Source organism: Catharus ustulatus, chromosome 13 (genome assembly GCF_009819885.2).
Source record: "Catharus ustulatus isolate bCatUst1 chromosome 13, bCatUst1.pri.v2, whole genome shotgun sequence".
Lineage (NCBI taxonomy): Eukaryota > Metazoa > Chordata > Aves > Passeriformes > Turdidae > Catharus > Catharus ustulatus.
This window is the reverse complement of record NC_046233.1, coordinates 20,756,243-21,001,263: the sequence shown is the minus strand read 5'-3', so window position 1 is coordinate 21,001,263 and position 245,021 is coordinate 20,756,243. Positions and strand designations below refer to the sequence as shown.

The following is a 245,021-nucleotide window of genomic DNA, read 5'->3' as shown; positions in this document are numbered from 1 at the left end:
CAGCTGATGTTCTGGAGGGTTTGGTTCATAAATTATAACACAAATGCAGTATTAGCAAAACAGCAGTATGAGCAGCTTCCTGATCTGCAGGGATCTCTGTGCTGCCATTTTTAGTGAGTTCACCTATGGAGTTTATGGGGTGAGTACAGGAAACAGAGGCCAGATTTGACACATGAACAATATATGTGGGATTTAAAACTCCCCATGAACCTCAGGTCATCTGTGCAGCTGCTCACCTCTTACCTGGAACCAGCTGCTGTGAACACCCATAGAGACATAGGATTTTAGCCTCCAAAGATGTCTGATGGTTTGAGTCCCTCATCTGTGTGTCAGTGGGCCCAGAAGATCAGCTCTCTGCTGCAGGGAGCTGGCAATTCATCTGTTTTTCATCATTTTCCTGGCAGTGCAAGAGGTAAGAATAGGAGAAATGGATAGTAAAGTCCAGCTTCATCATTTCTAGTAAGATCAGATGAAAATACCAAGGAATTATTTTGCTTAACGTGAGAATAGGGACTAGTTTTGATATCCAAGATGATTATTTTACAACAAATTCTAAGTAGATTAATTATACATACACCATGTTTCTTTATCCAGATAACTCTGCAAACCAACAATTAGAGCAGCATTCCCAGTTCTCTGATGATATTCTCTGGTGTTCCCAGGCTCAGGCTGTTCAGCTGAACAATGGATGGGCTGTGCTGCAGCTAAGCACAGCTGTAACAGCATGGTGGAATGATAAAGCATCACACAGGAAAGCTTTACAGGGGATCCTGTGCCAAAGAGGCTTCAAAGTAAAACTTCCATTAACTAGTGTTTTCTTACTTCCAGTCTTTTCCTCCTGGCTCTTAAATAATGGCCAGAGGATGAGGTTTGTTGTGGCCTGGTTTATCTGCAGTTTCAAAACAGCGCATCACCCCGCAGTCCTGTGAGGAAAGCCTTGGGTATCTTTCCAGTCTTTAGTTTTTTTCTCAATTATTAATCTGAGGGTTACTTAATTGCTAAGTCCCCTACTTTTAGATAGTATGGGGAGGTGTGAAGAAGTGCTGTTCAGACACAAACTGGTCCCTTCTCAGCTTCAAAGGGCAAATAGAAATTCTCTCGCTATTTCTTCTCCTGGGCTGTGGTGACACAGATGGCTCTTGCTGACCTCTTGCCAAGGCTGCAGCCAGGGCACAGCCCTTTCCCAGCTCCTCCTGGGCAGCAGGAGCACTGTGGGGCTGGTTTTGAGGGCTGTCTCCTGAAAAAAGTGCAGGCGATGTGTGCAGGAGGAACCTGTGGTGGACTCTGTGGGTCATGCTTCAGCAGGTGTTTATACTGCAGCCTGATGCACAGTGAGGCAGTTACTGGTGTCTGTGTAACCAGGTACTTGGTCAGATGGTAAGAAGAACTTCCTCCCTGGGAGGGTGGGCAGGCCCTGGCAGAGATTCCCAGAGCAGCTGTGGCTGCCCCTGGATCCCTGGCAGTGTCCAAGACCAGGCTGGGCATTGGGGCTTGGAGCAGCCTGGGACAGTGGGAGATGTCCCTGGCCATGGCATGGGGTGGGACTGCATGGGCTTTGAGGTCTCTTCCCACCCATACCAGTCTGTGATTCTGTGATTTTTCTGTCTATTTTCACTTGTGACAGATTCCAAGTCTACAGTGGTTGCAGTGCCTGCATCACATACGGGGCTGCTCCATCTCCAGGAGAAGATGGTAAGCAGGTCTGCTGTCATTTCTCCAGGAACTGTAAACACCAGGACTTTCTCAAGTTTTCTATTTTCATTCTACATTTTAAAAATTATTTCCATCACCCCTCAAAATCTTGCCTAATTGTCAGTTCAGGAATAAGCCCCATTCGTCTCTGGCATGATGGGAATGTGCAGGATTTCTGCTGGGTGCCTTGATGCCTGTAGGTTTTTGCCTCAATGAGCTTATGCAGAGCTGTGCTCATGCTAGAAATTAAACTTTGTCTTTAAAGAGTGTGCAGAATCAGCAAGGGGGATTTTAAGTTCTTCCCAGCAGAAACTGTGTCCATTTGGCACCTGCAGCCGTTCCAAGGCAGACTGTGAAGTCTCCAGAACAACTTGATGATGCAAGTGTTAAAACAACTTTCTGCCAGTGCTGGTAACCTGCCATGGCTTGGCTGAACTACCTGTAGCTAAAGAACCACATATGAATGTGCATTTTCAAAGGGAATTTCCTGTGAAGTCTTAATGCATTTTTTTAGTGACAGCAGCCTATTCAACACTGTCTTGGCTCACCTGAAGCACTCTTGGCTTTCACTGAGTGTCCACGTTCACATTGTGGCTGTTGAAAAGTTATCAGAGAAACTGTTCCATGTTTTCCAAGAAGCTGTTTTGAATTCTCCACTAAATGCTAAGCAGAACTCTGCTGTGCTGCCATTTTTGGTGAAGTTTCAAATGGTTTATTTTTGTGCTATGATGAATTTTAATAATTGCTATAAGTATGCTATTAGTCAAAATGAAGGAGAAAGAAACCCAATTATTAAACTAGACTGCTGTGACTGGAATCTATAGCTGATATATTAAAGCCCAACTGTCATGCTTAATAATTAACTCAACCCGCTGGCAATACTGGAAAAGAAAATGAACATTAATAATGAGTTAACTGATCATTATTTCTTTTCCCTCCTACCATTAGAACAATATCTTGCAGTATATCAATTAAACAATAATTTTACATCATATACACTGTGTGCTTTTGCCAGTGCTTTGCTGTCTCCTGCTTTCCCAACACCACTTTTATGGAATTAATGCTTTTTTCCAAGTCTTCCTTTGCTGCCTTGGGCTGTGTAAGGCTGAAAATATTACTCAAAATGCCCTGTTTGCACTTGAACCAAAGAGGAATAATCCACATCCCCACTGACAGGTACTTACTTGTACTTTCTGAGCACACTGAGGCTTCTGATTCAGGTCCTCACTCAGCACACCTCACCCTCCGGCTGCAGCCAAGATCTTGGCTTTGCTGTGGAGTAAATTCCCCCCAGGCTCAGCTGTGCTCCTCTCTGAGCGGGTTGGGAAAGAGTTCTCTGCACAGGAAGGCACCTGCCAACCATGAAAGATGTGCTGATGTCACCCGGAAAGCCCCACCTTTGGTGGAGTGGCTTCATGATCAAGATTTTCCCCAAATTATTTCAGAAACCTGGGTTTTTTCAGTGATAAATGTTCTTGCAGGGAGGATGGATAGGCTCTCATCAAGCAGTGCCCTCAGTCACACCTGGGAGCAACCTCAAAGGACTTATTTTAATTTTGATTTGATCTCCACATCTCAGCAAGCTCTGCCAGCTTCATCTTGCAGTCCTTGCAAAAAGCACTGTTTGGGCTCTGAACCTGCTGATATTTGCAAGGAAGTCTGAGAAACAGTGGAAACATTGCCCAAATTCAGAGTGCTACCTGAAGTTATTGCAGATGATTCCTTGTGTGTGTGGCAGAGGAGAGCTGCCCTCTGAAATTTTTTGAGGTCTTCAGTACCCCTCAGAGAGTTTGGGATGAGTCAGATCCCTTTGTACATTTACCTTTTTTGTTTGGTTTTGTTTTTCATTGGAGGAGGAGCCCAAACTCTCCAAACAGAAACCTGGACTTAATGATGTCAATAAGAGCTTATCAATCATGGGGCAGTGCCCACTGTGTCCCAGTGAGCTGGAGGGATTGATTTATTTTGCCCTTGCTGTTCCTGATGAGAGGGCTGGCTTTAGACACAGCTGTGTTTGGAGGATGGCTGAACTTGAAAACACCTTTGTTTTTTCCCCATCCTCCACAAAGGCAGCATGTGCTTGGGCAAGAGCATTCACTCCCCACTGCTGGCCTTTGCCATTCCTTCACCTGCTGTCCCCTGCTCCCCTGAGGATGGCCTGTAAGGTCCCTTCCAACCCAAACCAATCAGTGATTCCCTGATCTGTGATTCCCACTGCAGTCCCAGTTCCCTTCTGGTCTCCCAATCCTGCCAGGAGCCACACTCTGATGACTGAGGATTACCAGCTCCATCCTGCCTGGGGGAGTCCCAGGGCTGGGGATGTTGTGTCCAGGAGGGCAGAGCTGAGCTGGCTCCAAAGCAGCAGCAGCCCCTGTTCAGCAGTGACTGGGGCAGCTGAATCCATTTCCTGAAGGATGTTAAGCTCCAGCTCAGGGTTTCAGGTTATTCCAGGAAGTCTCCCCATGAGCTTGCCTCAGAGGTCAGCTGCTCCCGAGCGCCAAAGCAGCAGGAAAATTACTTCCAGCCCTCACCTTGGTGCCAGCAATAAATTAAGTGATGAAATACCAGAAAAGCATCTATGGAAGAAGTTGTCCTGCAGCTTGAGAGGGAAAAATAAAGGAAATCCCTGGACTTAGGAGTTGGTTGTAGGACTGAGAAAGGAGAGACTGCTGCTTTTGCATGTGAAAGAGACATCAAAATATCTTTAGATTGAAAAGGGATAAACATTCTTTGTAGAGAAAACTTTCCCAAATGTGAAGCTAGCTGAAGCAATGGTGGGAGTAGCTGGGAGCAGTGACTCAGTGCATGGAGGGTATTTACTCACCCAGTTGCCTTAGATAAACCCCCCTGATGCTGACGTTATCTGACACTTTTCATTTTTCTATATTTAACAGGAACCAAAGTACAAGTCTCTACTCCAGGAACCATTTCCAAGGAGATAATTATTCATTAACTCTGAGTAAGGAAAAATGGGCTTAGGAACATCTAAGATCTCTGGGGAGAGTGTCTGCATTAATTTCCTGTCAAATTCCTGTTGGTATTCTGTGTAAGCATTACTCCAAATTATTAATGAAAAATAACTAGAAAGTAGCAGAAACTCCAAGGCAAATATTGCAACTTTTAGCCAGAATGGGTTTAATTTATATTGTTTTATGCATCCTTTGCCTCTGAAACACGAACTGTTTCTGGTGCTGTTACCTGCGTACTTTCTAGAGAAACTATGGCTAAAGGACATTTTACCTCTCAATTAGAAATGGTGGAATAATAATTGCTAATAATGTGTTTGATTGATTTACACCAACATTGTTGAGCATATTTCTTATTAGCAAATGCCATCGTTAGTAGATCCGTGTCATAGACTTTACATAAATTATTTGGGATGCCTCCCCTCCATCAGTCACTGAGTGCATTATTCTTGATTATTTCTATTCATTAAGCCAGCTTCATTCTATGAAGAAAACAATATAAACCATAGGTCAGGGAAAGACTCTGTAATGCTTTAAAAATCCACAGGGAATATTTCTCTCAGATTAACATTTTTATAGCTATAATCTTTTAACTTGGGTCTAATTTGCAGAAATCATCAGAACCTTTGGGATAAACAACTCTGTGTGTGGAGCCCAGCTCTGTCTGGGATGCAGAGGGGGTTGTGAGAGGGGAGGCAAATTCTATTTTAAATTCTATTTACACCTGTCTTGAAAAATCTGGAGAGGCTTTTGCTCCTGCTAATGGACCACCTATGAGACCCAAATTCTATCATTAGGTCAATGTTCAAGTCAGTGACAAAATCAATGGGTATTTAAAAAAGAGGTTGTTCTGAGTCTGTGTCTCAGGAATATCAAATGACATTTCATAAACAGACAGCATTTCTAATTACAAGTTTATCCTGGGTCACTACTTTTTAAAAGACTTTTTCTGGGACTGACACACAAGAGAAAAGGGCAGCCAACTACCCAGAAAGGGCTTGGGAGTTGGCTCTGCCAATCTGTCACCTTCGGGAGGCCACATTTACCGGGTTCTTTATGGGGGGCTCAGGATTTGCAGTAATTCATTACTTTTTTTTTTCTGCTAAGGTTTTTAAGTTAAAATAGGAATGTTTCACCCAAATTTATTAAATCACAATCAAAACTTAAACTCAAGTTGCTGGGAGAAGGGAGGTTCTAAACACCTGAGAAGAAGTAGAGGGGTGAATTTCAGATATGTGCTGTGGATCTGCTGCAATCCTCAGTTATTTCTGGGTAGTGCCTGCCAGAAGACCTTGCTGACATGCTCATTTGACGATGGTAACTCTTGGATGAGTTTCCCAAGCAACAAGGCAATGGTTGTGCTGCTTCCCACTCTCACTAAAGTCAAACCAGGTGCTTAAAGGATGACTAAAACAGAACAAATATTTTAAAATTGTAAATACGAGTGAGAAGAAATTAATTATGTAACGTAAAAAGGCAAATTCATGTGACATTAAGGAAAAAGGAAGTGTAAATTTTGTATTAGAAATATCTTCACAGATGAACAGATCAGGCTGTAACAAAAACCAGTCAGAAGTTTCAAGATGAAGTTTCAGATGAAAGGGTGGATGAATTGTTACAAGCCAACATTTGATAGCTCGTATGGGAATTTGGAAGACAAACTAGGGATATACTATTAGCCCATTGTAGTGCTGGACTAAAAGGGCTCTTGATAGGTTTTTCTTCAAAGTGAATAAAAGTGGGAAGCAAACTGGCTTGCCAAGAGGAATAGTTAGCAATTAATGACAAATAGCTTTGCTCTTTGTAGGCTTAACGGATGCAAGGATGGTACAGACATTTCTTTGGCCCTGATTCAGCAGGTTCACAGGGGTCATACAATTCACAGCACAAAGCTCTGGCCTGACCTGCGGAGAGTGATCTGCTGGAGAGCCAGGGACCACAGTAAAGCCTTTGATCTCTGTGTGTGCCTGCCAGTTGGCCACTGCTGTGTCAGAAATGCCTCTGCTGTTAGTGGGGAATGGGAGTGTGATAAAGAAGATTTTCCGAGCCTGCTGTAAGCAAAGCTCCAGCTTCCTCCTGCTTCCAGAATGTTCTGTGACTCCAGAACCAGCTGGATAGCCGCACTTCTCTGTACTCCTCCACACGTCACATGGAGAAACAAGCAAAGCCAAGCTCAGAGACCCTCAGACGAGCTGGATTAAATAATTTGTAGTCACAGAACATTTCCCCTGGGTGCAGAGGGAGACTCCCATCATTTCTAGGGCTACCTCAGCTGCTGGCAGTGGCAGTGGTGGCTGTGTTGTCCCAGGTGAGTGCAGCTTGCAAAGATGGGCACCGTGCAGTGAACCTGCAGCAAGGAAAAGGTGGGAAGGTGAGTGTGCCCGGGATTTGCAGGGAGACGTGAGGCTGAATGCCCTGAGTGCCCACAGCACATTTAAAAGTGCTTGCTTTGATGAGCTGGCCATGCAGAATTTCTCTGAGGAGCTGAGCAGCAAGAAAGAAGAGGTGCAAAACTGAAGGCCAAAATGGTACAGGTATAATGAGGTGGCAGCAGTCTCCCCAGGGCTGGAGTGGGAGCAGGAGCAGATCAAAGGGATGTGTTGTTCCCTGCCTGCAGCCAGGATGGTGTGGGGAAAGTGTGAGCTGCTGGAGGGGAGTGAGACGAGGGGCACAGAGGGGAATTGTTTCGGGGAAAGGAGAGTCTGAACTCTCCAGGGGCTGGAAGGGGTCCCAGAACAGCCCTGCTCAGCTGGGAAATGTCAGGGTGAGGAGCACAGGGCTCTGGTGGGATGGCCGGAGTAGCTCTGGAAAAGGAGATGATTGAACTGACTGCTGCAGCCTGTTCTCTGCCTCACAACAGCCTCTCCTCTCCAGCTTGCTCCAAGCAGCCTGATTTCTGAGATCCTACTGAGAGCTGGTTCCTTGGAAATAAGAACTACACCTGACAGCCCTGGACTTTATTGAAGCTGTGCATATTCTGGCCAAGTACAGGTCAGAGACAATTAAGGATGAGTGAAAAAGTGTTGGGATTTATGTGTTTGTTTGTTTTTATGAATTTGCTAAACTGCCTTCCACTCTAACTTGGCCTTGTGACTCTCTGTGACTGGTTACACCAAAGGATGGGGAAACCCCACTGGTGTTCTTTCTTGCATAACAGCAGCATGAGCCATGAATGAAGGCCCCAACATTTTTGAAATCCAGTCCCAAGTTGACATGGTGCTGGAATATCTTTCCATTGCACAACAGCATGGCAAGCTCCTCTGGGATAGAGGTGGAGCAATTTTCTCTGTAGTTCTCAAGGAGCTGGATAAACCACATTTATTTTTCACACCACATAGGGATTTATGGAAAATGTTGACGTGGTTGTGTCTGCCTGTCAAGGGTACAACTGCACCTTCAGCATTTTTTTGGCACAGCTCCTTAACACCCAACTGTTTACTGACTTGTCATCTCTGTGTTACAGTAAAAAAAAGGGTAAGTTTGTTTTGCACTTCAGGGATCTATTCTGATAATCTCATCTCCTTAGTAATGGATAAAATGTGGTGTGATTTTCACCTGTATGTATTCAAACTGCAGCTACCAGCCTGTCCTTCACCTTCCAGGGGCAATGCCTCCAGCTCATACATTGATTTAATATTTTTATGGGTTTTTGTAGCAATTTTCTTTCCATAACAGGTACAGAAATCTGAGCATACATTCCTGTGTACTGTGTATTGCATTATAAACAGGAACTCATTTCTCTGAGCATTAAATTCAGTTTACAAAACAAGGTTCTTACTACAGCCAGGACTGCCAAGCAAAATGTTTGTGTATTTACTGCTCTGACAGCCTGGCAGTTGGAGCAGGGTGGGTGGAAACAGAGCCACAGCATTTACCTTTGTTGGGCAGCAAGGGCTTGAAAGAGGATTTTATACATTAAAAGCCTAGAAAGAGTCGAGAAGAGAGGGCTGAGGCTCAGGGTGATAAATGTCTGACAGATTTACTATAGGAACTTGGGCAGAATTAGAGAAAAAACAAAAATTCAGATCAGCCTCCAAGATAAAATCCCTGGGGAGTGGTGCAAAGGCTGGGAAGTGAGACTGGGGCTAAAGGAGGGAAATGAAAGAACCAAAGACTTTGGGTTTGCTCTGTCAAAGCTTTTGCTTTTTATCCAGTCAGTCTGAACAACTGTGGATAATCTATCAGTGATGCTGCAATTCTAATAGTCACCTGAATTTTCATGTGAAATAGTTTCTGGTTTTCACTGCTAAAAAAAAAAAAAACAACATTTATTAAGAATATTTAGGCTTGCTTAAAGCCCTGCCTAGTTTCTGAAGGTGCCCACTGGTGAAGGTACAATTCCAGTCCATGGTGGTTGCCCTGCCCTTGCCCTGTCCTCTCCTCTCTCCCAACAATTCAGCCCCAAGAGCTTCAGGAGACAGTGCTTGGGATGGTTTTCATTAGACAGAAAGGCTTAAGGGAGGTTTTTCTACTGATTTTTACAGTTACGGGATGTCCAGGAAGGAATCCAGCCTGGCTTTCAGATTCCAGATTTGAGTCTGTAGTCCGAGCAATAAATTTTAAAAAAAGAAAAAGATGAAACTGAACTGAGCATACACTATCATTTCCTATGGATTCCCAGGCCATTATGAAACCCCACCAGGCCAGCTTCCCAGTGTCCAACTGGAAGTGCACTGGGAAAAAGCAGTCACTGACAGGAGTTTGGAGCTGAAACAAGGACTCTGTGCACAATGGGCCCTGTGGGATCAGGTGCTGTGCAGCCCCAGCTTTGTGTCTTCCACCACCATGGCTGGGAAGTGCCAAGGTACGTACTGCATGAAAAACTTCTTAGAAAATTGCAAACACTTTTGAAAAGGCCCAAATTTACCCATTATTTTGGAAATACCAACACAAATTCATAAGTGTGTCCTAGCACAGAATATCAGTAAATACTGATGCCACACTAATGGTTGTGAAGGGAAAGGGAAATGCAGATGGACTGGGGAGTGTTCAGTCATTGACTGCCTGTGTGGTGATTCCTTGTAAATAATGACTCTTTCTTTTTTTCTGGTTTATTCAGCAAGAAAGCATAGCAGATCCTAAAATTCAGGTGCCTGGTAAGAATCCTCCTGGTAAGAATCCTCCTGGTAAGAATCCTTCTGGTAAGAATCCTCCAGCTGTCTGGAAGCTGCCTGCATTGTAACACAACCGCGTGAACACCTTGGTGAGGGTACCCAGCTGACAAGACACTGCGAGTGAGGCAGACTTGTGAGTGTCATCTTACCAAAAACCAGCCTGAGCAAGACAAAACATGCTACTCATTAAGTAACCCCCTATGATCTTCTGAGTTCCAAAACCTCTTCAAGTCTGAGGAATTCCAGTTAGGAGGAGGGTTTGAGTTAGAAGGAATCCTGTGGTTTGACAGCAGAAGGAAGGAGGGCTGGAAGTCCCCAGGCAGGGCTGTACTGCACAGGCAGTGGCTGGAGATGCTGCTGCAGACACGGTGTCAATGTGCCTGTGGACAGCTCTCTGGGAAAAGTTTCCTTGCAAATTCTAAATCACCACAAATAACTTGTGTGAGTGAGTTTCAGAAGGTGTGCAGCCTCCTGTGAGTGGCTGTATGTGTCACAGGTGCCTGGTGAGGATCCTCTCTGTCACACTCCAGGCGAGCCTGCAGGGACCAGGACAGCCTCAGCTGCTCCAATCACAGCCACTGCTTCATCTGATGGGCACCAGGCACTTCCAGTATTCTGTGGGTACCCATGAAATTAGGTGTTTGGAAAAATCTGACAATATGAGAGTATACTGGAACATTTCTTGGATCAGGCTGCTGCATTACTCATGCATCATTAATTCTCCAAATATTAAGGGAACATTTCCTAATACTGGGCCGTAGTCCGTTAAAGAGACACAGAGCAGCTTGCTGAGGTTAAACCACGGTGTCAGACATGGCCTTGGCCAGGCAGCTCCAGGGGAGAAGGGAAGGGAGAGCCCCAGGTGGGACTGCTGCTGCAGGAAGCCTGGCTATGCACACAGGTTCCCACTTCACACTGCAGGCTGTATACGTGCACATTTTACCAGCCCCCACTGCAACATCTCATTGTTGGTGCTCACATTGCCTCACTCTCAGGCAGGATCCTCTGTTGTCACAGCAGACCAATTTAATGCTCTTTTTGGCATTCCATCTATAACTAAAACCAGTGTTAGCTTTGCCCGAGTTTGTGGAAAATGCAGCACTGATGGCATTGGCACTGCAGAGTCACTGACTCTGGTTTTTAGTTCCTGCCACTCTGGTGAGATTCTCCTCTTTTCCGGGCTTAGAGCTGCCCTGGCACTTTCAATCCATTTGTTACTGTCATGCCAGAAGCACAAACAAAATGGCAAGTAAGCCTCATTTCCTCTCTTCTCTATGTTGGTCCAGAATGATGCTTCCCACTGCTTTACTGCTCATGTCCCAGTTCCTGTGAAACTGATAGCTGGGCACAACACTTCAGAACTGAGAGAAGCTGGGAGCATGTCAGTAACCAGCTGCTTTATTAAGTTATTTTTCTGGATGGGGAAGTTCTCCCCTGCCTTTTAAGGTCATCTATTAAGATGGAGTGTGGAATTGGTAAATGACAGAAGAAGAGACCTCAGGGAGAGGCTGCTCTGAGCTCAGCATGTGTTCCCACTGCCAGAACTGTGTCATACTTTGTTGCATATAGGTAATATTTTATAAAAGAAAAGCCTTATAAAATCAGGTCTTACTCTACTGAATTACCAGGTAGCCTGTGAATTTCCATAAGAAAGAATCAGGGGAATAAAAAGCAGTTAGCACAACAAACTATTCTGTCAGCATCTGTAAAAAACAAGAAATCTGTCCCATGTGAATCAGTAAACAAAATATGCAAACTATCCGAGAATAGAGAAGTTTGATAAACATATAAAATGCCATTTACTAACCACTAAATTGAGTAGCAAAGAAGTTATAAACCAATTAGAGTTATGTATGAGATCTTGAAAACTGTATAAAATAGGTTGTAACATTTAAGATTGGCTTTTTCTACATGAAAAAACTGAATCCCATCTGCTTACTATTACAATAATATTCCATGGCTTTCTCCAGTTTTTAGATGCTTTGTAGGTAGATACGTTTTAATTACAGCCCTAGATGGACATGGAAAGTAACAGAAATGGCAAGGGCCATGTATGCAATGAGGGGAAATGATCTGAAGATGGCTTGCAGTGACAAGGAGGTTGCAGGTCTGCAGCATGTGGGACCTGCCAGGAGCTGCCTGTCTTCCCACAGGGCCCTAAGAAAAGTGGAGAGTTCTGCCTAGGATGGAAGCAGTGATATGTGCAAACGCAGCCATGCCCAAGAGGAGCTGCTCACAACTCTGCTTGGTCTCACTGAGCTAAGTGAAGTGAGTCTCTGAGCATTCCCCAGGTCCCACGGGACTGCAGGCCCTGGTCAACTCGAGCACCCTGAGCTGGTGCAGCTTCTCATGTGGGCCATGCAGAAGCAGGAGGGAACAGGGAGTAGGACAGGTTGGATAAGCCAGGTAATCCCTGGGCCCCAGGGACATTCCTTCTGCAGCAGAGTGAATTTTGCTATAAAAACTTACCATCTTTATTTGCCCTTGCATATAGAAGACTTTAGTTTGGAGGTGCTTTTTTCTTTTTTTTAAAAATTTAAAATATATTTTAGTGGAATTACTTATTCCAGATATCCCTGCTGGCTATATGCAGAAATCTGAAAGGAAAGTATCTCTGCTTTTGGGAGCTGATGACTCTTTGTCACGGCACCAACTTCTTGAAGCACAACCGGTTTTCTATTTAATCCTTCTCATGTCTTATTTCTCGTTATGTTGCAATCTTGTTTTTTAACGAAAATGATGCTCTTGTGTATCATGTTCAAAGCTGACTTTAAATCAGAAGATAATTTCAGTGCTTACCAGATGGAATTTGGGAGGCACAATGAGGGCAGGTGAAAACGTAGAAAGCCCCAGTGGCAGGGGGTTTGTGGAGTTTTTGAACCAACTCTCCATCACTACAACCTGCTGCACAGTTAAAGCTTGTCAGCAGCAATGGAACTTCAGAAAGATAAAGTGAGAGACTCCAGTGGGAAATCCGAAGGTGGGGGAAAAGGCTGTTCAGCACCACTTGATGAGCCAGGAAATTCAGTTACTGCAGTTCTCAACAATTTTTCTCATTTCTGCCATGTCAGGTGAGTATAAATGCTTCCACGTTGTTACCACCACAGGGATTTGCTGTGTAGAAAGAAGAAATCTGTGACAGCAGCAGAGTGCAGAGTGCAGGTGGTGCAGGGTGGTGCTGGAAGGGTCCTGCCTCCAGATCTGTCATCACCCAGGCTGCAGGACAGGTGAGAGGAGAAATACAAATAGCCATGGAAGTAGTAAAGTAAACAATTTATATGGAAGGTCAAAGCTGCTTTATTGTTTTTATCAGCCAGATTAGGGTGAAAAATGAGACATGCTTGGAGTGTTCCTGCAAATGTTGCACAGCTCTGGGGCTGTGAACTACACACAACACCCAGGCCATCAAGCCTGCTGGAATTCAGGGAGAGTCTGGAGAATGCTCTCAGGCTTGTGGTATGAATCTTGGGGGTCCTGTGGAGGGCCAGGAGTTGGACTTGACATTCTTTGTGTGTCCCTTCCAGCTCAGGACACTTTATGACTCTCAGACTTGGTAAGTGGTGAATTACCCATGTATTTCCTGGGCTTGTGGGCTCAGCTTGGAGTGTTAAATGGTTGTGGCAGAACTTCCTTAGCACAGAGAGCTGCTTTGTTTCCTCAGTAGCTTTTCCAAGCAGCACTTCTTCCTTTCTCACCTTCTCTCTGCAGGCTCTGAGGCTGCTGAATGTATCTAAGCACACAGTTTTTTATTGTGTCCCAGGAGTTGGCCTAGTTATTAAATGATGTTATGTTTCTATAGCTCTTTTTCCTTCAGGGAGGAGGTAAAATATTTGCTATTCTGTCACTATCAGAGGCATGATCCTATGGAACTCACCAAGGGGATTAGGGAACCTGCAGAGACTTCAAGGGAAAACTGTCATGGAGCTTAAATCAGAGCTGGAGGTGGCCATGGGACCTACAGAATAACTGCTCTGCGGGTTGCCCTGGACTCCAGGGAAGCATCTGTTGCACCTCAGTGTCTCCTGGGACAGTGAGCAGCACACGTGGTGCCCGTGTTAAGTGCCTGTGGAGGCTGCTCCTCCCTCCCCTCTGGACTTTACCCCTTGCTCGAGCAGGATGTGATCTCATCCAGCAGGAGGGATGTTTGTTTCTGTGGGCCTCACCGGACCTGAGACAACCCACCCAGAACATGAAAACCTGGAGGCCACGAGTCACCTTTAGGAAACACTTGAGCTGTCTTCAATGCCCTCCCTCTCCAAAGCCTCTGCTTGGCACAGAGGTGCCACATCTGACCTGAAAAGAGCAAAACGAAGGTGATCATCCTTGGGAACCTTGGAACCTCCTTGGGATCAGTGATCTGCCAATCAGGTTATTATCCATGATGTGGATAATTCTGAATATCAACACAGCTCACCTAACACAACACCACCCCTGCCCCGCCCCCGCAGATAAGAAGTGCCAGCAGGGGTGAAGGATAAATAAGCGTGTCATTAAGCTAATGAGACCCATATGCTTGTGCAGTCAAAGAAAAGTGAACTAAATGCATGCAAGAGCCAAACAGCAGATGAATGAACCACAACAAACGTCCTGAAATCATGTTTAAAATGCAAATGTTGATATTTATCACATTTTTCTCCTGTCTGTAAATCACATCTCAAGAAGGTGTCTGGTAGAAGAAAACGTATTTTGCCTTTGAGCTCAGATGCAAATGAAGCAAACCCAACTTGAGAGAATACTTGGAGGCTGCCATGATTCCTGGAGACCACAGACACTTGGGAGTCACAAACCAGACTTGCCATCATGATGGATGCTGAGTGTGAAAGTCATTTATATGTAAATCTGCACAAATTAATCAGAGAAGGTTTTTCTCCTAAAAATGCAAACCACACATTTTTCTCCTGGGATCAAACTGCAAATGTTGGGTTTGGGGAATCCAGAAATAGCTGCAATCAGAAAGCACTTCAGTACCAGGGAAATTGTCCTCTTTCTTGTTTCCAATGTTACTTGTACAGAAGACAAAAAAGCAAAGAGAAACAAACCACCAGCATTAATGAGCTTGCTATTATTTTTCAGTAAAGGTGTAACTCGGAGAGAATTTTCACTCCTTTGCGAAATGCACTTGCTCTCTATTAGTGCTGGAACTGACATTTATTGTGTTGCAGGTCTGCAAGATCAGCCCACTTTTCTCCACCATAAATTGGGCAAATTATGTCTTGTACATAGTGCTGGCAGAGGGTTACAAGGTTCAGGCTCCCCTCCTGAGAAAATGTGCCAAAATCCCTCTCCTTGCCTTTGAATGTGCCACTTTGAGTGCATAGAGCTCCCAGCTGAGTTGGTGTGGAGTGGAGCAGCCACTCTGCCTCTGAGAGGTTTCATTACACCAGACATGGTTGTGATGGCACAGACTGCTGCTGCTTGTGATTAAGATTTGAATTGTGAATTTGGGGCAAATAGGCTTTAAGGTCTCTTCCAACCCCAAACGTTCTGTGGTTCTGTGATTCTACAATATGTCATATGCCTGGGTTATGGGAGCAAGCTGAGGCTGCTAAATAATGTTTGGCTTAAGGACAGTCAGATGTGTTTTCTTATCTGCTTTACTTCTCGTACATATGTATTTTTGCCTTGTGACGATACTCTTACTTTTCTCACTACCCTTTCAGGGAACAGGAAGAAAATAGACACCCTTTTACCTTGCCTTCCTTTTGGACTATCTTCCTGAAAAATGCTGTGAATGCCCATCAGATCGAGTTCAACTGCCAGTGTCCTCGCTCAGTGCTGGAGGGCTGAGCTGGGCAGCAGGTATGGACACACTGTCAGAAACAGACTCTACACCAGCACCCACAGCAGCAAGAGATGGAAATGTCTGGAAAAGACATTTGTGGGTTTCAGCCGAGCCGATTTTCACAAAACAGAGCTTCAGGCTGGTAGCCCAGAGTTGACAGACTTCCTGCATGTTGAAGTGGGAAGGTAGAGCTTTAATTCTATGAAATTATGAAAAATGAACCCAAAATGGAGAAATTGAGTGTAGAAAGAGCTGTGCTGGTTAGCACCAGCTAGGGACTTCCTTTCCAGCTCCTCTGAATGATTACACAAGTTGTTGTGGTTTGTGTTTGTTTTGTTTCTATGCCTGCTGTTCTGGGATTTGACCACATTGCAACATCTCCAGCTTGGTGCCTGCTGCAAAGGGCTCCTTGAGGTGCACAGTGCTCCTTTAATCACTGAAATATGACCCAGGACGTGGGATTAGGGACGGTGCTCCAAGTGTGACCTCAGTGTTGCTTATCAGACACTTCTCCAGCCAAACCTGGCAATGTCTCGTGCTGGCATTGGCTGCCGGGCGATTCCGAGCCACTAATGACAACTCCCTGACCTCACTTCTTATGGTAAAGGCATTAATGGATCACAACAATTGCTCATATCTCACTTAGCAGGTGAAAGGAAATTCCTCTCCTCCAAATTAAGTGAATTAAGATGGGAGTGACATTCCTGCTTCACGACGATTATAGCAAAGGCTTTTTTATGGTTCAGGATAGAGGAGAATGGTTGCATCTTCCCATTTTTTCTCATGCACCTGAAACATTCGGTTTGGGAGCTCATAATAATCAACCTTATGAAGTGTACCATATGTTTTAGTCTTTTTAAAATTACTGTAGCCTTTACAGCCCCAAATAAATGTCATACTTGGTGCTCTGTTTTACAATTAAACCTCTCCTTTGGGAAGATCCTAAAATCTTTTTCTCTCATTGTCTGTGAAGTGTAAAGGAGAACTGCAAATTTACATTACTCTGGGCAAACAACAGTTCTGTTTGGAAAATAAACTTTAAAGTATTATTATATCAAGATGCTTTTTATTCAATGCTATGTTGGTGCCACGTAACAAGAATGCAGGTGATAAAGGATATTTTCACTCTCTCTTCATTGCCTTGCATAAGGTAAAGTGTTGGTTTATTATTTAAAGATAAAGGTCTACACAAAATAAAAAATAAAAAAAGCCAGTATCAGCTCAGGTCTCCACACATTCTAAAGATCTCAGTGCTAAAAGGAGGAATTTACATCTTGAGCAGACTGTTGGTTATTGCTGAAGCACTTGGATCTATTCACAGCTCTATCCCACTCCTCAAACCCACACACTCTTTCTGCAAAGAGCTTTTTTGCCCACAGATAAGTCTCATTGAAATAAAAACAAAAAAAATTCTTAACTAACATCAAGGTTAAATGTAGCCCTTCTGAGCTTCCTGTGGAGACTGCTGAAGGTCTGCTGGAGCACTTCTTACTGCAAACCAGCTCCTGGCTGCAGGCTGGCAGTGGGGCTGTCCTTGGCTCCAGAGGATCCTCGAGCTGCTCCCAAGCTCTGACCAAACATCAGAGCTCCTCTGTAGGGTAGAGAAGGGATTTCCCCACACCTTGAGGGCATCCCCTCGGTGGGATGTAGGATGCTGGCCCTGGCATGGCTTTGTCTGGGACCATAAGGAGCTGTGACCACTCATCACAAATGTCACCAGGCTTTCTGCTTGTGGCAGTAATTCCTAACTACATTTTGTACATAACACTGAAGAGGGAAATATCCATTTTCCAATTTCTCTATGAGTGGTACTGATGTGCCACAGAAGCATTAGCACTGCAGTTTGGGGGGAAATCAGTTTAATTTATTGCTGATTAAAAAAGAGATTATCAGAAACAAAAACATAAAACACCTTCCTCCCCCTCCTATCTCCTGGATGTCAGTGGGCTGTTTCTGACTCTTCTTTCCTCACAACCCTGTGGCATTTTAATCCTTCTCTGCTCCCTCAGCCTCGGGAACAGGGAAAAGGGATCCTTTTTGTGTGTGGAAACCAGAAGAAATGGAAACTGCCATGCTGCTCTGAAGGTGTTTCCAAAGAAGAAAGCAGGAAAGCGGCATGGCCAGAGGGGTCTGTGCTGATGAGCAGCTACCCCAGTGCTTTGACAGTGCCAGTGTTCAGGTCTCACCTTAAGGACAACAAGAAACAAACACAGTTTCTTCCAGGACCCTTTATTTTTCCCAGAGATATTCACGGCTTACACTGGAGACCACTGGAGTGGGACCTGTGGGCAGCGGGGATCTGCCCACTGCTGCCTGAAAGCCTCTCCAGAGCAGCACTGCCCCAGAAACTGGAACGTGCTGGGGGAACAGACAGGGTTATTACAGATCAAACCCTCACTGCAGGGTTTTTTTCCCCTATTTATTTATTTTTTTCTTTCTGATGCTTATAACGCTGATGGGACACATTTTTCATTCTCTCTGGCACTTTTAACGAGAAACAGGAATATAGGAATATCCCTAAACAGTTTACATGTGTGTTCTGAATCTCGAAGTAAACATCCAGCCAAATTTCAGGAGAGAGACTGGAGACAGCTGTGAAAGGGGCGTTGCTGCTTTCTGATGTACAGGGTCAGCTATTCCCTTCAGCAGTAATGGGAGCCATGTCCAAGGCAATCATGGGCTGGCCTTTGGGCATGAGCTAACCAGGGCTGCACAGTATTCGACCTCTGTTATATTTCTGCACAGCAGCATCCAGAAACTCAGCAAGGAAGTAAGTGCTGTACGTGGATGCCTCTTGCATGGATCCAGTCCCAATGCTGTGGTTTCAGCTGTGGTGGAAAACCAGAAAATGAAACATTGCACTTGGGTTTTCCAGAGCAGGTAGCATTAGGAGTAATTTTTAACTTTTAAATGAGATGATATTGTGTGAACTGGGAATATTTGTGCAGGATGAGATATCCAGATAGTCCCTGTGGGGCTTGTGAGCTGTTTTTTTTCAGAACTTGGCTGCCTGTGCTGCCCAACAACAGGGATGTTTGCCTCGTGTTTCACATGTTGTTAGAGATCCATCACGGCAGAAGTCAGAACTAACCATCTCTCATGCCCTTCAGCTTTCCAGGATTTAATCATCAGGTTTCCAGACTGGTTCAAGTTTTTATTAGCTCCACACCTTATCCAATTTGCAAAGCCCCTAATGTGAGGCCTTCCTTCTGGCTGGAGGAGGGAGCTGGTGACTGTCACCCCTTCTCCCACAGCACTCAAAGCATGGCTTTACTTTTTGCTTTGGATCATTTGCATTTTCAAAGAAGTGAGGCAATAGCAATGACAATAACTGCATATTCAATAACAGTACTTTAGTTTCTACCCCAATTGGTTTACTGTAACAGAAAACTGGTTTTCTGTGGAAGAGGTGCTGCAAGCCTGAGGCTGGGACAGCAGGCAGCATCAAAGAGCAGCTTGTGCACGGGGCAGCTTTGTGACATCTGGGGAAACAGCCATTCTGGTAGTTTATTTGTGTAATAGGTATTTATTACCATTGGAGGATGTTGCCTGGCCTCAGACCCTGCATTCTTGGCCTCAGTGCAAACACTTTTATTTAAGCCATTCACCAGAGGAAAACAATGATCTGTGATGAGTAATTTTAAGGGTTTATGCACTCTTTTGTCAAATGGGACCCTGCTGTACCTTCCAGCCTGCCAACGACCCACACTCACTGGCAGCAGGTCTCTGCCTGTGTGAGCTGAGGTGGAAACCTCTCCCCAACAGTGACAGCCCCTCCTTTATCCTGTGTGTCACCTCGCTGGGCTCACAGCAGGCTCCTCTCAAAAATGCAGGTGCTGATTGGGACAGACTGGTATGTGTGTGTGAGGACAGAGCAGTACCCAGGATTGGAGGGAATGAGACAAAGCCACAGTCTCACATTGAGGAGGTGAAGTGCTGCTGGGATGTGAGATCCTGCTGCAGGGCAGGGAGCTGTGGCAGCCTTGAGCCATGTTCCACTCTGTGTTTGTGAGCACTGGAGATGAGACAGAGTCCTGTTTATGATTCGAGTGGTTTTGGAGGGCTGATGTTTCTGGCAATTTTCTGGTAGTTCAGTGAAAGGGCAAAGGCAGTAGGGAACTCCAGACAGCAAAGCAGAACTTGGGAGATGAGACTTCCCATGCAGTAAGATGCAGAAATAGCAGATGGAAATCACACCTCACCTCAGGGACAAAAACACAATCCACTCACTTTGGGGGGTAATGGAGTGTGTTATAGGGGAGGTGAACCTGCAGCTGGAATCTAGGTGGGAATATCCAGGCTCAGAACGATGCCTTCACACATTTCTAGACTTCCTCCTGCTTGCTGTCTTTCTTCCTCTCTGCATCCCTTCTGGCTTTCCCACTGGAGTCTCTCCTGTGTCCTACCCCCTGCTATACCCAGCTGAGAGATCTCTGCACCCACAGAGGATCCTGCTGAAGAAGCAGATCCGGGTGTGGGTGCAAAACCCATAAAAACAGCCCACACTGAAAGAGCCCATGGGCTCTGGGTCCTAGTTGGCAACCTTAAATGTTTGTAAAGTTCTGCTGAAATGGATTTTCAATACTTTATCCTTTCTAAATTAGGAGCATGTTTCAGAGTCAGAACAGCAGTCATGACTCGGGAGGTGGCTCCACATGATGCAGCCTGCTGAGGGTCACTCTTATCTTGGATGTTTTTTGTTTACAACCTGCGTGTAATGTGCTATAGCAAATATAAAGTGGATTTTGACAGTCTGCATTAGTCAGCTCATCCACCACAGAAAGAACCAGAGCTTCTCTGTTCTTTGGAAACTTTCAAGATCAATACTGAACAGTTTCAAAAGAGAAAATAATACATAGAAAATGCGTTGTTTCAGTTACATCTTCAACTTCCTCACTCTCAAAATGTGCAGGTACAGAGAATCCAGTGAGAGGAACTGAGATGGCCAGGAGGATACCAACAGTGGTGACTGGGGAAAAGGACCACTTTGCCCACTCACTGAATGGATGTCAGATTTGAGCCTCTATTTGGAAATCAGTCCAAATAAAGTGTGTTTGACATGCTAGGTTTGGGTTTCTTGGGAGTTTTACATGTGACAGAAGTGAAGGTAAGCAGCTCTGCCAGGGGGGCTGTTCCTGCATCTGTGGGGCAGCAGGAGGGCTCGCCTTGGCTGTCCTTGCAGCCTTTGACATCTGAGGGCTTCTCACTGAGGTGACATTTGCTGGCGTCAGAGTGTTGATTTCCATCAATTACTAGGGGTGAAAAAGTTGGAGAACCAGGAGCAGTTTCAAATCAGGTTCCGAGATAAAGATAATTTTCCTGCTATTTCCCTTGAAGAGCCTTTTGATGTTAGATTTGGGTACATTTCTCAGACATTGGCAGTTAAATGTCAAAATCTGAAAGAATACTTTATCAAATGCTGCTATTAAGTGCCCTTGCCTTGCCAGTACATTAAATGAATGGCAAGTCATCGTCAGGCACACTTGGTCCTGGCTTGAAGAATTAGGCTTTTCTCTGTTTCACATATACGACCCAATTTCCTCTCAGGGCACTGAATGGGTATAGCAGAGAATGAATGTGACCAAACACCTGCAAAAAAATTGGCTAATGATAAGGAAAGGAAGATGCTGTTTCCCTCCTAAACTGCTGGAGTGGGTCATTTTCACACTGCAGGAATCTTCCCATGTGAGCTGCTTCTTTACCTTTTCCCTGTCACAAGTTGAACTGTGCACGTCCCAGCAAACCTGGGATCAGAAATCCCCAGAATGGTGTGAGCTTTTCTGCATGGGCTCAGAGTATGCACAGACTGTCATCGATTTGTTTGGATTGAGCTAGATGATTTCTCTTGTATTAAATGTGCTAGAACAGTGACTCTCTGGTATTTTAAAGCAGCAACATCTGCTGAAAGCTTTTCCTGTGTGAGCTGTGCATTTCTTATGTTTCCCAACCATACACTGCAATGAAAGGCATGCTGTGGAGTGGTCTGACTTTGGCCAAGGGGGCATTGTTTTCTGTTGCTTTGTGACATCTTCCCAAATTCTGAAAAACTGTGGTTGGTTGGATGAGGACACGCAAACAAATATTTCAGTCTGAGTCTGCTCTGCTCCATGACTGTTCAACCAGAGTAGCACCACTTGAAAGTGGGAATGCCAGAGCCATGTGGAAGGGAGGGTCACAGAAGAGATGTGACAAAACAGTTCCTACAATTTACAGGGGCAGAAGAAAGGGGCAGAGGACACTGGTGGTGTCATTCCACTGGTCTGGAGTTAGGAAATTGTTGTTTAGGAGTCACTAGAGACTTTTTTTTTTTTTCTCTAGGTAGGTCAAGGATTAACCACCCCATGTACAGAGGTTTCTCTGTGCTCTGGTTCCCTGCCTGTCCCTTGGAAGGGGGCAGTTCTGCCCTCTCCCCTTTGGTGCACAATGCAGAGCTCAGAGCTTCAGGAGAGCTGGAGATGCAAAAAAAGGGCTGGATTCAAGTACAAACTTTTCTCCTGAGATCAGACTCCCAAAGAGTTAGTTTTGCTTTCCAAAGCTGGTCCCTGAGTGGGTATGTGCTTCTCCCACCCACGAGGATGCCTGCTGTGTGTTTGCATGCATTCATATGACTTGCCTTATCCTTTCAGTCCCCAGATGATGTTGTCAATTTTCTTTCATTCAGAAATGATGGATATTTCCATTTAGCCTCACTTCATTAAATCCTGGATGTATTAGTTCTTCAGTGTCACTTGAAGTCAAAGCAAAATATTTTAAGTGATCTTATGTTGTTAAAAATATGGCTCAAGAAACAAAGTAATTTTTTTACTTAGATAAATTGAATGAAAACACTGCCTGAGGACAGGCCACCAGCATAGGGCTCCAATTTTTGGGTTAGGTTTAGGACTTCCTGAGTTTATCCAGGTGTGTGGTGCTCTGGTGAGGTGCAGCTTGCACCCCTTCTTTGATCTGAGGAAGGATTTCGGTGCCTGAAAACTGCTGAAATATCTCCCATGTACATCAATTTGTCTGATGAGAGAATTTAAACCTACCTACAGACTTCACCTTGCTTGGGGCATCATGGCTTTAACAGGAAAAGCTGCTGGAGTGATTTTGGGAGTCTCCTGGTTTAGTTTGACCACAGTCCTGACTCCTTTGGTCTCTCCTGGCCTTCCTCAAACACATAGCTCAGGGTGCTGAGCTGACAGACGTGGGCTTCCTCTCAGCTCCGCACAGTCTCGGTGCAAAGCCCAGACAAAGCGTTACCCCAGCTCTGCTGCTGCCCTCTGCTCCTGCTGCAGTGGGGGCCAGCAAGGGGCACTCATGGGCTGTCACCAAACCATTTAAGGGGAGTGTAACCCTGCTTTCAGAGCACACTGCATCTCCACAGCGGACAGAGAAATCAGAGTCCTCTGCTCTTTCTATGCTTTCATCTTTCCTCCAGATGAAATTCAAGACTGTGTAGGAACATTTTGGGAGGGCTGATTGCTTACAAAGTAAATAGCATTTTTGTCTCTGGCTAAAGTTACGCAATGATTTTGTGTAGTTGGTCCATCCCTCAGGGCGTCCAGCAGCAATCAGCAGGACTCTTCCCACATACAGTGTAGCATCACAAAATAACACAGTCTCACTTTCCTGGGCACTGGTTGTGTTGGAGACAGGATACCACATTTCAGAAATGGAAACTCTTACCCTGCTACTTTTCTAATACTAATTGTAAGCACATTTTGTCTGTGCAGACTTGATTCTTGCCTGTGAATGGAAGCTGAGAGCCAGGGCCAGCTCCAAAGTTTCTTTCGAATGCTGCATTTGCAGTGTCACAGATTGGGCTAAACTGACTTTGCTATGAGGAAGAAGAGGAAGAGGAAGGTGACCAAGGGAGCTACCACCTCTGATTGTAGAAGTGGATTCTGCTGCACCCCTTGGCTGTTGGGAGGAACAAAGTTGGCATCCAGGCCATGGGTGCTCTCTTGCCTCCACCAGCTGTTTGCAGCTGTCCACAGGGTGCTGCAGAGCTGTTGGGCTATGGGCTGAATGGGTGGCCTTGGAAGGACAGTGCCATGCTCCTGCTGCTCTTCCCTCCAGGCTTGGGCAGAGTTGTCCTGCCAACAGCTCTGGAGGCACAAACAGGGTCTCTCCTTCCCATAAACAAATGCCTGAGAAGACAGAGGGGCCCTGCAGTGTAAAAAGATCCCAGCTGTGCGTCTCAGTGCTGCCTGCCCCAGGGACAGAGCTTCAGGGCTGGCCTGGCGGCCCAGCTGGGACTGAAGGGACTGAAGGGGCAGGGGGGAAGCCCAAAGAGGTGCCAGAGCTCTGGATCCAGGACAAGCAACTCCCTCTGGCTGAGCCCCTGAGCTCACGACACAGCCAGTCTGGCACGGGTTATTCCCGAGACCCTCCATGCAGGGATGCTTTCCCGATGACATAGTGTTTGTTGCAGGGACTTCGTTCGTCCCAGAGATTTGCCTCTAATTCATCTCAGGATGAGTTTCTATAAACAGTCGCTATTGCCACACGACAACGGGACTCTGGATGGACAGATCGGGGTCTGATCTCCGAACACTTCCCTGAGAGCTTACAGCCAGGTGAGTTTGGGGCTACTCAGAAAGCTGCGGGACAAAAAGAAATTGGAAAGCTCCTCTTACAGTAGTCTCAAAGCCACCTTAGTGGACAGAGCGAGGTTAAGCTGGGCAGAGCCAGGTGAGGCCCCTGGGCCCCGGGGCAGGGGCGGTGCTCACCTCTCACCCCCAGCTTTTTCTTTTTCCTGGATAGCTGCGGTCCCAGGAGCCCGTCTGGGGCTGCTCCTGTCCCCGTGAGCCTCCCCGCACAGCCCGTCCCGTCCCGTCCCGTCCCACTATCCTGGCGTGTCCGCCCGCTCCGCCGGGGCTGCTGTCCCGCCCGGCCGGTGTCAGGTTGGACAAACCCCGCCGCAGCTTTCCGGCCCCTCCCTCCGGCTCCGGGGTCTGCGGCCCCTTCCCCAGAGCGGAGCCTAGCGGAGCAGCAGCAGCACGGGCGGTAAGTGCGGCGGCAGCGAGCCCCGGGCGCTCCGGAGCCGCTGCAGCCCCTCGGCCCAAAGCCCTTTCCGGGACAAGGACGCGGAGATTTCCTTGCGCTGTTTCTCTTCTTTCTCTCTCTCCTTTTTTTTTTTTTTTTTTTTTTTTTTTTTTTTTTTTTTTTTTTTGTTTCAGTTGGTTTGTAATTGTCAAAGGCGAAAAAAGCTGCTTTGTGAATGTTTTCGGAGGAGCTGTTGGTTTATTGAAAACAACTCGCTGGGTGGAGGTGGGAGCAGCCCGCGGGGCGGTGGGAGTGTTTGCAAAGCAAATGTCACTTGGCGCTGGGGTAGAGCTGGCGTTCCCCGAGTCGTGCAGGCTGGGAACCTCCCGTGAGCCGAGCGAAAACCAGAGGGAAGTTCGAAGGGAAGAGGAGAAAGTGTAAGGCAGCGCTGAGAAAAGCGCTCTCCGCCTGGTTTTGCTGGTACGCTTGTATTTCTGGAGCGAGCGGCTTTTAAATGCAGCGGGGAGGTTCGGGGCACAGGGGAGGGATGTGCTGGGGAGGCCTGGGGAGCAGGCTCGAAGGGTCCGTGCAGAAATCGAGGTGCCGGCCGCAAAATGACGGAGTGTGTGCAGGGCTGAGCCGAAGGCAGCCGGTTCTCCCCCCATGCCCTCGGCGTTTCTCTGCCTCTGTGGCTCAGAGCCTGGTGCAGGGCCTGGGCCGCCCCAGGCTGAGCCGCCCCGCGGGGGAGGTCAGAGCAGGAGTGTTTGGGCACTCGTCTGGAACACCTGCAGGAAGGGCCTGGAGCTGGTGTGTGCCCCACTAGTATCGAATTTTCTCTCTCAACCTTTGCTTTTCTTTGGAAAGGAAAGTTGCCGGTATTGCCAAGTTGTATTAGCGTCGAGTTTGGTTTCTTTGCACCCACAGGCAATGAGAAGAGGGGCGGTGTTCGGAGTTGGTGTGGCTTTCTCACAGACCATGGGCACCTGAGTCCTCGCCTTTCCTGCTCTTCCTCATGATACATCTGTGCTTTAGGCATCCTGGTCCTTTCAGATGCAAACGGAAGCTCTGGGCACATCCCATAAATGTGGCTTTACTCGTAACTTACGTCATTTAACAACAAAAAATACAGCTCGTGGTATACAGTTAATGGGCATAAAATTGTCTGAGATTTTGGACATAAATCCCCCTTATTAGTGGAAATTAGTTTTATTATGAAAGATTTTCCCCTAATGACAGAATGGAGCCTACAGATGCCAAACCCTAGTCTTTTAACTAGCTCTTCTCCCAAGTGGTGTCAGCTGGACCTTCAAAATCACTTTGAAGACAGTTATACCAGCATTAATAGAGCTGATGTTGGCCTAAAAATATAATCCAAAAATCACACTCTTAATTGGCATTGCTTTGTTGGCAAAGCTTTCCCAGTGCTGCCTTGCTCTTCAAGAGCCATGTTATTTTAATTGCATCAAGGTATTCTGTCACGAAGGCAGCACTCTGAGCAGAGTTTGTTGAGTTTAAGTAGGGCTTGGAGCTTTAACTTCTCCACTAAAGACAAGAAACTGATGGCAAAGCCATGGAGCTCTTCATCCCTGGGAGCTCCTCAGGGGCCCCACTTCTGTGGGACTGCTGCTCTGAGTACACTGCATCAAGCTACTCTGTAAGTGACACTGGAATAAATAATAAGTAAACAGTAGCCTTGCAGTGTATATAAATACTAGGAAAAATGGTTTTCTTTTAGTTTAAACCAGTTTTTGTGACTGAAGAGATCTCTCTTTTCTTTCCATCCATCTGTCCGTCCATTTTAATATCTTTCCGGTTGCATTAGATTGTCATATGATATTGTGCACTTCTAAATTTCTCTGATCTACTCGAAGCTGGAAGAAATGGTGTTCTGCAGTTTTGTGCTCTGAGTGTAGGTGGTCTTTGAGAGATGATGATGGACAGAGAGTCCCCCACAGTACTTGGTAGCATTACAGATAACATTCCAAACAAAGCTCTGTCTGTCCTGCTCAGGCAGGAGCTTGTGGGAGGGCAACAACCACAAGAGTTGGGAGGGCTGGGGGGCGAGTGTGGCTGAGGATCAGCTGGATCCTTCTAGAAGAGGCTAGTGAACTCCCAGAGTGCTCCTGGGAGTGCTTCACTGCTGCACATGTGTGAGGTGCAGTCCACCAGGCACCCCAGGCTGATTTTTGGGGCTCAGCTGGAGGATGGCAATGCAGCAACAGCGAACTGAGGAAGTGGCATCTTCTGCATCTGCTTCATCTGTCTCTGGCTGGGATGGAGTCTTGGTGTTGCACCACCTGGAAAATGGTTTGCTGGACAGGTCCTCAGTTCCATGGGGGAACACTGCTGGGGCTCCCATGCTGCCAGAACCCCTCCAGCACCGCTGAAGGACATCCCTTCCTCTGGATTTGCAGGAGCAGAGTGGTTACAGCCCTTCTCCAGGCTGCTTGCACTCCGTGATTTTGTGCCTTTTTTGTGTGTACTGGAAGCTCAGAGGGCTCCTGTTGCTCTTGCTGCAGTTGTGTGTGGTAAGTCAGGTCTTACAGGCTGCCTGAAGACTGTTGGGGATGGAAGGGACCTTGGCTGTGTCTCCCCATCATCCCTGTGCCCCCAGATTTTGCACCCCGTGTAAACCAAGCCAAGCGTCCTGCCAACCATGTCTCTCTCTGCTGCCTTTCCTTAATCCAGGGAGATAAGAAATCTTTACAGGATTGATCTTCTCTCTCAAGCTGTTTTTTGGAAATGTTTCCACGCCTGGGAGTTTCTTCCCATGGTTTGTGGGGTACAAGGTGGGATTTAGCTGCCAAAACCAGAAGCGTTTCTTGCATTCTGCAGAGATGGTGGTGGTTGCTGAAAGACTTGCAGTGGGAACATGCTTTTCTCCAGCTACCTTCTGGCTGTTCAGCAGAAGAAACTAATGCTGCTAGCTGGGGCCTGCCTGCCCCTTCCATCAGCCTTTGACCTTGGGGCCGTTGTGATCTCTCACAGAGTGCCCTGGGAGCTCCCCTTCCTCCTCTATCCCAGGGCTAAGTGTGCTGTGGTGTTTTCCTTAGTTATATTCAGATCCCTGGTGACAGAAATGACTCTTAATCATTGTGCCTCTTATCTCCTCTTCGATGTCCCACCAGCCCATATGTTTAGAATAAGGTTCTGATCTCATGATATAGGCTCATGCATTCACTTTTGTTTAGCTTTTCCCCCCATTCTCTTGCATTAGGAATTTGGATTTCCTTCCAGCTCACTGGCATAACATTAACCCTTCTTTCAGCTGGAAGTGACATGTTACCTTTAATAACAGGGGCCTGCATTTAATGTCCCAAGAAATCCTTTCCAATTCCATGTTCATACAGATCAGCAGTTAAACAAAAGAGCCTTGAGAAAGGGCTTTCCAAAAGGTGTTTTGTTTTCTCCTGCTTATGTTATTGTGGTCTTTCTGTTGGAAATCAAGCAGTTGAAACAAACTTAGGTACGCTCGAGTCCTCCTGCCGAACATGACCAGAACAAGACCAGACCCTTTGAGCTACGTTTTCATTCTTGAGTGTTACAAACCTAACCTATTACTCATGAAAATTAGGCTGCGTTCATGACATCCCTTGGTTTGCATTAAGGCAGAGGTACATTCCCATCTGTCCTGTTTGCTGACAAGCTCTGTGGATGGGATCCAGAGCAGGGAGAATTTGAAGCTCTGTCCCTATTGCACTGACTTCACCGTGCAGATGTTACCTGGCATGGGGCAGGCAGTGCTGGAGCAGAGATGTCACTGGCATTCACTGCTGGGTGCAGTGGAGCTTTCCTCAGTGTGCTCTGGTTTTTATGAATGAAGGCAGGCAGGGAGTGCCCAGCCTAGCCCAGCCTGGTGCCAGGAATGCAGTGTAGGAGGGACAGGAGCGTGGCACAGCTGCCCAGACAGATGGACAACCAGCTGCCATGGGCTGGGCTCGGGCACCCCCACAGGAGCTGCCACCAGCAAGTCCCTCACACACTCCTTTCTGGGACACAAAGGCTGAGGAAGTGCCCCTCCACACCTTGCAGACTTTCTGCCTATTTTGGTAGGAATTTTGGTGTTTGGGGTTTGTTTTTATTTGTGGGGTGTTTTTTTGGTTTTGTTTTTGGGTTTTTTTGTTTGTTTGGGGTTTTCTTTGTTGAGTTGTTGTTTTTTTGTTTTTTTTTATCCTTGGCAGAAAACCTCTTTTAGTTTAAATCTAGTTTTTGCTCCTGACTCTATTCACTGAGAATACCTTGGAGACAGGAGCTCATTTTTTCCTGTATCCAGAAAACCTTTTAGTAACTGCTAACCCCTTACACCTGTACATGAAAGTCAAGAAAGGATCTTAATGCAGTTTTGTCTAGACTGGTGATGGAGAGAGAGAGAAAAAGCAATTCCTGGGGCAGGCATACATGACATTTTGGAAATAGAAAATACAACCAGCAGAGATTACAGTAATTTCATGACCATAAGGTGCACCGGACTATAAGGCACACCCCCCCGGAGTCGGCAAAATTCGCAACTTTGTAGATCAGATAAGGCGCACCGGACTATAAGGCGCACTTATTTTTTTACAGCGAGGCTCCGCCCCCAGCTCACCCCGCGCAGTTGCTGGCCAAGGCCCCGCCTCAACCCGGCAGCCATTGGCCCCGGGCCCGCCTCAACCTGGCAGGGGCGGTGCCGCGAGCCACCAGGCCCCCCTGGACACGGCAGCCATGGGCCCCCAGGACTGCCTAGACCCGGGAAGGCGGGTGCCACGGGACCCCTAGCCCACATTCAACCAGCAGCCATGGGCTCCCGGGACTGCCTGGACCCAGGAAGGCGGGTGCTGCGGGCCCCCTGGGCGGCATTCACCCAGCAGCCATGGGCCCCCGGGACTGCCTGGACCCAGGAAGGGGGGTGCCGTGGGCCCCCTGCCCCGCCTCCACCTGGCAGGGGCAGTGCCGTGGGCTTCTGGGCCCGCCCCCAGCCGACTTCCATGGCACTTCCGGCTCCCCCCACGGCTCACAGCTCACACTTCAGGTTTGGCAAATTTCGCAACTTTTTACATCAGATAAGGCACACCGGACTATAAGGCACACTTTCGGGTTCGAGGGAAAATTTTAGTCGAAAGGGTGCGCCTTATAGTCGTGAAATTACTGTATATCCCCACCAGAACTGGCAGAAAGGGTGTTCTTAATGCACCTCGCTGCAAATCTAACCAGGTTAGCTCAAACCACCTTTGTTTTTGACTTGAGTTAGCTGAGTCTGCACTAGCACAGTGAATGTTCCCTCTGTCCCTCCTGCCAGACATGTGGTGGGGGACTATCAGCCAGCTGCTGGTCTTCAGCCAGCTCCTGCTGCAGCCAGGGCCAGGAGAACTGTCTGTGTGTCCCCAGGCTGCACTCAATGACAGCTGGACTGTTTGGCCACCAGCAGCTCAAGGTGTGCCCCTTACATTCTGTTTGTGCTGTCCTAAATCATCTCAGGCTGGTACCTGTCCCCCATCTCATAGCTGTCCCTCCTGGGAGGTTCCACAGGTCCCTGGTGCTCAGGGTGGAGCTAGCTGAAATCCTTCAGGGCATCTCTGTGGTTCCCATTGAACAGGGAATGTTCTTCTGTGAACCTCTTAGGACGATCCTTAATATGCATGGACAGAGGTTTGGGGGATGCCTATGGGATCTGAATTCTCATTTAAATTACAAGGCAATTTGTTGTCTGACTTTCTGTGGCAATCACATTTGAAATGTTTTATAGGAAAAACTTCTAGGACTGCTGCTTTCCTTTGCTTGCTCTGGGCTTTGGAGGTGAGGTTACTTGTAAAAAAAAATAAGGTGAAAGCTGGAAAAACTCTTTTGCTGGTGTCATGAATCAGATCAGAATGAGAGAATACATTTAAAAGTCTGAAGTGAAACCTTTTCACAGAGAGTGTTACTTTAAATATATGTCTGGAATGGGGAAAAAGACCCACTTCTGCAAATGATTTTTTAAAAAATAATTAAATTCCACTGTTTAGAAATGACTAATTATTGTAACATGTGTGTACTGCAGAGTTTCATCTATTCACAGCAGTCTTTCAAATTATTTAAAGTTGTTTGTTCAAGGTTTGCTTTTAGTATGTCATTAAATATCATGGATTTATTCCAACTGTCCTCTACAAATGTATCACTTGTGAAGGATTTTGCATGGGAACAGGGTGCCAGATTTTAGTTTTGATTGCAAAGCCCAATTTTGTTTTATTTTGAATCTAGTTTTTGCTGTGCTAAGTGTATTACCAACTCTAAATGGAGTTGGCAGAGGATATGGCAGCAGCTCTGCTGAGCAGAGTTACTGGACTGGCATGCACCTCCTGAAAGCCCTGAGCCTGGGGTCAAGGGTGAGCAGCTTGTGCAGACCCCTGACCCCACTGACTACTGCCACCCTGCCTGCTCTGGGCCCTGCCTGCCTCTGCACAGGTCCCATGAGCACTTCCTAATTTGCTTTAGACAAAATCAAGTGGATTATCTTGGACCACTAATTAGACTTGAAGATAATCCTGCTGCCTTTTGGGTTTGTTCTTTCTTTCCTGGAGTGAATCAGCAAGGACTGAGAGGCTGCTCCTCCATCCACCTGAAGGAGCTGAGCTGCTGAGGCTGCCCAGTGGCTCTGCCAGCTCTGGGGAGGGTCACTTGCTATTTATTCAGTTTTCATAACCAGGACACTCACATCTGCTCGCATGCCACGCTCTGTTCTAATCTCATCTGCCTCATGTGTGGAGCTCTGCCATACAATCAATACAATATCAGTCTGATGGTCCTGGGTGTGGGATCTTGGGTATGATTAATCTATAAAACTTGGATGGCCATTTGGAAAGGATATAATGTGATACAGAGCAGATTGATTTGGGGGATTTACCCCTAAGTTCTGAATTGGTTAAGTGGAGTAAATGGCTCTGCTCAGGGGAACTGCAGAATGCTCTGAAACACTCATTTGCCTTTAGAGCAAAACCAAAAATGCAGCCTGCTTTCTGACACGCTGTTTGGTTCCTGGCATGGCTGCCTGCATATCCAGGATATGTCCTGTGGAAAGTGTGTGTAATAATTTGTGAGCTTTTGTAAAATGCAGATGTTAACAGCAAGAGTGCACGATAAGCAATCTCTCCTCGCTTTTATTAAGATGTTTGCATTCTTCTCAAGGTGTTGACATAGCACACTATGCCCTGGGGTGCTGCAAGTATCTGAATATTTAGGATGTGTGAAAGAACAAGAACATTTAATAATGTCACTCCAGTCTGGGCAAACAGGTTAACCTGAGTGCATCACTTCTATTCCTGCATTTAAATAGACTGAAGTTAAGGAAACTCACTGAGGATTGCTTAAATTTACTAAAATATCTCTTTCTGTAACGATTTAAAAAACAAATCAGCACTTTTTGATGTTTACCATGAAGATGAAGCATATGGCTAGACCAGACAGCTCATGTGTTTAATTCTTGGCTACGTTTCTGTGGTTTGGGGTTGCTTGTCTCTGAGGTGTGTTTGTTGTGTGTTCATGCAATGCTGGGCACTGTGGCACTCTGACATGCAGCTGCATGAAGTTCCATGTTGCTGCCGCAGCTGGGGGATGTCTTTGCACTGGGAAAAACCTCACTAACTGGGAATTGGAACTTGATAATTGTGTTGGATCTAGATCATCTTTAGGTCCCTTCCAACCCAAACCATTCTGTGAAAACAGGCAGTGAAGTGTGTCAGGTAAGTATGCGTGTGTTTCAAATAATCTCCACTGGGTTCAAAATAAAACGTTTCCATTTGGTTTTAAACCTGCTTTTCTAAAACTCGTTTAAAGAGCCTGAATAACTTCTGCCATCAGTAATATTTGGGCCTTAACAAAGGACAGGACTCTCATGTTAGTGACTAAGGTGGCTGCAGTGCTGGGTGCTCTCAGGAGCAGAGCCCAGGATTTCTCTAATACACGAGTAATGACTTCCAGTTTTCCCTCAGTGCTTTTTTTTCCTAATGGGTAAATCAAGCAGGTCTTGTTTCCTCATTAAAAAGAAAAACTAAGTTAAAGAAGAGAAATGCTTTCTGCAAAACATCCTGTTTTCATCTTTATTCAATTAGCAGGTTTTAAGTTGCAGAGTGACTGTTATCCATCTGACCTGCTGCCCATCCCCTCCCCTCCTTATTGACACTTATATTAGAAGTATGGGAAAACTTAAACTGTTGGCAAAATGGGTGGAAAATCAAATGTTTAATGTTTTACTTGAACATTTTGTGGTTTCTCCTGAAATTCTTCGTCTGAAACAAAGGATGTTCTTTGTTCTTTATTGGGAGGCTTGGTTTTTACTTGAAAAAAATACACTATGTCATTGTGGATTGCAGAAGTTTCTACAGAAATGACATAAGTTCTCTACAAAAACATTTTTTAAGACCTGGAAGAAAAGGTGACGATTACTGAAAAAACTGCACAAAAAATTGACTGGTTCGATGCTTTTTGGCAGATTCTTACAAATACATTCAGAGTCAAAATGTTAGTGATTTGGAAAAATCTTGAAATAGAGTAATTTCACATGATCCCCTTTTGGAAGCTTCTAGGTTTTGCATTCTTTGCTCCGACACAATTCCCACAGAAGAAATACTTCAAAAAACAAAGATTATGGGTTCTTTAAAATGTCATTCCTTTATTTTTGGGTAACTGTGCTAAGTTGTGTTTATGTATCTTAATCTTACCCTGATTTATATGATCGAAACAAAGCATTAATGGATTTGTTTGGAGGCTGGAAAGGTTGTGAACTGAACCACAAGACAGGCAGAACTGGCAGGCCCTGGGTGCCCAGCAACTCCAGCTGGATGTGGGAGTGCTGTGGGGTCCCCTGGCCACCCCAATACTCAATCCCCTGGCCACCCCTGTCCCCTGGGCACCTGGTCCCTTGGCTCTGTGGCGTCAGTGTCCCTCCACACCAGTGAGCACAAAGGTCTGGCAGCAAGCAGTGGTGGTGGTGATCTGAGGTGGGGAAGAAAAGGTGGCTTTGGGCCAATGTGGTGGTCACACACCTCCTCCCCTTCCAGCCAGCCTGGCTTTCACTGCCACGCCTGCACTGTTAAGTAGCTGATCGTTGTCACTCCATGAGTATTCCTTTGTTATTTGAGAATTACTGAGACACTTAGTTGGCTGTTCATTAGCTACCTTAGAGAAAAATAAGATTTGATTAATCATCATTTCAGCAAATTATAGCCTGTTCTGCCGGCTAATGGAACAGTCAGCGAGGAGCTGGCTTCCTGCAGTGAGCTGTACCCTGCCCTGGTGTGCAACCCTGCTGGCTTCACCTGGAGGGCTGGGAGCACAGAGTCAGGGGCCACTGACACAAGTCAGGGGTGGGGACCTGGGCTGCCAGGGGTGTGAGGTGAGCACCACAGAGTGCTCTGGGCTGCAGTGCAGGGGGTGCCTGGGGCTATGGGTTCCTTACAGCGAGGCCCTGGCACAGGGTGCCCAGAGAAGCTGTGGCTGCTCCTGGATCCCTGGCAGTGTCCAAGGCCAGGTTGGACATTGGGGCTGGGAGCAGCCTGGGACAGTGAAAGGTGTCCCTGCCCTTGGCAGGGGTGGCACTGGATAGGCTTTAAGGTCCCTTCCAACTCTAATCATTCCATGATTCTGTGATATAAACACAGCCATCAACAGAGACAGCTGTTGGCCTCCATTCCTAACCTTTGAGGTCACTTCACTTCCTTGTTGTTGCTTTTTTTTATAAGCAGTTGTCATTATAACTGATCGAGATCAAGCTGAGCTGAGATGTTGAATTCATCCTTGAAGAATATATATTTTTCTCTGAAATAGTCTGTTACATTAGGTAAAACTGACATGCTAATTTCAAACATAACTGGGTTTAGTAAATTATGCAACAGGGAAGATAGAGCTCTCACCTTTGCTTTAGAATAAAGGTCAAGAGTTTGAAGACGGGACAGCTCAAACATGCAGAATGCAGTTGTTAGAAATCCCACACAAAGTATTTGTAGATGTTAAGTACCAGGACAAGGATTTAACAGGCAGGTTCCTTACAGGAAATTGCTTTGTTGCCTTCTGACCAAGAATTAAAGTTCCCCCAAAGGTTTTCTGTTTTCTGCCATCTTTTTGTCTTCCATCTTTCCTCTTCCAAGATCCTTGGCTGTTTCTTCCCTTTAATCTCCCTTAGGGCCCTCTCCTGGCTGTAGAAGAGCAGCTCTGCTCCCATATGTGCCCAGGGCTGGCAGAGAGAGGATCAGAGACTCCCCTTCCCTTGCCAAGTGTTTGGCTTCCCTGACTTGACAGAGCAGTGGTTGGGTCATTGATGATGTTGACTTTGGGATTATGGGGAATTTACTTGACAAAAAAAAAAACCTGGGGAGAAGCACAGCCCTTGTCAGTTTGCACCTCACCCTTCTCAAACCCAAACACTCAGAAAATGCCTGTGCCAGGCTGGTGCTGCTTGTTATCCCTGGGGTTGGTGCCCAGGCCTGATGTGGGGCTGGGGCTGGACGAGCAGGGGTGACAGGATTTGAGGACTGTTCTCCCTCCTCTGAACCTTCTCTGGTGCATTTGTGATTAGTAGCTTCACAAGGGGTGCACTTTCCCCTGTGCAGAATTTTGGAAGAAGAGGCATTTCCTTCTTCTCTCAGTGTAGTGTTCTTGTCGAGCATGATGATAATTGCAAATTCAAACCAGAAGGAGATCAGTAACAACAGAAGAATATTAACAGAAGAGTTAATTGACAAAGTTTCGAGGCTTGGTTTTTGGACACTTAATCACTAAGCTGATGGCAGCACTGGAGAGGAGCAGATGAGATTCTTCCAACCCAACCTGTGGAACATCTTCACTGCCAAATATCCCAGATCAGATGCCCAGGACTTTGCTGGGTCTCGAGGGGCCTCACTGGAGCTACCTCAGTGAAGAGTCTTGGCTTTGGCCATGGGGTGGTAGTGGCCCCAGCAGTGTGGTGGTGGCCCTCAGCAGGGAGGGCTGGCCCCCTCTGTGTTGGGACCCAGGGGAAGGCAGACAAGGACCTCAGCAGCCCCTGGATGCCCCCCGGCTCTGGGAGGGGAAAGGAGCTGTTTCAGGGTGGGGTGGAGGGGGCAGCCCCAGCACTGCCTTGGCTGTACCTGGGTCAGGCAGCCCTAGGCTCAGCTTTGAAATGTGAAGCAGCTTCCTTAAGCATTGCAGGGGGTAAAAAGTGAATTAACCATATCATAGGCACATGGTACTTCCCTGCTCAGATTACACTACAAAATCTGGGCAGTTCCTAAGATAGAGCTGGAGAAGGGGATTTGGGAGTGTGAGCAGCACTTGGAGCAGAGCACAGCTGACATGGCTGGGAACAAAAGGTGAACTCGCCACATCTGCATTGCTGCTTGTACACAGGTCAGCAGAAATCTTTCATAACTGGACATTTGCTGCAAATTTGCTGGGAGGAGTGTAAGATAACTTTGAGTGCTAGATTTGCTTTGTGCCTTGTGTTCTGCTACTTGCAGAGCTTGTATCTGGCTGGGTTTCACTTTGATTTTTGTACTTTGTTTTTCAGATTTACTTCTTAACTGTTGGGTTTCACTTTGATTTTTGTACTTTGTTTTTCAGATTTACTTCTTAACTGTTCTTTAGGCTCTAAAGGCATTGTTTAATAGCTCCAGTTTGATGCAGTTTAAAGATTAAGTAGAGAGGGGCAGGTTTACTTTGTTAGTTAAGGCTGCTAAAGCTGAGTCTTGGCTGCTCGTGGACAAAGCTTTTTGCTTTTTTGCAAAATGCTCCATAAGCAACACATGTGGTTGTACTATTAGTCAGATCTTCACAGGCTTTTTTTTGGTTGTTGTTTTCTTCTCAAAGTGAGCTTCTTACAAAAATAGTTATTTTTAATGCCACTTCTGGCCTTTTGACTGGGAATTCAAAGTTTTACCTCACGGGCTGGAGCGAAAGTTAGGTTTGTTTTTGTTAATGCAAGTCAAGGAGCAGCAATGATTCACTGTGACAGACTGAATGTGAGCCACATGAGCCGAGCTGTACAGGCATAAAGGAGGATTGTGCTGTGAAATATCTCCAAGTAATTTAGATTTTGACACACTTACCACTTCTCAAGTTGCATTTCCCCCTCTCCTCACACTCCTGCCCTTCCCCCACCATCCATGATCTGATGTGATGGAAAAATATAGGCATTGTTTCTGGAATCAGGAATGGCTGGGCTAAAAGTGCTTTGGTTCTGCAGATTTTATTATAGCAGTGTGAGAGCTTCCCAAAGAGATGGTAATGATTATATGCACTTCCATACAGGGTCCTCAGTGATGACATTCTGGACTGAAATAATCGAGTTTTGAGGTGACGGTTCCTATCCCTGGGAGCGTGTGCTGGTCTGTGTCCCTGGGGTGGTCCGGGCTGGGTTCCTGCTTCCCAGGGTGGGAGTTGCAGGGATCTGCTGGAGCCCAGCTCCCACACCTGTGGGTAACGCAGGACAGGAAATCCCAGGAACTGGGTGCGGGGCCACTGTGTCCTACTCCGGGGCAGCATTCTACAGAGCCATTTTCTTCCAATTAAACACTATTGATTTTGTTTGTGTTTTGGGTTTTTTGCTGTAATTTTCTTTCCCCACCCCCCTCCCTCCCTTTTATTCTGTGGTTTTCTTGTATGAATGGCAAATGAAAGCTGTTTTAGTGTTGACTCAGATGATACATACTCCTAGCAGGACTTTATGTCCTGCCTTTTTGTTGATTAAATGTCATAGCATTGGGGTGTAGAAAGGAATTGCAAATGGCAGTTCATTTCTGGCTGGGGTTTCTTACCAGAGAGTGAAAGGCAAGAGTGTGGAGCTGTGTGTGAGTGCAGCTAAGTGTAATCTCTATAAAACAAAACATGTTTTAATGGCTCTTAAACTTGAAGATTGAATTCTGTTCTCTTAGGAAGAGTATCCTGCAGATACAACAGACACATGCCGGGGGGAAAGCAGAACAGAGTTTGGTGTTGCCGTGAATTTGTTATAATCCAGTGGCCCACTCTAGGTCTCTCTCTCCCTGTAGTTATTACATAGGATGCTGCTGGAAGTGGGGATTAAACCAGACGCTGAGTTCACATTGTGACCCACCTTTGCTGTTTAATGTCAAATGGGAAGTCTTAAAAGCAAACCAAAAATAATACATTGGATACTATTTTTAAGGCAAAACCCCAGCAAAATGTTTGTCATCAGGTTCCAAGTGATGCCTTGCTTCACTTTAACAATGAGCTATCCATTATATGGTCTTAATTTATGGAATGTTAAACAGTTTCTGGCATTACTGTGCCCCTGCAGGAAGAACAGATGGTACTTTTGAATGAGTTTTACTATGGGATAGGATGTTCCAGGTCTTCAACAGATCATATCCATCTGTAAGAAAGGAATAGATAGCATTTGTGTAAAGTAAACAAGATAAACTCAAACAACTTAAAATCTCCCACTGAAGGGAAAACAGTGCCTGTGGGCTGAGGTGGTAGTACAGATTGGAAGGTAATGTGGAAAGGTACTGCTTAACATTATTTTAAAGGTGAACACTTAGCTTTGGGAAACATCCCAAATGGGAAATCTCTTTTATCAGGCCTTGGGAGGCAGTGATCAGGGTGTGACGTGGTCAGGGTGTGACTGACAGAAGCCTGTGTATAACAAGAGCACATTATTTTTATATATTGATTGACTTATAGAGCTTTGGCTCTCTGAGAAGAGCATGGAAACAATGAAAATCCTGATTCTGACAATCTTTATTGTGCCCTCCTGTAATGTGGCCACCCCCACATTACTGAGAGGAGCGTCTCCATTGGGATGCACACCTTGCACCCTTCATAGAAGTTTGTCTTGTAGGTGAAACAGAAGATTGGCAGAATTGTGAGGTGTCATGCCACTTTCCTTCTCCATTCCTCTGGATGACCAGAACCAGCTGCAATGATGGAATTCATCATTTTTTTTCAGGGCTCTGCTGGGATTCTCCCAGTTGACCTCCAAGGGAATGATTGCTTTCTCCTCCCTGGCCTCTGCACTCTTGTGGTCCATATCTGGTGAAGGAATATCCCCTTTCAGTTTGTGTTCCTTACTATTCTGTAAGTTTTATTCATATTGCCCATAGAGTTCTCCTTTGCAAAACAAAAATCACAGGCTCTTCAGCCTTATCTACCCCAAAATAAGGTAATTAATCATGTAAGGACTCTCTGTGGTGCATGGTTGTGGAGTTCCCATCTCTGGAAGTGTCCAATGCCAGGCTGAGCAATCTGGGGTAGTGGAACAACCTGAAAGGTGGAACTGGATTATCTTAAAGGTCCTTTCTGGCCCAAACCAGCCTGGATTTCTGTGATAAAGCTCATAGCAAAGGGACAGTCCATTCATCCATCCATCCATCCATCCATCCATCCATCCATCCATCCATCCATCCATCCATCCATCCATCCCAAACAGTTTATTGGGGGTATTACAGTAATTTCACGACTATAAGGCGCACCCTTTTGACTAAAATTTTTTCCTGAACCCGGAAGTGCACCTTATAGTCCGGTGCGCCTTATCTGATGTACAAAGTTGCGACATTTGCCACCCCGGAAGTGTGAGCTGCAAACAGGGGGCGGTACCGCGGGAGCGTCGAGTCGCGAGGAGGGGTGGGAGTGGGCAGCCACGGCCAGCAGGAGCTGAGTGGGGAGGGAGGGAACTGCCCCGGCCCCAGCCCCGGCGCGGGGGGAACGAGGAGCCGCCGGCTGTGGGGGGAGTGAAGAGCCGCAGGGGCTGCGGGAAAGCGGCGGCGGTGGCGCTCCCACTGCGACCGCGGGAAAGGGGCGAGAATCGGTGGCACTGCTGCCGACCATGGGGAAGGGGCAAGAACCAGCGGCGCTGCCCATGCGACCACCAGAAAGGGGCGAGAACCAGCGGCGCTACCCGTGCGGCCACCGGAAAGGGGAGAGAACCAGCGGCACTGCCCGTGCGGCTGCCGGAAAGGAGTGAAAACCGGTGGCGCTGCCCGTGTGGCCGCCGGAAAGGGGCGAGAATCGGCGGCGCTGCTGCCGACGATGGGGAAGGGGTGAGAACCAGCGGTGCTGCCCATGCGGCCGCCGGAAAGGGGCGAAAACCAGCGGCGCTACTGCCGACCGCAGGGAAGGGGCAAGAAGCAGCGGCGCTGCTGCCGACCATGGGGAAGGGACGAGAACCGGCGGCGCTGCTGCCGACGATGGGGAAGGGGCGAGAACCAGCGGTGCTGCCTGTGCGGCTACCGGAAGGGGGTGAAAACTGGCGGCGCTACTGCCGACCGCGCGGAAGGGGCAAGAAGCAGCGGCGCTGCTGCCGACCATGGGGAAGGGGTGAGAACCAGCGGCGCTGCCTGTGCAGCCGCCGGAAAGGGGCAAAAACCGGCGGCGCTGCCCGTGCGGCTGCCGAAAGGGGCGAAAACCGTCGGCGCCGCCGCCGACCGCGGGGAAGGGGCAAGAAGCGACTGGGGCGGACGTGCCGCTGAGCCGAGCGAGGATGGGTGTCAGGTCGGCCGAGCCGCCGAGCGGGGACGGGGGCCAGGGCGGCCATGCCGCCGAGCGAGGACAGGGGCCAGGGCGGCCGTGCCACCGAGTGAGGATGGGGGCCAGGGAGGCTGTGCTGCCGAGTGAGAACGGGGGCCAGGGCGGCCGTGCCGCCGAGCTGAGCGACGGACGGGCGGCAGGGCGACTCCGCGGAGCTGCGAGGGGGAATGGCATGGCGGCACAATGGAGCCGCAAGGGGGAACGGCACAGCAGGAGCTCCGAACTGAACAAGGGAACGGCACGGCAGGAGCGCCGAGCCAAGCGAGGGAACGGCACGGTGACTCCGTGGCGCCGCGAGGGGGAACAGCACCGCAGCAGCACAGAGCCACAAGGGGGAGGCGGCCCCGCGGCTGCACCGAGCCTCGCCTGCCAGCACTGGGGGCGGGAGGGAATGCCAGGGCCCACTGCACGGGGAGGGCGCCTGCGACTGTCTTTGAAAGCCTACGCCGATCTGTGAAAAATGTTTCCAAATTGAGTCCCTGCCAGTAAACTCCACGATCGCGGGTTTCCGTTACTAATTCGTTACTTTGTTGCGCACAGCACAGATTTTTGCGGCAAAAAAAGAGTGCGCCTTGTAGTCCGGTGCGCCTCATATGAGCTACAAAGTTGCGAATTTTGCTGACTCCCAGGGGGTGCGCCTTATAGTCCGGTGTGCCTCATGGTCGTGAAATTACTGTAATTGCCCTCTGAAGTCCTACCCACCCCTCCACTGATTGTAGAGAACTTCATCAGCGAGGTGACTTCTAGAAAACTTCAGCTGCACCAGTGACCGTCTGAGAATTCAAACTCCCGGACTTTTTTGTTCTGTTCTTGTTCTTTGTACTTTTACAAAGGTTACCCAGGATTGTGGTATCACAGCCACTTGTTTTCAGAATTGAGCCTATGAAGTCAAAGTATTACTGAAGTGCAGTGAAAATCTTGCTGGTGCCAGGCTGCAGCTCAGTCAGCTGGGTGTGCACGTCTGACTGGGCTGCCAGAGCGTTTCCATCATGGCAGGGTGAGGCAGGGTCGTGCCACAGGAAGGCTCCCTGCAGGTGCCTCAGCCCAGCCTCAGAAAGCACTGACAGGGCAGTTCTACAAAGCTGAAATACCTCCCGTTGCACCTCCTCTGCTTTCTTTGGTGGGGTTTTTATCCTTCTTTTATTGTTTTAAAAAATGAATATTCTGTGCTCTTGGGAGACATTAGTTCATCTCTCATCTTTGTAGCTTTTTCATCTTAATTTTCATTCTCAGTCATACGCTGGACTGTGCCTAACTAACGTGGAAGGAGGGACTATAACCTCCTTCTTTTTCTGTTGTGCTAATTATTTATTTCCCCTTGTACTAATTATTTATTTCTCCTTGTATTAATTTTCTTTACAGTTATAGGGTTTCCTCAGCTGGAAAATAAAATAATTTCCTTCCCTTCCAGAAGATCATTGACCAAAACATGAATATGTATTTTAATGTGCCAAGACCAAACAAATTCTTCATACTAGTTAATAACACTTCGAGGGGAGTATTGTTTGCTGTGATGAAAATCAGATTGAATTTACCATTTGGTCAGTGTGTTCAACAAAACCAAGATGATGTTAAAGGAGAAAAAGTATTCTTTTTAAAAATATGTGTGTGTCTATAAGGTAACATATACAATTACTCAGTCAGCATTTTTTGTTAATTCAGTATCATCTGATTTACTGGGATTTCTGTTTTGAATGTTCCACCTGTAGTTGCAAGTGATCATGGGTTTACTTGGGTGATGATCAGTAACTTAAAATATTCAAGAGTCTGGGTTGCACACTTACCCAGCAGATCATACTAACTTCCTGTGGTATTAGAAAATGTAATGTGTAATTCACAGAATAAACTAGAGTTGCTTTCTAATCTCATTCTGGTTTGTAGACTGAATATGGAGCAGAACCACAAATTGTTCTGAACACAAGAAGTGCACGCATGCATCTGAGGGCAGAAGCTGTCTCAGTACATTTGGACACTCAGCAAACTGTGACTGAGTATGCCAGCTTGGGGTTCTGTGCAGAAACAGGAAAAATATATGCTCCTATCCCCAGGAAATTATTCTGCAAGTTAAGGTTGGCCCCTGGACAACTGGGATCTCTTCCCTTTCAAAGGAAGGGAGTCAAGATACAGGATTCCACATTTGTTGCAGGCAAAAATGAAGGATAAACCCAAGGTGGAAGATGGAGGTGGGGCATGGGTGATTTCTGTTAGCTCTGCCTGGAATTTTGTTGTCTCTGCATGATGGGCTAGCATGGAATGGCAGAACAGGCTTCTTTCTGTTCAGTTTGGTACCCACCAAACCAAATTAATTCCATTAGCTTCTATGGAAAGTTTGTGCAGGAACACTTTGGATTGATAGAATACATCTGTGGCTGCTGACTGATTAGCAGCATGATAGATGCAGTTTCATTTACAGGGATTTATTTTCATTCATGAGGAAAAATTGGAGGTTTCTTTTCAGCACTTTTTTGTGTTAAAACTTTTCAAAGTGCTCAATAAATGGTAAGCTTTGATTGCCATTTGTTTAATGCCTGTGGTAATTAACATTTCTATGAGAACATTTTAACCAAGTGTTCTAGTTTTTCCTCCATTAAAATAATATTTTTTTTGTTTTAGCTGAAGAATTTAATTGCTAAATGTAATAACCCTGATGGGGGCTTTCTTTTGTCACCATATGAGAGGAAACTGTTCTCAGGGAATTATCACTGCTACTTTTTCTGGATTTTATTAATTTGTAATTGGCAATATGTCTCGTGATACGTCCAGTCCACTCTCCAGATATGTTCTTGTCTGCAGTCCATGGAGGTTGACAGGGCATGTGCATGAATGCTGGAACAAGTCCAAGTTCCTTTTCTTCAGACCAAAGAATATGTGGGCAGATGCTCAACCAAATTCAATAATTGGGCATTTTTCAATGCCCAACAGCTAGACTTTCACCATTAATCATGATAGTGACAAAGTCAGGGTGCAAGAACCGAAAAATTATTTGCTACAAACTTGCTGTATTGACATTTTGTTTTGACACTGATTTGGCATTAATTGGCCGACTGAAGCAAACCCCTGAGTTCCTCTGGAGAGCCTCAAATGCGAATCCTCAGTTCTGAGGCTGAAGTTCAGGTGATGGAGGCAGCACTGCTCCTCTGGCTGTGAGCAGTTCTGCCTCACAGGTACAAAAATGTGCAAAACAGCCTGGCAGTGCCCTTCAACCTTCCCTGTATGGAAACTGTCGCTCATTATTTCCAAATTGCCTCATAACGTTGCACAGGGCAGGAAAGACCACTTGCTAAGCTGCCAGTTAAATAGTAGGCTTTCTTTGGCCTAATTTGGATTTTAGATGGAGGTGGGGGAATTTTCAGTTTGAACTGTTTGGAAAGAGCTGTCTGAAATAGGTAGGGAATTCCCAGATATTCCAACCAGCACATTTCCCAACAAAAAGTCTGTATTACCGTCACTGCTTAGGGCAGTGGGGTTCAAAGTGCCTCACAGAAGACTGGATTATGAAAAAGAAAAAAACCCAAAACTTAAATATGCTGCTTACAGAGAGTTCTAAGTAGTGTCGAAGTTCTTTTGTGGAGGAGAGTAGAAATGGGGAGAGGGGATCACAGAGGGAGTGGGAATGCCATCTCAGGTTTTGCATGCCAGTGTCCCTGCAGCGGGCTTTCCTTGATGAGAGGCACTGCAGCCCTGCAGAGGGGAGCTCTGAAAACTGCAGAAAGGGGCAGGGGGCTGGAGCATCCTAGAGGGAGATTGGAGAAAGGAAGTAGAGAGAGAGAAATCTAATCCGGGATCTTGGAAGGATATGTTTGAGGGGCACAGTTAGGAATTTTGTGGGGTTGTGCTTGAGTTACTTCTGGTGGGAAATGGTAAATATCTAAATAATGGGGACCATCTTGGAAACTAGGGATTTGTTCCTTCCTGAGAGGGAAGAGAGGAGTGCAGCTCTTTAAATAAATGAGAAAGAATTCTTTCTTTCACTTATCAGAGCAGGCTCCAGTATTGACAGTGCTCACTGGAGCACAGAGCTGGTGCTGCCCCGTCTCCAGGCTATCTCCACATGTGTGCAGCTGCTCGAGGTGCTGTGATGCTCAGGGACCTGCCTGCTGCCAAAAGAGCTCTCCCTGTGCAAATTAGTTCATAACTTATGAGCTTTGACAAGTTTTTGTTGGCTGTGCCTTGGGAAACATTTTTGAGTGGCTGTTGCTGAGTTTGCTTTAATCTTTTCCCAGATTTCTTTGGCCGGTGTGGAAATAGCTGGATTATTTAATTGTGTTTTTGAGGAGTATATATAGTCACCTGAAACTTGATGATGTAAAAAGAAGAGAAAAAACATGTATCAATAGCAAACACGTTTATTTTCACTCAGTATAAGAATTTGGCTCCTTCTGCAGCAGAACTATGATCCTGGCCCGGCTGCCAGGACTTGCTGAGCCTCCTCTACATCGTCCGGACAGGAACCTGCCTGTGGTCAGTTTATCAGGATTCCCACAGTCAGTTTGTCAGGGATGCTGTGTCTGGTTTGTCAGGGACCCTGTGGTCATTTTGTCAGGGATGCCATGGTCAGTTTATCAGGGATCCTGTGGGCAGTTTGCTAGGGATCCTGTGGGCAGTTTTCCAGGGATCCTATGGTCAGTTTGTCAGGGATCCTGTGGGCAGTTTATCAGGGATACCATGGTCAGTTTGCCAGGGATCCTATGGTCAGTTTGTCAGGGATCCTGTGGTCAGTTTGACAGGGATGCTATGGTTGGTTTGTCAGGGATCCCATAGCTGGTTTGTCAGGGATCCCATGGCAGAGCCCTGGGCTTGCCCCTGCACAGCCCTGTGTGAGCTCCCCATGTACCATGTGAGCCCTTCCTCTCCAGCTCCTCAGCAACTGCCTTGCTCCCACTGAGTCACTCTGGATCTGCTGCACTGGCGACTCCCAGTGACACAGAATTGGACTGGATTCCTCTGGAATCCAGTACCTGCCCTGTTGTTTTGGCCTGGGCTGGGCTGAGCTGAAGGGGAGCCCCAAGACATGATTCTTCCTTCCCTGGCTCTGTCATTTCCTTAGAAAAAGGCTGCCTTTATTCTCTAGGACTTCAAAAAGCCTTCAAACACTGCACATTCTGGAAGAATAAATCCCAGAGCTGCCTGGTCACTTATTTTACTGCTTGGCTACTTCAGCTGAAATATCTCAGGTGATGCTTTTCCATTACAGTGTGTCAGGTTCCTGTTTGGATTTGAGTGTGGGGAACATCCTGGAAAGCTTCTGGAGCATCTATGCTTCTGCTGGGAAAGGAGTTCTTACCAGAGTTCTTCTGGGAGGCTGTGTGTGTTTTGATCCCATGCTGTTTTCTTCTTGTTTGTCTCCTCTTGAGTTTGCTGTTGAATTGAATTAAATAAAAATCCTCCAGACTCCCAAATGTCCATTTTTGGAAGCTTTTCCATGAAAAGGAGTTTAATCATAACTGATTTCTTACTGAAAGCAAAGCTGAGGAAAACTGCCTGCTAATGGGCTTGTTTAGCCAAGAACCAGAGCGTTGACAACTCCACAGTGCTTTACTTTCAATAACAAAAAGCAGCTCGTTGGATTGGGATTTACCCTGAGGTTTATCCTACCCCTCTGGTCTTTCTACCCAAAACAGGGGTTCAGCTCAGCTCAGATTCCTTTAATTTACAGGGTAGAGATGATGGGCCCTGGGCCTGAGTGTTGCATAAGAGCAGTGGTGGAAATGCTTCTCCCTTTTCATTCATCCTCCTGGTGAATAGCCCTGCAGTTCCCTCTTTGAGGAGAGCAGCAATCCAATCCCTTCCAGCAACAATCCCATCCCTTCCAGCAGAATCCCTTCCAGGGCCTGGTGAGATCACAAGTTTCTGGATTGAAGAGGGTGTGAAAGGAAGATCTAATCCATGGGCTGGCACAGCCCACTCAGGAGTTACTGGGTTTAGGGTTTTTTTCTGGTTTTCATACAAGATTCAAATGCTCTCACAAATTTCCATTTTCCCTTGCATTTAAAAGGGATTGTTTTTAAATTGTTATTTCCTTCTGTCCCCTCCCTGCTTCCTCCCTCAGTCTAAGCTGTGACCACAGGCAGTAAGGAGCTGCTGGCAGCTGCAGCAGTCCAGAGCCCTGGCTGGGAGAGGTGTGAAAATGCTCAGATTGGGGAAATACATTCCCCTTGCTCCTCGGGATGGGTGTGCACATGTGCTTCTGCCTGCTGCCCTGTTTCTGCAGAACTTTCACTGCTGTGAGAAGAGATTCAGCATCACCAAAAGGTTCACCAGCTCAGAGCAGGGCTGTGTTTGGTCCCTGCTTATCTACAGCTTGAACCTGCAGAGCCAATTTCAGCTGGCTGGCACTGGGAAACTGGAAGAATTGTTCATGGCAGCTCTATGGGCTGGTGATGAACATGCTTTGTGCCAGCCCTGTGCTGGCTTTCCCACAGGTTTTTTCTTTGTGTGTCTGAACCTTAGGTGTGGATTCATGGGCAGGCTCAGGGGCTGCCCCCAATTGCAGCCAACTGTGCTCCCAGTACCCAACACAGGAGGGACTGCACAGATGGCTGCCATCTTCTGCTCTTACATCAGCCTGGCACCTGGCCGTGCATGCTTTCAGAAGCAGAAGATACAGATCAGAGCAGCATTTCTGTTACTGTCATAATTGAAAATGGCAGTTCAGTGAGGGACTGAGCGGTGGGACAGAGAAAAGAATTTTTCTGTCTAAACGTCTTCACAGGGATCTGCAGCTGGTGAAATCGCAGGTACATCTTAAAGATGGAAGTCAGTGGGTTCTCCTGCAGTGCACTGGATTTATTCTCTACTGCTTTTTGTTTATAAATGGCTGCCTCCTTCTGTTCAGGGAGCATTTGACAGAATGCTGTTGCTCCTGTGGTATCTTTTCCAAATGTGCCCACCTTCTGTGTGTCTCTGGGGCACCCTTCACACAGAGAGGCTGTCTTTGTATGAAATTCTTGCAGGAGAGTGCCTCCTGTCACCTCTGCTTACCTAGAAATAAGCTTTGTAGTTCAGCACTGAAATGAAACCATCTGGAGAAAGACTCTCCCCATAAAATGCTCCTCTTAATTTAAGGAAGTTGCACATTTAAAATGTCTAGATCTTCTGTGGGAACACACTGGTTTCATCAACATTTTTGAGTAATATGATTGAACAATTTTAATCAAGTCAACATTCTTCCTTTTGGTTTTATGTTATGGCTTTGATTGAAGTAAATCACTTGGAATATATTGTTTTGCAAAAAGTGTCAAAATTTATAACTTTCTGGCCTCAAACCAAATTGAAATAAGCATCTTGAAATCTTGTTTTATTCCTCTGCAAGGAGACAGGAATATGATGTTTTTCAGCCAGGACTAGTTACAATCGTGATGTCTGCTGTTGTTAGCCTTGGATGTCCCATCACACAGATACTAGTTACATCTGCTTTTCTTTTCCATGAAAATACGTGCCTGCTTATTTGGACTCTTTTTAAAGCTGGTTTTCCATAAGGTGTCTTTACTCTGCCTTGTGTAGGAATACTTTTAAAGAAGGAATTGAGGCATAAGGAACTGCAACAGTGTGACCATCCACTGTTTGCTGCTGCTTTAGCTCACATGTTTACGTGGGTGGAATTTGAGGGACTCAGTCCAGAGCACTAGCCCTCTCTTGCGTGGGCATTATGAGCACAGAAATGGCAGGACTTCTTTAATAATGGCCCAGTAAAACCCAGTAAAGCCAACAGGCTCGGCCCTTGAGCCAAAGCAGAGCCGCATAGACAGGTTAGGAAATTCCACAATGGACATGAATGGAATTCTCCTGGGCCATGAATCAGTGTGTGAGGGCTGGCACGAGTGGCACATGGTTCCTTGCTGTAGAGCTCTGCGCTGCTTTCAACAGAGCCTTTGAAAGACTTTTATTTTAGTGTGCAGGGCTTAATTTGTCCTTCAACAAAACAGCAAAAGTCAGTGGCATTGGTAAGAGTGGGTGAAGGACATTGGTGAGAGTACAAAGAACCAATTCTCATTCTAGTGAAGCCCTTGCATATTGCCCCAGTTGTGTAAAAGGACATTAAGGAAAGCATTAAAATAGTTAATGGAAACAAATTATTGCAATAACATCTGCTAGTATTAAACACCCCTATCCTACAGAGATAGTGCCCTTTTTTTTACCCTCTTGGTTCAGACGCCTTTATTTACAGCTCCAGCTTTTGATGGCGTTCCCCAGTAATGAGCTGCTGTCTCCAAAGCATCATTGCAGTGTTGGGGAAGGGCAGGGATCCAGAGGTGGAGCCCATCAGCTGCAGGGCTGACAGGAGCACAGCTCTGTGCACAGGGATGGGGCTCCATGGGGCTCAGCAGCCGTGGCTGTGCTTCCCTCAAAGATGGTCTTCTCTGTGCCTGAAGTAGAGGCTGTTTCTCTGATATGTGAGTTTATGGGCTGCGGGTAGTGATGGGTGTGGGAAACAGATGGAGAAAGCACAGGGAAAGGCAGCAGTTTAAAGGAATAAAAAGATACTTTTTGTTGGAGACATTGCACCAGAAACAAGGAGCCTCTGAGAAAGGAAAGTGAGCCTGGGGAAAGGGAAAGTTGAAGTGTCATTGATGGAGGAAGGATTATAAGGATTACAGCCTTACCAGTTAAGCTTGAAAACCCAAATGCTGAGGGATGTGGAAAGGGTGGGGAGAGGAAGGCACGGGTGGGACAGAGCAGGGCACAGAGCACAAAGTGTGAGAGGCAGGGAGCAGGGACAGGGCTGGCCATGAGCTCTCCGGGCTCTCCATGGGGAAGAGGCAAGGGAGCAAGGGTGGGAGCAGAGGAAGGACTGGCGGTGACCCAACCGAGCAAACAAACCCTTGGACCAAACCATGGTGAAGGGGTCAGGAGGTGACAGTACAGGGGCAGCTCCTGTCACCAAAGCAGGACTGGCCTGTGACAAACCCTCAGCTGTCCTGAACTCTCTCCCTGTGAGTGACGACTGCTTTCTGCCTCTCGCCTCAGCACAGTATCATTGGGGCTTGTATTGGGAGTCTGAGTGTGTGCTCAGGTGCTTTGGGGAGCCTTTACCTGGAGCTGTGCCCCAGCAGGGCAGCACAGCTGGCTGGGCTGGGGCTGTCGCACCAGCCCATGCCTTACCTGTCCCTGGTACAGGTGATGCCTGGCCCTGCCCTGGTGCACACAGAGGCTGCCAGACCTGTGCCTCTGACACCCAAATGGCCCATGCTGGGTGCTCGGGCTCTCTGGGAAGCCTGACATGGAAGAGAGAATATGGCCAGTGCAAAACTGAGCTCATGTGCCTCCCCATGGGGCTTGCCCAGGGGACACACCTGCACTGAGGCAACAGGAGGTACCATGGGAGGACATGTGACAAAATCCTACTGCAAGCACCTTACAGAAGTTACCAGTAGTTGTTCTCCCATCATTTCATTATTTCCCAGCTAAAGCAATGTAACAATTACAAATTTGGAATACCTGGAAAAGCTGCTGAAAGCAGGATAAATTAGTAATTCCTAGGCTGCATTCTGAAGAATTAATTTCAGCACCATACATTGAAAATTCTCTTTCATGAGAAATAGCCTGTTTTTTGAGAGCAGTGAGATGCTGAAAAAGTAAGATTCTTCCAAGCCATTACTGTATTTTCTAACAATTTTATTTTTCCTTCAATCACTCTTCTTTAACACACTCAACTAATATATGTAAATTAGTAGTGGGAAACCTGCATTTGTAAGAATTTTGTCTCTGTATAAAGTACTGAAGTAATTGGGATTCCAGGGCAGCACTGTGGAAATTCTTAGCACGGTTTGTCCATATCTTATCAGAACAGGCATGCTTTCCCCACAACCTGGCCTCTTGCCAGAGGGACTGACCAGACTTGTTGGAAGCCCCCTTTGAATGGGAAAAGTAATCTTCCTGAATGGATTTTTCTGGCACAACTCCTCTTGTGCATGTGGTTCATTGTTCTGGGTGATGTGGCAGTATTTTACCCCTTAGATAAATGTTTTAGGGTTGTTGCTTTTTTGATGATGGGAGGGGTCCTGGGAAAATAATCAGATTGCTGGTTCTGTAGAAGTCTATAGGCAAATTGTTTTTCTGTTGTAAGTGGTTTTCCGTGTTAATTGTGTAGCTTTGTGAGCATAATTTTGATATAAAAGACAACAGCAGATTAACCCTGGAACTTTCTGATGCTCAAAGGGCGTAGTAATTAAAAAGCAAACCATTTTCTCTTCTTCAAGGCATTATAACTAAGTGTTATTATGCCAGTTCATATATGTATATTGTGTGCTCATAGTATAGTTATTCACTAAAAAGTACCGCTGGTGTTATCAAAACTAAAAGAAGTGGTTGCCAGTGGTGGCACATCCTCAGCTGTTGTAAATGTCCTCCAGTGAAGTTGGAGTTGATCCCTCTGTGCACCACAGTCCTGCTGTGGGGCTGTGCCAACCCCTGTGAGCAGAGGATCTGGCCCTTAATATGTATTATAGGAGAGTTAATATGATGTGTAACCACAAAGTAACCGCAACACACAAAGAAATTCTATTTTAGCCCTGCTTGAGCAAAGAAATAACTGTTAATGCTGAAGACTGAAGTGCAAGACATTGCTCAGTGGGGAAGGAGGCACGGAAAAAATCCAGATTTTGAGTTAACATGTGTACAGAGAAATTCTCACGTCCCAAGGCTAAGTTTTGTCTATAAAAATTCCTTAAGATTTGAGTCTTTGTAATTAAAACATAAAGAATAATTATCTTAAGCTCATATCTGCAGAGGAAGAACTGTGTATTTACTTATTCTCTGCCAAAAAATCTTTTTAGCTGGAAAGATTAACAAAAAGGCATTGAAGTTTAAAGAAGGACCTTCTTTTTATTGAAATATGTATGTTTTGTCAACAGATCCAAAACAGAACAGTCGCAACCATTTTTTTCTTCCTTTTTTTTTTTGCAAAATAGCAGTGGGGAAGCATCCAACTCCAAACTTAGTGCCTCTAATTCTTGGAAGGCATTAAGATTAATTTTTGTCCTTAGGTTTCCAGATGTTGGATTTCGTCCCAACTTTTAAAGACCTCTAATGTTTAACAGCGTATATGCTGTATAGTGTAGTCTTTAACAGAGTTTTCTTTCATAACTCCAGGATCTATGAGAAAAGGTAACTCAGGAAACCACTGCAGATTCGAAGTTGAAGCCCCAGCCCTGCAGGAGAGCAGCCAAGGCTGAACTTGCGAGGTTGGACTGGAGTTGCGTTCCGTCGGGAAGACGATGGCCAGGGCCTGGAGCTGGCAACAGAGCCCTTGGGATGCCCTGCTCCTGGTGCTGCTGTGCACGGGCAGCTGCAGTCAGAGGGACTGCACGGGTGCCGAGTGCCAGCCCCTGGAGAATTGCATCGAGGATGTGCTGGAGCCCGGAGAGTGCTGTGCCACGTGTCTGCAGCACGGCTGCACCTGCGAGGGCTACCAGTACTATGACTGCGTCAACGTGGGTTTTGTCAACGGCAAGGTGCCCGAGGGACAGTCCTACTTCGTGGACTTCGGCAGCACCGAGTGCTCATGCCCCAAGGGAGGGGGCAAGATCAGCTGTCAGTTCATGCTGTGCCCGGAGCTGCCCCCAAACTGCATCGACGCGGTTGTGCCGGCGGATGGGTGTCCCCAGTGCGGCCGCATTGGCTGCCTCCACGAGGGACAGAAGTATGTGGCGGGGCACACCTTCCACATGCCCCCCTGCAAGGTGTGCCACTGCCCCAACGCCGGCGGGGAGCTGATGTGCTACCAGCTGCCGGATTGCGACACCTTCTCCCTGAACACGGCCAGCCCTGGGGATGCCGAGGATGGCGAGCCTGAGAGGCACTACGACGATCCCTACAGCTACGACCAGGAGGCCTCCGAGGGAGACACTGCCCAGGTGGAGTCTCCAAAGAAGTACAGGAGTTACTTGTCCCACCTGGAGCACGAGAGTCTCAGTCAGGAGCAGGGTGAGGACTACGACTACCTGGCGGCCAGTGTGGCTCCCTCAGCATTGGCCACGGCCCAGCTCCGCACCAAGGGCACGGCGGTACCTGGCCCCACCCCAGTGCCCAGGGGCCCCACCGAGCCCCGCAGGGCCACGGAGCGCGGCCAAAGGCTGCCCCGCACCACGGCACCCTCCCTCCAGCAGGTGACACACAAGGAGGCACCAGCCACCACTGGGGCTCCTCCACAGCACACCATGGCCACCACCGAGACACCCCAGCGCCTGGAGGAGCTGGAGAGGAGGCCAAAAGGCAGCAAAGAGAGGTATGCGCAAGAAAGAGCCCCCCACTCTAAAATGAAAAAGCATGCCAGGAAGGAAGAGCCAGAGAATGACATGTATGAGGGATTGAAAGAGGTGAACTTCACAGAACTGAACTCAGCAAGGCTGTCCCATGAAAGTCGTGAGGATAATGATTTCCCCAAGGTGAAGTTCAGTGCAACAACCTCTCCTCCTGTGGCTCTAGAGGAAGACCGTAACCAGTCCTCCCCAAAGCAGTCCCAGACACTGTATCGTTACCATCCTGAGGAGGACAGGGACCCCAACTCCATCCACGCTAACCCCAGGCTGCCAGAAGGTAAGAACAAATCCAGTGTGGATGCCTAGAGAACTCTTACTTGTGGTAACATTGGTGCTCATACTCTGCTGTGTTGTTCTGGTGCTGCACATGGCCCTGAAATCAATGAAACCACCAACAATCTTCTTCCAGCCCTTGAGGAGGTGGTTTGTGTTTCGTTTCACAGGACAGGTTTCACTGTTGCCCACCTCGCTTTGATTTCACACACAGTGGATGGGGTTTTCTGGTATTTTAACTTGATTTCAGATGATGATTTATTTAACTCTGGCATTCTACTACTTGCTTTTAACTTCTGTCGTGATGTTAAAGAAGCACCTTCCTCTACACAGAAGGATTTAATTACAGCAATTTCACGACTATAAGGCGCATCGAATTATAAGGCGCACTTCTGGGTGTCGGCAAATTTCCAACCTTTGTCCATATATAAGGCGCACCAGACTATAAGGCGCGCTTTTTTTTTTGCAGTGAGGATCAGCGCGCTACAAAGTAATGAATTAGTAACAGAATCGCGAAATCACGGGGTTTACTGGTAGGTGCTCGATTTGCAAACATTTTTCATGGATCGGTGTAGCCTTTAAATGCAGCCCCAGGCACCCTCTCCGTGCCGAGGGCCCCGGCACTCCCGCCTGCCCCCGGCACTGGCTGGCACGGCTCTCGCGGCTGGTGTGGCTCTAGTGGTGCACAGCTCCGCGTGGCTCACGCCTCCGCTTGGCTCGGCACGTGGCTCGGCACGGCTTGTAGCTTGCAGCTCGGTGCACGGCTCAGCTCATGGTTCGCACTTCTGGGTTGGCAAATTTCCCAAATTTGTGCATATATAAGGTGCACCGGATTATAAGGTGCACTTCTGGGTTTCGATCAAAATTTTAGTCAAAAGGGTGCGCCTTATAGTCGTGAAATTACTGTAGTTATCTCGTTACCAACTCAGTGTAATCACATTTGTAGCTTTTGTCTTCTTCTGGGAAGGAAGTGAAACAGTTGTGCTTTCACTTTCTAAATAGAAGTATTTAGAGCACTTGTATTATTTATCTCATGGTTAAAAGCCTGTCTGAACTCATTATTTCAAGAACTTGAGAGATACGCTCAAATACTCCTGAGGACTAGTAGGGAGAAAAAGGATTCTCTCTTGCTTTATGATTTTTTGGGGGCTGAAGTTTATGATGTTTACAATCAGCTGTGGCAAGTATACGTATTTCCTCCTGCCTCTGGATTCCTCTTGACATTTGCAGGGAATGTTGATTATATGCTCTATGCAATGCTTGTTACTGTAATGAGTGCAAACTTCATTGCTGTAAATTAGCACATATACAGCTCATATTTCCAATTCAGTTTTCATCAAATCAAGAGCAGTACCTCCTCTTTCAAGATGTGGCACAAAATGTTCTCATGAGACTCAGCTGGGGGATGCTTGCAGAACATACTGATGAGTCCCTAGGCAGTGCTGTTTCTCCTGGGCAGTGTAGGTAGCCCTTAAATCTTGAACTGACCAGTCCATCTCCTGGAGAAGTTTAGGGCAGATGGGAGGAGGAGAGCAGATTTGGAGCTCAGATTCTAAGTCCCAACATCAGCAGCACCTTGTGGCTGTTCAAACAGAAAGTGTGCCAGGTCCATGGATGGAGATGGCAGCTTTTTCCTTTTCTTTTGACTTCCTTTTATTTGGTCCAGCCTACCTCAAAATATAAGCTGTGCATCAAGGTTGTGTATGATACATGGGCCTGAGTTAGGACTGACACAAAATAACCTGTTTCCTGATGTAACTTTAAAGAAGAGATGTTTTAAAAAATTAAATTGCCTTCTCTTTTTCTTTCAAAAAAGGAAAAATGGGTGGAGCACTCTGAAATTTTCAATGAGAGGGTTTAAGAAAGTCTATTGGGGTGAAAATGTTCAGCAGCAGAGCTAAGTACTGGATTTTAGAGTCTGCTTGGATGATTTTCTGTCTGTGATTCCTGGGAACTGCTTTGCTGAGGCAGGTCTGGTTGGGGGCTGGATTAGGTTGGGGTGCATGGAGCAAGATGTGATGGATGGCATATCAGGCATGAATTGTTCAGCTGACTGAAGCAGGCGTGGGAATCACTGAGTCCCATTTTCCCCTTAGCTGAGATACCTATGATATCCTTTAAATATTGCAGAGGAAGAAATGAAAAAGAAATGCCCTGTGGGAGCACAGAACTCCCTGACTGGCTGCAGATGCTGCAGCTCTAAGGCTGCTGCTTCCCTGTCCCAGGGAGCTGCTGTGTGTTTTGGGAAGCAGCACTGGTGCCACCACACCATGTCCATCACCCACAGTCCCTGACAGGTGGGACCTAGCTGGCAGCCCCTGGTCTGCCCTACCATTCCCATCAGGAATGGTGGTGGAAGATCTGTGTGGAGCTAGAGCAGCCTCTCCAGGAATGAGGGCTCTCTCTTGCCATGACCAGAGCTTGTGCCTAGGGATAGCAGTGCTTCCACTTGTTCTGCTCTTTTAATTGGCATGCTTGTGATTCATATAGCAGCTCCATGTGTTTCGAGTAATAAAACACATACATCTTGTGTCTTCGGTGACTCCTGAGCCAGTGGTGGAAGGGAAGTGAAGATATTTGTCAGACTTGAAAGAAAAATTAATCTCGCCTACAGATACAGAATGAAAATATAAATTTTGTGCATGTATTTCCAACTATAAAATGACAAAATTACCAGATTTGCCACATTACTTCTCTTCTCCCTTCAGAAATATTTGGCATGACGTAAACTACATCAAGGCCCTGATTTTCAGAGCCTGTGGGGACAGTGTGCAGGGTTTTGTTCAACCAATTCTCAGCAGAGTGCTCTGGGGTGCATTTCTGTGACTCTATGGCCATTCTAGGTTTGTTTTTTATGTTTTGTTTAGTGTTTCTTTTCGCCCAGAGTTTAGAAAAGTTTAGAGAACTGTGGGAGCTTCCAGAGAAGTTTTCAGCCCAAGTTAGATGGCTGTTGTATTTGTTCCTCCTGTTGAGCTATATCCTGGCCCCAGAACTCTGCTGTGGTTGAATGCTGATGCCTTTGGTTGAAAAGTTGGCTTTATTACTTGTATTTTACATGTCTCACTTTGGTTTTATACATAGCTGAGTTTTCATCTGCCAAATCTCTGCTGTTTCGTACATAATCTAATGGTGGAAACAACATGGAACACTTTGGTACTCAGGAAAGGTTAATTTTGTGGTTTGGTTCTCTTTCTTCTTTATAGCATTGTTCTTCATTTGTAGTATTGCCCTGTGTTCAGCTACTCTGTTCCTAGAGGAGCTGTAAGAGTACAGCAGAGGTAATAACTCAGCTGAGAAAGTGTAAATTAAGTGCTTTCACCATGGGAAGGGATGAGATTAATGGAGACTGTTCTCTTTTTACAGTCTCTCTCCAAACATTGATCTTACCCTGTCACTTACTGCAAGAGCAGCAAACAGGGGGAATTTCAATTTCTGTATTGCCTATTTCCTCATCCTAAAAACGCCCTGATCAGAGCAGGGCTGACTAAAAGATATTTCAAGAACTTAGCATCAAATTCTGTTATGATTTTCCCACTTTCTTCTACTTCTCCATGGTCTGGCAGTAGAGTGCTATTCCTTGGATAATGTAATTCAGGTAGCAAGCAGCCTCATTGTGAATGTTTTATGATTTGCATTCTGGGTCGGACAGGCTCAGCAGCAGTTTGGGTCTAGCTGCTGCACCTGTCATGTTTCAGAGTGGAGGTGTTTTTCCACTTAAACTCTTCTGTGACTGGTGATTTTTTTTTTTTTTATTGTGGTGCCTTTTAGGGAGAAAGATAATTGTTCTCAAGCTGGAGTGAATAGCAGTAATTGGGGAGCTGAGATCAGTGGATGTGAAAGTGGCATTTATTGCAGGTGGATCCTGACCAGGCAGGAGCTACTGGGGGGCTCCTGTGAAAAAGCTTCTGAGGATGTAGCTGACATTTCAACCCACCCATCTGCATGTTTGCTGATTCTGAAACTCTTGGAGAAAGACGACCTTGAATTTCCAAAATGAAGGACAGACAGATCCATGTACAGGTCCAGGAGTTGGGCCTGATCATCCTTTTAGTCTCTTCCAACCTGGATATCTGTGATTCTGTGAAAGCACAACTTCAGTGAAGGTTTGGAAGTGTTCCTGAGCACACCCTCCCTTTGTCTCTCTTACTGCCACCATAAAAAGCACTGGAGGTGGGAGAAGCTGGTATGGTCCTTCAGAAACAAACTCCGTTTGCAGTTATTTTGGTTTTTTTGCTATCAGGTGAAGTATTGTCTCATTTTTACTTGAATTACCTCAGGCTGTGTTCTGTACTTACTCCAGTCCTTTCCATAACAGAAAGAAATTGGCTTTGAACCCTCAAAGTAGGATATCTGAGGAATAAAAATAGACCTCAGGAGACTGGTGTGCAAGGAGAAAAAGCCTCCAGCAAGTGTGAATCAGCATGAATTACAGCCCCAGGTGACGGTGTTCAGGGGTTTCTTTGGTAGATGGAGTTCTGAGGTAGCATGAATGGGAATAAGGCAGGCTGAGATACTTGCAGAAAGAGGAAGACTGAAATACTATAAAATGAAAAAGTGTCTATCTGTTCTGCCAGAAATGGCGTTTGTACTTTATTAGGCAGCCAGATGCTAGTTTAGGAGGAAAAAAAAGGAAATACAGTAATTTCACGATTATAAGCCACACTGAGTATGAGCCGCACTTCCGGGTGCCAGCAACTTTTCGTTCTTTGTCCATATATAAGCCGCACCTGATTATAAGCCACACATTACAATACAGAGTGTGATAAAAGGTATCTGTTCTATCACCATCTGTTGAGGGTGGGGGCAGTGATCCTTATCTCTGTGGGAGATATTCTGTTAATGGGCCATCCATTGAAACCAGGCGGACCATTGTTCTTTATCTTTTCACAACCCATCCTTCCTGCAGCGAGTCATTTTCTGCTAATGGCCCATTGAGCCCCACTGTGTGATTGATAAAATTACTGCATCCCATTGGGAGTTACTCCAGCCAAGGGGGAAGAGCCCAACATTTCGTACCAAGATAAAAACAGAGGTTTTGGAACACTAAGGGAGCCCCTTTCTCCACTGGACTCCAGAGGAAAACTGGATTTCTCCACATCACCACTGGACCTCCGGAGGGAAACTGCACCTTGTACAGGAGCACTACTCCAACTGAATCACATCTGTCACTGCAAGGGGACTGCGGCCACCATTTAATGGGACTACTACCAACACCCTGCCTGACAGGGTGTCAGGTTGTACTCTGATTTTGTCAGGGTTTGGAGTTTGTTTCTTTGTAGTACTGTATTTCTATTTTAATTTCCCTAGAAAAGAACTGTTATTCCTAATTCCCATATTTTTGCCTCAAAGCCCTTTGATTTAAAAATTATAATAATTTGGAGGGAGGGGGTTTACATTCTCCATTTCAAAGAGAAGCTCCTGCCTTTCTCAGCAGACACCTGTCCTCCAAACTAAAACAGCAACTTTTTGTTCTTTGTCCGTATATAAGCTGCACCTGATTATAAGCCGCACTTTGGGTTTGGACCAAAATTTTAGTCAAAATGTTGCGGCTTATAATCGTGAAATTAATAGAAATTCAACCATTTCTATTAATGAAAACATCCCATGTATGATACATGAGGGGCCGATTCCCTCATGGCTGCTAGTGTACAGCCTACCGTGCCCCCCTTCCCTTGTCACCTCAGGCATGGATTTGTGAGCAGAGGGTGCAAGGAAGACCCAAACCTGCCCAAATGACACAGAGGAGTGCTCTCAGAGTAATTGTTCACAGACACTGAAATAAACAGTAGCCAGAGTGTCCAGTCTGCTGGCACAGGTGGCCAGATGTGACCTGGCTCTCTGCTTTCTCAACTCCTGCTTTCAGTTGAGGCAGCGCTGGGTCTGTGTGCAGTGCTGGGAGCAGCCCCATGTGAGGAATGGGAGAAGGCATGCTGGCAGCAGCCCAATTCCCAGTGTCCAGACCTGTCCCAGCCAGGGCTGTGCTTTTGGGGTCAGTGCCAGGGCTTTGTGGTTTGTGTCTGGCTGATGGCTCTGGACATGTTGCTGCATGGCTGCTGCTTGCCTGGCTGTGTTTTGGGAACTGCTCTGGGTCACATCCTGCTGTTGCTTTTCCAGCTGGCTGGGCTTCAGGGCGCTTCTCAGAGCTGCAGGCTCTGCATTGGGAATGTTATTCTTTGCAAGAATTCCCCCCTGGAGCCCAAACCCTCCTCACCACCATCCTTCCCCATTCCTCATGCACATCTTCATTCTGAAACTGAGATATTAACCACAGGTCATGAGCTCCTGGCTGCCAGTGTTTTTATGTCAGGCTTTTGTGGGGCTGTTTTGCCCCTTATCTTAAAGAGTATTTTAAGCCATAGCTGTATATTGAACTAGTTGTCTTTAGTTAGAGAATACAGTGTAGATGATCCTCTTTAAAGCTGCAAAGATCTGTGCAGTGGCACAAGCCTGGTATGCAGAATGCCAAGACTGGGTGCCATGCTTTGCTAAAAGCTGTGTTACTCCTCATAGTCAGATGTCTGCCGACATTTAAGAACCTAAATAAAAGAAAGACTCAGATCTTGAGTTCTTTTCTTTTCAAACCCTAGTACCTGCCAATCTCAGAAACAGAGATATGTAAGAAGGGGGCTCTACATCCTCCTGTGTTACTCATAAAATTAAGGCGGCAGCTGCTGCTTTCAGTGTGAATTACTGGGGACCACAACAGGCAGGTACAATCTACAAGGTGGGACAGACATATGTTCCTGCAGCTCCTGCCAGCCTTGCCTCCTTTAAACATCCTCTGAAGAGCACAGTTCTTGTCCCACACATAGCCCTGGTGTGATGGTGAGGTGCAGTCAGACTTCCCTCTGCTGACAGTGCATTATACCCCAGGCTGTTGGTGCTGCAGCATAGGGAGTTACTCACACAGCTGTCTGGGAGTGTTCTGCATAAGGAAACCCATTGTGTGCACCAAGGCACCAAGGGAGTTTGCAGAGGATGACTGAAGGTGGAGCAGGATGGAGCATTCACACCCTGGGGCGTGCAGGGGGGAGCCCTGTATTGCCTGTTTCCTCCCTGCAGCACAAACCCAGGGGCTGTGCCTGCGTGGGATAGACTTTGCACAGGGACTCTGAACACGGCTGGGACGAGTTCAGATATCCTTAGCTTCAGGGTGTTTAGTTACTAAAACAGTTTAAACCTCAAATTGTTGCCATAATACAACTAGTTATGTCCCAACCTATGATTGCATCAAAATACCTTTGAAAACCCATATCATGCACCTGTTCTGTAGAGGTAAAAATCATTATTTATGTAAAGTCACTTCCATCCATGGTTTGCAACAAGAGCATTGAATCTCAGTTCTGAAATTCAAATGTGCTGCAGACAAAGTATAAAAATAAGATGGGAGTTTTCTTGATAGATTAATTACCCACTTAGACGAGGCTGTTGGCCTCACCAGGTTTCTTGAGGGGACTCCATTTGCTGGTTATTTATAGTAAGTATTGGAGAATATGTTTTTTTGGTATGCATGATTGATACTCCTTCAGAAGTCAGAATTTAAATGAGACTTCTTTGCAGTAATATGCCTGTGATTCTAATCGATCACCAAGGAATTACAACCAACTCCGAATATAGCTCCTTGTTAGAGAAAGGAAAGTATAAGTAGTAATTCCTGATCCAGATTTTGTGAGACAATAACCTTTTGAACACTTTCAAATATGTAGGCCAAATAAACATAGCTTTCTAGCATATGCTCACTCGTGAAAGGATTTGTAATTTCATTACCCTGGGCCTCACAGCGAGCAATGTTTCTTACCTCTCAGGGATTCTTAGGTAACATGCCAGCAAGTAATTGGAATTTTATAAAGATCCCCTTATGTGTGAGCAGGTTTTATGTTTTCTTGACTGTTCTCAGTCTGTGTGTGCTGTGCCTGAGATGACCAATTCCTTTCCAATGTCACCAGAAAGTCCTAAATCACCATCCCAAAGCACTGGGGCTGTTTATGCTCAGCCAAAGGCTGGGAGAGGTGTAGGAAAAAGAAGTATTTATGCTGTTTTTAGGGCCAGCAAACCTCCTCGGCACATTTTCCCCTTCCCTGCCTTTGCCAGGGGCCAGGGAGCTGCAGAACCCCCAGGAGCCACCTGCTTTGCTCCAACACTACCTGTGTGTGCGTGGGACACACCAGGCAAACTCCCTGCAGGTGTGTAAGCAGCAGCATGCCAGATTCACTGTGTCTGCAGCCAGTCACTGCCTGCTGGAATTCCTGCTTTCCATCCATCCTGAGATTCTCTGGTGGTGAGGGAGTGGCTGTGAAATGGTGGCAGTAGCCCAGGTGGGTGCAGTGGTTGTGGGAAGGGAGGCTGGGCAGCCAGGGTGGGCAGGGGACTGATGCTGGGGCTGCCCTACCTGCCCCTCTGTAGCCCTGCCCTTCTTCAGCCCTGCCTGCCCTTCTCCACCTCTGCCCCTCTCCAGCCCTGCCCTTCTCTGGCCTTGCCTGCCCTTCTTCAGCCCTGCCTGCCCTTCTCTGGCCTTGCCTGCCCTTCTTCAGTCCTGCCTGCCCTTCTCTGGCCCTGCCTGCCCTTCTCTGGCCCTGCCTGCCCTTCTTCAGCCCTGCCTGCCCTTCTCTGGCCTTGCCTGCCCTTCTTCAGTCCTGCCTGCCCTTCTCTGGCCTTGCCTGCCCTTCTTTGGCCCTGCCTGCCCTTCTCTGGCCCTGCCCTTCTCCGGCCCTGCTTGCCCTTCTCCAGCCCTGGCCTTCTCCAACCCTGCCCCTCTCCAGCCCTACCTGCCCTCTCCAGCTTGGCCACGCTGCTGCGCTGGTGGCTGCAGCTTCTCCAACCCTTCCTACACCAGAAATGGAGCCATTCACACCAGCCCCCAGAGCAGTAATTCCTTCCCCTTGGTGTCTGAGTGCTGCTTGCTTCTGTGGTGCTGTTATGAACCACAGGGAGGCCTATTGTGTTCAGAACGGCTCAGAGTTGTTTGACCATAGTTTTGAATTACCAAGTACTAAAATAAACGTTCAACAGCTCTGGGTTTAAAACCTTTTAAGAGTATAAAGAGTTGCTTGAAAGGCATCAGTAACTTTTAAAAGTGTAGTAAAAGCTGGTGCTCTTGTGAGCTGTTCCTGTGTATAAAGTCTACATCTTAAAAACAATGAAAATCATCAGGTGAGATTTTATAGGCATACTTGCTGCCATGCACAGGGCAAGTGACTGCTTGCAGCTGCAGTGACCTGTAGTGCCCAAGTTTGTGCTAGTCCTGAACACCCTTCCACCAAGGTTACCAAATTGGGAACTTGAAGGTGGCTCAGGGTTAAGGAACGTGAATGCTTAGGGTGAGCTTTATTTTATTTGAGGTGACTCTGTAAAAATGTTATTTCTAGAAGCTTGGAGGGGATTGGGGGGGACTGCTGCCCAGCATGGGGATTTGGTGTGGGGACCCTGTAGCCTGGTGTTGGCCACCAGACACTTGGGACCAGTACAGGAACTCTTCTGGGAGTGCTGCAGGAAAGAAATGCAGGCAGACATACCTCCAATGATGTAAGGGAAGTTAACAGGCTACCAAAATCCAAATCAACTGGAAAAGCAAGTGTGCACTCAGTACAGGATCATCAGTGAGCACTGTTGAAAAGGGACAGAGTACTGGATGGGAAAAAGGGAATTTCCCATGCATTTCTTACATGGTCCAGAAAATTTTCAGCCCATTGGATGCAATTTATTCTGGTCTTGAATGACACTGAGATGCTCTTTGTGTAATAATCCCCCTAGCACCATGTGAGGGCTCCTGTCTGGCCCTGATTTGTAATAGCACTCACCTCCTCCTTACATTCTCTGTGAACAGCAGCATTGGCTGTGTTTGGAGCAGGGCAGCTGGCGTTTGACTGGAGCTGGCTTCTAGACAGGGAACAAGAATTGAGAAGATGAATGAGTTCTTGCAACAAGAACATCTGGCTGTACCTCAGTTTCCTTCTCTTCTCACTTCTCACTTCTCACTATTTTATGTTCATTTCAGTCTGATTTCTTCAAAGGCATTGTATGTGCTCCTTGCTGGAGTCATTTTCTGAGCACAAGTTAAAGTGATTAATATTAGAGAGTTATACATCTTGTATGAAGTGAATCAGCTAAAGTGCTCCTTGTATTCATGTTCTGATGGAGACATCCTGCAGGGACTTAGGAACCAATTACAGTAATTTCGCGACCATAAGGCGCACCAGATTATAAGACGCACCTCTGGGAGTTGGCAAATTTCGCAGCTTTGTCCATCATGTAAGGTGCACCGGACTATAAGGCGCACTTCCGGGTTTGGGGGAAAATTTTAGTCAAAAGAGGTGCGCCTTATAGTTGTGAAATTACTGTACATTTTGTCAGTGGTTTGTAGCACAGCATTTGTTATACTCAATAGCAAACCTTCCTGGCACAGGAAAAAGACATTGCAGGCACACAAACCTTGCTTTGGTGGGGAGGAGGATTCCCTGGAAAGCAAACTCTGAAGAGCAAAGCACAGCCTGTGCTCCGGCCCACTGAGCTGGGAGAGCAGAGCCCTGTCTGCAGGGGATTTGTGCCCAAACTTGTCTAGTCTGTCATTCCAAAAGTGAACTTCATGACTACGAAATGGAAGTCTGTGAAAACATGTCTTTGTAATTAAAATGGAGCTTATATAATGGTGGTTTCTTATGGTTCTTTCCATAAGATTAAAGAGTTCTTTTGCATTGAACAAGCAGAACAAGAAGCCCTGAGCGAGTTGAATGGTGCTTAAGAAGTCTTTTTTTTTTTTTTTACTTTTAATGATGATTGTGAGAAATAACTAGGAGGAGGACTTTTGGGTAAGAGTGTGAAGACAAAGCACTGTGTGCCTGGTGGCACAGAGAGCTGTACATCCATCCCACATCCCTGCCAAGTGCTGTCAGGGTTTGGCTACCAAACTTTCAGCTGATGGCTTTAAAGCTTCCTTACATCCAACTGTAATTCTGCAGCTATGGCTATAAAATGTCTTGTTTATGGCCCCTAAGCAGCTGAAGATTAATATAATTGTCCTTCTTATCCAAGAATCCTTCCTCTGCAATGTTCATTAATTTTCCTGGTGCTGGAATTGCTGGTAGTTTTTGTTTCCAGATTCAAACCCGCAGTGTTCTAGCCAAATGATTTTGTAAGAGATTCACTCTAAGGAACTGTTTTCATTGAAGATAGCATACACTTAAGTAATGTCTCATGTAATAATGATAAAGTTTGTACTTTGCCTAGTTCTGGATCAAAGTTGATAAGCGTTGTCTGAACTCGTGGCATTGAAATAAAAAGAAAAGCATAGCGACCATCAGTGATGGCTGGCTTTATATTAGAAGGTTCCACAAATGTTGAATTTCAGTCAGTTTGGATTGATTATGGTGGTTTTGCTGGTGGAAGATAAATATGGAGACCTTCCAAAATCTTGTGCTGTGTTGTCAGAAGTTTTGGACGATGTTTTAAAGTGATGAATGTGCTTTGTATGTGTTCTTGAAGAGACTTTTGCCTTGCTCAGCCTATGGCCCTGGGAGAGTTTTCCTGGTGGTGTCTGTGCTTTTTCTCCTTCATCCTTGGCCCCCAGGGACAAGAGGAGCACATTTGTGCTGTGGTATGGCCAGGAACAAGTTGTGGGACAGGCAGGGATTCTCACTGCCACGGTACCACATGGAGATAACCGAGATGGAAAAAGAACTACACTGCTGGTTTTCTAATTCTTGAGAAGTGTAGCCAGCCAGTTAAAATTAACAGGAGCTTTTGGAGTCAACCAGTTACATTTGCTCTTCAGTGTGAATAATTTGGCATGCGGAGAAATTGTGGCATGTGGCAGAGAGGGCAGTTCAGGCTGAGCACTCGTGCACTCCTCTGGGGAGGGTGAATGAGTTTAGCACTGCAGGGCTGAGGCTGAACCTCCTTTAGCCTTCAGCCCCAAGTCCCCATTCTCATTCTGGACCATGCAGAGAGCCAGTGCATCATCAGCACTGCTGTTTGTCTGCACCCCTTCAGCCATGGGATCTGACCTTTATTAGGTAATACTGAAGTCTCCTATTGGTATGGTGAACAGATTTACACAGCTTTGAAATCTGACCCTGGTATTTCAGAGAGAGTGCTGGCTTGTTATTCAGCTTTTAAATGGAGTCAATAATGTTCCTTGAAAAAAGACTTTGAAGGTCAGATCCTATCTTGTCAATGCCATGTTAACCCCATTAGTTTCAGTGAGGTACAGTAATTTCACGAATACAAGCCGCAGCAATTTGACAAAAATTTTGGTGGAAACTCGGAAGTGCGGCTAATAGTCGGGGGCGGCTAATATGTTAATAATTTTCTGACATTTACAACCCCAGACGTGCCAGCCAGAGTGCCGGGCCAAGCACCTGCCAGTAAAAGCCGGCATTTCGCAATTGTTACAGTGTTACCGTGTTGCCCTGGCTCCCTGCAGGCAGCACGGGGGGCGGGGAGAGAGGCGGGAGAGCTCTCTTCTTCCCTCCTCTGCCGCAGCCCAGGGGAGGAGGGGGGGGGGGCGCCGCCATTGCCGCTGTTCGGGGAGGCCGGGGGTGGGGGGGGGGGCGGGGGGCGCCGTCATTGCCGCGGCCCGGGGAGGACGTGGGGGGGGCGCCGCCGTTGCCGTGGCCCGGGGAGCCGACGGGGGGGGGGGGCGCCGCTGTTGCCGCGGCTCCGGGAGCCAACGGGAGCCCTGCGCAGCCATTGCCGCGGCCCGGGGAGTGGGGGGGAAGTGCGCGCCGTTATTGCCACGGCCCGGGGAGGGGGGGGGAAGTGCGCGCTGCCATTGCCGCATCTCGGGGAGCCGACGGGAGCCCCGCGCAGCCATTGCTGTGGCCCGGGGAGGCGGGTGGAAGCGCGCGCCGCCATTGCCGCGTCTCGGGGAGCCGACGGGAGCCCCGCGCAGCCATTGCCGCAGCCCGGGGAGGAGGCGGGGTGCTTTGTCCGCGCCCGCCGCCGGCGCCACGGGCGCGGGAAAGCTCTGTCCCCGCCCGCCGCCGCTGCCGTAGGAGCAGGGGAAGCTCCGTCCCTGCCTGCCACCGCGGGGCAGCGCCGACCCGGGGTGACCGAGCCCAGGGGCAGCGGCGGCCGGCCCCAAGCGGCAGCACTGGGCTGGGCCACCTGGCCCCGTCAGCGGCCCCTAGCGGGCCGAGCCTGCACAGCCTTAGCTCAACCAGTAAACCCCGCCCTCCCGCGGTTCTGTTACTAATTGCACGCGGGTCCTCGCTGCGAACGACAGAGCGGCTTATATTCGGGTGCGGCTTATCTATGGACAAAAACCGAAATATTTGCCAACACCCAGAGATGCAGCTTATACTCAGTGCGGCTTGTATTCGTGAATTTACTGTATACACTCATTTTAGCTGTATTGCTCCTCTGACATTACTTTAAAATGGTGACAGGCAACTGTTAAGCATTAGAAATTTAATGCTGTCTTTAAGTAAGAACTCCTTACATCTCACATGGGCATACAGCAGTTGCTCTTGCTTGACAAGGCTTCCTTTGCAGTAACAAAGCACTTACTTGTTTGTTATATTTTTTGATCAGACTCAAATTCCTCTCCCAGAATTTGCTGTTAATCTATAGTAAACGAATACCTCATAAGCCGTATGATCACTATGTAAATACATTATAGCCATTTTTATTATAGCCATTTGTCCCTTTTGTTTGTAAATTCCCCAGAGTGAATATCTGGGTAATGGGCGTTTACCGCTGTGCAGCTGATAGCGCTGAGCCCCTGGCACTACATGGTGCTGAGCTCCTCTTCCCATGACAGGCAGGAAAGGACTTGATGCATGCTCATCCAGCATCACCAAACACATTCCTTTGGGAAAGAAGAGCTGGTGTTGATTGATTAATATGCTTCCCTCACTCTTGTCAGGGTCACACAGCTGAGATTCTCACTGCAGTGTTTCAAATGTGGCACAGACAGACTCCCACAGAAAGTTAATCATGCAGTGGAGCATAAATATCTGGACTACGGTCAGTTTTGTGCCATATGGCCAGTTTTAAACCCAGAGGAATTGCACAGTTTTCTAAGTATTTAGTATGAGAATTGTCCTTGTGTGCTGTATTCATACTAGGTCTGAATGCTGCTTATCTTGGAGCAAGTCTTGGCTTAGTTTGGTGTAGTCCTAGTACTAGTGAAGAAATCACAACACTTTCCTATTTTCTATTTTTAGGGCAAGAAACATATGTGTATATATAAAATAGAATCAAATAATCAATAACGTTAGAAAAGACCTCAGAGGTGATCACATCCAAGCTTTTTCTCTCTGTCACTCTCCTGCAAGGTTCAGGACAGAGTCCATTCCCTGGAGGGCCAGGGGACCATGCTACTGATGTGGTGAATAACTGTTCCCTAAGATGAACCAGGGAGGTTTCCTGACCCCCTCTCCTTTGTTTTGACTGACTGTTTGCTGCCACTTTGCAGAGATTTTCCTTTTGCTGGTTGAATCTGCTCCATATTCAGAACCCGAAAGCTTCCAAGGCTCGTGGCAAGTGGAAGGGAACAAGTGTTGGTGCAGTGCAGGGAGAAGGCAGGTTGGCAATGGGTGCTGGTGTTTTTGGTGGAGTGGCCCACGGCACTCTCATTATGGGGTATATGTTGCCTTATCTGTGCGTTATCCTAAGGATGAAAAGCAAATTATCTGCTCTCATAACCTGTCCCCTCTCTGCTGCTCCATCAGTTCTAGTGTACAGTGCAGGTTTGTTTGGCCCTGCCTCTCATAGGGCAGAGAAGGTAAAGTTTAGCCTTTATTAATTCAGTATGTTGGTCTAATTAAGAGAAGGTGGCTCTGTGTGGAGCCCAGCTCAGGGCCTGGCTGTGCATCTGGGGGAGAGGCAGGACAAAGCTGTACCCTCATGTGTGGATGTGTAGGTTGGGCTCTAGAACAGCACTTAAAGTTGGTGTTCAGTACAGACATCACCCACCGCGTGCAAGATGAATGTGTAAATACAGCCAGCACTGATGGGCACAGTCACACTGTGTGTGTGTGTGACTGTTGTGTATCAAATGCCTTAAAAAAGGTGCAGAGGAACTGGCTGTGCGCTGGGGAGCTGTGCTGAGGCTGGAAAATGCCTTTATCTTGTTTGTCCTCTTTTCTCATTCCTTGGTAGTGAGAATTGGTTGTTGACTTTCAAACTGCTGAGCAACTTTTAACTACTTGTGTGGACTAAAAATCCACCTTCATCAGATGCTAAAATAGCTCCTAACACTTTCCCCGAATAATTCTGTCGAGCATCGGGAGAGTTCAGTTCCGCAGCAGTGATGACTGTCGCCACAATTTATTGAAATTGAAAATAAGATCTTTGTAAGAGGGAGTTTAAAAGTGGCAGAATTGTTCCACAAGTGTGTGGAAATGCCGCTGGCTCAATTGTAAACACTTAGCATGTAGATAGATGGAAATTTCTGCACATTCCTTACAAGTGTGGTGCTGCAGAGCCTCAGGGTTTGGTCACTGGAGGTCAAGCCAGGGAAGATGTCCCCAGTGAAACAAGGAACCTTTGCCTGGGGAGCTGAGCTGAGCCCCAGGGCTCCGAAAATCCTCAAAGTGATGCAAAGTAGGGCCTGGTTTGCAAAGCAAACACAGCACAGCTAAGGCATTTGTGACTGTAGCTTGATAACAAGGATGTGTGAACACACTGCACGTGGCTTCCTGCTTAGCTGCAACACTCGCCTGAATTTTTCTTCCATTATTGCCGGTTATGCAAATTGATTAATTTGACAGATTTCTGCCTTTTACAGAAGTCATGTTCAGAACAGGGAAGAGCTTTGATCTACTGGAAGGTTAAAGTTGCTTGTCAGGTGTTGTGCTTGTAAAGAAGATGAAAAAAACTCTTCCCAACATGGAAATGTATGCCTTGGACATCACCTACAAAATTAAAGGAGTGCCAAATTCTACAACATGTTTCAAATAATCAAATATTAGAGGCTATTTTTAAGGTTCCATTCCCTGGAGTCCTGTGGCTGCCCAAAAGTATCACCTTTCATTTTAAACATGTTTTTTAGAAAAATAGGAGACTCACAGTTTTCCTCAGAGAGAAAAACTAAATTCCGAATGTTTAAAACCAAATGAAATCCACCCACCCTGTAAGGAGACAGCAATTGAAAAGCTATTCATTAGACTTTATTGTTTAGATGAGATGTTTGGAAGGAACTCCTCCCAGTGAGGGTGAGCAGGGTGCCCAGAGCAGCTGTGGCTGCCCCTGGATCCCTGGCAGTGTCCAAGGCCAGGCTGAACATTGGGGCTTGGAGCAGCCTGGGACAGGGGAAGGTGTCCCTGCCCATGGCAGGGGTGGCACTGGATGGGCTGTAAAGTCCCTTCTAGCCCAAACTGTTCTGGAATTCTGTGGTTCATGTTTCTGCTGCACTGCTGTTGAGGTCCCTCCCCAGCCACCAAAGCCCTCAGGCAGGGTGGGGTGGTGGCAGGACTGGGGTGGGGTGCCCAGGAGCCTGGGAAGCCCTTTCTCAGGAGGAACCTTTCTCAGTAGGGTCTGGGACACTTCTCCAAGCAGGAATCTTGTAAAGGTGGTATTTGCACAACTTAATTAGTTGCTTGTCTGCGGTTTCTTCTGTCTTCACTCAGAGTCAGGGTTAAAAACACGAAGGAGACGATTTTCTCATGTTCAGGCTTGGTTGTTTATTAAATCTTATCTAAAGTACAGAAAATTCAGCAACACTTATAGCTACCAGCTAAAAGCCAGAAAAATGGAGGTGAATCAAGCTAGTTACAAGGTCTTTTAAAGCTAAACAGTCCAATAAAGAGCTAACACCTATATTATTTATACTTTTAACCCAATAACCAAACTCCTGTGACCTGCAGTGCAGCACTAACTGTCCAACTGAAAACTACTACCTGAAAGCATGAAGAAGTAAGAATACAGAAAGAGACAAGACCCAAAAACCCTCCATATTGTCCCATACCTATTACTATATTCTAAAACCTTCAAATTCAAAACCCTTCACCATGTGAAATCACACACTTCTGTTTAACTACATACCCGTGATTTTAAATCCATCACTCAGATTTGGAAGCCTTCTCCAAGGGCTCAAGTCAAAAGTAGTGTTCTCCTGGGGGTCAGTGCTAGAAAGCACAGAAAGCTCAAAACTCCCATGTTTCTGGGATCCAACAGAACCTCTCGCAGCAGGGTCTGGGAACACCTCTTTCTCCCAGCAGGAACACCTCTCTCTCCCAGCAATTTTCCTTTGGGTGCACCTGCAGCAGGTGAGGTCACTGCAACAAGAAAGAACCGAAGAAGAGCCAGACAGCTTGAGGGGATGAGAGCCAAACCAAGGCATTTCTCTTGCTGAGACCCACAGAAGTCCCTAGAGAGGGCAAGGGGTGATACCTTGCCTGGAATGTTGTGCAGGGGAAGGAAGAGGAGCAGACAGGAGTGCCCTGCTCTGTCACACCCTGAGCTGTTAGAGGAGCGCCTGATGGGGCAGGCTGCATTTTTTGTCTATTTAGCATTCAACCTGGAGGTGGCTAAATAGAAATGGTTTAAAGTAACCCTTCAGTTGCCATAAATACTTGTCTAAATTGCAAATAGATGTCTGGCCCAAGCTTGGAGTGTGTCCTCCAAAGCCAGCCTTGGAGTAGGCTGAAGGAGGCCCCAGAATGTGGTGCTGTAGGGATTGAGCCCAGGATGGGGATGTCTGGATGTGTTTGACATCACCAGGCAGCTCCAGGAAAGTTTTGCTTGGGTCTGGAGACTGGGAAAGGAAAAATCCTTCATGCTTCAAATGCTTTCCTCCTTTTTTTGCCCAGGTTGGTCTGTAGGGCTGGGGAAAAAATCACCATGGAACGCTGCTTTCCTGGCACTGGGTGTGGTTTTTATTTGTGAAATGCTACTGTGCAACAAAGCAGCAGCAAATTTAAAGTAGTTCAGATGGATAAAAGCACCCTATTAAGGTAATTTTGGTTTATTTGTCCCAGGAATGCATAGCAAATGCGTGTCTAGTTACAGATAAAGCAACGAAGCCTTTCATCTTCTTCCAGTGAAAAAAACCTCTGCAAATAATGTGGAAAATGTTTTGGTAAAATGAATGAAGGTCTTTTCAAGGATTTGGTTATCACAGATGAGAGCCCCACTTGAGGGAATTGGGAATGTTTCTCCCTGTCCTCCTGTTGAACTGTTGTTTTGGGACAATTGCAGCTGACTCTGGAAATGCCTCATTTTGAGATAATAATCTGTCTTAATCTGGCCTTTGGGAATCTTTGGGGTCACCTCTGGGTTTGGCATGGGAAGAGCAGGTCTGTCCCTCTGCCTTTGGTGATCCCTGGGGTCACCTCTGGGTTTGGGATGTAGAGGGCAGCTCTGCAGTGCTCAGTGAGGATGATGGAGATGCAGGAATCTGACTGAAAAGTGCACACTTAGCAATGTACCATTCTTCCTCTCCAATTTCTTGCTCTGTAGGTGGTAGAGAATTAGTCCTTAATTACTGGCAGGCTGTGGACAACAACCACCCCCCTTAAACTGTTTACATTTCTGGATAAGGCTGGAGCTGGATATTCTTTAAGGTTCAGTCCTTTTCAAAATCTATGGGAGATTTTATAGTGCTTGTTTATCTTTCATGCCATGTACTCAGATAAATGTTTGTTCCCAAATAGCTTTTATCTGTTAAAAACTCCAAAACCCTGTTAATCCATGTCTGCATCCCATCACATATGATAAATCCCATTTGTGCCATTCAGCTTCCCAGTCTGTGAAAAGGCCCAATCAAGAGGCTTGTGCAACTGGGGGAGTTCAGAACTGGGCAGAAAATTACAGTAATTTCACGACTATAAGGCGCACCCTTTTGACTAAAATTTTCCCTCGAACCCGGAAGTGCGCCTTATAGTCCGGTGTGCCTTATCTGATGGACAAAGTTGCGAAATTTGCCAAACCGGAAGTGTGAGCTGTGAGCCGTGGGGGGAGCCGGAAGTGCCACGGCAGCCGCCTGGAGGCGGGCCCAGGGGCCCGTGGCACCGCCCCTGCCAGGTGGAGGCGGGGCAGGGGGCCCGCAGCACCGCCTCTTCCCGGGTCCAGGCAGTCCCAGGAGCCCATGGCTGCTGGGTGAATGCCGCCCAGGGGGCCCGTGGCACCCGCCTTCCCGGGTCCAGGCAGTCCTGGGGGCCCATGGCCGCCAGGTCCAGGGGGGCCCGGTGGCTCGCGGCACCGCCCCTGCCAGGTTGAGGCGGGGCCTTGGCCAGCAACCGTGCGGGGTGAGCTGGGGGCGGAGCCTCGCTGCAAAAAAAAAAGTGCGCCTTATAGTCCAGTGCACCTTATCTGATCTACAAAGTTGCGAATTTTGCCGACTCCGGGGGGGTGCGCCTTATAGTCCAGTGCGCCTTATGGTCATGAAATTACTGTAGATGCAAGGTGGAGCTGGAGTTCTAGACTCGCTTGGATACAAGAAATTATATCAAGAAATTTCCCTTGAATAAAACATTAATTTCGCATTATAAAACATGATGTTGCTCTGATAATGGTTCCTGTTTTGAGTAATCCTCATTTCCTGTGTCTCTCTGGTGACTCATCACAGCAGAGCTCTCATCCATTCTGCTCTGCAGATGCTCTCAAGCTGTGTATTCCCCATCTGACTCAGCTCCTGTGTATCAGCATCTCCTTCTATTGCTCTGGGAGCTCTGGGAATGTTTGCCTTCAGAGCCCTTCAGCCTCTCTCCAGCCTAAAAATGACTGGTGTTCCTGGCTTCGCTTTTAAATTTAACTCCAATTTCTAACAAGTTTGTGGTTAAAAATTCGCATTTCAAATTTTCAGGTTGTCTCAAGTCTTGAATCTGGAACTGAGAAGCCCAGACTGCAGAAATGTGTGTCTGTCCTTGTATGGGTCTGTGAGAGGAACCGATCTTTCTTCCTTTCAGGTTTTCAGTGAGTGGTTGTGTGTATAAAACATTCCCAATGTGATGTGTGCCTTCTTCAGCTTTAATTAAACTTCAAGGGTTTAAAGGTGATGGGGTGTAAGGGTCTAAATGGAGACTGTGCCTCAGCTGTCATATGTGTAACAGGGACTGAGCTGCTGCTACTGAGGTTTATAGGCAAATATAAAGTTTTAAGAAGACTGATGGGTGGGTGGTGATCTAAGCAACAAAACCACAGGATTCAAAGAAATTTTTGTTGGGGCTCGGAGGGCTGCAGTGCTCTGAAGTGCAATGAGGTCCATGCAGAATGTTCCACGTGTGAATTTGGATCCCCAGAGATGGGGTAGAGCTGCGTGTGTGACATGGATGATGCCAGGGGAGATGCCTGTCAGCTCTGGAGTTCAACAGAGCCTTTGCTGACTCTCTTTGCCATTTGGGCTAAAGGAGGAGAGGGTAGGTGTTAGCAGGTGTCACTCCCATCAGAATTAACTGGCCATAAATAGATTTTTAAGACTTTGCTTCTTGTCTTGCTGTTCTAGGTGAGGTTGGGGCTGGAGGTTCATTCTCCAACTCCTGGGAAGTGCTGAGTCATGTAGAGGAGTTTTCCTTTTTGAAGTCAATTTCACCTCCTGTGAGCAAAATGAAGCCTGGTGTTCAATAAAGGGTGCACTGCAGTGAATATTTAATCGTTGTGCTTGTCTGGTGCTTTCATTTACTCAGGTTAAGCCCATGGATTTGGCACGGCCATGGAGCTGCCCTCCTGTCACCTGTACCACAAGATGTACCTGGGACTCACTGCAGCACAGCCTCTACTTTTAATTGACTTCTCCCCTTATTTCTGGCAGTTATTTAAGCTTCTTAGGTCATATTTGGGTAAAGTTTTCCTTTCCATACTGAAAGCAGTTTCTAGTATTAAAAGTTGCGCATGGATGAGAGTTTTCACTGGATGAATGATGAGAGAGAAGGGAGTTTTGGGACAGTGCCATGCTTCATATAGTTCTTTAGATATATTGTCATGAGGTGGTTACCTCAGATGTCAGTCTGTTAGGATTACATAACATTTTAAAATTATCTCCTTTCCTATGGCCAAAAAATGATTCAGTCCTCTTGCATATTGTATTACCTCGAGCTCTTGGTATTTATTACATATGCAGTCAAGAAAATAAGAGTCTGAGGCTTGCATAGATTTATTTAGGAGCATTTAGCAGCTCTCTGTTTGCTAGTAATTTGGTTCATCAGAATGAGGAATTTATTTCTGAATTGCCTTTTAATGAGCACATAAGCAAGTTTCTCTATCACTCTAAAACTGTGGGTTGTCACTTCAGAGGTTTGTTTTTACAAATGGAAGTTGTTATCTCTTGCATAGGTATCAGCCTGCTGTGGTAGTTTCCACTGGTTTTAATGGAGCTTGAGTTTGAATAGCCCAGATAAAAGAAAGATAAGAACCTTTCTCTTTAGAGAGATTTCTTCTACTACGTATTTTGTGCTTGATGGAATTTATGCAGCCAGAACAAGCCCCTAAATGATTTTTAGTTCTATGAATAGTGACTTTTTACTCGGGTAGATTGTGATAGGACAAGGGGGAATGGTTTTAAACTAAAATAGAGCAGGTTTAGATTCAATATTAGGAAGAAATTGTTCCCTGTTAGGGGATGCCTTATGACACCTGATTTTGGAAGGGCGAAGGCAAACAGAGGTATTTTTCTGTGAGAAGGATTTATGTGACTGAAACAGAAGATGAACAACATGGTGTTTCTGTGTGGGAGATTAAAATGGTTTATTAACTGATTAACTAACTGGCTGGGATTTAAATTGCTGCTGCTGAAGCACTGTATATGTGCAGCTGAAGTTTGTCTGAAAAGAAGGAAGGGAACTGAGCAGAATTGCAGGAGGTGAATTCAGCACCTGAGCTCTCAATCCCTCATTGCTAGGTGTTATAGATTTCACAGCAGATCAGAGAGTATCACCTCCATTCCAGAGGAAATAGCCTCAAGTTGCACTAAGGAAAGTTTAGGTTTGATATTAGGAAAAATGTCTTCATGAAAAGAGGTGTCAGGCATGGGAGCAGGTTGTCCAGGGTGTGTTCCAAAACAAGTGTGGATGTGGCGCTTGGGGACTGGCTTAGTGGTAAGCAAGGTGATGCTGGGCTGATGGCTGGACTTTTCCAGTGGTAACAATTCCCAGATTCCTTTTGCCAGAGCCTGGAAGCTTCTCTGTGGGATGGGATTTCAAAGCCAGGCAAAGCTGGTGCTCCTCTTCTAGGATCTGAATTGAACAGTGTATGAAACTGGAGGTTGCTTTGGAGTCCTGCAGCTCCATGGGGCATTTCTCTTCTACATTAGGTATGGAAGGGAAAATGGCAGAAAAGCAGAGGAGAATCTGTGTGCTGATCCAGTGGAGTCCCCCAACAGCTTTTAGTTTTGGTTTGTTTTTGTTATTTTTTTTTCTTTGTCTAATTAGAAATTTGAAATGAAAAGCCTGCCACAAAGCCTGTAGATGAATGAGGTTTGAGGGAGCAGTGAGTAGCAGGGAGGCCTGCACAGAGCTGTGTGAATTGCTTGCACTTCAGCATGCTCAAATGAAAGGTCATTCACCAGGGCTGTTTGGCAGGAAGAAAAGGAAAAGCTGATTCCCCCTTCTTCCAGTCTGGGAAAGCCACCAGCATTTCATCACACAGGGCTTAGAGCTGCCATGAGACTTATGGAACAGAGATTGGGGTGGTGGAAGGTGTACTCAGCACACCTAATTCAGCTGGCATTCACTTTTATTGGTGCTCTTCCTACCAACAATTAATGTACACAAAATGACTTATCTCTGGGTCCTGTGTTTTGATGAGCAGCATCAATCCCTACAGGTAAAAAACTCACTTCTGTCATTTGCAGTTTGTGAGATCATGTGGGAAACAGGAAAAGAAAATGAGTAGTGGGTTAAGAAGATAGAAATGGGCAACCAATTGCAGCTTCCTCTCTGTTTTACAAAAACAGGCATATCTGGCAGTGCAAATTCTCAGATATTTTTAAAGAAACACAGAATAGTATGCAAAGTGTGGGGGATTTTGGGTCAATATCCAATTTCAAGGAAGTCAGAAAGAAACACAATAGTAGTACAAGTAGTTCTTACTTTTTGTTGGCTTCTTGTCAGGGCATTGCTCTTATTTTTAACTCTTTTTGTCCTCTGGTTTACTCGAGTTATAATTTATTTACAAATTGATTCCTCGGGAATGTCATTCAAAAGCCATGTGCTGTGAGACAAGGCAGATTTTCATTTTTCACACTGTCAGGTTGAGCTGTAGAATGTGGATCAAACAGAGCACATGGCTAGCCTCTTTCTTAGTTTTTTTCCTTCTCTGCTGAAATAAACTCATAGGTGTATGGAGGTAAATCATCACTAAGAGTGCTCATACCTGTGAGCAGGTAAATCCTCACTAGAGGTGCTCTTTCTTACCTGTGAGCTGCAGCTGGCTGAGCCAGGTCTCGAGGAGGTGGGGATGCTGCTGGACTTTGATAAAATCGGGCAAACGATGCACGCAGTCTTGCAGCAGCCCCTCCCAGCTGGGATGGCTGGAGAAGGAAAGCTCCATCAGGGAGAGGTTGATCTGCTGGCCCCTCTCAGCTGTAGGAGGAGTGTGGGCTGCTCTGGAGCCCTGCAGTGTCCCCAGCCCTGGCTGGGGCTGGATTCCCAGCACTGGGGTCCTGGGACCAGCACTCGGCTCCTAGCCCACAGGAAGCATTCCATGCTGGAGGGTCATCCCAGGACCTGGGTGTGTCCAGCTATACAGCTCCACGGAATTTTGGCAGTGCTGTGCACAGTCATGGCTGAACCTCCCTTCCTGTGGCTTGGCACCAGCCAGGCTTTTGGCACGAGGGCTGGCAGGCATCACTCTGGAGAGTGACGTGGAGCAGGAACTCCCCTGGGACACTGGCCTTGCTGGCTGCAAGAGCTTGGCCCTCCCTGCTGCTGTCAGAGCCCTGGGGATATCGGCTGTGCCACATTTTTGTCTTTTGCCATCATCCCTGAACCCTACGTTCCTCCAATCCTGCCAGCTACAAAGAGAAAATTAATGTGGTTTTTGGGGTAGTGGTTGGAATTAATGGTTTTAAAGGTCTCTTCCAACTGAAATGATTCTTTGATTCTGTAAAACATGAAAAATCACCCTTGTCTTATATGGGGGAAGAAGGATTGGAAGGGGGAATCTGTATTGCACCAGCTCTAGTAAGTAAAGATACTGCTATTAAGAGATAAACCAGGGAAAAATATATCAAATTGCATGTTGGCTTGGGTCCTACTTTGAAAAAAAAAAAAAAAAGTATTCTGTAAAGATAATGTGTGACGGACCCATTTGTTTATCTGAGGTGAAAAAGGAAGGAAAAAGTCATCTGAGATCTGCCTGATGTGAAGATGACCTGAGCTGAGCTGTGCTGTACGTATCTTTAAAGTTGGGAATTATATCTCTTGCTAGCAGCCAAAACACTTCTTAAGGCATTGAGGAGATTTTAAAGATAGGCATAAAGAGAGATTATTGAGTTAGACTTCTGGGATTTAAATTATGGCCATGTTGAAGGGAAAGCATCCTCACCTTGAAGCTGTTCTAACTAGTGTCAGGTCAGTCTGTCCTCAGAATTGAAAGTCATAAAATGGTTGCTAAAAAAGTGTATGCATTCTAGTGTGGAAGAATCAGGACAGACTGAGCATTTGTGGAAGTGTGACTGGAGTTATATCTGCAATCAGCAAGTTAAAAAATTATCATTGATTATAGCTCAGTAAAATGTCAGTTCTCATGCATTCCTCCAGCAGGGCTGCTGCTGGATGGTGCTGGGTACACAGTTCCTAAATCCAGTTTGTAACTTGTTTCTGTACACCAAACAGGATTGGGAAAATACTACCTCAAGGATTACAAAGGTTGAGTCTTTCTTTTTAACAAATATCACTGGATGTCAAGCAAACCTAGCAAATTTAATTGACTTCTTTAACATATGAAGTGTTTTGGAGCTATTCTGTGGAAATAGCATTCAGAAGGTTTTACCAGTCCATGATGTTTCTGTTTGAGTTGGATCTGCACAGTGCTGGCAGAGAACTGGGCAGTGTGAACTTTTGGGGTGATTTTGTTTGAAGGCAATTGCTGACTCTTGGGAACTAATGTAACCCTCTGTGCATAAATGCCAGGGTATTTTCCTCATTTGCAGTTGTTTTTTATGTACCAACTCTGCTGTACAGAGGTTTGCACAAAAACCCTTTTTTTGGTCACTGGTTTTCAGTGACAGTTGATGTCACTAAACCTGTTTGTGTCATTGTAAATTGACATAAAACTTTGGAAGGCTGGAAATGGCTAAGCAGATTTCCCACTCATAGGTAATTAGGCAACTATAACATGGGAACATTCATAGAGATAAGAGGATGTGGAAAGTGGAATTGTATTTAGGAGGTTTGTTTTCACTCTGTTCAGTATTGAATATTACTTCCTAAGGAAGTTACTTTCCTCCACAAATGAAGTGCATGGAGTTGTGCTAATCATGACTTTAATAGATGATGGTGAGGAAAAGTAATTAGCTTTCAATCAGAAATGGTTACACTACACCAGGCACTGGTGCTTTACACTGCATGCACTGTAAATGCAAGTCATCTTAACATTGTTGGGAATTCATGAAGCTCATATTTCCATGTTCTCTCAGGTTCCTGAAATGTTAATTACTGGGCTCTGGTGCCAGTCAGTTCCTGTGCTGACAATAGGGATTAGAAGTCATAAAGAAGTCAATGAGGCGCTGCACAGGAATGAGATCTGTTCCAATTGCATGCATTCAGTGCAAGTGCCAGGATTCTGATTTCATTCCTTGGCTCCGGAAGCTGCACACAGGAATTGTGCAGTGGCGTGGTGCAACACAGACACAGCAAGTGCTGGTGCTGTGCAGGATGAGGGATCTGCTCTCAGACAGGATATGGGATCTGCTGTCTGACAGGATAAGGGATCTGCTCTTCAGAAGGATGAGGGATCTTCTCTCAGGATGAGGGGTCTTCTCTCTGGCAGGATGAGGGATCTGCTCTCTGGCAGGATGAGGGATCTGCTCTCCAGCAGGATATGGGATCTGCTCTTCCCTAGCACCTGTGGAACACTAGCTCAGATGGCACTTGGGGAGCACTCTAAGCACTGTTCCTGAGTGAAAGCAGAACCTCTGCTGAGTCAGCAAGGGCATGGGCACAGAGGTTTGGGGCTGAAAAAGACAGACTGGGTGAGAAATGTAGCATCAGCAGTGGTGGCTTTGCTGGATGGTTGTTTTGTGTCCTGACTGGGAGAGAAATGGTACTGGTTTGGGGTTTTTTGTTGTTGGAGATTTTCTGAAGAGATGAGGGGAAATAGATAGCATTTGAGGGGAAGATAAGGAAAAAGGATTAAGAAAAATAGGGATCATGTGTACAGGTATGAAAGGGAGAAGACTAAGGGACTCTAGAGGGGAAAAGCAGTAGTGAAACAGGGCATCCTTCAAGGGTGAGAGTTGCAGGAGTCCAGCTGGACACAGATGACAATGTTGGTGCTTAAGGCTGCTGTAGTCACTCCTGTGTGTCCCAGCAGCTGGGTCATTGCTGCTTTTGTCACTGTGGGGCCATCCCTGTGTGACACCCCTGCCTCTGCCCCTGAAATCTTCCTCACACAGAAGATTAAAGAGAGGGGTCCTAACCTGGAACATGTGGATGGCACTTTTCTCTTCCTGAAAATGGAATATTCATATTTTTTATGAGAGCTTTTCTAAAAAAATTGCCTAGAAAGCTTGTGATCCCAAGAGGGTTTATACTGGCTTTTGCCAGATAGCCAATCTTTCATTATAATGTGGTTGCAGTGCATTTTACTTGAATTTATAAACAAACAACTCCTCTCTAAAAGCAGCCTTGCCAATACACTCTGTTGGTGGTCCTAACCTTTGCTGAAGTGAGCGCAGCTCGGAGCTCTTGTCCCACAGCTTTGGAGCTGCCCCTGGCCTGGCAACTTCAGCCTTTAACTGTGCTGCTGTTACAGAAAATCCTTCTCCCATGACCTTGTGCCGAACATCAGAGCCACAGGATCAGTTAGCTCTCAGAAACCTTTATCTTTTCTATGGGAAGAAGTGGAAAATCCTTCAAATCAAAATGCACCTTAGATACCTGCAGCTTGTGCTGGTTGGGTCAGTGGCGTTCCAGAACATTAATGTGTTGAAAATATTGAGATTTTACTTCAAATTGTTATAAGGATTCATCTATCTGATGTGAGAAGTGTTTCAGGCTTTTGTTTTGGTTTGCAGACACTGCAGGGGTATGTGTTGATATGCTATTATCACCATATATATATACATACCATATATATCACCGTATCACTATGTATACCTCACCTTCCCTTCACCCCTCTTCTTTCTCATTGCAGATTTACAGGGAGTAGCAAAGGATTCAGATTGTGACCTGCATTTCCAGCTATGTAGTGGAAGGGAGCTGTCCCTTGCCTCTCCCCACTGTGTGGCCCTGTTTCATGTGAAAGCTGATGTATTGCAGTGCTTGGGAAACAGCTGGCAGTTCCCCACTAGTGTTTGCTGGCTGGGAGAAGCAGCGAGCTCAAAGCTGACCCTCTGCCCTGATGAGGAAAGATGCATTCCTTACAGGATCTGGCTGGTGCCCAGCCCCTGCCCAGAAAGTGCTGTGCTGTTCCATGGCACCCCAGTCCTTCCCACGGAGCTCTGGCCAGTTCAGGGGTGATGGGGAGGGTGGCGAGCAGTGTGGCAGCTCGTGGGTGTCATGGGACAGCCCATGGTGCCAGAGCCCATGTCTGCATCACAGCAGCTGTCGTCCCTGAAGTCTCGAAGGGTTTGAGTTTTTCTGCTGTAGGAGAGGATTTCCCCTTGCAGGGTTCGGTATTGAGATGAGAGTCAGTGGGTTTGAATGTGACCTGGAGCCTGGCCGAGGTAAGGAGGGTGCTTCCCACAGGAACTCGCTTCCTTCCCTGCCTCCAGGGTCCCATGTGGGATGTGCAGGATATGCTGCTTGGTTTGTCAGAGCCCATTCTCAGGGCAAGAGAACTTTTGGGAGGTTAATAGGAAGAAATTGCATCTGATGAGAAAAATGAGGGGATGCCACCAGCACTTTACTGAGATCTGTGGGTTTGCTTGTCATTGCTCCCTAGTGTTGTATCTTGCTTTTAAAGATCCATTTCATATCTGTTTGTGGTTGCAGATGCAGCAGAGAAAGGTGTAACTGCTGAACCCAAATAAAAACAAAATAGATCTCAGCAGCAAGAAGTCAAAATTGTAAAATTGCAGGAGAGAGCAAAGAGTATGCAGGATCCTGCTTCTATGGAGTAGTTTATAAAAGACCTGTTTCTATGGAGTAGTTTCTGAAAGACCTATTTTGTGTTATTGAATTAAATTCTGAGAAAAATGTGAAGTAATCTGGCCTTCCTAAGTGTTGTGCTTGTGTGTGTGGGTGTGCACAACTTGGTGGTGCTCCAAATCCACCCAGAGCCCAGTGTTCCAACCACTTCTGTCCCTTCTCCTGCCTGATGACTCAGCAAGTTACTGTCTTTCCAGCAATGTCCAGACTTGTCTGCATTTAAGTATCCAGACACTTTGTTCCTTTCTTACTGCTGCATCACCACAAAGAGCCTCATGGATTTTATTTTCAACACCCTCTGGGCAGCAGTAAGGCTTTACTCTCATCACTAGCTGTTAGCACCCTGAACTAGAAACTTGGGTAAAAAACTTCACAATTCAACAATCCTGATATTTTGATCATTGAGGTGTAATTAGCACAAGTGGTATGTGGAAATGGATGTTGCTTTCCTGGCATGTGGTTGAACATTGAAAAAGAGAGAAACTGGCAAGTGCACTCTACCTATTTACACACAAATAATAAAGAGTGAGGTTTTTTTGGAAAAGTGTTGATGAAGTGGTATGTGAAGTTCTACCTATTTTAGTATTTTCCTTTACTCTGTTTTAGGTGTCTCCTGCAGAAAATAACAGCAATGAATCTTTCTGAGAGAAAGGAAGAGACTCCTCCACCCTCCATTAGAATTTGCTGCCTTATCCCAAACGCTCCAAAACACATTTAAATCACTTAGTTGTAGCTTTTCATAAGTAAATCTCTTTTCTCACTCTTAATCTCTGATTCCAAACTGAAATGTAAATGTAAATTCCTTTACGAGTGGCTGCAGCCTGTGTTGTCCAAGTAGGAAGTGTGAGCAAGAGTGCACTGCAGGAGATGGAGCTCTACCTGGGATTTAGCTTGTGCCTATTTCAGGTTGTGCATGTGGGGTATGGAACCTGCCCCAGAGTACATTTGTCTGTCTCTGGCTGCTCAGGACCAGCAGGAGGAATCTGAGCTGAGCCTGATCCTGGCTCTGTCGTTGTGGTTGTGCTCACCAGAGGGAGCTCCCAAAAACCACAGAGTGCTGAGGTGGCTGAGGAAAGAGTTTCTATAGAGACAGACACAGGCTGAAATGCTGGTCTATCCACAACATCCTGCTCATTGTTTCATACTTGTACATGCAGCTGTTGCTTGTTGGCTGTTCCCAGCAGGAATCCCTGCCCCACTCATTCTTGCTGTGCCTCAGCAAGAGGGTCAGCAGTGGCCTTCAGCACGTGTCTGAGCTCCATCAGTGCTGCTGCACTAAGGACTGTCCTAAATATTAATATGTTTTTATTTATTCTATGTATAAACCACCCCAGGCTGAGCTGGAGAAAAGGAGGCTCAGGAAGAACCTTCTGGTTCTCCACAACTCCCTGACAGGAGGAGTTGGGCTCTGCTCCCAGGGAACAAGTGAAGAGGACCAGGGAGAGGACAAGGAAAAATGGCCTCAAGCTGGGCCAGAGAGGTTTGGACTGGGTATTAGGGAAAAATTTCTTGATGAAGAGGGTTGTCAAACATTGGGAAAGGCTGCCCAGGGTAGTGGTGGAATCACCCCATCCCTGAAAATGTTCCAGAACAGGTGTGGATGCAGCATGTAGAACGTGGTTTAGTGGTGGTGCTGGCTCGATGGTTGGACTCAATCTCAGGTCTTTTCAACAGAAGCCTTAAGGATTCTGTGATTCTGCATTCAAGTGCTTTGTGCTTGAATTTTTGGTAAAGGAGCAGGCAGTGCCTGTAGGCTTCTGTGAGCAGAGGGTCAAAATCCAGCTTTAGGTGAGAACGGCCACTTCTGCCATAGTTCACAATTATTTTCAAGGGTGGCCTTGTTTGAAGGTGACTTCAGTAGCAGTGTTGGCAGGTATTTCAGGAGTGTCATTTATCCTGATGAACGTATACCTGAGTAATTAGGAACATAGTATTGAAACAAATCATAGGAATTTTGTGTGTGATCTGAGTGCTGTAGATTTTTGACAGGGAGAAAAGACTTAGGGAATTAAACAGTTCATGTGAATGTGTTTCCCTTGGTGTGTTATGGGGTTACACTGAGCTGCACCCTGGACAGTCTGAGCTGGAGGCCAAGCCTGAAGTGGGAATGAGCAAAATGAGTCACCCAATCCCTGCTGTGAGAAACCACAATAATAGCATTAAACCAGGTGCTTAATTTAGAAGTTAAAAACTCAATTTTCCTAATTTCTACCCCAAACCATTACTTTCTTAGGGAACTAAACCCCCTTGCTTGCAAACATCTGTGGTTCTGAGGCATGCTGCATGGCAAAGGGGAGATTTCCTGTTGTGCTTCCGGCTAGGGCTGCTAAATTCCCCCGGAACAATCTAAACATCATTATCACCCCGTTCAAATTAGTATTTCCTCCTACTTTTGTAAGGGATAAAAGGAGGTTTGTTTCGTTGCTGTTGACTTAAGTGTTCCACTGAAGTTCCTTCGCAATAACCACTCTGGCACTGGGTGCATCCTGGAGAGTTTAAAGCTCCTTGGGGTTACTGGATCAAGGCTGAACCTGGGGGCCATCAGCTCTTACAGCCTGTCATTAATCCAGGAAATGCCCTGGGCCACAATCAGTGCTGCTGAAATTCTTGCCCAAACCCTGATTACAAAACTTTGTAAAGGGAAGCCTGAGGAAATGAGAGATCTCTTCAGAACATCATCATAAAATAAAGGAACAATGTAATTTATGATTATAAACCTGACAAGAACTAGCAAGGAATCCTGGAGGGTTCCCAGATAAGGATATGGAGCTCTACAACAGCTCTTCCGTTCAGTTAAGCATCCCTGCTCCCTAAGTAGAAACTCAGTGAAACTCAGAGGTTTCCTTCCTCTGCTGTTCAGAATCCTTTTGTCAAACAGTGCCAGCCAAACTGGGCTGCAGGGCACATACTTGGTCAGGAGCACTCCTGGGGCTGTTCAGGCCACTGACTGCTGCTGCTGTCATGTCTCTTCCTCTCTGTTCTTACCTTCTGAAGGTGTGCATGGTTCCTGTTGTGTCATTTTCTGTCTGTCCTTGCCTTCTCCAGGTGTGCATGGCTCGTGCTGTGGCAGAAAGCTGTGCTGAGCAGTGTGGCAGAGCAGCAGCTGAGGCTGAGTCAGGGGGTGAATCTGCCCAGTGTTTTCAGTGATGTTCTGAACAGAGATGAACGCTCAGTTCACTCCTCTGATGAATTTTACAGTTTTTCTACTTTGGATTAATTTGTCATGAGGAAAATTAGAATCTTGGGTTTTTTTCCCCTCTGAATTGATTTGGGACTTTTTCTGTAAACAAATTCTGAGTGGGTTCTCCTGGGAGGCAGTTGAGGCTGTGTATTTTTAGCCTGTGCTGAATGTGTTAAACTGGTTTGAGCTGATGGGAACAGACTGAGCACTGGGCAGGTGCCGAGGATTTTCATTTCAGTTGCCAGAGTTACAAAATTGAAAACTGTAAAGGCTCACAACAGCAACCTGAGGGATGTTTGACCTTTGGGGTTGGCTTCAGAGAGCATCCATCAGCAAATCCCTATCCCATATTAGCCCTGCCAGAGGTGCACAGTGCAGTATGTGCCCCCAGCAAATCAGATGTGGTTCAGATATAAAAGTAAAATCCTCCTTCAGGCTTTAAACAAAAATACAGTTTCTGTGTGATTGGTGTGAGAATGAATAATCTATGTATATGGTTTGCATGATTAAAGTGTGTGTAGTGGTTTTAGGCAGTTGGGCACTAAAATGGCACAGTAGCTGGGCTTGTCCTTGATCAACACTTGCAATCCAAAACAAAGACCTTTTTCCCTGCTAAACTCTTAAAATTTAGAGCAGAAACATATCTTTACTTCTTTGTGTTTGTTTGCCTTTATATTTTTTAAGAAGAAGGAATATTGGTTTTGTATTTTAGTTACCATTACGACCTCAGCTCAGTTTGTAATTGGTTAAGAACATCCTGGAAGTGCTTGGTTTTACTCAGTGTTTGAGCTGTAGCAGATTCAGTGATCCTGCCTAGTTTTCCCAAGTGCTCTGACTACATTCCCTGCTAAACACAGTTCCTCTGAATTTTAACTTTAAAATTAAACAGGGATGGTGGAAATGCTTTGAGGAAAGGAGCCTACCTAGCCACAAAACAGATCATGCGAAGAGCTTGCTCTGCCCAAGATAAAATTCTTCAGACAGGAATTATAAGGATAATTGGAACCAGGCTTTCCAAAGCCTCAGCTCTTTTGAAAGTTAATAGCCAGTATAAATAGACTCTGTGCAGTATATGGGAAAGGAGAGTTGAGGGGGAAAATACAGCCAAGACTGTGCTGATGGGCAGGAAACATTCAGCCTGCTCTGAGTTACTATTGTAACTGATAGAAGGATGACCGCATGAACTGATCTGCTTCAAACTTCCTTGCAGAAGAATACAGCAAAATGAGATACATTTTGAAACAGCAAGAAGAGGAATTTCTTGGTTTGTAGCTGGTGAAAAGGGTTAAAGAATTTATTTCATTGTTTCCGCACCCCCCCCTCCACTCCTCCTTTCAACCTGGATCTAATAAAGGACACTGTCATGGAAACGTTGAACACCCAACATAGTCTAAATTTCTGGCCTCTGCTACAGGTAATACATGTTTTGACTTACAAGGATTATCCAGAACTAAAGCCAGAGGGAGTATAAGGTTGCTATTCATTCACACTTTGAACTAAATCTGCAAAACCCTGGCTGAGGCTGTGTTGATGTGTCTCCACTGTATGATGCACAGTAAAATGAATGTTCAGCTTGGGTTATCTGGTTTTTCATTGTGCCTTGGGGCAGACACAGCTCTCTATGTTTTGCCAAGCAAGCCAGCATAAGGAATTTATGAAAAAAGAATGATTTAGGAAACAGAATGTTTTCAGGTTGAAATAGAAAGCAGATGCATCCCAAGGAGTGAAGGCAATATAACAGGAACTTGTCCTGGATGAGTAGTGGGATGGATTCCCAAAGAGACACGGATGCCTTCAGAGTATGGAGGAGAGCACAGAAAACCACTTTGCTGCATGAGGTTTAAAATTAAGGCAGGCTGCTCCAAGTGTGATGGACCTCCCTTACACTGCTGTGGTGATGGCATGGCAGGCGGGAATCGAGGAGGAGGGTGGAAAAGGATTAGGCACTGAACTGAATCTGTGAGGTGTGTGCTGAATGCTCAGCTCAGCCTGTATTTCTCCTGCAATCTGCTTTTCCATCATTTCCAAGGAGAGAAGCCTCAAAGACTAAGGAGAGCACGTGGGTTAGAACCCCATCCCAAGCAGTGAGCTCAGTGTGGTTTGGTCATGGAAACCCTCGAGCACTGCCCTCATTTCAGGGAGATTTAGATTCAGACACGTCCTGAGCACTGAGGTGCTTAGAGGAGCCTGCAGGAACCTGCACAGAGTAAAACCTTCTGCTCATTTATCTGGGAACAGGTCCTGGGGAGGGCTTAGCCAGCCCCAATGATGTAAGCGATAGCTCAGTGTGGAGTGAAAGCAGCTGGCTCTGGGGTGTGCTGTCATTCTCCCCTCCCCTGGCTTTGCCAAGATAAATGTTCTTCTCCTTTTTACCTTACTCATTAAAAAGTCTTCCCAGCCATCCCAGATAAATCGAGAACATGTTACAGTGCACACCTAAATGGTGCAATTCATTGAGGGAATTCAAAAAAGCCTGTCAGGTTATTGGTAAGATAAGAAATTACAACATGTTAAGGGGTAAAGCTACAGTACTTTGTTATTTATTTATTAGAGCTTTAAATGGTGAAGAGATTGGAGCAGAAAAAAGACCCATTGGAAACAGTTATTTTTCAGAATTTTAAAAACTCCACCAAGTTGTTCTGTGATGGTTTTGTCATTATTTTTCGTAATACATGGTTTTATGTTGTCAGGCAGATACTTGATAAGGAAATACAACATTTTTCTCCAGTGTGAGCAAACTGTTCTTGTTAAGTGCGTGCTGGGTGCAAGTGTAAATACTGTGGTTTTGGGGAAGATAAACTACTTTCCTCAGGTGTAGGAATGGAATAGGAAGTTCCGTCATAACAGCAAGAGCTCAGCTCAGTTTTGGGAGTATGACCTTTGCCTCTCTCTTATGTGAGTGCTGATCCAGCAATTAACAGCTTGAATTAAAGCCAGCAATGAAGAGATGTAGGTGCCCTGACACCCTGATCCTTCTGGTGATTTATGCAGTGCTCTGGCTTTCCCTGGCTCATAGATAGTTGGTTTTGGCATTAATACCAATCTTGAACTTCACCTCTGCCTGAAGTCAAGTGATTCTATCCAGGTCCCTGCACTGTGTCTGCCTTACTTGTAGTTGAAGTTACTATCTGAGCCTCCTTAATGTCATGGCTCCTGGAGTAATTTCAGAAAGGGAAATAATTGTCCACTCGTGGATGAGAGGCCTAGATGGGTTGGTTGGTTTAATGGGTTAGTCCTTGCTGCTCCCTTTGTGTGAGGAATCATAGACTCACAAAATAGTTTGTATGCCAAGGGATTTAAATGCCACTCAGTGCCATCCCTGCCATGGCAGGGACACCTTCCAAGCCCTGTCCAACCTGACCTTGGGCACTGCCAGGGATCCAGGGGCAGCCGCAGCTGCTCTGGGCACCTGTGGCAGGGCTTTACCAGGCTCAGTGAGGAAATTGTGATGTCTTAAGGTTTGTCTGTCTTTCTGCTTAGACAAAAGAACCACTTGGAGCAGGAATGATGAATAAAGCTGCTGACAGCTCAGTCAGGAGTGCTGGCTCCAGAATGGGCATTTGCATAATAGGAGTTATTCAGGCGATGCAAAGGTTCTGCTGAGCTGCAGACTCGAAGTGAGAATGGGAGGAAGCAATGAAATTAGCGGTGTTAAAGGTGTGAAGTGGTCTGAGTGGAAATTCAGGTGAAGCTGAAATCAGGGAAACTTCAGTGTCAAAAAAGCTCTCGCAAGAAACTGAGGTATTCTGTGCCTGCTTGACCTTCTAGAGCTGGCTGATGATTTATCACTCTGGAAGCATAATTTATGAACACTGGGAGGGAAAAAGGGGAGGAAAGTGTATGAAAATCCACTTTCCCTCCTTCGCTGCTCTAACAAACTTATGGTTCACTCTGAGAGTGAGAGGAAATAATTTACTAGCCTTTACCTGTGTTTTCCTCAGTTTGAGCTTCAACTAAACTTTCTGAAATACACACTCAGCCCCACAGCAGATTTTTGTAGCTGACAGCTGAAATTCCTAGCATATAAAAGCTGTGTGGCTATCATGTGGCCATAGAAAACCTGGATGTGCCCCCTGGGTCAGTTTGAGGCCATCCCACTGCTGCTCAGGGCTGGGTCATGCACTGAGACAACTTTAAAGCACAGGCAGGGAAGAACTAAAATTCTCTGAGAGAAAAATGTTTTTCAGAATATTTGAATTAACTTCTAAGTGTCTTTAAAAGACAATACACCGTTTTTTGAGATTAGGCCAAAGTGTCCTGTAGTTCATATCTTGGGACTGATGCAGAGTGACAGTTGCAGGAGGTGAGTTTCTGAATTGCAAACAAGTGAGGAAACTGCTGCTGTTTTGTAGTGCAGCCTGATGTAAATTACTTTTTTTTTTCCTCAAGAAGAAATCTATACATCTATAAATAGCAAATTATCTATTAGCAGATGGTTTGTGAAAGGACTTTAGGAAGTATCCAGGATTCACACAGTATATAAAAAAACCTCGGGATTACAGAGTTTTCAAACAAAATTGCTTTGTTTTCCATGAGCAGATGCAAATCTGCTTCTAAATCTGTTAATATCATGGAAGCCCCAAATAAACAAAGTTCTGTTTGAATGTTCTAGTATTTCCAAGTCTGTTAGACACAGAGCTGAAAGTCTCTATCCAGCATAGAAGCTCTGTGATCCTCAGTCCTGTGCGTGTATTTAGTCGCATATATTTGTTCTTCCTAATGGAGAATTAGAATATCATAAATCCATGCTAATATCTGTGAGTCCTGTTATGAGTTACTCCAGATTTTTTAAAATTCCCGATGAAGATAAAATGCAGTAGTTTGTTTATTTTATGATAACTTCATTCAGCGTTTAATTATTCATAAGATCACAACAAAAGGCAATATATTTTGCAAATATGACTGGTTAATAGTATGGCACTTCAGTAGAGCAATCTGATACTGAATCTTCAGTGAGGAATGAGTAACTCGCTTTTATTTGAATAATAAATCATGTAGATTACTGCAATATAGATAGTTAAAATCTGCTTTATTCTCATGTTCCAGCAAGAGCAACAAATGTATTTCAGCACTTGGTAAAATGAATGGAGTTTCCACCGCGGGAGTGAATTAAAATTACGTTAAAATTTCCCTGTTTTATGGCAGTGTGTTGTAATTATCTGGTACTGGATGTATTTCCTGCCAGTTTAAGTGCACAGATCAACCCTCCAATGTCACAGAGCAACTCTTACACCTAATGCAGCTCTCAGGACTCAAGGATATTTTAAGATTGTTAATGTGCTGTATAAAACGAAAGCATTACATAGCCTGAGGGCCATGTACAGATTGTTGTGATGCCAGTGCCCCAGTGTGTGAGCAGGAGCTGGGCAGGGTGGGGGGACACAAATGGCTTTGATCATTAGGGAGGGTTTGGGCTGTTCCTCCCTGAAGGCTCGAAGAAAGTGCCCTAAGTCTATGCAGTAGGTATAGAGGATCCAGCAAAATCCTATCTCACTGCAACCTGCAAATTTACACCTTCAGTGGAAATCCACAAAGAAAAATGTGGGAACTAGAGTAGCATTCTCCATGTCCATCTCTCTTACTACATCTTAGTGCCAGTGTTTCACAGCCACAGTTAGATCTCCCAAACCCTTTTCATTGTATTTTTAAGCCAGCTCAACCATCCAAGGCTGGGGCATTCTGTCCTAACCCAGCCTATGTAGTGAGGGCACAGCAGCATAATGACTGAATGAACTTGTGTCAAGTGGCCAAGCATGATTTTTCAGGAATTTTGTTCAGAGTTGTCAAATATGGAATTTTCTTCAAACCATTTATGCCATTTCCAGCATGTAAAACTCTTAATTTCCTTCTGCCGTTCCCCCTGAAAGACATCACCAGGTGATTGATTATGTCAAGATGTTAAGAAGTAGAGTTAAATCCAATCCATTCCATACAAAATAATCTAAAAAAAATATCTGTGTGTATGTACAGGTTCCACGAAGGAGTTGATTGAGAGCTGCTGTGGAGCTGGCCAACAGTGGGCTATAGACAACGGGGAGTGCACAGAAATCCCTGTAAGTGGAATGGATGGTGATATTTGCAGGTAAGTAAGGTAAAACTGAACATTTTCGATTAGCATAAAAAGTAGCCCTTGAGAAGAAATCGAATGTATTCGTGGGATGTTCAGGAGACTGGGAACTGTGTCATTCATGGTCTGAATTATTTGTAGACTGGCGATACTCATGGCTAATTAAAAGCCAAGATTTCCCCCTCCATTTATCCAAAATCTAATGTAAACGAAAGCTTTTAAAGGTTTCTTTTTGTCTCTCGAATGAGCAGAGCACAGATTTTTGTTTCCCATTTTCTGCCCATCTGTGGAATTGCAGTCAAATGGGAGGGCAGTGCTTGGCTTCCCCTGGGCAAGTGCTAAATGCAGTGATTATCTGTGTCAGTGTCATTAAGGGATGTGTTTATGGTCCTGTGTGAGTGGCCCCGGGTTCTGCTGGAGGGGTGACCACACGCCTGACCCTGCTGCTGGTGTCAGCAGCACCTGGTCTGGGAGGGAGCCAGGTGCCCTCTGCACAGCAGGACAGGGATGGTTGCAGGATGATTTGGACCCAGCACCCCACGAGCTGCAGTTCATCCCATTCCCTGCCCATGAGTCTGGAGCAGCCTCTGGGGAGGGATGAAGACAAACTCACTCCAGACTCACATTCTCAAATGATCCCTCATTTAGAGCATCGCAAAACTTTAGCATAGTCCCTTTTATCAAATTTAGTATCACCACACCTTTCTGAAGTTACAAGCTACTGAGATCGAAATCACGGCCCCCCCCCCCCCCCCCCCCCCCCCCCCCCCCCCGCCCCCGGATCTGGCGTGACACAGCTGACACATACCAACTGTCTGTGAAGTAAAGGCAGATTGACAATTCCAGCCTCGGCCTAAGGAGGTACAAATCTAGTACATTAATGAGTTGCACCTGCACATTTGAGGCTGGTTTTAGATTAAAAAGCCAGATCCTAAATGTTTCAGTCCCTGTGAACTTACTGGGATTTAAAGGAGTAAGAGATCAGGCGTTCAATTGTCTTACTTGTAAAATTTCAGTTGTTGTCCCTGTTTTGAAGATTTAAGCCCACCTATAAACGTTATGTCTAAAGAAAACATTTTATGTAAAAAAATGTTCAAGTATGTGGCCTCAGAGCCTGGAAAGCAAGGACAAAAAACTGCTGCTGCCACTGGGAGCTGTGCCAGTGGGCACAGCTGGTGACCCTGCCCCTCTCCAGCCCCAGGGCACTCTTCTGTGCTGGCGCCCTGCGTTTCCTGCAGCTTCTAAGAGTCTGCTCCAGCTCACTACCTAAAGATTGTAAGAAGCAGAATCACAAAATCCCAGAATGGTTTGTGTTGGAAGGACCTTAAAGCTCATCCCATTCCAACCCCTGCCATGGCAGGGACACCTTCCACTGTCCCAGGCTGCTCCAAGCCCCAGTGTCCAACCTGGCCTTGGGCACTGCCAGGGATCCAGGGGATAGATATACAAAGTAGATACTAATTTAAAGAATAGTTCTTGTTCAGCCAGCATAGTTTTCTTCTCATGTTTGGGTGTTCCAAGTGGGATAGTTTAGGCGGTGCTGGGATGTTTCCAGGGCATGTCAGAGATGCCCCTGAGCTGTGTGACAGTGCGGTGGCCTGGCCCTTGCAGGATTGCCCAGAAGCAGTGCTGTGTGTCCACGGTGAGGGAGAACAGCTGCCTGGCCGGGATGCTCGCTGCCAAGGACGGGGACACGTGTGGTCCCGAGGACAGTGACCCCTGTGCTGGCTCCTCCTACAAGGTGAGCTCCTCTGCTGCTTCTGCAGGTATGCCAGCTGTCCTCACTGCCTGCCTCCAACAGGCGTCTGCTCCTGCTTTACTGTGGGGCACGGGAAAGATGAAGTTGCAGGAATGTGGCAGTGAAATGGTGCTGTTTGCTTTTCAGTTTGCAGCCCCCTTTAAAACTTCACAGTTATGTTGTTTTGAATTGATTTCCATCTCCATTTCGTAAACCTAACTGGCTGTATTGCTTCTGCTTCCTTGCTTCGGAAGTAGCTGAAAAGTCCATTTTAGTTTTTATATCTGTAGTGTAGAAGAATTTAGAAAATGATGGGGCAAAACTAAATTGAAGATATAATGTGAAACCCATTACTGGACAGCTTGCTTGGCTCCAGTGTTGAATTGTAGCCCCGTTTCCCAGATCTTCACAATGCTGGACTAGAGGAACAAGCATTTAGATGATGATGGAAGCTTTTGTTCATAAATAGAGGCAAACCATTAATGGACAGCACAGATCACAAATCCTGAGCCACAGCCTCCACTTAGATAAATGAGATTTGCTTTGTGAGAACCAGTGGAGCCAAACCAATTTAAACCAGTTCAGCATCTGGCTTGTACTGTTTTCACCAGAACAGTGCCTTTCAGAATTCATTTCCTTCTGATCATAATTTACATAGCTATAGCTCAGCTTAAGTGGAGCTTGGTCGGCTCAGCAGGAACCTGATTAGTTCTGTCCTTGTGCATTGCAGATTCTCGCAGGTAATTGTTCACTGGAAAGCAGAGAACAGTGGACATCCACTGCAGGGTTTAAGGCTTAATTAGCTGTGCTGATATGTCATCTTCAGAACCACTGTTAATTTGGGTCTGAAGTCTGTCATTAGAGTAAAAGGGGAATTTGTGCATTCGGGAGTGGACATTAATATGTCTGAAATGTGACAGAATTGTTATTCTGAGGTTTTCATCAGGGGTTGTTTGCATGCCAGGCAGAGCCAGGCTGTGGAGTCAGCCTGATTACACATACCATTCCTCAGGCAGAGGTGGGGAGGGAGAGCTCCATCATTCCTGGCTGAGCTGAAACCAGTGACAAAATACTCCCATGGAATGGTTTCTCATGCCAGGTCCAATGGGATTTTTCCTTTAAGATAAACCATCTGAGACATTAAAGTTACTGAACAGCTTTGCTCACCTATTTAGCTCGTTTAGCTCTTGAGTCATTCCAGCTACTGCTTGAAAAAAAATCAATATATAATGAGACTGTTGAGACTTCATATTACTTTAGCATTACAGTATGTACTGCTGTAATACAAAATAATCCAATTTTGTACTGCTTTCTAATGCTTTGTGTTATAAGAAAGGTTTCCTAATTTTATTTATTTTTTATTTATTTATTTATTATTTATTTATTTTATTTATGGTTAAACATTGTTTCAGAGAGGATCTGGCAGAAGATGCTGACATCCTGATCTGTCTGCTTTTAGTAAATGCTGTGGCATAAATAAAAAAGTTTCTCTGGAATGTGAAAAGATTCATTAATTGCCCCAAAACCCAGCAAGATATTTACACTGTCTTGACAAAAGCCAGGGTTTTACCTCCAGGTTACAAACATTTGTTGGTCTTCAGGCATTTTAGATGTTTACACCTCTTACTTCAGGGTAAATGTGGCAGTGCTGGTTTTGCAGATTCAGGAGTTCAGCCTGTGCTAAATCAACCTAATCTTATGGTGCTTTAATTGTTATTTACTCTAACACAGAAAGCACAGGTTAGATATTTTTCCTAGTGGATGGAGACTCCACCGTGGTAAATCCAATTATGCAGGATTCCAGCAAAGAAAGGTTTGAGGGGAAGGAAGAAAGCTGTGAGCCAAAGAATGGTTCTCAAGGTGGGTTTCTCAATTGCAAGGTAAAAATAGTCATATCTGCTATTAAATCAATTGTAGAATTCCTGGGAAGTTCAAAAAGCAGCTAACAGAAGGTCGAAGCATTCCAGTTTTTGCACTTGAGAAGGAACTTTTCAGCGAACAAGTTTTTCCACTGGAAAATGAGACGGTTTTGTTCACCTGGACAATATGTGAGCCCAAAGATGTATGACTGATTCAGTACTCTCTGTCATGCCTGCACATGGGATAAATTGTGAATCAAACTATCACTGAAAGAAGGCAGGGTCTTCAAGGCAAATACTGCATATTTTACAATACTTCAGTAAAAACATATATTACGTTGAACTTCTGCGTATTGAAGGTGACAAAACTGAGATAAAACAAAAGAATTGCAGAAAACAGAATTTTTTTTCCATAATTTTTTTAATTTGAGGGTTCTGGATTTCTGGAGGATAGGAAGAGAAATTTTTCCTTTTCTAGCACAGCCACAATTCATTATTGCTAGATTTTAATTTTTCAAATATTCTTTTGAAAAGACAATTTAGCCTATTTAGTGTGCAAAATAATTCATCCTCTTCAAGGCCCATACTGCAAATTTTTCACAAATGTATTTGGGCATGTGAAGGGAGGTCCTTATCGCTGTGCATATTTGCAGATGAGAGTAATGTCTGCTGTTTATGATGTTTGGGGATTTCTCAGATTAGGAAGCAGGGCCATAAAATGTGAGCTGCAGCCATCAGTGTTGGCTGCACGTGCCAGGCTGTGCACTGAGTGTGAAATGCTCACAAACCCCCACTTCTCTCCTGAAAAAAGGGACTCAGCAGAAGAATTTCTGAGCATTGAGATGGCAGGGGATGCATTTCCCTGCTGGAGACAGGCTCTGGATTAATAGGAATGCCCACCTAGGATTTCTAATGATGAAAAATGATCCCTCCCTATTTCAATACTCCTCACAACACTGCCTCTCTTATCTGCCCAGGCGAGGGATTTCCCTCCTGGGAACTGCTCTGTCCTTGGACTTTCTGTTGACAGAGCTCCTATTGCCAGCTTGAATCCTGCCCCTCATGTCCTGTGTCTGACACCTTTTCACAGGGTGAATATTTGAACAGACTGAAGTACAGACAGTTCCAGTGTCACTGTAAACTTGCAGTCAGTGGATGACTATCAGAGGAGCTGCACTGGGAAAGAGACTGTGCTTTTCTGTCAGTGAAACAGATGTTATTCATAGCTAAAATACATGAACAAATAAATAAATAAGGGGTGAAAGAACACTTAACTCCAAATGCACAAAGGCCTCTCCAGCTGAGGTGCGACCCCAGTTATGTCTGCAGCAGAGACTCACAGCTCCTTAGCTGTTCTGCTTGGGTAGGTATGCACTGTGCACCCACAGCATGGACTTTCTGAGTCTTGTATCATTTATCTGATGTCCTTCTGTGGTCTGACTGTGCAGTAGATTTCTCTGGGACTGAGTAAAACAGCACACAGTTTTTGTCTGCCACCTGCAGCAGAGCAAACTGCAAGAGGTGGGAAATGAACGTGTCAGCAAAGCTGCTGTTCAAATACTCAGAGGAAGGAAAGAAGAGGAAAGTAACTCATCAAATACAGCCTGGCCTCCCTCCAGCCAGTCTCAGCAGGATGCTGTCCAGCACAGCCAGGTAATCAAAGGTCAGAACAGGTTTGCAGGGCAGCAGTGCAGAGAGGAGAGTCTTCACTGACACCTGACAGGGCTGGGATGCTGCTGACCCTCTTCTCTGCAACCTATTTCCAGTTCCTGTCACATTGCTTCAAACTGATCATGTTTTGAGTCTAATGCAAAGATGTGCAGATCTGTCTTATTTTTTTTATGCCTTTTGTTCACACTACACACCAACAAGGCCTGTGAGCATAAGCTGAGAGGAGCTGATCTGCAGCACCACTCCTTCCTGGCGTGTGGAGTTGCTGAAATCACTGGCACAGCCAGACTTTGTGTTTGTGTGGCTGCAGTTGACCCGTTGGTGCAGGTGCAGAATGGCAAAAACAAGCACAAGTAAAGCTTTGATATTTACAACTGTCCACACTCCAAATGCTTTTCCAGATGCTCCACTGCTTAGGAAAGTGCAGATCAGTTCCAGGTGTGTGTGGGCTCATCCCTGAAGCTGTTTTAGATCATGGAATAGAATTGTTAGGGTGGGAAAAGACCCCTAAGATCATCAAGTGCAACTGTAAACCCAGCACCACCACCCTGCTCACCACTAAACCATGTCCTCAAGTGTCACATCCACACATTTTTTGAACACTTCCAGGGGTGGGAACCCACCACTACCCTGTCAGTTTTTTCAGTGTTTCCACGTGCTGGTTGCTGACGTTTGCCTTGTCTTGCAGCAATGCTGTGATTGCTGCAGCCTGGGCCTGCGCCTGAGGAGCGAGGGGAAAACCTGTGAGTCCAACATCAACCTGGGCTACCCCTGCAGTCATGTGCTGCTGTCCTGCTGTGAAGGGGGGGATCACTTTGTGCATCCCGAGATCAAACGGCATCCTGAGCCTCTGCCAACGATGACCCCTGAGAAGGGTGAGTGTCCATCTGTGACTGAGACACTGCAGACAAAGCTCTGCCTCACACACACCTCCAGGGAGCTGCTGGAGAGAGCAGTGCAGCAGGAGCATGGCTGCTTTCCTCTCAGACCAAGCATAGATTTCCTTGTTCCTAAAGCAGGCTGGAAAAAGCAAAGAACACGTGGATGTTTCTCATCCTTAAATATACCTGAGACCTCACTGAGCAAGGAACTTTGGCTGCGTGTGTTCAAGAAGAGCTGACTGAGAAAATGTCGTGGGGTGACTTTCTGATGCTGAATTGTATCCCCATTCATCTGCTTAGCCCAGATACAAGATTTGCACCATTAAAACGAAGAAACTCACTTTGGGATTAACTTTAATGTCACAGAAAGCCTTGTCAGACTTGGTCAGGAGTGGAAACAGGTGGTGTTCCAGCTTTAGGGGGTGTTTAAAGGCAGTAGGAAGGACAGCCATGTCACTGCTCAGTGCCTCCCAGACTGCTACTAATGCTAATATAGGAGAAGCCAACTAATTGGGATGTTGGAAAGTTTCCAAACTAAGTGGACTACTTCTTCTCCTGAAATTTGAAATTCAGTGTGAGGCCAATTTCAGATGGGGCTCAGCACAGCACCTTAGTTCAAATGTCAGTGGGAATGGGGTTGGCAGTCATGTGAAAGGTGAGCTTTTCAACCTCCCTTGTGGCTGTTTCCCAGTGGCTCTGTAAAATACCTGTCCCTGCAACCTTAGGGAAGGAGGTTGCCCTCCAGCACAAGGGTGTTATCTCCAGGGTGGGTTCCTTTGTTCTTACCCTTGCAGTAAGTGCTTTGGGTAGATCTGACTTCCCGTGTGTGCCCACACACCCCATTCTGTGCAGTCCCAAGGCCAGAACAGCTGCCATAGATGTTCTGCTGTAGTTTCAGAGGTGTTCTGCTGTAGTTTCAGAGAGGGAGGATCACCACGAGGCACTGTCCATCAGCAGTGAGGCTGAACTGTCCAACAGCCTGCCTGGGGATGACCTGGATGAGTGTCTGCTCTACGGGGGGGAGCTCTGCCAGCACCTGTGCATCAACACTGTGGGCTCCTACAAGTGCTCGTGTTTCCCAGAGTTCACCCTGCAGGAGGACGGCACCAGCTGCTCTCCAGGTGAGAAAAAGGACACAAAGGGCAGTATCTTTATACCTGCAGTCATCAGCCAAGCTTTTCTTTAGTTTTCCTGCAGCTTCTCTGAGTTTTTTTTCAGTGGGTGTTGGTGCATAGACATGTTCTGCAGAAACCGTAAAATGTAAAGAAAAATGGTAATTTAGGAAATTCAGGTATGCCTTATTTTTGTGTTTGGTGGTATGAGATAAGAGTGCTGTTTCTAATCAAGAATGTTTGCACCTTCCAGAAGAGGATTTGTAAAGATTTTTTAAAGAAATACCTGTTCTTCTCAGAGTAATTTTGTATTTCACAGTTACATTTTCTTCAGATAAGTTTAGATAAACTTAGTTCAGACAGACAGCATTGCTTCCCAAGCTTTGATTTGTATCTAAAATCATTAACATCCTTCAGTGATAACAAACTCTAAATTTATCTAGTGTGGTGGAAGTCTGGAAAAGAAAGTATATTGTGTTGTAATTGTTTTGATGTGTGGAGTTCTCCAATGGCATGATTTCAAGTCAGATAACCCAGAAAGTTGAAACCTCATATCAGTTACAAGTGTTTTGTGTTCTTTAACAAGCAAAGGCAGTGTTTCCATTCAATGACAGAATTCCTTAGGCTTCCAATACTCTGTCCAAGCTAAGCAGTGAGCATTCTCTATGTCATCCTTCTCAATGTGGTGTTACAGCATTTACCTCAAGACTGTATTTGACTATTCCTGTGGCAGCTGTCTGCTCTGCTTATATTAAAATTCTGGGAAAGGAACCTAATCCAAAAGAGGCAAAGAAAAGTTCTTATTTTAGCACTGTAAAATTTGGCCTCGTTGCTCACCTGGGGCATATTTGTGGTTTTGCTTTGCTGTTCTTCTCCCAGCACTGCATCAGCTGAAGCTCTGGGTGAAACATCTTGTGGTGTGGGAAGTCATGTTCCTGCAGATCACTCTTCCCATACCCTAATAAGGTTGTCACTATTTTGGGGCTCACACTTTGCTCCAGGTGACACTTGAACTCCATGGGGACAGAACACATCCCTCTTAAGGGAGAGATTAACCTTATGGACTTAGGCTTCTGCTTTGATGTTACTGATAAACTGGGTTACTCTTAGGTAACAGAGTTCTTTTTTTCCTGATACCTTTAATATTACTGTCTGTTGAAAACATTAGTGGCAGACACCAGCTGTCACGTTTTCTACTTGGCTGTACAAAAGTCATTCCAAAGTACCCTGTGCTTGTAAAGGTGTTTGTTGTTTGTCTGTGTTGAAATAGGATGGACAGGATAAGGTCAAAGGCTTATTTAGAGTTTGGGGTTTTTTTCCCATCAAATACCAAATGAAAGACAGCCATTGTATTTAAAATACAGCAAATGTTTCAAAAGTTAAATTAGCACTTTCTAGTTTATTCAGATATTGCAGTACTTTACAGAAGTGATTGTCAGCCAGGCTCTCTGGTCTGTATCCATGATGTTTGTTTCCTTCTCCAAACCATGATGGAGTGGGATGGATGGGATCACCCCTTGCTGTGGGGTGTCTGGTGGGGATGGTGCTGTCCCTGATGCTCCCTTGCCTTGCAGACCCTGACAGAGGACAGGTGACCAGGCTGGAAGCCAAAGCCACCATCCCTCCCGTAGCTTCTCCCTCCCAGCCCATCCTCGTGGTGTCCTTGCAGGAAGAGCAGGACAAGTGCAAAGGTACGTTGGAGGTGTCAGCTGCAGAGGAATGTTTGGGGACAGAATAAAACTCCTCTCATCCTTTCTCCAGTCTGATTTCAGTGCACAGCTTTAATCTGTTACTGCTGGCACAAGGCTGAGGAATTGTCAGGGGAAACCTGAAGGAGGAATCTGAGGTTGCTCTCTGCTCCCAGGGTAATTCCCCAGCTGCTTCTCAGGCTGGGTTGGGCAGTGCAGCTGAGCAGGGTGATGTGAGCAGTGCAGGTGGGAGGGTTGGGAGCAGTGCTCAGGGCTGCCTGGACAGGTTGGTCACAGGCTGATTCCCCTTGCCTGAGCTGGGATTGTGCCTGGCTGGCCTGGCAGTGTGGAGCTGCAGCTGATCTGTGCTGGGGGTCCTGATGTATTTTGCAATTTTGTGTTGTGCAGATAATGGCCCCTGCAAGCACCTGTGCAACATTGTGGAAGGAGATGCTGTGTGCTCCTGCATGGCTGGGTACACGCTCATGGCTGATGGGGTTTCCTGTGAAGGTGAGTGCTTTGGGCTCCCCACAGAGCCATGGTTAATATTCCTCAGCCCTGGGTGTTGCTCCTTTTCAGAGCTGGAAATTGCAGTGCCATCAGAGAGACCATTTGGCAGAAGGAGCCCCAGTTCTCTCTCACAGGTACTTCCTGAAGCACAGTGCGGCTATTAGCTGGCGAGGTGGAGGCAAGTCTGGGCCGGTGCTTTTCTCTTCTGACATTGCAAGCTTTTTTTCAGCCCTTGTGGTTTCTCTTCCCATGAGGTTCCTCCGCAGGCTCTGTGTGCACAGCTGTGGACAGGCAGCATTCCTGCTGGGAGCAGGAGCAGCCAGGAGGATATATGCACCTTCTCTGCCCTGGGGCACCCTCAGAGCACAGCTCTGTCCTGCCACCTACTCTGTTTGCAAAGCTCCTCTTGCCTTGGAAACCTGAGCTCAGGGAGGCTTCACAGCTGAGGCAGGATGTGTCATGGGAGCTGGGCCAGCTCCAGGTGTGCACTTGCTGCTGGAGCTCTGGCCTGCCCAGTGATGAGCAGTGAATTACAACACTGCATCATCACCATCCACATTAAAGAAATTTTAAATGGATGTTCTTGAGTAGTGATAAGGGATATGTTTGCTTAGGGAGGGTGTGGGGGTCAGAAGCAATGATCTGTGACATAATTATAAATCTCTAAGTAAAGGAGCAATAACAGTGAAATGCAAGCAGGAGCTCCCAATGCTCAGAATTGCTCACAAATGATCCACATTGCTCTTAATCTTAGACCTTATTGAATAACAAATCCTTTTCATGAAATTCCAGACAGTCTGTGAAGAAAATGGGATTTTAATATCACCAGATGAAATATTCACAGTGCACTGCTTACTCAAGTATGATGGAAGCTAATTTGATTAATTAATGTCAGAATCAAAAGGGGCATTTCAAGGCAATCGTTCTCCTACAGGAAATGAAAAAATTTGTATTTGTCAGTGGAAGCAGTGAATTTAAGTGTTGGCAAGGGACATTTGTAATCTCTGTTGAAGTCAGGATCTGATGGTGAGGGTGGTGGTGCTCTGGAATAGGTTTCTTTCAAGGAATGTGCACTGTCTCTGTGTGAATACCTGCCTGTTTTTAAGGATGTTTCTTTCTGGCATGACAAAAAAACAGGAGTGTGAGCAAGGACTGAATGACCTCTGAGGGTTTATTCCAGCCCTATTTTCAGTGTAACACTGCATGTATTACAGCCTAGTGCTGATGTGGGAGCTCCAGCACACTTCATCTCAGCATCCCCGGCGTGAAAGAAATGTTGTTTCATTTCAGGAGCTGTTCTAATGGAGTTCTGTTTTTCCCTTCTGGCTGCCCCGTGCTGCTGTAGATTTGGATGAGTGCCTCACAGGTTCTCAGGCTTGTTCCAGCGGACAGTTATGTGAGAACACACTGGGATCATTCTCCTGTGTCAGCCCCAGTGGGATGTGTGCAGAGGGCTTTATTCTCAACAGGCATAGGAAATGTGTTGGTAAGATGAGAGGCACACGCCATTCACCACAGCATCACAGCTCTCCATGCTCTGCAACGCCTCCACACCATCCATGCTCCAGGCTCTCTGGCCCTCCCTCCATCGACATCTCAGAGCCAGGCAGTACAAACACATGTGTACCATTTGCTCAGCCCTTCACCTCATGAGTTGTGTGCTCTTTGGCTTTTTCCCCAGCCATGCCTTCTTGGGGAAGATCACGTTGTGCAGCAGCCCTGAGCCACAGGTGTGGTGACGACAGCAGCTCTGGTGGCTGCAAACTGAGCTGAGGGATCAGAGCAACTGATCTCTTTGCACAGTTCAATATTGCCAAGTTCCAGACACCACCAAACAACAAAACTTCAGAAATATAGCTCAAGAATCTGCGTGAGTGTGGACACTGGAAAAGATACATTTCAAAGGGAGGGCATTTTAAAATTTGCATGAGTCCTTTGTTAATTCTGGCATTAATTTCTTTGTGTGAAAGTGAAGGATGCATCATAATTCTTCTGAGTCATCCCTGCTGTTTGACTTCATGTAAGAAACCGATCCCTTTTTACAAAGTGTATTTATGAGGATTTAATTTGCTTCCAAGCAGCCAGAGCCTCAGATTGGAGGCTGTGAAATAGTTTCTTTTTTGGATGCTTTTCTAGAGGCTGGATTAGGAGGGAGCAGCAGCCTTGCCTGGATAAATGGAGCACCTGGAGACCTCCAGTGATCCATCAGTGCCCATGACTGTAGTGTCCTGTGTGAATGCAGTGCCCTTTTCCACCCCTGTCCTCCTCCCTACATTTTTAACATTGTTTTTTTGACCACCACAGCTTTGGTTTTGTTCCTGTCTTTAAAGCTCTGTGATCCCATCTGATTAAAAAACACCGTGTGGCATTTGGGCATGAGCAGGAAAACTGCAGTGTCAGAATCCAGAGAAGAACTATGATTTACCACCTTTTGCGTGTTCCTTAAGTTCTTGATATTGGGTTTTTATTTTTTAGTTGTTATTATTTATTTTGAAATCAGAGGTACTGGTAAGAATGGAAAACTAATGAAATTATTTGCTTTCAATGAAATGACTGAGACAATAGCACTGGAAGGAAGGAAGGAGGTCTTTATTAGACAGCTCAGCCTGAGCTGAGGCTGGTGCTGGAGGTGCCCAGGGTGTGCTGCAGGAGCCTGCATGGGAGGCTGGCAGCTCCAGGAACAGCCCCTCCTCAAGCTCTGCTCCTGACTCTTGCCACTGAACCCCCCGATGTTTTCCCTGGACTGTGCAGGGAGGATGGATCTGTTCTTTTTCACTTCTCCCAGGAGTGTTCTAACACTGAACCAGTGCCTGTGTCTGTAGCTTTGGCAGGAGCTGCTGTGGCAGGTGCCAGGTGCTTCCTTTGGTTCACGTTCTGCCTCTGCCCCATGACATTAGAACAGTTTTATTATGACTGATACCAGATAAACCTCAGGCACTACTCATGAAAACAAAGACGTCGTTATCATGCTCTCATTTGTGAAGCCCTTCTCTCTCACTAAACACCAATCCTCTATATGTTACTCTAAGGCACAGCAGTTTTTACAGGTATCCTTTTAAATGACCTATAAAACTTCGTAAATTCTCTTCCTTTTTTTGGTGTGCTCCCCACTCCCATCCAGCTCTGCTCCATGTGTGATGCCAGCAGAACATTTGCCATGTTTAACATTTTTTCCTATTTTTGTAGTCCAAGGGGAAAACCACAGGCATACTGTGGTTTGTGTTTTGCTCGCTGCCTCGTTCTCCTGGGGTATCCTTTTCCAGTCTGACAGCTTTTGTTCTTCACCTTGAGCTGTCCCAAACACCAGGAGAAAACCTTTGGTAATTAGTTTGCAAATTCTTGTTGGTTTAATGATGTTACTCTTTGCATATTTTAGGGACAGGAGGAACAATCTTTGCACAGCCACAAAGCAGAGAATAATCTTTTATCTGTAGAATTTCCTTTAGTCAGAGGCAGGGGATTCTAATTTCAGGTGCATTTGGGAGCAGACACCCAGGATTCCCAAAAGCCAGCCATGCACAGAGAGGAGTCACCAGCTGTTTAAACAGCTCTCACACAGCAGAGGCTGAAATGTCTTTGGGCGGGAAGCTCCATGTTCTCCAGAGATAAGAGCCAGGCTGGGTGCTGCTTTTCCTGTGACTTTCGGGCAAAGTCATTCCCACCACCCACTGCTCACTGACTGCTCTGCTCTTGTCTGCTGCTGCCACCTCAGTTTCCCTCCTGACAGGGAGCAGGACATGGTGTCTTTATTATTGGACCACAGGGTGGGTGATTGCAAAATAACAAAGTGCCTGCATTGCACAGATGTGTCCCATAAAACAAACAGAGCTGAGGTGATTTGAAGAGAAAAAAAATGACTAGAAACTCCAGATGCAGCACAAGAAAAGTCTGCATTTCACTTTTCTAACAGAAGGTGCATCAAAATGAGTTTTTGATGTTAAAGTACATATTGAAATAAATAGCACTTGGTAAATGTTGATACTCCTCTGCAAAAATGCCAGCTCTTGGATGCAACAGATGTGCTCAAGGGATGGTGTGTGTGTTGCTGTTTGCAGCAATAGATCTGGAAAAAAAAGAGTTATTACATGATTGCAGTTCATTCTGGTTTTGCTGACATAAAGTGATGAATGTTGCTGCCACACAGACAGATTGAGTAGATTCCTCAAAAATTAACTGTGTAACTTGTTTTCAGTATAGCACTGAGTTATTTTTCCTCTTTTTCCTGTTTTTGAAAGTAAATATCATCTTACCCTCCTTCACAGCCTTAATTGGGTTGGATGAATACCACAGCTGGTCCAGTGTTGGAATTAACTGTGTTTGAGACTGAAAACATAACTGCTGCTATTCCCAGTGCTCTGTCAGGCATCTTACTGACTTGTGGAGTTGGCTTCCAGGATGGGAGAGAGACAGGTCCTGGGCACTCTGGATTCTAGGGCAATTTTAGGGATTTGTTTAGAAAAAGGAATGAAACCAGGCATGTTTGCATGATGAATGACCAGGGGACTGTGATGGGCTGGCGGGTGGACTGATAGCACTGACAGAGGTCCTGACTGACTCTGGGCAGGAGAGCAGAGCTTTGTAGGGCCATAGCTCAGGGTTTAAGCCTTGCAGCTCAGCCCAGCTCACAGTCAGGCTTTAGAGCTTGTCAGTGTCTCACGTGCACAAAACTTCATTGAAAGCAAGAATTCTGCATTGTAATCTGCCGGTTTCCATCAAATTGAATTTCCTCAAATGTGTTCCGGACAGGTCTGCATATTTTTTCAAGTACTCAGTTTTGAAAATGGAATCAAAAATATAGACAAAACATGAAATCATATTAGATTTCTTTCCCCTCTGTGAAATCACAAATAACTGTTTTTATGCCTGTTACTTAATATTCCACCTGCTGATCATGTGGAATGCCTCCTACCCTCTTTGGTTCATATTTCAGACAAACATATTTTCTCTTTTGACGTGGTACTGGACTGATTCAAGCTCATGATCTGCAGTGTGCTGCTGTGAGTTTGTTTATGTGAGAGGCCTTTTGTGGTTTGCAAGAACAGATAATCTCAGATCTGGTACAGCCAGCAGAAAGTCTTGCAGTGCTTTGGGTGCTGTTAAGTGGCCATCCATTACTGGTTTTCGCTAAAATAGGGGGTTTTTTAAATCAAAAATTTTAAAGAACTAATTCTAAAGTAGGTGAGAGAGATCTACTACAGCACCTTGTATTCATCTCCCAGCATGTGAGCAGGTTTTGCTACCCCCACAGGATCACTTGTGAAAATACTCCTCACTGTAATGAATAGAAACTGGGAAAGTGCACAGGCATTAGGGGGACATAGTGTGTAAGAACTTTGGGGCAGGCAAAGGACCTGCCCCTCCGTGGAGGAGCTCAAACTTGTGTGGGTGAGGTAGAAAGCTATCCAGGGGATGGCCAGGACCTTTCTGTGGATTAACCATCTGCTTTGCAAAGCAAGTCCACAGCATATGGAGAGTAGCCATGGCAAACAGAGAGAGAGGGGGAAAAAAAAGTAAAATAGTAATAAGTGAGAAATTAAATGTAACCAAGCTAATGCTGGTCTTGGAAAATTCAGTGCACAGCAGCAGTTATTGGAGCATACCAGGAACAAAGTTTTTTGGTGCTCCTTCTCATTTCTTTGCTAGAAAACCAGTTGACACATTTTTAAAGACAAAAATCTTTTCAAATGGCTTTTCCTGTTTTCATGCTCCACAGGGGAAGTCATACATCTGATGTCCTTATCTGAGAATGAGGTACTACAGCCAAAATGAAAATCTGATTTAAACAATACTTTATTGTGTAGTATGAAAACAGCCTCATGCACACAGCAGCCAAAGGACTGGTAATGGTTCTGGTCACATTTGGCTTTTGTTAGCTCTAGCAATTCTTAGCTTTATTTAGAGCTGGGAATGTGTGAGGTTTTGTGGAGATTGGCAAGAAAATGTCTCTTCCCAGTCTCTGCCCCTTTTTGTCGCTTCTAAATATTTGCTCATCATGCTGTTCTAGCTTTCATTATTAACATAAGGAAAACGTGAATTTGAGATGATTTCATCCAAGCCTATCAAAACATGTCATTTTAAAGGTGTTTCATATTCCTTCCCTAATTGTCCCATGCTCCGCAATCTTGTGTTCAAGTGATTTTTTAAAAAGAACTTTTCCACTACTCCACCTGCTGAAATCAAATGTCTTTAAAGCTCTAAATACAAATTTACAAACTTGATTGAGCCATCAGAGTTCGTCTCCATGAGTTCCTGCATATCCAGTCCCAGTGATGCATTTCTTAGGGAATAGGTACCAACAGGATCAGCTCAGCAGGGCAGCCTCAGCTGCCATCCCTGGAGCAGTGCCACCCCAGCAGCCCTGTCAGCCTGGCCTGAGGCAGCAGGGCTCAGCAGTGGACTGGGCTGGGGAGGTCTGGGGAGGAGCAATGGGCATTAATCCCCTTCTTCCCTTGTCCAGGAATTCCATCCCTTCACCACTGGGCTGGCTATCAGTCCTGTGCCCAGCCCACCTTTCCTCAGTCCATCCCCGGCCCCAGTGCCTGCACCATCCCTGTGGTGTTTAGAAGAGGGGAGGAGGAGGAAATCCCCCTGTGATTTGTGTCTCTTCAGTCACTCTGTGCTAACTAAAGACCCCGGGCTACAAACATCTTCATCAGAGCACTGTAACAAAGCCTGTATTGACTGTCTTTCATTTGAAAGTCTTTCATTTGACCTTTTTGCTCCTTCCAGAAGAGCAGGAAGAGGGAGGTGCGTTGGCACCCTGGCACTGATCTGTTCCCTCTTTCTCACAGACATCAACGAGTGTGTGACAGAGAGACACACCTGCCAAAGGAGAGAGCACTGTGTCAACACCATGGGCTCCTTCCGCTGCCTGCAGGAGCTGAGCTGCCAGCCTGGCCACGAGCTGAAGGATGGGGAGTGTGTGGGTAAGGAAAGTGTTCTTCAGCTGCTACACAGAGGGAAGGGATTGCAAAGCATTTTGGTATTGCTGCCCTGTGACACCAGCGTTGCAGCTATAAAAGGCTGCTCACCACAGAAGGGTTGGGCTTTGCAGGCTACTCCTGGCACATTTGCTTATTTGAAATGTTTTCCAAGGATAACTATAAATTACTTAGAACATGGATGAAACCTTCTGAATTAGGGTTTGCCACCTCCCTGATGGAAGAATCCCCCTTAGTGCCTCTTCCTGGCTCAGCTGATGCTGTTTGCTGGCTATTCCAGCAAAAATTCCCAGCCTGAATGATCATGGGGCCGACAGCCCCATGCTTCCTTTGTTAGAAACTCTGTCAGTATTTATTTACATTTACATTTAACCATTTGGAATGGTCACAGAAGTTATTCTTCATCCCCCTTGTCCTGGTCTCTGGAGGTGTCTAACAAAGAAGGGAACAGCAGTGCTCACAGCAGCGCAGGAGAGTGCAAGGGACACACGGGCCCTGCCTTCAGGGCAAAACTCATTGTTATTTACACCTACAAGTTTTATGGTTTCCTGAGAGCTGGAGATGCCTAAGGAAAGAGCTTACCTTTTGACATAGAACATAAAGTTATGAAATAGAAATTTTCAGAAATCTCCCGTTATAGACAGCTGTCATAAATAAAGCTTGGTTTACTTGAAGAGGCTGTTTTTTCAATGTCTTGTTCTCTTGTCTGATTTTAGAGCATTTCTAACATTTATTACTGATCTAATTTACTTTCTAGTCTTGAAATTAGATTATATAGAGGATTATAATACTTACAAATTGTTTTACAGTAGCCTATAAAAAACTGCAGATATTTTGGTATTTGTGGATTGCAAGAGATGCTGAAAATGAGGCAGTATGGGCCCTGAATCAAATTTGCTGCAGGACCTGACAAATCCTGAAGTGATGTCCAAGAGCACACACACTTAATTCTCAGATTTCCCATTGGTAATATGCATTACTGTTGAAATAATGCCTCCTAATTTCCTTTCTGGAGGCTAGCTAGCCATGAAGGCTACTAAAAGGTAGAGCTGAACTCATCCCAGTGTGGTGTTTTGGTGTGATGAATAGATATCGACGAGTGCGAGAGAGGAACTCACAGCTGCAAAGTGAACTTTGTTTGTCAGAACACAGAGGGGTCCTTCTACTGCGAGTCCAAGCAGCGCTGCATGGATGGGTTCCTGCAAGACCCTGAGGGGAATTGTGTGGGTAAGTGTGAGCAGCACAGCTTGTGCCCTGTGCTGCAGCCCCTGGGCCTCTCAGGAGCTGGGCATTGACCCCTTGTATGTGGAGTTTTTCCTCAAACCCTGCTGCGAACTTAATGTCAACACTTCTGGCCATTTAAAGATGTGAATTCTTGCATGTAGAATTTTGAGCCATCCCCACAGCAGACCTTCATCAGCCTTAGCTTTGTAGCACAAGAAATTGAAGAAAAAAAAGTGACAGTTGGAAGAAAGCAGACAGAAGGGTTAAATCACATCTTTCACTGCCCTATTCATTTTCTTCACCAGATATCAATGAATGCACATCCCTCCCTGAGCCCTGTAAGCCAGGATTCAACTGCATCAACACGGTGGGGTCTTACACATGCCAGAGGAACATGCTGAGCTGCAGCAGAGGCTACCACTCCAATGAGGAGGGCACGCGCTGTGTCGGTGAGGGCAGGGCGGGGCCTCTCTCAAGGCAAAAATCTGTTTCACTTCTAGAGAGATGTTTGGGGTTACCTCCAGATTCCTAAATGTGTTTGAGGAGTGGGAATTTTCTGTCCCTGCAGCTCTGGGATTTGTTTGTGCTGCAGGATCCTTACTGCTCTATGGAGTTTCTCTTGGTGTGCTCAGCAACTGCTTTTGGCTGCAGATGGGATTCAGTGGCTTCCACTCTGGAGAGAATGTGTTTTAGTTGCTTTTTAAACTCATCCTGTCAGTCAGGACCACAATGCCTTGGTGATTTTTGTAGTAGCTCCCTGGTGCTAGAGTGAAGTGATCTGCAGCAAACAAGAAATGCCGGGTTTGGGGGCTCACAAGAGTAGCACCAAGTGGTGCTAGGGATGTTCTGTGCATAGTGTTCCCCATTATATCCACTTGTGAGGGTGTTTAGGATAAGTTCTCACTGTGTGAAAAGAATTCTGAGGAAAATGAGTATATGAAATCTAAGCTGGCACGAAGCTTGATCCTGATTTGTATTTGTTCCGATGTCTTAAGGGCATTACTGACTCAGAATGGCAGATTTCAGCGCTTGTTAGCATTTGTTTGTAAAGGAGCACATGAGGCACTGAGGGCTGGAGGCTCAGTCCCTGGTGCCCAAAGCAAGGCTGGCTGGCTGTTCTCCAATTCCCCGTGTTCTGAGTTACACAAGATAGGAAATCCTAAAATGACAGCAGGGAAACAAAACAAAAATGACAAAGTAGCAGTTTGCTTAGTGGTGATACCCCAGTGATTTTTACCTACTTCCTCCTAGAATAAAGGAAGGATGACAAATTAAAAAAATGTGCTTTGTAGTGCTGCAGGGGGTGGGAACTGTGTTGAGAGCCATTATATTGGTCATGGTTAGCAACTTGTTGTGCACACCAGTGGTACAGCTAGACCCCATTTACACTGATATTTCTGCATTCACCTTCTTGCTCCTCATTATCCTCTACCTCCCCTGATGGTTTTACCCCCAGAACTATCCAGACCATGTGTGGCCAGTGGAAAGGTGGAGAAGATTTGGAAGTAGCAGATTTTGAAGGAACAGTTCATGTGTGCAACTGAGGAAATTGAGAAAGCTTCCAAATAGTGTGTTTTCTAAGTTCAGGGCAAAGCAGTGCTGTGTGCTTTGCTGTCCTGTTAGAGCCTGGGATATTTCAGTTCTTACAAAAAGAAGCTCCAGAAGTCCTGTCTCTCTCAGTTCTGTGCAGACACAGTTCTGCAGCTGCTTTTGATCAGTCCTTTCTCAGTCAGGTCACCCGAGGTGACTATGGTTGCACCAGCTGGAATGTGGTGACCCTGAAGTTGTTTCTAGGGTCCCCACCATGCCAGAGTCTCCCTGAATGCCATTTTCCTCAGTTGGCCCTGAGCAGCACAGCCGTCCTGGCTGCAGTGCCAGTAGCTTTGATCTGTATGCCCTTGCAAACAAGGGCAGGGGTGCAGTCCCCATCCCTGGATGTGGTCAGAAAATGTGTAGGTGTGGCAGCTGGGAACATGGCTTAGTGGTGAATGTGGTGGTGCTGGACCAACAGCTGGGCTGGTGATCTTGGAGGCCTTTTCCAGCTGTAATGATTCTGTGGTTCTCTAATGGCTGGGGAAAGTTATGTTCTTAAATTTCAAATTGATGGCACAGCTTTTCTCCCCAGTTGTTCCTAAAAAAAAGTGACTGTGTGTGTGTAAATCCATGAGAGAGGAGGGAATTGCCATTAATCCTTCAGCATCTCTGCTCTAGAGCACAGTGAGATAACACAATGCACTGTGATTCCTGATGGCCCTCTGTCTCTGCTCTGCACCACTGACAAGGCTGTTCAGGAACAGGCATAAGGAGGCTTCTCTAGCTTGATTTTGGGAAAACATAATTCATGTTAATTGATGATTTCTCTGCCTTTGCTGTGCGCACTCTGTCTGTGATGCTGGTCTGTGTTGTGTTTTTTTTTTTTTTTAATGGCTTTTTTTAAGTAGGCAGAGAGCACAGAGAAGAAAGAAGAAAAGCATATGGTCCTAATTTCCTCTCTCTGTGATAAAGACTAGTGTCTTTGAGGCATTACAATAGCTAATTAGATTCCTGAATCAGATTTATTCACAGTAGTAAAAGCATCATCTGCACGTGTTTCTTCAGCAGAACGACACTTGTAGGGTCGTCTCTTCTGTTTAGAGAATTCATCTGTCTTTAAAATGCTCAGATTTTCTGATTTAGCAATAAGTTATTAAAAACTGCCTCTTAGATTTAGCTGAAAACTGCTGTAAGTGTGAAATATGGCACAGTTCTGATGGTTTAATGCCCTAGAACTAATTAAAGTCTGAATGCAATGGAATACAGAACTTCGGACAAACTAATGAAACGGTTGCACACATGAATTCATTACAAATAAAGCTGCTACTTTGCAAAATTCTTACCTGCATTAGAGACTTCCTTGCTCTTGGTACTATCTCTGATTAAAAGAAAACAAGGACTCAGTGATCCAGAAGAAATCTCAGTTCTGTCAGTAATTCCTGTGTGGTGAGGGGCATTCCCTGCCATCCCTGACCCCAGTCCAGCCGGAATTGTGTGGGTGCAGCCTCTCCGAGGCTGTTGCTTGATGGAGAACTGCCCAGGAACCCTCTGAAATGATTTAGTGCTCAAATTTAGGGCGGTATGGCACATTTCCAGCCTTAGAGATCTATCCTAATGACTTACATGAATAGGGATTTGGGTTGTAAAAGTAGTTGAAGATGTGAACAATAGGAAAAAAGCAGGGTCTGTTGGATTAGGAAGTGGCAGAGCTTGGAATACTTGAAGAAATATACAATTGTGAGGGTTAATCAGACTTTTTTATGCTTCTTGTCACAGATGGTAAGAGGGATTTGTTAGATGCTGATGAGCTATTTAGTCATGTTGCAAGTCTTGTAAATCAGCCTGTATTGAAAACTCTCATCTTCCTCTGAGGATGTTTAAATGAGATTGGAAATGATGTGTGTGAGTGAGCAGCAACTAATTTGTTGGTATTGGATTTTGGATGAGAGGCCATGGGGAATCAAAATGGGAGCTGATTGAGAAAAGAAAAAAGATCAACATTAGGAAAGAGCAAAAGGTAGACAGCAGGAGCAGACTGAGAGGGCAAGTGCAGATGAAAATAGTTGCTTTAATTGAAGGGATGTGCAGAATTTTTGGCTGGTTCTTGTTTTGCTTTAAATGGCTTGGTGTGACTCATGGAATGGCAGAACATCAGAATGGGGGGTTTAAATGTCATGGTTTGATCAGAATCAAAGTGTATTTACACCAAGATGCAGAATATACTGGGAGAGCTCCACTGCAAGTCTAGTTACCATTTTCACTTGGCAGGTAATGCTCTGCTTTTCCCAAGTTTGACTCAACTGCCTCTAAGAAGAGCATGTAGGGAGAAGCTGGTGATATTTCTCCTATCCAGTTTCGAATCCTGCTATTCAATGGACCTTTTTGTGTCTCTTTATAAACGCTGGTTTTAAGCAAACTGTACTGAAGCAGCTTTCCCTGTGTGGCTCTGCAGATGTGGACGAGTGCCAGACTGGGGTGCACCGGTGTGGAGAGGGGCAGCTGTGCCACAACCTGCCTGGGGGCTATCGCTGTGACTGCAAGATGGGCTATCAGTACGACTCCTTCAGCCGAAGCTGCATCGGTAGGTGGGGCACGGGAGGGCTGGGAGCTCCCCTGCCTAAGCCCTGCACCCCGAGGCAGTCCAAGTTCTGCAATGCAGGGCCTCAGGAGAGGATGGCATCAGCTCAGGAGCTGGGCTGGGCAGTACGTCCAGAGCTCTGGCACTCCCAGCTGGGGTTTCAGACCAGGCAACACCTCCAGAGCTGGGCTTTCAGACCAGGCAGCACCTCCAGACCTGGGCTGGGCAGCACATCCAGAGCTCTGCCCTCCCAGCTGGGGTTTCAGACCAGGCAACACCTCCAGAGCTGGGCTTTCAGACCAGGCAGCACCTCCAGACCTGGGCTGGGCAGCACATCCAGAGCTCTGGCACTTCCAGCTACAGTTCCAGACCAGGCACCCTTGACCTGGTTCAGCTGCAGGTTATCACCTGAAGCCATCTGCAGAGATGGAAATCCCTGTGGGTTTTGCTTCTGCTGCCGTGGGCATTTCTCTGTCTGAAGGTTCTACCACTCTCCTCCCAAGAGCCATGGCACAGGACTTTGTCTTTCGTCCCTCCCATGCACCAATTAGAGCTGGGAGTCAGTATCAGGCTGCAGCACTTCACACTCTGCAAATCAATCTCTGATACTTTCAGAAATACCCTCTGCACATTGTTAGCTCATGTCCCTCGGCTGATTGTGTGTTTGCTTGTTGTGCTGGCAGACATAAACGAGTGCTGGAACTACCCTGGGCGCCTGTGCCAGCACACCTGTGAGAACACCCCTGGCTCCTACCACTGTACGTGCTCCTCTGGCTTCCGCCTCTCCTACGATGGCAAGCACTGCGAAGGTACCAGCCTCCTTCAACATGCAGAAGGAATAGCTATGAGAATTAGGGGACTTCAGAGAAGGTGTTGTTGAGGTGAAATATAAAGACAGTAACCTTTGTGTGCTCAAATTTGCAGACACTGGAATTTTCAGATGAGTGTCAAGTTTCTCCTCTTTATTCCTTTCCCCATGTACTTTCTGCTTTCCTTTCAGATGACAGAAAAGGATAACAGAACAAAATCAGGAAACCATTCAAATTTTGATAGAGTTGAAACTTGGTAGTGACCAAACTTACACAAAAAGGTTTTGAATTGAGTGGAAAATTTTTGAGATTGCCATGATATTTTTAGGGCAACAATTACATATTTTAGTGAAGTGAAACCTATGAAGTCTGAAACAAATGTCTGCTTGTGTGTTTCCATTGGCGTATGGAAAAATGAAATTCAGGTGCAACAGACATGCTCAGGCTTCTTGGCATTCTGCCTAGGCAGCAGAAAAAATAGGGACAAATTAGTCCTTCCTCACTCTGAGGTTTTCAGGGGCAGGAAAGGTGGAAGAAACTGTGCTGAAGCACTGTGGCCATCTCTGTGCATTTGTTTTTGGATGCAGATGTAAATGAATGTGATAACAGTCCCTGCAGCCAGGAGTGTGCCAACGTTTATGGTTCCTACCAGTGCTACTGCAGGCAAGGCTTCCAGCTGGCAGAAGATGGGCATTCCTGTAAAGGTAAGGTGCTGCCTCACCAGGTCAGGGTGTGTGTGTTTATCTTCTGCAGAACAGCTCTCTGACCCTCAGCAGCCCCTGATGCTGCAAGTGATGCCTGAGGATGATTGTGAATTACAGCTGCCACAGAGGCTGCAAAAGGTCCCTCCAACTCCTGGACAGTGCAGTTCAGTGGGTGGAACACACCTCTGGGACTGCACAGCCAGGGAGGTTGATCTGTTATGATTTTGTGGGGACAGAGCTTAAGGCTGAAGAAATGAGGTGGGAAGATATTCCTGTATTGCATCAATGAACACCTGCACTGCTGGGTGAAGGTTTGCTTTGCCTGCTGCTCATGGTGAATGAGGAGCAGAGGGATCATAATGGAGAAAGGAAGGGTTTTACCTTTTTAGCTGAAGTTACCAGGACTGACACACTGGAGAGTCTCTGTTTAAGGAATGGTGAAGAAGCCAACACCCTTCCTAGCACGGGGAAGCCTGGCAGGAAATCCTAGAAAAAAATCATTAATGAAAGGATAGTGAGGACCTGGCACAGGTTGTCCAGAGAGATTCCACATCCCTGGAGTGTTCAAAGCCTGGTCTCATGGAAGGTGTTCCTGCCCATGGCAGGGGCTGGAATGAGCTTCAAGCTCCCTTCCAGCCTAAACCAGTCAGTGATTCTATGATTCTGTCAATTACAGAGGCACCAAGAGAGAGTGTTTCAAGATGTGCCCCACCCTCATTATTCCTTACCATGAGTGTGTACTACTCGCAGCCAGTATTTCTGGGAGCAGGCTTGTGTTCAGCATTTCAGAAAGCACCAGAGCAGTGCCAGACATCCATGGTTGCCCTCATGTTTAGCAATGTATTATAATTGTGTCAGGTGAGAGTTTCCTGGCATCCTGCAGCCTTCCCTTTGCAGGTCTCTATTTTGTTTTGCTTTGTTTTGTTTTGTTTTGCTTTGTTTGACTGTGTTCTTTCCACAGATATTGATGAGTGCACGCAGAGTGCCGGCATCCTTTGCACCTTCCGCTGCCTCAACGTCCCTGGCAGCTACCAGTGTGCCTGTCCTGAGCAGGGCTACACCATGGCAGCCAATGGCAGGACCTGCAGAGGTGACAGCACCTGGGGGCTGGGGCATCAATACCCTTGGAACAAACTCAGCCACTGCAGTTGCTCAGCCGAGTCTCCGTGTTTTGTGTCAGTCACTGTTTAAAAGGCAGTCTTCGACAAAGTTGCCAGATGTTGGTATCTGCAAAGTCAGTTTTTCTGTGCTAGAAGGAAGTGCTGTGGCAACTCAGCTGTCAGTGTGAGCTAACTGAGCCCACGGAGCCCACTTCATCCTTCAAACTGAGGCACTTGATTACTCACGTGAGCTGTGTGTGCACCTTGGCATAGCACTCAGTGCTCAGGGGTTTTAGAGGTGCCAGATGTAGAAATCTGTGGCTTCTTTTATGAGTTACAGTTTTCTCCTCCAAAAAACCAGGAGATTAAATGTTGGAGCTGTAATGGGAACTTGGCTATCCAGCAGTGACACCTAAGCTTAATCCTGCTGGCATTAATAAATATTAGTGAAATGACAAGTACCGTCCTCTCACACACCCCTTTTCTTCAGAATCGTGACGATGTCTTCTGGGAGTCTGGTGGTTTTCATCTGGTGTGCAGCTGTGTGGTTCTGAGCTGAACCCCCCTTTCCAAAGGATGCACTGCCTGTGTAACCTGATGGAGGACCTGATTACCTTTAGTACTCTGCACATTCGTGCAATCCTTACACCAACTGCCAGGCATTTCCTGCTCTTGCTCTTTCAGGAACTCTTCATGGAACTTTGGTTCTGTATCTCCTGTGCTTGAATTCTATATGCTAATGGCAGTGAATTTGCTCTGTGTAAATCATGAGCAGCATGAGCATACTTAATCGTGATTGTGGAGCAGTGAAGCAGATTAAATGACAATTAAAATCCTTTTAAAACATTAAAAAATATTTTTAAATGTGTTTTTAAGTATGCTTGCAGTAATATCCACATGCACTTAAATTCTTAGGTAAAATTCACATTTAGAAAACTGCAGCTGTTACTCCCCTGGATACATCCCCTTGTTTGGAGCTCTGTGGGTCTGTAGTTACAAGTCTGGGCAGATAAATGGGGTTTGAAAACGTGGTCGGAGGAAGGCTGGGTTGGTGTTGGCTCTGTTCAGTGCAAGGGAGATGATCTTGGTTTCCTCCAGCTAAAGATCTGGCTCCAGTTGTTCATCACCTGACCAGTCCTGAAGAGTTACTGGTGGACTGTTCCTTATACCCTTTTTTCAAAAGATGAGTTGTATCTCATGGAGTAGTGTCTCAACATATGGATCTTTTTTGCAGAAACTGCCTGTGGTATTTTGCAGCTCAGCCAAAGTGGTGCAGGGAGTGCTTTCATGACAATGATTGCAATATGGAAGAAATTTTCTTTTCACCTACGGGCACTGCTGAGAATCAGCAAGGGATTTACTTGACTTTGATTCTCTCCTATTTCCTATTGTATACTTTTCTTTGCAAGACTTTTAAACCAGCCACTTTGGTGTGTGAGATCGATTCTCATCCCAGGGGAATGGAGTGAGTGGAAGGCTATGGTTTCCCTTCAAGAGTCTCTGCTCTGTGACAACTGGCAGAACTGCAGGGCCCTACACAGTCCACATGCCGCATCTGTTAGAATTTATTTTATTTTAAAGCCTCCGGCATTGTCTAGACGTTTGGGAGCACACAGTGTGACTGCGAGGGCTCTGCCAATGCTTTCTACTCAGGCTGGATCCTTGTCCCTGCATCTGGTTTCAGCAGTCAGGCCCATGACTTGGGCTTGTGGGTATGTTATTTAGGTAACCACGTTTATGCTCTGGGCCATAAAGTGTCATTGAGCTTTAAATGTTCTTTATTATGTCTTCTGCAATTACATCTCATTATTGTGGGGAGATATTTAGGTTTTTGAAACTGTGTGCCTTGTTCTGAAGTGTTGTTCCAAGTTCCGTGTCTCACATCTCCTGGATCCTGTAGGACAGCAGCAACCACTTTGCATTTGCTTGCATTAACTCCAGATTTATTTTGATCTGTTTTAATCCAGAGCTACCTTCATGCACAGATGCATTCTTTTGGCACAGCCCAGTTATCTCTAGTCTCAGAAAGTCAGTGAGAAGGTCCTGTTGGCTTTTAGCATGCATTTGTTTATTCCTGAAAAATACTTGGAATTAATTCTTACTTTTGCACTTAGAACATCTTTTTCTTGTGTTTCTTCTTAGATATTGATGAGTGTGCAATAGGAACCCACAACTGTTCAGCTGCAGAGACTTGCTACAACATCCAGGGCAGCTTCCGCTGCCTGTCCTTCGAGTGCCCTTCCAACTACAGAAAGGTGTCTGACATGTGAGTATGGCCTTGGGGCATCACCAGAGCCAGCCCAGTGCCTCTGTTGTTATGTGACGCTTAGTTTGTGGCTGGGTGTGGGTCTCAGAGCTCTGAGAAGCTGCTTTGGCACCTGGAGCTCATAGACCTTCCCCATACAGAGTTTGTGTCTGGTTATCCTTTGTTCTCCCAAGCCCTTGAGCCCCTGTTTGCCCTCTAGCTGCTGCAAGAGCAGCAAAGATCAGAGCCTGCAGCTCTCCTTGCAGCTCTAAAATGGCTCCCTTTATAATTAAGTTTTAAAGTAAGATCTTCTGTGCTGTTTGTATCAGAGCAGAAGCAGCCAGGCTGCTCAGTGCTCCACTTTTACAGTGGATTTGGGGCTCCCTGTTTAATATTCACATTGCAGTTCCTCAGGGAGTGTTGAAGGGAAGTAGGATACTGTGCTTGCCAGGCCACAGGGTTCTGGGAATGGCACATCCCCAGCTCCTCAGCAGCTGGGAGTCAGGAGCCCCAAAATCTCCCTACCCATTTCCTGCTTCGGTAGCTGCCAGTGCTTTGGGAACCCGTATTTATTTGCTTATGGCTTAAAACATACTTTTCCTGCTTACAAAACTGAGCAGTTTTGACAGTTGAGAAGTTTGTTTCCCACTCCTGTGTTTTAGGTACTTTTTCAAGGGGTCTCATTCTTATTTCCTTGGAGCAGTGCCCCAGTCCTGTCAATGATGAACCCCTGGCTCACCTTCCCGGTTCGGTGCTGTTTCAGCCTGGCTCTGGCTGTTCTAGTGGAGCTTCCCCGTGCAGCTCCCCACGCCTGTGCTCTGTTACACATTCAGAAATGTTCTCTGCCTCAGGCTGCATTGCTCTGTTACACACTCAGAAATGTTTTCTGCCTCAGGCTGCACTGTTCTGTTACGCAATCAAATGTTCATGGGCACTGGGAGGACAGAACAAGCTAATCACATGCTGAGCTTCAAAACTGTGGTTTGTCCTTAGTGTCTTTTGGGACTATCTAAAAGTAGAAGCCAGACAAAATTAGGGAATAAAAGCAGTTACATTTACTGAAGGGCCTTCAGGTACATTTAGGGCAGACAAAGCCCCCCAGGAACTACACCCAGAAATGGACCCCTGGGTCATGGGTTTTCACACTTTGGCACATTTGGTCCATTTGCATATTGGGGGTCAATCTCCCAGTTACAGCGTCAGGTAATGAAGTCATTTACCCCAAGTTTGCTCCCCCCAGCTCACTTTTGTTTCCATCTCTTGGGGCCTGAGGCAGTGAGGTATCCTTGATTCCCAGGCCTAGAGAGTAATTGTTGTGTCTGACCAGAATGAGGAAACAGTATGGAGTACACTAAAGAACTGCAGAATTATAGATAAATGAAAAACAGAAAAGCTAAAACCCTGAGGCATCTGTCTGATCCTTTGAAATCCCTCGAGGTTATTATGTTTTTCCCTGCTGCTCCCTGGCCACTGAAGGTGCCTCACTGCTCTTTTCCAGGAGGTGTGAACGCATCAACTGCTTCAACTACCTGGAGTGCCAGAACACCCCAGTGCGCATCACCTACTACCAGCTCAACTTCCAGACCAACATTGTGGTGCCAGCCCACATCTTCCGCATCGGGCCCTCGCCTGCCTACGCCGGGGACAACATCGTCCTCACCATCACAAAGGGCAATGAGGAGGGCTTCTTCAGCACCCGCAGGCTCAACTCCTACACAGGCATTGTCTACCTGCAGCGCCAGGTCAAGGAGCCCAAAGACTTCCTGTTGGACGTGGAAATGAAACTCTGGCGGCAGGGAACCTACACCACTTTTCTTGCCAAAATCTATATTTTCATCACAGCTCATGCCTATTGAAGCCTGTGCTGACATTGGATTTTATTGGTGCTATGTTCTTTAAGTGTTCTACCAAAGCTTAATACTGTTGAACTGGCATTTCATGTATCTAGCCTTTATATTATTTTTCTGTCATTGCTTTAAACTTTCTTATTGGTTGTGTAAATTAAGTTAATTTTTATCTGTTTATGTTCTTTTTTCTTATGCAATTCTGTACATCATCATCTGCCAACAAATGAAGGAAGGGTTAGAAAGGCAGTACAGACCTTGTGATAAATGCTGGAACCTTCTCTTAGCAATGATTTTTAGGTGTAGTCACTTCTGCAGAGTATTGCACTAGAGAGGGCATGTGTTTACGTGGGAGTACTGGGAAAAAACATGGAATTATTTCTCTTTCTGACACAAAGTTCTGGCTTGGCCTCACTGGGGTGTCTCTGCTGAAGTGCTGAGTCCAAGGCCATCCGTGGACACTGATGGTGACCCCACTTCCTGCTCCTGGGTTACTTTCCTCCTTCCAACTTTCATAATATGTTGCCTTAATATATATATATAAATAAAAGAAAACTCCATCAGTGAAAAAACCTATGGACGAGTCTTGCTTTAGTAGGAGTGCTCATGTGCTGAATATTTGCAAGACCAAGGCCTTACCAGAATGCTACACTCCAAGGTAAAAGCTCACATTGCCATTTTTAGTAGTTGTCTTTAAAGGTGTTGGTGTTCCTCTATTTATGTTCTATAATATGTAAATGCAGAGTTGAAGCTTTGTAACTCTTAAAGGAATGTCCACGAGAAATAATGAAATAATAATTACTGCTTGTTATTTTAAAGCTTGGGCATGTCACTGAGCAATAACTTGCAATTTTAAATAGACGAAAAGGGGAGTTGCTTCTCTGCTTCAGGAAAATGCCTCCAGCAGTTTTGCTAAATGATGCAGAGAAAAATGCCAGTGAAATTGGTGGGTTGTATTTTGCCATTTAGAAAGAGCACAAAAAAAGTTTTGAGCTTGATTTCCTCTGGTTCTTCAGGGACCTGGACAAAGTCCAGAGCTGGAGCCAGATCTGGCAAAGCATAATATAATCTAAATATTTATTAGAATTTAGAAATGAGTATCAGAACTTCTTTGTGGCTGTTTTTTTTTTCCCTTTCCCCAAAAAGCTCCAGTGTTGCAATTTTCTGACCTTCCTTTGTTCCAGCTGTAATTATTCTGCAAAATGTTTTAAAGGAAAAACATAGCTATAAGATATGGATGTTTATTTCTCTGCAGTTTAATAATCCTAGAATCCCAGGTTGGATGGGACCTCAAGGATCATCTGATCCAATCTTTCTTGGCAAAACAATAACCTGTTCTTTTCTACAGTCAATCTTATTTTGATCTATGTGTAGACAGAAAGAAATGGGGAAATTAAATCTAACATGTTTTTCTGCCATATTCAACAGTTTAATTATGTTGTAAAAATTGCATCTCAAAATCTTGTAAACATCACCTACATGGTGAGAGTTAATGTTCTGTATGTCCCCAGGCCAATCTCTACCACTTCAAGTCACTCCTTCAATTTGGATGTCCTTAAAATAAAGGGCAAATCTTTTTGTATCTCAGATCACAAAATCCCATTAGCAGGGAAAAATTATTAATGTTCCCCAGCTGTAAAACAAGGACTATCTGTGAGCTTGCATACATCAAACTTTTGATTTTTTTCCTATAAAAACCATTTAGTAAAAGATCTTCTTCCATCAATCTTTTGTTTTCCATAGGTAACAGTTTTGTAAGTGTGTAACAGGGAAGTGCCAACTGAGAAACACATTTGTGCTGTCATTCCAGTTAATTCTTATCTTACAGCTCCAGGCCTTCCAGATCCATCCTGCACACATTCAGGGGTGACACATTTCTCCAAGCCCCACTGGAACACGTCAGGAATCACTAAAACCAGAAGTTTCCCATCAGCATTAGGATTTGACTGAGCACAAATGATACCCGGGCCTCAACTGCTTCTTGTCAGAGAACAAATGGACAAGTCATTTGTTACTGGGAGACCTTTGGCTGACTGAAACCAGCCACAGTCAATCATATTAAGCATCTGGCAGTTTTTAGCACTGACTTTTCATTTTCTGGACAGGTAATTGATGAAGAAAGTTTTAAGGAAGGCTTTGCATACTATTAGGAAGAAAATGCTCTGCTAGGAAGAAGGCTGTCTTCATCTGTGGTTGGGAAAGGTTGGAGAGGGTTACTCAGTGCAACTGGTCAAAGCCAGGGGAAGGATTTCAGGAGGCAATTTCACATTCTTCTGCTTCTAGATTAACCAGAGGAGGATTTTATCTTTTTCCAGTCCCTGTCAGTTCAACGGGGAGTAGGAGCAGTCAGCACTGCACTCTGCTCCGTCTAGGAATGCTCCTTCCACTTTATTTGTGGAAAGAGTTCAGGCCTGGGCTGTATTCCTTTTTGCTTTCTTTTAAGTAGGTTTAATTTATTCCCTTTGCTGCCTTGTGGCCACCCCACCCCTTGCCTGGTTGAGGTGAAGTAGAAACAGCAACACAAGAGCTGTGCAAGCTGATAAACTCAGGAGGAAGACAATAGCTGCAAACCTCATAAAGAATTACTGCTGCCTTGGGGCATCTGTTCTGTAAGTGTAAAAACTCAAGACTATTGGTGTTTTCCCCAGGATGGAAATGGCCTTGCTGTGACCTGACTGAGCTCTACTTGCTCCTGCCTTGATAAAATCTGACCTCTCTGCACTGCTGTTGTATTCTTTGGGAGATCAGTGATCCCAGAGACTGAGCAAGACCAAATGAGCCGATGGAAAGAAGAAATGTTTCTCTGCGTGTTTGCTGGATTTTGAGTGGGTCTATTCCAGAAAGAAGCATCAGGTTTTCTTTGGACTGGAATGTACATAACAGTTGTAATAGCAGGACAGGGGCAAGAGGGATGTTTTTAACTTGTATTTTAAATTGTTCCCTTTCTGGAGCAGGGAGGAATGGTTGACAATCTCTTTGTGTGTGCCAGCATTCCTGTGTGAGCCTGGTGTAGGGAAAGGCTTTGGATAGTTTAGCCTGGGTCTTGCTCCTTCCCTCACACTGGGGAACCAAGTGCAGGGGAGGGAGCTGTTAATGGGCCCCAATTTTTACATTTCTTCCAAGATACCCCAACCAGACTTTCATTCTCTGTTTTTTCTCTGTAACAGTTATTTAATCAGTTATTAGGACAGAGGTAAATTTCAGACAGATTTTTTGGTAAAAAGCTGTAATAAAGGCCACTCAGCAGTATCTCTTCAACTTCACAGCATGAGAGCTTCTTGTGCAAAGGTCCCAGTGCCTCTGTCAACTGAGGGCATCTTGGAGAGCGAGGGAAGGGCTGAGCGCCCTCCAGCCCTGTTCCCTTGGGCAGCTCCTGGCACACAGAGACCTTTGGCACACCCTGGCCATGGGAGGCACACACACATTGTCTTCTGTGTCCCTCTGCAGCAGACCTGCCTCACACCTAGGGAGATGTTTTTCCCATTCATTTGCCTTTTTTTGGCTTTGTCTTTTCTCTGCTCCCACCCATGCTGGGGGAAGAGAAAGTTCCAGCCATGGAGAATTAGGATTCAGGAATAAAAATAGATTTTGAGGTCAAATACAAAGTGTCTTCACACATCCAGTGTTCTCTGCATCACAGAAACATTAATTTTGAAGTGGCTACTGAAAAGCAGGATTTAATTATATCTGGTTTCAGTGGTGTGAAGCTGAAGTCACAAACTCGAGCCTTTTGTCTTCTAAAGCACAGTTCTTTCTCGTGCACATTCTCTTCCCGTAAGCTGGGGCTCCTGATAGTTTGGGGTTAAAAATGACAACATATGCAGTGAATTTTCCCTTTTTAGCTGGGGTTGGAGAGGAAGAGGATGCCATTGTGGTGCCTGCCCTACACACTGTGACGGGAGGAGTGGGACCACAGCCTTTGCACATCAATGAGTTCCTGTGTGGCAGCCAAGAATTGTGTTCAGTGCATAAATGCACAGCAGGATGTTTGAGCTCCTCAGAACATGGGAAGTTCTGTGGTGATGGCATGGCAGGGCTGAACTGCTGGTGCTGGGGCTGGCCTGCAGCAGTGTCTGATATCATTCTGAGTCTCTGATCTCAGACTGAGGCCAGCCCCAAGAGACATAAACCCCAGGCTCACTCAGGGTGAAGTATTGGTCTCAGGTGAGATGCCTTGTGCTTAAAGGTGACTCTGGGTCAGGTTAGTGAGCCCAGAATATGTGAGAAGGAAATTGAAATTGATTCTGTGCAGGGTTCATTGCTGGTCTGGGGGTCCGGTGGTGTTCTTCCCGGGGTGCCATGACCTTCCTGGAGAGGGACATCCTAAGGGGCACAAGCACATCCCTTATTGGCAAGCGATTTCAGCTCTAGTGATTTCAGCTCTAGTGATTTCTAGATCTGGTGATTTCAGCTCTGGTGACTTCAGCTCTAGTGGTATTTAGCTGTCCTGTGAAGTCACTCCAGACAACACAGGGATAACGGACAGGAGCCTCGTATAGCGTTCCACAGGGAGCAGAGCCTTTATTATAGGAGGCCACTGTGTGAAGGGTGCCAGGGATGAGAGCTTCCCCCGAAATAGGGAGAAATGGGGATTTATATGGGGACGGCAGGGGTGGAGTAGAGCAACAGAGCAAATAGTCTGTGGGCCCAGAAACCAAAAGAAGGGAAAGATACCAATGGGGTACAGGCTATCGACAGGAAGAAACTGAGCACAAGGGGGGAAGCTCTCTTCTCACCACCAACTACAAGGGGACTCATTTGGGAGCTCTATCTCTGGGGAGTATTTTAGATCCTTTTAACCCTGAGGCCTTACTCCTCCACAGGAGCACAGGGGGTTCCTGTGCTGAGGGCTTATTGCCCTCCACAGTTCACAAAATTTGGTTCATTGCTAATAGTCTGTATTCACTCTCTCAAGGAAATACCTAGTTTCTGAAGAGAAACACTGATTATGGACAGGGCCATGTGAAGGAGTCAGAGCTTTCCCCAATAGAACAAGTGGGGAATGCTGTCCTTTCTGGGGAAGGGTGGAGGGGGAAGATGTAAAATCTAATTTTATTCACTAATAATGTTCCAGTGTGCAGAACACTAAACTCTCCTCTGTGTCACCATTACTAGAAAGGAGTTGTGAAACGTATTAGTAAAACTAGGTGATCCAATGTAAAGAAAATACATCCAAAAAGGGGACATATATGCCTTGAGGGAATGGGAGGAAATGTCTTTCTCTGTCAGTGAGGGCTCCTGACAGCAGCAGACTCTAACTGGGCTCCACTCCAGGGAGGGATTTTGGCTCACTCTGATTGCAGAGTTTCTGGTTGCAGCCAGATGCACCACAGATGGCGACAGATCCTCCCCAGCACTGATAGCCAGCAGGAAAATGTATGTGAAATGCCTTCAGTATGGGAAAAAAAGCTGATAATCTTTGATAAAGGACACTTGAGGTGGAGCACTGCCATTCCTGAGTAAACCATCAAACTCCTGGAGGGTGAGTAAACCCCAGTGGTGTTGGTTCCCATCTTTAAAGGATTTACCACAGCAGAACCAGATAGTGCTGGTGGCTGAGGCTGAGTTTGTTCTCAGCTGCCACAAACCTGCAGCTGTGCTGGGTGCCACCCGCACCTCCTGCTGACTCAGGTAGCTCCAAAAGTGAACAAACAACAAAAAACCCAATCTTTGAAAGTAATGCTTCCTGAGGAAAAAACAATATTCTTGAAAAAGAGTTTTCCACAGGTTCCCAACAGCTTGGTTGATGCAGAGCTCCACTGAAGTGGATGGGCTGAGTGAAGGCACAGTTTCAAACATAACTTAATTCTCCCCTTGGTAGAGAACAGAAACAGAAATGACATGTGCGCCTATCATTGTTTGAATCACATCTGGAAGATGCTGACATAAGTAATGATGAAAGCTGTTTAAAAACATGATTACTCCATGTAAGTACCTGTATTTTCTTTCAAAAACATATGTTTGCACAAGTAAATGCACATTTCTAAGCGATGATTTTTTTTTTTTTGAAGAAGTTTGGAGAGAGCTGCAGATTGGAGAGGGCTTACCAGTGATGAAATGTTGTCATTTGCTTCATATGATTGCTTCATGTGTTTCGAGTCCTGATGCATGTTCAACAAATGCTAAACCGCACTCAGAAACCTCTCCTCCGTGTTCCCCTCTTCATGCGCCTACACCCCCTCCCCCATCTCAGGAAAAGTTTTCTTCTCCAAGTTTTCCCGCCCTTACCGCTGCTGCGCAAGATGGCTCCCACCGCACGGCCGCGGCCACATGGCTGCCCAAGATGGCGGAGACTGCATGGCTGCAGGCACGGGGTCTACACTTCCGCCCCTTTCCGCCTCAGCTCCCTCCGGTTTGGGAGCCTGCCCCCAGACACAGCCCGCGCTCTGCTGCCGGTCCCACCCGGCGGTGGGCTCGGAGGCGCAGCCCCAGCTGGCAAATTACAGCTGCACCAGTCACCTACATACAAAGGGAAGGGAACTCCACGCGCTGTAATGGCAGATCTTGGGGAGCTCTGCGAAACCGGAGAAGACTGTATCCGAGGGAGCGAACGCGCTCACCTCGGTCCCATGCCACCGCGAGACGTGGTGCGGGCCGCCGCTCTCCGCAGGCACGGCCGGAGAACCTGCGCCCGCCCTGCCTCTGCCGCCCGGCCCACCCTGGGGCGGCCCTCGGCAACCCCACCGCCTCCAGGGCTCCAAGCCAAACGGCGAAACGGGAGCCGGGAGCAGCGGGATGGCCTCGGAGGTCCCGTGCAGCTCACAATAGCACCTGCAGCGCGCCGCCGCACCCCGCCGGCCGCGGCATCGGCAGCAGCGCCCGCGGCAGCAGCGCCCGCGGCGCCGTGAGCGCCAGAGCGCCGCGTCGCCTGCATGCCAGCTGTTGTGCCCCCTCGCCTGTGCCGCCGGAGAGGGAGGCGGGGGAAGCCCTCCACGCCCGCCGCCCCCTACCCAGCACAGCAGTAGCAGCGCCGCAGCCGGCGACAGCCTTGCCAGCACCAGCACGTCCAGCAACACGGTCATGGACACAAACTCACTGGCAAAAGTAAAAAGGTCATTGCCACGAAAGTTTTGGGGACATTGAAGTGGCTCAATGTGAAAAACAAATAGGGATTCATCACCCGAAATGATACCAAGGAAGATGTGTTTGTCCATTGGACTGCTATCAAGAAGAATAACCCCAGGAAATGTCTCCACAGCGTAGGAGATAGAGAAACCGTGGAACTTGATATAGTACACGGCAAAAAAGGCCCCCAAGCAGCTAACATCACAGGACCTAGTCAAGTTCCAGTGAAAGGTAGCAAGCACGCACCAAACTGCAACTATTACCCATGTCCTAGAAGCCGTTGTCCCCCACACAACTACCAAAGAGACAAAGCCCACAGCCAACAGCCGTCAAGCTTCAGCAGCAGCCCAAAAGCAAGGATAGCACAAAACACCGACCAGCTGTCCTGCAACCAGAAGCCTCTTCCCATGTTCCCGTATCTCTTGGCACATGGCTGTGAGCACACAGGGACAAGGGGACAAAGGCTGGGCTGCCCCATGCAGCAGTTCCTGCCCATCTGTGCCTGGCAGGAGGCTTGGCATCTCTCCTGGGAGTGCAGGTGTCATGTATTTGTCTAGGACCCGTCCCCTGTGTTTAGGTGGTGGCAATGCTGGCACAGAGGCCAGCCCAGGAACTGCAAACTGATCTCTGTTCCTCCTTTCCATGGATGCTGAGGCCTCCAGGCACCACCTGAGCAGTGTATAAATGCATTTCTGGGGGTGTAAATTGTACCCATGCTCACTGGAAGGCCACCTTGCCCTGGCAGAAAGCTGCAAAATGGTTTGGGTATGAAAGCTGCCTCATTGACTGTTGCAATGGTGGAAGATGGAGAATGGCACAACTCGCTTAGTTTGTGCAGCAGGGAGAGTTCAATGGTTTACACGGCTCTTACACGCCCTATTCAAAGAGTCTGCATTGGAACCATGGCTATGATTGGTGTGGTGGGTTTAGTGTTGTAGTGTACTCACTAGAAATATTTATTCATTTTCTGTTGTGAGATAGGATTAGGAGGAAGGTATAATAGGCTTAAGCTTGGAGGGGTATAAAGGAAAACTTTACTACTAAAAACTACAAGAAAAAAAGAAAAAAAAATTAGAATAGAACTTTTAGAACACTATTTTGGCACCGCTTTCTTCGCCTTGGCTGCTTTGGGTTTGGCTGCCTTAGGCTTTCCCGCTTTGGGCTTCAACACTTTTGCCTTAGCCAGGCTCTTGGCTGCCTTCTTGGGGTATCCTGCCTTTTTGGGGCTGCCTGCCTTTTTGGCTTTCTTGTGACTCTTGGCTGCTTGCTTGGCTGCTGCGCCTGCCGGCTTCTTCACCCTCCTGGGGCTCTTCTTCACTGCCACCACTTTCTTGGGCTTCTTGGCCACAGGCTTCTTGGGCTTGGCCACTGGCTTTTTCTTCATTGCCTTTTCTTTTATCTCACCCAGGTTCTTGTTCAGCTTGAAAGAGCTGGAGGCACCGGTGCCCTTGGTCTGCACCAGGGTACCCTTGCTGAAAAGTTTCTTGAGCCCCAGCTTGATATGTCTGATGTTCTTCATAGTGGCCTATGGTCAGCACCTTCTTGAGCGCAGCAGAGGAGAGCCCCTTGCGCTCCTTGGAGGCAAACGCAAGGCTTGGTGATCAGCCTTGTGACTCTGGGCCCCATGGCTTACGATCTTTGGAGCCACTCACTGCCTCCTTCTGCTTCTTGGCGGTGGCCTTGGCACTGAGAACAGAGAGGACTGTCATGACAAAAAATGACTTAAGATGACAGAGTTTATTTAAATGAGTAGATTCTCAATTTCTCTCAGTCATCTTACTTCTTTTTTGGTACTTCCTTCTTTGCCTTGGCCACTTTGGGTTTGGCTGTCTTAGGCTTTCCTACTTTGGGCTTCACCACTTTTGCTTTAGCCGAGCCCTTGGCTGCCTTCTTGGGGTATCCTGCCTTTTTGGGGCTGCCTGCCTTTTTGGCTTTCTTGTGACTCTTGGCTGCTTTCCTGGCTGCTGTGGCTGCCAGCTTCTTCACCTTCTTGGGGCTCTTCTTCACTACCGCCACTTTCTTGGGCTTCTTGGCCACAGACTTCTTGGGCTTGGCTGCTGACTTTTTCTTCATTGCCTTTTCTTTTGTCTCATCCAGGTTCTTGTTCAGCTTGAAAGAGCTGGAGGTGCCAGTGCCCTTGGTCTGCACCAGGGTGCCCTTGCTGACGAGTTTCTTGAGCCCCAGCTTGATATGTCTGATGTTCTTCACATCATAGTGGCCCACGGCCAGCACCTTCTTCAGTGCAGTGAAGGAGAGCCTCTTGAGCACCTTGGAGACAGACACAGGGTTGGTGATCAGCTCTGTGACTCTGGGCCCCACAGGCTTGCAGGCTTTGGAGACACTCACTGCCTCCTCCTGCTTCTTGGCGGCAGCCTTGGCACTGGGAACAGGGACAGTGGGAGTGGGAACAAGTGCAGCCTCCGTCATTGTGCTGACCATTGTCCACGACCCAGGGAAACCACTAGAGCTGCCTGCTTGCATTCTTGCGTGTTTGGCTCTCTGTAGCCAAACTCCTCCTTCTCTAATGATGCATATAGTCCAGCTGTGTGCTGTCACAGTTGGCCAGAAGGCCTCCCACTCCTCCCTTCTTCCTGCAGTAAAACCATGGTGGGACTTCCTCGGGCAGAGCTGATTTGGCTTTGGCCCTTCCTGAGGCTGCTCTGTTCAAAGGATGATGGGATGGGCATCTTATTGGGAATGGAGCAAGGTTTAGTTCCATGTGGTGGTAGGGATGTAGTGTGACTGGGCAAATCAGCTAAACTCTACCTTTCTTTCCTCTCAGAAATGGGGAATATGCCATCCCTTGTCCACGCTACATGAACATAAAAGCCTGATTGGTTTTTTGTACATTTCTAATAAAAATAAACGCTACCTAAGCGTCTACAATATGAGTTTAGGGTATTTCCTGTTTGCTTTAGTTTTTTCTTATTTCTTTTAGAAAGAACTCAAGCTAATTTTGCTACACCCACCAACTCTTTTTTTCTTAACCCTTTTTTCTTCCCAGAAGAAGATTTTTCTTAAGGATTATAGACTAATTTTACTGTACACATATTGCACTGAAACAACTGGTAACTTTTTCGTGTGCCTACTCGGAGAGCTGGCTCCTATAAATAGTATTTCATATGGCAGGCATACAATACCCATGCTCTGTGGTCTCTGCCAACAGTTTTAGGTATGGAAATGAGGTCAATATTAATCTAAAAGACCTATTTTATTTGGAAACCCTTCTCTACTTCTCCCCACATTGCTGTGGGAGGGGTGGGAAGCAGAGATGGACAGCAGTTTTGTCCCTGGGAACAGATGGAAGGTGCAAAGCAGACATCTTCAAGAACAGCTGACATTTTAAGCACAATCGAGTCTGCAGGGAGAGACAGTATCGCTACTGAGACATAATGATATACTTGGAAGAGCAGACAAGCTTTACAGCATGCAAGCTGAAAAAGCATTTTGAGCCTGATGCTTATTTCTTTTTATAATTTTATCCCTATGTACAATAAAGATGTTATCTCCTCAAACCTTGTCTTGCTTGTATCCCAGATTTGACTTTCCAACTTGTTTCCCATCCTTTATATTGATGTCTGCTTCTTCCCACCTTTAAGGCAATGCTACATGTCGTGGCCATGTGACATAGGAAAAAGAGAGGGTTTATTTTTTATTTTCTGTCTTCATTGCTTTTACTGATGAATGTTTATTTATCCATCAAGTCAGAATAAGCAGTCGTTTGCACTGGATCCTAATTTCAATTATGGATATCCTAAGTATTTGAGTAATAATGTCATTGTTTGTTATTAGGCTTTAAGTAACAGACATGAGTAAATAATAAGACAATATAAATCTACGTAATTATCTGAGCCTCAAATGCCAGGCAATAATACCTAATCTAAAAAAAGAAACCCATGCAAATTACTAACATCAGAGAGACTTCAGAAAGAATCTGTCTCTTATTAAATTTAAGTGGGTCAAATCCTGCAGCTCCTCAGTGCAGGGGAGAGGTTTGTTCAAGGATTTTAATGGACCAAACCATGATAAATGATGACAGAGGGGGTGATAAATGCAATGTGTTGCTCATTAGGACAGGCAGAGATGGGCTGGTAAATGATGGGTACAGATCTAATGATTTATTTCCAGAAGTACTGAGAAATATTCAAGCACTAACCTAAGCAGTACATTGGAATGATACTAAGTAAGTTTGTGCAAAACTTAAGTCTCAAGGAGTTGAATTTTACATTATTTGTCTTCTATAGAAGTAGAAGCAATAGTGGTAAGGAATAAAAATGTATATCCAAAGAGATTCCTTGAAATTAAAACCTTAGGGATTTTCTTCATCAAAAACTGGCAGGAAGAATTTTAGTGTTGGCTGAGTGTTTTCCATTAACTTCTGAAGAGCTCATCTTTGGGTGAAACATTAATAGGGAGTAAAGTGGAAAAGTGACAAAAGCCTTCTATGTTTCCTGGGTTTCAGCACCTTGAGTGGATCGTGTGGCGCATCTGGGCCCAGCCCATGGTGCTGTGCATCTCAGATGAGCTTCCCTGGACCATCAGGACCCCAGGGCACCATCACTACTCCAATTTCCTCCCTCCTTGTCTGAAATTGGAGGAATAACAACCCATAAGAACATTGCCTGTGCTTCTGCAGCAGCACAGGAAAAGAAGAAGACATGGGAAGCAACCACTTTCCTTGATTTTGTGAGCTCTTGGAGGGGTGATGGTGCAGCAGTGTGTTCCCAGTCTTGTCCAGGACAAAACTGGATTTGGTAACTGGGAAGAAACGGCAGCCACAGCTGGGAATGAGACAGGGCAAGATGAAGGGGAAAGAAGGAGTAGGAAAGGGACCAACCTGCTCAAGGGAAAGAGCCTCCAGGGAAAAGATGACTTTGCCTTGATAGTCAAGGTCAAGCTGTCAGAGACAACCACGATCTGTTATATAAAACTGATGTGGTTGTTTCAAGGCTTTGAGCATGCCAGTGCTCCTCAATTTATTTTACATTCCCCAGGGGCAGTGATACATATTCTCTCTACCACTCAGATGTGTGAAGGGAAGTTAATTTCTGCTCCCTGCAGTGGGAATCTGGAGGGCTCTGGCTGGGGCAGAGGAGGGGAATGGGTCACAGGACAGTGTTAGAGATAAGTTTGTTGTGAGGACAGGGTGGGAGATCTGCTGTGTGGGCTGACTGAGGGTCCTGCCACATATGGCTGAGAGGGAACTGTTTTGCAGTTCTCTGACTCCCTTGCTAAGATTCACGTCTTTGGAGGTTCTCAGGAGAGAGCTGCAAAGCTCAGAGTGGTGTGGAAGCTTCAGTTTTGCTGTTTCAATCTGCATGAGTTTCAGAAGCAGCCTTCTACCTAAGCAAGTATTTTGGTATTGAATTAATTAGCAGTTCTCTTACCACAGCACTTTTCCAGGTGCTGCATCCCACAGCTGCACCTCTTCACTTTTCCTGGCTGCAGCCCCACCGGTTTCTCAGCCAGGCTAGGAGGGTGCCAGCACCACTTACCCTGAGCCCAAGTCTTGCCTGCTGTAATCCACTGCGTTTGCAGAGTTATCCCCACAATGACCTTGCTTCATGATCTCACTGCAGAACCTGCTGCTCAGTCAGCCTCTGCAAAGCTGCTGGGGCTGCTCTGGCTTGGGGGACAGGCTGGGTTGGCAGTCTGGGGGTGCTCATAAGGTGCTCACATGCTGTGCAGTGGGACAAGGAGGACATCACAGTGCCCATTCCCTACCTGGTAGTGTTCCTTCTGGCTGGGCAGATGTTTTGAGTTTTACAAGTCAAAATAGAAGAGAGGCTGATGGGCACTGCCTTCAGCTCTGAATTGATGTAACTGATGTAGCCTGGCTGCAAAAGAAGGTGTGAGGACTGCTGAGGTGAGCACTGTGCTGCAGGGGTGTGCTGAGCCCGTGCTGTTCTGTGAAACAGGCAGGCAAAAATTGCAGGATGCACAAGGGGGATTAAGCACCTTTCACACACTGGGCAGTGCATGTCACCAGTTTTCTCTAGAGCCACCAGGTTGAGCCCCTCTGTTCTGGAGCCAGGCTGGGAAAGCTGGGGGTGCTCACCTGGAGAGGAGAAGGCTCCAGGGAGAGCTCAGAGCCCATTCCAGGGCCTAGAGGGGCTCCATGAGGGCTGGAGAGCGAGTGGGGACAAGGGGTGGAGGGACAGGACACAAGGAGTGGTGTCAACCTGAAGGAGAGTAGATTTAGATTAGATTTTAGGAAGAAATTTTTCCCTATGGGAGGAATTTCCGTGAGGGTGGGGAGGCCCTGGCATACAGTGCCCTGAGCAACTGTGGCTGCCCCTGGATCCCTGGAAGTGTTCAAGGCCAGGCTGGACACTGGATCTTGGAGCAAACTGGGACAGTGGAAGGTGTCCCTACCATAGGAGTGGGACTGGATGGGTTTTAAGGTCCTTCCAAGTAAACCATTCTGGGATTCTGTGTTACTTGTGGCCTCTCATTTCCATATGTTCCGTTCATTCCCACAGTTCTGCCCTCTGGACGTTTGTCCCTTCCCTGTGCCCACGTCAGGCTAAGAGACAGGAGCTGGCAGGGAGCAGAGGGGCTGTGAGGCTCAACCTGCAGCCAAACCATCCTGCTCTTCTCAGATAACATTGTGCCGAGGGGAAACAACATCTAAGAGTTACAGATAGGCCAGAATGACAACATCGTTAAAACCTTTGTCATTCGTGATGAATCCTTGCAAGGAGTGTCTGCAGCTTCAGAGGATAAAGGTCTCTTTTTAAAGAGGAGCATCATCTGATCTAAACCCAGATAAAATCACAGCACCATGGCTGCATTCATTAGCACAAAGAGTCAGAAAGATGCTGGGTACCACTATCTCACACAGGAAAAAGTACAGCCAGCATCAGACCTCACAGTTTCAGGGTTTCTTTTGAGCTAAGCAAACTTCCAGCAATTTTCCAGCCAGGGATTAATTTCTGTTGTGTTTTTGCTTTCCAGACACAACACAGCTACTCCTGGGGCTGTGAGACTGTGGCTGAGCCATGAGTCCCTTTGGGAGCAGCAGGGTTACAGGGTGGTCTCTCCTGTGTAAGACTTGGTGCCCCCTTGAGAAGTGTGATCCAAACAAGAAATCAGTTTGCTGGAAGTCTTCCATCCAGGCTGCTGCTCTAGAACTCATTTATTTGTGTGGGTGATCTAATGAAAGTCAAACAAAATTCAGAATAAGATTTCTTCCACCAGAGGGGTATTTTTTAGCATCTTTGAGAACTGTGCAGTACAATAAGAGGTAGGAGAGAAAGGGAACATGCTGGACTGAGTACAGTAATTTCACGACTATAAGGTGCACCCTTTTGACTAAAATTTTTCCCTGAACCTGGAAGTGCGCCTTATAGTCTGGTGCACCTTATCTGATGTACAAAGTTCAGAAATTTGCAAACCCAGAAGTACGATCTGCGAGCTGAGCCGGGACCCGCGGGAACTGCGGCCGTGCGGGGGGAGTCGGGAACCACGGGAACTGCGACTGTGTGGAGGGAGTCGGGAACCGTGGGAGCTGTGGCCACTGGCCGGGGGGAAGCGGTGCGGCCGTGGGGAAGCGCCAAGAAGCGCCACAGGAAAGCGCTGAAAAGCGGCGAAAAAGCGCCGCGGGAAAGTGCCGAAAAAGCACCGCGGGAAAAGCACCGAAAAAGCACCGCGGGAAAGCAGCGAAAAAGCGCTGTGGAAAAGCGCCGAAAAGTGGCGGAAAAGCACCAAAAAGTGGCGAAAAAGTGCCACGGAAAAGTGCCAAAAAGCAGCGAAAAAGCGCCACGGGAAAGCGCCGAAAAAGCAGTGAAAAAACGCAGTGGGAAAGGGCCAAAAAGCGCCGTGGAAAAGCATCGTGGAAAAGCGGTGAAAAAGCACCGCAGGAAAGCGCTGTGAAGCGGCGTCGCTGCTGGCCGGGGGGGAGCCGGGACACAGCGCGGCCGCGCGGTGGGAGCCAGGAGCCGTGAGCTGCGCCAGGCAGCGCTGGGGGCGGGCAGGAGTGCCGGGGCCCACTGCATGGGGAGGGCGCCTGGGCCTGCGTTTAAAGGCTATACCGGTCTTTGAAAAATGTTTGCAAATTGAGCACCTGCCAGTAATTCGTTACTTTGTTTCACGCCGCGCAGCTCCTCGCTGCAAAGAAATAGTGCACCTTATAGTCCGGTGCGCCTTATATGATCTATAAAGTTGTGAAAGTTGCCAACTCCCAGGGGGTGCACCTTATAATCTGGTGCGCCTCATGGTCATGAAATTACTGTAATGGCAATTGTGATTTCAGCTACTATAAATATGCAACTTACTGTAAAAGGAATAAACAACCAATATGAGGAATTATTTTTTTTAACATCCTCCAGAGTGGTTATTTGTGAAAGATGTGCTTGTTGTGTTCCACTTGCATAAAAAATGTACGTAGGCAGGTTGCTGAGCATCACATCCTGCACAGGAGTTTGTGCTGAGGGAATGTTTTTTGGTTTGGGAAGGGAGGAGTAGAGTGTGTGTTATTTTTAGGGTTTTTGTTCATTTTTTCTGATTAAAAAAATGGAATGGTATTGAAGAAAATGAAATTTAAAAAAAGAAACTGGAATGGCATTGAAAGGTGGAGGACACCCTTTCCCTTCCACAGCAGCAGGGAAGGCAGCAGCCCTCCTATTATCCCAATACACTTATTCAGAGCATTGAGAGTTGTGTAGACTCTTTACACAGATGTGTTTATCAAAATTTCTTCGTGGAGAACATGGTCAAGTATGTGACCAGGATGCCAGGGCAGTGAGGGAGTCCCCACCCCTGGAAGTGTCCCAAAACACATGTGGATGTGGCACTTGGGGACAGGGTTCAGTGATGAACAGGGTGGTGGTGCTGGGCTACAATTGGATTCAATGATCTTAAAAGCCCTATCTGATCTTGATGATTCTGTGGTTCTGTGTTTGTCAGGGGGATGACACAGACAGGCTGTCCTATAAAATTATTAGGTACAAGTAGAAAGAGATTTTTACTCCTCTGTCTCTATTAATTTGCGCAGCCAGCTTGAATTCTTTTCTCTCTCTAATATTTTCCTCTGATTGCCTCCATATTCAAATTTAAATTAAAGCCAAAGATAACTGGTCAGAAGTTCTCCCCTGTAGCCTGTAGATGCTTTTGCTATCAGCTCTGGTGTGTCATACAGCAGCAGTGCTACTGCCATGAAGGAGCTGCTGCTGGAAAGGTTGAATGGAGCTTTGGTGATACATGGCTCATAAATCTGAGGAAGTCAGAGTTCTGATTTACACTTTAATTAAAGTATGTATCATACATATATTAAAATTCAAATGCTTAACTAATATAAAGGTCAATGGAATGCAGAAGCTGTTCCCTTCCTACATTTTTAATTTCCACATTTTGGTTCACTTAGTCAAATGTGCACACAAAGCAATCAGGAAACTTAATCCAACAGTTTATAAGGAAAGATACAGTGATGTGTCTTAATCTAAATTCAAATTACTTTCTTCTGGGGAAGAAGTCATAGCTGTCAAAATCATTGCTGTACTAACTGTAAGTTTATAATTTTTGCTACATAATCTCTGGGGAAATTAGATTACAAAACCTGTTTCTGATTCTTTAGGCTTATACATCAAACAATAAAAATTTGCCTTGATTCATAACCTGTTAGACTTCATTAAAAAATTATGGAGCCTAGAGATTTATGAATAGCAGTGACATTGACACAGCTTCATTTGCAAAGAAATTACATCCATAGCTCTGCATTAATCTGTAAATGCTTATGAATGAGAACTTATTATAATTGTTGGGAAAATATATTTGTAGGATTTACAAGCGAGATATGATTTATCTTGGGGAATTTATCATTTCAATTATATACAATTAATACCAGTCATGATTTAAGACTTCTAGTTGATGAAAGGCTGTGCATATTGACTAATTATCCTACTTTTCAGTTAGACATAAAGAATGTTGTGCTTTGAATAGTTTAAGGACTGCAGGTTTTCATCATGCAATAGCAAGCAATGGAGCAGAGATCTGTTTTATATGATACAGATAATTCTTGTTTCCTAATTAACTTAGCACAGGATTCAGCACTTGCAAGGGCAGAATGTCAATGTGATGACTAAAAACTTTAGTAGTGCATGTGAAAATACAGTTTTATGGTTGTAGGTGTTTATATCTACCTGGTCTGTCCTTCCTAGTCTGTACTAACATCAGTTTGCAGTTTTATCTGGGGTACCTGCTGGTCCTTTTCCCTGCTGAAGGGCCTGAGGCACAGGCAAGTTTTGCTCAGCAGGGACAGTGACACCATCCACCCATATTTTTCTGTGTTCCACATCTCAGGCAGCTTCTTGCTCAAATTAAATCCAATTTGATGCTACGGCACCAAAGGTTTGTTTCCTGCAACAGGAATGACCAAGGGAGAGATTTTCTGTGCAAACACCCTTTAATCATGAAACCTTATGTTCCTGAGACTTTAAGTACCATAAGGATGCAGCTGCTGTCTTGGCTCTGTATTCCCTGGGAAACTGGGTTACATTTGCAAATAAATTTGCTTCTATTTGTGTTTTGTATTTATTGAAGCACCAGTCCCAGGGAAGACTCCTTAACATCTATCCAATGTCCTTGACCTTGTGTCTACCCGAATCCTGAGTCTGAAATAAGAGGAGAGGTGTCCACACAGGAATATTTCAGCGATCTCTGGAAAGACTGGACAATGATACAAGAGTACAGGAGTTTCTTTTGAATGCATGATGTAGAAATGGAAATAACTATAGTGTCTGTGAATGCTTCCAGACTGTTCTCTGGGTCCAGAAAGTTCTCAGTACAAGAATTACCAATCCAAGTTTTCACAGCACGACAATGTCCCTCAGTTCTCTCAATGTCAGACCATTCAGTGCATTGCTAAAAATACTTGCCTTGTGCACAAAGCCAGCCTACATGAAAGGCTGGCGTGCTTTGAAGAGGAAAGCATCGGAGCTGCCTCCGCTGATTGACTATTCCAAAAAAGCTTTCTGCAGAGAGCTGCGCAGCTTTCTGAATGGATTAGCTGTGGCTAGGCTCTCACCCCTTTGTGTTTCCCTCGTGGATGGACAGACAAGCATCACGGGTTTATTGCGCTCGCCGCAGGCTCATTTTAACTTGGACGTGTGGACACAGCAAATGGCGGCTTTTAATTTTGCTTTTGAAGTCTGTCTTCTTGAAGATTATAAAAAGTTATGCTCATCTTGTTGGAGAACTAGAGCCAGTGTGTGTCTGGGGAACAATCAAAGCTGCTGGCATCTGTTTGGGTGGGTCATTAGTACAAAAAAACTGGCAAATAAATTAATTGTTCAAATGCTGCTTGTCAATGTCTACATTTGTACAGTATTTGATCTGAGGCTAACGAAGGTCGGAATGAAGCAATGTTTGACTTTGAGGAGCTGCCATTTCCCCTTGCAGAGAAGATGCTGTGCTCTCTGGTGCAGCCACAGTGTTTCAGAGCACTGAGAGCAGGGGTGATGTGCAGTGGTGTGACACTGGCTGAACGCTGGGGCCAGAGCTGGAGCACATCTCAGGACAAGGGATGGGAAGTGGAGGAGACAGACTGAAAGCAGAGCTGAGGAGGATGATGTGGGGAACCAAGCAAGTGATGCTGCAGGTGATTGTAGTGTTAATTAGCTTCTTTTTCTGTAGCCATCATCCTACTGGAAGGCTATGGCAGGACTCTGAAGAGGCTGATAGAGTTTGAGAGTATCCTGGATGGATGGATGAGTTCCTCCTGAAATTTGTGTAAGATTTTGCTGTTTCTGGAAAGGCAGATAAGCTTCTCAAAAGAGCAAATGTTTTGAATGGGTCTTAATTTGACCATAATGTAAATTTCTTCTTTTATTTTTTGAAGGTTGGCCAAGTTGGGATTGAGCAAGAGAGATCAAAGTAAACTGGAGCTAAATGCAGCTGAGGGAAATGTGAAACTAATTTACAAAACCCCAAGTCACTTTATAATCTGAATAAGAGAGATCAGTGCTGGAAACTGTAACAGTTCCTACATGGCAAAGCCAAGAGCACCAAGAGAAACGGTTCAGCAAATCACTTGCATATGAGCCAGTCCAGGCAGTAAATGGTTCATGTGATAATCTGCTGCTTTAAATGTGGAGCTGAGTTGGCCTTTGTGGATTCATACTGGCTGTCTCTATTTAGCGATACTTTCAAATTGCAGTTTGAAATTGCTTTGTAATATTGTGTTCCTAAGGACAATTACCTCTTCAGAGATTTGTGGTATTGTCATTATTCCTAAAGATAATCCTTATTTTCTAGCAGCTTGGACGGGCCCGTTCCTGTTGATTTAGTGTTGTGACTTCATGAAGTTTTCAGGCATCTTCCCACAACAGCCCATGGCCACAGGAGTGTCCCAGGAGGGCATAAGGATGCCCTAAGGCTAAAGGTAGAAGACAAAAGCAGGGGGAGCCCACTTGTACCTTTTTTAAGATACCCCTGGATCCCTGAGAGTGTCCAAGCCCAGATCCAACAGGGCTTGGAGCCACCTGGGTTAGTGGAAGTTGTCCCTGCCCATGGCAGGGGTGGCACTGGATGAGCTTTAAAGACCCTTCCAGCCCAAACCAGTCTGGGATTCTGTGATCATGGGCCTTTCTCACTTGCATTAGTGAGATCATACAACTACCATCAGGGTCATTCATGAATTAAAACACTTGGAGCTGGACACACAGGACAGTAGAGAAATGTGAGAGCACCCTGTAATGCACAGGCTGATCCCATAGTGATGTCCTTCATAGAATCCGTACACACTGCCTGTTCAAGGCAGGGCTTTGGAATATTCTTAACTTGGCACACACATTGGTAGGTGCTGGTAGCTGTCCTGCCCTGCTGCGTCCTAATGGGAACAACACCCAACCATTCTCTTCAAAATCCCCAGCCAGGTTCTCAGCCCAAAGAGGAAGAGTCTTTGATAGCTGAGATGCTGAACATGCTGAAACCCAGCTGTGTTACCAAAAAGTGTTATTTCTTCTTTGAAGTTCCTTTCAGAAAAGCTGATGAATTAAAATGCTTTTCAGATCACAGAAGGAACTGAATTTCCATCTCTTGCCTCCCTCTCGCAGAAGGAACTGCAGTCATTGCAGGAGAAGCCAACGCCTGTCTGCTCATGATGGATGCGTACGAGTGAGAAGTGAAAGTTCCTTTTATTCTTAACAGCTAAGTGCCACAGTCAGAGTTTCAACCTCTTAATCAATCAGTGTCAGCCACTGTCACAGTCCCTATGCCCCACAGTTAGCTGTGCACTACCCTATTACTCCCATTACTCTTCCTGCTGCTGAACAGGCTCTGCTGCACAGCTTCTTCCATCAGGAGATGGCTCAGAGTGGGTGAAAACACACTTTGCTGCAAAGACTTGCTGGGTTTTGAGATATCCAGATTCTCAGCTGGCTCTAGTGGGTAGGTGGCTAGGATGGGGAAGCTTCTGCAGAGGAGAAACAGCCAATAGGGCTGAAAGACAACATATTAATTGCACAAAGGGAAAGCAAGGGAAGAGAAGAAAATAGTCTGAAATACAGCATTGTGGGTGAATCTCTCAGTCTTCTGCTGTTCCTGTGTCTATTACTGGAATTATCCAAGGAGGCCAGGATGGGGATGGTGGCACTCTGCTGCTGGAACCCTGCTGGAGTGTCAAGGACAGGGCTTGGGCTGCCCTTCAGCAGGGCTGAGCAGCTCTTGACCTGCAGCTTTATTGCAGTCTCTAATGTGAGGACTGAAGTTTAAATCAAGACAGATTGCTTTTGTCATTTAACTCCATGCTGCAGCCTTACTGCATTGCTCCCACCCCTACCCTCATCTTCCTCATCTAGGACTGACTGCCCAAAGGAGTTAGGGAGAAACATTGTTTTAAAGACATGCTGCTTCTAGGAACAGGAAAGCAATACAGGGCTCTTTTAAGGGCTTGCTCTTATGTGTGGTCTAGAATTTTTTCCTCTGAAGAAGGAAATACAAGTCTTTAAAAAACCACAGTTGCAGTGAGAAAAAACTAATGGTGGAAAAATAATTTTCTACCTGACAAAGCAGCCTAGTTCTCTACTCTGAACAAAACCCTGAGGGTTACTGTGAAAATCTCAGTCTGTTGCCTGCTAAACCAGTCTCCAGGAAAAGGTTAACCTGCAGTTTTCGTAAGGTTGGCTGTGAAATGGAGGATTTCCACTCTGAACAACCTTGTTTGGATTCCAGCACCTCTTCCACCATCACATCCAGCAGACACAGACACACGAGGCAATGGGGAGGCCCTACCTTCTTCCTTTCAGCCCCCACCCTCAGCATTGCTGTGATGGTCAGAGAGGGGTTAAAGATGCTCTTAGCAGATTCTTGCCCTTCCTGCAGACAGTGACTTTGGGCTGGGTGAGTGCCTGGGTCCCTCCTGGAGACCCTCTTGACTGAGCAGCCCTAGGGGCTCCTGCTCGTGCCTTCTGCACAGGAGAGGTGTGAGTGTGCTGTCTGCACAGCCCTGGGCAGGGTGAACTCCCCAGTGTGCCCACTGAAGACTGAAATCCAGCTCTGCACGGACCAGCCAGATGCTGTTGCTTTAAATGCTTTTCATTTCTATGCTCTGGAGCTCAGCACTGCCCAGGCTGAGGCTGCTGCTCGGAGGCGGTTCGTGACCACCACCTAGTGCACAGCTCTGCTCCCCTGCTACAGGCACCAAGGTGTGCTCTGGATGTGCACAGCCTCGCTGTGGGGCTTTTCAAAATTCCCACCCTGGGAATTCCATCCCCACCTTCTCACAAGGATTCCTTCCCAATATTCCATCCATCCCTGCCCTCTGGCAGTGGGAATCCATTCCCTGTGTCCTGTCCCTCCATCCCTTGTCCCCAGTCCCTCTCCAGCTCTCCTGGAGCCCCTTTAGGCCCTGGCAGGGGCTCTGAGCTCTCCCTGGAGCCGTTTCCTCTCAAGTGAGCACCCCCAGCTCTCCCAGCCTGCCTCCAGAGCAGAGGGGCTCCAGCCCTGGCATAAACTTAGTGACTTTCCCTGGATTCATCTCAAGGGGTCCATGTCTCTCTTTTGTTGGGGCCCAGAGCTGGATGTTGTGCTGCAGTTGGAGGGGGGACCTCCAGAGGGATCAGTCACCCCACAGAGGTTTGGATTGGGGATGGGTTAACTGCAGACACGAATCCCCTGAACAAAAGAAAAGTCAAATTGAACATACATTGTAAAGAGCAAGGGTGGGTTTAGATCCATGCTCCCCTGAGACACGAGGCACACTTATTTTTCTGCACACATCAGGAAGAATTTATAATAAACTGGAGCCACTAAATCATCTCATTGCTGGAAGATGCTACTGAGGGAAGTTTGGTTTCCTTCATTGTGAGCAGTGCAGAGCACAGCTCAGCACTCCCAGCTGTGGTTGAGACAGGTTAATTGTGCCTTGGGATATTGGCCAACCCATCTGATTAGTGAGTTACTTATTTATTCAGCACTTATTTCCAAAAATCCCAGATTAAAATTTGGCAAATGCTAGGTTGCTGGAGTGAGTGATGCAGAGAATCATAAATGGAGCAAAATTAATCCAACTTCCTCTTGGAAACTTTGCAAATATGCATATTAAATCATGCTTGAATCACAATGAATATAAAAAGTAAATGTTCACCAAAACACAGTGCCTGTTTACAACCCGTGTTCCCTGTAAATCCAGAGTTTACAAGCCATATAAATCCTACACAGTCCCACCTCCACAGTAAATCAAAAGGAGCAGAATTTGTTGTATGCCAGAAGCTACTTCATACTTCTCTGCAGAATGTTTTGCTGAAAGGAATCTTTCAGGGGAAACTGCACAGGATGGAGACCCCGTCCAAGAGAAAAAAAAAAAAAAAAAGAAAAATTTCTAAAGAATGGCATCTTAGATTTCAAATTTTGTTTGTAAACTTCTTATTTGTGCATTCTTACAGCCCACAGTCTCAAGGGGTTCTTGTTTTTCAACTTTTTAAAGAACTCTGGGCTGTGAGCCAGGATGTCAGGCTTCTACCTTAATTATTTTTTAGTGCTGAAAATAAAAAAATACACCTGCATCAATGCTGAAAAAGCCCAGAACATAAATGCTGAGGTGGCTTGGATTAGCTTGGGAAAATGTCCCTGGTTTTTGCAGAATGTTCTTGCCTGCAAAGAATGAAAATGTTATATAAATAAAGGGCATGGTGATTTGTCTTACAGAGATATGTGAGTGCCTTGTGCCCTTTAGAAATAACCAACACCTTCAAGCTTCTCCTGATTTGATTGGTTACTTCAGCTCCCTTCCACTTAGCCCTTCCCTTTACCCTTAGCCTCAAGTGCAATTAATCCCACTACTCGCTGTAATAGTTGTTTGCATTGGTTTTATTTTGGGGGTGTATTATGTATTGTTGGGTTGGGTTTTCTTTGTATTGTTGGGTTTTGGTTGGTTTCTTTGTTTTTTTAATGTGTGTGTGATATGTTTGGTTTTATGGGTTTGTTTTAGTTTTGTTTGTTTTGTTTTGGGGTTTGTTTTTTTTGTGAGTGGAGTTTTTTTTCTATTTCTTCTGTTCATGTGAGGTTTTTGGTGGTTTATTGTGTGGTTTATTATGTTTCACTCCTATTTTTTCTACAGGAAAAAAAATAGGTTAAATAATAGAGAGGAAGGTAATGCACTGTTGAGGAAGGACCTGAATGGAATTGAAATTCAGAGATTAAATTAAGGTAATTTCCCTCTCTCTGGGTGTTACCTTTGTCTCTATTTCTTATGTCTGAGGAGTAGAAGCAGGAGGGAACTGGTGTGGCCAGCATGTAAAAAGAATGAGGGTTTTTTTTGCTAAAAATGCCTTTGGGTGCTCACCCATTGCTGGAGATGCAATGAATGCTCTGAAGGCTTCCAGCTCATGTTAAATTGAAGTCTGTACACCCAGTCAGGAGTTAGCTTCTAACCCAGCTCTGGTTTTGATTAAATACTGAGGAAGAGGATGAGGAAAAGGTGCTGTGGTCTTTACAGCTGCATACATTGATTTTAGGGTTTTGTTTTCTCCCTGTAGTGACACTGCTCTCCTGTCTTTCAGCTGCATGGAAAAACACCGGTTTTATTCTGCTGCTGACAGTTCTTACCCAACAGTTTCACCTGCTGGCAGAGCTGGGTCTCAAGAACTCCTGCCAGCTGCATATTGCAAATAAACATAATGGATTTTAACGAGCAGTTCCATGACCACATAAATCAGCTGTCTGGAAGAAACATTGCTGCTGCCGCCCATTGGTTCAGAGGAGATTCCAATCCACAAGTCTCCTTATCCTGCAACGATCATTCCTTAGTACTCACTTTGCCAACATCACTAATTGGTGATGTGAAAGGAGGTTCCTATATGTTGGTAATAAATAGATCATCTGCTATATAAAGTAGACTGGTTCAAACTCAGAACCTGCTTGCAAAAGAATAAATAAGTTCAACAACCACTTTCCAATATAAGATTTTCTAATCCCTAAGCCAGTCCTTAAACCTTTCACTCTAATTGATTTTTTTCTTCCTGTGGTTGCATGAAGTAATCATCTTACCTTTAAATCACTTCATTTTAAAATTTTTTGCAAAGCATCAGTTTTTTCCTCCTTATTTGTCAAGAGTCTGCAGTTAGTTTTCATAAGTGCAAAATAAATCATCTGTAAAAACAATACTACCAAGTTTGTGATAGATCATGTTCAGGGGGAATGAAATAAACCCAACCCTTGCATTGGCAGTGCTGTTACTGATGGCAGAGTGATGTGTTTTGTCATCTGCCTGAGCTGTGGTGGTTGTGAAGTGGAATCACAGAGTCCCAGACTCTGGTTTGAGTTGGAGGGACCTCACAGCCCATCCACTGTCCCAGGCTGCTCCAAGCCCTGTCCAACCTGGACTTGGACACTCCCAGGGATCCAGGACCAGCCACAGCTGCTCTAAGCACCCTGTGCCAGGGCCTGCCCACTCCCAGGGAACAATTCCTTCTTACTATTTAATCTAAATCTGTCATGTTTTATTCTAAAACCATTCCCTCTTGTTCTGACACTATCTGCCTTGAGAAACAGGAGTCCTGCAGCCTTTGCCAAGAGAGCAGGAGGAGCTGGGTAGCAGGAGAAAAAGTCTGGGGGTTTCGTTATGGTCACATAATGAATTTGCATTCTCCTGTCTTTCCCAATGACTGAACCACCCAGCAAAGGAAGAGCATATGGCAGAGCTGTTACCCTGTGCCCTGGAGGCACTGCAGGCTCCTCTGCAACCCTGCAGGTCTCTCAGGTCTGCCACCCATCTGCCCACCACAAGCAGCTGAGAGTTCATTCAACTCATCCTTCTGAAGGCTTTAGGATCCTCTGGATTAAGGTGGGGGTGCCAGACAAGCAGTACAACAGCAGCAATAACAGTCCAAGGGCATTTGTTAACTCTCCAGGCCCTTGGCTTAGCTTACAATTTTGCAAAATGGAGATTTCAGTTTTAAATATCTACCTTCCCCATTCTCAGAGGAGTTATGTGTGTACCTGGTAGCAAGAACATCAGGAATCTAGGTCTGTTTTGAAAAAATGGCCCTCTAAGCAGTGATGGAGACAGCTCTGTCTGTCAGCTCAGTGGGTTATTTTCACCCTCTGCCTGTTCAAAACCTCAGGTTGCTGCAGACAAGCCCACAACTTCAGCCTGTGCTGGCTGCTGGTCACAAGTTCAGCCCCTTTTTCTCATGAGCTCTGTGGAGGGTGGTCAGCAGCCTGGGGAAGCTCAGGAACAGCTGGAAGGGTACTGTGAGGGTTGTATCACTCGAGCCAGCTCTCTTGCAGTACCTTTTCACATCTCCTTCAGGAAGAACAGAACTGAACTCTGAGTAACAATGGTGCAGCTTGTCCAACACATTCTACAGTAATTTGGCTGAAAATGAAATACAGAAATTAGCCTTAAACAGCTAACTCAGCTCTGGCAGCTTCCCAGGGGAGCCCTGGTGAGCACAACAAACTCTCCCGTGGACCTTTTCCAGTCCCAGCTCCTGGGGAGGCATGAGCTGTGCAGACGGCTGATGTACAGGGACAGGGATTAGAGCTCATCGAGCACCTTGCCTTGTGCTTTGGCTCAGAGTTTGATTCCACAGCCAGGCTTTCTGGGATCCACCTTTAATAGAAGCATCCTCTGAGCTCAGGGAGATCAGCCTGGTGCTGCCTGCTGAGCGCTGTCTGAGGGGCATCAGCAGTAGGGGTTAAACCAGAGTGATGCCGCTGCCCTTCAACTCCATATGGGAGGCTCCTGTCACTTATGAGCCCTCTAATTTCATTACTCAGCAAGCTGCTGAAATTGATTTTGGTTCTCCAGCTGTTAGCAAGGGTAAAATTACATTTTTACTAGATTTCTGGCTTTCAGCAAATTAACTTGGAGCCAATAAGGGTTCTTCAGGGACTATAGGAAGGAGCACAATTAGCCAAGCCATAAAAACTTAACTTAAAAAAAGCTGCAAAATACAAGGCCAGTTCTTTCTTTAAAAGTTTTATATCAACATAGTTCTACTTACATAAATTATTGGTGCAAACAAATATAGAAAAGGTCTTTGCTCCCTTTCCGCAGCATGAATTTTAATGTATTTTCTCCGATTACTAGGAATATTCTGCTTTTAGTTTTTATTAGGTGAACATTGCTGTAACCACTCACAAAATCTCTTTCACTTGATGCCTTTATGACTTGGGTCATTTTACTGCCATGAGGTATATCAAGTGCCACCTTATCCTTGTTTCCAACCTCAAAACATCTCAGGATTTGTCAGTATGTATTCCTTTGTTTTCACTCCTCCTGCATCTTCTGCTTAGCAGTATCTATCTTTATTTTTGCTCTGAAACTCTTTTCCTCCTTCTTTTCCCTTTGATTCTCCTTTGCTCTTCAGGGCGTAGATGTGCCATTTATTCTTGGCATCTTTTTGTGAGCCTATTTCTGCACATGTCCACTTCCTCAGCTGTACTCTAGAAAAGAGAAATCAGAAAGAATTTCATCAGCGTCCCTGATGTATAGTATATCTGTGGGGAAAAACTCCATTTAGACAAATGGAATAAATGGTTTGTGTGTGCAGCAGGATGTGGCACAGGTTAGCTGAAGGAGGCAGCCTGCTCTTGGGAGCCTGGAATTTCAACGCGGGCAGGAAATTCGCGGGATACGGCAAAGAAATCGGACCGGTGGGCAGGAAATTCCCGGGAAAATGCGAAATCTGCTTTTGTTGCATCAACAGCGGCACCTCGTGGCTGCTCGGGTCATTGGACACGGCGGGCGCTGCTGTCACGCATCTCCCGAAAATTCCCCTATTCCCGGGATTTCCCGGGAATTCCCGCCAGGGGGTGGGCGCGGAACCCCTCTGCCGCCGTCACCGCCACCCTCTGCGGGTTTTTAAGGAGAAGGCATGGAGAATATCGGGTTTTTGTCGGGTGTGGAGTGGGCGGTGATGGGTCCCCTTCGCATGGAGTGTCCTCGTAGTGCAGGGCCCTGTGTGCCCCCAGTGTGGCATCAGGAGTATCCCCTCCTAAGCATGGCGTGTCCCTGCAGTGCAGGGCCCTGTGTCCCCCCTCAGTGTGGGGGGTGTCCTCTCCCCAGTGTGGGGTGTCCCCTCAGTCCAGGGCAGTGCTGCCCCTCCTCAGCGTGGCATGCTGGGTCCCCTCAGTGGAAGGGACGCTTTCCCTCAGTGTGGGGTGCCCCCAGGGCTGCAACAAAACCCTGCCTTAGACTGAGGCCTTTGGTGCCTATGGAGTGCCCCTCAACCTCAACCATATTTCGGTGCTTTAGTGCTGTTCTCCAGGCAGTGTACATTTAGGATACACGAGTCTGGCCACAGAGACTACTCAAAGAACATGGCCACGTGGCCACATAGGTCTTGTCAGAATTGGGCTGTAATCTGGTATTTTCCATGCTGAGAGGCCATGTGTGTGATTGCTTCATCCTTTTCCTTGGGACAGACATGTGCCAAGTACACTGTTGACCCTAGCACATAATTTTTTTCACTAACAAATGAAAATAGTGAGGGGACAAAGGAGGCATTTCTAAAGGAAACTTTCACTATAAACTTTACAAATGAAATCTGCTGATTCGGGATAACTGATATGTCCTGCTTCCTTCGAGCTGTCACCTCGTGTTACGCATGAGATGTGACCTGTGAGTAGGCACCTCCAGGACAAGGCAGATTACATCTGGGCACGCCAGAGACCTCAGGAGTCGCTCAGAGCCAAGCTAAGCCTGACACGCTGCTGGATGCACCCCAGGCTTGTGCAACTGGCCCGGCTCCATACCAAGTGAAAAAATGTGTGTGTTTAAAGTGATACAAGTTCAAATCTATTCCAGGCTGCCAGTGCAGAGTGTCTGCTTGGCAGTAACAGCACAGATTCTTGCTGGTGCTGCTTGGGTTGTTAACGCTGTCTCAGGCTTGGGAGCGGCAAACTGACCTGGGAGAGGGGCTGGCTCTGCTCTGGATGCCAGTGCCTCCTTGCACAAACCCACCCTGCTGGGGCCTCCCTTCCCTCCCAGACCTGACCTCACACTATCCAGCCTGGCTGTAGTGGGTGAATGATGACAGCTCAAAGGCTCTTCAGGCCTTTTTGCTCTGGATCTTTGGGGGAAGCAGAACTGGACCTGCTTCAAACCTTCTTACTCTCACTATGCACAGCAGGGCAACAATTTCAGTTGTGTGGGCCAAGATAAAGAACCACTTCCAGCATTGTGGGGTCCACCCAAAGAACACCCATTTCTTGCCCTTTTTGTAATCAGAGGGTTCAGCAGCTCTGGCAAGAAGCCACGAGGAGAAAAGCAGTGACTCAGGTGGATCAGTCCTGAGCTATTTCAGGCTGGGCTAGTCACAAGTGCCTTGCAATGTGGGTGAAAAACCAGAGGGAAGCTCTGGCTTACCTGTTCCCAGCAGAATCTTTCACTTCTCTCGCAGTTGGAAAATCTCAGTTTGTGAAAATATTACTGTCTTCTTGCCTTTGACCACAGTGACAGTTCCAGGACCTATTACATAAGGGAAACAGTTATCTCAATGGATAAATGCAGGCTGAGTACACAAGGAACAAAATTCTGAAGAAATATGAAACCAAATACATATATGATAGGTAGAAACTATAGATACCCTATCATACAGATACCATACATATCCTGTGGTATGTAGTAGCATAATTTAATTTGTGTATGTGCTTGGAGCCTGGAGAACAAAGTGAGTGGGTCTTTCCAGCTGTCTATGAAAAAGGGAAGGTGAGGAATGTACACCATCCAGGGCGGTTTGCTTTTGTCATGCTCCCCAAGGTGATGCTGAGTTAGAGAATTAAAGCCACTCGTTTTGGAGGTGGGGGGGGGGTTCAACCTTCTTCCAGTGGCTGTGCTCTCATTCAGAAAAGCTCAAGAAACCTTTAAGTAGCTCACAAAATCCATCATGCATTAAGAGCAGCAAACACAACTCTTCATGCAGGTAAAAGATTCAGTATCCAAGAAGTAAAATGAAAACAGACTGTCAGAGTTTTCAAAGCCTTTGTATGAGGCTGAGAGATGAGAACAGAGTAGCCAATCATGCAACTTAAAACGACTTCGAGTAACCCAGAGCAGCAATGACAGTGGGGTTTGGGTTCTTACGGCAGTGTTAAAGTTCTTCAGAGCCTTTTAGCTGATGACAATTTAGCCCTGCCTCCACAAACAATGCACCCAGCTGTGATAACTGTGTGTGTGCTCCACATTCAGAGCTGGTTATGAGGAGTCAGGAGTTCCTGGAGGATGCCTGGAGATGAGAAGTCTTTGGGGTGACCTAATTGTGATCTTCCAGTACCTGAAGGGAGCCTGCAAGAGAGGCAGAGACTTTTCCCAGGGGCCTGGAGTGACAGGACACGGTGGAGTGGCTTCAAACTGACAGCAGGTAGGTTTAGGTTGCGTATTAGGAAGAAATTGTTCCCTGTGGGAGGCCTTGGCACAGGTTCCCAGAGCAGCTGTGACTGCCCCTGGATCCCTAGCAGTGTCCAAGGCCAGGTTGGACATTGGGGCTTGGAGCAGCTTGGGACAGTGGAAGGTGTCCCTACCCACAGCACTGGAATGTAAATTTCTGCCAGGGAAAAAAGTGTTCATGAATTCAGGGAGCCAAGGAGTCTCTTCCATCTGTCCAGCTGCACCCAAATCTTTCTTTGCAGTTCCTGACAGCTTCTCTCAGCCAGGCACAGCCCAAGCCCTCCAGACTGGATGGTGTTTCTTTGCTTAGGAATTATCTTAATTCAGGCACACTGTGAACTGGTCGGGTCCTGCTATCTTAGCTCCAGAGCCATTGTCTCTGTCACCCTCCAGCTCTGGGGCTTCCTGGGGAGCCTTCTCTATGGCCGGGCCATCCTGAAGAGCCCGAGGCTACAAGACGCATAAACACTTAGGAAGCAAGTGGAAAAATGCTACTAGGAAACAATGAGAGCCAGTTGCTCCTGGGGAAGCTGGGTGTTGTCACTGGGATCTTTCCCAAGCCTTCACTTAACCCTGAGCATTTCCAGGCTCCAGAGCCCTGCCTGGGGACAAGAGGAGCTGGTTCCTCAGACGTCTCTAGAGTGCAGCATTCCATCCGGCAGCAAAGGCAGATCCCCTCTGTGTGCAGGGCCACTCTCAGCTGAGAGCAGTTTCTCGTTTTGCTGAAGACTAAGGTACACATTTCCTTCTGTTGCTGAGTAAACCTTCCTTTAGAAAGGACCCAGGCAGATGTGCTGCTGTGAGTGGCTCTCGAGCTGGAACAGCAGCACCATCTCTCTCAGCTGATTGTAGAGGACAGGAAGGGAGTTTTCTTGCAGGTGTGGGACTCTGACACAGGCTGCTTTTCTTTGTTTTAGCAGCAGCTCTGTTCCCCTCCCTCGGGGTGTGTGTGTACATCCCCACTGGTGTTACTCCAGTCACACACGGTGTGAACACTGCTCCAGGGAGGGATCCTTGCCCGTTTGAGTGATTGCTTCTCCTGCTGTGGCAGGAGCTGAGCAAGGCTGTGCTGCAGAGCTCCTGAGCTCCACGGTCAGCCTGAACTCAGAAGGCTGGGCTGTGCCCTCTCCTGAATACACCTACGGGGTCACCTGGTGTCCCTCACGAGCTCTGGTGTGTCCTGGAACCCCTCAGTTCACACCAAGGCTCTGGGAAGGGACACAGTGGCTGGAGATGTGGGTACATCATCTCACTCTGTGAGACAGGAATGCAGTTATTAGCATGATGCTTAGCCAGGAATAACCAAATATTTGAATGCATGAGGAACACCTTTATAAATATTGATAAATTATTTATATAGATAAATTCCTTGTCTAAAAAAAACCAAACAAAACACTGAGAAGGGGAAGCCCAGAACTAGTTCTGTCCCATCCCCAAGAATGGCTTCTCTTTGATTCTAACTGAATTGGAAAGAAATGCATCTTTCAGTTGTGTAATTAGGACTGCTGAACCACTGACATTTGTTTCTATCTCATATATCACCTCTCATCTGCTCAGCACAGGTCAACCCAGCTGTGCATGTGCGGCACAGATGAGGATGGCAATCCCACTGAGGGCTGGCTGAGCCTGCACTGCCCCTTCCAGGGGAAGGCGCAATTGATTTTCTGTGTGCCCTTCCCACCCTGGGCACGGGGGCACCGAGTGTGTCGGTGCTTCCTGAATGTGAGCGAGGGCAGATGGGCAGGAAAGAGGTGATTTATGGTTCTGATGAGCCATCCATGCCTCTAACCCAATCCTCAGCTGGGTGATACCTCCTGACATTTGTTAATGACCCCAGCCTCTGGACACGTTGCTGTAGCAGCCAGGCAGGCCCTGGGGTGCCTCCCACCCTCAGGAAAACACTAATCTCCCCTCAGCCTTCTCCTCCCAAGGCCACAGTCAATGTCTCTCTGTGATTCAGCTGCCAGAGGATGTTCCTGCAAAAGTCTGCTCACGCCCTGTAAGGTTTTTGTTGTTAGCTAAATATAACATGGGTAATAATTCTACTGACATGAGGTAAATGACCATAATTTTTCATTACAGTGTCTCTGCTTGGAATCCTGTATTATGACCTGATAATTATATAATCTGATCCTGTATTATAATCTGTCTCTTCAAAGAGAGACCTTTTTTCAAGTATGGTGTCTTGATGCCATATTGTACTTTGCTGTTATATGTTGTTTAAATCAGTTGCTGACTGAGTTTGGACGGGAAGTTTTTAAGCTCCCGTACCACACAGGGAATCCACAACCCCAGTTTAGGATTTTAGTTTTCACTGCAAGGTCTAACTTTCTGCATCCTTTTGGGATCTTGTATCCCTTCTGGTGCTGTGGGCCTGTGTGTCTGCTCTGAAATAAAGCACAGGTGCTGCTCTACACCCAGCTAAGTTATTCCTCAGAGAGGGTCCTCTGCAGTCTCTTGTTCTCATAGGGGCTAGAAAAAAACAATTTTACACCTGATTAGGCATTTAATTTTCACAATATGTCTAAGAAACTGCAGAGAGCTCTTTTTCTGCTCTCCCAACACACTGAAAATCAGCTGTCTTGGGTCTAGTCAGTCATCATGCCATATTAATACACTTACATACCTTCCAGACAGAAGCTCACATCCAGCCAGCTCCAAAGAAGCAAGGAATTGCTGTAATTCACATCCCTGAGTGTTCAATTTAAAAGAACAAAACTATGTCTGTGATTCTTCTAATTATTTCATGTGCTTTCTTCTAGAGAAAAGGGTTCCGATTTTTTGCCCTCTCAGAATACCTGATTAAACATCCCACGAAGGAAGAATTTCCCTAAGAAGGTGTTCATTAGTGTGTTATTAACTCTGGTGGAGGAATGAGAATTAATTGGCTGGCTGTGAGCAGAGAATGCTGGCAGAGGAGATTCTTTGTTTTGTCAAAGGCGGTAAGTTCTGATGTATTGCACAGGCTGCAACAAAGGATTTGGGGCAAAGGAGCTGTGCTTTGTACAGTGATTGTAACTTGTGAAGGAGTGAATGGCTCTATGCAGGCACTGCTCTCCTGGCCCGTGTGTTTCCAAGGTGTACTGAGCAATCCGGTGTAATGCTGTCCTCGCTGGAGCTGCGGGGTCCAGGAAAGCCCACACCACCATGTTAAAGGGCTGAAGTTAATCTGGCTGTCTCTCAGAGCCGAAAGGCTGTGTGGGTCCTGCCTCTGGTGGGTAAGCAGTGTCTGCTTTGGGCAGGACGCCCGTGTGCAGTTACAGACCCGGCTGCAGCCTGGGAAGCAATGTCAAAGAGGAAGAGGAACACACCCACCCCCAGCTCTGTCCTTCCCTCTGGGAATATGAGCCCCTGAGCTCTGCTGGGAGTGCAGCCCAGGGCCACCCTTAGGGGCTGGCTGCTGCTTCCTCAAACTCAGGAGCCAGCCCCAGATGAAAAGAAACTGGAAGGACAACTGAGTAGCTCGAGGGCAGGGAGGCAACGTATCTGGAGCAGCTGAGAAATGAGCCTGTGGGATAAAGATTAACTGGTCAAAAGAGGAGACAGGAGCCTCTTAAATCTTTAGCTAGACAGAGGCCCTGCCCTGAGCACAGGATCTGCACTGGCCTGGGAAGCATCTCCATGTCAGAGATACCAGGGGTTGAGCAAAACAGAGGCTGTTTTTCTCTGTAGGCCATCATCACACTAAAGAATTTACCTTCCTTTCTGATAGTAAGTGTCAGCCCTGAGACACTGAGGGAAAGCAAAAGCACATTAAATTCTTGTTCGTGTTTCTTCCCTGCATAGTTCTAGATGAAAAGAAATGTAGCTACAAAAATCAGAACATTGCAATGCGTATTCTAGGGAAACATAAAACTGAGCTCTTGGGGATAACTCCTGCCTTGCCAATAAGCAAGTGACAATACTGACTGTGCTGCCCAACAGCTCAGGCCCCCAGTGTCCTTGCAGAAAGATGAGGGGTCAGGCACAGGCTTTGAGCATGTTTGAATTGACCACCTTGGTGTGGGGATGTGGGCAGCCATCGTGGGCAGCATTGTCAGCACATGGGTTAAGCAAGTTCAGCTGAGTCTGACTTTTTACTTAACAGGTACAGATATTTTTCCACAAAAATGAAATAAACATTTTGATGAGTGCCATCAGAAAAAACATGGAATTTTGAAAGCTAATTGGCAATTTGCATACATGGTCAGAGTTTTTGTTTCCAAGACTACAAATGGCACAAAACAACAGTCATGTCTAATAGTAACATGGAACCAGATCAGTGCAGCCTAAGGTGGCACCCTGGCTACTTCCTAGGCTCTTCATAAGTGCTTTGACAAGAAATTGAAGTTCACTGAGATTCACTGATGAAAACCTGTTGAATTCTCCTTCACCGTCAGATGACAGGCAGCAGCTCTGTGGCTACAGAAAAGGGATGGGGCCATGTTCAACTAATGAAGGTGCAGCTCGAGAAATCTCTCCTCACTTCTCCTCTTGCCCCACCCCAGTGTGAGCCAGTATCTCACAGGTTTCCTCTCTGTGAGCCGCAGATCTGCTGGGGAGGGCTCTCCTTAGCCAGCTGTGACTGAGCCTGGTGCTGCCCTTTCCTCCCTCTGGCAGAATCAGACCCAGAGCCCTTCCGGGGATTGATTTCCAGGGCTCCTCATGGTTAGCAGTTGTGAGAGTTGACAAATTATTTGCTTCCCCCGCTGGCTGTATCAGTAAAGCTGTCCCAGTTTGACTGAGTGCCAAGCTGTTTTTCGTAATCCCAAGTGATGGGAAATGGACTAGAGACATTCTGATTGAATGGGTGAGGAGATTCACTAATGAACTAGGAGACAATAATCAGTGCAGGATCTGACACTCACAGAATACTTTTGGTTTGTGAAAATTGCACTGATTTTAGTTTTTTTAACATTATATTAAAAAATTCAGTGTTCTAACTGTCTGGAGGAACTAGTATTAAACATCAGCACAACTTTTTGGAAGTTTGCCATAATAAAAACAATAATGAAGATTATTATTATCAGTTATTAAAATTTATTGAAGGTGCCTCTAATCTCCCTTTCCATGTCCACTTATGGTAAATGAATGGAATAATTTTACAGGTGGTTATAACTAATTTTAGTAATATAATTATTAATTCTCTTTTTTCCTTCCCCTTCTCTGCATCCCTGTGATTAAACATTAAATAGAGAATGCTTAAACTTTCCCTTTGGAAAAAACTGTCATGTGGTGGGACAGGAATGGAAACTCTCCATTTCTTATTGTACTTTATACAATCCTACTTCTGGGCACAACAGAAGCTTATCCAAAACTGTAGCTATGTTGGTGTGCAGGTACTGGTGGCATTTCCTAATGGCTCAGAAGGATCAATCAAAGATTTTAATGTTCCCAGCTAGAGTCAAATGCTGCCCTCCCTTTACAGGGAGCTGTGTGGGATTACAGAAACTCCCTTTACTCTCAGCCATTCTGGTGATACTGAGAGGAAAACTGAGCTTATGGATTAGTATTTGTGCCCAGCCAAGGCTTCACCTGGGCCAGTCCAGCATACCCTTATGGGAAATACTGAATAATTCAGATGATTTAAAGTGAAATATTCAGAAATAAGAGGCGAAACAAGAACAGATTTTGACCTGTTATAATATTTTTTAAAATATTTTTTAGTACTGGCCATTGCTGTGGTGTTGGAGGGGCCTCCACCTTTGAACAGTTCCACTCCAGACTCTAAGAGAAGTCTGACTCCTTTTGGGACATCTGTTGTCATGCCTTATGTGTGTGCTTCCTTTTTTGGTGTTTGATTCTGAAATCACTCTCACACCAGGTATCTGCTGGCTGTGCAAAAACCTTACTACTGTAGAAGGCTGCTGTAAAAACAATATTCACTAGTGCTTAGCAGAACTTTGCAGAAATTGGTGCTCTTTTGGTAAGGAGCACAGTCCTGTCTCTATATCTTACGCATTCTTTATTAATACCTGGATGTGGACTTTTCACGTGGAACCGGTTTGGTTTGGGTACTGGTTCAGTTTGGTTTGGGCAGAGCAAACAGAGCATTTGGGTGTGGAGGGTGTCAAACACAGAGTTCCCATCCACATCCTGAGTGTTGGTGTGGGCTGAATGCTGCTATGGCAGATTTTCACAGCTCTAGGTGCTGTGAGCAATAATCTCATTAGCTGCCTATGAAAGAATCTCCTTTCCATTCCCATTATTCTGCAGAATAAAACCAGTATTCTCCTAGGCTTTGTCAGAGTGAAACAAAGGCCCTGTACAGCTAGAAATAATAACCATTAATGTATGAGCTGTGGATGAGGGAGTTATGCAGGTTTTTTAACCTTGTTCTCAGCAGGTAAAATACTTCATTAGACAAAAAAAAACCAACAAACAAACCAACAAAATTATATTATTTTATTTGATTTTTGCAAATAGGGTAATTTTAGCCTGTGACCTGTCTTGCTTTTATACTGTAGCCAGTCACAAAATGAGGCTAAAATATTTTGGTTGGTGCTTTTCTTCAGCTCTGCCTTGACCTGTCTTCCAGTTAACTCACAGTTAAACCACTGGAGGGCAGGATAGAAACAAAGGAAAGCTCTTTCCAAAATGGGACTGCACCTAGTTCACAGCAGATTTGTGTGTGCAGGACACTTATTTTCTATATTCTGCAGCCCCACTTCTACTCATTTTTACAGTGAAATTTTGGCACAGATAATTAGAGTGGAAGTCCATTTGTTCTGAATAAGAGTAAAAAATTTTTATTTAGCAATTTTTTTTAAATTTTTTTTTTTCTCATGAATAAACCTCCTTGAGCACTCAGGTCACAGAAATTATCACAGAATCCTGGAAGGGTTTGGATTGGAAGAGACCTTAAAGATGGTTTGGTTCCAGCCCCCCAGCCTGGGCAGGAATGCAGCTCAGGTATACTGCAAACCAGCCATGAAGCAGAGGAAATACCCCCATGTTTAAAACCCAGAAGCATCCCTTGGACAGCAGTGTAAACACAGGCTTCAGCTGAATGCATCACAGACAGCCTTTGGGAATCAAAAATATCAAAAATAGGTGTGCATTTTGGAAATTCACCTTTTTTTTTGAAACCACATGAACTGGACAGATTCATAATTTCTCTAGTTGCAGAAATAAAATTTATATCTCACCATAAATATCAACCTTCTATGCAATCATTCCAGTACAACTGTAAGAACTCTCTGGTCTCAATGTAGTTGTTGGTTCCTCTGTCTTCTTCTAGTTATTTATTAGTTAAAAGATTAAGGTGCTATACTGAAGTGTTCTCTGTGAGTTGTTGGGGGCCAAGTTTTTTTTGGGGAGGGTTGGTTGGTTTCCTGGTTTGTTTTTTGTTTGGTGGTGGTGATGGGGGTCTTGTTTTGAGTGAAGCAGAAGGAAGCTCAGGCTCAGCTGAGCAGCAAGCAGCAAGGCTTTGGATAATGACTGCGTCATTTTCCTCTATTAAATTTTAAATAAAAGGGAAAATATGTCTAGACTGAGAAAATAAGTGGGGTTAGAAGGTGCCTCAGGTGCTGAGTGCAGCAACCTCTATTTAACCAGCACATACACCAGGGACAGAGTTGATCCCTTTGCTGAGTGCTTCCCTTGGTCTCAGGGAGAGCAAGGCTCTCTCTGACTTCTGGCAGCTTTATAAGATCTTGCCTAATTTATTTCTAGGCTGTGTTTAAAACATGCTGGTTAAGGGTTGTGAACTGTTTTGAAGTCCCACCTGCTTCCCTGCCAGGTCTCCGTGCAGCTCAGTAACCCAGTGTCTTCCCTGAGACCCTGCACTCTTTTGGTCCCACTTTGATCTGGGCTTTAGTGCAGGTGAGATGTCAAGTGCCTGCAAGAGAGGTCAGTCCCAGTGAAAACAGATCCCTGTGAGCTTCTTCGTGCTGGTGTTTATCTCCAAACAGAAGCACTCCTTTATGTGCAGGACTGCTCCGAGAGAGGGGCTGAGGAGCTCTGGCTCTGCCTGGCAGGGCAGTCCTGAGGCCAATGCCAGCCAAAAAGAGAAGCTGATAAAATGTTTGGTGACCAGATCAGCTGCTCCTGGCTCACTGCCTGTCCCAAGGCCCTCAAAGTTGTCCCCAGGCATACAGGGAGTGCAGGGACCTGCACAGATTTCTACCTCATTTTCCTCCTGCTCTTACCTAGCTCTGTGTTAGCAGTTTATGTTTTTGTCTTTCATTTCACATACAATGAAAACATATTTTCCTTAGCCAACTTCTGGAAATCCTGCTTCCATTCTTAGCAACCTGTGTGCTTTTGACAAATTAAGAATACCAAGGGAATATAACAATGTGTTTTCCTTGTGGTGAAGACAGCATTTTAAGTACTGAACAGCTAATAAAGACACTAAAAAATGCAATTTTGATGTTTTCCAATTTTAATTATGGTAGACAGGTAGTTTCATGTTAGAGATAAGCCTATCTGTAAGTGCAATAATTATTCTGTAATTAAGATAATTATAAAAACAGGAATGTAAATACTCAAGGTATAGTATGCCTCAACATTTTTGCCTTCACATTACCACAAACTTATCTTGCATACCTAAACCCTGTTTTTACTTGATGATTACAACAGCATATGCTGAAAACTGAAAACAGAGTAGGCAATTAAACTGTATGTAGACCGTTAAGTTTAATAGCTGAGAAAAACTTTTTGTTGTCATTTTCCTAATTTCTTCAATCTCTATCTTTTTTGTGTTCTTTTCTAAGGAACTGGTGGGATTCTCCTACCAGTCTCTGATACTGAGCTTATTTCCAGTCGGATTGGGGCAAGGGGCAATGCTTTCTGAGTTCTGTCAGGATTGAAAAAAATCAGTCCAACTGCAGCAGCTCTGCTGCAGGTGGCATTGGTCATTACATCTCTTCTGGTAAGTCAGGGCAAAATATGAATCTCTTGTGTGTCTTCTTAATAGATAAATCCATAGAACATCGAAGTGCAACAGCAAATCTGTTAACATCATTCTATTCTGACCAAAGACAAACTGAAACAATAACCAGCTACAGTAATTTCATGAATACAAGTCGCACTGAGTATAAGCCGCATTGCCGGGTGTTGGCAAACATTTCATTCTTTGTCCATAAATAAGCCGCACCCGAGTATAAGCCGCTCTGTCGTTCGCAGGGAGGACCCACATGCAACAAAGTTGCCAAATAGTAACAGAACCGCGGCAGGGCAGGGTTTACTAGCTCGGCTCAGGCCATGAGGGCTTGGGGCTGCCGACAGGACTGGGTGGCCCAGCTCGGGGCTGCCGCTCGGTGGCAGCGGGGCACAGAGCCCGCCGGCACCCGTGGCGGCGGTGGGAGGTGGGGATGGAGCCACCCTGCTACTGCAGTGGCGGCACGTGGGGACGGGAGCCCCCCGAGCCGCGGGGCCAGCAGTACAGAGCCCCCTGCCTCCCCCCGGGCCGCAGGGCCAGCAGCACGGAGCCCCCTGCCTCCCCTCAGGCTGTGGGGCCAGCAGGAGAGAGCCCCTGCCTCCCCCAGGCCATGGGGCCAGCAGGAGAGAGCTGCCCCGCCTTCCCCACCCCCTGTGCTGTCTGCAGGGAGCAGCTCCACCCACCGTGCAACAGAGTAACCAATTTGTAACAACCGCATCAATGCCAGGTTTTACTGGCTGGTGCTGGACTTTGCAGTTTGCACTGACTCGGTTTGCACTCCAGGGGTTGAAAATGTCAGAAAATTATTCACATATTGACCGCATTTCCGGTGTGGGAGCAAAATTTTGGTCAAAACGGTGCAGCTTGTATTCATGAAATTACTGTATTTGCAGTCACAGAGCCCATTATTCCTAGGCTTGTTTCTGTTCACTACACAGTGGTGAACAGAAGTTATTAGAGAATGATAGCAGTTTTGTGATTTTATTTCATTCGTTTTTGTAATAACAAAAGAGAAATCATGCATCTGGAATTAATGGTCTGGAGGAATACTCATGGGCCCAACTGCTATCTTGTCTCCTTATGGAAGGTCCTTTCTCTGGTATATCTGAGCTGCAGAGTCCCATCCTGTTTCCCTTTGAGTCACTCCATGATGTTCCCTGTTAGTAATAATAATTTTTCAGAGTCAGTTCTTTGGTTTTCTTTGTTCCTCTTTATTCAGGGGTGTATGACACTGCAGAATGTGACTTGGGGGATCACAAAGCTGTGGTTTCTGGCACAGTGTCTGAGATGCTGTAGGAGAGCATTTCCAAATACTGGGAAGCTGCATTGTACATTGACAACATTCTATTATCACAGTGTGCCTCTGAGCTCTGCCTGTGCTTGTTTCAGACAAATGCAGTGCTGGTGTGGGAACTGCAGGCTCTGGTGCCAGCACCTCTGTTGTGCACAGTGGTGCAGCAAATCCCTGTGTGTCCTGTGCAAATGAAAGCTCTTGGGCTCCGAGGAAAATGAAATGTGGTAAGGACACAAGGAAGGGAAAAGCAAACCCAAAAGCAGAACCTGGATGACTTTGCTGCCTTTCACCTGTTACAGAACAGCAACGGCTGTCTGCTGCTCTGCTGGGCTGTGGAATGAGAACATCCTCATGGGCTTGTAAGATACCAGATGAATCTGGAGAGGATGCTGAGTGCCCCCAGTGCCCACTGGAAAGGGAGACTGTGTCAAATCAAACAGAGATAAGCTCTCAATACCTTAAACATCCCCAATTATTGGGTGGATTGCTCAAATTGGCACATTCAGGGTTAGGTCATGAACAAAGCGTAAATCCCGTGAGCAGAATTGCCCCCTGTACAGAATTAGCACTTTTAAACTATCGAGGCAGAGAATCAATGGGGCATTTATTGCACTTTAACAGGAGTAAAAGGTGTGTCCAAAGCCACTAATTCAATATAATGAAGCTTACTTGCCTGTTTGGTATCTGGGAGCTCAGTCCCACTGGGAAGAGCATTAAAGTTCTGTGAGATGGAGATGCCAAACTTCAGTTCTGCAGAGTTTAGAGGATGGCTCAGGTCTGCCAGACTACCATTGACCTCAAGGTCCCACTTTCAGCATTGATGGAACAATAGTTTTGGCCACTTCACACATGTTAGAGATGTAGCTCCTGATACCTGCAAATAAAAGTGTCTCTGATGCATGATGCAATGACCCAGAGAAAAATTAGGTCTTTTCTTGAGGAAAAAACCAATTTGAATTGAGTGCACCTGGTGACAGATCTGTTGTATCAGCAATTCATAACCAGTGCATGTCCACTCTTGAGTGCTCCCACAGCTCTTGGGATGGGATTATATCAGTAAAGGCTTCTTTTAGCCTCGGGCTATTTGGATTGGGATTTAGGATTACATTTACTCTTTTGGTTATTGATATGTTTAATGGAAAATTTTTAAAAACCAACACATTTCTTTAGAAAACCATTCCAATACTATATTTGGTTGTAGACAAAAATGAGGAAATATTGCACCTCTCCAGAAGGTCTGGGTCTAGGGGGTTCCCAGTGTCATCACTGCTTTGGTGATGGTAGAATGTTCTTGAACAAGTTATGGTGGTGAATCTCAAATCATTCTCTGAGGCTTGGGGAGGCTCTTAACTTACTAATTTCATAGGGAAGATGATCAGGAGACTATTCATTAGAAGAGCCTTCACACTAAGCAAACTCTTCACTGGAACAAAATGGTCATCCTAACTTTGTAAAGAAAATGAAAGAATTGAATCCCAGGTGAAAGGTGAATCCCAGATGAGCTGGTGAGCTGGAGCTGGTCCTGGCCCAGAGGGAAGAGTCCCCATGTCAGTGCCCTGTGCTGCCTTTGCTCCATGACATTCACAGAATGTCACGGCTTGTCAGGACCTGCCCAAGGCTGGAACGAGGGAGTGGGGAATCTTTTCCAGATCAAGATAACCCTCACAAATTCCAGGGACAGAATTCTTGAAAACCAAGTGCTGGGGCAAATTGATAACCTAATCGTTTTCTGGAAGTTTAAATCAGAGGAGAGAATCTTCCTGCAAAGTACAACATGCAAAGTTTTGAGCAATGTCAGTTATGCAACTTCCTAATCTGCACATCCAGGCAGACAAATGGGGCATCTGTAAAAGCAGACAGCAGTCCAAAAGGACTCCAGATTGGTAGTGACAATCAATTTTTAAAGAAGGTTTAGTGAGTTCTCTAAGGCAGGTGATTTTGGATGCTGTTTGTAGAGCACAGGTATCCCAATTTAACCATTACTGTGTCACTAAATGGTTTTTCTACTGATACTCTTATCAAAGCAAAATAGAGAATGGTGCCCAAGGAGTGTGGGCTGTGCAGTGTGGCACTTACAGCTCAGTATCAGGATAGACAAAACTGCTCTTTGCAAACCTTACCTCTTCTAGTGTCCCTGGTGTCCTCTGAGGGTATAAGCCAAAGAGGCTTATGTTTAGGCTCTCATTAAATCAAAGAATGAGCGTATTTTTTGTGAGGTTGCATTGTTTAGTAGTAAATTATCAAAATCAGTAAATGATGATTGATATCTCAAACAGGTACTGTGCCCGGGACATCCTTCTTGATCATTTTAGGGCTTGGTAAAGGAGTAGTCTCTGAAAGTAACACCTTTTATTCAATGAAAGAACACAAAAGTTCCCATCAGACACCTCCTAAGCTGCTCATCAATGTCATTGCTACTCTTCTCTCCTCTGGGGAGACTTTTATGCATCTTGTGTCAATGCAATTGGCTCTGGGACAGTGCAGCCACCTTAACCCTTCGCAGCAGGTTCACTTCCAGTTCAACAGGATAATTGATCAGCAAGGGTACAGCAGGCAGGTGGGAAAAGTCTGGAATTTGCCTGAAAGGAAAAAGGAATAAGAAACTTGGGTGGATGTGTTGGACTGGAGTTCCTTTCTTCTAAGTTCTTTGTAATATTTGTGGTGGTGATGTGATTGGTATCTAACTGCTGCAGGGTTACCTGTAAACAGAACACCAGAATGGTCCAGGAACTCACTTTCTAACAGTCTGGTTGGGATAATTTATCTTCCTTCAATTGGACATCTCTCCAGGTGTTGGTAAATGTACAGAACATCCTGTTCCTTGATCAGTTTGTGCTTGTGTTTCTTCTTCCAGTTTTCATCTGGAATTAATTCTACAATGTGTGGCTCAGTTTTACAGTTCTTCACTGCATCCTCTCCACAGTAAATAGGAGAATGCCAGCCTGGATGCACACCTGGCTGTGTGCATCTGTGTAGCTGATACCTAAAGCACAGCTGGAATATATTCTGGTTACCATTTGCTACTTACCATGATGTTTACCAAATGAATGACCTCTAACAGATGTGGGCTCTTGGATTCTATTCCCCAAGGAGTCCTGGTTCCCCTTGGGAAGATGTGCAAGTTGTTTTTCTCGCTATGCTTTAATTTTAGTGTTTGTAAGTTGGGATTCCACATGAATCTCCTTCTCAAAGCTGTTATTCCATTGTTGTCAGCAATAGTCACGTCCAGCAGAAATGCTGATTGCTATCTATCAAACCTCTCCACATTGTATTTGTGGGGTAATGCTTTGTCCTTATGTCCTTTGCAATAGCACAAGAGATGTGAGTCAGATTTCACCCTACACGGGGAAAAAAACTCCTTGGGCCAGGAAACACGGGGAGCTGATAAATCCAAGGAAATGCTTCAAATTTCCTTATCAGAGGAGTGGCATTGCCTTTGTCTGTCTGAGCAGGGTGGAGCCCTGCTGATGTCGGAGTGTCCCAGAGCCCGGAGGGAGGACACACGAATTCCAGGTACTGCGGGAGGGATGGGGGAATCCTCTGGTTTGTTCCCTTGCTCCTGTGCCAATCTGACTCCCCTAAAGGAGTGTGAGCACTGCTAGCCTGGCAGAGCCTTTCCCAGCTCCAGCTGCAGTGGTAGCAGCTCCAAGCACCACCACTCCAAGGGGGGAACAAGGGATTTGTGCCAAGAAGCAAAGCATTGATTAATGAGCTTGAGAATTAATCAATTTTTTATGCCTGGTAGGGAAATGATTCCCTTGTAGGTTGTGTGTTTAATAAGGTGATAGGAAATACATGCAATGTAAAATAAATTTTGGGGATATAAGTAAGTCGATGTGTTCTGGAACTTTGATGTAATCCCCTAAATACCACCTCGATTTACACTTCACAGTGCACGACTGCATTGGTTCCATAGTTTTGTGCATCTTGGTGGGATGAATGCTATGATTTGCTGAAAGATAGAACTGGAAAACCACTGATGTCCCCAAGTCCTTTCTGAACTCCAGAGATAGCACAAGGATGTGACCACAAAGGAAACCAGTATGAAGTTCCCAGTGGAAACACACTCACAAAATGGTTTCACTACCCTGGGATTTTGTGAAGATCTTTTGCATCTTGAGGCGAGTTCACGATCACTTTTATATAAACACTGTCCAGTCAAGTGTTAACTAACCCCACAAAAGTAATGGAGAAATAATTACAAGTCTCCATTGTTCATCATTCTGCCTCTCCCACCATGCTGCTGACATTTCCATCTCCTTCAGCTAATTAATCTTGAATTCTGTTGTTTTAAAATACCCTTTTGTTAAGTTTTTATTTCATAAAAAACATAATTATTGGGAATTCTTTTACTGTTTTGATGTCTGTTACTCCTGTAAATAGCTTTTAAAAATCAAATATTGATTTATATGTTTGGCTTCCCTTTGTTCTATACAAGAGCAATGATTTCACTTAGCTATTATGATGGATAAAACTTCAGAGATAATTAAATACATTAAGTCCCTAAGGGAAGACTTACTTCAGGTCTGAACTATTCAGACTTGAAAGCCTTTAGAAAGTGTGAAACCCACTATCATTGCGATATTGTGACTTAAAAAGCCCAGCAGACCCTCACAGAACAGATGCAGTGCAAGAAACTGTTGTGTGTTAAAGGCATTTTCCTGAATTCTAACAAAACCAGCAGCAGAGCACGACTGTTGTTTTATGTAAACCTTTCATATATTCACAGCAACTGAATAAGAACTTGGACTTTGAACACGTTTTGAAATGATATGCAGCTGTGGCCAGGTGCTGAGAGCCTTGTTTGCCACAGCACTGGGACTGCTGTGTCTGTTTGTCCCTGCCTTGCTTTTTCCCAGCCATTCCTTTTTCTGGGCAAGAGCAGGAAAAATGTTTAACTTTGCCATGCTACTGGATGTATTCCCCATCCCTGGCAGTGTCCAAGGCCAGGCTGGACAGGGCTTGGAGCAGCCTGGTGCAGTGGGAGCTGTCCCTGCCTTTGGCAGGAGGTGGAATGGGTTGAGCTTTAATGTCTCTCCCATTCCAAAGCATTCCAGGATCCTCTGATGACAGGTTAATACTTCAAGATGTAGATATTTAGGATTATTATCAGTGTATTTAGCACATAGCTGCAGAGAGCATGAGGGATCTCCTGCATCTTTCACTTCTGTTCTGGACTGATTTAGGACTTGCTGTTTCTATTCATGCAATTGTCAACTGTTGTCACCTAAGTTAATCAGGAGACACTAAGCCAAGGAACCCTAACTAGGGAACTCCAGGAGATTCACTGTGGTGAATTGCACTATGAACTATGTTTGTCAAAACATGAATTTTCACTTTTCTTCATATGTAAAACGTATTTTTCAACTTCAGGTGAAAATTTGGAGTAAGGCGCAATGCATGAAATTTCCTGAAAAGGGCAAAAATTCGCACACATAAAATAGTAACATTCCACCTGAAAATCGATTACAGTAATTTCATGACTATAAGGCGCACCCTTTTGCCTAAAATTTTCCTTGGAACCCGGAGTGCACCTTATAGTCTGGTGCGCCTTATCTGATGGACAAAGTTCAAAAATTTTGCCTACCCGGAAGTGAGAGCTGCGAGCCATGGGGGAAGCCGGCAGGGCCATGGTTGCCGGGTGGAGACGGGGTGGAACAGTGGCGGGCACGCCCTGGCCCCGTGGAGGCGGAGCCGCCCCTCCAGAGACACTCCTCAGCCCCGTGGAGGTGGCACGGCCCCTACACAGGCATGCCCTGGCCCCATGGAGGCAGCACGGCCCCTCCAGAGGCACCCCCCGGCCCCGGAGAGGCGGCATGGAGGGGTGGCGGCCATGCCTCAGCCCAGCTGGATACAGGCGGGCCTGGGGGCCCACGGCACCGCCCCTACCGGGCACAGGCAGGCCCGGGGGCCAATGGCTGCCGGGTTGAGGCGGGGCCTCGACCGGAAACCGCACAGGGGGAGCTGGGGGCGGAGCCTCACTGCAAAAAAAAAATGCGCCCTATAGTCTGGTGCGCCTTATCTGATCTACAAAGTTGCGAATTTTGCCGACTCCCGGGGGGTGCACCTTATAGTCCGGAGCGCCTTATGGTCATGAAATTACTGTATATATCCAGACTACAGTAGAGAAGGGGGGAGTGTGTCATGTGTGAGGGGTCTGAGCATCTTCCCTGAGTCAGGATTATTGCCCTGCAACAGGGATGACCGGGGGCTCTTCCTGGGGCTGGAGGCTCTGTCAGCAGAGCCACATCCAGCCTTGGATGACTCCCTGCCCTATTTCTCCTGGCTGTGCTGATCCAGTAGCCCTGGGGTGGATGAGGGAACCCCAGCTTTGGCTTCAGGCTGGAATGGTCACAGGCTGCCATCCCACCTGGTACTGGCCGGATACCTTTTGGCCACACATTTCAAGTTAGATAAGCTGAACTGACATTTTCCAAGGTCGTAACAGCTGGTTTGTATGTGAACAAATTTTGGGAACGGCAGTGGTGGAGAATGTTGTGCTGGTCCTTCAGGGTTTTTTTGTCTAAAGCATAAAGGTGAATATAGAGACAAGGGTTAAAAGATGAACAAAAAACCCCAGAAAAACCCTGAAAAACAAACAAACAAAAAAACCACCCCAAAAAACAAAAACAAAAAACCCCACAACAACAACAAAAAAGAAAGAAGGAAAGAAAGAAAGATAAAGGTTGTCAAAGCTTTTATTTTACAAGCAAAGCAAATGTTCATGCTGACGAGCTTGGTCCAAGAGGGCCCAACCTATTGCATCTCTCTTTTGACAGCATATCTTGGCACCCAGTGCTCTGAGGCAGCCATGACCCATTATGCAGCAGCATCTCTCATTCTGCATCCCTGTACCTGCCCAGCAGAGCTCATGGGGCTTTGCCATCCTGTGCCAGCAGCCAGAGCAATCCTCACAGACAGCAGCAGCACTCTGCAGGTGGAAAATGGGAATCAGAAGAATTATTAGCCAGAGAATGAATCTAGTAGATGATAATGTGGGAGACTTGGCATCTCTCTTTTGCCTGCTTCATGAATAAAATTCAGTATTTGGGTAATGAAAAAAAGGAACCTCTTAATATTAAAAGGGTTAATTTTTAACTCATTTCTCTTTCACAGACAAGAAATATTTTCTGTAAGTCATAAATAACACATTTTAATAAACTGAGACTTTGATTACTTCATGCAGTCCGACTTGCATTGTAATTTTGCAGAGACTCTTTGACACTGTTCCAACATCCAGTTTCTGTTGTGCATATTAAAAGTTCTACATATTTCAGATGTGTCCAGGTCTTCATGGTCTACTAGTGAACAGTGTTATTACTGAAAATAAGTTTGACCTTCTAGAGAAATAATTGACTTTTAACGGAAAGCGATTTTATTTTTAAAAAACTTCATTGTTTTCATGATTTACCTTTAATTTATGTTCCCGTACTATAAAGTCATTTTTCTCAAACTGCACTAATTTTGTAGTTCAAACAAGGCCTCCATTTCACCCTTGAGCCAGGATCCCTGCTTTTTCTTTCAACTGGAAGTGCACAAGCTAAATTTTTGGAATCGGTTCAAGGTCAAATGCAGTTCCTTGGAATTTTGTCTTGAATGTGAACTTCAACAAGGAATGAGAAAATGTAGCTTTTTCTCAGTGACAAATACCAGCCGATACATTGGTGGTGGCATTAAAAGAGCAAGAGGGCTCATGCTGGCATGTGCTTCAGTGCTGGAAGGAGCCTTAACTGCTTGGAAAGACCGGAAATTAATTCAAGCACCATCTGGTTTGCACTCTCTGATTTTGTTTCATTGATTATATCCCTATAATTGGGACAGAACATTTGGTAGAGAACATTTTTAATATGGTTCCCTCCCTGACCCCCCCAAAAAAGGAATAAGGAATGAATATACTTACTTGTAGGTTCAGCAGGTGCACACTGAATTGCTTGAAATTTTGAAGTTACTTCCATACTGGGGAAAAATGTTTTCCCTCACATTAGGGAAGTGTTTCAGCTATTATCTAGCTGAAAATGTGCAAGAAATTATAGACAACCATTCGCTAAACCCTAGTTTCAGCAGAAAACTGAGCAGCCCTGAGCAAAAGGTGAGACTTTGGCTCAGGTTTCAGCTGGGTGAGCTCCTTCCAGAAAGCCTGAGTTGTTTTCTCTGTTTACAACCACGTATGAAGAACTTTTCCTTGTATCTCCAGTGTTTCACTGTCTTTGAAATTAATTAGATGTCACCAAGAATCTTTGCATTTTTGTCATGGCAGGTTTCTGGTGGCCAGAACAGCTTGCACAGTGGGGAGCTGCTCTCCTCCGTTTCTCCAAAAACCACCCATTGCTGCTCAGACTGCAGCCATGCTTTTCTGTCCCTGGAATTCCTTTGTTCAGAGCTGACTGTTCATCTTTAACCGTGGTTATTTATGGTTTACCTGATTTTGGCTGAGTTGAGTTCAGGGCTGAGTAATTTTCCAGTGACTTTGTACACGATGAACACTTCACTAAACTTGCTACCAATGACTTTGATCAATGTTCTCTTATAACACTAATTATTCCAAGCAAAACAGGCTGCTGATGGAGTTCTTAGCTGGCTTTTGAACTTCGAGGCTGGTGGTGGGTAGTGTTTATATTGTAATTGTGAATGATAATGGTATTTATTCCTTCCAGTTCCTTTCAGTGAGGGGTCTGCTGTAACTTGGGGCTCTCCATTAATTTACCCAGGCATTCACTTTACCCAGAGGTATTTCTCACTTTTCCAGTGTCAATGAAATTGCTCCTGCACAGCAGCATAAAAGGATATAGAGGCTGCTGAAATTTTTATATGAAAGAAATTAAATCACTTACAAACACACAGCAAAGAAAAAGGATGCACATCTGAAATTACAGTAAAGGATTGTTAGAGAAAGGTGCATGACAGAAGAAATTAAAAGTCAGGTCTCAACTGAAGGTTCGAGTCTGGGGAGGTTGTGTCTAGGATCAGGAGTAGGATAGAAGAAGTGAAGACAAGAAGAGGAGTCTGTAAAAGGAAAGTTACAGAGATACCAATAGTACCAATAAGCCTTGTAAAACAAAGGTTAGGACAGTAACCATGTGCTTTATTTTTTCTTTCTCAGCTGTTGCGTAGAAACTGGTTTTGCCTTAAACTTTGTATTTTTATGAAGAGATCAGATATTTCTTGTTGGAGTTCCATCCCCAGTTTGTAGCCACAGCACCAGAGTGGGAAGTGTAAGGCACCTCAGAAGGAAGAGAGCAGCAGCAGGAGCACAGGGTGGTTGCTGGCAGTGAGGGTCAGTGTGTGCACCCCAGGCTGCTCTGGAGAGTGCCGGGGTGATGCTACTCTGGGACTCTCACTGGACAATTAGCACCCACTTCTGTGTGCTTTAGTTTGGGTTTCTCTCTGTTCTTTCTAGGACACATACAAGTGATTACAAAACATTACCAGGCTTCTTCCCTCTTGCTATTGCAAAATGTTTATGAAAAGAGCAGTGCTCTCCTTTGTACTCCATCCAAAGGCAGACACTGGTGCCTGCTCAGATCAGTTTTCACTGTCTTTCTTTTGTGTGCAGTGAGTTCTTCTGCTCTACCATCAAATATTTCCAGGAGAGCCTCGAGCTCAGGGTTCAGCTGTCTGGCTCCTGTACGAGGTTTGCAGTCTGCCCTCTCCAAGGGCCTCTGTCCATGGAGGGCAGCCCAGGAATTTCCTTTTACCTGGGTGGGCTCTGGGTCTGACATCCTCTGGGAAGGTAGCAAAGCCATGGGTGCACTCTATTCCTCTCATTCTCATATCCCTCACCCCAGAACAAAACTTTGCCTTGGCTTCAATTGAATCAATTCTTATTAACTCCAGCACAAATAGGAACAGGAGCTGGTCCGCAAATGTTGAATTATTCATTGTGTCTTCAGCAGGACTTTCTAAGATACTCAGTATCTTTGATCTATGACATCACCGGTTGTGGAAGCCAAGAGGAGACATTCTACAACTGAAATGTAAATTCCCAGAAATGACCTGAAACGTAAATTCCAGTACTATTCTTCCTCCTTCTCCTCGTGATCTCTTATTGTAAACCCATCTTAACAAATATTCACCACCCCCACTGCAGCCAGCTTTGTGCAATTTAAAAGCAATGATGCACAACTAATTGCTGGTGTATTGTGCTCAGTTATAGCAGCAGTGAATGATTTCCAAAAGTTGATTATTCTTGGATGAATGATTTTCTTACCTCTGGTACATGCAGGATTTACTTTTGCTGCTGTGATAGACAGCTAACTACATGTTCTGCCTCAGTGGAACAGCAGTGTGTGGAGGTGAAATCTATTCTGTGCCTTGCAGTGGGTGTGTTCTCTCATGGTTTTTGACACTGATGTTTTATGGTGTACAACAGGCCACACTTGAAAGAGAGAGGGCTAAAATGGAATTTAATACCTCTAAATTTCATCCAAAGCCTTCAAAGAGTTTCCAAAAAAAGAATTATGCACACTGGCAGGAGACAGTGTTTGCAGATGTAATAGTTTTACTCTCTTCAGTCGTAGAATGTGCATAAAATCAACATCACCACATGCTTTCTTCATGGAAGGCAGGAAACTTCAGTGGGCTCCTCAGAAGGCTGAAATGAGCTCTGAGTGTCCAAACCATCTCTCTGTAGGCTGCCCAGTAGGATTATCTACAAGGTGTTCAGAAACTATCATTTCGTAGACTTCAAACTATCTATTTTAGTTTTGGCAAATTACCAGAATCCTTTGCACTCAAAGCCACTCACTAATATGGAGACAAGCTCTCAATGTCCAACCCTCAGTGCTGAAAGAAAGAGGAAGGAAATGATTTAAGAAATTTAAATGAATAGAAGCTCAAACTGGTATTTCTGAAATAATTTAACAGGTTCCCCAGAGAATCTGTGGCTGCCCTATCCCTGGAAGTGTCCAGGCTGTACTTCTTGCAGACACCCAGATATCTAAATGGTGTCATAAGTTTCACTCTTTGTGGAAGTCCATGGGATTTAGCTCCTCCAGTGTCAAGGTTTGTAAAGCAAATTAACAAACTGTGGAGAAGCTAGTCCAGGGTGTATTGTTATCCGTTACAGTTGAACCTGCCAATAGCAGATCCTGATGTGATTACTGAGACAAAAGTATCACTGAAGTTCTGGAGTTTTGCCTAAATTAGGACTTCAGTGCTCAGTCTTTTATGTCATCAGCAATCATAATGAGGTTATTTGTTAGTGTTCTCAGCTAAATAGTATCTAACAAGAAATCATCACATTTGTTTGACAGGACAAAATATATTTTCATGTGAAATCTGTTCTTCAAAATTCCAACCTCTGTTTACACCCAGGAAATTGCTTCATTTGTAGCAATTTCCTTTTCTTTAATTCCATTTCCAATTCCCATTATGAAACTCTCAGGCATGTAATATGGCCCAATAAATAGGTGGAGTAGGATCAGAAAGGAGGAAATACCTGCCCTTTTGTACATTTTACTCCCATTTAGAGAAGGAAAATAGAGGAGACATATGCAGAAATTCCAAATGTAAGCAGTTACAATAATTAGCAGCAAGATTAGTATTTGATTAGCACTTTTTTGATTTTTTTCCATATCCCCCTTTGCAGCCAGACATAAGTGGAATATTGTGGTTGACGTATTAACAGCCCTTTTGTGAAAATTCCAGCACAGATTATGAAGCTACGCCCCGAGCTCTGCTCCCAGCAGAGGTGGATATCACCATACCCAGCTCACAGGCTGCAAAACACCCCTCAAAGCCACGCTCAGGATCAGCCACAGAGCCACCCCGAGTGTGAACCAGCTGGAGTCACCCCGTGCTGTTCTCCTTGCCCACTTCCCACCAGAAAGAGCCCGAGCTGGGCTGGGGGAGGCAGTTCTGGGGGTTGGACTGGGGTTCTCCAGCCCTTGCCCTGGTGTTGGCAGCACTGCCCCTTCCCTGTGCTCCAGCCACACCGAGGGTGCTGCCCTGCCCTGGCACTGTGCTCCTACATTCTGCATGTTCCCAGGATGGGGTCCCTGGTGGGATCCCACTCCAGGCAGGGATGTCTGAGCGCTGCCCTCGCTCTGTCTGCCCTGTGGTGACATTTGTGTCACCAGCAGCCAGTGACAAGGTAGCCACAAACAACATTGCTGGGCAGGGAGGAGCAGATGTTTGACATGGGACAGGCACTGGCACAGGAGTGTAAGAGCCAGAACAAACAAAAGAAAAAAGAGGTTGGTATATATTTTTCTTCCTTGATAACAGAACTGACTTAGCAGAGAGGGGAATCAGAATGCCAGGAATTACCTCCCTGACCCCAGCAGTGAAATGCAGTGGCATCACAGCTCTACTCTCCCATGCTCTAGTGCTCTTTCCCATCTCCAGTCACTCCTGGACTGGACTCCAGCTTCCCTTGTCCTTAGGAAAGCTCCCGTTGCTGTGACAAGTGTCATCAGTGCAATGTCCCTGAGAGTTCCATGGCCACGTTTTTAACAGGGTGTGTAGCTCTTCACTTCCTACCAAGAAGGGAGATATGATTGCAAATCCTAATGTGATGAGGGAACAGGAGCCTCTTTCTCATAGCTATATCTTCCTCCTGTGCCGTGTAGAAATCAGTCCCAGCTTTTCCCCTGCTGCAGTTCTGCTCCAGTCAGATAAGTTGTTCTGCCTGGTTAAACCTGTGCTGTGTGTTTCATGAGCAATGTAAAAGATCCTTATTGCTGTTCTAAAAATACGATGTACTCAACTATCCTAATCCAACAGTGCAAGACAACACAGGTTTCTTTCATTAGTGGATTGTGGTAGGTATTGCTGAATCTAGTTCAAACAATTACCATTCAATTTTATATCTGCAGGCAGTGTAATAAACGGGAATATAGTTTTCACTCTGATCAGTCACATGAGAGGTATCTCCTTACTGCTGCATCCCCTTAAACATCCTTATTCACCCATATGTGCATTCTGGCAAGTGCTGCATCCTCTCCACCATTATTGTATATAAAGACCTCAACCAGGGTTTGCTATTTTGGGAGGTGGGCAGTCCCTCCTCAAAATGCCCCTGAGGGTGCACCCAAAGCCAGAGGCTGAGCCCGAATTCTGAGGCTGATGAACTGGGTCAGAGCATTCAGCCAGGATTGTGGCGATGGGAGCAGCAGCCTTTTTGGTTCTTAATTTTCAAGATTTGAGGGTTTGTTGTTTTGGTTTGGTGTTTTTAAGAATAGTTCCATGAAGAATAGAAGGAAGTAGTGAAAGGAAAGATTTACTAAACTCTTCACAAAATAGGCTAGTATTCTTGGTCCAAAATAATGTTCTGACATGGTTTTTTCTTATAAATCTTATGTCTTACTTGTGCAGAAGAGGCAGCATGAGCTTGTCACAAATGAAGATTGGGGCCTTTTTTGAAGCCACAACACTGCTGCATGTTGTAGTTGACCACAGTTTATTTTAAAAAGAGCAGCTGGACAAAGTGAGGTCAAGGAAGTTATGTTAATGTGAGTCAGAAAATGAGAGGGAAGAAGTCTGCTAAATGAAGAATTTCAAGGTATACACATCCTTCCCCAAAAATTAACTACTTGATGAAGTTTCCTTGCATTCCTAGTTGAGTTCTGCTAGATTTCATTCTGTAGGATTCAATCCAGAACAAACCATGGCATGGATTTCAGGGAAGGCTGGGAGGTGATGGGCAGGTTGAGAGAAAGGGAAACTCAAATCTTGCCTGGGGAAGAAAATGTGTCACTCCATGAAAAGGAAGCATTGACTGTTGTGGGGCAGCTCTGACTTCTGCTGGGACAAAAGGAGGCTGCAGCTCACAGGGGTGGGGAGGATCTGGTTGTAGACCTCAGGGAGTAGAGGATTATCCTCCTTAATTCTATGTGTGAACATAAAATTAAATAAGGCTAATGGATCCTGTAAAAGAAACCATTTTAAAAGCGCAGGCAACTAAAACTGGATGAATTTCTGTTGAGTGTTGTATCAAGTGATATAGTGTCACTCAGGAAAGCGTGTGCATGTACCAGGTTATCACACATGCTCAAACTAGCACACTTCCCAGAGCTAATGCTGCTTCAGGGGCAGGTAATAAACAGAGAGTGCAGGTAGGCTCCAGAATAGATGTTCCTAATAAGATTTTTTCTTTTTTTATGTCTGAGCTGTGATAATTGGCTACAGCACTCCCTGTGATTATAAGTTTTGCCTACTACAAATTTCGCTGATGTTTGGTTGAGGGAGATATAGCAATTATGCAAGCCGCAGGTGCCATGGTAGCACTTCAAGGTGTGTTGATGAAGTAAACAGCCCTGCAGGATCAATTTCCGTGTGTTTCAAAGCAGAGCATGTCTTCTGTAAATCTGCTGATGCTGAAAGATGTGGCTCTTCACATGTCCAAATCTCAGAGCCAAACAGCCACAGCGAACTCCAGTAAGGGTATGACCTCATTATACTTCTTGAAGATTGGGCTCAAATGTGTCATGTGAAAGTAAACATCATGTCCTGATGTAAAAAGGGCTCAGTGTTCCTCATCAGTGCAAGAATCCAGGCTGTTGATAAGGGGAGCATGAAGAATTCTCATTAATGCCTTATCTGTTATAAAAGAGAATGCAGCAGGGGGATGGAGAAGGCAATGATGTTCTCCCTGCTGCTGCTGTTTTACCTTCTGAAAAGGTACAGAATGCAGAGGCATTTCAGGTCCACAGGTGCATCAGTCTTACACTGACTCTATGTACTCATGTGAAATACTTGCATAGTGAAATATCCCCTCCCACAGAAAATTCATCTCTGTTTTATCAAATGTGACCAAATAGAACACAAGGCTGCCTTCTCATAGTATTCCAGAATGGTTTGGGTGGGAAGGGATCTAAAAATCACCTAATTCCAACCTCCTGCCACAGGCAGGAGCACCTTCCACTTGTCTGCTTCTTCCTGTGTCCCCTCAACAACTCCTGATCTCCTCCTTTCCAGTGCAGGCTCTGCTGCTTTATCTCTCCCATCTCACACACTCCGTGCCTGTAAGAATTTCCACTTCTTGATCATACTATTTTGTATGATTCTCTGGTGTCTAAAACACTTCAGTCTTCTATGCAGTGCTAGTTAGTGAGTTTAAATTGAATTTAAAACAGCTGAATGTAGCTTCAAGAGAACTAGATAGATTTTATAGGGGAAAAACTAATTGGAGAGGGAATGAGAAAATCTCTTCTAACATTTTCACTGTGAACATTGAAGGGTAATTCTGCAGCTTAGTAGTAACTCAGCCTTGGTTTAGTCTCTGTTAAATTTAGGTATCTAAAGAGCCTCCAGCATACATTTACTCCCAAAATTTCACTGGTAGTTGCAGGAAAATTGCACCACAAGGACACTGTAAACTGCAAAATGGCAGATTTCCGTGGGCTGAGGATGATGCAGACAGAAACCTGCAGCTGGAGGGATGGGACACACACAAACCCGAAACACACAGAAACCCCAAACACACACACCCAGAGACCCACCCCAAAAAAACCCCAAGTAAACTCTCCTCTTCAGATGGAGAGGGAGCTCTTCAGGAGGCTTTTGTAGGAAACATAGAGTAAAAAGTGTTGTGCAAGCCCAGAGCCTGGCACGCAGCTGGCTTTTATCTAAATGGAATAGGAGAGCTGGGGAAGGTGGGGCAAGGCAAGCCTGGAACAGGCAGGTGTGACAAGGAGCCTTCCTACAGAGGGAGTGGAGGACTTTTAACTGGAATGACTTTGAGAGGATAATGTGGGTGCATTTGGAAAGCAGTGGTGTTGATATTTACTCACCATCTCAAGCTGACACTTGTTTTTTGGGGAGGATGGAAGGTATTCCGCTTTCTGCTGGCACTGTTAACATGAAAAGACCTGAGCTTGTGGGTGAGCTCCACTTGTTGGGTGTGGGAGGATATAAATTGGGGAAATGGTGAGTTAGGGAAGCTAAGGAAAATGAGTGGCTGTTTGTTTACTGGGATACCCCTGGAGGAGTGGGGACTGTCTCTGGAGGGGAACTGCCATGGGCAGCACAGTCTGACAGCAGCTTCTGAGTGAGGATTCCTTTTATTTGCAGTGCTGGATGCAGCACACCTGTATGAAAGTCTGGCTCAAGTGAATCCTTGCAAATAGGGCTTTGTGGAAATGAAAGACTCTGGTTTGGCAAATACAGCACAACTTTCACGAGATACTTCAGATTACTGTGGATTTGCCATCTCTGCCCCACCATCTGCTGCCCAAGAATAGAAAATTTGGAGCATTATTGCTGCTGTCTCTAAGTTTCCGGTTAGGATTCAGGCTTTAATGGAACAATTACAGTAATTTCACAATTATAAGATGAATCTGATTATAAGCCGCACATTTGGGTGTTGGCAACTGTCTTGGGTTACAATACAGAGTATGATAAAAGGTATCAATTCTATCACCATCTGTTGAGGGTGGGGGCAGTAATGCTTATCTCCGTGGCAGATATTCTGCTAATGGGCCATCCATTGAAACCAGGTGGGGCATTGTTCTTTATCTTTTCACAACCCATCCTTCCTCCAGCAAGTCATTTTCTGCTAATGGCCATTGAGTCCCACTGTGTGACTGATAAAATTACTGCATCCCATTGGAAGTTGCTCCAGCCAGGGGGAAGAGCCCAACATTTCTTACCAAGATAAAAACAGAGGTTTTGGGACACTAAGGGAGCCTTTTCTCCACTGGTCTCCAGAGGGAAATGGAACTCCTTCACATCACCACTGGACCTCTGGAGGGAAACTGCACCTTGTACAGGAGCACTACTCCAACTGAATCACATCTGTCACTGCAAGAGGATGCAGCCACCATTGAATGGGACTGCTACCAACACCCTGCCTGACAGGGTGTCAGGTTGTACTCTGACTTTGTCAGGGTTTGGAGTTTGTTTCTTTGTAGTACTGTATTTCTATTTTAATTTCCCTAGGAAAGAACTGTTATTCCTAATTCCCATATTTTTGCCTGAGAGCCGTTCGATTTCAAAATTACAATAATTTGGAGGGAGGGGGTTTACATTCTCCATTTCAAAGAGAGGCTCCTTCCTTTCTCAGCAGACACCTGTCCTCCAAACTGAAACAGCAATTTTTCATTCTTTGTCCATATACAAGCCACATCTGATTATAAGCCGCACTTTGGGTTCGGACCAAAATTTCAGTCAAAATGGTGCGGCTTATAATCATGAAATTACTGCACATCCCAAACCAGTGAGATCTTGCTCTTAAGCCATTAATAATCATTCCAAAGATGAAATTTGTAATGTGCTGGTTTTCCTTTCCCCCTTTTGTACCCTTGCCTCATAGGAGACGGCCAGCCAAGCTGGGCTCAGGGCATATTGCAATGGCTGTGCTGGGCTGGCCAGGGCTGGTGTGTGGCCAGCTGCACGCAGGGAAGGGCAGGGGGGGAGCTCTGTGCTTGTGCCTGGCACAATAAGTCGTCTGTAAATGGGCTCTGCAACAACAATGTCCCAGTTTGAAAAGCAACTCTCCTATGGCTGCTGTGGGGAGTGAGGGGAGAATGGGATCTGGAGTCATTGAGCTCAAGGGAGCCAGGATGAAATGGTGATGGTGATGAGAATGAGGATGATGATGATGTAACCTTTATTGCAAATCTAGTGCCAAAAAAAGATTTTCTTTGTTTTGTTTAGGGGTTTTTTGTGTTTTTTTAACTTTATGGGGTTTTTTTTTTGTTGTTGTTGTTGTTAGTTTGATTTTTTTTTTATTTGGGTTATGGTTTTGGTTTTTTTGGGGGGCAGTTGAGAGCTTTTGAGAGGGGGTTTTGTGGGGTTTTTTTGCTGTTTTTTGGGTTGTTTTGGTGGGGGTTTTTTTTGGTGGGTTTTTTTTTTTTTTTTGTAAACCAATAAACTCCCATCAAGGGAATTCATTCTGGGTTTTTGTCTCTTCCTCCCCCTCCTCCAGTGTGTGTGCACTCCTAATGTTTATGGAAAGTTAAGAGTCACTTTGTTTTGCTTTTCCTTAAATGGGGATGTTCCACCTACTCTCTTCTCAAGCCTGATCAAGCCTTCTATTTGATCCCAAATAACCCAGGTTTTCAGTTTATGGAATTATGAATAAAGGCTTCATGTGCCATTTAAGATGCATGTTCCTTCTCATTCAGAAGTGTTTGGCATTTACCCTTCTTATTTAAACATGTTTAAGCGACTCCATTACTAAATACTGCTGGAGGGAACTAAAGAGGGAGAAGAAATTTGGCATCAATCCCAGTGCAATTTGGAGGTGAAGGTCTGAGGATGCTCACTATCCTATAGAATGACAGTAATTAAAATTAATGAAAAATCACTGCATAACACCCACCACTTGACATATTTCCTCAGGTGATTTTTGCAAAAATCTTCAAGAGAGACCTGTGGCTTGGGGCTTTGAAGTTCCCCTGCCCCTCCTCAGTCTCACCTCAGCTTTCACAAGTACAGATAGATAGCTGAATAAATATTCAAAAAGAAGTTCATTACTTAAAACTCTTCTGTCCTAAGTAGCTTAATTTCTGTCTTTGCCTTTGTAAAACTGCATTTGTGCCCAGGTAGAAGGATTAGAATTTGAGGAGCTGCTCAGTCCAGTGGCAGGGATACAACCTCATGGAGAGTCAGCAGGCAGAACACAAGGGCTGGTGGAGGGATGGAGTGTAAAGGGGAAAAAAGCCACAGCAAAACACAGGGAAGAACCCCAATAAAAAAACCCCAAACCCCACCCCAAAAAACCAAGACTCACAAAATATTCTCTGTGAAGATAAATCTGTTTGGTTGGTGAAGAAAAACAGACTCTTTGTACTTCAAAACGTTCTGATTGTTTGTGACCAACAGCACAAGTCTGGTAAGGCATGGGACAGGAGGCCCACAGAAACAGTTATTTCTTATTGCACTTAAAATCTTTGGTTTGACTCCCTGGTTTTTATTAGGTGGAAGGATCTCATACAGGATGCCAAATGGCAAACTCACTATTTGACAAACTTTGAGGAAGAAATCCATATCATATGGGTTTTTTCCAGGTGAAGCAGTGCTGAAAGAACCCTATTAAACTGTCTCTTCCTGTTGCTACCACACAGTGCCACCTACCCAGGTCCCAGGTCTGTGGATTCTCTTTCAGGGGAAGCAAACGTCCGGACCTCTTTTTTTTTTTTCTTTTATTTTTCTCTAAAAACAATTAAGACTTAAGAGAAATACTTTAGCGGAAATTCTGATCTATTTGTGAAAAGAATAATTTTTTTCTTGCTGAGAAAAAAGATCAACATCAGCATATCAGACAGGAGAGTTTCCAGTGTCACTTGGAAGGTACGTTAAAAGACTCTTTTTGAATCAGCAAAGCACCGAACACGTAAAATCCTCGTGCTTTCCAGCCTCAGTGTTTGGTGAACAGTCAAGACTTTTTATTACCCTAAGGAAAGAGACAGAGTTGTTTTTTGTCTTGATACTTCTTATTCTGAGTTACTCTTTGTTTTTTGTCATGTTGCAAATCAGCAGTGAAGAAAACTCACTCAGCAAGCAGTAAAATCAGCAACAAATGTTTACCCCTTGGGATATGTACTCTGGAGAGAAATCCCCACCCAAATGGAGCAGACACCTCAAGGTCTGCGCCTGCAAGTTCAGTTTGACTTGGAATACAGGCACTGAGCCAACCAAGGAATCCCGAATCCAGGGCTGGATTTGAGGTTAAAACATTTTCTCTCTAACAGGTTAATAAGTTATCCACAAAGCACCAGAAGCATCAGAAGTGCAGTTTGAAATATCTGATATTAAATCTCTAAAATAAACATTGAGAACTGGAGAAAATAAATTACTCTGGAAAAGAATTGAGTAATGTTATGATTTCCCTCTTCCTCACCCCTTGAATATATTGCTTAATCTGTCCTAAGACTGTAATTGCCATCCTTAAGAAGGATGTGCATGTGGGTGCCTTTGGGTTCCACAGTCTGTTTCCCTTACAGCAGCAAAGAGGGGCCTTCCTGACTTTGTTACTTGCCAGTGTTTATTAATAATCTGGATTTTGGGCAAGATTCTCATGCCACATTGATGAGAATGAACCCTGGTTCCACAGCAGTCAGTAGGATCCTTGACACTGATTTAATGAAACTTTTAGCTTGGCAAAATGTCTTTTCTGTAATATGCAATACAGAAATTGAGTATACCCCATTCAGCACTTCTCCCCCCACGTGAGTTCCAGGTTTGTTCCTCTGTACTTTTTCTGTGATGGTTTCACACTCTGAATTAGAAAAGGTTGAATTTGGAATTCTTCCAGGAGTTGCACATCTTTGCAAATATGGAGATTGTATTATAGTTTCTGGGGCTGTGCTATAATATCTTGGGCCATTTTTATCCTCATTCAGGAGTTCCTGGAGAATAGTTATTTATGGAGATATTTGCTGATGAAATCCTGTTTATTTTGAAATTGTCACACCTACAGCAGCAGTGTGATCACACCCTCAGACTGTAAAATCTTCAAGACAGCAGCTCCTAGTTCACACCAAAGTGCAAATGCCATAAAATACATGAATCTGCCTTGTTCAGAGCATATGTATGACTGGCAAGTGCTTCCAGGAAAAATTGTGAATTCCTTTCTTTCCCATAACTGTTCTATTTTGCATTTTTTCTTCAGTGAGTTCTGGAATTGAATTTTCAGCCTCTATTCTTGTTAGTTAGATTTTGTTTCTTCCTGTCTTGTCTTCTAGGTTTTATGACTACTTATTTATAGGTTTGTTTCTTCCAGGCAGTTAAATTGATCTTTAATTTTATTTCATGACCACAGAGGAAAACAACACAAGCTGCAGCAAGTTTGGAGGCAGGCAGGTATTGTGTGCACTTTCCTGAGGCTAAACAGACCTGTGCTCCAGTGTCTTGGCTGCTGAAGTGCGCTCTTGTAAGGAGGAGGATGTGAAGGAGATCTGGGGAATTTGTTCTTTTATTGGATTAAATGGAATAAAGATGTGTGGTCACTGACGCGTATGTGGCCGGAGCGGAGCTCAGACGTAGGCTCAGTCACCAAGCTGGCCTGACTTCGAAGGCAGGAGTGGCTGTGGGGAGAGCAGAAAAACCCCAATCTCCGGGGAGGAGACCAAATACTCACTGTGAGGCAGGGCTCGGGTCCCTGGAGTTGCTTTGGGACTGGAAATCAGGAGAGCTGTGAAAGGTTTCCTAGCAGGACCTCTGGTCCCTTTGTGACCAGAACCGTGCCTGGTGCTGCTCATAGCAGCAGGTCAGAGCAGGAGGTTTGTGTTCCTCAGCTCTAGCTGCTGGTGGAAGCAGAGCTGACAGGACCTGAGCAGGGCTCACTACTGACGAAACAGGAGCTGCCTCCACTTGCCAGGAGATGTTTCATGATGCAGGGATGCAGCATGACTTTGCTCCCGATTGCACTGCTCTGGGGAATAGGATTTGCCACTTTGTTCCTGTGCCTTGAGCAATTGTCATATTTTCAAAAGAAAATTGGTCTGCTACAGTTCTGATTTCCACTTTTTGAACACTTTTTCATCTCCACTTTCTCTTTGCTTTTATGGGACAGAGGAAATTATTACCTTGACAAGATGCAGCAGTTTCCCCACAGACAAGGGGGCCAGGACACTTGTCGGGTGACAAGTCCCTCTCTCACACTGCTTGGCACAGTGACAAGTGCCAGGCTGAATGGTTCAGAGACACAGTCATGCATTGTAAGGCTCTGGGAAGATCCTGGTGCTTGGCTCCCGCTTTTGGCTGTGATGGAAGGCACGTGTCCTTCGCACACAGAAGATTAACTCTTTGTTCTACAGGGCAGAGCTCAGACTGGGCCCAAGGCTGCTGTGCCTGTGCTACACTTCAGCGTCTATTTGGTTAATACCGGAATGTATTAAATCGCATGTTGAGTACTTCTGTTGGAAGACCTTTGTGTTCAGTAAATCCTCCTCAACTGGTTTTTGGGAGATGATCCCTTGGCCAGGTGTCAGTAGATTGTGATCAGAGCTTCCACTGCACAATACCACACGCAGGAAAACTGAAACGTGTATGTTTCCTGTGCTGGGACATCCTGCAGCAGTGATACTATGTGTGGCTGGGGCAGGGATTGTGGGAGCTCCTGCCTCTTCATGTTCTGCTGCCCTTCTCTGGGTTCTGCTGCACTTTTGTGTGTTCTGCTGTTCTTCTCTGGGTTCTGCTGCCCTTCTTTTGGTTCTGCTGCTCTTCTGTGGGTTCTGCTGCCCTTCTGTGGGTTCTGCTGATCTTCTCTGGGTTCTTTCAGGAGGGATTTGACATCCCAGAAGGACAGCCTGAACTGTAGTGGATGAATCAAGTGTGGAACTGTGCACCAAATCTTACAACATTAATGCTAGCAAATGCCTGAAGGAGACGCTATAAGACTGACTTAAAACAACAGAAAAAAGGGAAATACTTCTGTGCACTGCAGGCAGCAGCCTTGTGGAACAGTCTGGGACTCCCTGAAGCTGGCTGCCCAGAGCAGTGGTGGAGACAAAGGGCATCAGCTGTGAGCAGAGCCAGGGCTGGCTCCTTGGCAGCCTCAGTGCCACACTGGGATCTCAGGGATGTTCAGGGCACGGTCTGTAGTGAGCGCTTGGTCTTCACCTTTTGTCTAAGTACAGTAATTTCACGACTATAAGGCGCACCCTTTTGACTAAAATTTTCCCTGGAACCCGGAAGTGCGCCTTATAGTCCGGTGCGCCTTATCTGATGGACAAAGTTCAAAAAAATTGCCTACCCGGAAGTGCGAGCTGCGAGCCACGGGGGGAGCCGGCAGGGCCATGGCTGCCAGGTGGAGGTGGGGCGGAGCAGGGGCGGGCACGCCCCGGCCCTGTGGAGGCGGAGCTGCCCCTCCAGAGGCACGCCCCGGCCCTGTGGAGGCGGAGCCGTCCCTCCAGAGGCACGCCCGGGCCCCGTGCAGGCGGAGCCGCCCCTACACAGGCACGCCCCAGCCCCGTGCAGGCGGAGCCGTCCCTCCAGAGGCACACCCCGGCCCCGTGCAGGCGGGATGGCCCCTCTAGAAGCACCCCCCTGGCCCCGTGCAAGCGGAGCCGCCCCTCCAAAGGCACCCCCCGGCCCCGTGGAGGTGGAGCCGCCCCTCCACAGGCACCCTCCGGCCCCGTGGAGGCGGAGCCGCCCCTCCACAGGCACCCCCCGGCCCCGTGCAGGCGGAGCCGTCCCTCCAGAGGCACGCCCCAGCCACGTGCAAGCGGGACGGCCCCTCTAGAGGCACCCCCCGGCCCCGTGCAAGCGGGACGGCCCGTCCAGAGGCACCCCCCGGCCCCCTGCAAGCAGGACGGCCCCTCTAGAGGCACCCCCCGGCCCCGTGCAAGCGGGACGGCCCCTCCACAAGCACCCCCCGGCCCCGTGGAGGTGGAGCCGCCCCTCCACAGGCACCCCCTGGCCCCGAGGAGGCGGCACAGCCCCTACAGAGGCACGCCTGGGCCTCGTGGAGGCAGAGCCGCCCCTCCACAGGCACCCTCCAGCCCCGTGGAGGCGGAGCCGCCCCTCCACAGGCACCCACCGGCCTCGTGGAGGCGGAGCCGCCCCTCCACAGGCACCCACCGGCCCCGTGGAGGCGGAGCCGCCCCTCCACAGGCACCCTCCAGCCCCGTGGAGGCGGAGCCGCCCCTCCACAGGCACGCCCGGGCCCCGTGGAGGCGGAGCCGCTCCTACACAGGCACGCCCCGGCCCCGTGCAGGCAGAGCCGTCCCTCCAGAGGCACCCCCCAGCCCCGTGCAAGCGGGACGGCCCCTCCAGAGGCACGCCCGGGCCCCGTGCAGGCGAAGCCGCGCGTCCAGAGGCACCCCCCGGCCCCGTGCAGGCGGAGCCGCCCCTCCACAGGCACCCCCTGGCCCAGTGCAGGCAGCACGGAGGGGCGGCGGCCATAGCCCGGCCCCGGAGAGGCAGCACGGAGGGGTGGCGGCCATGCCCCGGCCCCGCCGGATGCAGGCGGGCCTGGGGCCCCGCGGCACCGCCCCTGCCAGGTACAGGCGGGCCCGGGGACCAATGACTGCCGGGTTGAGGTGGGGCCTCGGCCAGCAACCGCGCGGAGGGAGCTGGGGGCGGAGCCTCGCTGCAAAAAAAAAGTGCGCCCTATAGTCCGGTGCGCCTTATCTGATCTACAAAGTTGCGAATTTTGCCAACTCCCGGCGGGTGCGCCTTATAGTCCGGTGCGCCTTATGGTTGTGAAATTACTGTAAGTAATTTCATGATTATAAGCCGCACTGACTATAAGCTGCATCTCCGGGTGTCGACAACTTTTTGTTCTTTGTCCATATATAATCCACACCTGATTATAAGCTGCACGTTAGAATACAAAGGTATCTATTCTATTACCATCTGTTGAGGGTGGGGGCAGTGATCCTTATCTCCATGGGAGATATTGTCTGCTAATGGGCTATCCATTGAAACCAGGCAGGGCATTGTTCTTTATCTTTTCACAACCCATACTTCCTCCAGCAAGTCATTTTCTGCTAATGGCCGTTGAGTCCCACTGTGTGACTGATAAAATTACTGCATCCCATTGGAAGTTGCTCCAACCAGGGGGAAGAGCCCAACATTTCTTACCAAGATAAAAACAGAGGTTTTGGGACACTAAGGGAACCTTTTCTCCACTGGTCTCCAGAGGGAAATGGAACTCCTTCACATCACCACTGGACCTCTGGAGGGAAACTGCACCTTGTACAGGAGCACTACTCCAACTGAATCACATCTGTCACTGCAAGAGGATGCAGCCACCATTGAATGGGACTGCTACCAACACCCTGCCTGACAGGGTGTCAGGTTGTACTCTGACTTTGTCAGGGTTTGGAGTTTGTTTCTTTGTAGTACTGTATTTCTATTTTAATTTCCCTAGGAAAGAACTGTTATTCCTAATTCCCATATTTTTGCCTGAGAGCCGTTCGATTTCAAAATTACAATAATTTGGAGGGAGGGGGTTTACATTCTCCATTTCAAAGAGAGGCTCCTTCCTTTCTCAGCAGACACCTGTCCTCCAAACTGAAACAGCAACTTTTCATTCTTTGTCCATATATAAACCGTACCTGATTATAAGCCACACTTTGGGTTTGGACCAAAATTTTAGTCAAAATGGTGCGGCTTATAATCGTGAAATTACTGTGTATCTCTTCATCTTGCCACAGATGGAGAGACAATGCCAAACTAAAGGGAGCACTGACCAGACCTGCTGGGCACTTCACACCTCCTTCCCAGGGCTCTGAGAAACTGAATGTCTGTGGTTTGTCCTCCAGAGAGTGAAACTTTGGGGCTCAGGGGCACTGCAGTATTCCTGACGGTTTTGGGATCAGGCAAGCACATGGCTGAGCAGGGTTTGCCTACGTGCCCAAAGGGCAGGTGTTAACAGTACCAAACTGGGAATTCCCACTGCATTGTAGATGCTCCAGCAGTAGCTTTGCAGGTAGAGGGCCAGGAGTGGCCCTGTTAACCCAGAACACCATGAGTCTGACTCACAGTAAATTGGTTTGCTCAGATACCCTTCAGTGTAAATCCTCAGCTTTGGTAGGAAAAGTTTTTCCAGCAAAACAAGTTGTTCTTCCTTTAACCAGTTCAGAAGCCCTTGTTTATTTCAGTTTTGAAAGCAGTTTTTGAAAAGGATCTCAGTGGGATGAAAATTTGTGCTAGAGGTAGCTAATAAGCATCCCCATTCTTTCCCTTGTCATAACAGCAGGAAAATCATCAAGATCTACTTCTACATATAAACCATCTGCCTTCAATAAAATAACTGGATATACAAACTTGGGATTTAATATTAGTCTTATTCAGTGTACTTTTCAGGTTGTGCAGAGTAATGAAATCTGGCACAAACTGTGTAAAATGCTCTTGATAATTTTTTATTAATGTTACCCAAGTTAGGGAACTAGCACTTAGATAGTATTGACTTTTTCTTTGTTTGTTTCTTTCCTATCAAGTTTCAAATATTTTTGAGGGTTTGGCAGGCGTCCCTAATCCCTGAAGCTGTGGATGATTTATCACCTCCCTGTACAGAGCTGAGGGAGCTATGTGCCAGCTGCACTGCCTGCTCTCCTGTGCCATTTCCAGCCCTCACTCCAGAGCTACCTGTGCACAGGCAGAGCCACACCAATGCCTCCCTAGCCAGGACACTTCTCTCTGGGAAGTTTATTGCTCTAAATGCCGTATTTTTAATGAGCAATGTTCAGGAAATATGTTTGTAAACTCCAATTTATTGCTATTTTACTGCCTCCAGTGGAGATAACTATGGAGTGTTCATCTGGACGTCCTGATCCCTTAGTTAACCACTTGCCGCTGTCAGCCTTTTTCTGTATCATCGCTCCATTTTAAAACTATGGAAAACTAGGCCTTTTACTTTTTCTTTTTTTTTTTTTTCTTGTTTTTTTTTTAATGAAGCCATAAATTATGGTTTCCTGGATTTGACTTATGCTTTTTAATTAATATTTTCCCCATCCCTTTCCCCTTTCCTGAAAGTTTTTATCTGGCAGTTCTCCAGCAGAGGTTCTGCCCCAAGTCTAAATCCTGCCTCAGGATTTCCTGGTCTTGCCTCAGCTTATTGCACGTCCATGGAGTCATTTTGCAAACAAATTAATTTCTCCTTGTCTAGAAATTATAGACCTCTTTCACTCTGTCCTTCTCCAAATGATGTTAGAACAAATCTGTCTGAGGGCCTTTCAGGGCACTGTGCACTGTGTTATCTTTGGGTAACGGCCAGGTGCATCTGTGGATAGAACAGGAGCAAGAGAAGCTTGAAAAATGGAGAGACAGGAAAAGCAAACTGTTATGGTGAAAATAGTTGTTTGTTCTTCTTGGGTTAGGGGATTAAACTAAATGGATGCCATCACCCGCACAGACAAAAATCGTTGGCCTTCCCCTGCACCTTCTTTTGGAGAATGCTTTAGAGACTGTTCCCTTATATCTGCCCCCTTCTTTGTGGAGAAATGGTGAAAGGTTACAGCAAATTTTCCTCCATGCCTCTTCTGCAGGCTTCGACCAAATATATGAGGGTTCTGCTACCTACCAGCTTTGGAGCTTTGGCTTCTTGCCCTACAGATCTTCCACTGCAGATAAGAACAGAACTGTGGTTTTGTTTGGCTTGAAGTCGAGCTCTCCACAAGGGATTTGGGTGGCTGTGAAGTAAATTGCATTGCAGGGTTCTGAGCATCCCTTCTCTCCTTTGTCAGCAGATGACAATCTGTCACCAGCTAAAACTCTCAGACATCCAGGAAAAAAGCAGCAGATGGAGTCAGTTGCCAAGTAAACTGCTCACTGGCTTTGTGTGAGGTTTTAGAATCACAGAATCACAGAATTTTTAAGGTTGAAAAAGACTTTTAAGATCATCAAGTCCAACTGTCAATGTCAAACCAGCACTGCCATGTTCACCTCTAAACCATTTTGTGAGTCTCTAACGCATTGAAGAACACATTGTGAACTTGCTGGGGTTTGGGAAATTTCCTAGGTTTGTTTCTTTCCCAGCCTTGCCCTCTATGCAGCTGTCCATACAGAGAGCAGGAGGGGCCAAGGCTGTGACTGCAGGGTGACACTGCGTGTGCCACTCCTTTAGGAGATCACAAGGCTAACACTGGAGCATGGCAACAAAATCTGCTTTTCTTCCTTGTTCTACCAATCCTATGCTCTGTGTAGGGATGTATCCTCTCTGTGCTCAGTGGAATCTTCTCTAACTTGTGTCCCTATGCCAGGAAAATGGAGCACATGAACAATGTCCACAGGTACTGCTTGTGGGAGGTGCTGGACATCAGCTCTGCCACAGGGACTGGCTCTTGCTTTGTCCTACACTGTGCTGGGTGAGTTTTGTACTTCATACATTTTTAACAGGAAAAAACGCACTAGGTGGGAAGGATGTGCTGCTAGTGCTGCACTTCGTCTATTTTTAGACAAAAATAAAATCTGCTCATTTGCAGTTGTTGGAATCGGGAACAAATATTCTCAGTCAATGCTGAAATTAAAACCATGTGAATGTGCTGGCTCTGCTGTCACCCAGGCAGGTGCTGCTCTGAAATAGCCCCATTGATGTTCAGGAACACATCTGATCAAAGAGGGCATCAAAAGCAGCACAATCTATAAAGCAATAGTGCCTGCATGGAGAGCACACTGGTTTGCAATAAAACAGGAGAGCTTTATTGAATTACATCAAATTGTTCTCGGTGTTTTGGTAATACAAGCAAATCTCACCTCTGGATTTTTGAAAGTGGTGATGGGAGGGAATGGAGGGAAATGGGTTGAGTTCTAAAGAAGAGTTGACTTTGATGTTCCTGGTGGAGGTTTTGCTAGAGCAGGGTCCAGACACACGCTGAGATTCCTGCAGGGCTCAGGCTCAGGACTTGGTTGAGGCTGTGGCTGCCAATTCTGCCTGGCTGGTTTGCTCTGCAGCTGGCACATGAAGGCAAGTTTACATGCTTGGAGTGCAAGGAGATTAAAACACTGCGATAAAGGGCTAAAAGAGGATTGCTTTGGCATTATCAAGGTGTGCCAAATGATTCTTCCTAATGCGATATGTGATGAGTGTGAGTATGAAACCTTTACCTGGTAGGTTTTCTTGCTTGGTCCCTACACTCTCTCTTGTACAATTACCTACTTAAAATGTTCATCTTTCTCATTTTTTGGCTGTTTGCATGAGAGCTGAGTGAATCTCTGAGGTGAAGCAGAACAATGGGATCAGGCCTCCAGGACACTTCAGGAAATATTTTTAGATGTGGAAAGCACATAGTTAAAAGAGTTTTTCTGTTTCACCTAAAAGATCAATATTCATTTGACAGTGAGCAGAAGAGGGAGCCAGAAAGGCACAGTCAGTGCTCACTCTGCATTTGCCATGTGGTGGAACTGGTTCTGTGTCACTGTGCCTGGGTCCAAAAGTCTGAGCTGATCCCATTTCCATAATTTTGCTTGCTTATTTTACTTTCTCTGTCATCTTCCTGTAAACCAATTCACTTCAGCTCTAATAAAAACATTTGTAAGGTAAAGGAGGCATCTTGGATGAGCATTTGTTGTTTCAATTTCCATCATGTTATATTGATTCTCTGAAGATTGCTGGTCTCTGTGAGATGATATGTGGGTTTGTGGGGTTTTGTTCCTGTGGGGACTGGGTATCAGGAACATGCAGCAGTATCTGCATTAGTACCCTTATCAGCCTGGAGTAGGAAAGTTGGAATACTCTGATTTTGTATTTTATTCCCTTACAGAGGTAGAAAATTTCTACCTGGGAGATGCATTGGATGAATGGAGCTGTGTTTGGATGAGGGTTCCAAGGTTTTTTCTTTGAGTTTTGAGGGTTTTGCATTGTTTGGTTTTGCTTTTTGTTTTATTTTTATTTTTTCCTATCCCCTGAAAAAAACCACTCCAAACACGAGTTGGGAAAAAACCTGCTGATTTCAAATGAAGATGGATGCTCAGTTGGGCCTTATTTGGAAAAGTTTTCAGTAGTAGTTCTGCAAAACTTTTCCCACTCTTGGAGTTTGAATCTTTGTCTCCCACATTCCAGTGGAAGATGTGTTTGGGGATGGGATAGGACACAGGGATGTCCTTGGGGATGAGGATAGGACTCAGGGATGTCCTTAGAGATTGAATAGGAGACACAGGAATGTCCTTGGAGAGGAAAGGATGCTGCTGAGAAGCCCTTTGGGTTTTGGAAGTTAGCAAAGTCATGGTGGAGGTGTGCTGGATACTTTCTCACTGATGTGCCTTAGGTACCCTTTCAGAAGACCCTTTCTATTTTAGATCGAAGGAAAATGCAAAAGCACTCCAGAAATCCTTTCTCAGGTTTTTTCTGTGGTTTGATATGTTTTTTCTTCTTCCCCTTCAGTTATTGTGTGGTCAGCCTTGACGGGCTTTTAATGCTCTGCCAAGTTCTCTGGGAGTTGCAGAGACCATCCCTCTAATGGGTAGATGATGTAATTATATTTCAGCATCCTCTAAATGGGTCTCTTCTACTACTAGGGTACTCACAAGTCCATGCTGTTGGAAGTTTTGTTTGGTGCATCTGTTTTTAATGAGGATATGGCCCTAAACTATCACAGAGGGCCAGGAGAGCCAGCTGTCGAGAGCTTCTGGTACCCAGAGCTGACTGGGATGACTAAAAATGTTTTTCATTTGTCTGATTAAATAACTTTTCCAACATAGTAATAATCAAAGCTACTTGTTTTCACTATTCAGCTACACTACTAAGTGACCAGAAATGTGAGGAAAAACCAGGGTGGGGGGAAAAAAACCACCTTCAGGACTTTAAAAGTTCACCTTTTAACCTGTATTTTCAACACCTGCCCAGAGCAGGGCTTTGGTGCCACAAGGCTGTGGAGTGAACCCCATGCCTGTCCCACTGCATGGTGCTGATCCCACCTTCCCTGCAGCAAACTTCTGCTTCCAGAAAAGCCAAAAGGCCCTGGAACCCTGGCTGATTTTGGAACTGGGATCACACTCCTGGGGCTCTGTGTTCATCAGCGAGTGTGTGGAGCACTTGACACCACAAATTGTAAGCAGGGACTGGAAGCTGTGTTTCTTGTGGAAGCGGGGCTGCATTTTCCTCAACTGACCTCATGGAGGTTTTGAGGCAGAGACTGGTGGAGAGCCAGAGCTGGACTCACCTGGTTTTGGGTGCTTTCTAGTAGTGCTTTGTGCTGCTGCATGTACAGTAATTTCACAATTACAAGCTGCACTGACTATAAGCTGCATCTCCGGGTGTCGGCAACATTTTGTTCTTTGTCCATACACAAGCCGCACCTGATTATAAGCCACTCTGTTGTCTGCAGCGAGGACCCGTGTGCAACAAAGTTACCAAATAGTACCAGAATCGCGGGATCATGGGGTTTACTGGCTCGGCTCAGGTCGTGTGGGCTTGGCCCACTTGGGGATGCCGATGGGGCCGGGTGGCCCAGCTTGGTGGGGCCTCTCAGCGGGGCCACTCGGGGCCAGCTGCTGCTGCTGCTGGGCTTGCTCGCCCCGGGCCGGCTCTGCCCCGCGGTGGCAGGCGGGGACGGAGCCCCCCGCCCTCTCCCACGGCGCTGGTGGGAGGCAGACATGGAGCCTCCCTGCCTCCCCCTCTGCGCTGCCGGCACGGAGCCTGCCTCCACCCGCCGCGCAACAGAGTAACCAATTTGTAACAATCACGCAATCCTGGGTTTTACTGGCAGGTGCTTGGCTCGTCACCTCAACTGCACTTCCGGGGTTGAAAATTCCAGAAAATTTTTCACATATTAGCCGCTCCTGAGTGTAAGCTGCATTTCCGGGGTGGGAGCAAAATTTTAGTCAAAATGGTGTGGCTTATAATCGTGAAATTACTGTACTTGAGCTGCAATGTTTGGATTTTCAGAACTCAGGGAACCTGTATTTTGGGACTGCACTTGGTCTGCTTGCCTGGTTTCCAAGCCAATTTACAGTTCAGAACTTGCCTGTGCTTGGAAATGGGTTTTAGAACATACACATGGCCAGTGGACCCAAACACCAAAATATGAATCCCAGAATCCCGAATGATTTGGGTTGGAAGGTATCTTAAAGCTCATCCCATTCCAACCCCCTTCCATGGCAGGGACACCTTCCACTGTCCCAGGCTGCCTCAAGCCCCAATGTCCAGCCTGGTCTTGGACACTGCCAGGGGCAGTCACAGCTTGTCTACCCTCCCAGGGAATTCTTTCCAATATTTCCATCCATCCCTGACTTCTGGCAGTGGGAAGCCATTCCCTGTGTCCTGTCCCTCCATCCCTTGTCCCCAGTCCCTTTCCAGCTCACCTAGAGCCTCTTTAGGTACTGACAGGGTCTCTGAGCTCTCCCTGGAACCTTCTTCTCTCCAGGTGAGCACCCCCAGCCCTCCTAGCCTGTCCATGTGTTGTTGTGGGCAAACCAGAGGAGCACTTGGAAGATGTGTTATCTTCACTCAGGTGTAACATCACTGGAGGACAGAAAGAGCAGCTGAACGCAGGCTTGTTGAGGAGCCCCTCTGGCTGTTGCTGACTGTATGTGCTCACCTGCAGCAGCCTTGGTTCTGTGTTATAAAATCCCCTGAGCAGTCACTGCTCTGGTGTGTGTGCCTAAAGAAATCTCATTAAGGTCACTGGTGAGTTTTCTTAGACAGAGATCACAGAAAATCCACATCTTAAATGGTAGCTTTGGAAATCATTTAAATGGTAGATAGTGATGCTGGTTTTTTACCTCTGTGCTGCGTTCTGCAGCAGTGTGCTCAGAATAGATTGGAGTGGTTTTGGCCAGTTTGGATTTTTTACAGTCAATATTTACAAGAGAGAACTGAAAAGCAAAATAGGTGTGGGATTAAAAAAAAAAAAGAGAGAGAGAGAGAGAGAGATGTTTACATTAAAGGAAGAGCAGATGTCTAACAGCTTTAAAAATAAAAACAATCAATTTCCAGCAGTAGTGATTACAAAACAGAGCACTAGAACATGACTCCAGGGAGAGACACTGGATAGAGGGACCCAGTTTGTCACCTGTCTAGTCCTTGAGCAGGTTATGAGGTGCTTCTGAGAGCACCACACTGGCTCAGGGATACTGGGGCTCCTTTGTCCCATGGCTTTGAATTAAAAAACAAGTTGCAAACACCACATGTTAAACTCAGAACGCTGCACCTGCGAAGAACTCAGAACAACATTTTACCTGCAAAGAACTCAGGTCCTCCGGCTCTGGGCAAACCCCAGGGGCAGCTCAACACCCACAGCCAGTCCCTCACACTTGTGCTGTAGTGTTTTGTTTTCTTTTCAAAGCAGTTTCCTGTATTTTGTTCATATAGAATTACAATTTAAACCCCTGGTTGAGCTGTTTGGGTATGCATCAGTTCAAAGAAATACAGACTTTCAAATGCAAACAAAACATGTATCACTTCTAGATGCTGTTACTGTATCACTTTCCAAATTTTGTGATAAGTTCACAGAAAAATACTCTAAATGATGTGAATTTGCAGTGATTTCTAAAAAAAAAAAAAAAAAAAAATCCTGAGAATTGTCCCTTGTAATTAAAGAGGTTGTAAATCAAGTCTGTAGGTAACTTTCTAAGCCTTGCTTTGCTTGCTGAGTTCTTTGATCTTTAGCTGCAGATGTTCAGCCGGGTGCCACAGCTGAGTCAGGCACCCGAGGCCCCGTGTCACCTCCGTGCCATCAGCTCCATGCCCTCACCTGTGCCCTGGCACTGGGAGCTGCTCCCACCTCCTGGGCCCCCTTCACACTGAGTTCTCTTGGTGGGGTCAAGCTCTGTGGGACTGAGCCACCTGCTCTCCTAGAGCTGCATTTGCTCCTGGGGTGTAACATTCCCTCTGCTCTCAGGAAAGCTCCAAGACCTGCAGTTGTTAAATTTCAGTGGTCTCCATAGCTGGAAAATGTCTGAGGCATTTTAATCAAATCAATCAAACTGGCCCAAGTGCCTGTTTTGGCTCATAACAGAATCAGAGGAGCAGAGTAGTGCTGAACACACACATTGTGTTTTGTGCTACAGCAAAGTGAAACAAATGCCCTGTTCTGTGGCAGCAGGTAATGACATCTTCCACAGAGCAGAGTTCCTGTGTTAATCATATTGGACTTTTCTAACTGCCTTGCTTCCTTCTCCCAACCAACCAAGCAGGTTTCTGAAATTGTGACAAATGCTCACACACTTTATGAAATAAAAATCCTATTCAATCCTTTCCCCAGCCCACGGTGCCCAGAACGCTCCCAGTGAATTGTGTGGCCGTGCTTCCAGGATCCTCCACCCAAACTTTTTAATGGAATTCCATCTGAAGCTGTCTCTAATATCTGTCCTGTTCATGGGCCTTCTTTTGCACAGTATAATGGATTCTTTAAGCTTTGAAAGTGAGTTGTTGTGGCCTAAAGTAACAAATCAGTTTTGGAATGCATGCTGTCTGTTGTAAATGATTTGGGGGCAATAAATTTTCTGGTACAAAGCAATAGGCAGAGTTTTCATAATGTTGAACAGTTTGGACTTGTCTTGCAGGGAACAATGTCGTGAAAGCAATGTGCTGGTTCCAACTATTTGCTATTATAAAAGACAATTTTTTTTTTCCTTAAGGTAGAATCCTCATCAGATTTCATGCTTTGCTGTAACTTGTTTTATTCCTCATGTTAGACAAATAAAAATATTTAAGAATAGTTGTGTATCTGTTACATGTTTTAATGTAAACTTTTTTTTAGGCTGCTGAGGAAAGCTTATACATGTTACCCTTTTTACTAAAGACCCATTAAAGTGGATTTGATTGCTCCCAGAACTTTTGATAAACTACATTTGAACCTGGCTAATTGAAAACTAAGGCCACAGTACAGAAACTGTATGTGTTATCTTAAATTTAAAATGATGGTTTTTCAGCACCCATTCATTCTCTCCTGGAAACTTTCACAGATGGCAATTTCTAGAGCTCTCCCACAGACAAATGTGATTAAAGGACTGCTCCAGACAGCCCTCAAGTTAGAACTGGGTTTTGGTGAGACTGGATGTGCAGAAACTATCAAGAGACATGACTCCTCCACTTCTCTATGGCAGCATCTGTCTCATTGGTTCTGTGCTGTGTAAACCACGAGAAGCTCAGTCTTTGTCAAGGTAACCAGGTTGAGGGACTGCAGTGCAGGAAAAATGAAATTTCTTAATGTCCAGCAGCCACAAGACTGAGTAACTTCACTTTTCTAACTTTTCTAACACTTCTCTTTCCCCAGACCCCCTTTCTTCCTGCAGTACCAAGGGTGCCAGTCTGGGGGAATTGTTACTGCATCTGCCTCTTTGGTTTGGGCTGAGTGTTCCTGGGCTACATTGGAACAATGGAAGAAACTTGTGTATTCAAAATGGATTAAAATCTACTCAAACAAGACCTTTGACTATAAACTGGGGAGTAATCCTTGAGTGGATGGATTCCCACAGCAATCTGAGCTATGCTACCTCAGGGTTTGTCATTAATCTGGTTCCAGTTTATCATCTCAGGGTTGCATCAGCGGTCTCTTGGCTGAGGAGGGAGCAGAGGAGCTGGTTTTGCAGGCATGAGAAAGCTCAGGATTCTCTTCATCAGAAGGATTTGACAATCCTGCCCTTTCCTACCCCTGTGTGCACCTGTTCATGTCTGGAACGAGGACAGTGGAGTGACTGCCACACAGGGACCTTTCCACCTTCTGGGATCAGTTCTGTTTGCTCCTGGCCTGTTGTTCCTAGGAGCGAGGGTCAGCATCCATGGGCAGCAGCAGGCAGGGAACAGCAGGGCTATGACTGCTGCCTGGGCAGGGGAGGTTCCAGTGCTGCTGTGCCAAGAGCAGGATAAGGCAAAGCCCTCCCAGACCCTTCTTCATTCCTGTCCCTCTCCCTCTTTCCTTCCACCCCTGCTGTAGTCCCCAGGGATGCTGCCCTAGGAGTGGGACACTTTCTCCCCATTTCTGAGAGCTGTGGATGTATCTGGGTGCAAAGGAAGGAGAGAGCAAAGCACAAATAATGCACATGTCCAAGCCTACAGGAACCAGAGTTCTGCTGGAGCTCTCATTTCTGCATCCTTTAGTCCTCTTTCCTCTCTCACAAACCAGGAGCTCTATGACCACTCAGGAAATTAACTTATTTATTGATCTTCCTGAGGCCCTCGGGATGTAATTCTGTCTTTATTACATCAGATTTTTAGAAGATATTTTTGAACAGTGGCAAAAGCATAGAAGTCATGGTTTGTGGGGCTGATGAAATCAGTTTTTGTGCACTAGGAAGAGAGGGAAGATTTTAGCAACTTGTGTACTTTAGGAAATTTATATCAGAAAGCCTAATATTAGATTTATTTATAAGCTTCTATTTTTCCTTATTTTAGCTCACAGAGAGAAGTTCAGGGTTTATCATGCAACTTTTTATTTCTACCACATATTTTTACAACTATTTATCTTCATCACTCCCCTTTGCAGCCTAAAACTTAGCTTGGCAGCTCCTGAGGTTTTCCATGGAATTACTTAAGGTGTTCCCATAACAGTCTGCACTAATTTCCATACAACAGATGTTCTCCTCTTTCCCAGAGAACACCCTGGAATGCGTGACTTTCACAAGCAGCCTCTGAAAAATGTGCCCTGAATCTACAGTGATCAAATCTAAAACAGTTCAGGCAGATCAGTTCTGTTCTGAATGAGAACACGACTAAAGCTGATTTCTTCATTGCAATTAATGCTTTGCTCTTTCCCCTCAACTTTCCAATATCTCCTAGTGAGAATTTCTATTATATAGGACAAATGGTTATCTATATACAGGCACATGATTTTTCTGAGACAGCTTTGCTAATATGCTCTCAGAAGTAACTATTTGTCATCCAAACTCGATTTGATGAGTTAGAAGTGAAAGAAGTAGTTCATCTAAAAAATATTTCTTTCTGACTTCCACGAAAACTCAGGCAATTGTTCAATCATATTAAAAAATCAAGGCAGTTAAAATGAAACTCTCTTGAGGATTTTACTTTCAAGACTTATTCCAGGGTTCTTACAGAGCATTCTTCTATGTACAGGAACTGAATTCATACCTGGCTCCAAAAACATCCTGCAGCAATTAAAATTCACTTTGACAGGAGAGAAAATGTTGATGAGGCTCCCAGGAAATGAGAAAACAAGAGACAGTGCTGGTGATGAGTTGAGTTTTTATTTTGCCCTTATTAAAGCAAACCTGTGTCCTACATTCCCAACAGGTAAAGGATTCCAGCATTATTATAACATGGTTCAATGTGAAACGGTGAGATCTGCAGAGTGAGAAAGAGCAGAAGACAATCTGTCACCCTGGCATTTCTGTTTCCACATTTTCCTTATCACCAAGCAAAGAATGCATTTTCTGATTTACACCTACCTGTACCTTTATGCAGCACAACCAGCTTTTCATGCATTTCAGAGGAGTGGAGATGTCATGCTAATGATAAGTTCCTTTTTCTGCCTTTTGAAGGGCAATTTAAATTGTCTCCCTGACGCTGGGTTTGCATTAGTGATGCTGACACGTGTGCATGTGAGTACTGCAAATGGATACAGTGGAGGAGTGGAAGTATTTCTTTCCTCAAGACTGAATTTTTTTCCCCTCATTGAAATACAAATTACCATGTCTGTTTAAAGCTGAAGTGTGGGGTGTTCTTATTAGCACCTCTAGCCTGAAGCCTTTTCATATTCAAATGAATGTTAAGTGTTATCAGGATTACACATCTGGCACTTTAAAAGAATGGGCTGAGGAGCTCCTTTCAACTGTTTATTGTTCATTAGAGGGTGTATTAACTATGTTCATTTTAAAATCATATTTCTTCATCTTCTGATATTTTGGAAGAGAATAAGAAAAGGCAGATAAAATTTAGGCCTTGTGTTAGTCTACATCGATCATCCTGGGTTTTGATCTTGCCTTTCTCCTAAATTTGCTAAATATTTAAAGAATAAGGGAGCAGAAATGACTACAGAATTGAAGAGTTTCTGTTTTTGCTTTTTATTGATACCATCCACCTGGCTGCAGAAAAGAGACTGTCGGCAAAGAGCCATGTGATGTTGACTGGCAGCTTTATAGATCTTTCTAAGCCTATGTTCAAATACTCAAAAAAGTTTTTCTCCTCTCAGAATATACAGAGTGCAGCTTTAGAAGAGAATATTCTGCAACTGCATGCAGCCTGTGATTTTGGTGGCCAGTAGCCAGTGCCTGGACTGACTATTAGATGAAATGCTTCCAGGAAAGCTTTCAAATGTGCTACAGCCCCATGCATCCTATGGCTGTGTCCCCTCCATACAGCTCAGAGGATGCTGTGGCTTCAGAAGACCCCACAAATGTTACTTCACATTTTTGGATGCAGCATATCATCATGACCCTGTAATTTAAATAGTCTTTGAATACCTGGGCTCCTTCAGGGATTTCAGGATTCAGAGCTCTGGGAGTGCTCCAACCCAGCACAGAGCTGTGAGAGGGTGTGACATAGGGCCAGCTTCCACACTCCCTGTCTTCCAAATCTGGGAAATCATCACCCGGGAAAGCAACTACAAGGTGTGCAGGACTGTCAAACAAAGGAAAAAGGTTCTCTGCCATGCAAGATCCTAACCCATCTGATTTCACCCAGAAAGGAAATGAAGAGTTTTTCTACAAGGGGAAGTAAGGAAAAAAGGAAAGGAGGAAATCTGCCTTCTAATACATGATTTTAAGAGCAAACTTTGAGTTCAAACCTTGGGCAGAGGTTCAAGTCAGTTCTTTATCTAGACCAGTTCACCTAATCCTGATTATCAGCTTTCTCCTCTCCTGTAGGCGTGGGGTGCTGAATAGCCAAAGGGAAGAAACTTCCCAGTCAAGAAATACCAAGGAACTTGCCTCAGCTAGCTGCAGGAGTAGGAAGAATTTTTTTCTCTCTTTCAGATTTCAGACACTTTTCACTGAAGATTTTTTGTTTTGGTTTGGTTTTTTTTTGGTTTTGTTTTGTTTTCTTTTGTTTTTGGTTTGGTTTGGTTTGGTTTGGTTTGGTTTGGTTTGGTTTGGTTTTTTTTAATATGCCTCTCTCAGTTTTGGTGGGATTCTTTAGTCTTTCAGTTCTGGACCCTCCAGGCTTCCAGGCTTTCAACTTTCCCAGTTCCTTCTCTTCAAGCAGAACTGTCCAAGCCTGTGCTAAAACTGTGAATTCTGTGCAAAGACAAGTGCCTTCGAGGTTTTAGTGACCCTGCAATTCATTCCTGGACTGTGGTAAACTCTGATTGTATAATACATGGAAACTATTAAATGAAAAAGGTGCTATAGAATATTTTCTCAGTACAGCACCCTGTCCTGTATAAAACAATGGAAGTAAAATGAAGCATTTCTGGAAGAACTGGCCATCTGTCCAAACACTGCTCAGCTCCTTGTCCGAAGGCTATTTTGTGGAATTTGGTGTAGAAGTGTTTGCCTGTGCACCTGTGGTTGCACACAAGGACACTTTTTATTCCTTAGATAAATATTTATACAGGAGATACTTGCACTTAATACTGCTTGTTTTCATTTTGCTCTAATGAAAATATTGCTATTAAAATAGAGCAGGACAAGACTACACTGCAGTCCCTCTGCAAGAGCAGTTCCATCTGCTTCTGGAAGCTGAACATGTTTCACTGATTATTCACTGTGGAGCTCCTGTGACAGCAGCAGTGAAGAGGAGCCTGTGGCTGGAGGCTGCTGGCACCTGGGGAGAGTCACCCCAGGAGTGGTCTTGGGGACCTGGGCAGCACCAGGATTTTGCCTCTTTCCTTTCTGGGGAGGTCAAGCACAGCAGCCCTGGGCCCTCATCTAGCACTTAAACAATTTGGTGGATCTGAATGGGCTGAAATCCTTGGATGTCAAGGATTTCAGTCCTGAAAATTATGTGATGTCACAGCCCTCTGCTTACCTGGGGGTCAAAAACAGGACCTGCAGTGGCAGGGCTTGGCTTAGGCTCCTGGACCCTAGCATCCTCTCTCTCCAGCTGACAGCCTGCTGTTAGCAGTTTTACAGAGCCCTGAACAGGGTCTGCTCCTCATGGTTCTTCCTTCAGTGCTGCCACAGTGGGGAAAATTAGAAGTGAAAAAATGAAATTTAAAGAATCTTTATTCCCTTTGGCTGAATTACAGAAACCTAAGCAGATTCCTTCTAGGGATAATGGACTCATCCTTACAGCAAAAGGGTATAGATGGAGTTTGGTCTGCTTCGTTACGAGAGATGACAACAACAAAGTGAAATTTGGATAAATTTTGGTTCACTGTTTTAGAAATGGATTGCTGAACTAAAAGAAAGAGTTGTGCTAGAAGAAAGTTAAAATTCTGTGGTCTGGGGATTTTTTGTGCAGTTTAAAAAGCTCTGTCTTGTTTTCAGTTTCTCTTTGTGATTCATGAGAACACAGAACTGCATTGCTTTATGAATTCAGTGTTTCTCTGCAAAATTATTGAGTGTAATGAAAATAATTTGAGTCTTTTTTGTTGTAGTGCAATGTTAATTCTTGGAGGTGCAAAATATTACAAAATGCACACCTTATAGTATAATACATATCCTGGGAATAAAAGCAGCCCCTGTTGCATTATAAGGTAGCAGTGCTAAGTGATTGTTTCCTTTATGTTTCATGAATTTCTAACTCTTTGCTGCTGTTTAAGTAAAATCAACAAACGCAGTTTACTCCAAATATGTAACTGCTGTTCCCTGGTGTTTGCAGGCAATCCTTAATCTTCCCTTTTCTCTTGCTGTCATCTCCAAGGGCTCTTCCTGCAATGATTAGAACCCTTTTTCACCTTTAGGAATGGCTCAGAATCACAAACAATATATTCAGATGAAAGGGAAATGCTTGACCAACCCATCCTGGCAGCTCTTTGATCTCCTTGGGTCTGGAGCATCTTCCTGCCATCCCCTTGGGAAGGAGAACAAGTGAAGCATTGTCCTGGGGGGCAGAGAGGTCTGCATACCTCATATAGACAGGAAAACACCGACCCCCTCTTGCCTGCTGTGCTGGATGGAAAACTGGGAATTTTCAGGAAGGAAAAGATAACAACAACATGCTGTGAATGAACAGACCAGTCAGTCCTAGGGCATCCCATAGGTGAGTATGCAGAAGTTCTAGAGGTTTCTCTGGCAAGAAAAACATTGGTTTTCTTGAATGAGACTATCAGAAAACAGAACATTCAGAGTATAATTGGAGATTGCAACAAACAGCAAAGTGAGGGGAGGGCTTGAACTCGAGGTGAAGTTTGGCTTTAATTTAGAAACATGCTGTGTGTGCAAGTTTAGATTTAGGTAAGGAACTGAGAATTGTCATTTTGGTCAGCCTGCCCAAAAGACAAAACTCTGATGGTTCAGGTGATGCTGAATTCATGTTGTGAGACCCTCTGTGTTAAGTGATTCTGGAGTATTTTCTGAAGAATTTTATGGTGGTTTCTATGTTTGAGATGTGTGATATACAAGAAGGAATAGACGTAATTTCACTTGACAGTTGGGTGCCAGCACTAAGATCTGGAGTTTTGTTAATCCTCCCAAATTTGAAAACCTTCAAATTATTGAATGTTAAATTTAAGGCTGAGTCATATGGCCAAGTTTACGGAGAAGGGTCAGGGTCAGTAGAACATGAATTTTGGCTCCAGAATCCACATCTGAAATGCCAGTTTATGTTGCTTTGAGAGTTACAATTATGACAATTTAAAATTTCAACTGGCTGAATGCACGAACCAAACAGACCTGTCAAAGGCATCAGAGGTAATCTGCCATCTTCCTTTTCTGTTGTCTCCTATAATAGGACAAAAAGATGGTTGTGTTCGCTGAACTGACTCTGCTTTGTAGCTTCTCACTCTTGCCTTGATTCAAAGGAGGCAGAATTCTTGTTTTCCTCTAAACCTACTATGCCTTTTGATAGAGGCCCTCTGATTTCTGATACACTGTGAAGTGCTGGTTAAGCTGGTAGTGAGCTAATAATAATTTAAGTGTAATGAATACATGCTGATAGACAGATAAATCTTTTTCTTGGATTTTTGCATACTTAAGGATCTGGCCCAGCTCCATTCCATTGAGGGTAGATGAGATGCCTGTGAGATTAGTCACAGATAATGACTACAGAACATTATGTCATAGAGGAGTATAACAAAAGATTGTGTCGTACAGGTACTAAAAAAACCCCAGTTATCTTCCTAAGACAGTGCTTCAAAACCTGTTGGTTCAGAAGATCTTAAACTCGCATCAACAACTTTTTGTGCTCTTTAAAACATTTGCATCACTGAAATGCTGATTGATTTCTGCTGTGCTATTGTCCAACATACGACCTGATGAAAATATCCTGGGATATTGTTTTCCCTCTGCTTCTTCTAAAGCAGTTACAAAATGTAGAGATGAAATGAGATACTGTAAAATGCAATTTTCGATGGATTGTCCCTGATCCATGGGTACAGTAAATTCACGAATACAAGCCGCACGGAGTATAAGCCGCACTGCTGGTGTGTTGGCAACATTGTTGCCTTTGTTAATAGATAAGCCGCACCCGGAATATTAGCCGCACTTTAGTTCGCAGCGAACTTTCACAAAGTCGTCATTTAGTAACACAATCGCGGATTGCCGGGGCTTACTGGCTTACTGCCGACCTCGGAAACATTGTTTCCAAGTGAAAAAAGACACAGACGATAGCTGCGGCACCGTTCCCTGCAAGTTTTATTTACAAGCCGAAAAAGACACGAACAATAGTGTGGTCATTTTGCGAGCATTCCCAACGGATCCACTTTGCCTTTAAACAGCCGCTGAGCCGCGCGGGCGGGCAGCCAAGCACCGAGCGGAGCCACATCTCCGCGCCAGCATGGCCACCCGCTCACCCCCGCGGGCGAGTGGCCGATTTCCCCCAACTCAGCTCTTTCCCCCCCACACTCATCGGCGCGAACCCGCCTGTTCTGTGAGCTCAGCGAGTGCCACCCTGCCCCCTCAGCCCCGCGGCTGAGGTCCCCAAACTCAGCTCTTTCCCCGCCACATGCATCGACGCAAACCCACCTGTCCTGTGAGCTCAGTGAGCGCTGACCCCCCCTGCCGGCTCAGCCGCCCCTCCCCTGCCCACTCAACCGCACCCCTCCTTCCCGCTCAGCCGCCCCTCCCCTGCCCGCTCAGCCACACCCCCCCTGCCCGCTCAACCGCATCCCCCCTGCCCACTCAACCGCCCCGCCCCCGCCCGCTCAGTCGCCCACCCCCTCCTCCGCGTGAGCCCAGCGACCCGCGCAGCCACACAAGGGCGGCCAACCGCGCAGCCGCAGAAAACTGAAAACACTTAGAAAAATACAGAAAAATATCACACTTTTATTAAACTTTTAAACAGTTTCATTTTTCATTCATCAGCCGCTTCATCAGCGGCTTCATCTTCCATGAAACCGTCGAAGTCTTCGTCCTCCCTATCGGAAACCAGCAGTTGGGCAATGGTGGGATCCAGCGAACGTGAGGCGGTTTCACCCGCACCTTCACCATCAGAGTTATCACTTTCGGTACTCTCAATGGCATTGCTGGTCAGTCCAGGAATGATGTCGGCTTTGGTGAACCCTCGGCTAATAGTTCGGGTAGTTACTTTACCGCAGGCATCCAGTATCCACTGGCGCACTGTAGCATAACTTGCCCTGCGCAGCCTCCCGGTGTTGGTATAAGAGTGTTCGCCTTCCAACATCCACTCTTCCCACAGAGATCGCACTTTAGCCTTGAAGAAATGAATAATACCTATGTCCAGTGGCTGCAGTTCTTTGGTCAAGCCACCCGGTATTACAGCAAGCTCCGTCTTCTTTATTTTCACGATTTCTTTCACGGTTTCCGTCATGTGGGCACGCATGGAATCCAAAATTAGCAGTCCTGGTAACTGATTAAAGAACCTATGCAATGTGCCACCGTAAACTTCCGTTAGCCAAATATTCATTGCCTCTTCATCCATCCAGCCTTTTGAATTAACATGAACCTTTATTCCGTTTGGAAATCTGTCTTTAGGGAGGGTTTTTCTTTTAAAAATGACCATGGGGCGTAATTTCTGCCCAGCTAGCGAAACGCCGAGGACAACCGTAAACGACGTCTTTTCATTCCCCGTGGTTCTTACCGGTACCATCGGTGTTCCGGTGTGCTCCATGGTCCTCGTCAGCGGCATATCGAATGTGAGGGGTACTTTGTCCATGTTAATTATACAATGCGGCTGTATCTTATTTTCAGAGATCTTGTTTTTGCAGTAACTCTGGAACCTGGCTACCTTTTCTTTGTAGTCCGCCGGCAACCGCTGACACACCGTGGTCCGTGTATGGACAGAGAGCTGCTGTTGCCTCATAAAGCGGAAGCACCAAGACGCTCCTGCTTGAAATTCTTCTATATGCAATTGATTTGCAATTGCTTTGGCTTGTATCCGAATGGCGACAGTAGATACACTTCGACCAGCTGCCCTTCGCTCAGAAATCCACTGATAAAGTCTTTCTTCCAGCTCTGGTCATCGTGCTCTGCTGCCACGGAAACTTTTCTTTGTCTTCTTTGCGAGACGAAGTTCGTCCTCCTGCTGTCTCCATCTGCGTACCATGCATTCATTAACGTGGAATGCTCTAGCTGCAGGTCTATTCCCATGTTCTTTTGCATAGCTAATCACTTTCAATTTAAACTCTGCATCGTACACTACTCTCTTCTCTGCAGCCATGCCAAGGGAAGAAGTCGCCGAGGGCAGAACGAGCCGAGAAGAGAACACGTCGAGGGCAGAACACGCCGAAAAAGAATGAGACGCGGGCGCTCATCCTGTTAAATACCCCCCCATCCCCCAGTAATGTCGTCATCCACAGGCAGACACTAAGCTGTTCTCTGATTGGTTCATCGTCGGAACAACGGGAAACCATGGATTTCAGACTGTTTTGGCTCAGGACTGGACCAGCATGATACTAGGTAAGGGCAGATATCACTTTTTTGTCCATAAATTAGCCGCACCGGAATATTGGCCGCATTTCCGGGTTTCCACCAAAATTTTAGTCTTCTTGCTGCGGCTTGTATTCGTGAAATTACTGTAATTAAAGGGATGCTGTTTGTGGGCTCAGGAAGCATGGAAACCTTTGGGCACTGTGTCTGGCACAGTTTGTAAGCAATACCCAAAGCATCAAATGCCCAAAGCCAGCCAGGAATGACTGATAGTATTCTCCCAGCTCAACATGCAGAGGATGTCCAAAAGCCAAGTGGTTTTGTCTGAATGTGTGCGTTAACTTCTTATGTACACTTAGGCACACAAAGAAGGTGATTGATTTCTAGAAAGGCTTCAATGTACAGTTATATCTAAGATTAGAGTTCATGATGGATGTGTTCAGAATATTGATATCATGTTACTCCATCAATCACAGCATGTTCACAACTACTTTGAAAATGAAGGTCGACCAATTAAAATGACAAATAGAGGGGTAAACAAGTCTTAGAGCTTAAGCTGCCTTAGAGCTGCTCAGGTGAGAGCCACCAGCACTGGGCTGGGATGGTCTGTGTTGTTCCAGAGCCAGGGCTCTGCTGTGCTTGCCCCGTCCTGCTCACACCCAGCAGGGACTGCAGCCAGGATGGGAACTAGAACCTGGGGGCTCTTCTGCTGAGCTTCAGATCCATGAACTAAACATCATACAGGAGAGCTGAGGGCCTCCAAAGGTGGCAAACCTTTAGACCACTATTCAAAACTCTCAAGAATATGTTTTGAAATACTAAGCCATTTAATTTTTGCAGTGAATTCTCAAATCCTGTTTACCTCCTTTGTTGTGGAAATACAGTAGTTTCACGAATACAAGCCGCACGGAGTATAAGCCACACTTCCGGTGCGTCAACAATGTTGATGTCTTTGTCAATAAATAAGCCGAACCCCGAATATTAGCCACACTTTCGTTCGTAGCGAGGATCCGTGTGCAACTTTCACAAATTTGCCAATTAGTAACAGGCTCGCAGCATAGCAGGGTTTACTGGCTCGGGGCGGGGCCAGGCAGGCTCGGCGCGTTCATGGTTGCCGACGGGCCCGGGTGGCCCAACTCAGTGCCACAGCTCAGCGGGGCCGCTCGGGGCCGGCCGGGCGGTGCTGCTGCTGCTGCCGCTGCTGGGCTCGTTGGCCCCCCCTCTCCCATCTGCACTACCGCTGCCGCGTTTGCTCGCCCTGCAGGCAGTGCTGCAGGCCCCCGCACCGCCGGGCTCCCCCACACTGCTGGCCCCAGTTCTGCTGGGCTTCCCCCCGCCGCCAGGCAGCCCCACCCGCCGGGCTACCTGCTTCTGCCATCCTCCCCTGCGCAACCGTGCTCCCCTGCACTGCTAGCCCCAGTTCTGCTGGGCTCCTTCACCCTGCTGGCCTGGGCTCTGCCGTCCCCCTTGCCCTGCCCTGCTGGCTTGGGCTCTGCCACCCTCCCCCCGCACTGCTGGCCTCGCCTCTGCCAGGCTTTCCCACCTCTGCCGGGGCCAGCCAGGCTCCAGCTTGGCTTGGGGTTGCCACAGGCTCTCACTTCCGTGTTGGTAGCTTTTAGAATATTGTTAATATATTAGCTGCCCCTGAGTATTAGCCGCACTTCCGTGTTTCCACCAAAATTTTGGTCAAAATGCTGCAGCTTGTATTTGTGAAATTACTGTAATCAGAAACTGCCTGATTGGGATCATCTAAACAGCTGCTGGCAACTGCCATCATCTCCTGCAAAGTTGATATTAGCAAGAAATAATTGAATTTCTTATCTTTTACTACACAATTGCAACAAAAAAACCCTTCAACACCCTACCTTAAAGGGAGGGGAGGGCAAGGAAAGGTGCATAACTGAAGAGACAATCCCTGTCTCACACATGTAGTGACAAGTTTTATGTGATGTCTATGGCAATAATTACTGTATCCTGCTGATCAAGAATAATTATCATCACCATAGCAACTTCCTATGGAAAGAGTGATTGGGGGTGGGACAGAATGGAATGGCTCCTCGAGAGTAATGTTGACTGGCTCGTTTGGGATGTTTCTGTGCCTCTCTTTGGGGTTTGAAATATTAATGCTCATCCTGCACGTTTGTTTTGGCTTCTGTATCTAGCGAGGAAATGGGGAGTGTGGCATCAGCATGAAAGCCCCAGAGTGTGGCTGCACCAATTCAGATCCTGCTTTGGCTGAAAGCTGGAAAGCAGACCCTGGAGCCCCTGAGCTCAGAGAGCATGATTTCTGTTTTGAAACCCTCTCTCCTCATGATTTCTTGCAAAATTCATTGCATATTGATATTTTTTTCATTTCTTCTTTCAGTACCATTTCACCTGTGCAGAGATGATGCTGTTTCAAAGGCACCTTTCAGATTATTTTAAACTGAAAAATAACATTTTGAGGAATACCAGGTGGCCTGGACATTCATGAACACACAGAGCAGCCATTTTAATGGTTTGAGCAGATGATGAAAGCAACCCATAAAGTTAAGATTATGTATTCCAAAACAACAATGTATCTTTACTGAAGTTTCCAAATTCCTCACACCAAGAGTTAAGGTGGCACAGACCCAATGCTTTAGAGGAACCAGAACAGATCTAGGATATGTGGCAAGTCTGCAGCATGGTGCTAAAGCTTTCCAGACCTGAGGGTACAGTCAGCTGGACTTATTCCCTTTGGCATTGCCAGAATAACTGGTGTGAGGCAGGTGTGAGATGAGGACAGAGACTACCATCCTGAAAATCTGAATTCCAACATTTTGTCAATGAACTCCAGGTTTCTGATGCTTCCTTGGTGACACCAAACTGGATGGTGAGTGATTTGGTGATGGTGGTGAAGGGATTTTCTCCCTTTCGCTGAGCAGGGCATTTTCTTCTTTCATGGAGATTTCCCCTCCCAGTGACAGATTAATCTTGGGGTGGTTATGATGCCATGGATGGTGAAGCTTACAGGTGGGTGAGGAATGGTTTCATCTTGACAGTCCACCCTTCTGTGGAGGGTCTGTAAATGTCATTGGAGGAGTGACATTTCTGTCCTTCAGTGCTACTGGTGCTGCTCCAAGGTGCCTGTTTGCAGAAGTGGGGGATGAGAAATGTACCTGCTGTGTTGAATTGTACTTGTGCCTTTGTTTCTTCCCTTTCTGGGTCTTCAGAAAAATGTGGTTTGAGGTTAATTTCCACTTTTTGATCTTCTTGAGAGATCAAGTGTATTTTGGTTCAGGACTGGCAAAACAGAGTCTGTAACTCGCAGCCCAAGAGCTGACAAGTGAAGGGAATGTTGTAGAGGGATTTTTGGAAGCAGCAAAGTGCAGTAAGTCTGCAGTAAGAACTGGTCAGGTGTTCATGGTCCTTCTTTGCTGCCATGAACCTGACTCTGAGCTTCCAAGCCTTGGAAGACAGAGTACTGACTTTTTGTCTTGCTTTTCAAGTATCTCTGCACACAGGGCCCAGGATTCTCCTCCTGCCTCCTCTGGCTCTGTGCTAGAGCCTGTGACTGTCCCAGCAGAGCCCCAGTGCTCAGGGTTCTGCCCTGCTCACATCCCTGCTGTCCCGTGTCCCTCTGCTCCTTGCAGTGAATGTCCCCTTTTCCCTCTGATAGAAAGAGAGGGATTGCTGAGGGCTTTCACAGGCTGAGAGATGGACAGAGGCCCTGAGAGAGATGTCCCTGTGCATGGGAACATGCTAAGACTCAGGTAGGAGGGGCAGAGCTTCTGTATCCACCATTTCTCAGTTTATTTTTTTTTTCCTTCCTTAATCTTCTGTGAGTTCTGGAGAGGCAGCAGTCCAGGGCGTGATGGCAAAAAGAAGGTAGTACTTTTAGCACCACCTGTCCACCTGCACTTTCACCACTGCTGTCACCAGCCCAACTGTCCATGCTCTGTCCCCAGAGACTCTTTTGCAAGTTCTGGGGTTGTGGCAGACACTAAGAATTTAGGGTCTTGTTTCTTTTCCTGGCACTCAGTCCTGTGGCCGAGAAATGACTGCTGTGACTGATTCAAACTTATCCTGCTCTCAGTGCTTATTAAGATCTTTCATCTCCCACTCATTTCATTTGCATTGTACTGCTTCCAAGCTGTTGTGTGGCCTCCAGGGCACTTTAAAAGTCATATTCTAAATCTACAAGTTACTTCCTCTAAGAGCTGTTTTCTTCTCAAAATAGAAGCATGTATCTACTGGGGAAGGCAAGATGAGCCTGGGATGATTTTTTTTTTCCCTGTTGAGGTCTTATTTGTGTACAAAACATTATCCTATGGAAGTTCAGATGCTCTGAAAGTTCTGTAAGACCAAACAAGTGCTCCCTTCAGTGTGGACAACACTCTCAGGCACAGGGTGGGATTGTCAGGGCCAGGGGTTGGATTTGATAGAATCACAGGAAGCAGATTCTAGTTTTAGTTATTTTGCCTGACAAATCACTAAGGACTTTGCTTCTGTTTTTCATAAGTAATGCAGTTATGAACTTACACATTTCTGAATCAAAATAATTAATGTTTCTGCACTTTGATTGGGTTTTCTACCCGTTGCTCTAACTACTGGGCACTAAAATGACAGCAAGAAACATTTGCAGAGTGTTACCAAATATCACATAATTAAGCAATTTGACATTGGAATGCAGAAAACAAAATGTAACAGTAAAAGACTGGTCTAGATTTCATCTGCTCAAAGTAATAATAAAGACATCAGCAGGGAAATCAGTCATGCACATATATTATTTGTGTGCACTTAAGTTGGACAGATAGGATAATGGATGTGGTATACACCAGATGTTACATTTCCTGGAAATAGATATGTTAAAGGAGCTCACAAGTGGTTGTCAATGCCCCTTTCATTACCCCATAATTCTAAATTTACCCAGTTGAAATAAACATCTTAGTTTGTCTGAACTTGGGATTCACCTTTAAATTCTCTGTGCTACTTTTATGTGCACAGAATAATAGTTAAAAACTCTGCCATGTTATTCCATGGTGTTCCTTAAATCCTCTAACAAATTTAAAGGTAGGAACTTATCATGGGCTCATTTTAGGACAGGAGGCAGCAGCCAGGTGGGCACAGGGATGTTTAAACATAACCAAGGCCCACCACTTTGGTGATAGTCTTGTCTTGTCCATCACAACATGCAGAAATAACCTTGTCAGCTGCAATACAGCCAGACCCTGTGGACCTGCACAGCAGTAGCTGATCCAGGTCAGACATTTGTAGAAATTCCTACTGCACATGCCACAAAACATTTGGAATTGTTTTTTAGAGATGTTTTCTTCAAAAGAAGGCAATAACTAGGCTGTCTTAAGGATTAAAAGCACTCTGTACCGCATGTGATAGTTTACCGAGTAGAGTAGTTTTTGCGGACAATTAAAAATAAAATCAATGTAGTTGAAGAAGAAATATTATGAAGGTGCTCATACCTTCAGCATTCCATGGGAATAGCTGCTCAGCAGCCCAGGGAGCAGAGTGCTGGAAGCACACACTGTTTGCACAGGGAGCTGTAGAAAAAGGTGTGTCTTCAGCTGTGGAGCTGCTTCTTTATGTAATTTAGTCTATGCAGACTTCAAGCATTCACAACTGCACATGTTTATGCCTCTGGTAATTATTGCCTCTCTGGGCAGAGTGGGACCTTATTACAGCAATTTCACGATTACAAGCCGCACTGACTATAAGCTGCATGTCCGAGTGTCAGCAACTTTTCGTTCTTTGTCCATACACAAGCCGCTTTGTCATTCACAGCGAGGACCTGTGTGCAACAAAGTTGCCAAATAGTACCAGAATCGTGGGATCGCGGGGTTTACTGGTTCGGCTCAGGTCATGTGGGGCTCGGCCTGCTTGGGGCTGCCGACGGGGCCGGGTGGCCCCAGCTCGGTGCTGCCGCTCGGCGAGGCCGCTCAGGGCCAGCTGCTGCTGCTGCTGGGCTCACTTGCCCCAGACCGGCGCTGCCCCGCGGTGGCAGGCGGGGGTGAAGCCTGCCTGCTCCTGCGGTGGCAGGCAGGGACAGGAGCCCCCCACCTCCTCCCCACCCCGCGCTGCCTGCACCGAGTCCGCCTCCGCAACAGAGTAACCAATTTGTAACAATCTCATAATCCCGGGTTTTACTGGCAGGTGCTCAGCTCGGTGCCTTGGCTGCACTTCCGGGGTTGAAAATTGCAGAAAATTTTTCACATATTAGCCGCTCCTGCGTGTAAGCTGCATTTCCGGGGTGGGAGCAAAATTTTAGTCAAAATGGTGCAGCTTGTAATCGTGAAATTACTGTATTTATATGCACACCAGGTCTGACCTGTCACTGCGGACCCTGCCAATCTCCTCTGGGGAGGGAAGGAAGGAATTTGTGTTCCTGTCAAGCTTTGTATTCAGCACCAGGAATCCTTCATTAGAAATGCTAGCCAGGAGGGGCAGCACACTTGGGTTATGTGACCTTGCGAGCAATGGTCTCCTCAGTTCAGCATTCCATCTGATAAGAAATAGGATAAGGAGTAGGATAAGGAATAGGATGAGGAATAGGATGAGGAATAGGATAAGGAATGCGATGAGGAATATGATGAGGAATAGGATGAGGATTAGCGGTTGCTGCCATCACCCTGCTGGACAATGCAGGACTGGGACACTACTCCATGTATTTGATGCCTCCATTGATGGTGGTGCTCTCAGGGGGTTTGGGATGCTGAGGAGTACTTCACTGAAATCAGAAATAGGATCTGAATAAAGGAGTAGTCTGAAAAAAGAAGTATATTTGAGCTGGACAGAGCCTTTGGAGTGTGTGGAATGCACTTGTCAGCAGTTATTTTTGTGCCAATAAGTTAGATAACTGTTACTGTTTACATACCAATTTGCTCTGTTGTTGAATAATTTCTGTAGTAACCAGGGCAACAGTTCCATCACATGATAAATTAATTACGAAGATACACATCTTCATAAAGGAGCTTCGTATCATCAGGTTATGCAGATGCTTGGAAAATATAGTACATTTCTTAGTTGGGAGATGAGTCCAGTAAATAAACAAAATCATTCCAGACTTCAGGCTCAGCCACAACCTGTATGGGGCATGAGAAGTCTTCCCCCTGACTGGACTGGGATTTGGATTTAGTTTTAAGATCTGCTTGGTAAAACCAAGCTCTTGAATTTCTTTTCTGCCTGTTCCATTTATGTAGATCTGAGCAGAAGCCACCAGGCAAGACTTGGCGTGGGTTGGGCAGAACCAGGTGGGGATTTGTCTTTTAATCCATTGTAAAACCCATGGTATAGGATTAGACGAAAGGCAGGGGGACTGCTGAGCTTTGGTGATTTTATATGGAATAAGTGCACTCAGGAAAACTGAACTTGAGTTATTCAACCTTGAAGCATCTCATTGTATAGAGGAATGAGGCTTCCAGAAGTCTGTGGTGAGGAGGTTACAACCTTGTGAAAGTGCTGGAGATTTTAACTCTGATTCATTTCAACAGTAAAACGCAAAAATGAGGCATAACTATTTTCCTCCTGTTTTGATGATTTTAGAAGGTAAAGAAAAGCAAAAAACATGGCAGGAGAGCAGAAGGCTTAGGTCTAAACTGACCTGAGGATATAAATAAAGACCAGTGTTTATGGCTGGAATGAAATGGAGTGTCAGGGTCCAAGTCAGTGTGGGAAATGCTGCAACTGGAGACATTTGTGGGTCAGGAGAGTTACAGTAAATTCACGAATACAAGCCGCACTGAGTATAAGCCGCATGGCTGGGTGTTGGCAAATATTTCGGTTTTTGTCCATAAATAAGCCGCACCCGAGTATAAGCCACTCTATGTTCGCAGCGTGGACCCGCGTGCAACAAAGTTGCCAATTAGTAACAGAACAGCGGCGGGGCGGGGTTTACTGGCTCAGCTTGGGCCATGAGGGCTCAGGGCTGCCGACAGGGCTGGGTGGCCCAGCTCGGCGCTGCCGCTCGGCGGGGATGCTTGGGGCTGGCCGTCGCCACCGCTGGACTCAGTCACCCCGGCCCAGCACTGCCCCGCGGCGGCAGGAAGGGCACAGAGCCCGCCGGCACCTGCGGCAGCGATGGGAGCCGGGATGGAGCCTGCCTGCTCAGTGGCGGCGGCACGCGGGGACGGGAGCACCCCGAGCCGCGGGGCCAAGCGGAGAGAGCTGCCCCTGCTTTCCCCAAGCCGTGGGGCCAAGCGAAAAGAGCTGTCCCTGCCTCCTCCGAGCCACGGGGCCAAGTGGAGAGAGCTGTCCGCCTTCCCTCGAGCCGCGGGGCCAAGTGGAGAGAGCTGTCCGCCTTCCCCCGAGCCGCGGGGCCAAGCAGAGAGAGCTGTCCCTGCCTCCCCCCAGCCGTGGGACCAGCAGGAGGGAGCTGCCCCGCCTTCCCCACCCCCTGTGCTGCCCGCACAGAGCAACTCCACCCGCCGTGCAACAGAGTATCAATTTGTAACAACCGTGCAAATGCAGGGTTTTACTGGCAGGAGCTCGACTTTGCAGTTTGCACTGACTTGGTTTGCACTCCCAGGGTTGAAAATGTCAGAAAATTATTCAAATATTGGCCGCACCTGAATATTAGCCGCTTTCACGGTATGAGAGCAAAATTTTGGTCAAAACAGTGCGGCTTGTATTCGTGAAATTACTGTAATTTCTCTTCAAGGTAACAATAAAGGGTAGCTGTAGAACTCTCAGGTTAGGTGGGAAAGACCTGTCAAAAGAGGTGGTGGGTCTTCATCCCTGCTGGATCTCTCAGTCCTGGTGCAATGTCCTCCTCTGAGCTCTGCTAGAAATGCAGGTTATGGAGCTGAGTGGAAGAATCAGTAACAACCTCTAAGTTCTGCTTACTGAAGGCCCTTGCTGTCTGTGTTCTCCTGTTCAGACTCTGTGCTGCAGAAAGGTCTGTGACCTGTCTGAGGGGGTGCTGTGGCAGCTCTGGCTGGGTTTGCAGCATCCTGATAAAGAGCTTGCTGACACACTTGAGATAGGCATCTCCCAGACTATTAGAACTTGATTTCAGTGTATCAAAGCCAATTAGCTATGTACTTATATTAATCTACTTAATAGATCTGAATTTTTTTTCCTTTTTGCTACTTGTGATAATTTTGGAAGTTAAAAGCTTTTCTAAAGTTAGTGTAAGAACTTCATAATGATTGAAATTAAGGGCTTTTTTTAGCATATACAATGCACAGTGTGGTGGGATGCTGAAGATATTGCATTAAGTTTCTTCACACACAGTAATACTGGCAATATTCTGTCCAAGGGAAGAAAAGGTAAGAAAAAGGAACAAAAAGACCAAAATTAAGAGGTTCAAGGTGCTTAATTTTACACAATCTTTGAAGAAATATGTCTTCAAAATCTTCAGAGCAAAAGAGCATGGGGAAGCAGCTCTGTAATTACTCCAATCAGAAAGTATGCCAACAAAAAAGGAACAATTAGTGATGTTTCCCAGGCAGAGGATATTTCTCCTTATCTGAGTGATCTATTGCAGAGATATGTAATTAGGACCACGTAATGATAGGTTGGGCAACTCTATCCCTGTCAAAAAGGGAAGAAAATCCATCCTATTGATAATTGCAGGTTTCTCTGTGTCTCACTTCTTTCCATCCTCCTTTTCTCCTCATCAGATTCCTTGAACGTGCCTGGCTTCTGGCTCACCATGCTTTAGTTTGGGTCAGTGGACATGTTTCCATGTTCCGCTCCAGGAGGTGCCCCCAGGTGCGGATCTGCTGCACTGGGGGTATCCATGGGCAGGGGGGTGCTGCTGACCAAACACTGTGCACCAAGTGCTGCTGGAACAGCCTGTGTGCATTGCTGGCTCTCATGGCAAGGGGTGGCAGGAGAAGCCCCTAGGGGAGCACAGGCTAAAGCAGTGCCCCAGGTCAGTTGGGCTGTGCTGCCATTCTTGAGACCATCTGCTGGTGCTGCTCCTGGAGTATGGACGGACACCTGTGAGGGTGGCTGGGGCTTGTCTGCATCTCAGCCCTCAACCACGGGGCACCTGTAGCTCTCCTCAGTCAAGCCAGGTTTGAACTGAACTTCGAGAAGTTGAAACTGAAATCTGCAGCTGTTTGCATTGTAAACTGAAAATCTCACTGGTGCTTGAGAGGACCAAAGACCCTCCCTTTTTATTGTGCATAACAGTGAGTTCCTTTCTGAGAAATAGCATTTCACTTTTGTTTTATGAGGATGAAATGAAACTGTCTTCAAATAAATAAATAAAGCAATAAACCACTCATGCAATCTCACATTTAGAGCAGAAGTCAATTTTCACCTTTGCAGACCCCCAGGCAAGTGGTGAAGCAAAGCTCCTCAGAAGGCCAAGAGCTTCAGGCTCTCCTTCCAGAGCAGGACTGAGCTCCACTTGCACCCTGCCTGGGCAGAGGGCCCAGAGCAAGCTCAGAGGTTCCACAGGACCTGCTGGGCTGTGTTGGACCTGTCCCAGCACCCGAGGGCTCTACCAGGCTGGCAGCTGGAGCTGTTCCCACATCCCTGTGCTCCCAGAGTAGCCCCTCCTGCAGCCCTGGCACCCACGCTCCCCTCTCTGCTTATGTACATCTGCTCTGGTTTCCATCTAGAGAGTGACCACTGACAGTACATTTCTGCATGTAGAACACAGGCATGAGAGACAGGCTTATCTGGATGATATTACTGGCCAATTATAACTTGGTTCCCTTTTTAAAGAGTAATAACAATATGTAATGAAAGAGATTAGGTATATTTTAGCTGGAAGTGTCATCTGTGAACATGGGAAGTATTTTTCACTTTCCAGAACAAACAAATGAGCAAGTCTAGTGATTATTTAGCATATTAGAATGCCCAGAAAAAGCAAGTTTTCTAATGCTTATATAAAAGTTCTTATTAAAAAAGACACAGAGCTGTAAATACCACTAAACCGAAGCCAGCTTTCCAAAAATGTAAAGAACAAGGGAGGTTTCCAAGTCTGTACCTGAATCTGTTTCTTGAAAAGATCTATTACCAATCCAAGATTGTTACAGTGGCTTCTGAAATAAATTACACAAAGAACATAAATTGTATTTGTTATACAAAGTGAAGGGTAAAAATAGAGATGGGAGTTTTATTCACAAGTTCCTTGCAGTTGGATTTTCTCTGCTCACCTTTACAATAACAGACTGTTAGGATTCCAAAGCCAGGAGCTGTCAACTGTTTCCAGGAGGGTTTTTAGACCTGTTGTTACATGACCCAGTAGCAGGGATTTTCCTCTGAGCGGGGCTCTATTCCCAGAGAAGTACATCCTTGTGTTGGGCATCTTAAAACCCATGATTTCAGATAAGCACAGCAGTGGTGATTCAGCTGTATCCTAATATCCAGTAGCACAGTGATCTTTGCTGCCTGAAAGCAGTCCCTAAATTTGTTCAAATAAGTAAGCATCATCTTTCAGAAAATTACCTACAGAATTCTATATAGATTATTAGAAGATAGATCATATAAACAATATAATAGTGTACCTTTCATCCCCATAATCTCTGTCCCTCCGGTGTTTTTAGATAACTGACTCAAAATGGACATAACCTGACTGGAATCTTTTCTGAGAGAACCAGGATCTTTGTTCCTGGAGCTATTTCTGCCTCTTTTCCTTTTGTCACTAACAAAAAAGTAAGCCAAGAATCTTACTCCTCTGAATTCCCAAACTTCTTGCTCTGAATGCAGTTCCTTGCATTACTACCAAGATACCAATCTACACTTGCCCTGCTACTGTCAGCAGTGGCTCCCACCCTGCAGCCTGCTGAGAGCAGACTTTGCCATCTTGCCTCACAATTCAGACTTTGTTTCTCCCAGCAGGGAAAAGGTTCATTCCAAGATGCTGCACTTTCAGGTGTGTTTGCTTTCCTGTGGAATTTTTGCCTCCTGACAATGCCACTCAGATGGTGATTCTGCTGGAAAGCTTAGTTCCCCCTCATGACTTCCTGACCATTGCTCTTCTGGGTACATCCACATGTTTAACTCTTAAAATTAGCCCATTTTGCCCTTGAACCTCGAGAATACAGTTAGAAGGTTAATTCCAGTAGTTCTTCTTGACTTGGGGAGTCTTGCACTGGCTGTGTCTCCTTACAGCTTGACAGTGAAATTCCAGGAGTAGCATTTGACAGTGCAGACAGTATCAATGGGGGCTGAAAGATCCAGCTGAGCATGAAGAAAGGATAAATTGATTACAGTTCCCTCAAGTGCAGATTGAACTGTCTGTCAGCTTCTGTTACTGTTTACTCTGCATTGCCTTTTGATTTTTTCCCCATTTTGATATAAAAGCCACATTACATGCAGGAAATAATGCCGAGGTATTTATAGGGAAGATGTTTTGATAAGAATTAAGAGTTTCTGTCATCATTTCCTTCAGCTTTTAAGCCCTACGAGTACCGTGCTCCAAATAAAACATGCTGTGGTGCATTGTCTTCTGACAAACCATTATAAGGTTTGGTTAATTGTAACACAATAAAGAAATCTTTTAAAAACCATAGGATAAGCTATAATCTCGGAGTCCTGGGGAAACACTTTTTAATGCCCCTCTGGAGGAAGGTGTTTTTAATCTGTTTTACATCTGATGGACAAACAGGAACTGAGCTGGTATCAGTGTTCCCCAGAGAGGCTGCGCCTTCCCCATCCCTGGAAGTGTCCAAGGCCAGGTTGGATGGGACTTGGAGTGTTCTGGGACAGTAGAAGGTGTCCCTGCCCATGGCAGGGGTGGAAATGGATGGGATTTAAGCTCCCTTCAAACCCAGCCCACTCCAGGATTCTGTGATTCCCTGTATAATGCAGCATGTGCATCAAATTTTGAGATGGCAGGGGGAAATGAAAATTCCTGATGAATCAGACACTTCATGGACAGCTAAGTTCTTTGTCCTGTAAAGTGTTCTTGTTCACTGAAAGTTTCTGGGGAGAAAAAGAGGAGAAAAATGCCAACTTTACTAATAGAGAACTAATGCAGTGGGCATTAACTCTCTGTGAGCCAGAGTTGGGTCACAAATTACAGCATGTTTGGTAGGAACCAGCTGTCCATGGAATCAGAAGATGTCATTAGGGTTCCAGTAACAGAAGAGAAGAAAAGCTGGTGAAGGGTCCTGGAGAGTCAGTCCTGTGAGGAGCAGCTGGGGGAGCTGGAGCTATTTAATTGTGAGAAAAGGAGGCTCAGGGGAGATCTTCTCACTCTCTCCAACTCCCTGGTAGGAAGATGCAGGCAAGGGGTGCCAGGCTCTGCTCCAGTGACAAGATGAGAGGAAATGGCCTCAAACTGCACAAGGGGAGGTTTCGGTTGGACATCAGGAGAAATTTCTTCATGGAAAGCATTGTCAGGCATTGGACAGGGCTGTCCAGGGCAGCGGTGGAGTGCCCATCCCTGGAGGTGTCCAGGGACACCCTGGATGTGGCACTCAGTGCTCTGGGCTGGGCAACCAGGTGGGGTTGGGCACAGGATGGACTTGGTGCTCTTGGAGCTCTTTTTCAGCATTAATGGTTCTGGGGTTCTGTGGAATCTTCAGCCCTCCCACAATGGGGAAAGATAAGGACCCTCCTACTGTCCTTGCTGCCCCAAGATTTCTTAGAGGTTGCATTTCCTGCAAGGTGAACATATCCTAGGTCCTCTGCCACGACCCAAGTCCAACCCTAAACAGAGTAACTACATGTGAAACACTCAGTGCTGGGGTGCTGCAGGTGCTCAGGAGTCAGCTAGGACGCTTTGTCAATGCCACACTCTTTGTTTATGCAGTAAAAGAAATAAATAAGGAAATACTTGTTTGAATTACAAACCGAACCTCTGAAACAATTAAGTGGAGCTGAGCAAATTCATAAAACAAAGACTAATGACACGTTCCTCACACTGCTTGGCTGTGTGCCCCCATTAATTGACTAGTAGAAAGTTACAGGCATTAAGTTGGTATTTTTCATTACTTGTGATGAAATATGAGGATTTCTTACCATTCTCTCTGCCTTATTCTTGTAACTAAAGCCACCCATTCATTACAAGAAATCATTATTTATTTGTGTGCAAGAAAGAATCCAGGCTACTTCACAAATTCTAGTGCTCCCTCAGTAACCTGATTTCTGTTACCATTCACCTTTTCCGTGTGTACCCCTGAAGTTTGTCTGAGCCCAATAGCAAAGGCCAATCCTGTAACAATGCGCCGGTAGGCAGGAGGAAAATCCCAGCTTTGTTTGCAACAAGTATTTCATGATTGTTTCTCAGTGTTTTTCTACCCTGTGTGAACCAAATGGGGGTTATGTGCGTGCCCCAATTGGGTTTTAGCAAAGCCTGTTCTAGTGTCCACCTTAAATTTTATTCAGAATAACATGAAAAACAAAGTTGTGGATATAACCCCAAAGGTAACTGCATGTGAAGTCATTTATCACCAAAAAAAATGTGAGGAATGTTGAAAATAAAGTTAACGTTCATAGTCATATTTTCATTTTTTTTTTTTAAATCTATAGTGCTGAAGGCATTTCTCTTTGTTCTCTAAGCATTTTCCTTTCTTTTTATTCTTTATTTGTTTGATGCAAGACATTATAATGTATAAAAAAGCAACCTGAAACTATTCCTCTAAATGTGAGAAATGTGTAAGCTGAAGAAAGAACCATCCATCTTCCTGTTTTCTTCTCACCTTCCCCCAGCCAGAGGTTTTGCTGCTGCCTTGTGATACATCAAAAATAAGCTCTGGTGCCAAGGTCTGACTTGCCAGAGCCAATGTGGTTACTTCTCATAGCACAAATGTACTTGAAATAGTCAAAATCAGGGCCATGATGGGACAGAGATGCAACTTCTGTTGGATGCAGGGACAACAGCCTGGCAGCCGCAGCTGGCAGCCAGCTCAGCAGTCTGGAGGGGTTCTTGCAGTTGTATTATTATTATTATTATTATTACTATTATTATTATTAAAAATGATGGTAGAATCTCTGCAGGGCAAGGAGGTGTTTTTCTCATGTGGTTCTGCTTATAAGAATTGCTGCAGTAAGAGGCTGATTGTCAGTGTGAGGTGTACTCTGCGACTGTGTACATGTCTGGGTGTGCTCCCTCACCTCCCAGTGCCACAATTTCCCTTCTTCAGGCTCCCAGATCCTCTGAGCTGACTGGGAAGAACACATTTTGGTGTTCTATCCAGAGCTGCCAGGTGTGCTTGCAGCTGTGTGTAGAGGTAGCATGGATGCAGTAAGATCCAGGCTGGGAGGTGGTGTGAGATCCAGCTGGGTGCAGCCTGGAGGAGAAGCAGGGTGGCAGAGCTGTGAAACTGCAGCTGTTTCGGTGTGGAGTGAGTGTGAAGAAGGCACGGAGCTGCTCTCCAGAAGCCGTGGTTCTCCCAGCCAGGCATGTGGTTTCAAAGTGGAGCTGCTGTCATGTGCAATCTGGTGTGGAAAGATCCCACAGCCCAGGGCTATATCTGAAGAACAGAAAATTGGTTGTGCAGCCGTGAAGTTGGAATTACAAATCAGAAAGCCTCAGGATTAAGATTCCGAAGGAACAGAGTTTAATTACAACAAGCTCTCTCAAGCATTGCTACACCACTTGCAGCAGTGTACGCAATACTAATCTGTGCTAACAGCCTGCCCTACAAGTTGCCTACAATTTGGCAATTCGGGGCTGGAAATGTGTTCTGCTGCCTGGACTGGGTCCTGGGGAGACTGCAGAGACCCAGTTCTGTGGGACTTGGCTTTGATCTCTGTGGTGATAGAGCTCAGGAGGAGCTGGAAAAGGTAGAATTGTCCCTGCCCAGGATGGCTGAGCGTGTCTGAAGTGTGCAGAGGCAGTAGCTGGGAGCTGGTGGCTCAGGGAAAGCTCTGGCTGACTGTGTTCCAAGTCAAACACAATAAGCTGTAAACCCAATGGAATGTGAAAGAAATTCATACCTTAGTGAACCGTAAACAGAATCACAGATGATAAAATTTAATCAAAATGTAACATTGCCTTCGGGATTCAGATCCAGTGCCTTTTGATGATTAGCAGGATTATCAAATGTAGATGCTCTTTTGAATACCATAATGATGTAACGTTGCACTCTATGGAACATCAATGCCAGAAATAATTTAACACCTGCACATAAATCATTTTGCAATTATCTTTTGGGAATTATTTTATCTTAATCTTTTTATTTTGTTCCAAATAAATTTAGAGAGGAACACTGAAAGATGACACTAGGTGAAACAGAGGAAGGATAGGAGCACTGTCAGGTTATATAAACTAAACTAAATGTCTGTTTTCTATTATTTAATTTTTAGATTGACATGCAGCTTTGGCTAAGCACTGTAAAACAGAATTGGTTTGTGTGTATGTACATATAGTTAATTAAATGAAGCTTTAACTCAGCAAGATTGGAAATATATGTACTCTGCTCTTTAGCATTAACAACAGGGATATTAAGGCTGGAAAATCTTGAGCCTGTTGATCCTCCTCTCCCTAAAGCAAAACAGCCACCTAAGTTTGGGACTTAGAAGATTATCAGTCAGAAGTTACAGCAACTATTCTCAGGGAACAGAAAAGAGACAAAGTTAATTCTTCCTCACCTTGGGGAGAGCTAGGGGTACAAACCCCTGTGCAGCCTGAGAGGAAAACTGCCCCAGGTAGCTCCCAAAGTGGTGCTGGGTGGGTCACTGGTGGTAGTGGAAACTGAAGCTAAATCCCATCAGTCCTTTGAAAGCTGAAACCCCCATGGAAGGGTGCAATGATGGGCTGTGTATGCAGAACAAACTAAGTCAGAAATACATTATTACATTCGGATGCACTTGAATTGTGTTCCAGCATCTGACCAGTTTTGTCTCAGCAGTGTTTTGAAAGACAATTCTTGAAACTCTATTGCAAACAACTTAGCTTTCTTCTCTGAATCATCACTGGGGAGTAAAATCTCCAGTGTGTAACAGTGACAGTAATGATAAGCAAGCAAACTGTGACAGCAACAATATAGATGTCACTTTATATTAGGCCGAAAAAATGACTAAATGCTTCACTCAGGGTGTCAGTAACCAGTGGGCCAAGCTCTGCCCCAACAGATTTTCATTTGAGCTCCTGCAAACACATGCAATACCAGCAACTAGCTTTTATTTTTGTACAAATTCTTGTAATTTTCTATACATATTTGTCATCAGAAAGTTTTCCCCTGTATGCAGGAGGGATTGTGAGTAGGCTGTACAAAGGGAAAGGGTCCAGCTCACCTTCCTATCTGCAAGCAGGAGGTAAAAACCGAGCCTGAGCGATTCTTTAAAAAAAAAAAAAAAAAAAAGTTCACTAGCCCATTTACTAATTTTCAAACAGTGGAAGGATGAAGTTAAACAAGTAACTCAGGAAATGCTGTGACCTCTCATCTTTGGATGAGTTCCCTGTGTAGGGGAGAAGGAATAGCCCTCAGTGAATAGCACAGGACTCCACTCCTGGTCAAAATTTGACCAAAGGAATTCTCAAAGGTGGAAATAACAGTGCCATTTTAGTGTGATTAAAGGATTTATTATATTATTTTTTCTTCCTAGTGTATTTCCATACCTGTGTGTTTCTTCCAGTTCAGGACATGCTATGGTTCTGTGATTCATGCAAATGTCTCAGTCTTGTCTGGGGAGAATTCAGTATTTATGCCCATGAGAAAACCTTAAATTGAGACATTCTGTAGGTCTGAGCTTGGAGGAAGAGGTTTTTAGAAGTGAAAGGGAAGGAAAGTTTTGGAGTAAACATTTTCCAGGCTGGACAATGTTGTGTTTAGAAAATACACATTTTACTTTCTCTGATGGGCACTAACAAAGCCACACACTAAGTAACCACATTTTTAAAAATGCAGAAGGCTTTGTTTAATAAGCAATGCAATGGACTAAACAAAAGGTGATTTTGGCATTTTGGTTTAGCTTGTTGGGCTTTTAAGTATATTTCTTTGTTGTTAAAGTTGAAATAAGAGATGTGCACCAGACTCCTGTTAAAAATGTTGGCATCTTTTATCTTATTTTCTGATTGATTTTCTAAGCAAGTGATCTTAAATAATATTCTCTTTAATTATTATGAAATTATTAGCAATTATTTTGGTGTTTGCTCACCAGTACTGAGCAGGTTTCAGATGCTTTGCTTTGTAGTAATCACTTTCAAATCTATCTAGATACAAATATTGATGTTCCTACATCTTCAAACCTGGAGAAAGGTTAAAAATCACAAAAGATAGGGTGATCTTCTTATACAGAAAATTGAATGTACCTCTGGTTTCCTTTAAAGTTCTTTGTCTCTACTGCATAACACACCATAACAGTCAGTAAAATTCAGTGTGAAAAGGGGGAAGAATGTTTTATTAAGGCTCATAGTAGTGATTCTCTCTGATCAATTCCAGATTTTAAGATGAAGCATGTGACATGAACCCAACTACTATTAACATAAGTTATGCAAATCTCTGATCAGGGATGGAATCATTATGCCACACTCACTATAAAGTAAGAGCACAGAAGAGCCTTTGTAATTTGAAATGGAAATTAAACCAAGAGAAAGATGTTCTATACCCATAGGATTTCTTTACAGCATGAGTGCAGGAATTAAGAGATTGCAACATTTTTTTCTATATCCCACTAGAACTCTGACAATGTCTTACTTTAATATCACAGTGTCTGCACTGAAATTCCAGAAGGGGTTTCACTGTCCAGGTTTGATTTCTTCACCATCATTTACATTCCCACTAAATCTGAGAGGCTCTGCAGGATGGAAAAATGGTGGTGGAAATGTGAAGGATCTGACTGAGCTCTGAAACATCTCTGAACAGTCCTTGAGGAAAGCAGCAGAATAGAATAGAATAGAATAGAATAGAATAGAATAGAATAGAATAGAATAGAATAGAATAGAATAGAATAGAATAGAATAGAATAGAATAGAATAGAATAGAATAGAATAGAATAGAATAGAACTCTGTTATCAGCCTGAGTGTCTGGATCAGAGTCGTAGGTCAGCTGTGGTTACTTCTGAAACTTCTGGGAAGTTTAGGGTGCTTTGGGTTTTGTTGGAAGTGATAAGAAGTCACTCTAAAGCTTTCCATGGAGATATGTTCCTGTGGCTGTGATCTCTCATTAAGATCAGCAGGTAGGGAGGCTCTGGGGCAGTTGTTTGTGAGGTTTTACTCCAAGATGGATATTGCAGTGTGTTCATACCTGCAGCGACACTCCTGACACACAAATCAATGTTCAGAGCTGGGGGAAATTTCTCAGCACTTGTTTAGATTTCTTTTGACTTTAACATGCAAAATATTCTTATTTAATAGATGGAAATACAAGCCTGGAAATATCACTGAGTGTCATTCTTGGAATGCTGAAGAAGGATGCTAAGAGAGGCAGAGCAGAGTTCCCTGTGGCTGCCTCAGGGTGCATGGCTGCTCAGGGAGGCCCTGGAGCAGCAGCTGTTGTGCTCCCAGCCCTGGCTCTATGGAACACCACAGCTTGCTCTCCCTGTGCTCCCTGCAGCGTGCCAGAGCCAGCAGGGCTGCTCTCCACATACCAGCCCTCCCAGAGATGTGCCTGGGCAGCACTGGAGTGTGTTTGTTCTGATTTAGCAACTATGTGAGGCAGCAGCTGAGCTGTGGAGAGCCCTACAGGGCTGGAGTGTTGGACAGAGAGTAGGTGGGTGGCCTGAACTTCACAGGTCACCTGTGCACCATCCTGGGCATGGAGCTGTCTTTGCAGACTCCCTAGGAAACCCACTGGGACCCACCAGAGAGGAGGGATGTGTTTTGGGGCTGGTACTCTGCCCCCTGGACAGCTGCCCAAATTCTTCCCTGCTTTATTAACAGACAGTGACATTTGTCAATTCATCCCACTGCCTCCAGCCCAGAAATATTGTTGGGGATGTAGAAGAGAGAAGGGAAAAGATCATGTAAAAAATGACTGCATGAATTGAAAGCTTTAAGACGAATAATGATCCTGTCCCTATGACATCTGGGACAAAGTAAGTTCTGTCAGTGTGCACACAGGTCAGAAAGGGGAGCTACAAAATCTCGCTCTGTGGGCTTTGGGTTTTCACATGTATTTTTGAGGCAAGTGGGTACATGGAAAGAACCACAGAAAGTTGTATTTAGTAGTCAGGATACGTTAGGTTCTTGAATCATTAACCCGAAAGACATTTTGAAGTGTTAGCTTCCAACTTAAAGGAAGGTTTAAGTAAATTGCATGTAAAATATTCCCGTGTTTATTCTACAGTGAAGTGTTGCCTCACCTGACTGTAAAAATGCACTTCTTGAAACAGAAAGCCAAACTGAACTGGTCTCATTTATCATATCTCTGAAAGTGTCTCTCTTTTCCTGGGAGAAAGCAGAAGGAAAAGCAGGTTTGATTGCAGGTTAAACAGTGTGTATCCTCTAACTGCTGCACCAAATTGTTTCTCATGTGCTTAATGCATTTACTTTGAATCCAAAGCCTGGAGGTTTAACTCTGTGTGCGTTGTAATGAAAGTACACTGTGGTGATGAAGAAGGCATTTGCCTCCAGGTTGGGAAAAACTGGAGCTCACGTCATCTCAGCATGATTAGAGCTGGAGTGTACTGCTGACCTGGGGGCGTGCAGCAACAGGCAGGAGGCATAGGCACAATCACTTCATTCTCTGGTTCTGCAGAATGGGGCTGTAGCAAGGTGAAAATCCCTCCAACAAGAGTAAGAAAGATCATGATTATTAAAAAACCAAAGGATAGAAATATTTGGGAATGTCATGACAGTGCTCACAGTGCTCAGAGTATGGGATGTGTGCAGTGGTATAGAAATAAATACTTTTTAATCAATGTAAAATTAAAGGCCAGTTTTAGGAGTGAGGCTCAGTTTAAGGGAATTATACCACACTTACAGGCTTGCAGAGTTTGCACTTCAATTTACCAGCGTAAGTGTGAAGAATCAGGTTGTAAACTGCAGAAACTCTATCCCAGTACCAATTACTAAAGTCAGTCAGTAGTGTTAACACCTTGGCCCTCTACCTGGTCAGGCTAATAAGTAACAACAAAGTAACAACACTGATATTCCCACTGAAATATCTGAATCCTTGTAATAATTTCTAGACCTGATTCCACATTGATCTTAATTTTCTGTTCCCTCCCCTTGCTTTCCTTCACAGTATTTTCTAGAAGGACTCCCCATCTCTGGAAGTGTCCAAGGCCATGTTGGGCAGGGCTTGGAGCACCCTGGGACAGTGGTGGAAGGTGTCCCTGCCCTTGGTAGGGGTGGCACTGGATGGACTTCCCTCTGGCCCAAGCCATTCTGGAATTTATAATAGATATCTGCACTTGTGGATTACCTAATTAGTGTTTACAAAGGTACAAGTGGGCTGAAGTTAATTAATAGTAATTTAGCATGACCTCAAACTCAAGCATTCAATACATTTGAAGAGATGAAAAGAGAATAATGAATTTTCTGTGAGGAATAATATCACAAACAAGGATCCTGAAGTCTGAGACTTCAAAAATTCCCTGTAGATGGAATCTTTGAGTTGTAGCAAATAAGGCTTTATTTTTAGAGAAAAATGCAAAATTGCCTGTGTAGTGCCCAAGTAGTACAGTAATTTCACTACTATAAGGTGTACCCTTTTGACTAAAATTTTGGCCCAAATCCGGAAGTGCGCCTTATAGTCCGGTGCGCCTTATATAATGTACAAAGTTCGGATATTTGCTAACCTGGAAGTGTGAGCTGCAAGCCGTGGGGGGAGCCGGTAGGGCCGCGGCAGCCGGGTGGAGGCGGGACCACAGTGCCACGGTGCTGTGGCAGCCAGGTGAAGGCGGGGCTGCGGGGCCCCGTGGCTGCTGGGTTGAGGCGGGGCCTTGGCCACCAACCGCGCAGGGGGAGCTGGGGGTGGATTCTCGCTGCAAAAAAAAAAAAAATGCGCCTTATAGTCTGGTGCGCCTTACGGTCGTGAAATTACTGTAATTGAAAAGATACCTAACTAGAAGTTTTGGTGTTAATTTCCATGGAAAATGCATTTATAAGTCACACTGTGGATAACGTTGTCATTGAAATCTGTCTCACCTGTCTTTCCTTGTTGCCCAGCTGGCCTTGCAGGACGGTGTGTGGAGCTCCAGAGTGAGGCGTTGGGATTACACCTTTGGATTGGCACTGGATGCAGAGAGCTCTGGGAGAGAGCATCTGCCAAGCTCCAGAGCTCTTCAGATGTCAGCTGGTTATTTATCTGGATGGGCTTCAGGCACTCATGCTTCCAGAGTGTATTACAGTAATTTCACGAATACAAACCACACCATTTTGACTAAGATTTTGCTCCCAAACCGGAAATGCGGCTTATAATCAGGAGTGGCTAATATGTGAATAATTTTCTGACATTTACAACCTCAGAAGTGCCAGCCAGGGTGCCGAGCCGAGCACCTGCTAGTAAAAGCCGGCATTTTGCGATTGTTACAAATTGTTACTCTGTTGTGCCGCAGGTGGAGCCTGACTCCCTGCAGGCAGCATGGGGGGCGGGGAGAGAGGCGGGAGAGCTCTCTCCTTCCCTCCTCTGCTGCAGCCCGGGGGAGAGACGGGGGGGCCCCACGCCGCCATTGCGGCGGCCCGGGGGGGCGACGGGGGCCCCGTGCCGCCATTGCCATGGCTCGGGGAGGAGGCGGGGTTCTCTGTCTCCACCCGCCTCGGCGGGAGGCGGGGGGGCTCCGTCCCTGCCTGCCACCACGGGGCAGCGCCGGGCCAGGGCGAGCGAGCCCAGAGGCGGCAGCGACCCCGAGCGGCCCCGCTGAGCGGCAGCGCCGGGCTGGGCCACCTGGCCCCGTCGGCAGCCCCGAGCGGGCCGAGCCTGCACAGCCTTAGCTGAGCCAATAAACCCCGCCATGCTGCCGTTCTGTTACTATTTGGCAACTTTGTTGCACGCGGGTCCTCGCTGCAAACGACAGAGCGGCTTATACTCAGGTGCAGCTTATTTATGGACAAAGAACGAAATATTTGCCAACACCCGGCGATGCGGCTTATACTCAGTGCAGTTTGTATTCGTGAAATTACCGTAATTTCCAAAGTCAGGGTTTTGCTCTCTGTTTTGAGGTCCTATCCTTTAGAATTCCTGAACTCTTTCCAAAAATGTCAGCCCCACCCCAGACAGACCTGTCTTTTAGGTAGGTCTGCCCATTCTTCAGGAAGGCTTGTGCAGCTCTGTTGTAACCCAGGAGTGGATTCTGTTTGCTGTGCCCTGTGCTCTGGGGGTGCACTAGTGATCTCCAGCTCTGCCAACAGGGCTTTCCTGGGCTTTCTCAGCACTGTTGTCACTGTAGTGGCCTCATTCTGCAGAGGAAGAGGACAGTCCTTGTTTTGCAGGTGCAGTAGATTGTCCAAGTTTATATTAAATACTGCCTTTGAAAATTGCCTGACCTCTTCACTCCATTTCCAGCACATCAGTGTATCTCCCCCAAATCCTGAGCTTTCCTGGTGCTCAGCTCTTGGGTCTGCAGCTCACTGGCAGTGGTACTGTGTCTGATTCTGGGTTTGGTTCAGTAGGATACACTCAGTTCCAGCTCCTACCAGCTGGAGGAAACCTTTGAGGAGAGCCATGTGCAGCTAACTTTGGTTAGACATGTAAAAATAGGAATGTGCTTCTGCTTGGCATTCACTGGCATTGTACAATGTGTGATGTACATCAAAGGAGCAGGGCAGCACCTTTAACAGGGTCCAATAAAGGTATAAAATTAATGCTTTCTTCTTATAATAAGAAATATCCAATGCAGGGATTTCTCTTTCAGACATTTTTTACTTTCATCACTTATCAAAAAATTTAAAGTGCTCCTTATTATTTTTTCTTCAGTTCAGCCTCACAGAGCTCCTTCACCCACTGATTGTTGCTGGTCCCGTGGGATGTAGCAGCAGCCTGTGGCACAGACACCCCTGCTGAAGGGCCACATTTTCTGGTGCACATTTCCACCAGCACAGGGCATGGAAATGATGACAGCTATCTGTAAAATCTGGGTGGAAAATAAGTCCCATAAATGTGGAAGCTTTCTATTACCTTTGACCAGTAAAAGTGCACCATGGAGAACCCGAGGTATAAACACCGTTTCTATAAAATAATCTTGTGCATTTCTGCAGAATTTTTTTGCACTGTAAAGGTTAATGGCAGATCTCTGTCTTGCTGAAGAACTAGCCAGCAGAGCGGTGGGGAGAAGGTGGCCCCTCCCTGGTTCCACACAAATAGTCCAAAGTGCTCAGGTGGGACTTACAGTGATTATTCTGTCAGCTTTTGACATAAGAAGTGGTTTTTATCCTAGAGAAAATGATGCTCTGCCCTCATTTTAGACAAATACAATAAATTGCCAGCAGGTGGCATGCAAAGGGTAGGATTTCCCAGGGCTTTTTGCCTCGCTGGGGTTTTTCCTCGGCAGTGAAATGAACGGGAGAAGCAGCTAAACGGATGGGGCAGAGAGAGGCGCCCTCCCTGTTGCTGAAGGAGCGGTGGCCGCCGTGCCCTGTGAACACAGCCCTGCCTCCTCCTCCCTGCAGAAGAGTTTTTGGGGTGTGATGGCTCTGGAGCTGTGGTGGCCGTGGGAGCAGCTCCAGCTCAATCCAGAGAGCTCCGAGCGCCGGCCCCGGCACGGGGCAGGGGCAGGGCCGGGCCTGTGGGCCAGCCCGAGCCCTCTGGGGCCGGCAATGGACCGGGGCCGCTGGGAGCCTGCACGGGGAGGAAGCACACACAGTTTGTTGTTTGGGGGCTTCTTACAAATATCTGGGTTTAAGAAGCTCCTGCTTCTCCCACATTAGCACTCTAGACAAATCTTGAACCACCTTTGTGGCAAGGCCTAACGAACGCTGTCACTTTGACCTAATCCACTTTTCTGCACAGCTGTGCTAAAGTCACCTTTGGTTTTATCACATTTTAATGCAAACAAGGCCGGAAGGGTGCTTGTTTGGATTGAAGAAGCTGTGACAATTCATCTGAATGGGAACTTCAGTAACTGGGAAGAAAAATGTGACAGGGAGCTTTATCACTGCATTGTACACAACAATCTGAAAATTATTGCTTCTTTAGGGGCCTTTTCTCCTCTTGAGGCCTAGCACAGTCTATGCTAAGCAGCCAGACAGCTCTGAATAGTTTGCCAGTCCTAAAGACAGATTTTAATTCTATTGTTTGTGGGTATCCCTGACTTTGCTAAGAAGATTCAAAGACAGGCTGCAGAACAAGGCAGCTGACATAAGACTTTAGCCAATCTTTAAAATTCAAATAGCAAGGGAGGTTTTCCCTGGTCCTCTTAAATTAGCCAAACTCAAGTGATGTTTGCTTTCAAAATTTGTCAAGTCCATTCAAAACGAAATGAACTTGCAAAACGTACTTTTTAAAGCCTTTTTTAAAAAGTTTGCTTAACCACTAATTTCCTGTAACACTGCGAATAAAGCAGGGAGGAAAGATCCTTTTTTTTTTTTTTAAACATGGAAATTGCCAGAGTAAGAGGTGCTTTTCAGAAATTACATATATAAACATTTACCAAATATGGGCAAATTTATATAGGCACAGATCATGTTTGTACTAATTTCTTTTTAATACTTTAATACTTTTTAATACTTCAAGTAAATTCCAAGTGAAACCGAACAAGTGCTGAAATGCTGAAAAGCTTTATCTCAGCCTTCGATAAATCTACTACAAACTAAATATTCAAAGTATTTTCAGGACAGTGTTGAATGAATCCTTCTTGAGGCTGCAGAGTGAGGTACATGGAAAATAAGGGATTCAATCTCCTAGGAGACAGCAAACTGGGCTTGGTGGGACCGAGGAGCTGGATCTACTTGGCTGGCTCTGCTGTCCCATAGAACAGGCAAAGCAGCTCACAGTGTCAGGATCCTATTGCAGCAGCAGAAAGAACCTCTCCAAGAACTTCCAAACTATCTATGCTTCTGGGAAATATTACATTTAATCTGTCCAGGACCTGCAAAACTTCAGCTCGTTGTGTGAAATGTTTTATACAGAAATGAAAATACTGTTGTGATACAAATAGCAGCCAGGTAATTGTACTTACCTTGTGCTGAGTTCTCACAGATAAAAACACGTTTTTGGGGATGTCTGTAGCACAGAGTGGAGCTGTTCTCCCTCACAGTGCCAGCGCAGGCAAGGACACAGGAAGACCAAAAAGTGCAATCTCCCCATGACAGCTCAGCACTTGGTGTGGAAAAATTACTGAATTATCCAATTTTTCAGTCTTTTGTCTCCTCCCTCCCACCCTCAATGGATGAGACTACAAATCTTTGTGAACAGTGGTGCTACCAAAACCCAAAATTAAATTCAAGAATTCTGCTGTTGAAAGGGTGGCAGCTGCCCAAGCTGGCTTTAGTGACAACAACTGCTTGAAAATAAATGCCCATCAAATTCTGTCTCTTTTAGAGAAAAGAGAACCTGCAGATTATGTAGTGACTGGTAAATATTTCACCATGAAAAGGTTTTTTTACCATTTATTTTAAGGGAATCTGTATTTTTAACCTCTATAGTCTTTTATAACAGAACACTTGAGAGCAGTTTCCAGAGCCCCACTGAGTGCACAAGAAGCAGACCTCTGAGGGCAGCTCTTGTGGGACCTGGGAAGTAAAACCCAGCAGTTCCTTTTTAACACAGCCTGTGGGGTTTATTGTGAGGCTGGGGGAGCAGAGGGTGCTGCTGGAGCAGGAGTGAGGCCACAGCTGCTGCCCTGGGCAACCCTTCCCTGGGGTCCCATCCCATCTGACCTCTCTAAAGCCCCCCAAAAGCAGAGCCTCTCCTGGAGCAGGTGCTGCCTGTGCAGGGCCAGAACTCCTGAAGTACCACCCTGGTGTCACTGTTGCCCTGCTGGAGTGTGGCAGATCAGCAGCAGCAGCAGCACAGCTGTGTGTTGGGACTGTGCCCTCTGTGCCTGGCTCTGCTGAGCTTTGCCCATGCGAGCTTTGCTCAGGTGTTTGCCAAAGGACCCTGCCACCCTGCAGAGAAGAGCCAACCTCTGCAGGGAATTACACTTCAGCCCTACTTCATATGAGTGGGAAGCTGCAAGGCTGTTTAGAACATATTTGAAATGCAATTAGGATTCTGTCTAATTAGTTACAAGTTCTGTGCCAAGACTTGTCTGCAGTGTTACAATTGCTGCTTCCAAAATACCTTTCAGTTCTTTCCATTGTATTCTTTCCATCTTCTGACCACTTTCCCTATGATTTGCTCATTGCCTTTCTGACACAACACATCCTTAACTTTCCCCCTCTTCCAAAAGCAATCCCTGCTTAAACTAATTACTTGCAGGTTTGCTCACATATTTATTAAGTCACTAACATGAAGGAGAAATTGAAGGCTGGGAACCTACAGAACCCTGTCTCCTTTTACAGGAATTTCAGGTTGGCCTCACCTTAGCACTGCTATCCATTTATAACCAGGCACTTTGCAGGCAAGGAAAGAAAAACCTTTTTCATTCTCTTTCTATACCTGCCTGTCTCAGGCTGGCAGTAATTATGTGGAGGGAGTTGGTAAATTCTTCAGCTTGGGTCTGCTCGTGTCCTCAGTGAGGCTCTAATGGATCTGACTGTGCCCACAAGAGCTCTACACTCCAACCACTGCCATGGACCCTGTGCAGGATAATTAACCACAAAGTGAGTTATCTGTCCCAGGCTGAAAACATAATGAAAATTAAGGTCAGATACCCTGGACTAGGAGGAGTCTTCTGTGTGGGAGCCCACATTAGGTTTCCCACCCCCTTTGAGACTGCAGTTTTAAATGTTTAATAGGATTATATCTTGAAAAAGAATGTTTAAAATCTGTTATCATGAAGTAATGAGTGGATTTAATGCTAATTTATAATCTACTAGTTTTTTAAAAATTACTTAGAGCCCACCAAAGCTAGATTGCATCAAATGAAAGAGAAAAATCTTTCTAATTCATTATTCAACAGTTTTCCAGCAACTGGGACTTATTCACAGAATTCTAGGGATGTAGAGGGAATTTCTGGCAAATTTCATCATTAATGGCAATCAGCCTTGAGGGACTAAATCTGCAGTACCAGAGCTGCTACTCTAGAAGGTCTTTATTTGATTCCTTGTAGGCAAGGCTGTGGGTTTGGGCCAAAAGCAGGATAATATGTCCAATGAAAGTTGAGATTTGAGGTAGATCAGATAAGAGAAGTATGTGTATGTGTTGTATCAACAACAACAAAAAAATCCATTTAATTAGAGGTCATAATCTTTTGGGGTTTTTTTCCTAGAAACTGAGTTTTAGATTTCCTTGATCTGATATTATAAAAGGGAAAAAAGTAGCCACTGTCTATAGAGTTACAATCTAATATAGACAAACGCATCATTTTTCAAATTGCTAGTCCTGTCTATAGGTCAGGTCATTAGATTCATAAAGACAAGTGATGGAATCTAAAACTCCCACTGGAATGCCAGCAGCAATTATCTTTGCAAAATCTGGGCAAAAATACAGTAATTTCACGACTATAAGGCGCACCCTTTTGACTAAAATTTTCCCTCGAACCCGGAAGTGCGCCTTATAGTCCGGTGCGCCTTATCTGATGTACAAAGCGGCGAAATTTGCCAAACCGGAAGTGTGAGCTGAGAGCCGTGGGGGGAGCCGGAAGTGCCACTGCAGCCGGCTGGGGGCGGGCCCGGAGGCCTGCGGCACTGCCCCTGCCGGGTGGAGGCGGGCCAGGGGGCCCGAGGCACCGCCCCTCTCCGGTCCAGGCAGTCCTGGGGCCTCATGGCTGCCGGGTGAATGTGGGCTAGGGAGGCCGCGGCACCCGCCTTCCCGGGTCCAGGCAGTCTCGGGAGCCCATGGCTGCCAGGTGAATGTGGGCAAGGGGGGCCGCTGCACCCCCATTCCCGGGTGGAAGCAGTCCCAGGAGCCCATGGCTGCCGGGTGAATGAGGGCAAGGGGGGCCGCGGCACCCGCCTTCCCGGGTCCAGGCAGTCCCGGGAGCCCACGGCTGCCGGGTGAATGTGGGCAAGGGGGGCTGCGGCACCCCCATTCCCGGGTGGAAGCAGTCCCAGGAGCCCATGGCTGCCGCGTGAATGTGGGCAAGGGGGGCCGCGGCACCCCCATTCCCGGGTGGAAGCAGTCCCAGGAGCCCACGGCTGCCGGGTGAATGTGGGCAAGGGGGGCCGCGGCACCCCCCTTCCCAGGTGGAAGTAGTCCCGGGAGCCCACGGCTGCCAGATGAAGGTGGGCTAGGGGCCCCGCGGCACCCCTGCTCCTGGGTCCAGGCAGCCGCGGGAGCCCATGGCTGCCGGATGAAGGCAGGCTAGGGGGCCGGCAGCAGCCCCGTTCCTGGGTCCAGGCAGTCCTGGGGAGCCATGGCTGCCGCGTGAATGTGGGCTAGGAGGGCCACGGCAACCCCGCTCCTGGCTCCAGGCAGCCGCGGGAGCCCATGGCTGCCGGATGAAGGCAGGCTAGGGGGCCGGCAGCAGCCCCGTTCCTGGGTCCAGGCAGTCCTGGGGAGCCATGGCTGCCGCGTGAATGTGGGCTAGGAGGGCCACGGCAACCCCGCTCCTGGCTCCAGGCAGCCGCGGGAGCCCATGGCTGCCGGATGAAGGCAGGCTAGGGGGCCGGCAGCAGCCCCGTTCCTGGGTCCAGGCAGTCCTGGGGAGCCATGGCTGCCACGTGAATGTGGGCTAGGAGGGCCACGGCAACCCCGCTCCTGGCTCCAGGCAGCCGCGGGAGCCCATGGCTGCCGGATGAAGGCAGGCTAGGGGGCCGGCAGCAGCCCCGTTCCTGGGTCCAGGCAGTCCCGGGGAGCCATGGCTGCCGTGTGAATGCGGGCTAGGGGGGCCGCGGCACCCCCCTTCTCAGGTGGAAGCAGTCCCGGGGGCCCATGGCTGCCGGGTCCAGGGTGGCTCGGTGGCTTGCGGCACCGCCCCTACCGGGTGGAGGCGGGCCCGGGGGCCAATGGCTGCTGGGTTGAGGCGGGGCCTCGGCCAGCAACCCCACGGGGTGAGCTGGGGGCGGGGCCTCACTGCAAAAAAAAAGTGCGCCTTATAGACCGGTGCGCCTTATCTGATCTACAAAGTTGCAAATTTTGCCGAATCCGGGGGGGTGCGCCTTATAGTCCGGTGCGCCTTATAGTTGTGAAATTACTGTAATTTTTTATTTAGAGGCTGAAATACTCTTATTGGAATCCCCTGTGTAATTACAAATCTATGTCCCAGAAATAAATATTCTGTGGGTGGAAGAAGAATGTCATTAGGTTCTGCTAAAAAGCTTTGTCATTCACTTCTGTTTTAACAAAAAATCCAAAAGTGGAAAATGGGCGGGTTGAAGGACTTGAAGGACTGCGGCATCTTGAAGCGCCTCTGCAGTGCTACCAGCAAAGAAATGAATTCTCAGGCCTGAGGTGTATTTCACCTCTTCCCACCCACTGCCCCCATGTGAATGAAGCAAAACCTGGCTCTCCTGCCCAAGCCTGTGTGGTAATTTGGTTGCTAAATACAAGCTAGAAATAAAATCCCACTTGCTCTCTTTAATTTATGAGCTGCCTGCAGGGAAGCACAGGGATTTCAGTAAGCTGAGATGTGAGGTTCTGTGCATTGGAATGTGTTGCTTTTCAGTGTAAACCTCAGTCTACGGTATCATTTTCTCTGCTTACCTGGAGCTCCTGGAAGTTTTTGAAGTCATTGGTGGAAACTCCTCTAGAGTGGAGATGGAGAGCTTTTCTCTGTCAGCAATCTACCCTTGGCTTCCTCTTGCTGTGAAGTGCTCCTACAGCTTCCTCCAGTGCTTCAGTTTCAAGCTAGTTGTGGAAGAACTGAAGTGGTCACCAAAACTCCTTTTCCTGGCCCAGCATCACTGTGATTTCCAGCCACAGTCTGCCTGTTTCCTCAGTAATCCCCTGTGCATCTGCCTGCCCTTGATTTGGGAACATGTTCCATGCACAAGCAGCACACCTGGTCTTCTGCTGTGACCTCTTTGAGTTGGAACACAGTTGGCAGGCAGCTGACTAAGGACACTGACACTGTTAATCATAAATGTGGCATAAACAAGTCTCCAGATATTCAATTCACTCCTTCTGAGCACTAACACCTGTCTGTGAGGTTTTAAACTATCCTGAGAGAAAACTGTGTCCACGTGTGATTAGAGAAAGGGGGCTGATTCTAATACACATGAAAGCCTGTTGGTTTATTCTGTTGAGTTTATGGTGTGAAATATTTCACAGCATATAAGCTGATGGGAATAGGTGCTTTCGTGCACTTTAGCTTTAGCTTTAGTTTACTTTGGGGCCACTGTGCAGGTTGTCAGCTGTAGAGTCTCTTGCTGAATGAAACCTTCTCTACATATGCAATAATTGTTGCCCAGACAGTAATGAGCTAAAGCCAGTAGCTGTTGGACCGTGATGTTCTTTTCTCATCTCTAACCTAACTGCAAATTTCAGGGAAACTGAAACTGTGACTTCACAGTGCCTGGTCCGGGGCAGGGCAGGACCGGGGAATGGCTGTCCCAGGGCAGAGCAGGACCGGAGGATGGCGGATGTCGCAGAATGGCAGGACTCTGGGATGGAGGCTGGCTTGGGACAGAGCAGGACCTGGGGGTGGCAGCTGGTCCAGGGCAGACCAGGACCGGGTGATGGCTCAGTACAGAGCAGAACCCGCCATTGCTCAGGATAGAGCAGGACCCTGGGATAGCTCAAACCAGAAGAGGACCGGGGTATGGCTGTTCCAGGACAGAAGAGGACCGGGGGGTGGCTCAGACCAGCACAGGACCCGGGGGATGGCTGTCCCAGGACAGAAGAGGACCGGGGGATGGCTCAGGACAGAGCAGGACCCGGGTGGCGGCTGTCCCGGGGCTGCAGGAGGTGGTACCCCGGGTCCTCCCTGTCCCCGCGTAACCAGAGCTCCGCGCCGGGCCCGCCGCGCTCGCACAGGTATCGGCTGACGCTGCTACGGCACGCTTTATTTCAAAGAAGTAGCGGTAACAATGGCTCACAGTAATAACAGCGCTGCCACTTCCCCTGGGGGAAGGCACAGAATGCTATCTCGCCACATGATCTCATTTCTTTTAAACTCTGCACTAACCGCTGACATATCGCATAAATGCCTCCTTTATTACCTGCCAGTGATTGTCTTCTGTGCTGGGAATGGCCCCCGGAACCCACGTCCTAATGCCAGCCGAGCACTGCGCTGCCTGCCTGTGAATTTGTCTATGTCTGGCGCTCCGGGAGGCCCCGCATCCACCTGAGCATCCTCGGTTACGGCGCTCTGAGACGCCTTTGTTCAGGTGCCTCGCCGGGCTGGGCCGGCAGCTGGCACCGGCCGGAGCTCTGTGCCTCTATTTGCCAAGTCGGTAATTTGCCATTTTTGTCGGGGGTGGGTTTTTAAAGCGGTGTCCAGCGGCTAATGTAGCCTGGCCACACATCCCTGCAAGGATTCTGGTTCTTATCTCTGCGGGTGCTTTCAGACAAAAACAACATTCAGCCACATCGCTTCCCTTATCAGCTTGCTAGCAGATAAAATAGTTATTTTTCAAATTGCCTCTCTCTTTCCAGTTTTAAGTAGACCTATGTAGATACTTTTCAGACATTTCTGTCTGCAGATACTCATTTCACATAAACAATAATACACATTCTGTTTTGTACAACTGTTCATTCAAACCAAGCTTTCATTTGGACAAAGCACATTATCTGTATTTCATTATATTATACTTTAATCTGTTCTTTCCAGAACTGTTTGAATTAAATAAAGGGCAGAAAGTAGCACACAAGTCAGAGTGATCATTTTTCCCAAGCAGTGAATTACAGTCTGCTACACACACACCTGCTCAGGCTGGTGTTGAATTGGCAGATGGTACCTTCTACCTTCAACTCTTTCTTTTATTTTTCTGCAATGTGCTGTTTTAAAAAGGCTGTCTATTATTCAGTACTCTGAGTACAGCGAAGGACTGAGTCATCACTAAATCTGTGCTTTGCAGGTAAATATTTTGATTGAGGGTAATAAATGAAGCAAGAGCAATAGCAAACTGCTCTCTGTGAGCTGCTCCTGAGTGCTGAACTTCTCCAGCTCTCTCCCTAAGCCCACTCTTATGGATGTTTAAAGATCATGGAAGCCCAGAATCCTGGAATGGTTTGGGTTGGAGGGACCTTACAGCCCATCCAGTACCACCCCTGCCATGGCAGGGACACCTTCCACTGTCCCAGAGTGCTCCAAGCCCCAATGTCCAACACGGCCTTGGACACTGACAGGGATCCAGGGGCAGCCGCAGCTGCTCTGGGGACCCTGTTCCGGGGCCTGCCCACCCTCCCAGGGAGCAATTCCTTCCTATATAACCTTCCTATATAACCCACACTCTGCCAGTTAAAACCTTTCCCCCTTGTTCTGGCACTATCTGTCTTATAAAAGACCCCTCTTCCTTCTTCTCATAAGCTCTGCCTGGAATGCAGCAAAGAAATCTCCCCTAAATCTTCTTCCCTCCACACTGAACAGCCCCAGCTCTACCAGGTCCTTCTCCCTGTTCCTGCTCTTCCAGCCAAGCCTGGGCTCAGGTTTGCCAGAGCCCCAGGCTCAGCTTTTCAGCCCCCTGTGGACTTATCATTCATCACAGAGTCTTAATTTTGAATTCCTTGGGGCTCCTTCCAGCTTTGTGTTCCACCCATGCTGGGACCAGGCTGGTCCCTGCTGGAGGCTGGGTCCCGAGTCCCAGGGCTGTCCCTCAGGTGTGTGAAGCAGCCGCAGGCTCAGGGCCTTGCCAAGTGCCCACACATTAACAAGGTGATTGCAAAATGTTCTGTCAGCAGGGCTGGAGCTCCTCTCTCTCTTCTCCAGGCTGCAATTTTGTGTGAGTTGTTTGGGCTCCAGAGAGCAAACCCGGCAACTTAGCAAGGTACCACTAAAGGAACACTCTGTTGTGTTCAAATGCTACTTTTTAACATTTTGGGACAAAGACTTCAAGGACTTCTTTTTCCTTGGACTTAATATCCATTTTAACTCTCTCTCTCTCTCTCTCTCTCTCTCTCCCTCGCTCTCTTTCTGCTGAAATTAGGACCAAAGATGCACTTGTATGCTACAGTTTCAACTGCATAAATACCTACTGCACTTCTGCAGCCACTGCTCAAGCTGTCTAAACAACGGCTGTGAAGGAGGGTAACAACTAACATGGAATAGCCCTGGGAAAGTAGAATAATGCAAACTTGGAATGGGGGTGAGGGAAATTGTCTTATTTTCTTTTCTTCAGAAACATGAACTTACTTCCCACTTTTGTTTGCTTTAGTTTGCTGATCTGCCAGGTGCACGGATCCAGTAGGCCAGGGCGCACCCAAGACATTTGCTGGGACAGTTTTCTTTCCTTTTACATTGCTCTTCAGATCCTGTTGCATAAATTAACACGTCATGTTCCCACATTTGGTGGTGGAAGGTTTGTGGTTCAACAGGGATTCATTTTTTCTTGCCCTTATACTGAATCAGCAGTGGCTCTCAAATAGGATGAGCTTCATCAGAGAATTGTTGAGTCTTCATGTTGCTGTGTGTGAAACCATCTCTGTTTCTCACTCTTTACTTACAAGTCTGAAGTAGAGAGTTCTAAAATCTGCAGTTTATCCTCTTGTTGGGTTGTTTCATAAACTTTTGAATAAACTGCTTGTATGCTCTTAGCAAATCTCAGTTTTGCACTGAGCAAGTAGGAGTTTTTTATTTGGTCTAAGCTATAGGAAGGGCAAATAGCATAAATTATCCCCACATTACAGGAATTGTTCCGTCCTTCAATCTGTGCAGAAATAGAAGCACAGCTTTATTTTTGGAAAAGAGACTGCAGTTCTACTTGGTTTGTCTAAAATTTGGTTGACTTGCCCTCTGAAGTTCACATAAGGGATGGCAGGTTTTGATACAGGTTTTGTTGTTTCAGTCCTTGTTGGTACATTGCCCTTGTAAATGCTGTTAACTGATACAAGTACTGTCAGCAGAACCATTTGCTTTGAGGGCAAAGCACCCTCCCTCAGCTGAGGAACTCCTTCCTTCCCTGAGTACTGTGGGTGCCTTTGGCTGGCTGGCAGTGCAGGATGAAGAGCTGGAAGATTAGGAGCGTCTGTCCCTTTTGCTTTCAAAACCAATTTTCATTCAGTGGTGGCTAAAGCTGGTGGACAGATGGCTTCAAAAAGCCCTTTAACTAATAGGTTTTGCCAGCCCTACATCCTCTCTTCTGTTAAACATTTCATTCATTATGCAGCTTCAAGGAACGGTGAGAGCCAACTCTTTCTGCCAGTGTCACCCGTGCACGTAACTCCCCCTTCTTTCCAAAGAGCTGTCAAGAGGCATTTTTCTTCGAAAGGGGTAGAATCTAAGTCTTGCTACAATCAGCTTCTGAAGAGGAAGGGCCTTGCATTCAACCAGAGCTCTAGTGACTGCTGAGATGGAATTAAAAAGGAGAAGAAATAAGAGGAGGGAAAATCTCAAAGGGTGTCAGGGGGCTCTTTGCCTCAAATAGCCTCATGGGATGAAGTGTGGAGTACAGACTTTGTTTTACAGCCCCAGCTCAGTATGCACAAAGACAATGCCTTGGATCTGCATGGGTTGCCAACAAGGGAAAAGAGAAATGAAAACGGCACTGCAGCTTTTCCATTCTACAGGAGCTGCTTAATGATTTGAGTAATTAGAGACTGCAGAGCAAAAGTGGCTATTTTTCATTACAAGTCCCATTTTAATTCAGCTCAAAGTCATCTGTTGGTAGAAGAGAAGAGGAAAAACAATCCAGCATTGGTTCTTCTTCTGTGAAGTGCTGAAACCGCTTCTCTTAAAAATTCAAGGAATGAGAGCTCCTCTGGACAGGGCATCCTGGCTCCAGTGAGAAGCTCCCAGCAGGAACACGGGCATGGCTATGCCCAGGCTGGGAGGCCTTTGGGTGCTGGAAAGACTCAGATGTACTTGTGCTTTGTGTCACTTGAGTGCAAAGTATTTGGGAAACTGATTTGAACTGAAGTGCCAAAAGAATTTTGTGGTCCATTTTCCTGTGAATGGCCATGTGGTCAGGAAAAGAGAGGAGCAGCGGGAGGACCAGGCTAGTGGGAGACTCCCTGAGTGCACCAAGGCTGGGTGCTGCCACACTTAGGAAAGGAAAACTCCTCCCAGAAGGAATGAGAAATGTTGTAACCCACTATCCAAGATGTATTATGTCCCTTGATACCTATGACCCCTGTAATACCTATAGACTCACCCTATCCCTCTGCTTTACCCTATTGGCAGGATGCCAATTCTTCCCCTCCCGCCCCTTCCTAACCCTTAAAAACCCCCTGTCTTTAGGAAACTTTCTCTTTTGCCCCTTGAACGCCATGAAGAAATGAACCAGGGAACCCCCTGGGAGAAAAGAGCCTCTTTTGTATCTTTTACCCTTGTTCATGCTGCGGTCCCAGGCTTGCCGTGCTACAGAATTACCAGGGTGCGGGCTGAACCACGGACCTAGTAACAGAGAGCTGCGGCCCTTCTCCTCTGTTCCTTCTCCTTTCCCATACACACACCTGTGAGCTTAGTGGGGTTTGGACTTGGTTCATAACGCGGTGGCCCTGTTTCTGTCTGATAACCAGCACAGAAGCAGCTGAGGAGGGAAGAAATAAACACACTCTGAGCTCTGAAATGTCTGTGTTCTGTTTGCTGTCCATTTTTCTGCTAAATATAGAACAGTTCTAGAGTAATTTCAGTAAATGGAAATTGGGGCAGGAAGAGGTAATACATTTGTTATTTCAAAGAACATCTCGAACTCCTTTAAACTGAAGGAATTTCAAACATCCATTTTCTGGCTGCCTAGCATGTGGAAAAGGATAGGAATTTTCCCCAATCATAATAAGATTTCCTTAAGTTGCAAGAATTTTTTCAAGTGTTTACAAATCCAAGTCAACAACAACTGCTCACATGAAGAGCTCTGAACAGTTTGATATCACAGATTTGGAATACATGTGAAAAGTAGCTCAGCAGATTAATTTTGACTCCAGCCACAACTTGCAACTAACGCCAACAAAATTTTGACACGTGGGACTCTGCAGACAGCATGAATGTATTCTCTGTAGGACTTTTGCCTGGTGTGAGCACTTCCCTTCTTCTAGTAATCAGCATTTTGTCCTCAAGTGCTAAATTAATATTTCTGTAGAACTCACATCTATGGCTTCATACATCACTCACTTTAGAGGACACACTCTGAGGTTACCCCAGCATCCCACCCTGTGATTTGGGGTGATCTTTCCAGCACCAGGAGAACACAAAGAACTCGAGATGACCCACATCCCTGCACTGGGGATGTTGTTACCACTTGCTGACCTGGCAGTCCCTTTCCTCAACCCCATTTCCTCTCCCATGGGAAAGAGAAGTAGTAGAGTTCACGAAATTGTGTATATTTCTGATCAGTGAATTTTGCTACTCAAACTCATTTAGTCCTAAACAGTGACAAGACACAGTGATGAGATGACAGGGCAATTCCATGAAGAGTGTAAGGAGCACCTAAGGCATTTCTCTGCTGCTGTTTTGATTCCTGGTTAAAGATTTCAGCAAAGCCAGTATGGATGTGTTGGGGGAAATTGGGACACAGTTCAGGAATTTGTAAAAACAGAGAGCGACCCATACAACCCATGAATTTAGGAACTATTTTGTCACAATCTCTAACTTTTTTTCTGTCTGCTGGGACTCAAAATTGCCAATGGAATCAATGATGTTGGAATTTGAGAATTCCTCCTGAATCTTCTCAACAATTTTATAAACTGCAAACCCTGCAAACCAGCTAAAGTCCAGGTGTGGGTTGGAATAAGGGGAAGAAGAAGGAGGTCCCTGTTACTGATGTGCCTGAGACCACTGACATCAAAAGCCATTTTTAATGGGCTCACTAGTGACAGAGTAAATGGGACTGATGTGGCAAAGAAGACATTGCAAGGGGCAGTCCAAAGTACCCAGCCTTTCCCTGCTCCTGGGTTAAATCGCAGCAAAGGAAAGACAATGAAATCCAAGAAAAGACTGGAATGTTGAAGTGTTGGAAGATAATCTGTTCTGGGTAAATTCCTGCATTTCAAAACATCCTGACAGAACCTGAATTTACTTTAGTTCACAACAGCATTAGTCAAGGATTTTATCTGTGTTTCAAAGTGCAGCCTCAGAACTGGTGCTAAAATGGCTCAGAAAGTCCGGCTTCAGGACAAATGATGGTTGTGACCTCATCTGTGCCAAAATGATCTGGGTCTGCAAAAATTGGAAAATTCAAAGAGCTTCTTATTTTTGAATATTTTGTCTCCTATACACAAACTCACAAGCATAGAAAGGGTAATTAATGCAATTTTTTAGGTTTCAGTGTGGGGCGATCTCTAACACAGGGGTGTGCATCATCCCAGAGCACAGCTCAGCTCCCTGGGTATTAACTGGGAAGTAGGAAAGTGACACACCTGTGTGGCAGGGCACACCAGAGTCAAGGGCTTTGGCACAACCCTCTCACTAGCAATTACTGAGCCCTGCTTAGGTGAACACAAGGCTCCTGCCTCCTAAGAGTCAAAGCCCTACTCATGGTCCTGTTGCAGCCAAAGTTCTCCTGTGCTCTCCAGGCATCACCTCATCCTAGGTATCAATATCAAGAATATCAGAGAATATAAATAGTTTTCTCATGCAGTCTTACATCAGAGCTCCATTTCAGTGAGGAGGGGATTTTTGCTGGTTTTCAGGGCTGACTTTCTACTAAAGATTTATGTGACCTGAAGAAGAAACATGGTAGGTGTCAGCTGGTCATGGCTACACTGTTCTTACTGCTCCTCTTTCCCCACAGATGTACAGTTCTTCATTTCACTTGCCTTAGAGCAAAGTTTTCATTTGAAAACTCAGACTCCCAAGCTGAAAATCATATTTGTAATCCTTCATAACTTAGAGGAGACAATTGTTCTAAATTATGAAATCATAGCCCCCCTCAAAATGCAAATCTAAGTAATAATAAAATTATCATGTAATGAAATTTGGTTGCGTTAATTCAGCTCTCCTGAATAATACATGCCTTGAAATCTCTTCACGGGTATAAGGCGCACCAGACTATAAGGCGCACTTTTTTTTTGCAACGAGGATCCGTGTGCAACAAAGTAACGAATTAGTAATGGAATCGTGTGATCGTGGAGTTTACTGGCAGGTGCTCAATTTGCAAACATTTTTCACAGATTGGCATAGCCTTTAAACGCAGCCTCAAGTGCTCTCCCTGTGCCGTGAGCCCCGGCACTCCCGCCCAGCACCGGCTGCCGTGGGCTGCTGGCTATCGCGGGCTGCCGTGGGTTGCCGGCTCTTGCAGGCTCTCGCAGGCTCTCGCAGGCTTTCATGGACTGCCGGCTCAGCTCGGGGCTGCTGCAGGTTGCCGACTCGCACTTCCGGCTTGTCAAATTTCCGAACTTTGTCCATATATAAGGCGCTCCTGGGTATAAGGTGCACTTCTGGGTTCGGACCAAAATTTTAGTCAAAAGAGTGCGCCTTATAAGTGTGAAATTATTGTAATTTTTTACACCATGTGTTTTGCAGGGATTTGAAATCTTGGGGATTTCTATTATTTATTTGTTTGTTTGTTTGTCTTCCCTTTGTTGTGTCATTAAATGTAGCAGAGCATCATTTTATCAGAGTTCCTCAAACTTGTGTGATTTCAGTCCTCCCAGCTGGGTTGAACTACCAACTGCTTTAATAACCAGTTGCAAGAATGGACTACAGAGTTATCCCAAGTAAATCACAGAGAAAAACAAATGCTTTTCTTGCCTCTGCTGATGCAAATTCTGTGCTTGAAGGAAGAAAATTATGTTATTACATTAGAATCTAATTGGAAGAAATGCTCAGTGTAATAGATTAATGTGCATTATAATAGTTTCTCTTGAAAGCTGAGGAATAAAGTACAATATACTTGTAAATATTCAGTCATTCAGCAAATCTACCAATCTTTGACTTTGTTAGTTAATGTTTTTTAATTGCCAAAGCAATAACTGAGGAAGAAGAGTGCCAATCTAATGTAATTACCTCAAAATACTGTGCTACAAATATCAGTCCTGGTGGGTCCCACTCCTCCTGAGACTCTGGAGAGGAGATGAAGTTAGGAAGAGTTCAGGGTGCTTTGGTGGAGCAGGTGGAGAAGGGAAGTGATATGTGCACAGTGAAGGAGCTGTTGGGGTGTGCCAGGAGTTCTGAATGCCAGGCAAGGGGCTCAAGGACTGCCCCAGAGCAACAGCAGCTGGAACACTGCTGGGGGAAGTGCCACCATTGCCCCACTCAGCTGAACAGGGCCTCCAGTGGCTCTGGCACTGTGTGTGACTCCTGGGAGCCAGCAGCTAGCCCTGTACCACTCCTGGGAGTCAGCAGCTAGCCCTGTGTGACTCCTGGGAGCCAGCAGCTATCCTATGCCACTCCTGGGAGCCAGCAGCTACCCCTGTGCCATTCCTGGGAGCCAACAGCTGTCCTATGCCACTCCTGGGAGCCAGCAGCTGTCCTATGCCACTCCTGGGAGCCAGCAGCTAGCCCTGTGTGCTGCAGGCTGGAAATGGAGCACTTGGCACTGAGTTTTTGGGATTCTCTATTAATTGTCCACTTTTTTACCTCTCCATCTCCCTATTATCCTGCTTCTCACCTTTAGCAGCTGGGAGAAAAGGGAAAGGGAGTGGGAGAACTCATTCCCAGTGCACGGTCCCTCAGGCATGCATCCCCTCAGTCTGCACTTGCCCTGTCCCATGGCAGAGGAACAGACAGACTTCACTTCTTCTGGGTCTTACTGACCCCAAGCACCCCATTTTACTGGCAGCATAATGTGCCCCACCATGTTTAAAGGCAGGATACTCTCCTACTCTCGACTATAATGAGTTGATGATAAGTATTTCCAGGAACAACAAAAAGGAGAAAAATCGTTTCTGGAAGGAACACTTGTGTAAAAGTGCATGTGCTGCAATGTAGGTGCATTGCTGGGTGATTTTTAGTTTTGTTCTAGATGACTCTCCATCATATGCTAGAGCCTCATTTTAGTAATAAGGAGAAGATGATCATAAATCTCACGGAATGCTTTAAAAGATATTTGGATACTCAGACTCACTATGACAGAGTAAAACTGTAGTATTTCCTTACCTGAGATGTATAGGAATAATCACACATGTTGTAGAACTTAATGAATTGTCTCATTTCAGGCAGTATGAAATGCTAATACATGAAATGACTCAGTCCTCATTCATCATTTCACACCATATAAATCCAGTTTATAATGCTCAGCGAGATGCGAGTCAGACAACAGAATAGAACTCCAGCACTCCTGTCCCTGGCAAACCAAAGGCAAATCTTGGTAAATAAAGCCAGCTCGTTAATGATAAACTACTATTAATTAGCATTGTTGAACCAGCCCCTGAGGAGTTAGATGAATGAGCAGATCTGGAGCCAAGGCAGTAATGACTTTCTGTTTGTGTAGCTACATCAGCTTTTAGAAGGTCCAAGACAGTTTTGGCACAGAATTGACACAGTAGTGATAGATGGGCAGCAAGGAGCAGATTTGCCTCACTGAACTGAATCACCTGGCTCTGTACAGCTGAGCACTACACTCCTCTGGGTGTCTTCAAACAAGGGGAAGGATCTAGAACTTCACCTTGAGCAGCTGCGCAAGAACAACCTTACTTTAAAAAGCTTGTCAAAGTGTGGAGCACTCCAGTTTTTCCAGTTCTGGATTCCTGTCACCACCACTTTGTGCTCCCACAGGTTGGTGGTACCCTGAGACACTGATGGAGCCTGACAGCTGTGCATGCTTTGATGGAAATTTGGTCACTACACACTGCAGGTCCTGCTGGGCACAGAAAAGCAGGAACTTTCCAAGATTTGGAGCCATGGGTTCATCTCTGATGTGGAATAAGGTTTCTGTGGTGAATATCCAAGATAAAGGGTATACAACAGGCAAGGCTGAAGTTATGATGGGTGCACATGACCTCTTGTAATAAGACAAAAATTGCACTGTCCTCTGAAATCCTGTGTAGATTTTTAGGTAGTTACAGGTAAAAGTAGCTGTAAACATGATACAGCAATATGAAGTATAATATAGGAGGTAATGAGCATTTTGTTGAAATATTGAATGTCTTTTTGAGAAGCAGAAAAAACTGTATAACTGTACTTTGCCTTTTTTTGGTTGAATCCAGCCCTCCTCTAGAGATGACTGAAAGCCCAGGTGAGATTTCACATGGTGATTCTGTGCACAAATCCTTTTAGAGGATTTGGAAACCATAGCAGCAATAACAGTTACTACAGAGCACACCTATTTGGAAAGCATTTTGACACAATGCCTGTCCTAAAGCGGTGTCTTCATTGCTGCTGGAGTTTCAGAGCATTTGTAATGCACAGCCTGCCCAAAGCAGGAGTTCAGTGCAGAAAATTGCTTGCAAGAAAGGGCTCGTTGGCCATATTTCCCTGCAAGAAACTCTAAGGTGCCTTTGTAACATAATCCTTTATTAATGATAGAAATGGAGTCAAAGGAGCGCACTGCGAGCCACTGGGGTTAACCAATCTGCCACTTAAATATAACTGCAGTTTGTGTTATCTGTAACTGAAGAAGGTCATGGGATCTATCATGGGAGTTTGCAGTGCCAACAAATTAACATCCAGAGCCCTGGCCAGGCATACAG

The 245,021-nt window shown here is 46.0% G+C and overlaps 3 protein-coding genes and 1 long non-coding RNA gene across 4 annotated transcripts; 2 read left to right on the top strand and 2 right to left on the bottom strand.

The window, feature by feature from the left end:
* Positions 1-7,364: 7,364 nt before the first annotated feature.
* On the top strand, positions 7,365-16,556 carry LOC117002668. Its single transcript, XR_004419328.1, has 3 exons — positions 7,365-7,649; positions 9,143-9,462; positions 9,718-16,556. It is a non-coding gene; the product is annotated as an uncharacterized LOC117002668 (long non-coding RNA).
* A 19,219-nt stretch (positions 16,557-35,775) lies between these two features.
* On the top strand, positions 35,776-118,972 carry FBLN2 (fibulin 2). Its single transcript, XM_033071180.1, has 17 exons — positions 35,776-35,858; positions 51,087-52,532; positions 89,867-89,978; positions 91,575-91,704; positions 95,920-96,106; positions 97,027-97,233; positions 98,799-98,915; positions 99,321-99,422; positions 106,214-106,348; positions 107,453-107,590; positions 107,893-108,036; positions 111,573-111,701; positions 112,382-112,507; positions 113,095-113,211; positions 114,173-114,301; positions 116,454-116,577; positions 118,055-118,972. The coding sequence occupies exons 2-17, from the start codon at positions 51,212-51,214 to the stop codon at positions 118,410-118,412; spliced, it is 3,576 nt and encodes a 1,191-aa protein (XP_032927071.1). The 5' UTR covers positions 35,776-35,858; positions 51,087-51,211; the 3' UTR covers positions 118,413-118,972.
* Positions 118,973-126,558: 7,586 nt separating this feature from the next.
* On the bottom strand, positions 126,559-127,174 carry LOC117002585 (histone H1-like). The gene is given in 3 exon segments (XM_033071867.1): positions 126,559-126,982; positions 126,984-127,058; positions 127,131-127,174. Coding segments are annotated over 3 exon segments (543 nt in total).
* Positions 127,175-127,241: 67 nt separating this feature from the next.
* Positions 127,242-127,892, bottom strand: LOC117002606 (histone H1-like). Its single transcript, XM_033071893.1, has one exon. The coding sequence runs from the start codon at positions 127,890-127,892 to the stop codon at positions 127,242-127,244; it is 651 nt and encodes a 216-aa protein (XP_032927784.1).
* Between the last annotated feature and the right edge of the window lie 117,129 nt (positions 127,893-245,021).

Excerpts from the sequence above, each read along its gene's own strand:
- FBLN2 (XM_033071180.1), top strand. The coding sequence starts at position 51,212 with ATGGCCAGGGCCTGGAGCTGGCAACAGAGCCCTTGGGATGCCCTGCTC. Across the intron at positions 107,591-107,892 it reads CCCTGAGGGGAATTGTGTGG|ATATCAATGAATGCACATCC; the intron begins GTAAGTGTGAGC and ends TTTCTTCACCAG. Across the intron at positions 108,037-111,572 it reads GGAGGGCACGCGCTGTGTCG|ATGTGGACGAGTGCCAGACT; the intron begins GTGAGGGCAGGG and ends GTGGCTCTGCAG.
- LOC117002606 (XM_033071893.1), bottom strand. The coding sequence starts at position 127,892 with ATGACGGAGGCTGCACTTGTTCCCACTCCCACTGTCCCTGTTCCCAGT.